Source organism: Bos indicus x Bos taurus, chromosome 10, assembly GCF_003369695.1.
Source record: "Bos indicus x Bos taurus breed Angus x Brahman F1 hybrid chromosome 10, Bos_hybrid_MaternalHap_v2.0, whole genome shotgun sequence".
NCBI lineage: Eukaryota > Metazoa > Chordata > Mammalia > Artiodactyla > Bovidae > Bos > Bos indicus x Bos taurus.
This window is the reverse complement of record NC_040085.1, coordinates 81,703,397-81,988,746: the sequence shown is the minus strand read 5'-3', so window position 1 is coordinate 81,988,746 and position 285,350 is coordinate 81,703,397. Positions and strand designations below refer to the sequence as shown.

Genomic DNA, 285,350 nt, shown 5'->3' with positions numbered 1-285,350 from the left:
CCTCTCTGCAGGATCTTAGGACGAGGGACGGGACAGGTTGGTACTCCCCACCGGGAAGGCTCTGAAACAACCTTGTATCCAAAGACCTTGATTACTTTGCCCAGTGGAGGTTCTTCAGTTCAGTTCAGTTCAGTCGCTCAGTCGTGTCCGACTCTTTGCCACCCCGTGGACTGTAATACTCCAGGCCTCTGTCCATCACCAACTCCCAAAGCTTATTCAAACTAATGTCTATCGAGTCAGTGATGCCATCCAACCATCTCGTCCTCTGAAAGGCAAAGTGGAGGTTCTTGGGAAACAGGAAAACATTCCAGAGGTGGGGATTCCAGAACTAGTATCCCCAGCCCTCCCCTCCTGCTGAGGAAAGCAGCGAGAATGAGCATGGCGAGGTATAAAGGGGAAACGTCCTGTGCTTAGGAAAGTGGGTGTCCACTGCTCCCCACAGACCCTCCTGGGGAGGCTGGAACCAAATGTCAGGACCAAGAGACCCCTGACCCTCATATGCAAATAGGGCGCCCTGTGAGATTCATGCCTTTATATCCAGAGCTAAGTCTTCCAAACTTAAAATCAACATCCTCAGTGAGAAATGCATTTCGCATGAGTGTTTACATACCCTGAAACAAGCTGTAGGAAACTATAGGTAAGTGTTAGTTGCTCAGTCGTATCCAACTCTTTGCAACCCCATGGACTACAGCCCACCAGGCTCCTCTATTCATGGGATTCTTCTCCAGGCAAGAATACTGGAGTGGGTTGCCATTTATTTCCTCCTCCAGGGGATCTTCCAGACCCAGGGATCGAACCCGAGTCTCATGTATTGCAGGTAGATTCTTTATCATCTGACCCTCTTTTCTTTTTATCATATGTAACCCATGCTCATGTTTTTCCTTTCTATTTCTTTTTTTAAAAAATTCTGAATGCAATCCACTGAACTGATTTCTTGATCCACTAGTGGGTTTCAATCCGGTTGCACTGGGGATGTTGGTTCTTCACTGTGCAGGGTCTTCAACCCTTGACAACTGGAATTTGTTTCTGCTGAGTTCCTTTCTCCATGGTCTACTTACTAACACACCTTCCACCAGATCTGCAGTCCTCGAAGTCACCACCTTCATCAGGATATCTCATCTGTTCATCTGATCCCAGGACCTTCAGGATAGGCAGGGAGCCGTGTTACCAGCAGATTATGCGAGATAAGAATAACACAGGAAGCCCACCAGGTTTATATAGGGTGGTCAGGTGAGGGTGGGGGATGGGCCACTCTGGGTTGCAAGATTATTGCAAAAATAAAATACTTAAGCAACAGTAAGGGGTTGGCTGATGAAATCACACACCAGGAAACCTAGAGCTAGGTGGTTCCAGAGTTGGTTAAGCGATCACTTGGCTTTTTGGGGGTTTTTTTGCCTTTGGTTGTCATCTGCCAACCTTTGGAAATGTTTCTCCTTACCTTAGTCTCTGAGACTGCTGTGTGAAGGGGCTTTGTGGGTGGTAGGAGAAGGGAAGGGTGGGGCCTAGGTTTCAGCTGGCAGGGTAAGTGAGTGAGTCACTGGGTGGCTGGGCCCCTTCAGCCCCATGTAAGGACAGGCTGCAGCCGCCCACTGCCCGCCTGAACTGTGTCTGGACAGAAATGGGCATGTCTGCTTTGCAAAAGGCCCCACCTCATGCTTGGATAACCCTGTGAATCAGGACGGCCAGAGATGCATATCATCCCTTTTCTCCCCATGAGTCCCAGGCCCCCAAAGCGGAAATGACTCCTGGCCTCACCTAGAAATCCAGGCCTGAGCTGAGAAGAGAACTAGTGTCCTGTCTCCAGTGTGGTACTAGAGTTCCTGGAGCAAGAAGGGCCAATCAGGATACAGAGAAGCTTTCCGGTGCCCCTTTCTCCTTTAGGCTTGTTTCTAAGTCCCATCTCCAGGCAACCAGACGCCTGGTTGTGTCACCTGCCCACATGGCCCATTGTCTGCTGGTTTCCCCGGGAGAGGTAGAGGCAGGGCTAGGGCAGAGCGTGGTGGCCGTGGAGTGCCTGGGGGTGTCTAGGTCTTTGGTAGCATCTGATGGTATTGACTTAGCTACAATGGAGGTCTGGTAGCCTTTGGGACTGTGTGTGAGCGGGGAGCACCCTATCTTAGCCACTGGACCACCAGGGAAGTCCCAAGAAAGTCTACTTTTAACAAAGGAGGGCAGGAATTGGGCCTGGGAGGAATTTGCTATAGGAGCTGGTGCTAGAGAGTGTGGTGCCAGCATATGTGGGTGCCTGTGGGTGGGGGTGGAGGGCCATCTGAAGTCTAAGCTGGTGTATGTGTGTGTGTGCAGGAAGAGGGCAGATGGTGTAGACATTCAGGACTGGGAACTGGAACACCATGGTTCTTTCCGCCACGTCAGCCCTGTGATCTTGGAACTTAACCTCCTAGAGTCTCAGTTTTCCTAGCTGCAAAATGGGGATGCTAGGAATCTCCTTCACAGGGTTGTTAAGAAGATCTAGACAAATGGATGTGAGGGTGCTCCCAGGAACACAGAGGGAGGGCTCCTCTGGGGGCGGGCTGGGGGAGGAGTTCTGCTCCTCCCCTTAGGCCCTCTCTGGAGCTGGGGTGTCAGGTAGCACTCAGTTTGAAGATTAGGGCAGGGCAGCTCCAAGCTCCTGGACTTTGGTTTCCTCCCTCGCTTCCTTGACTGCCCCAGGCAGTAGTAAATCAGGTCACCACTTGTCTTTCCTCGCTTTAGCTGTCATGCACATGGCTCCTGCCCAGCTCCCAATCCAGGTCACCATCTTCCACGCCTCTCCCTTCCCCAGTGGCCAAAGAGATGGCCTCACAGTGCTTTTGTTCTTGAGTGCTTGCTGTTCATTAGACCCTGGCTGTGTGCCTGACACTGGGCCAATTGCTTTAGGAAGAAATAGCAGCTACCCTTTGCAGCATGCGATCTGCCAGGCTCCATCATGAGATGGGCTTCCCTGGTGGCTCAGACAGTAAGGAATTGCAGAAGAGGCCCATAATTCAGGAGACCCAGGTTTCATCCCTGGGTTGGGAAGATCCCCTGGAAAAGGGCATGGCAACCCACTCCAGTATTCTTGCCTGGAGAATTCCATGGACAGCCTGGTGAGCTACACAGTTTATGGGGTTGCAAAGAGTCAGTAACTGAGCGACTAACACTTTCACTTTTATCATGAGATTATCTCTTTTAGGGAGATATGATCACGTCTGCTGTATGAGTGAGGAGACGGAGGCTCAGGAAAGGTAAGGATCTCAATCAAGGTCAAGCGACAGAGCCAAGGCTGAAACCGAGATCTGTCTGATTCCAGAGCTTGTGTTTTTAATCCCCGAGGTCCTGTGTTTAGAGGACAGTGGACAGAGGGTGCAGGTGGGAGATGGGGCTGCAGGCACCAGGGGAGGTCAGGTAAGGGTCATTCTGGGAGTCAGGGAGCGGTCTGGCGGGAGGATGCTGGGCCTGAAGGAAAGAGGAGGGGAAAGGCCTGCAGTGTGATAGGGAAGTCCACACACACTCACCTAGACGCCCACACGGTATACGACACCCAGACACACACACACAGGGCAGAGTCCCACATACCCCGCCAGACACGTACAAGGACCTCAGCACAGGTGGCGCTAGTGGTAAAGAGCCTGCCTGCAATGCAGGAGATGTAAGAGACATTGGTTCGACCCCTGGGTTGGGAAGATCCCCTGGAGGAGGAAATGGCAACCCACTCCAGTATTCTTGCCTGGAGAGACCCATGGACAGAGGAGACTGCGGGCTACAGTCCATGGAGTTGAAAAGAGTCGGACACGACTGAGCACACATGCACTCAACAAGACACACACACACACATACGCACATGCACCTAGAAGACGCACACAGACCCAGAGGTGCACGCGCACATTGACACACCTCAGACATCCACAGACCCAGTGACACACAGACTCACGCACACAGGCATAGAGAGGGAGACTCCCACGCGCACACATGTCCTGGAGGGAAGGGAAGGAGCAGCCAGGGCCGCCTCATTTCCCGGCCTCCTCCTCTAAGGTGAAAGGAAAGCCTTCCCCAGAAACGCTGAGTCAGCAGCGGGTGACAAATGAGCCCGGGGCAGCGGGTTCGGGCGGGAGCGCTTAGCATGCGGACTGCGTCGTGCCAGCGCCAGCCCCAGTGGGCGAGGGGGCAGGGAGCGCCGGCTGCCCGCGGAGGGGGAGGCCCCAGGGAGGAAGTGACTCACTTTGACTTTGCAAACACCGGACCTGCCGCTCAAGGTCAAGCAGCAGGACTGCCAGCCGGCTTCCTGCAGGGAGGAGGGGTGGGCCCAGCTAGTGTGGGAGGGTGGGGCTGGATGCAGGTGGGGAGGCAGACAGGGGCCTGGCCCTCCCCGCTGTGGCGGGGCTCTACCACAGTGGAGGCCGGGACGGTGCACGGGGGAGACCCCTGAGTGCTGAGGTTCGGCTCAGGAATGGCCAGGGCTGGCTGGGGGAAGGGGCACTGATCCTCCGGTCCTTCTCCAGTCTCTAACACTGCCCCACCCACCCCACCCCGCTGCCCAGTGGAATCCAGTGCGAGGGCACATCACAGCAGCCTGAGCGGCCGCAGCCACGCCCGGCTGGGCCGTTCTGGCCTCTTGCCCCCTGAGATCTGGCCCCACTATGCCCCAGTGAGATCTTTTCAAGACATCAATCACATGAGTTCCTCCAACAGCTTCCCGCTGCACCAATAATAAATGCAACCGCTGGTGAGGAGCATCTTCCAAGTGGGTCGCTCTTGACAGTGAAATTAAATTTCACTATTAAAAAAACGACACCAGGACAACGTGCATGAATGGGGGTTGTTCCGGGCAGGCAGCCCTGCTTTGGGCTTGTTCGAACCTCAGAGACTTTGTCCTCGCCCCACCTTTGCCCGGCTGCCCCAGCCTCTGGGTAAATGTCTGTCGCCTCCTCAGACAGCCTGTCCCTTACTGTCCTGCTGCCAGTCACGCTCCACGCACATCCTCTACTTTATTTCCTTCATGGCATCTACTGCTACCTGGATTTATCTTTTTGTTCGTCCATTTACTTCTTTCTTGTCTGTCTACTCCTCCCTCCTTTATGGAGCTTTTATAGCTCCTTATAGATACATATGGCTTCCCAGATTGCTCAGTGGTAAAGAATCCACCTGCCAATGTAGGAGACACAAGAGACGAGGGTTCGATCCCTGGGTGGGGAAGATCCTCTGGAGAAGGACATGGCAACCCACTCCAGTATTCTTGGCTGGAGAATCCCATGGACAGAGGAGCCTGGCGGGCTACAGTCCATGGGGTCACAGAGAGTCGGACACAAGTGAGCACACACACGTATATACATAGGCCGAACCACATGGCTTACAGTATCTCCCCCCACCAGGGACTGAACCCAGATCACCAAGTGAAAGCCTGGAATCCTAACCAGTAGACAACCAGGTTACTGGTCACCATAAAAGCTTCTTGACAGCAAAGACCTTTTCTGTTTTGTGTGACCCTCCCTGTGTCCCCAGTCCCTAGAACAGTGTCTGGGACAAGTGGTTCTTAGTAACAATTAATCCATGAGTGTGCAGATGAGGGGAGGCCTAAAAGGGAACACAAGACCTCAAAGGGCGGGCGTGCAGAGACTGTGTCAGGTACAGGGGCAGGCCTATGGGTGTGAGCTACCAGGGTAGACCCAGCCCAAGAGCAGCAGGACGGCTCTGGAGTAATCCAGACCCGGCAGAGAACTTTTCCTCTCTCTGTGCCTTTAGCTCAGTTGGTAAAGAATCTGCCTGCAATGCAGGAGACCCCGGTTGGATTCCTGGGTCAGAAAGATCCACTGGAGAAGGGATAGGCTACCCACTCCAGTATTCTTGGGCTTCCCTGGTGGCTCAGCTGGTAAAGAATCCACCTGCAATGTGGGAGACCCTGGTTCGACCCCTGGGTTGGGAAGATTCCCTGGAAGAGGGAAAAGCTATCCACTCGAGTGTTTTGGCCTGGAGAATTCCATGGACTGTATAGTCCATAGGGTCACAAAGAGTCGGACACAACTGAGCGACTTTCACTTTCAGAAAATAAGAATGAGTACACTTTCTCTTCTGTGTTATTGATGACTCTGGGTCCCCCACTACCCAGATGTCACTTCCTCTCTTGAGACACACCTGGCCTGCCTGGGAATCCAGAAGTGGAGAACTCCTTTCTGTAAGGAGCCTCTGGGAGGTGCCAACCCCATTTCCATTCCAGGTCCTGCCAGGCCACAAGCCTCAGTTTCCTCTGAGGCCAACAGGGCCTGAGCAGGGCTCCCTGTTCAGAGGCTGACCACTGGTTACAGTGAGGTCAGTCCATCAGTTCAGTCGCTCAGTTGTGTCCGACTCTTTGTGACCCCGTGGACTGTAGCATGCCAGGCCTCCCTGTCCATCACCAACTCTCCGTTTTTACTCAAACTCATGCCCATTGAGTCTGTGATGCCATCCAACCATCTCATCCTGTCATCCCCTCCTCCTGCCTTCGATCTTTCCCAGCATCAAGGTCTTTTCCAATGAGTCAGTTCTTTGCATCAGGTGGCCAAAGTATTGGAGTTTCAGCTTCAGCATCAGTCCTTCCAATGAATATTCGGGACTGCTTTCCTTTAGGATGGACTGGTTGGATCTCCTTGCAGTCCAGAAACTAGACAAAGTGTTCATGTCCTGGCTGTGTGGCTGTGGTGTCACCTCTGAGCCCAGAGGATGTTTCCTGCTTCTGACTTGTCAGTCCTGTCTTCTCCATCCCCCCGCCCCAGACTGTGGGTCCAGTAAGATAAGGATCATGACTTATCAGTGCTTTGGAAAGGATTCCTGTCAAAGGAGGCCCATAAGGGAATATCCTTAGTGGAGATTTACTCCCAGGGGTACACCCGGGGCACAGGAAGCTGCTAAGTCCTCTTTCTCCCCCAGGACCAGTCTTTCTGCTCCCCTAGCCCTCACTCCATCTCCATGAGCTGGTCCCGAGGCTCTGGCCTGGCCCTTCCAGCTTCGGGGTGGGGAAAATAGAAAGTGAAAGTGGCCCTGGGAAGGAGGTCACCCCAGGGAGCACGCAGCCTGCCAGCTGCCTGCAGAGGGACCCCAGTAAGGGAGGGCAGCTCCTGGCCCCCAGGCCCCCTGCCCTGGGGGACCTGCACAGCTCTCAGCCTGGCCCGGGCCTGGGGCTCCTTCCTGCGGCAGCCCCGGGCAAAGCAGGATGACTGAGCAGTGAGAGGGTGGCCTGAGGCCACTGCTTCAGAGTCTTTTGTCCTGACTCAACCTCCTGCGTGGGGGAGAGAAGGGGAGGGAGGCCCTGGCAGCAGGGGTTTGTCCTGTGGGGTGGGTCAGGAGCCAGAGTGGCCGGCTTGGCTCCCGAGTCGGGTCAGGATGCTGTCTGTCTCAGCCCAGGCGGCTCTCTGCAGGGCCCCCTTCAAAAGGGAGCCCCGAGGTGTGGGTGGGGGCAGAGGAAAGTGACAGCAACAAGACAATAGTCTCAGTCAGCTTCCAGCCAACCACAAGCTGGCCCGCGCCAGCCAGGTGCCTCACGAGATCGCAGCCTGGAAATAACACCTGGGCCACTGGCCCATCCTCGTTGTTCTTCTGTTTGTTCAAGAAAAAATTTTGAGTGTTCTTTGTGCACAAGACGCTGTTCTAGACACAGGGGGCAAGCCATGGAAACAGACATATAAAAAAATCCCTGCCTTCATGGAGCTTACATTCTAGTGGAGGGGAAAACAGCCAACAATCAAAGAAAAATAGTACAGTAAGTAAAATATTAACATAATAAAGTAAAATAACTGAAACAGTACATAAGCTGGTGATAGATGCTGGAGAAAAATAAAGAAGGGAAAGAGGAAAGGGGTGCTGAGGTGGGGACAGGTTTGTAATTTTAAGTGGAGAGGGTACCTTGCTGAGAAGGGGACATTGATTCTGATTCAGTGTCTCTTTAATTTGTGTGAAAAATCAAGGATGCAGATATGATTATCATCATCCCCCTGAAGGTGAAGGAAATCAAACCCAAGGACGAGTCCAAGGTCAAATGTCTGGGAGGTGGAAGAACTAAAGTTTGAGCCGAGGCTGTGTCTGTGTCTGTAACCACCACGTGCTCTTGGGCAAACAGACAAAGAGAGGACAGAATGGAAGGGAAGAGGGAAATAAAGGCCGTATGGGGGCCTCGCAATGGTGGCCATCTGTTTTCCAAACTGAAAATCAGAACACGATCTGAAAAGATTTTCCTGTTGCTCATAATGAGAGTGGCTGCCTGGGAGAGGTGGTTTGGATGCTAGCCTGAGTGGTGGGATTTCTGAGACATTCCAGTGGCTTGTGGGGCCCACGAGGCAGTCCAGGGGTAGGGCATTGCCATGGCAACCCCAGCCTAGCCTCAGGGCCAAGAGCCTGGTGCGGGGCCACATGGCAGAGAAGCCACACTGGGCATGGACCCGAGACTCTGCGGGCCCAGGGCAGCCAACACTGAGCAGACAGTGGAAAGTGGGGAAGGGGATGGCCCACAGCCCATGTTCTGGGCCAGTTGGGAGGATGGGCTGGCAGGTTCCAGAAAGCCCCCTGGCAGGCATCTGAGAGGCATGTGGGGCAAGAACCTAGGCTTTCCTGTTGGACAAGTCTGGCTTGGAATCCTCCAGCTCTCTGGCCCTGAACAAGTCACACAACTTTGATGAGCTTTTCTCTCCATCTGTGAAATGGGGATGTTCACTCGCCCCCAGATAGTTGCAAAGATCATCACATTTTGAGATACTGCATGAGTTGTACACCAGGCTGCAGACCTCAGACGTGGTTCCTGCTGTTTGCCTCCACCCCGTGGGGCACTGGGGACCTGCCAAGGTGGTGAGCGGGTGAAAGGGGAAGAACTGTGGGGCTTGGGAAACGGATGGCCCGGTCAACCAGGGCATGGCAGGTTCCCAGCCAAGCCCTGCACGTGGGCTGGGGCTTAGTCAGCAACCAAAGAACAATGTCCGCCCCAAACAGCCAGGCCCGCAGTGCGAGCCCTTCCCCCAGCTCCCACCACTGTGTAACCGTAGTGCCCTGGTCCATAGGCCTCTCCACGTGCTCACACCTGCTCTGGCATCCTGGGGGCTCCAAGGCCCACCATGCCCTCTGCTCAGGTGAGCAGCAAGGTGCCCCAAGGTGGAAGAAGGCCACGCCCATTGCTCCTGCGGGTGTTGCTTTCCTTTCTGCCAGGGTGCCTGAACTTCCCAGTAAACTCCTGGCTGCCCCCGCTACTGCTTCTGGAAGATTGTCCTTGAAGAAGGGAAAGAACAAGGGACTTAAAGGCTTTTGCATCCCTCCCATTTCCATGGGCTGAGGTGCACCTGCTCTGGCCACAGCGATGGCAGAGTTGAGGGCAGCTGGAATCCAGCCCAGTTTTTACCAACAATTCATTGTGTGACCTTGCGCATCCTTTCTAGGCCTCCTTTCCTTCGTCTGTAAAGTGAGGGGGTTAGACTAGATCGTCTCTCAAGTCTACCTGTAACATCTAAATGATGGTGAAACTGTTTACCTCAGATTGGGACTCGAACCCATATGGCTGGGACTTGAACTCAGCCAAAACCCTGCTTGGGACTTGAACCCATGTGGCTAGGACTTGAACCCAGCCAAAACCCACAGTACCTGGTTCCAGGACATAATGAAGCTCAGGTTCTTGATGTCTCATCACAGAAAGAATTCAGTGAGAGACAAAGTGATAGGTAAGTGGATTTATTCAGATACAGAGAGACGCACACTCCACAGACAGAGTGTGGGCCATTGCAGAGGGTGAATGCAGCCGTGAAATTTGGTATGGTTAGTTTTTATAGGCTGGGTAATTTCATATGCTAATAAGTGGGAGGATTATTCCAACTATTTTGGGGAAGGGGTGGAGATTTCCAGGATTTGGGCCACCGCCCACTCCTTGGTCTTTTAGCTGTGGAACTGTCCTGGTGTGTTGATTGAGGATTAAGGTCTAGTCTTGTCTGCCATCTTGGTCCCATTTGATTCTAATCGGTTTTTGTTGTGTCCTCGGGCTATATCATTCTTTCAAAAGTTGTGCCTTGCCCCTTTCCCTCCTGTTACAATGGCATGCGCTGAATTTCATCCATTTGTTCGTTCCTGGCACTTATCACTGTATTTTGTTTGTTTGCTAGTTGTCTGCCTTACTCCACGCCAGTTACACGAGGGAAGGGGTTTTGTTTGCTTTGTTCACTGCCGTATTTCTGCCACCTCCAAGAGGGCATGATGGAGGGTGGGAGCTTGCATTTGACTGAGTCATGGCAGGAAACCGATGGCTGCAGGCTCGAACGGGGACCCCTCAGAGAAGCCACCCCTCAGAGACAAGGCAAGGAGGACTGAAGAGTACCCAGGGCTCACCACAGGGTAGGGGGTGGGCCTAAGGAAGTGTGGCCAAGCTGCGCTGTAGGAGGGGACAATGGGGGGACAAGAGCTGAGGCCTGTGGCTGGAGGAAACAGCAGCGTCATCCTATGTCCCAACAGGGAAGTGAGTGGGGAGTAGAGACCCCTACTCTTTCTCCTCCTGCTTCTAACCTCGGGCCACAGTATCCTCTTGGCTGAATCCAAGCAGAAGCTAGAGAGCAAGAGAGCTCCCTGGCACAGTCCTTAGAGGTCAGGATCCTGGGCACAGACAGGGTGGGGAAGGGCAGACTTGGATCTGGAGGGGGATATATGGCGGCCATTCACTGTGCGTGTGATAAACATTGGCTGAGCACTTGCTCCATGTCAGAGTTTGCACACTGGAGACAAAAATGTGATGCGAACGTTGGCAGAGCAAGGGCTCTGTCTGCCCTGAAGGCAGCTCGAACATCCCTCGCCTGGTTCTGGAAAGAGCCCCCCCCCCCCCACCCCGCCACCACGACACACACACACACCCTTCCCTCTGCCAGAGGGCCTCCCTTCACTATCTGATTTGGGGGCAGCAAGTAGGTAAATCAGTCTGATTTACAAATTACATTGACAAATGGAAATGAGGGCGAACTGTTGAAGGAGGGGGAGGGGCTCAGGAAGGCAGGGTGTGTAGGGGCTTGGAGTCGGGGGAGGGTGTGGGGGTGCGCTGGGTGATGGGAACTGGTGGCCTGAGTCATGAATCAGCCCACAAGAAGGTGACCCTGGAGTTGTGGTTCAGGCTCCAGAGTTTGAAGGGTTCTAATCCCACTCCATCAGTCTTTTGATCTTGGGCCTTGGTTCGGTTTCATCACCGCCGAAAATGGGTGAAGGGGTGGATATATAGGGCGTAGGAATTTGGGGAGGATTAAAGGAGAATCTGCAAAAGGTCTAGCCCGGTGTCTCTGGGGACACCAAGAACACTATTATTATAATTAGAAACAAGGGCTACCATCGCTCCTCCCCACCACTCCCCGCCCCCACCCGAGCACTATTCCATTTCTCTCTGGCAAGCTATCGCCACCCCCTCTCCAGCTCCATTTAGTTCTGAATGTTTTAGGTCATTCTATGCCTGGCGTTCTGCCAAGGCTCTGACAAAGACAGGAGTTTCTGCTCATTCATCCTAATGCAAGTTTCCGCGTTTAGGACAATAGGGGGAAAAAAAATGCATGAAAGGGCTCGCTGCCTGTGGAGGGGAAATCTGCTTAGAATTGAAAATCTGAGTTCTTCCTTGGCCCAGCTCTCTCCTCCCAGCGCTTTGGCAAAGGCTGGCTGGGAGAGGAAGAGGAGGGGGAGGAAGGAGGGGTGCGGGGGAAGACCCAGCCTAGGACCAACGAAGGGCGGGCTGGGGGTGGGGGGCAGGGGCGAGGCCCCGGCTCGCTCGGGTGAATGGGTTTCGGGTGGCTGAGGAAGCCTGCCAAAAAGGCAGAGGGAAAAGGCTAGGCCCCGGGTGGCGCTGCCGCGGCACAGTTTCCATGGCAACACCAGTTGCGGCTGGGGCCAGGCTCCTGGCCGCCTCCATTCAGCTCGCAGAGGAGGACGCATCTGACAGGTCGCCTTGGCCCCGTGCGTCACCAGCCGGTGCCACCCTGTTCTAGGCACCAGTGCTGCCGCTCCCTGGGGGAGATGGGGTCCAGGAAGTTGCCCTACAAGCCTCTGGATAATGCCCAGGCTTTATTCAGGCTGGGATGGAGACACGGCTCGCCATGGAGCCAGACAGGCGGAGCTGGGGATGGGGCCATGGACGCGGACAAACCAGGCCCTCCCCAGCCCCTCCCCGCCCCTCCCCCCGCACCCCGGAGGCCGGTGGGCCTTCAGGAGACAGGGCCAGGCCAGATGTGTTTGTTAAAGATGCCTCTGGAGGGCCCTGGAGGATGGATGAGGTTGGTGGAGGTGAGAGGTTTGGTTAGGGTTGGATGGATGAGAGGTTAAGGAGAGGTTACAGGGAAATCCAGCAGAGGGACAATGGCCTGACCTAGGGCACCAGCAGGAGCCGGGGGAGATGAGAGCTCTTTAAGAAGTGACTGTATCTGGTGCTTGGATGCAAAGGGTGATGAACTGGAGGAGCCCAGCACATCTCCCAGAGCGGCAGGTAGGTGGGGCTGTCTCCGTGTCTCCAACATGGAGAATGGGGAGAGGAACCCTTTCAGAAGAGGACTCCTTCATACCATTCTTATCTAGCTTCTCCCTCGGCCTCTGAGCCCACCAAGAACTAGATCACAGCACAGTTGTTTACATTTGACAAAAGGGGAAGAGATAAGAAAGTGGGGGAAACAAAATATACAAGGGCGCTCCACTCTGATTGTTTCCGACCAGGGTTCCTGGCTTCCTTAACCAGTGGAAATTGACCACAGAGGCCAGACATGAAATTTACACAAGGTTTTACTGGGGCTCTTGCCTCAGCAGAGGGAGCCCGAACAAACAGGTTCCCTTGCTTTCTTGCTCCTGGAGAGGAGGGAAAGCTGGTTCCCTTTTTGGGGTGAGGGTAGGGATGTGTCCAGGGGTCAGGCCTGAGGGGTGGCTTAGGTTATTTGCCCACCGCTTAGGTGGTATCATACGCAGGGGCATGCACATGTGCAGTACAAACTGCTTTTGCTCCTTAGGTTATTTGCCCACCGCTTAGGCGGTATCGTGTGCAGGGGCATGCACATGTGCAGTACAAACTGCTTTTGCTCCTTAGGTTATTTGCCCACCGCTTAGGCGGTATCGTGTGCAGGGGCATGCACATGTGCAGTATAAACTGCTTTTGCTCCTTAGGTTATTTGCCCACCGCTTAGGTGGTATCGTGTGCAGGGGCATGCACATGTGCAGTGTAAACTGCTTTTGCTCCTTAGGTTATTTGCCCACCGCTTAGGTGGTATCGTGTGCAGGGGCATGCACATGCGCAGTACAAACTGCTTTTGCTCCTTAGGTTATTTGCCCACCGCTTAGGCGGTATCGTGTGCAGGGCATGCACATGTGCAGTATAAACTGCTTTTGCTCCTTAGGTTATTTGCCCACCGCTTAGGTGGTATCGTGTGCAGGGGCATGCACATGTGCAGTATAAACTGCTTTTGCTCCTTAGGTTATTTGCCCACCACTTAGGTGGTATCGTGTGCAGGGGCATGCACATGTGCAGTATAAACTGCTTTTGCTCCTTAGGTTATTTGCCCACCGCTTAGGTGGTATCGTGTACAGGGGCATGCACATGTGCAGTATAAACTGCTTTTGCTCCTTAGGTTATTTGCCCACCGCTTAGGCGGTATCGTGTGCAGGGCATGCACATGTGCAGTATAAACTGCTTTTGCTCCTTAGGTTATTTGCCCACCGCTTAGGTGGTATCGTGTGCAGGGGCATGCACATGTGCAGTATAAACTGCTTTTGCTCCTTAGGTTATTTGCCCACCACTTAGGTGGTATCGTGTGCAGGGGCATGCACATGTGCAGTATAAACTGCTTTTGCTCCTTAGGTTATTTGCCCACCGCTTAGGTGGTATCGTGTACAGGGGCATGCACATGTGCAGTATAAACTGCTTTTGCTCCTTAGGTTATTTGCCCACCGCTTAGGCGGTATCGTGTGCAGGGGCATGCACATGTGCAGTATAAACTGCTTTTGCTCCTTAGGTTATTTGCCCACCGCTTAGGCGGTATCGTGTGCAGGGGCATGCACATGTGCAGTATAAACTGCTTTTGCTCCTTAGGTTATTTGCCCACCGCTTAGGCGGTATCGTGTGCAGGGCATGCACATGTGCAGTATAAACTGCTTTTGCTCCTTAGGTTATTTGCCCACCGCTTAGGTGGTATCGTGTGCAGGGCATGCACATGTGCAGTATAAACTGCTTTTGCTCCTTAGGTTATTTGCCCACCGCTTAGGTGGTATCGTGTGCAGGGCATGCACATGTGCAGTATAAACTGCTTTTGCTCCTTAGGTTATTTGCCCACCGCTTAGGTGGTATCGTGTGCAGGGCATGCACATGCGCAGTACAAACTGCTTTTGCTCCTGACTCCCTTGTTTTTGCTCCAGGTTCCTCAAACCTGGCAGATGGTTTCTTGGTCTCCTTGTATCTTTTGTCCAGAGTTTGTCTGCGACTGCCCAAGCAGATAGTTATTTTCAGTCCCATATGGTTTCTTTGTATTTTGTTGCTGGAGGAGAGGTGTGTCCAGGTGCAAGCATTGCAGCTCTGCAGCAAAGCGACCCATGTCCCAGCCTGTCTCAAAAGACACACTGTCCCCTGGATGCGTGCAACCTGAAGGAGCCGGTGCTCAGACCAAGCGGTGCTGGCCCCTCAAATGCAGATGGGTATCTGGTGGAATTTTGTCACCACTTTGTCACCAAACAAGTGCAGTCTTTCTGTTTTGTCTTGCTTTGGTCATCTTGGTATCCAAATCATTTGTTACGGTTCTATTTTATTTTTACTCCCTGCGGAATTCCTTTCACAAACCTTGTGTCAGGGTGGAACCCTGTTTCCTGTGCCCTGAGACAGGTCTACCTGTGAGAGTATCTGTTTGCAGCCCCTTCCCTTGTTCTAAGTAAGTGGATGGGGCAAGTGGGCATTGAACACGGAGGACCTGGCTGTGCTGACCTTGGGCTCTACAGGAGGAATCTCTGCCACTTTCCTTTATGCAACAGACCCCTGTGTCTAAAGGGCTCAGTGGATACAGAACTTCCCAGGGACACAGCTACCTATGTCGTTTTTATGGGGACCCAGCTAGCCAAGGGTGCACTTCATTGGCTCCCTCCCACCTACTCTTGTCTTTCTACTCATAACTCCTTGGTTCTTGGTGAGAAAATGGTGGCGGATAAGGGGGAGTTTGGGTTATCCAGGGCAGCTCTGTGTTCCCAGCTCTCAGACCTCCCCGATCACCTTCTCTAATATCCTACCTCCCTCTAACTCTACTCCCAAGACCTAGTTTCTGCTTTTGCTGTATTCTCACCACCTTCTGTAATTATTTTGTTGTTAACGTGATTATTATCAAAGGTTTATGGTGTGAGTGTACGGTCCTTGAAGCAGGGACTTTGTCAGTATGGTTCACCACTAAAGTTTCAATCCCTTAGAATGGTTTCTGGCCATCAGAAAGTGCTCAGTTTTTGTGAAGGAAGAATTACTAAGTGAATGAGTGGACAGACAAACCCAAGAGAACCGGCCAGTTTTTCTTCAATGCATTCCTTCTCTGATGGGGTTCAGGAGGCCCTTGGGTGATTTTTTTCCCATTTTCATCTCTCTGTTTCCAAGGAGGGCTGGACTCCAGATATTCCTGTGTATTTGGCAAGGGTATTATTTATCATCCAACACACATTTGTTGTGTGCCCATGGGTGCCAGGCCCACCGTGAAATGCAGCAAGTTCAGCAATGGAGCAAGACAAACAGGGTTCCCGCTCTCGTGAAGCTGATACGTTAGTGTGGCAGCCAGACAATAACACGAATGAGTGACTAAATACATTGTGACACAGATGAAATGAAAAAAGCCCTGTAATGGAGGATCTAATAAAAGCAGGGTAGTCACAGAAGGTCTTTCTGAGAAGGTAATGCTCTAGCTGAGACCTGAAGGTTTGGAAGGAGCCAGGCCTGTGAAGAGATAACGGAGTGATGATGTTCCAGGGCGCGAGGCCAGCAAGTGCAAAGGCCCTGAGGCGGGAAGAGATTTGGTGTGCTCCAGAAGGCCGGTGGTCAGGGAGATGGGGCAGAACCTGGTGTTGAAGGGCCTTATAGCCTATGGTGAGAAGTTTGGTTTTTTAACTGAGGTATATTGGCAACCAGACTTCCTTAGTGGCTCAGTGGTAGAGACTGTTGTTGTTTAGTCGCTAAGTTGGGTCCAACTCTTTTGCAACCCCATGGACTGTAGCCCGCCAGGCTTCTCTCTCCATGGGGTTTCCCAGGCCAGAATACTGGGGTGGGTTGCTGTTTCCTTCTCCAGGGGATCTTCCCAATCCAGGGATCAAACCCACTTCTCTCGCACTGACAGATGGATTCTTATGCAGGAGAAGCAGGTTTTATTCTAGGGTCAGAAAGATTCCGTGGAGAAGGAAATAGCAGCCCACTCCAGTATTCTTGCCTGGGAAATCTCATGGACAAAGGAGGCTGGCGGGCTGCGGTCCATGGGGTTGCGGAAGAGTTGGACACCACTTAGCGACAACACAACAATACACTGACAACCACTGTCAGGTTTTCCCAGGTGAACGATGGGTTCTGACTCACGCTTTGGCTTCTGGATAGAGAGTGATTTGGGGGTGGGGTGGAAAGCAGGATCTGGAAGTGGAGAGAGGAAGTGAGTGGCAACTTCGGTTAGGGTGCTGGCCACAAGCAAAGTGGGTGGAAAAGAGACCAGGCAGGGTTTGGGGGTGGGGGTGGGAACTGAGGGGACCTGTCAGGGTGGAGACGGGGAGGGAATGAGATGCGTCTCCACGATGCCCAGCTCTCTGGCCTGAGGAATCCAATCAATCTGGTGAGCAACACAGGGCTCAGCTGCTGTCAGAGAAAGACCTGGTGTCCCTCCAGAGTCTACTAGGGCTGGGCAGGAAAAGACTCCACTTCTGCTACATAAAGAGCCCCCCGTGTGCATGGCACGACGTGGGGGTCACGAGCAGAGGTGTTAAGTGTTGGTGTTATCCATCGTGCTGCATGGCTTTGAATCATCTAATTCTTTCCCCCGTTCTGGCGTTTGAAAGCATGCCTGGACCCAGTGGTTTGGAGATAGAGTGCTCTACCTCTCAAGGGCCTTTCTGCTGAAGGGGAGCAGCTTCAGGCTCCAGAGGGCAGAACCAGATGGTGGGAGGCACAAGGATGTGGATTCTAGCTCAACAGAGCAAGGAAGAGATGGCTGATAACCAGAGAGCTTTCACAGGGATGAGCCTCCCATCTCTGGGTGTATTCAAGCAGAGCCTGTCAACCCAGGAGCCCAGTCAACAAGGAGACTGGGTTCCTGTGGTTGTGAACACCCCTTTCCTCTAGCCCACCACCCCCCGCCCTGCAACCCACATTTCAGGAGTTCAGCAGCTGCCGCCTCCCATGGTGGGCACAAAAACCCCTCTGCCGGTTAGCTAAGACTAAGCAGCTAAGTCACAGCTAAGCCTGCCCTGCTTGCTCTGGGTTTAACAATCTCTGCTTTCTCCCTGCCTGTCGTGGCCAGGGGAAGAGCAATCCCCAGCGTGGGTGGAGCGGTGGGGCCCGGCTGATGCCTTGCAGGCCTGTCCGAGGCCTCTCCGCTTTTCAGGAAAGGGTGTCCTCCGTCTGCAGGGCTACTGCAGCCGGGCGTGCTCGCCAGACTCCTGCGGGGGCATTCCAGGGGCCTCGTGGATATGAGGAGGGGGCTCTCCTGCCCTAAGGGATGGGGGGCAACCTCAGCTCCCCGACCTCTCCCATCAGCACCCCTAGATGGACAGAACTCTACCCGGCGAGTCCTGGGGGCCTGGGACCTGCACAGGCGGAGAGACTACAGGCCGTCTGGTCCCAGCTGCGGCGGAGGGTGGGTTAACACTTCCAGCAGGCTCTGAACTCTGCCAGGCGTGACTGCTTGGCTCCAGGGCCAGTCTCAGCTGCTGCAGTGAATCCCTTTGAGCTTCCAGATGGAAGAGAGTTGGCACGTAGTGCCCCCCTCCGGGGAGGGCCATGGTGTCCTGCTTGTAGGGGGACCAGGATCCTTGGTGTGAAGGAGCTGTCCTTCAGGGACAGGACTGCAAACTCCTCTTCTGTCAAAGCGCTGATGATGGTAATGAAAGGAATAATGCCAGGCAGGAGGGAGGGTATGAGTGGCCCTGCTGGAGGAGCTGCCATGGGGAGGGGAGGGGGTCACCTAGCTGGGGTGGGCTTCCCCTTCCCTTGGCTGTGGCCCCACACTTGGGGGCCAGTGTGGAAACAGCAGATGAGCATTCCTGACTTCTCAGATTGGAGGCCCAGTTGAGAGCAGACGGGTTGTAGGTGGGTGGGTGGGGGTGCTGGCTGGGGCCGCCCTGCAGGGTGGGGTGGCAGTGGGGCCTCCAGGTTGTCCTGGCCAGCTGACCCTGTTATTTTTAGCTCTGGAATGCTCCTCCCAAGCCCCCTTCTGTTCTGTTTATCTTGCTTTTGTGTCTGTGTTCCTCTCCAGGAAACCAGTGCAGCAGGAGTGGGATAAAGGGAGGGAAGCGGGGAGGAGATTGGGGAGGGGGGCTGATGGAATGGGAGAGTTTGGTGAGGGCCTGGGCTGGAGGAAGAGGTGGGTGCAGCTCCAGCCCGCCCCTTCCCCTCGCCCAGGGGCTACATCTTTCTCTTTTTCTGCATTTCTTGGGGTCGGGGGCCCCCAGGAAGCCTTCCTCCTCCTCCACCACCCCGATACACACACTTGTCGTCAGCCTAGGCCTTGGGCAGTCCCGTCCTCTCAGCTGTCTCCTTGGGACCTTGGGTGAGGTCAGACCTAGATGAGGGGTGGGAAGGGACAGCCCCCAACCCCTGGCCCTGGGTCAGGACACTCTGGGATCCCCTGAAGGAACTCCTCTGTGAAAATGGCGTGGGCAGGGGCACTGGCTGAACTCGGCTCTCAGTCCTTGTAAAATGGGAACGACAGCCACTCCTCTCTGTGAGGGGACTGTCGGGGGCTGCAGGAGATGGATATGAAGCCGTCCTGACACCAAGGGGAAGCTGCGAGTCTGTGCTTAGGGGGTCAGTCGCATCCCATGGGGGGCCTCCCGGGGAGGCGGTTCAGCAGTGCTTAGAGGAAGCCACCTGCCTCCCCACAGCCTCCCTTAGTCGCTGCTTGGCTGCTGAAGCTCTGGTTACAGGCGTGTGTCACTCACCCACCTGCTCCTCTCCCTCCCCCGCCTCTCGGGTGCTGGTGTGCACCCTGCTGGGGACAGGGAACACCTGCATGGGCTGCCAGAGGCGGGGGCTTCCAGAAGATAGCCACCTCCTGCCAGCAGAGGGGAGGGGGTGGTGTGGGAAGGGGAGGGGGGTTTAATCCTGAAGTTTCCACGATGATTTTTCCTGAGTCAGGTGGGTGCACTGTCTCTTCCTGTCTTTTCCTTTAAGCCACCTTCTAGGGACAGGCCATCAGCCCTCAGAGAGGGCCTGGCGACACCTGGAACCGGAACTCCAGGGAAGAGGCCCCCACGATGACGGTCAGCAGTGAGCCTTGGTCCTCCTGGGGGTGCTGAAGGAGCAGCAGAGGCATTCTGGCCACTAGCTGCGGTCAGAGGGTCAGTTGATAAATGGCTGTGCAGCCTTGGAAACTGTGCGCAAAGCGAGGTGGGCTTGCCCAGAGCAGTCCTGGGTGCAGGCGAGGGAGAGGGAACCATCTGGGGCGCCCACTGTCCCCGGGGCGGGCAGGGGGCCTGACACCACCTAGAGACGGAGGAGAGGCAGCAGCTGCTGTCCCCGGAAAGGCACTGACCTTTAGAACAGGAGACAGAAATAGCTGGGGAGAGGAGAAGAGAACCATGCGGGGAGGTGTCCAGGCTGGGCAGGGGCAGGCCCAGACACAAGAAAGGGAAGAAAGCGCTGCTCCAGACACTCACTGTGCTGGCATTTCACGCACTTTCACTTATTCCCGCCCGCCCCCCTCTCCAGCCTGCGGGTACTGGCATCACCATTTCGCAGATGAGAAGACTGAGCCTCAGAGGGGGTGTGGCCAGGCTGGTAATCGGCAGAACTGGGACTGAACCAATCCCAGCTGGCCTGGCAGTCCACTCCTCTACAATGCCTCCGGGCCCCCTCCCGTTCCTAATTACCCCACCTCGCTGGGGTGTTGTGGGGTGGGGATATTTAGCTGAACTGGCACTTGCCGCTGGTCTGACATGAGGGAAGAGGAAATCCTGTCATTGAGGCCTGCTGCTAAGTCATTTCGGTCATGTCCGACTCTTTGCGACCCCATGGACTGTAGTCCACCAGGCTCCTCTGTCCGTGGGATTCTCCAGGCAAGAGTACTGGAGAGGGTTGCCACGCCGTCCTCCAGGGGCCCTTCCCGACCCAGGGATTGAAGCTGCATGTCTTGACGCCTCCTGCATTAGCAGGCGGGTTCTTTACCCCTCTTGCCACCTGGGAAGCCCCAGTAGGGCCTGGAGTCCTTGAAAAGTGAACCGCAACTACTGTTGTTTCTTAGGTGACCCAGAGCCCCTGCATTTTGGGGCCTGTGAGCCCCAAAATCGCCTGTGAGCGATTTTCCTTCCCTTCCTTCCTCACAGAGAGAGGGATGGTCACTAGCTTCCCACCCACTTCCCCTCAATTGTGCTGGGCCGAGTCTCGGGAGACCCCTCCCCTTCGACAGTGGCAAGGATGAGCTTGTTGAAAGGCCCTTGCTCAAGCCACAGGGGGCCGGAAAGGAAGGTGAGAAGAGCAGACTCAAAAATAATGCCGGCTGGCTGGCTGGTGCCCCCCTCTCCCTCCCCACGGACAGCTCCCCAGCCTGGGCAGCTCCCAGCTGTTTCTGCTTATCTGAAGCCAGGGAGGCTGGTTGCCTGGATACCAGAGCTCCTGATTAGCAGTTAGGTCCTTCTGGGGCAGGCGGAGCTGCGCATCTACAGCCAGCTGGGCGTGGTATCCCCAGGCTTGGCTGAACCAGCTCTTGGAAAGGTGGTGAAGGAGGATTCAGGCAGGCGGCAGGGATTGGGGTGGGGGGCGCACTGAGGAAAAGACCCCCTTTGCCAGGAGTTGGCTCAAAGTGATGCTTTACACTCAGAGAATCTGGGCCTTGCCACTTGCTGGCTGTTTGACGTTGGTCCTGTGAACCTCTCTGAGCCTGTTTCTCTGCTTCAAAGAGTGGTTTAAAGAGTAAATATGATGATTAGCTGAGTGCTCAGAGCACGGTGACCTTAACCCTTTGCCCCCACCTGCTACAGTCGGGCCCCTGTGGACCCTGTTGTCCATGTCCTCCAGGGAAGCTGTGTGCGGTCCTCCCCGTGGCACCTAGAGCAGCCTGGGGACTGCAGGCTGTGGAGCCAGGCAGGCGCTGGTCCAGCCCTGCCTCCTCATTTTGGTGCCCTCCCCACTCCTATGTGTAGCTGGGGGCTGGGAGACAGGCCCGGGGTAGAGTAGAGAAGACTGGACCAGAGGGCTCTTCTGAAACCCACGCAGAGCAGGCCGTGGGTCTGGATGAAAATCAGCAAATGGCTAAAAGGCCCTGGTGATCCTTGAGGTGTGTGTGGTCATCACAGACGCTCTTCTTGACCCTCCTGCCTTAAGAAAAGGGCAGAAAAGGAACGGGGTGGCGGGGGTGAGGAGGGGCACCATTTCCCTGGGGCCTGGCTCTCTCTCTCTCTCTCTGAATGGAGCAGGAGATGAGGCTGTGTCAGTAGCACAGGGAGTGGAGCCCATGAATAATGCAGAGAGTAGCTTGGGGCCACTAGAAAATGGTCACCAGCCCATCAAAGCAGAAAGTGGGCCTCGAATACAGAGTGGAGGGGAGCCTGGGGGCTGGAGTGGGAAGGGAGGGCTTGGCGCTGCCCTTGGGGCTCTGGGCTGAGACTCGCTGTCCCTGCATTGGTCCTGGGGTTGCATGGATCTCCCCATGGCACCTAGAGCAGCTTGGGGACTGCAGACCGGGCCTGACTGCTGGCCTGGCCTTGCAGCTGGTTAGGGCAGGAGGCAGTGCCTAGCCATCAGTACTCTTCTAAGCAGGGCAGTTCAGTTCAGTCTCTCAGTCATGTCTGACTCTTTGCGATGCCATGGACTGCAGCATGCCAGGCTTCCCTGTCCATCTCCAACTCCTGGAGTTTACTTAAACTCATGTCTATCGCGTTGGTGATGCCATCCAACCATCTCATCCTTTGTCATCCCCTTCTCCTCCTGCTGTCAGTCTTTCCCAGCATCAGGGTCTTTTCCAATGAGTCGGTTTTTTCGCATCAGGGGGCCAAAGTATTGGCGTTTCAGCTTCGGCATCAGTCCTTCCATTGAATATTCAGGATTGATTTCCTTTAGGATGGACTGGCTGGATCTCCTTGCAGTCCAAGGGACTCTCAAGAGTCTTCTCCAACAGTTCAAAAGCATCAATTCTTTGGCACTCACCTTTCTTTATAGTCCAACTCTCACATCCATACATGACTACTGGAAAACCAAAGCTTTGACTAGATGGACCTTTGTTGTAGACTTAGAGATAAACTCGCTCAGGCAAATTTCCAGAAGCTTGGGAACTGGGGAAACTCCGAGAGGGATGATGCTTAAGAGTCAAGGGAAGACAGTGAACCCCATCATGAGGGGTTTGGGTGGAGGAGACCCCCCAGCTCTCCTCTAGCTTGCCCTAGGCGGCCTCAGAGTTGCACATTTGGAATTTTTTTTTTTCCCCTGAGTTTAGAGGAAATCTATGGAGGATTTGAATAGAACAGAGACAAGATCAGGTGTGACTGAGCAAATCCACTCGGGCTGCTAGTGGCGACTGCAGGGTGGCCAGAAAACCTGGAGATGTGGATAATGGGATGGTGTCCTGCAAGATCAACAAACCGTTTATTCTGTACTCACTTTTGCCTCCAGCCTTGCTGGTCACACTGTGATCTGGGAGAGCGGGAACGTGGCGGGGAGTGAAGGGACTGTCAGAGGCGTCCAGGGCCAGAGGCTGGTGTGGCCGAGGGCTGGGCGGGGTTTGGGGATTGAAATGACCACATTGAAGTGACTGGCTTAGTTTGCCTGGTGGGGAGAGAGGCCTCAAAGGAGGCTGCTTGGCTTCTGGCCTGGGCAACTGGGTGCTGGGGGTTGGAGATGGGAGCCTAGTATGCAGAAGAGAAGCCCCGAGAGGCTCAGGGAGCTGGGAGGTGATAGCTGGAAATCAGGTCAGGAGTTGGAGACGGGGCCTTGCTGCTGCAATGGGCCCTCTGAGTGGTAGACCAGCAGCCCTGCTCCTGCACACCCCCACCCCACCCCCCAGCCCACAGGAAGACAGGGGCCAGGTGAGGCTCCGTTAAAGTCCTTCTGGCTGGGGCCTGGGGCTCTGGGTAATTGCTCAAAGCCCAGGGCACTCCGAGGCTCGCCTTCCCTCTGCTAGCCGTCGGGCCCTGGAGCAGCCCCATGAGGCTCTTCCCCATGGGCGACACCCCAGGAGAAAGCCTTCCTCCCTCACCACCTCCTTCTCTGCCAGCAAAGTGCCCCGAGGGGCTCTGGTGCCCTGGCAAACACCTGGCAAGGGGTGCCCTGGGGTGTTGCCCTGCAGTGGTGGAGGTTGAGTGCAAGCCTCCCCCTCCAGGGGTGAGTGTTTATGCTCTCAGTTGCCTCCCAGCACTCCTTCTCTAAGGGCTCCTGGGCCTTCTCGCCCCGTCTGCCCACACACAGCTGCGCTGGGAAGGGGTTTCCCGTCAGTCCCCATTGGTGTGCAAGCAATCCAATCACGGGACCAGCAACAGCCTCCAGGGAGGGACAGCCCGTGAGTCGCCCGAGCAAGGGAAGAATGGAACAAGATCAGCGAAAATTGAAGGGATGGGATCTTAATCAGGCTGTTTGGGGATGCCCAGAAGGCCAGGAAAGGCCGCAGAAGAGCAGGGTGCTGGAGGGGAAGAAGCTCTGGGGCTGGCAGGAGACGGAGGGTCCCAGCAAGCTGGTGAAGACAGGTGGGTGTCAAGTCAAGTGGGAAACAGGGAAAACAGATCAAGGTGTGCTGGCAAGGTCTGGGAAATACGGTATTGTTTCTTCCCGTGTGCTTCGTTCATGTCTACATCCCTGCTGTGTTCCAAGGAACGTTCCAAAGATGCAGAGATGGGACACAGTCCCAGTCCTGGAGCAGCTCCCCAGCTGTGAGGGGCAAAGACTAGGCAAGGCCCTGGGAGTCAGGGCCCAGATGAGGCTAGAAGGCTTGGGGGGGCGGGGGTAGTGTGTCCTGGAGATGGTGTGTGTGTGTGCGCGCGCACTCAGTAGCTCCATTGTGTCTGACTTTTTGCGACCTCATGGACTGTAGTCTGCCAGGCTGCTCTGCCCATGGAATTTTCCAGGCAAGAAGACTAGAGTGGGGTGCCATTTCCTACTCCAGGGCATCTTCCCAACCCAGGGATTGAACACGAATCTCATATGTCCTGCATTGAAGGCATATTCTTTACAATGAGTTTCACCTGGGAAGCCCCTTGGAGATGGTGGACCTGACTTAATCTACCTGGAAGGAGAAGTAGCAGACGTCTGGGGAGAGGAGCAGTGGTATGAAGGCTGAGAGGCAGGGAAGAGTTTGGTGCTTCTCAAGAGCCACAGTTAGGTCACAGCACGGCTTAAGAACAATTTATGTTCGTGTGTGTGTGTGTGTGTGTGTGTGTACACGGGTATATGCGTGTGCACCTACATGCACAGGACCTTGAGAGTTGAGTTGGGGGCACAGTAGGTTAGAGCCACCTCGCCAAAGGTCCTGTGTTCTCCCTTGGAAATTTCTGGATCTTGACTTGAAGGTGGAACATATTTAGATGACATGGAATGACGTGGTAAGATCTGTGTCTCGAGGACAGACCGGAGCTGGAAGCGGCTGGCTTGGGAGCGGCCGCAGAGACCCCTGCTCAAGAGGACCAAGGCCTGACATGACACCTCACACTTATGGCCTTGTCTGTGCCAGGCGTTGCTCTTCTCTGCAAAGAGGAATTCACTTGATCATCGCGACAGTCCTATGAAGCAGGTTCTTTCATCCCCACTTTACAGGCCAGGCAAGTGAGGCCCAGGGGGTGAAGTGACATTCTCAGGTTACCACATGGAAACAGGGGAGCCAGGACTTAGTCTGGTCCCAGAGTCGGTGCTGGGCGGAATGGGCCCGGCTGTCAGGATGGTGAGCTAGGACGGACTGAAAGGATGTCAAGAAAGAAGAACCAGGCTGACTGGAAAGCTTTAGAGGGTTGTGGGAGCACGGGAGAGAGAAATAAAGATGAGGGTGAGGGAGTCACGTAAGAGTCCCCGCCCAAAAGTCATACGTACCCGGAACCTGGAAATGTGACCTTATTTAGAAATAGGGTCTTTGCAGATATAGTGAAGTTAAAACGAGGTCATACTAGAACAGTGTGGGCCCTAGTTCCAAAGACTAGTATCCTTATAAGAAGGAAATATGGGCCCAGGTACAGAGAGACCTGCAGGGAAAGCCATGTGATGATGGAAGGAGAAACTGGTGTAATCAGTCTACAAGGATTGCCGGCAACCATCAGAAGCTGAAGAAACAAGCTGCTTGCCTCGAAAAACCTTCAGAGCACGGCCCTGCTAACACCTTGATTTCGGACGTCTAGCCCCCAAAACTGTGAGAGGATAAACGTCTGTTGCTCTAAGTCATCTAGTTTGTGGTAATTTATCACGGAAGCCTTAGGAAACAAATAATCTCTCCCACTTCAAAGGAACCGAGAGGAGGATGCTAACATATCTAACGTGGGCCGGTAACACTCAGCACAGAAGGAAAAGCCAGGCATGACCCTCTAGGTGAGCCTTAAAAGAAGAATGTTGCACCGGTCTGGAAACGAGATTCTGACCGTGTAACCGTGACAGATTCTGATGAGAAGGAGAAGGGGAGGAGCCTAAGAGACGAGGTGCATCATCGCAGAGCTGGCGGATGAGCTCAGACTGAGAAGGACACGTTCAAAGCTGGAGGAAGGGCACAGAACCAAGGACAAGAATAAAGGCGTGTCTGAGCTGGCAAGAATAGAACCCGTCCCGCTGCACCCCGCCTGGGGCTGAGGCTTGCAGAAAGGGCCAAGGGCAAGACAGCGTTTCAGAAGATTGGAGAGGGGAGAGGGAAAGAAGGGAGCTTTAAAAGTTTGGCTAGAATCAGGAAAACCTGCTTGGGGTGAGGGCTAGTTTAGCTTTCATGGATGACAGATACACCCAGATGCTATTTGTGGTTGATCTTCTCTGTAAGGAGAAAAGAATAAGAAGCATGGCTTTTTTTTTTTTTTTTAATGAAAAGAATAGCACAAATATTAGCGAGAGAAAATTGGAACCCAGGACTGGGGAGAGGACATAGCTGTAAGAAGATGAGATCCCCATCACAGGAGGCATTCAAGCAGAGGGTAGAGGAACTTCTCATCATGGGTGTGGTAGAGGTGATTTCTCTGAGACTTTATAGAGTGGACACAATCCATTGCTGGGCCTTCTGACCCTTGGTCCCCCTCCCACTCCCACACCACAGTGAAGGAAAGCTTGATAGTATCCTAGAGGCGCTCTTGCTTGCTTGGCTTTGGTGAGGAGGTGGTATAGAATGACAGCATCGCTTTCAGAGCCTTGGCTCAAACTGGGTACTTCTGGGCAAATCGGAACCTTACGATATGATGGCTTCATGACTAAAAGTACAACTCGGATATTCAGTTTGTTTTTTTTTAAACCGCCAAGCACTGAATGCAACCCCTGTCACGAAAAATCCTGATCCTCCTGCATCCTGTGCCCCTGCCCAGCCCCGACCCTCTGTGCCTCCCAGTCTGTTTCTGGTGGCCTTAGGCCTCACCGAGAAGCACAGAGGAGCAAGGCGAGGGCCTCTCTGCTGGGTGGTGGGGACAGCCAGACCCTACTTTCCTCCACCTCTGCCTTTCCCCTTTGTTTTCCTCCTGTCCCCTTCTCTGCCTTTAAGGCTGGCAGGATTAGCTGACAGGGATGAGCCCGGGCCCCTGTCGTCCGTCTGTCCATCCAGTGAGGGGATGGTGGGGACACTCACGTGATCCGTCAGACTCCCGCCCCCCGAGCCCCCCACCATCAAGGATTTACGAGGTGCCTCGAGGTCCACTCCCCGTGTGGTGACTGCAGGTGGGAGGGAAGGAGACAGAGACAGGGTCGCCCTTGGCTGGAGGACAAGACTCCGCAAGACATTTTCTTTGACCTTGAGAAGTCCTTCCACCAGCCCTGCCTCTCTGGAGACCTAGACGGGGGTGTCTGGAACTTACCCTGTTGGTGGGCTGCTTGCACACATTCTCTAGCTCAGTTGAGCCCAATTCCCGGTCTGGGAGACAGGGTGAGTGCAGGGCCCAGGGCCGCTGTGGGTATCAAGGCTGCAGTCACCTTGATACCCGCAGATGTCAGAGTCTCGCTCGGCCCGCCCTGCCCTGGGCTGACTGCCTTTCTCCCCTGCTCTGCCTTTAGATCCCAGCCGCCTCTTTTCAGGCCCAGTGGAGCGCCTTCTCACCTCTCTGGGCCCCAGCGTGTGATGCAAGGGGCCGGGTAGTCATGCAGCCGCCTGCTCCCCTTTCAGGAGAGGAGCCTCCAGTCTCTGGAATCTTTCAAGTGCCATTCCCTTTTTTTTTTTTCAAGATCAAACAAATAAACCTGTTGTTTATTCTTTTTATATACAACATCTGATGGCCGCAGAAAAGAAGCGAAAAGGGTGTCTAATAAGAGTCACCACCTAAAAAAGTCACTAGGAGCATTTTGGTGGATATGATGTTTTCTGTCTTCCCCAGACACTGAGAATTCATCAGAGACAAGTCAGGCAGGGCCCCCGAGCTTTAAGAGTGCACATGTCAGTGGGAAAAATGACACGTAACCTATGTAACATCTACTGACGAGCAAGACAGCTCCCTCTCTCCTCTGCTTCCATCTCTCCTGCCATTGATTTCCTCCCCAGAAGCCTTCCTTTGGTTTCACACATCTACTCTGTGGCAGGAAGAGGCTTTTGTGTGTAACATGAGGTGCCGGACACACGTGTGGGGTGGGCTCTGTTCTGGGCGGGGAGAAGGCAGCCAGCACCTTGTCGGAGGCAGGATGATCAGGGCTCCTTGTCTCAAGGCTCCTTGTGCCCCACGCTGCCTGGGATCGACGGCTGCACCGCAGGGCGTGGAAGGAAGGGCTTCTTGTAGATGTGCCCTTGGGCCGAGTCACGGTGACAGCCGAGCCAGGGACCAAGACCCAGTTGACTACCAAGATGCCAGTTGCCAGGGCGGGGAGGGCTCCCATTGCTCTTTCTTGCCTCCCAAGTGGTGTGAAGGGGAAGGAGGGGTGGTGAGGTGATGAGGAAGGCAGGGAAACTGAGAGGGGAGGGGAGGAGAACCAGCCTCGTTTCTATAGCAACCACACATGTGAGCCAGCTGCTGTCACCATGGAAACAAAGGGGAGCCTGCTCAGAGGCTGAGCGCTCTCAGGGGAAACACAATTTTTGACAAAAAAAAATACCCTTTGATAAAAATAAAGAAAAAATAATGAAAGCCACCCACTCTGGGATTCGGGGGCCCTGCCGAATGAGGTGACAAAGGAAAAGAGGGGGGCTGGGCCATGGGGGAGGAGGCTGCAGCCTGGCACTTCTGCCAGCTGCAGAGAGTTGCCGAGTCAGTATTTTTGAGCCAAGGGGGGCTTGGAGAGCACCCCACTTGATGGCTGAGGGACGGAGGTCCAGGGAGGGAGGCAGGAGGCTCCCTTCGGGTCCCAGGGCAGGAGGAAGCAGCTCAGGGAAACCCAGGGGCTCTTGGGAGAAGGGAAGGGACACACTGGTTCTAGCTGGTAGCTGACTGTAGCCTGGGGGTTCCTCTTGAGGCAGTGCGTGGAGATGGGGGCAGGGAAGAGAGACAGAAATGGCCAAATTTATGCCCCTTTCCCTAGAGTAGGGGGTATGGCAGGTGTTTTGGCCTCTTTCTTCTCCCTCTACTCCATCCCCTCCCTGGTGGCTCAGTGGTAAAGAATCCACCTGCCAATGTAGGAGATTTGTTTGAATTCTATCCCTCTGTTGGGAAGATCCACTGGAAAGGAAATGGCAACCCACTCCAGTGTTCTTGCCTGGAGAGTCCCATGGACAGAGGAGCCTGCTGGGCTATGGTCCATGGGGTCACAAAGAGTCGGACACGACTGAGCGACTAACACAGACACACACACACATTGCTGCTAAGCTCAGCTTTCCAGGGTTTTGGCTGTCTCTCAGGGGACCAAGCCCAGATGAGTCCCCACCAGCAGGGCTGGAGAGAACTTGTCAGCCAGAGCCCACAAGGGAGCCTCCTAGTCTAAAGGCAGGAGGGGAGGAAGGGTGGAAACGCCCAGAGAAGGATGAGCTGGCTTCTCCAGGGAAAGCCTCACTCAACCTAAAGCATCAGCATGACGGAGGCAGGGCAGCCAGGCAGCATCACGGGGCGCTCGGTTCTAGACTAGATATTTGGCCAGGAGGAGACGCTCTTGGTAAGGGGTTCCATCCAGGGGCGATCAGTCAAGACACAGTTATTACAAGAAGGTGAGGGCTTAAAAAACAACAACAAAAAACAATCAATGCTTTAATACAAGGGTTTCTGAACTGCAGGTTCCTTGCAGTACAGCCGGCCCCCGGCCACAAAGAGACGCAAAGCGGGGGGCTCTGAGTGCCCTCCCAGTTCACCGGGAGCTTCTCTGCTCCTCTTTTTTATGTTTTTTTTCTCCTTTCTCTCACATAGCACTTTCCCAAATGTCATCTCATGTGCTGCCCTCTGAGAACACAAGAGAAGCAGATGTGCTCAAATCCATTGTAAAGTAGAGGACACAGCCTCAGAGAGCTAGAATTCAGACCCCCTAGCTCCAGAACCAGACGCCGAAGACCCCGTTTCACAGGAAAGGGACAATGAGACGTAAGTGAAGGTGCCCTCTGACTCAGGCTCTCCCAACCTCTCCCTGAAGAGGACAGAGGTGAGAGAGGACGTGATCCACGGACGGCTCAGGTCAAGGACCCAACAGCCAGAAGTGATCTTGCTGCCTCTTGCCATGGAGGTCCCTCCCCTCTCTCCTTGGGGGCTTTGTGGGGTCTCGGCCGGGGGGTGGGGGGACCCCCGGGAGGGAGAGGTGAAGACCTAAGGGGTGGCAGGGCCTGGGAGGGTGGGACTCTGCCCTCAGCTTCCAGGAGCGCCTCTTGCCTGCTTGTCAGCTGCCCTGGGCTCTCCCCACCGCCCCACCCCACTCCTCAGCCTCCAAGGCGGAGACCACGTGGGTGAGTTGCCATGGAAACTACGGAGTTCTCTTTGAAAGCCAGGCTGGTGGAATCAGAGCTGGCTGGGGGAAGAGACCCCGGCTGGGAACTGAGGTGGGGCAACCACACCTGTTTGGCCAGTGCCCTCCGGGGCTCAGCTCTTCTCACCAGAAACCGTCTGTTTTTAGGTTTCACCAAGAGCTCTTTCCCCATAGATGACCCGCCTCCCGCGGTCCCATGGCCGCTGCCCTCTTTCCCCACACCCGTCTGAGCCCCGTCCTGATTCCCCAGAAAAGAGGGAGTCGATTATCCCGGTTATACAATACGGGGTGGCAAAAACCCAAGAGAGACAATTTTTGCCATACAAGGGGCGGGAACGGAACCTCAGGGATTATCAGGATTAAAGGATGTGTGTGTGTGTGTGTGTGTGGGAAGGAAGGGGGCCCGCTGGGACATGATGCTCCAGAGATGGGAACCCGGACCCCTACCCCATCCCCTACCCACCTGGTTCAACAGCAAGAAATCTGGCTTGGGCCAGGAAACCAGAAGGCTCGGAGTCTGACCTGAGATGGAGCCAGGGGCTTGAGCTAGCCTCAGTTAGAGTCCCCCCCAGCCACACCCAGGCCCCCCTGTGCCCTGCACAGGCCTGGTTTACAGACTGTGCTGGGACTGTGCTTGGGTCTTGTTGGCTGTCACTCTGCCCTGCCCCCCACCACTACTCCCAGTGATAGCAGAGGAGTTAAAAATTTTCTTTCTGCACTTTGCTGTGTGACTTGGGGCAAATTGCCTCCTCTGGCTGAGCCTCAGCTTCCAACCAAGAGGTAAAAAAAATAAATGCCTCATAAGGTTGCTGGGGATTAAAGCAGACAATGCATTCAAAATGCTTAGCATCGCACCTGGTGTCAACAAAAATAGAAGTATGATTACTATTATTACCTATCCCTCAACACCCCAAACAAGCCCCATCTCCTCCAGGAAGCCTTTTTTCTTCCAAGGAGAGAAAACTGGTGCTCAGACAGGAGCAGCCACCGGTGCCAAGCACTTCCCATGTGTGCGTTCTCTCCCTGCGTTCTCGAAGCCACCCCAGGATGGAGGTGCCTTTGTTATCCCCATTGCACAGAAGTGGATGGTGGGGTGCAGAAAGTGTCTTGCTCAAGGTTATCTGCTGCTAAGAAGCAGAATCAATATTTCAAGCTCAGCCTGTCTGGTTTTAAAGCCTCATGCTTTTTCTATTACAATGTGCCCCTCCTATATAAAACAACCCCCACCCCTCCCCAGCCCTTTGCTTCCAGTTTGAAGCAGGTTATGATTGCTTCTAAGTTCTTCCTTCTCACCTGGACTCACCAGGGCAGAGAGTAAGGAAGTAAGCAGAACCAGGGAAGGTGAAGATTCAGACACTCCCTGCTCCATGGGCTGCACGCAGCCGGGAGCTAGGAGCCAGGTGGGGCATTTGTGAGAAGCAGGTGGCCTGGCATAAGAATCCCGGCAGGGAGAGGGTTCCAGGTGCCCTAGGGGTCGTCTGGATCCCGTGACAGACTCTCCCCAACCCACTCTGATTTTCTGCTCTGCTCTGACCTTGGTTTCTGGACCCCAGTCTCCCAGGCCAGGGCTGGGGAGGGCTTGAGGGATGACCTTGACCTGGCTTTGTCTGCCTGGGGATTCAAAGTGTCTCTTTTAGGTGAAGAGAAGAGAGAGAGGAGGAGGTGGAGGGTAAGCGGGGAGAGAAAGGAGACACAGGAGGGAAGGAGGAGGAGGGAGGAAATGGGGAGGGGAAGGGAAGAGAAGCGAAGCTGCTGGAGGAGCGGGTGGAGGGAAGGACACAGGGGAGGGAGGCAGGCGAGGACGACTGGCTGCCAAGTGTGATTCTGAGCTCTGAGGGAGAAGAAAGGATGAGAAAGCAAGAAATCCACTTCAAGAGAAGGATGGAAGGGGGAGGGCGATGAGGAAGGGCGAGAAAGTGAACGAGGGAGAGAGAAAGCTGCGGGTGAGGGGGAGGGGAAGGAAATGCACGGATGCGGCCTGGGGTAGGGGAGAGAAAGATGAACAAAGAGGAGATTGAGCAGCTGCCCCGTCTCCTTTCTGCCAAGGGAAGGCTGTGAGTGAATGCACTGGGAGCCAGCCCTGCTTGGTCTCAGTGGCTCCTGCCTGGCACCACATCCTTTCTGGCTCAGCAATTTCTTTGGGGGGTGGTAGGGGGTTGGGAGGCACGGGGACACCGTCCTCCGCCATCCATTCCTTTTCTGGAGCAGCATCTTGTCTGAGGTCCCAAGGAACCTCCCAAGTCTTCATGGCTAGCGCCTGGTCCTCAGAGTTCTCCCCAGGGGCACTGTCCCGGACCACCTTTCCAGAAGCTTCCAAAGAGGCAGAAACCAGTTGCTGAGCAGGTATGCATGCAGCCAAGGAATTCTCCCTTCCTCTCCCTGCTGAAACGTGACACGGTTCTTCTTCGGAGGCAGTGCCAAGCCGAAGGCTCCACTTTAACAAAAGAACTGAAATGAACTGAGATCTTAGTCGGAACTCAGCAGGTTGTGGGTTTCATCTCATCCAATCTTCACAGCAACCCTAAAGAGGTCCATACTGCTATTGTTTCCATTTTCCAGAAGGGAAAGGACAGCTAAGAGGGGCAAATGTTGATCAACAGGTGTTGATTTGCCCAGCTCACACTGAGGAGGGACCTGGGGGTCTAATTGGTGGAGACAGAGGTCAAGGCCTTCCTGAGATTTAAATCCAGGGCAGGGGCTGAGGCTGCAGGATGTGGGTGCAGGGTTGGCAGCTCTGAGGGGCCATGGGGGAGCTCATGGTCTACGATGGTTCTGGCAGGTCTTGGAAGTCTCCGTGCCTCAGTTTCCCCACCTGACATCAGCATTGCGGGAGGAATGTGTTGGGGTGGGGTGGGGGCGGAGGAGCTGGCCTGAAGAGCCAGGGCACAAAGTGAGGCCCTCTGTGAGGGTGGTGTCCACTTGGCAGGGAGGAAGACCTGGCCATGTGGAAGGAAAGCTGTGTAAATAGCATGCCCTTCCCATCAGGATCTCCAGGGAAGTCTGGCTGGGTTGGTAATACAGCCCTGCTTTCATGAGGCTTCCATGAACCTTTCAATAAAGCGCTTTGATCTATGGGCTCACTCACACACACACACACACACACACACACCTCATACTTATCTTCACAGCCACCTTCCAGGGCACATAAAGTATGCCTGGCTTTATTTTATGAGGCTGGAGGAAGCCAAGGTCACTCAGCCAGCAACAGGGAGAGCAGATGGAGCCTGGATGCAAAGGCAGTGTGATAAAGTTGCTGCCCTCAAGGGTACCCCGTGGACGTCCAGGGCAACAGCGGGTCCTCAGCACCCACTCTGGGCCCAGGCCTCATCCCCTCTCCCACTTCCACAATACCCAGGGGGGTCATTCCTCAGACCCTGCTGGTGCTATTATTCCCTTGGCACTGCCCGGCAGCTTCTCTGAGTCCCTCTCCAGCCTGAGTGAGGAGCTTTGCCTGCCCCTCATCGCCCTGCAGGGCCCTGCTAGATTCTTCTGTCACCTTCAGTCAGGGTCCATGTTAGAGTACAGGTTTGGCAAAGGGCTTCCCCTCTGACCCCCCGGCCCTCCTGCCCTGCAAGATGGCAGCTGCCCTTCCCCAGGGACCAGGGATGCAGCCGCTCTTGTAGCCTGTGGTTACCATGGTGACGGCCCTCCGTCGGTTTCCGTGGGGGGCAGTGGTGAGGGCTGATGTCAGGGATGGCGTGTGTGAGCGCCTGCACTGTGTGTCCATTTTCAGCTCCAGGTGAGGGGCGGGGGCCCTCAGGGAGTGGGACCCCTGCCTCCAGGTGGGGGGCTGTCTCTCCCTGAAGCACTGTCTCAATAAGCTCAGCTGCGTCCTGGGGGCAGGGAAGACTGCATGAGAGACTGGAGGACATTGAAGTGAAGAAGGATGCTCCAGAAGGAAAACGGGAGGTTGGGGGGGCAGGTGGAGATGGGCATCCATACAGTTGTCCAAGGCGGAAGGCCTGGGTGGAGGCGGGGCGGGGTAGGCAGGAAGGAGGGAGCCAGGGCGGCAGAAGGGGGACCAAGAAGGATCCAGAGCCTCAGGGGGGCAGACCTGGGGAGGGCTGGGCCCCTTATTTCTGCCATCCACAACCCCCACCTTCCCGGAGTGGGTGGGGTGGGTGGGGGTCTCCTGCTGCGCTTCCCCCCCAGGCCGAGAGAAGGTCCCTCTGCTCCTCCGACATGATCTGTAATTTCCGGCAGACATTTGAGGTCCCTGACATCTGCATAATGTGGGCCAGTCTCTTAGCAACGGGGAACAGCTGTCTGGCATTTCCAAGATTAAACTGTAACTATACACGGTCCTTGCCAGGGGGAGGGGGAGGGAGAGAGGGGATAAACACTGCCTCCTGGCATTTTCAAACTCATTTAGCTTTTATTCATTTCCTGCCTCCAGTAAAGAGGCCAGAGATTCAGGCTGGGCCAGGCTGTTCCACCCCTGTCTCTACCATGGTTGCTGAGGTTGCAGATGGCTCTTCACCCAGATCTTTTGGCTCGTGGGAGCAGGGAGAGGGGTCGGGATACAGCACTAGCCTCTTTGGGTTTTATTGTATTTGTTTTATGTAGGTGTGGTGATCCTGGCACACGCAGGGTAAGGTGCCGCCCAGGAAGAAAGGCTGTGTGGTCCATCAGTTGAAGCCCCCAAGGTGGCTCCAGCCTAGTTTCATTTCCTCCAACTCGCTCCATGATCTTGGGCCAAATCCCTTTTACCTGTCTGCACCTCCATCTCCCCGTCTGTAAAAGGAGATGATTCTTCTACCATCCCGAGGGTTGCTGTGAAGATAAAACAAACACGCGCTCAGGCAGTGGAGCCCCGATTGATGGTGGTGGTGCCTCTCATCCCCGGTTCCCCCACCTGCCCGTCATCCATGTCAGCAACCTCAGGCTCTGCTCTGGGGGACAGAGGCGGACGCAGTCCATTTTCCCCCGGGAGCCACCACCTTGAACTCCTGTTCCCTGGAGCAATGACTAACCCCGAGGGACTGAAGCCGAACTCCGGGTCCCCATCAACACCACCCCGGGGCCCGGGCAGCTCCTGTGTCCCAGTCCTGCAGCCGGCCCTGCCGGCTCCTGCCATTTGGCCGCAGCTCCTGAACTCGTGAGAGTGTGGTGTTTTGGTTTTGCAGCGAGAAGGAAAAAATTAAAGGCCGGGTGTGGGGACAGGAGAGGAAGAGGGAGGAGGAGGGAGAAACCCTTGAGCGGCCTGGGCCGGCCAGTTCCAGGAATGCGTTCTCGGACATCAGTGCCAAAGCAGTGACCCAGGCGGGGCGGCCAGGCCGGGAGAAGGGAGAGGCCGGCTCCAGGGCGAGAGCTTGCCTCTTCCCCACCCCCCTAACCCTCCCACCCTGGCTGCCTCTGCTGACTCATCGCCGCTCCAGCTGGCAGGAGCCTTTTCTGGGGATGGCTGTTGCTAAGATTCCTCGGACATGACTGATTACTTCTCCTCGAGCCTGGTGAAAACATGTTTGTAGATTGCACGCAAACACACGCACCCGCTCCTGCGGATACCTGCCCACATGGGTTTTGTGCCCAAGTGTGTGTCTTCTTCACCCAGGTCACCAGACATGCCTCCTGTTGTTCCCCAAGATTCCCTGACACTTAGCTTAGCTGCTAAGCCCTAGGGTCCTGAAGAAGGGCGCAGACACGCCAGGTTTCCCCCACCCCGGCCAGTAATTCAGGCAGTGGGGCGGCCGCCAGTGTCTGGGCCTGCTTTAATCTGAAGGAGTTTTCAGGTTGCCTTGAACACATTCTTGGCCTCTGTCCCTCCTCCCCTCCCTGGGTTGCTCGGTGGCCTTCATTCTGCTGTAATGATCTAATCTTCCCTTCTCCCTCTGTCTGCCAGTTTTTTTGATGTTTGCTGTTCCAGGCACTCAGCTGGGAGCTGGAATGTTCTAGAGCTGGATTCCTGGCCTGGACCTGACGCCCCAGGGGGCTCCTGGCGGTGGGGGAGTGGGGAGAGCTGCCCAGTGGCTCTGTTGCCCTGGAGAGGGGGTACCGCAGTGAGGATTCATGGATGACAAGTGCTCGGTCTTTCTCTGGGCTCTGCCGGGCCCCAGAGTCTTGGCTGGGGGGGTCCAAGGGCTCGGAGCGGGGGGATGTCAGCGTGCAGCCGTGGACACCCAGCCTCTGGTTGCCAGCGCCGCGTATGAGCTTGGTCACCTTGGGCTCTTGCTGCCTTGGTTTCCCCACCCGCTGGGCTGAAATTGGACTCCTTGAGGAGCCTGCCAGGGTTTTACCATGACAGGGCTTGGCAGGGTGCTTGGGCACCAGGCAAGGTTGTTTGTCACGGGTTCTCGCCGGGGTGGAGGGGCAGGCGGGCCCGTGCCAGCACGGAGCCCACGCGCTTCCTCTCGCCAGCTCTGCTGGGCTCAGGCTCAAGTGTGGCTTCTTTACAGGGACCCACCCCGGGGGCCCAGATCCCATGAGCAGGCGCTCTCAGCCGTGATTTAGTGGCGGTTGCTAAGGAAGGCCTGGTACCCAGCCTGGAGGGTTGAGCTGTGGCCAACCTGGATTCGGTAGGCGAGGCGAGGCTCCCGCCAGCCGCAGGAAAAATCCTCTTTTCTGAGCTCAGGGTCCTCTGGCCTAAGATGAAGACAAGGCCGGGTTCACGGCTCCTGCTGATTTTGACATGAGATGATGCAGGGCAGGAGTGGAAATGAAGAGTAAAGCAACGACAAGATGTAAAACGGGCTTTAGGCATCAGTCTGTTGCCTAATGCTCCTGGCAGCGGGACCCGTCTACTCCAGGGACCACTGCTGGGACCCCAGAGTTCAGCCTCTGGGCTTCCAGGCACATGAGCTTCCTTTTTGACTGTTTTACTCTGTAATTCCCAAACCTGACAACCCAGATAGAAGCTCTAGCCCCCTCCTGGTGAGAGTAAGGCTAGCAAGCCGGGTGCTGGCTTTGTCCAGTGCGGCTGCAGTTGGGGGTGTGGGCCAGCTATTTTCCAGATAAAGGAAACAGAGGTGCAGAAATGTAAAGAGAATGAGATTGTTAGTCGCTCAGTCATGTCCGACTCTTTGCGACCCCAGGGCATGTAGCCTGCCAGACTCCTCTGTCCATGGAGGAAGAGGAGTATTTTCTCCAAGGAGTATATATCTCCAAGCAAGAATACTGGAGTGGGTTGCCATTCCCTTCTCCAGAGCATCTTCCTGACCCAGGGATTGAACCCGGGTCTCCTGCATTGCAGGCGGATTCTTCACCGTCTGAGCCACCAGGGAAGCCCAGAGTTGTAAAGAAGCATCTAGTAAGTAATAGGGCCAGGATTCCAGCCACAGAAGTTTGTCTCCAGAGCCCAGACCTTAACCACGTCCCTTATCGTCTCCCCGTAACTGTCATGTCCCAGGATGGCAAAGCAACACCAGGCGCTTTCACCTTCCCCGCTGTTGCCATGGGCAGAACAGAAAACTGTTCCCATAGTCCGTTTCCAGCTCGGCTTCAGCCTCTGCCCTCCAGGGAGCCCACAGATTGGTGTCTCGTGAGATGAGCGTCATGGCCAGTTTTATTACTTCGTTCGCTGCTGAATGACCTGAGGCAGAGTGACCTTCAGCCGCTTGGACTGTCTCCTCCCCTTCTGTATCGTAGGCTTATGGGACTCCTGGCTTCCTTTGTTGTTCTGACATGCAACAGATCTTAGAAATGCCTTCTTCTAGCACAAAGTTACAGATGTTACCGATGTGCCTGCTCTCAGACGCGCAGACACAGGTACACACATGTGCAGAGACACATAAAGGAGCAAAGTCTTAAACAGACCCTGCGGGATCAGTCAGGCTTCTGGGAGTCTTGTGTGTTTGTTGCATTTTCTGCGCTAGGAATGATCAGGGAGCAGCTGTGAGCAAACACTGACTAGCTGGGCTCTCACACACTTGTAGTTATCACGAGCTTTTTCAGCCAGTGCTGCACACACACAGACACACACACATGTTCTTGTTCCTGAGTCTTGTCTTCCTGTCTAGACCCAGACCATAACGCATTTGGGAGCAGGATGCATCCCCAGTACTGCTTGCCATGGTGCAGCCTCCATTGGGTGATCAGTTTGTCTTTGTGCTTTGATGGGTAAAGGAAGGACAGTGGGTGATTTATGCTAACAGAATTTTTTAGTTCGATGCATCCACCACCCTTCTGATACCTTCAGTAGCCAGTACCGGGACCAAATCCCTCATCCCTCTATCTAAGCAGGCTTCTCACTCAGCTCCCCCACGCCGACCTCCCAGTGCCTGCAAAGGGTGCATCCTGCATCCCTTTGACCTCTACCCATCCCCTCCCTTCCTTTTCCATTTCACACACAGGGCTTTGAGTCAGTCACACACATACTGCCTTCTTCTCCCCCTCAACCCCTTTGATTTTCCTGTCCGGGGAAGAGCTAGGTGGAGGCCTCTGCATGGCTGTCAGAAACAAAAAGGCTTGGAGCTGAAGGGGCTGAGCCCCAGGCCTGTGGGAGACACCCGGTGAGAGCCTGTGTTCAGTCGCTCAGTTGTGTCTGACTCTTTGCGATCCCATGGACCTTAGCCCACCAGGCTCCTCGGTCCACGGGGATATTCCAGGCCACCCCATGAATGCAGTGAAAGGAATACTGGGGTGGGCTGCCATTTCCTACTCCAGGGGATCTTCCCGACCCAGGGATTGAACCTGCACCCACTCCTCCTCATTTAGACATTCCCTCCCTTGAAGCCCGCCTGGGGAACCGGAAGTACCAGAACTGTAACCGGACCCCTGGGAGCCGCAGGGTTAGCCTGTGGCAGTCTTCAGGAGGGTGGGGCCTGAGGAAATTAAAATGCTCCGAGTCCTGCTGCAATACCCAGGGCCTCCAGTGCGTGGCGCCTCGGGGTTTAGAGGCTGGAATGAGTGAGTGAAGTCGCTCAGTCGTGTCCGACTCTTTGCGACCCCATGGACCGTAGCCCAACAGGCTCCTCTGTCCACGGGATTTTCCAGGCAAGAGTACTGGAGTGGATTGCCATTTTAGGTGAGGACAAAACACACGTGCGTTCATCCGTCTCCCTCCACGGCCCGAGGAGGATGGGAAGGAAGCCAGTGATGGTGCCTGCTGGCTTCTGGGCTCTGGTTAGGCTGGAAGTGACTAGTCTGAGCCTCCCCTGCCCACCTGACTGTACAGCAGCTTTGCTTGGGGGTGAGGTGAGGCGGGGGCGGGGGCGGGGGCTCTGCTCCCTGGAGCTGAAGAGATGTACACAGTGTACGTGGCCCTTTCTGTGGCGGGGGGGGGGGGGGGGGTAGCCCCAGGGGGTAGCCCCAGGAAGCTGAGCAGAGCTCCTGGAGCGGGCTTGCTGGGATGGGGAAGTGTGCCTAGCATCATCTCCCCCTTGTGTCAATTCAGGCCTGGGATGAGACCTCTGCTGTCCCCAATCTCATGGAGCACGACGTGTGTCTTTGTAGGGGTGCTTCTCCTGGCCTTGAGGCCGGGGGACAGGGCCGCCCCTCTGCTCCACCCGGGCCTCCTGCCTTGGCTTCCCCAATCCCCTAGGGTCGGTGGGTGGAGAAAATCCTCTCGCCATCATCGTCGGCCTGCTGGTTACACAGCGACCCCTGGTGGTTATTGGGCACCATTACAGGGAGCCTTTTATGGGGTCCTTGGTTCCAGCATGACTGCAGCCATGAAGTAAAAAGACGCTTACTCCTTGGAAGAAAAGTTATGACCAACCTAGACAGCATATTAAAAAGCAGAGACATTACTTTGCCAACAAAAGTCCGTCTAGTCAAGGCTATGGTTTTTCCAGTAGTCATGTTATGGATGTGAGAGTTGGACTGTGAAGAAAGCTGAGCGCCGAAGAATTGATGCTTTTGAACTGTGGCGTTGGAGAAGACTCTTGAGAGTCCCTTGGACTGCAAGGAGATCCAACCAGTTCATCCTAAAGGAAATCAGTCCTGAATGTTCATTGGAAGGACTGATGCTGAAGCTGAAACTCCAATACTTTGGCCGCCTGATGCGAAGAGCTGACTCATTTGAAAAGATCCAGATGCTGGGAAAGATTCAAGGCGAGAGGAGAAGGGGACGACAGAGGATGACATGGTTGGATGGCATCACCGACTCAATGGAGATGAGTTTGAGTAGGCTCTGGGAGTTGGTGATGGACAGGGAGGCCTGGTGTGCTGCAGTCCATGGGGTCACAAAGAGTGAGACACGACTCAGCGACTGAACTGAACTGAACTGGTTCCAGCACCCCACTGGGCATCTGAGCAAGGGGTTGGGTTGTGTGCGTGTGCATGTGTGTGTGTGTTTGGGGTGTCTCAGTCTATTCCCACCATTTTCCCCCAGCCCAGAGTCCTGGGCACTGGGGGACAAGGAGATAAATTTTGGAAGGATTCAGTGCTCCATGTCACAAGGACTTCTGAGGGCCTGTCCAGGTTTTGATGAGGTAACTGTTGGCCAGTAGGATTGGATGAGGTTTCCAGAAAGGTCTTAGAGGGACTTGACCTGGGTTAAGCCCTCTGCTTCAGCTTGGGAATGTTTGGGGGCAAACTTGCCCTCAGGGGTGAGTTGAAATCTGTGCCACGCCCTGAGCCAGAATTAACAGACCCTGGTGGGGACCCGCTGGGTGATCTGATTCCACACAGTTCCTCTGGCAGCGACCATTCCCCCACCCCACCCCCCCACACACCAAGGGGCTGCACCTGTGTGCTTTTAGGACCGCAGAATGAATGGGAAGGGCTTTGAGCAGCCGGTTGTCCACCTCTTATTTTTCACACGACTTAGGCAAGATATGGGGCTACTGAATGGAGAACCGCCCCTAGGGCACCTCCCTCCCTGGAGGCCAGGCGGCAGCAGGTCACTTCCTGTGGACTGTGCCAAGCTGGGAACCAAGTTGGTCCTCCCTCAGAGCACTGCCGGGTGTCTGAATGCAGGGCCTTCCCTGCCGATTCTCTCCGGAGGTCATAGGCACTCTTGCTTTTCTCTCCTTCCTCAGTTACTCTGGGCTGAGAAGTGCTGGATTTAGACTGGTGGGCTGGAATCCAGTTTCAGAGTATCACTGTGTGACCTTGATTCCCAAACCATTTCGTGCCTCAGTCTCCTCATCTGTATAATGGTCATGCAGGTACCTTCCACTTTTTGAAAGGTTGCTTTATGCCACTTTGCTTTTGAAAAAGACCATTAGTACCTGTTTTTGCTAACCGAAATCCAAAGAGGATTTTTGCTTTTATGATAAAAAAGGTATAAAGTGAAGACAGCATTCAGCGTTCGTTTTGCTGCAAGCATTATATAGAGGCAGTGTACACCCCAAACAGTGAGGGTGGCCCTACCAGGCTCCTTCCCAGGAAACTATACTCAACATGTCAGACTCAAGTCACTTCAAGCTTTGAACTGTGTCTGAGCATCTGTTTCTTCCTTTCCTCAGTTCAGTTCAGTTCAGTTCAGTCGCTCAGTCGTGTCTGACTCTTTGTGACCCCATGGATTGCAGCACGCCAGGCCTCCCTGTCCATCACCAACTCTTGGAGTTTACTCAAATTCATGCCCATTGAGTCGGTGATGCCATCCAACTATCTCTTCCTCTGTCATCCCCTTCTCCTCCCGCCTTGAAACTTTCCCAGCATCAGGGTCTTTTCAAATGAGTCAGCTCTTCGCATCAGGTGGCCAAAGTATTGGAGTTTCAGCTTTAGCATTAGTCCTTCCAATGAATATTAGGATGGACTAGTTGGATCTCCTAGCTGTCCAAGGGACTCTCAAGAGTCTTCTCCAACACCACAGTTCAAAAGCATCAATTCTTTGGCTCATCAATTTCTCTCCTAGGATAGCTACTTTATTTTATGCCATTTCAGCAAACAAAATGTTTCATAGAAACACTCTACTTCCAGGTAGTGGGAGAAGCTTGTAATGCTGCCTACTTGGCAGGGCTGTTATAAGGACTTATTGAGTTAAGGTATGGAAAATGCTTAGAACAGCCTAGAAGAGACTTCCCTGATGGTCCAGTGACTAAGACTCCGTGCTGCTGATGCAGGGGGGGTGGATTTGGTCCCTGGTCAGGGAACTAGCTCCTGGACAAGGAAATGGCAACCCACTCCAGTATTCTTGCCTGGAAAATCCCATGGACAGAGGAGCCTGGCGGGCTGCAGTCCATGGGGTTGCAAGGGTCGGACACGACTGAGCGACTACACCCCCCCCACCACCAGGAAACTAGATCTGCTCGCAACTAGGAGTTTGAATGCTGCAACTAAAGATCCTGCAACGAAGAGCTCGGGCAACACCTAAGACCTGCGGTGGCCAAATAAATATTTGGGGAAAAAAAAAGGAACAGCCTGGCATGTAATTACTGCTGAGAACGCTGGCTAAGGATCGTTTCCCCACCCCCCACGTGGGGCCTTCTGGTGGAGGTGGAGGGGAGTGTGTCTTGGTCGGCTTCGGCTGTCATAGCAACATGTCATAGACTGGATGGTTTAAAGAGCAGACACTTATTTTCTCACAGTTTTAAAGGCTGCCACGTCTGAGATGAGGGTTCCAGCGTGGTCAGGTTCTGCTGAGAGCCCTCTTCCTGGTGAGCAGACGGCTGCCTGCTAGCTTTCAGCTCACGTGGACTTCCCTCGGAGTCTGTGTGGGAGAGAGATTTCTGTCCTCCTCTTCTTAAAAGGATACCAAGTCTATTGGTCAGGACTGTACCCTTATGATCTCATTTAATCTTAATTTTTTAAAATTTTATCTTTATAAATATTTTTAACACCAAAAACATGTTGTATTGGGGTATAGCCAATGAACAGTGTTGTGACAGTTTCATGTTGACCTCACTTGATCTTAATTGCTTCTTAAAACCCTCGTCTCCAAACACAGCCATATTGGGGGTTAGGGCTTTAGCATATGAATTTTGAGAGGAAACAATTCAGCCCATAGCCGAGTGGAACACTGCTCCGAGAACCCAGGTGCTGTGGGCACACCCGCCAGGGACACAGAGACCCAGACCTTTTTTTAGCTCTGTGGCAGGAGCTGGTTTTCCCAGGGGGAAGAACGGTATCAATCTGCTAGGAATCAACCAGGCCTGATGGGCTCCTCTGTCCATGGGAATTCTCCAGGCAAGAATACTGGAGTGAGTTGCCTTTTCCTCCTCCAGGGGATCTTCTGACCCAGGGATCGAACCTTTGTCTCTTATGTCTCCTGCATTAGCTGGCGGATTCTTTACCACTGGGAAGAATGCGTTCTAAGCCCTAGGTCCCTGCAATTGCAGTGCCAGGGGGGTAGACTTCCCCTGATGGGTGCCAAATATTGAGGGCAGAGCTCATGTTGATGTGTACTATACCCCAAGAACCCCTGCTCCCCATCTCTCCAACCTAGGGAGAATCCACTGCTGTGAGCTGTGCATTACCAATCCCACTTGCCTATTTTCCTGGGTGCTGTGCAGCCTGGGGCAAGGACATCCTTTTTCAAGGCGGGTATCAAATTTGAACTTGAAAAACTTGCATGGTGGCATTGGGTCTGGGTTAGGTTAGATCTCCCCTTCATAGGGCTGAGGTTGAGCCATGTCAAAGCACATGGCGGGTGAGATGTGTGGGGCAGTTCTGAGGTTTGTTGCCTCAAGCTGGAGATAAAAGCTGGTAGATTCTGCCCCTCCATATGCTCAATATCCCTTCTCACAGCCCTACTGCTAAAGGGCTGTACTAGTTAGCACTGTTTCCGTTGTAGGTTATTGAAACCCAAATTAGACTAGCTTAAGCAAAAAAAAGTATCACTTTCAGGCACAGTTTGATCCAGGGATTTAAACAATGTCATCAGCCTTTATCTGCCTCTTGGGTTCTCCGCTAGACTGTGTTCTGTATACTGGCTCTGTTCTAAGCTGGTAGCCTTAGACTCATCTTTCCAACCTAACAAGCCCCTAGAAACATCACTTCTGTCTTCCCTAAACCAGGGAAGAGTCTCAAGTGGCTTGCACAGGAGCATGTCCATCAGTGAACCAATTAGCACGGGGAGGGACCTCTGCCTGGGTGGTGGAACACTTGCCCATCCCTACACTCTTGAAAGGGGGTTGTTGTTGTTTAGCAGCTAAGTTGTGTCTGACTCTTTGGGACCCCATGGACTGCAGCACACCAGGCTTCCTTGTCCATCACTATCTCCTGGAGCTGGGGGTAGGGCAGCATGATTGACAGCTGCCCCGCTACCACCTGGAGAAGGAGAGAAGCTCGCAGGGTGAGTAGAGGAAGCAGGAGGGGAAGTGAGTTGCATATGCAAAAGCCATGGCTGCCACCTTCTTCCAAGAAGGACCTGCCCAGGCTTTTTGTCTACAAATCAGAACGTCAGCGCAGGAGTGTTCAAGCTCATTAAGTCCGCCCCAGTTTACTAGACAAAGAGAGCTGAGGCCACGGTAAGTGCCTTGCTCAAAGTCATCTTCTAGTCTCCTGCAAAGGCATGACATCATTCCTGGCTCCAGCTCTAATTATTCCAGTCAAGAGCCAAGGGCAGTGGCCAGAGGGCTGTTTGAGAATCCCCTCTTCTGCCAGAGAGCCAAGAGGTGAGGGGGTTTGGCAGCGGGCTCTTCGCTGATCAGCCCAAGGCATTTGTCTCCCCTGCTTCTTGCCCTTCTCAGGATTTACAGGCCAGGAGCCCCCACCCCCCACCCCTTCTCCATCTGCCGCCTGCTGAGGACAAGGAGACTGCACATGGCTATCAGGGCCCAAGAAAGTGTGGCTGGGAGACTGGCTAAGAAGGAAGGGGAGGTTACAAAAGCAGGGAGCCAGATCTCCATGTGTGGGAGTGATTCATCTGAGGGTCAGAAAGCTGTGCAGACTTTTAGAGGGGGGTGCCGTAGGTTTGAAAAGCATAGTAAATTCTGATCAACGTGGGACTGATTTTCAACCCAAATCATTTACAGGTGCTGTCTTCATCAGGGGTCCGAACTCGGGGCAGGACATGAAGTTGGGCGAGGAACCAGGAGGGAAGGCAGCCGCCCTGCCCTCCCTCTGGCCTCATGATCTCAGGTTTTCTCTCCATCTCTGTGCACATGGCCATCTGGACCCGCCTTCACATGTCCTCCATGTGACCACCCACCTCCCACCCTACCTGCGTCATGCCTGCCCTTCCACTAGAGCATTGCTCTGCTTTCCTTTCGCTCCAGAAATTCTCCTGTATCTGCAGACCGGCTAGGGTCGTGCCTTCTCTAGAGGCTGCCTTGGTGGCTCTGACCCTGCTTTGCCACCCCAGGGGACATTTCACTATGTCTGGAGACATTTGGGTTGTTGCCTATGGAGGGGTACTCCTGGCCTCTGGTGGGAAGAAGCCAGGGATGCTGCTAAAACACCTTATTCTGCATGGGATGGCCCCCACAGCAGAGAATTATCCAGCCCAGTGTATGAATGGTGCTGAGGTTCAGAAACACTGCAGCTTAGAGGGCCTGGGGCCGTGTTCCTCAGCTTTGACTCACTTCCCTCAGGCTGAACCTCCTCTTCCAGGAAAGCTGGTTTGCCTGGGTTCAGATCCCAGCACCCCTCCGTCCACTAGCTGGGTAACCTTGGGCAAATAACTCAGCCTCTCTGGGTCTGTTTCTCATCCAAAATGGGGTGTACGAGAGCATCGACCTCATACTGTTGTGAAGGGTAGGTGACTTTCAGTGCAGTTCAGTTCAGTCCCTCAGTCGTGTCCGACCCTTTGCGACCCCATGGACTGCAGCACGCCAGGCCTCCCTGTCCATCACCAGCTCCTGGAGTTTACTCAAACATGTCCATTGAGCCAGTGATGCCATCCAACCATCTCATCCTCTGTCGTCCCCTTCTCTTCCCACCCTCAATCTTTCCCAACATCAGGGTCTTTTCAAATGAGTCAGTTCTTCACATCAGGTGGCCAAAGTATTGGAGTTTCAGCTTCAACATCAGTCCTTCCAATGGAAGGTGACTTTACATCATCTATATATTAGAGGACTCTGAGATATATATATATATATATATACACACACATATATACATATACAGAGAGAGAGAGAGAGCTGGGCTGTGAGAAAGCACTCACTATATGCCAGTGGTATTTACTCAGTGGTCCTCTGGGTTGACTCTCCCTTAGGGAACGTTTTGGAAATTTCCTGTACCTTTGAGGGTGGAGGTGAGTGGATATTGTCTTGTACTGTAGTCTTGTCTGAGAATTTACCTGTTGAAATACTTGTTTTATTAGAAACTTTTTTTTTCCTTTCTAGGGCATCAGTTAAGGCATCAGGTTGACAAACAAATATTATGTTTCTAGATAGGTTATACTATCAACAAATTTACTTGCAGGTTATTGAAGTATTACACAGTATTTTTAAACGTTTGCAGGTGTGTTGTTGTGGCTTATAAGTTTGAGGTGACTGAGCTCACGGGACCACTCTTATGATTTTTGAGTGAGATCCCCACCCCCACTCCATCCAGTTACCAACCAGGGTTCTTTGCCTCCTTAATCAACCAGAAAATGATCGGAGGCCAGATGATCCAGGCAAGGCTTTACTGGGGCCCTGCTATGGTTTTTCCTGTAGGATGTGAGAATTGGACTACAAAGAAAGCTGAGCGCAGAAGAATCGAAACTTTTGAACTGTGCTGTTGGAGAAGACTCTTGAGAGTCCCTTGGCCTGCAAGGAGATCCAACCAGTCCATTCTGAAGGAGATCAGTCCTGGATGTTCATTGGAAGGACTGATGCTGAAAGCTGAAACTCCAATACTTTGCCACCTGATGTGAAGAGCTGACTCATTTGAAAAGATCCTGATGCTGGGAAAGATTGAAGGAGGAGAAGGGAACGACAGAGGATGAGATGGTTGGATGGCATCACTGACTCAATGGACATGGGTTTCGGTGAACTCTGGGAGTTGGTGATGGACAGGGAGGCCTGGCGTGCTGTGGTTCATGGGGTCGCAAAGAGTTGGACACAACTGAGCGACTGAACTGAACTGCTCAAATGGGGGAGAGAGAAGAAGCAACAGGTTCCCTTGTTTGCTCTGCTCCCCACTCCCCACTGAGCCTGTCCCTTACGTGGGTGAAGGTAGGGATGTGTCCGGGGGTCAGGCCTGGGGGTGACCTAGGTGGACTGCCACCTCTTAGGCAGTGGTCTGTCTGGGGATGTTTGCAGTACCCTGCTTTTGCTCTCACGGAGAAGGCAATGGCACCCCACTCTAGTACTCTTGCCTGGAAAATTCCATGGACGGGGAGCCTGGTAGGCTGCAATCCATGGGGTCGCTAAGAGTCAGACATAACTGAGCGACTTCATTTTCCCTTTTCGCTTTCATGCATTGGAGAAGGAAATGGCAACCCACTCCAGTGTTCTTGCCTGGAGAATCCCAGGGACGGGGGATCCTGGTGCGCTGCTGTCTATGGGGTCGCACAGAGTCGGACACGACTGAAGTGACTTAGCAGCAGCAGCAGCTTTTGCTCTCAACACCCTGTTTTTGCTCCAGGATCCTCAAAAGTGGCAGTTGGGTGTTTTGATCTCTTGGTATCTTTTGGGTCAGAATTTGCCCCAACCCTGGCATGCGTGGGGTTATTTTTAGTCCCATACGGTTTCTTTGTATTTTGTTGCTCAGGGAGAGGTGTGTCCAGGTGCAAGCATGTAGCTCCGCTGCAAAGGGTCCCAGGTCCCAGCCTGTCTCACCCCCACCCTCTAAACTGAAGGCTTGGCACAGAGGCACATGTTGAAGCAAGTCTCCGCAGCTCTCTCCCTGCCCTCCAGACACACCCAGGATGAACCCGGTCCAACACTGCCCTCTGCCCTCCTCCACCTGCTCTGCAAGCGCAGGCCCTCAAGAGTGGACCTCAATCGCGTGGGCACACAGAGCCAGGCTGGGGCACCCCCAGCGGAGGCAGGCACCCAGCCTCACCTGCTGCCTGGTCTGGAAAAAGTCCCAGTGTTCTGAGGAAGGGTTTCGCTTCCCACTGCACTCTCCCGTCCACTCAGCCCCGGGCTCCTGCATTTCAGTGTTGGTCTGGACTCCATACCTTCCCCTCCCCCAAGAGAAACACTCGGTGCGCTCTGTCATATTTATCCTTGTTATGAAATGATTGTTGTAAGAAAAAATGGACAGTCACAGAAATAGAAATCACACCTTCTCCTGTTATACAGAAACAATTCTGCTAATATTTTGATTTTTTTTCTTGGAAATCACACCCTTGTGTTCCATCTTATTTTTTAACAACCCATTTGCACATGCTGTTTTGTAACCTGCCTCCCCACCACCCCCCACCGCCCACTCAGCTATGTATCTTAAACATCTTTCCAGGTCATTAAATATTCTTCTACCAAGAAATGTCAATGGCCACCCAGTGTTCTATAAATAAACCATTATTTATTTAGCCAGTCTATTGATTGCTGGACATTCTGTACCTCATTCTTGCCCTTGTCTGAACGCTGGCTCTACTACTTAATGGCTGTGTGATATCGGGAAAATCACCTCCTCTTTCTGAGACTCGGCTTGTTGGGCTATCTGTCCCCTGAACTGTCTAGTACCCCGGTGCCCTGGGGTTTTGCTTTGCAGAGCCCAGGTTGACATTGACATGGCGCTTGGCATGATGCCTGAGACGCGTGCTCCAAAATGTGTCCTGAGTGTGAACCCTCATCCTTTTCTCTGCTGCCCCTTCTGCCTCTTGTTCCAGAGCTTCTGGTTCATCGTGGCCAGCCTGAAAGACTGTCCCAGGGCATTCCCATGACTGTCATTCTCAGTGTCTCTGGCTCCTGGCTGCAGGAACAAGAGTTTGTCATGCCCTCTGCACTGGAAACTAGCTCCCAGGGGGACCTAGACTCACGAGCAGGCCAGCTTCTTCCAGCTGACCCCAGATTTCAGAGCAGATCTCTTAAGGCGGAGCCTTTGGGAACTCCCATGGTGCAAATCTTCCCACCCTTCACCTCTTCCAGATGCGTGTGCTCAGTCAGGTCTGACTCTTTGCGACCCCGTGGACTGTAGCCCCTTGGGCTCCTCTGTCCATGGAATTCTCCAGGCAAGAATTCTGGGGTGGGTTGCCGTTCCCTTCTCCAGGGGATCATCCCAACCCAGGGATCGAACCCCCATCTCCCGCATTGACAGTCATATTCTTTACCTCTGCACCACCTGGGGAGCCCCTGGACTGCAGTACTTCTTCACAAATCAGGGCTCCATGGGCCAGCTCTCAATCTTCCATACCCTTTTAGGGGAAGGAAAAGGGGCATGAGCTGCCCACCTCAAACATCCCATGTATATGGTCGTCTGAAGCACTGGAAGGGCTCTGACCGGGCTAAAGAGGTTCTTACTCCTCTGGACCTACCTGGTAAGCACAGGGCGGGGTGGGACGGGAGCAGGGGAGAGGGGGGTGTCAAGGTACTGGGAAGGCAGGAAGGGTCATGGGAGAGCAGGGAGGGTGCGGGCAGGGAGGCAGAATCGCAGATAGGCCTCCAAGTATTGAGAGGATCTTATCCTTTCCAGAGCCCCAAAACCATATCGAGTCAGTGTCCGTCAGTCAGTTCAGTCGCTCAGTCGTGTCCGACTCTTTGCGACCCCATGAACCGCAGCACGCCAGGCCTCCCTGTCCATCACCAACTCCTGGAGTTCACCCAAACTCATGTTCATTGAGTTGGTGATGCCATCCAGCCATCTCATCCTCAGTTGTCCCCTTCTCCTCCTGCCTTCAAGCATTCCCAGCATCAGGGTCTTTTCAAATGAGTCAGCTCTTCGCATTAGGTGGCCAAAGTATTGGAGTTTCGGCTTCAGTCCTTCCAGTGAATATTCAGGACTGATCTCCTTTAGGATGGACTGGTTGGATCTCCTTGGAGTCCAAGGGACTCTCAAGAGTCTTCTCCAGCACCATAGTTCAAAAGCATCAATTCTTCAGTGCTCAGCTTTCTTTACAGTCAGTGTAGAAACCTTTAAAACTGAATGTAACTCATTTCAGTTTAGTGAGGGCCTACTATGTGCTTGCTAAGCACTGGCAAAGGATGCTAAAGAGAAGAGAAGAATCCCACGTTCTGTCCTCCACAGGGAGTGCTGTCACCCTTTGAGGGTAAATACCCCTCATTTTCCGAGAACTGGCCTTCTTAAATGGGATGGTCAGCTCCCCTCTGGCACTTTGGGGGGATTTCCATCAGCATGGTAGAGCGGCAGGAGAGCCGGCCAGGACAGCTCTGGGTCAGTGGCAAGCATGGTGTGACTATCTGCCATAAGGGACTCACCCTTAAGGGCCTGGAAAGATGCTGGGCTCTGCCCCTTTAACTAATTGGCCTTGTTGTCGTTCTTGTGAATATTTTAAAATGGTTTCTTACTCTCTTCTTGTAGCACAATGGTTCTCTGCCTGGCATGAGTTTGTCCCCCAGAGACATGTGGCAACGTTGGGGACATTTTTCGTTGACACAGATAGAGGGAGTGCTACTGGCATCTCGTGGGCAGAGGATGCTGGTAAACGCCGTGCAATGCACAGGGCAGCTCATGATTTGCGATGCGGTGGAGAAGCCCTGCTGTGGCTTATTGGTTCTGGCCACTGTCTCTGTGATTTCTCTAATAGCATCTCTCCGCATTTCCAACTCGGGATTTCCAGTCCACCGTGGGCTGGGAAACTGATTAGTCAAGCTCGCTAGTGGGACAGGCTGGGGCCCGGGACCCTTTGCTGCCATGCTGCAGGGCTTGTACCTGGACACACCTCTCCTGGAGCAATGAAATACAAAAAACCTGTATGGGACTAAAAATAACTCCATGCACGCTCAGTTGGGGCAAATTCTGGATCCAAAAGATACAAAGAGATCAAAAAACCCAACTGGCCACTTTTGAGGCGCCTGGAGCAAAAAACAGGGTGTCAGGAACAAAAGCAGGGTACTGAGCATGTCCCCTGCACTCAGCAGCACCAGAGGGGTGGGCAGAATATCTAAGCCAGCCCTTTGGCCTGATCCCTGGGCCCAGTCCTACACTGAACCCATATAAGGAACAAGCTTGCCTCCCCTCACCTTGGGGAACAGGGCGTAAGCAAGCAAGGGAACCTGTCATTTGTTCTTTCTTCCTGCTGCAGTTGGGGCCCCAATAAAGCCTTGCTTGAATTTCTTGTCTGGCCTGTAGTCAATTTCTATTGATTGACCAAGGTCAAGGACCCTAGTTGGTAACACTAAGTGCTTCCTAAATAAAAAGGAAGTGTGGAATCCAGCCCCTTGGACAACACATGGGGCCAGCGCATGAGCTTCGGGAGCCTGACTCAAGCCTGGCTGGGCCTTGGAGACTCACTGCAGGACTCAGTGACTCTAGCAAAGATGGGAGATGCCAGGGACAGTGGTCCTGGGCCTTCAAGAGGAGTGTCCATTCACAGAGCGCATTCGTCAGGGCTCTCTGGAGCCGGAAGGATGGCTTCCTCCCACCAGCTTGGACCTTGGCTCGCTCCGCTCCTCTTTGACTTTTGCCCATTCTCTTTGACTGCTGGATCCTGGCATCTTTGGTTTCTGTTCCCAACATTCCAATCCATGGCCATTTCCCAAGCTCCACCCTGCTCCATGATTTGTCTCCTCCTGGCCTCACCTCACAGCCAGGAAGACAGAACAACAGGCCCTCTTTCTTCTGTCTGGGTTTTCCATAGTGTTCTGCGTGGGCAAGGGGACACACTCGTGACCTCTGGGTAAGTGAGGCTTTACCGTATTTGGTTTGGGAACGTACCACATGGATGATGTGCCAACGCTCTGTTCCAAATTTTTCAGGACTTCTTTGCTTATGATGGATGGAAATGAACACTGGCTGAGCTAAGCAAAACAGGAAATCTATTGGAAAGACCCCAGAGGTGTCTCAAAAATTCCAGGGCAGGCCTGCTTCTAGGCCTCAAGGATGTACTGAAACCAGGAATGGGGCACTGTGGAAGCACAGAGAGTTTCTCCTCCCATCTCTGTTTCTTGCCTCTCACTCTCCACCTATAGCCTGTTTTTCTAGGATGTACAGAACACGGGGTAGAAAAGGCAAAGTGAAAACAACATGGCTTCTCTTCAAAGGAGCAACTAATCTGGGCAGGAACCTCTTGGTTCTGATTCAAAACTCTGAGGGAAGGACTTGGATTGTAGGTATGCAAATAAAACCCTAGGTATCCAGGGTGACGCTTATATTGATGGCCAAGACAGGACACTGAACCAGAGCTTGTCACAGATGCAGTGGGAGACCTCCCATTTGGAGTGATGAGCTGTGAATAGCTGGGCTGGGATGAAATGAAAGCAGAGACACTCAGTAGTGCTAGTCTTGGATGGGGAGGGTCTGGCTTAATTCTACTCAGACTTTTAGGAGAAATTATGATAGCCTCAATCCCCAAGGAGCAGTCCATCTGATGACAGAGTCAGACAGACACGCAGATAGAAAACTGCACACCGAGCTGGAATGTCGAGAAAGATGATGCAGACAGAGTGCCCTGTATGTGCCAGAGACAGCAGCATTCCTCGGCTCGTGGCCCCTTCCTCCATCTTCAAAGCACATTACTCCAACCTCTGCTGCCACCATCCCATGGAATAATGGGATTACCTCCTTTCAGTCTTTGACCTTCTTTCTTTCTTCAGGCTTTGACCTTCTTGTCTCCCTCTTAGAAGGACTCTTATGATTATTAACACATAGGGGCCCATGTATTATCCAGTATAATCTTCTCATTCCAAGATCTTTTATCACATGAGCAGAGTCCCTTTTGCTACATAAAGTAACACATTCACAGGTTCCAAGGATTAGGATGTGGACATTCTTGAAAGTGAAATGTTCATCACTTAGTCATATCTGACTCTTTGAGACCCCATGGACTGTCCATGGAATTCTCCAAGCAAAAATACTGGAGTGGGTAGGCAGACATCTTTGGGGAAACATAATCTGGCTTCCCGCAGCCTCCTTCACCACCCTTCTTGCTTTCCTCCAAAGTGATTGGATAGTCTGGGGATGGCATGACACTCCTGGGATGGGCAATGGTCAGCTGCGGTGGGGGAGCAGCTCCAGCTTTGGGCTTTCTGGATTAAGTCTGCTTAAGCAGGTCCTCTTCCGTGGCTGGGTCCAGCCAGGCCCTCAATCCCTGTGTTCCAGATTTTCTGCCTGTGACTGGAGGTTTCATCAGGGTTCTACAGGGTTGAGGAAGGGAGTTGGAGGTCCTGCCAGTTCTGCATCCGGCTCTGCTTTAATAAAGCTGACTCTTAATGCAGGTCCCTGATTAGCTCCTTCTGGTCTACTGCTGATGGGCCAAGAGCCCAAGGTGGGAGACGTGAATGCAAAGCTCCCCCCGTCTGCTGTTAACCATGTGCTCACAAGACCACCAGAGACATGAGGGAGCGTGAGTAAGAAGTACGATGCCCAAAGCAAGGAGGGTAAGCATCCCCATTGTGCTGCACATGGAGGCGTAGTAGAGTTTTACATTCTACACTGGGGTTACATTTCGGAAAAGACATTAAAGCAGATCCTGGGAGCATGTTCAGGAGGAAAGGACTAGAAACATGTCACATGATGAGCAATGACAGGAAGTAGGAGAAGAATTACCATTTGTTGAGTGTCTCAGTATTAAGATACTTCACATGGAGATGCTCTAATCACTCCATAAACCCTTGAGAAAAGCACATTTATCCTCTTTAAGAAACAAGCAAACAGGAGCTCAGATTGCTTAAGAATATCTTCTAGAGTCATTTGGGAAAGGAAGGGGTCAGGCAGGACTTGGAGTTGGGGGGTCTATCTGACCCCACCCCCTCAAGTCAAGGCATCGATCTTATTCCAATGTTGCTTCTCGATAGAAGAATTTTGTCCAGAGAAAGCCTTTGAAGCAACTTCTAGTTGCCTACCGAATGGTCATTCTTGCTTTTTCCTGTACCAACAGCACTGTCATTTTAGCTGCGGCCACAATGAGTCCAGATTTCAACAAACAAGACGTATCCTATAGTTCTTTGCAGCTAGTGTAGTCCATGCAACACAATTTCAGCCGATGTGACGAAAGGAGAAGTCTGCTGGATGCTTCTGGAAAAGCTTTGTTTTCTCATTGCTTTCCATTTCTTTCTTCCTGCCTGGAGTGTGGATTGGCGTCTGGAGATGCAGCAGCCACCTTGCAACTGTGAGGCAACCACAAGGATGGGAACTACTAGTGAAGGGTGGTGGAGCAGAGGGATAGAAGGAGGACATCAAGAACCTCACAGAGTTGTCACACTGGCTCGGGGTGGCCTGGCCCTAGTATAACGTGAAGAAGTAGCAGCTACCTCTGCATTCGCTTAAGCTGCTGCGGTCTCTTTCCATTTCACACAGCTGAACCCAATCCCTGTTAGTAAAATGGGACACAGCACTCTCCATACCTGCCTTTGGAAGAGGGTTTAGAATTTTCTTGTGTTGCCAGGGACTGTGGAAGTTTCAGGGAAACAGAAACTGGCTTAGCAAGATAGAGAAACTTCGAGCTATGCTCTTAGTTCTTGGCCTCAGTGGAAAAGCTGACGAGGAGGTGGGGCAGATCTTACCATGGGAGAGTTTGAGCAGGAACTGAATGATACTAAGTGGGGCCAACTGAAGGGACAATGTTTGGATTTGAACAGGGCTGAACCAGATGAGGTCTGCATAGCTGAGCATTCGAGAAACCCCGTTACACCATCACCTGACCCTCCTAATTATGAGTCTTTGCAGGATCGTGCAGTGGGCTCTTTCCCACATGCATGGGGAAGGGAATAAGCCTCCCCTGATAAAACAATTCCCAGGACTGGGATAGCCTCAGAAGGAGAATCGCAGAGGTTGGCTGTGATGAGATGGCTGAATTAGATAATCTGGTTATGCTGATTTTGTGTTTTACTTTTCCCTCCAGATCTCCCACTTCTATCATGTTGTCTCCCAAGAGGTGTACCCTTCAAAAGTTTCTCAATTATAAGTGCCATACAACCCCCAAAAGGGAATTTCTTGACTCAGTTAACTCAAAGTCTTGGAGGTTGCTATTTTCAGGTCTGTTTGGATCAGGTGCACAGATGATGTCATCAAGAGCCTATTCCTTCCTTCACTTTCTGCTGCTTATCCTTGAGCAAGCTTCATTCTCAGCCAATTTTTGCCTGGTGGTGGCCAGACAGCTATCAGCAACCTTAGACTTACATCATAGCAACCCATGCCAGTGAGACAGCAGTTTTTTCTCCAAGGAAAATTGCTGAGGAGGGCTGTGATTGGCCCAGCTTGGGTCACATGCCTGCTTCTGACCAATCATGGTGGTCAAGGATACCCGGTGTTCTCCTTGGTTAGACCTGGATCATGTGCTCCTCTTTGGAGCCTGGCAGACTGCTCAGTCTTTCCAGGGCTGAGAGAAGGGGTGGAGTCCCACCAGGAAAAAGAATTAGATGCTGGATGGGCTAAAGCAACATACAGTCTCTATGTTAGGGGTGTTTCTCTCCCTTTCACTCTCTGACTGAAGGCTACACTCTGATGTTGGAGCCTAGTCACCTGGTAAAAACCTAAGTCTTTCCAAGACCATTCTACCTCTCCTGGAGAAAAGGGGGAACATTTTTGGGCTCTTTAGGAAGTATAAACTCAGTTTAGCTTACCAAGTAAAAGCTTATGACTTCAGTGTTCATTTCAACTGGGATTGGCTACTGCTTTGTAAGATCCCTACCTGGCTTAGCTTCCTTTGCTCTTATTCTTCACCTGCTGCTACCTAGAGGGCACAGATCTGAAGTAAAGGTGCTAGGCCGTTTGACATCTGGATTTGTTGTGACTCTGCCAAGAAGGCTTCTAACTCTACCGTCCTCTTCAGGCCCAGTCACCATTCTCTTCATGGAGAAGGACGAGGTGTCTATATCTGTTAGAATGAATTAGGCAGCATATGGCATAAGTGATGTGATTAAGTCCCTGCAGCTTCCTTCTCATCCCATCTTGGGTCTCTGGCTCTGATGTTGGCTGCTACTTTATAAGCAGCCCTAAGGAAAGGTTCGCGGCTTCCCAGGTGGCTCAGTGGTATAGAATCCGCCTGCCAGTGCAGGAGACCTGGGTTCAATCCCTGGGCTGGGAAGATTCCCCCGGAGAAGGGAATGTCAACTCACTCCAGTACTCTTGCCTGGGAAATCCCAAGGACAGAGGACCTGGCAGGCTAACAGTTCATAGGGTCGCAAAGAATCAGACACGACTGAGTGACTGAGCACACACACACACAAGGAGAGGCCCACGTGGGGAGGAAGTGAGGTCTTCTGTCAGCATCGTGTGAGTGAGCCATCTTGGAGCAGATCTTTCAGCCCTACAGACAGCTTGACTGTAACCTCAGGAGAGACCCTGATCCAAGAACCACCACTTAGTCTGCTCCCAGATTCCTGGCCTTCTTATCATGTCAGATGATAAGTGTTTGTTTTTTTTAGCACTAAGTTTTAGAGTAATATATTATGTGGAGGCTGGAGAAGGAAATGGCAACCCACTCTAGTATTCTTGCCTGGGAAATCCTATGAACAGAGAAGCCTGGCAGGCTCCAGTCCTTGGGATTGAAAGAGTCAGACCCGACTGAGCGACTAAACCACCACCACCGTTATACGGCAGTAGATAATGAATACGCCGCATCCCAAATTACTGTCCAAACCAATGTCGAAGATATCCTTTGAAAATGAAAATCTACTCAAGTAATTTTCCTTTTATAATCCTGTAGCTATCCACAACTTTCAAGGTAAAGCCCTAATTTAAAGCTTAGCACACACGCCCCCCCCCACCCCCGGTGTCTCTCTGCCCAGCGCCCAGGCTTCATTTCCAGGCATCCTCTTCACCCACCTTCGTATAGAACTGTTGGCACTTCCTTAACCAGGCCAGGCTCTCTTTAGGCCTAGTCAATGTTGTCTTTCTGCCTGGGTTGCCCCATTTTTTCTCTTTCTTTAGCTAAGTAACCCACCAACCAATGAATGAACAAGCGCCTAAGCAGCCCTTGAGGTCTGTGGCGCATGGGCTCTAGTTGGTCCTGTTGACCTTCACATCCTGGTATTTTAGCCAAGAGACTATGGCCGAGACGCGGGTGGGGAGTACCTAGAAGTGAATTCCTGCTTGGAAACCCTTCACAAGTTGTCCCTGAGTGAGATAACCAAGAGCTGCTGGCAGGTTTTGGCAATGCTGACATGTCCTCTGTAATTACTCTCAAGTTGGCTCATGCCTACGTGTCTTATTTCCACAATACAAGCTCCATGGTGATACCTGTTTACCTTATTCCTTCCTCCTCTGTCAGTCCCATTCCACCGCTCCCCACTCCCCCGGGGGTGCCCGGTGCCCACGGTGTACTCGCCCCGTGAATGCCAGGGAGGGTTGAATGAGGGGGACGGCTGGGTGGTTTGCTGGCTCAGGAAGGCAGTAGAGCCTCCTGGTCTGTTCCCCTCACTGTTACAGGCAGCCTCGCTCCCCCATTCTTTTAGGGCAGGTTGCCTAGAAGCAGAGCCTGAGGCGGTCAAGCGAAAATGTAAGCAAGGAAGGGAACTAAGGGGCTAGGGAGGATGCTTGGCAAACAGGTGGGCTCGGCAGAGGTCTCGCATCAGCTTGTCCCACGAGGAGCTTGGGAGTATGAATGGCACCAGGAGTTTGTCCCTTCCTGAAGCACAGAGACTGACCTGATGTATTCCGGTATCATCCGATCATTGCTCCTGTCTGGAAACAATCAGCATTTCTGGCTAGACAGCTCCAGTAGGCTGGGGCAATTCTCAGGAGTCAGTTGAGAGCAGCTCACACTCACAGCAGCTGGGGTTGGGGTGGGGTGGTGGGGTGGAGGAGGTGGGTGCCAACCTGGCACAGGGAAGCAACTTGGATATGCAGCTCCTGGCCTGAAGCTGCCCCTCTGCATCCACCGACCCCCAGGTTTAAGGCTGCCTGGAGCCTCTGAGGCTGGGGGCCCAAAGCAGCCCTTTGGTCTGCCTGTGGAGCTGTTTATGAAGGAAGGCCTGGTAGAGGGTGGGATAACCACCCACCCCATTCATGTCCACCCGGAACCTGAGAAGGTGACCATATTTGGACATAGAGGCTTTGCAGATGCATTAAGTTAAGGATCTCAAGGTATAACTATCCTAGATTTGGCTTCCCACGTGGCACTAGTGGTAAAGAACATGCCTGCTAAGCATGAGATGTAAGAGACACAGGTTAAGTCCGTGGGTCAGGAAGATCATGCCAACCCACTCCAGTATTCTTGCCTGGAGAATCCCATGGACAGAGGAGCCTGGTGGGCCACAGTCCATAGAGTTGCAAAGAGTCAGACATGACTGAAGTGACTTAGCATGCAGATTTGGGAAGGTGGGGCTAAATCCACTTTCGTGTCCTCATGGGGCTTCCCTGGTGGCTCAGAAGATAAAGAATCCTCCAGTAATGCTGGAGACCTGGGTTTGATCCCTGGGTCAGAAAGATTACTCCAGTATTCTTGCCTGGAGAATCCCCATGGACAGAGGAGCCTGGCGGGCAACAGTCCATGTGGTTGCAGAGAGTCGGACATGACTGACCAAGCACAGCACACGGTGTCCTTCTAAGAAGAGAAGAGGACGCACAGAAACATGGGGCAGAGACAGTGTGATGACGGAGGCACGGGCTGGAGGGATGTGTCCTCAAAGCAAGGAACACTGGGAGCCTCCGGAGGCTGGAAGAGGCAAGGAAAGATCCTCCCCTAGAGCCTTCAGAGGGGCAGGGCCCTGCGGGCACCTTGATTACAGACTTCCAGCTTCCTACATTGAAAGTGAAAGTGAAGTCGCTCAGTTGTGTTCGACTCTTCGACCCCATGGACTGTAGCCCACCAGGCTCCTCCATCCATGGGATTCTCCAGGCAAGAATACTGGACTTGGGTTGCCATTTCCTTCTCCAGGGCATCTTCCCAACCCAGGGATCGAACGCAGGTCTCCCGCATTGCAGGCAGACGCTTTAACCTCTGAGCCACCATAAAATTCAATTCCATAAAATTCAATTCCATAAAATTCTCCTGCACTTGGACAGAAGAAATTTCTGTTATCCTAGGCCACCCAGTTTGTGGTAATTAGGGTAGCCCTTGGAAACTAATACAAGCCCTAAGGCCTGTTGCCGTGGGAAACATAGCCCCACACCCTCTACCCACCCCATCCCTGCCACTCACTTCAATTAGTTCCCCTCCCTGAGCCTCAGTTTCCTCCCTTGTAACTAGAGAGGAGTCAACAAACTGCTGGAGCACTAGGCTCACCGAAGAGTCCCAAGCTTAGTTTATTCAGTTTAATTAGAGACAGGCCAGTTCCCAGGTGTCCTTCCATAAACCCTGCCAGGTCCTGGCCCCAGATCCATGTCAGGTGAGTCTGACCCAGCAGGTCGGCGCCTGCACCTGAGGCTCCCTACGGACATCCCTGGAATTATAGGAGAGAAGGACACAAAAGAGCCTGCAGACACACGCACATCTTTGATGGGAGGGGAGGAGTGGTTGGCTCTGAAGAGGGGGTCCCAAGGCTGGTGGCTGTCTGCTGTCTGAGGTTTCCCATTTTTTACTCTATGGCTTAAAAAAAAAAAAAAATCAGCATGTTTTAAAACAAAAAGAAAACAGCCCTGTGCTTGGAAATAAATATTGAACAAAGAGAAGGGAGTTCCTTTGCTCCTCCCTTGCCCCACCCGCTGCCAAGTCTCCTCCAGCAAATCTGGCCACTGGGTCTACTGGTGTATTTGTCTATTTGTCTGTCTGCTGCCGTCTGCGGTGCCCAGCAAGGATGGAGGGCCCTAGGAGGGTGGATGGTAGGCTTGGTGCCCAGGAGCCTCACAGCTGGGAGTGGAGGAGTCCACACACAGCAATCAAGTGTCTGCAACAGAGGCTGCAAAGTAGCCTCGAGAGGCAAGACGCAAAGGACGGGTGTGTACTGTGACAGTACAAAGCCTTGCAGTCAATTGTTATTATTATATTTTATTAGCTAAATTATCAAGTGAGTGGTGCAGACAGAAAGTCCTGTGGGTTCCGGGGAAGGAGAGAGGGCTAAGAATTTGATGGCTGCTGCTGCTGCTAAGTTGCTTCAGTTGTGTCCGACTCTGTGCGACCCCATAGATGGCAGCCCACCAGGCTCCCCCATCCCTGGGATTCTCCAGGCAAGAACACTGGAGTGGGCTGCCATTTCCTTCTCCAATGCATGAAAGTGAAAAGTGAAAGTGAAGTCGCTCAGTTGTGTCTGACCCTCAGCGACCCCATGGATTGCAGCCTACCAGGCTCCCCGTCCATGGAATTTTCCAGGCAGGAGTACTGGAGTGGGGTGCCATTGCCTTCTCCGAATTTGATGGCAGGGAGGGCTTGATGGAGGAGGGACGCTTCCAGCTGGACAACTATGGTAGGAGACCTGACCTGGGAAGGGGTGTTTGGCGCCTCCTACGCACAGTCTTTCTAAGCAGCGCATTTTAATGTAATTTGTTGATGCGAGGGTTGCTAAGACCAAGATGAAGAGGCGTCTGGAGCGGAGCTTCTCCAGCTCTCTGGGCCAATTGTTTTCTTTGTCATTTCTAATTAATGGCGGGCCCTAGTCAGAATGACCACCATTAAGAAGTCTACAAGTGCTCGGAGAAGGTGTGGAAAAAAGAGAACCCTCCTACACCATTGGTAGGAACGTAACTTGTTGCAGCCATTATGGAAAACAGTATGGGGGTTCCTCAAAACACTAAAACTAGAGTTTCCCTATGATCCAACAATTCTCCTCCTATGCATATACCCAGATAAAATCCACATACGCCCCCTATGTTCACAACAGCACTATTCACAGCAGTCAAGACATGGAAGCAACCTAAATGTTTATAGACAGATGAATGATTAAAAAAGATGTGGTGCATATTTACAATGGAATATTACTCAGCCATAAAAAAGAGCGGAATAACGCCACGTGCAGCAACATGGATGGATCTAGAGATTATCATACTAAGAGAAGTAAGCCAGAAAGAGACAAATATATGCTATCGCTGATATGTGGAATCTGAGATACGAGACAAAAACAGGCTTACAGACATGGAGAACACACTTGTGGTTGCCAAGGGGGAGGAGAGATGAGGGAGAGAAGGACAGCGAGTTTGGGGTTTGCAGAGACTGTTATGCATCAGGTGGATAAAACCAAGTTCCTACTGTATAGCACAGAGAACTGTGTTCAGTGTTGTTTAGTGGCTAAGTCGTGTCCAACTCTTTCACAGCCCCATGGATGGTAGCCCGCCAGGCTCCTCTGTCCATGGAATTTCCCAGGCAAGGATACTGAAGTGCGTTGCCATTTCCTTCTCCAGGGGATCTTCCCAACCCAAGGATCAAACCCACGTCTCCTGCATTTCAGGCAAATTCTTTACCAACGAGCCACTGGGGATTCTGTGATAAACCACAATAGAATAGACTATGAAAAAGAACATATACATATATGTTATAACTGAGTCCTGTTGCTGTACAGCAGAACTTAAATTGTAAATCAACTAGACTTCAATAAAAATTTTTAAAATGGCCGACTTCTATTGTAAAACATAACACAAAAGAATTGGAAAAAAAATGAAATGGACAAGGGACATACAAAATACAAGTAAATTTTTTGTATTATTATTAGATTCAGCTGTCGTAAGTTAACTTTGCCGAAATGATGGGAAAGCATCTAAATGTTTGCAGACACTTTCTGTGCTTGTCCCACCCTGGACCTGAGCAAGCGGTTTGCAGAAGGGCCCTTGACGGCACTTTGAGTAGCCCCCGTTCCAGAGAGAGCCTTAGAAGGCAAGAGGCGAACCGCAGAGAAGATGGCCACAGGGGATGCCTTGGAGACATAGCTTCCCAGCCCTGCCCCGCCCCTACCACTTCTGGGCTTCTCCCCCAACTTTTTCTCTGACTACGCTTCTGCTCAGAGTAGCCCCTGGGGAGGCAGGAGGCCCAGGCAGGGATGTGCAGCGTCCTGGCCCATTAATAATTCAGAATGCCTTCACACTGTGTTATTTAAGTTATTTGTTTGACATCAGTTTGAAGGCGAGACTGATCGGGGGTTGAGGCGGGAGGCGGGGCAGGGTAGAGGAATGAGCCTGTTTCTTCTTTACTCTTCCGGGGAATTTGGCCTGACCTGAGCTGCTGACCCCTCTCTAACAATGAACACCTGCAGGACCAGCCCGTCCTCTTTGGAAGGTGCTTCAGTAAACAGCTCTTGTACTGAGCTTATTCGTTGGTGAAGGCCTCTCTCTCCAGCCCCTAAAACAGCTTGGCAAAATGGGTCCTCTTCCTGGGAAGTGCCGGAAAGCACAGCCACCCAGACCGGTCATTGGACCCAGCGTTTGCACCTTCTCCTGGGTTAGTGCCTGACCAGTGGGCTCTGTTAGGGGGCGGTGCATCAACTCGTTTCCCTGCTATGATGGGCACGATGATAAATAAAACCGAAATAAAAATTACTGCCCTCTCTTGACTCTTGACTTCAGACGCTGAACTCGGCACTTGACACTAATCCTCTCGTCTCATTCTCACATCCCGAGGAAGGAAGTGTGACTATTATTCCCATTTTACAGACAAGCAAGCTGAAGCCGAAAGTTGTATGTGGCCCAACAAACTCACACTGGTGGTGGGTGCTAGAGGCAGGTACAGCCTAGTCTATCTGACTGGAAGCTTGTATTCTGGACCAGGGTGTGCAGGCAGGAGTGAGTGGGGAGCAGGAAGAGCCAGAGCAGGCTGAAGCTGAGTTTCTCTGAAAGGAACTGGACCAGGGACAGTGCAGAAAGCCAGCCTGCAGGGGAGCCCTTTCTGGTCTATGGTGGGGTTGGCGGGGGGGAGGGGCTGAGATCGACCATTATCTCTGTTTCCTTGGAAGAGGAAGGAGGTGGCTCTCGGGCCCTCCTGTCCGTGGTTCTGGGCCCCAGCTCCCAGCAGAGGACACTGTAGGTTATGACCTCAGCAGTGGTTCTTGTGGGAGGGCTTTACATTCCTTCCTCTCCCTGAAGCAGTGAGACAACAGGCAAGTCCTAGCTGACCAGCAAGCCTAAGACCCCCTCAGGCTTGAAACTGCGAGATGATGAATCTGGACGCAGACTTGAAGCTTCTACTTTGCTTAACGGTTACAGATGGGACATAGATCAGGCGAGACTAATTGCCACCTTCCTTTGTTCCCCTTCCCCATCACCCAGGGAGGAAGACAGCTGGGCATTGGGTGGGGAACTCAGTGTGCATCTTCTCACCTCCGCCCTGGTGAATTGGGTGAATCCTCGGGGCCAGACTCTAGAAGCCCTGGTTATATTTGAGTAACTAAGAGTAAAGGGACCAGTGGCTGATTTCTGGCTGTAGCTCTGGGAAGACAGTCAGTCCATGGAACAACTGACTGGTTCAAAATTGGGAAAGGAGTGCGACAAGGCTGCATGTTATCTCCCTGCTTATTTAACTTCTATGCAGAGTACATCACACGAAATGCTGGGATGAATGAATCACAAGCAGCAACCAAGATGGCTGGGAGGAGAAACACCTGCAAGGAGATCAAACCAGTCCATCCTAAAGGAAATCAACCCTGAATATTCCTTGGAAGGAATGATGCTAAAGCTGAAGCTCCAATAGTTTGGCCACCTGATGCGAAGAGCCAACTTATTGGAAAAGACCCTGATGCAGAGAAAGATTGAAGGCAGGAGGAGAAGGAGGCAGCAGAGGATGAGATCGTTAGCTAGCATCATCAACTCAGTGGACATGAATTTGAGCAAACTCCGGTAGATAGTGGAGGACAAAGGAGCCGGGAGTGCTGCAGTCCACGGGGTTGCAAAGAGTAGGACAGAATTTAGTGACTGAACAACATGGAGTCCTGGGCAACCCCATCGGGAGTCCCCAGACCCCTCGATGGGAATGTACCCCTAGGTCTTTCTGCAGGGGCAAGGATGATGCAGAGGCCAGGCTAGGGGCTGGAGGGATCTGGTGCGGGTGTCAGGCCCAAGGACAGCATATGAGCTACACAGGGTAGATCAAGATTGAGCCACGGACTCCAACGCACCAATCCTGGGAAACTGCCTGGACCCCCAAAGTTAGAATCAGCCCCAGAGAGGAGGAGGTTAATGAGCGAAATCCTAATTGTAATGGAGTTTAATCATGAAACAATTTAGAAACCACTGCAGTGACTAAGTTTCTCTGGAAGTTATCAAATTAAATTCTGTGTTCTTTGAGATGATAGAAGGATGAATGTGGTTTATGACAAAAATCAAGCTTAGTAATGGGAAAAAGAAAATTTACATGTTTGCATGTCAGAGGGTAAGGAATGTGGAATTGAGTCCAGAAATTGAGTCCAGCCTTGCCCGGGAATTCCTGCCCTGGGGATCCCAGGAGGCTCAGCCTTCCAGTCCACCCCAGGGTGACCACCCTGGGATCTCCACGGATCTCCTGGAGCAAAGGGACTGTGTCGGGGTGCCAAGCGAAGATTCATCCTCGTGGTGCTTGCCTGCAAAGGGCAGGGGGGCTCGTTCTGGGCAAAGGAGAGAGAGAAGTCCATGGGGGAACGTGTGTTTTCATGGTGCCCAGCTCAGGGAAACCGAGCACATATTGAGCATCTATGTTTCCAAATCTTGTCAGACAAGAACACGTCAACTCAATTCTGCACGAAGAATAGATGTCACGTGCACGCAAACCTGATGAAGCGTAATTGACAACTGACCACACACGAACCCACCATGGCTCAAAGACTACACACAGTACTCACTCTTCACCTCCGCCTGTGAGGCGGGATTGATCCCGGTTTATAGAGGAAGAAACGAATACCAGTGAGGTCAAGGTCGTGGAGCTGCTGAGTTAAGTGTTCTTGTCCTTTGTAGGGCGGTAGACTCACCTGGCTCCCAGGTGCTGGCTGTCCTTGAATGACAGAGCCTGGTGAGACCTCAGGACATCCGAGGCTGAGCCGGTTTCCCTCCTGCCCAGCCCCTGGGGAGGCCCTGCAGAGTTGGGGAGCCAGGAGCCAGCACCCCATCCCTCTGTACTTTCCAGCAGCCAAATGTGAATGCTGTAACCTCCGAGGGGATGACAACGCCCATTCTATCGGCTGTTTCCAAGCTTCACACGCAAAGCCAGCGGCGCTGTCTGATGTCAGGGAGACTGAGGGGGACAGGTGGGAGGGGTCAGAGGTGTAGAGGCCTAGAGGTCATGGCTAAAAGTCGGGGGCCAAGAGTCAGGCCTCAGGCAGGAACAGAGAAGTCAAGGCAGGAGGGGAATACGGTTGGGGGGAAGCTCTGCTCAGGGGTTTCTGAGAAGCAGGCAGTGGAGGGCGGAGGGGCGTCTGGTTATGCAGGAGCATTTGGCAGGGACCCCTTCCAGGGTCGGCCATGAGGGCCGTGCTTGACTTTCAGAACTTCAAGGCCCTGCGGGTGTAGAGGGGGGGGCCCTCTTACTCTCCAAGGAGATGAGGAGTGAAGACGTGTGTTCTGCAGCTTTGTAGACTCGGGAAACCTGGACGTGAGCCAGGGTATTTCTGGATTCTTTCAATGTTGTTATTGTTCAGTCACTCAGTCGTGTCTGACTCTTTGCGACCCCATGGACTGTGTAGCCAGCCCACCAGGCTCCTCTGTCCATGGGATTCTCGAGGCAAAAAATATTGGAGTGGGTTGCCATTCCCCTCTCCAGGGGATCTTCCTGGGCCAAGGATCGAACCTGGGTCTCCTCCATTGCAGGCAGACGCTTTACCATGGGGTCCTTCGGGAAGGTTCGCCCGGCCACTGGGAATTGGTGCTAGCCGTGGTATGGGGGAAGGTGAGGAGCGGAGACAGGCTCCACCACGCTGGGGGCCAAGTGTTCCTGGGGGGGCCTCAGGAGCCCTTTCCCAGGACGGCCGTGTCCACTTCCAGCTTGCTGACACCCCGAGTCTGAGAACCAGGCCCAGAAGTGCTGCTGGGCCATGGGAATGTGGGGGACGCAGCTCGGCCAGGGCCAGGCAGAGTTACCGCTGTGGAAAAGGGCGATGCTGGCCGCGGGGGTACCCTTTGAGCCAGGCACGGCGCCCAGCCCCCCAGGATGCCTAGTGACACCCACAGCGCCCCCGGGAAGGGGGCGACCATTTCCCCCCTTACAGGTAAGGAAGCAGCAGACGAGAGCTGTCGCCTTCCGCCCAGGCTCCTGTGGCCGGTCAGTGGCAAAGCTGGGCTCTTACTTCGGAGCTCTGACCTGCTCTGCGCCCTCAGCATCCAGCCCAGGAGGGGCCTTCGTGACGCTAGTGGCCCTGGTAGCAAAACCTGCCCTGGACGTGGTTTTGAAACCGGTAAACTCATCGACGCTTTTGTCCCCTTCCTTAAAGTCTTCCCTCGTAGCTCAGCTGGTAAAGAATCCGCCTGCAAGGTAGGAGACCTAGGTTCGATCCCTGGGCCAGGAAGATCCCCTGGAGGAGGGAATGGCTACCCACTCCAGTGTTCTGACCTGGAGAATTCCATGGATTGTATAGTTCACAGGGTCACAGAGAGAGTCGGACACGACTGAGCGACTTTCCCTTCACTTCCTCCCCTGCAGAAGTCTCACTGCCAGTTTGACCGAATTGCCTCCCTCACCCTTTCCTCTGGGTCTTTCTTGAGGTTGGCTGGCCCAGCTTCCCGCAGACACGAAGAAGGGAAATGCTGCCAGGGGTTCCGGCCTCTCCCAGCCTCCCTGAGAAAATCTGCATCTTGATGGGGAGCGGGTGAGCAATTCTGGGATCCTGGGAGATGCTGGGGAAGGAGCCTGGGGTGGGGGTGGGGTAGCCCAGTTCTCACCCTCTGGGCACAGAAGGTTGGGGTGCTGGGTTAGGGCCCGCCCAGGGTTTCTGGCTCCTGCCTGGAGCCCTCTGCCAGGAAGGGCAAGACTCCGCCGGGCTGGCTTCTGAGAACTGGGCCAGGCTCCAGGCTGAGCCTCGGGCAGATCCCCAAGGCTCAGTCTCGCCTCTTTCCCCACCCCGCAGACCGGGCTGGGCCTCCTCTCTGCCCTCTTTTGTGGAGCCGAGGAACCCAGGGCCAGTTCCCTGCCTGCCAGCTGGTTTCCCGGACCCTGGACCAGCTGTGAGCGAGGGGGCGGGAGCAGCCGCTGGCCTCTGGGAAGTGGAAACCAGGAGTCAGGCAGCCGAGGCGGGCGGGTTTAGACTGGGGCAGTGAGGCCAGCAGGCCTGGGCAGCATTCTGGAGGAATTTCTGAATTACCTCCTGGCTGGAGACTGGAGGCCAGAGCGGGGGCCCTGGGCTGGTCTTGCTGGCTGCAGCCTTCCCGCCTCGGGCTGGTGTCTCTGCCCGCCTGCCTAGGCATCGCAGCATCCTCTGATGGACGGGTGAGAACTCAGCTCGAAGCGGGTGGTCAGGGCTCCCCCTCCCCTATTGTGGGGGGGTGGAGGGGGCAAAGGGGGAGGGGTGAGTTCTCCCCTGACCTTGGCCTCTCCTGCCCCTGGTGAGCTCAGGGCTGCTCTGCATCTCCCCTGCCCTCCAGAATCACAGGTTCCACCTGGCCAAAGTCGAGAGGAGGCCTCTGGTGTCTTCATCATCACTGGAGTGTTTAGGGGGTGGGAGGTGGTGGTTGGTTGCTCCAGCACCCCCCAATTCTGTCCCCGAGATGGGACGGCTCTTGGTGTGCCAATGTCAGGCAGGACCGGGCAAAGAGTCTGTGGGGCTATATCTGTTAGAAAATTATTAAGAGTCTGACGACAGTGACAGCAGAGCAGGAAACCAAGCCCCAGGGCTTCCTAATTATGGAACCCCCCCACCCCTTGTGACCGCACAGGCCACACCCATAAAACCAGCCCTGCTCCCAGAAAGTCCTGGGCCCTCGAGGCCCCACCCTGTCTGTCTCTTGGACCTTGGCTGGAAGGCAGATCTGACCAGGAAACCCCAGACCCCCCCCAACCGCCACCTCTGCTCCTTCACATCTCATGCTGTGATCAGTGTCATCAGTGATGCCCCACCCTGACCTCCCCCCCTGGGGAAACTGAGGCAGCAAGAAGGGCCTGGGGACTCCCCCACCCCTGATGGTGGGAGGAGGGATGGTGGGGGTGGCTGAGCCCAGGCTCCCCTCAGCGGCCCAGGGCTCTGGGCAGGACTCGGTGGTGGGGCGGTTGCCGCCCTAGACTTCAGATCTCCATCAGGACCGTCCCCTCTGCATGGGAGGTGGAGCCGGGAGCGAGGGGGGTGTTCAGTGTGGCTTTACCAGCTGCAGACCCGGCATCCGCCGGGCCAAGCCCGGTCGCTTTGTTCTTGGTCTCCCCGGCACAGCGGCTGGCTCAGCCGCCCCCTGGCAGGATGACTGCCCCTGGGGGATGGTGGGGCCCGATCCAGGAGTGTACTGACCTGGAAATTGTGCTGGGCTCTGGCAGCGGCGCCTGGCCAAGGTCAGGGAGCAGGCGGGAAGCCGGCCCTCCAGTTGCAGGGAAAGGCTGAGTCCGGAGGGAAGGTGGGCCTGACCCCGCTCCTCTGCCCTGGCCGCCACAGCCTGGGTGAGCTCGTTCTGACTGCAGCCGCACCCCCAGGCTCCCACCTGCCTAGGGATGAGAAAGCTCGCCACCCTCCGCTTAGGGTGCACCAAGGACCTGGCCAGGGGTCCTGGGCGGTCTGTGTGCGGGGTCCCATCGACTCTCACAAAGCTGTAGGCGGCAGGTCTCACTGTTACTGTCACAGTGAGAGTCAGATTAGCTGGAAGCTGGTTCTAGGCCAAAGGGCTGCCTCGCTGTCCCCATGCTGCCCTTCTGCAGCAGTCATCAGAGTGGCCCTGTTGGCGTGCCTGTCTGATCAATGTCCGCCTCTCTGATTGGGCTTAAGCCCCGTGTCCCTGATTGGAGCTGCCCCTTGAATTCACATCTGGCCTATGGCGACGCTCAAGGTTCTGACCCTGGTGCCACCCACAGGGCCTGGCATGTGGTAAGACCCCCCATAAAGAACAAGGGAAGGTGGGAAGGGGTTGCGTCAGGAGTGCCACACGGGTCGGCAGGACGCCCAGCCTGCACCCCTACCCGCTGGCCTGCCCCTCACCCCTGCTGGATCAGAGTAGGGCCAGGTGGGGCTCTGCATCGGCCAGGGGCTGGGAAGGGGGCAGAACTGAGTGCGGGGTCACCCTCTCCACCACTCTGTCAGGGTGCCCACCACTGAGGCTCCTTCACTGCAGACACCCCCCCACCCCGAGCTGGCTGGTTCCTGGCTGATTTATCGCCTCCCCAGCTCTGTGAGGCAGGGGTCGCGGCAGTTGGGAAGTCCGTCCCTGTGAGGTTGGGGGGCCAGGGAGTGTGTCACCAGGGGGGCCTCTTCTGGAAGAAACGCCCATGTGGATTCTTCCCTGCGGATCCACCCTGGGGATCTCCCAACGGGTGTCCAGTCCCCCGCTTTTCTGGTGCCCTTGCAGCATCTGCTTCCACCGATTGGCCGGAGCCACAGCTCGGGGCCAGTCGTCCTGCTGTTGGGAGCCTCTGTGGGTGTTCACCCCAAACGCGTCTGCAGCGGGCACTGCCAGGGTGCCCGGGAGCGTGTCTGCGGGAACAGTTCTCAGGAAACCCCACAGCGGGGCTGCTGAGAGCAGGGACCGCTTTGCTCGTTCTCCCATCTTTGACTGTATCCACTGAGTATCTCTGCGTTTCCCCCCTGCTCTGCCCCAGGAATGGTGCTCGGCGTGGGGGTCTATGTGTGGACAGTTCAGCCCAGACTCCAGGGGCTCACGGTCCAGTCTGGGATGAGTGTACTGTGCCTGACATCATATTTGTAAATTTGTATTTTTTTTTTTAAAGAGGGCCCCTAAAAAAAAAAAAAAAAAAGAGGGCCCCTGTTTTGTAAGCTCAGGCTTCAAGAAGCTGCATCGACGGTGAGGGGGCAGACTGAGGGTTCTGACCCAGGCCACTCCTGTGTTGCTGACGGCGGCTGCATTGCTGCCTTTTTGCAGACACCCAGTAAGAATTCGCAGGTGGCTCAGTGGTAAAGAATCCACCTGCAATGCAGGAGACATGGGTTTGATCCCTGGGTCAAAAAGATGCCCTGGAGAAGGAAACGGCAACCCACTCCAGTATTCTTGCCTGCGAAAATCCAAGGACAGGAGAGCCTGGCAGGCTACAGTCGATGGGATCTCAAAAGAGTTGGACCCGACTTAGAGACTAAACAACAGTAAGGATTTGATTTCCCTGAGCCAGTCTGGAATCCTGTTTTCTTTTTGTGTTTCCCCCCAACCCTGCCATAGAGCTGAGACCACGGTCCTGAGTCAGAGGACTTGTGGGATTGGAGCGCCCTCTGCTGGCAAGATCGAGGTACAGCCGGGAGAGTGGTACACCCTCAGGAGCAGCTGCATTGAAACCCTGCTGTTAGGATGCTGGCAGGCGGGTCTAGGGGTTAGTACACAGGCAAGCCTTTCCTGCTGGGCGTGGACACATTCAAGGACACATACCATGCCCTGTAATTCAGATGCGAGCGTGTCTTTGCGTACACATCTTCCATTTCTGCTGCGCCTGGGATGACATCACCTGGGGTCTGCCGCAATGCAGTTAATGGAGTTAGCGTCAACTCCACAGGTTAAGCACTGGGTCCCCCACACACTACCCCACTGTGCTTCCAGCCACAAGCGGGATTCCCCAGGACCAGCACGTCTGACCAGCCAGAAACAAAGTAGTGAGTTCCCATGACCCTTCAGGTTTGGTAATTCACTACCCTAAACCCTCAGAACTCACTGTTTAAGTGCTGTTCTGTTGATGGCAGTTTCATTTATTTTATAAAGGTTACAACTCAGGAGCAGCCAGATGAAGAGGCCTGCAGGGCAAGACCTGGGGGAGAGGGTGTGGAGTTGGGGCACGTCACCTCCCAGGACGCTCCCCAGAATCCCCCACCCCCCCCATCCCCGTGTCCAGCATTTTCATTGGGGTTTCATTACTTCTCACGGTGTAGGCGGGCCTGATTGAACACTGCCTAATGAGTGACTCAGTCTCCAGCTCCCTGTCCTTCTATTGGCTGAACAACCGGTCAGCTCACACCTGTGGTCTATCTAGGAAGCTATCTAGGAAGCTATCTAGGTGGGGCCCACCCTGAGACCCCTCATTAGCATAACAAAGGCACTCCCCTCACTCAGGAAATTTCAAGGGCTTTTTGAAGCACATGCTAGGAACTGGGGAAAAGACCTGTTCTTTTCACATTATACCATAGCGTATGGGGGCTGGTTTCATTCATCCCAGGCACATCCAGCCAGTCAGCTTCAGTTCAGTCGCTCAGTCCTGTCTGACTCTGCAACCCGATGAACTGCTGCACGCCAGGCCTCCCTGTCCATCACCAACTCCCAGAGTGTACTCAAAATCATGTCCATTGAGTCGGTGATGCCATCCGACCATCTCATACTCTGTCGTCCCCTTCTCCTCCTGCCTTCCCAGCATCAGAATCTTTTTGTAAGGAGTCAGTTTTTCACATCAGGTGGCCAAAGTACTGGAGCTTCAGCTTCAGCATCAGTCCTTCCAATGAATATTCAGGACTGATTTCCTTTAGGATTGATTGATCTCCTTGCCGTCCAAGAGACTCTCTAAGACAGACTCCCTAAGAGCTGGGAAAACAGCAGAGAGGTCTCCCAGGATCACAACACTGTCCCTCCTTAAAAGGCCCTGCTGAGCCCCGGAAGCTGTTCCCCTACCCCACCCCAGTGCCCTCAGTTTCTCTTCTTCTCCAGAATGTCTGCTTCCTGAAGGAGCACTGTCCCTTTCCTCTAGTTCAAGGTCACCATTTCCCTTTAGTTCAAGGTCAGTGTTTAGGACACAGGCTTGCCTTACCAATCATTGCTTTCTTTTGTTTAAAAACTAAACCAAACAAAACCAATCCCAAGCCAGGTCCCCGCTTGGCAGGGCAGCCTGGTCCTCTGAGGACATCACAGCTTGCCACCACGGGTACCGCTGACCCGTGGGTGGCACTCAGAAACATCCCCTCCTCCCCACTACAGCTCAGGGGCTCCATCCAACTGCACAGACACAGATGCCAGAGGGAGGTCTCTGTGGCCTTAGCTTCTTCGGCTGCCAGCTCCTGAATCGAGCCCAGAGTGCGTGTGTCTGGTGTAGGTCCAAGCTACAAGTCCCAGCTGCCCCTCCCAGAGCCTGTAAGGTGGGACCCTCCCAGCCCAGGAAGGGGCTTCAGATCTTAAGAACCAAGAAAAAGGCCAGATGTCCACCTCATCCCGTGTTGCCCACAGCATGCTCCTGGTCCCTGGCCCTCCTGCCTCCCCCTAGTTCTTAAGATTCTGGACATATTCCTTTGATTTCACTCAAGGGTTTAACCAAAGCCTGAGACTGGAATGCTTCCTGCCGTGTTTCAAAGACCCAGTACTTGGGTGTTTCAAAGATGGCTGCTCGGTTTGGCCCCTAAGGTGCCTGCAGGACCTTCAGCTCCCTGCAGATCTCCCTCAGAGGAGAGGAACTCCGCTGTGATGAGGGCATGCTTATATTAAGGACTTCCTGTGCCAGGACTGGGGTTCAGCGTTTCACATGCAACTCTGTGGGGGAGGGGGTACCATTATCATGCTATTAACAGATAAGGAGATGGAGACTCAGGGAGGATGAGTGACCAGCTCAAGGTTACAGAGCTGATGTAGGTCTGAATCTCAGCCTTGCTTCTTAGTAGCAGAAGACTTTGGGTGAGATGCTCAACTTCTCCATGTCTGTATTCCCTCAGCTATAAAATGCGGATGATCACAGATCTCACCGCACAGGGTTCCTGAGAGGATGTAGTTAGTGCACATATGTCTGGAGAAAACCATAATTCAAAAGGATGCATGCACCCCAATGTTCATTGCAGGACTATTTACAATAACGAAGACACGGAAGCAACCTAAATGTCCATCGACAGAAGAGTGGATAAAGAAGATATGGTATATATACACTGAAGTATTACTCAGCCATAAAAGTGGACAAAATAATGACATTTGCAGCAACATGGATGGAACTAGAGATTGTCGTACTGAGCGAAGTAAGTCAGACAAGACAAATACCATATGATATTGCTTATATGTGGAATCTTAAAAAAATTGAACAAATGAACTCATTTAAAATCAGAAGTAGAGTCACAGATGTAGAAAACAAACTTATGGTTACCATGGGGAGAAAAAGGAGGAAGAAGAGTTGGGAGTTTGGGATTGATATAACTCCCAACTTTTCTTCCTCCAACAGATAACTAATAAGGACCTACAGTTTAGCACAGGGAACTCTAGTCAGTATCCTGTAATGATCCACACGGGAAAAGAATCTAAAAAAGAGTAGATATATGTATATGTATAACTCATAAACTTTGCTGTACACTCAAAACTATCTCAGCAGTACAAATCAACTAAACTCCAATACAAATTAAAACAAAATAAAGAGTTAATGCACAAAACCAAACTGAGTTGGAGAAACTGAAAAATGTAAACTTAATGAAATGGGGGCACTGAATATGAAATAGAAAAAGTGAAACAAACTGGATAAAAGTAAAAGATCCTCCATCTCTTTTTTGGTTGTTGTTCTTTCTCAAGCCTTTATCAAGCATGGTAGAAAGGCTTTTGTGTGTACGTATATATATAGTGTATATAATATAAACATATATTTTAGAAAATATATTAATTTTTGCCTAGCTAAACAATTTATGACATTTTGATTCTACTTGTCTTACTTAGTATGAATAGAATGCTCAATTGCTAATTTATATTCACTCAAAACTTTGATATAGTTCCCTGTATTTTGGCATTTAGTGTTACTGCTGAAAGTCTGGAAAGCTTATTATCTTAGTGATTTAAAAAAAATTATATGAAGCTTGAAACTTCTAATCCAATTCTGAGAATATAAAGAAATACTATGTTGTACAAAAACAAGCCAAACAAAGAAAAAACCCAGGATATTAGCATGTGATGGGCTTCCCTGGTGGCTCAGATGGTAAAGAATCTGTCAGCAATGAGGGAGACCAGGGTTCAATCCCTGGGTTGGTAAGGTCCCTTGGAGAAGGAAATGGCAGACCACTCCAGTATTCTTGCTTGGAGAATCCCATGGACAGAGGAGCCTGGTAGGGTACAATCCATTGGGTTGCAAAGAGTTGGACATGACTGAGTGACTAACACACACACACACACACACACACACACACACACACAATTATTACTAAAGCACAAATTTTGTTCAAACTTCATAAAATTTTATGCTGGCGTCCACTATTTGCTTTATGAATCTTATTCAAAATTCCACATTGTATTCAGTTGCATTGAGCTGCTTCAGCTGCATGCAGCAAATTCTGGTAAATTCTCTTTTCATTTTTACAAATATTTTCTAATTTTCCTTGTTACAGTTTCTAAGATACACCCATCATTAAAAAGTTGACATGTAATTTTCAAATACATGGTTTTTTAAATAGTATGTTTGATATTAATTTCTCATTTAGGTGTTTTTCTTCTCTGCAATCACCCTTGCTGGTTTTTCGGTCTTCTTACTTTCTCGAGGCTTTCAATGGCTAAATCAAAGACTTCTCTTGGTAAATAAATGTCACATCATACTTGAAAATGTGTTATTTTCAAATATCTTTTGATATTGATTTCGAACATAATTCCACAGTGATAACAGGCTGTATGATTGCAATACCTTTAGACCATGAAATTTTTGCACCTCGTTTCATGTCCCTGGATGTGTTCCAGTGTCTCCTAGTTTATAGTCTATGGAAACTTGAATGGAATTTGTATCCTACTGTTGTGTGAAAATTGTATAAATCTTAATTATGTTGAATTGGTTCATGGTGCTTTTCAGGTCTACTATATCCTACTTTTCTATATTTTCATTCTATTAATTTTTGAGAGTTTGATATTGAAGTTCCAACTAAAATCTTAATTTATCTACTTAAAAAATAATTGTAATATATAGTGGAACTGTATGTAACTTTGTCCTGTATTTTCCAAGTCTCCAGTAAATGTATTATCATACTTTCATAATAAAAAAATAGCAAAGCTAAGTTATGCAGAATACATCATGAGAAACGCTGGGCTGGAGGAAGCACAAGCTGGAATCAAGATTGACGAGAGAAATATCAATAACCTCAGATATGCAGATGACACCACCCTTATGGCAGAAAGTGAAGAAGAACTTAAGGGCCTTTTGATGAAAGTGAAAGAGGAGAGTGGAAAAGTTGGCTTAAAGGTCAACTTTCAGAAAACTAAGATCATGGCATCTGGTCCCATCACTTCACGGCAAATAGATGGGGAAACAGTGGAAACAGTGGCTGACTTTATTTTCTTGGGCTCCCAAATCACTGCAGATGGTGATTGCACCCATGAAATTAAAAGATGCTTACTCCTTGGAAGGAAAGTTATGACCAACCTAGATAGCATATTGAAAAGCAGAGACATTACTTTGTCAACAAAGGTCCGTCTAGTCAAGGCTATGGTTTTTCCAGTGGTCATGTATGGATGTGAGAGTTGGACTATAAAGAAAGCTAAGCACCAAAGAATTGATGCTTTTGAACTGTGGTGTTGGAGAAGACTCTTGAGAGTCCCTTGGACTGCAAGGAGATCCAACCAGTCCATTCTAAAGGAGATCAGTCCTGGGTGATCTTTGGAAGGACTGATGCTAAAGCTGAAACTCCAATACTTTGACCACCTCATGTGAAGAGTTGACTCATTGGAAAAGACCCTGATGGTGGGAGGGATTGGGGGCAGGAGGAGAAGGGGAGGACAGAGGATAAGATGGTTGGATGGCATCACTGACTCAATGGACATGGGTTCGGGTGAACTCCAGGAGTTCGTGATGGACAGGGAAGCCTGGCATGCTGCGGTTCATGGGGTTGCACAGAGTCAGACATGACTGAGCGACTGAACTGAACTGAACTGAAGTTGGTCATGGAAGGAGGGCATGCCCTGGGTACCTGCACTTCAGCTAACCCCCTTTGCTGCCTGGCCATCTTTGACCAGCCAGCCTCTCTTACTCCTGCCTGGCCCCTCTCCTTCTACCTTGGTCCTCAGCTTCTGCTGGGATCCTCCTGCTGGCAGCCTCCTGACATGGCAAGCTGCTAAAGCGCGAGTCAGTCCCTCGTCAGTGGGTGGGTTCCTCGTGTAGTGCTCCCTAAAGGGAGCAGGGCTCTTTCTCAGGTCTTGTTCAGCTCCGAGGTGGGCTGGCTGGGGGTGGGGGCCTGAATGTTTCTGGAGCTTGTACTGAGCACCTGATTTTCTTCCTCACTACAAGACTTCCTGTAGCTCAAATGGTAAAGAATCTGCCTGCGATGCAGGGTTCAATCCCTGGGTTGGGAAGTTCCTCTGGAGAAGGGAATGGCAATCTGCTCCAGTATTTTTGCCTGGAGAATCCCATGGACAGAGAAGCCTGGGAGGCTATAGTCCGTGGGGTTGCAGAGTCGGACATGACTGAGCGACTAACACACACACACACACACAAGGGTTCATGGTCGATGTGAGTGACTTTGCTTCATAATGAGGACAGGTCTGTCCAAGCATCAGGCTGCTGGACGCTTTGGGGCTCTGACATCATGCCAGGCTCCTGGGGGCAGAAGTTTGGGAAGTCAGAGAAAGGGCAGAGCAAGGACCACAAAGCAAGCTGATTCAACAGTCCTCAGGTGGACTTTTGAAGCTGACCTGACACCTAGTGGCCATAAGCAGGAACTACACCACACCTGGGCAGGTTCCAGAGTTGCTGCAGGCAGGGTTTCAGCTGGGCCTCCGTGATGGGGGTGTGTGTCAAGGGGTGGGCCGGAGGGTCCCGGATGGTGGCTTCTCCATATGTCCATCGTTCCTCCAAAACTACACACGCAGAAATAACTTTGATAAGAAAATGTGCTGCCTTTTCTCTTTTAGGCAAAAGGTGAATAAAAACATTTTGAGAAAACTTTGCTATTTTCTTTTTTTTTCTTTTTTAATTTTTTTAACTTTATTTTATTTTTAAACTTTACATAATTGTATTAGTTTTGCCAAATATCAAAATGAATCCACCACAGGTATACATGTGTTCCCCATCCTGAACCCTCCTCCCTCCTCCCTCCCCATACCATCCCTCTGGGTTGTCCCAGTGCACCAGCCCCAAGCATCCAGTATCGCGCATCGAACCTGGACTGGCATCTCGTTTCATACATGCTATTTTACATGTTTCAATGCCATTCTCCCAAATCTTCCCACCCTCTCCCTCTCCCACAGAGTCCATAAGACTGTTCTATACATCAGTGGCTCTTTTGCTGTCTCGTACACAGGGTTATTGTTACCATCTTTCTAAATTCCATATATGCGCGTTAGTATACTGTATTGGTGTTTTTCCTTCTGGCTTACTTTGCTGTTTTCATTGATCCCTTGAGAGTCCCTTAGACAGCAAGGAGATCCAACCAGTCCAACCTAAAGGAAATAAGCCCAGAATGTTCACTGGAAGGACTGATGCTGAAGATGAAGCTCCAGTACTTAGGCCACCTGATGTGAAGAACTGACTCATTGGAAAAGACTCTGATGCTGGGAAAGATTGAAGGCGAGAGGAGAAGGGGACGACAGAGGATGAGATGGTTGGATGGCATTGCCGACTCAATGGACATGAGTTTGAGCAAACTCCGGGAGATAGTGAAGGACAGGGAAGCCTGGCGTGCTGCTGTCCATTGGGTTGCAAAGAGCTGGACACGACTGAGTGACCAAACAATGAATGAACAACAGTCTACAGTCCATAACAAATTTTGATGTAATAGCCTCATAATCCTCTGGGTTCCACCCAGACACCAGTAATTATTGGATGCTCAGTTATGAGCATGGACTTGATGGAGAATTTCAAGGGTTATAATAGTCTTAAAAGGCAAGCTCCCCGACTTCAAGGGGATCCGATTTATTTGGGGAGTCAAATATATCTACATACCCTGATGGGTGGGGTAGATGTGAGTTTCAGCTCAAAAACTCCTTCTATTGCCTTCTTTTCTTTTCATCATCCTAATTTTGACTCTGAGCCCATATGCTATGCTATGCTATGCTAAGTCACTTCAGTCGTGTCCGACTCTGTGCGACCCCATAGACAGCAGCCACCAGGCTCCCCCATCCCTGGGATTCTCCAGGCAAGAACACTGGAGTGGGTTGCCATTTCCTTCTCCAATGCATGAAAGTGAAAAGTGAAAGCGAAGTTGCTCAGTCGTGTCTGACTCTTAGCAACCCCATGGACTGCAGCCTACCAGGCTCCTCCATCCATGGGATTTTCCAGGCAAGAGTACTGGAGTGGGGTGCCATTGCCTTCTCCGTCTGAGCCCATACAACAGTCTAATTAACAGAAATTCAACTTTAGGCTAAGACTCTGAATGAGGGAAGGGAGGGAAAATAAGCTGTGGGGAGGGGGACAGATTTTCAGATCATGATTCCACCACATGTGCAGAAAGGGCTTAACATCACCTCCACCCTTGATGAAGAAGTAAAGTGAACCCCGAGGGCTGGTGCCTTGATTCCCAGGTGCCATTCCAGCACTTCCCTGGTGCTCCAAAGTGTGGCCCCTGGGCACCCCCAAACTCTCCCAGCTTTCCCTCGATTGCCCAAAGCAATTGCCAGGTGCATGAGTTTTTTCATCTCACCCTCTTGTTTTTATTGAGCACCTACTATAAGCAGGCACTGAACAGGTACAAAGGACAGTTCCTGCCCTTGTTCGTCCCAGAGGCGGCTGGCGGGCTTAATCAAAACCCCTGAAGGCACCCATTCCCCCCGCCGGCTCAACATATGCTGTTCTTGGCTACACCTGCTCTTCTTTTGCTAAGCTCCTCATGCCTCCCCAGTTTCCCAAGGAATTTTACAAAGAAATGCAGGATGGCAGATCCCTAGAACAGGCGGGGGATCTTTGGTTTCAGCTGTCCCACTTTTCAGGTGGAACCACGAGGCTCCAAGGTCAGATGGCCAGGCTGTGCCAGGCTACACTGGATGCCAGCTCGCTCCGTCTCCCGCCCGGACTCTCTCCAGGTGACACCCTGGCCTGTGTGTCCAGAGGCCCCGTCCTCACTTCCTGAGCACCTGCTCCCTCTGCCACTTCCTCCCGAGTCTCAGCCATGCCCCCAGACACAGTTTACAAGCACGGTGGCAACTGCTTGCGTGCGCTGACCTTTCCCCCACTGCTCTCATTCTGTCGCCCAGCAACCCCACACACTCCCAATCTGTCTCATGGCTCTTGATGAGGCCGCCAAGGATGGGCCCCCTAAAACCAGAGGGTGCTCCCAGGGGAAGGGCAGGCCACCAGCAGCCCGGAGACCCAAGCCAGACTTTATTGGCTGGCTCACAGCCCTGGCCTTGGGGTTTGTCCACCGAGGTTTCAGCCAGCTCTCCGCCTCCTCCCCTGCCACCAGCCGACGTGCCAGGAGTTCTCTGTCGCCGAGACGTCTTTCCAGACTGGACGTGTTGCTATGACCTCGTCATTTTCAAGAAACTGGATTGAAAGGTAAGGGGATAACGCTGAGTTGCCAATGCAGCCTAGTAGTGGCTGATTGCCGAGAGTGTTTAGACAGGCTCGAACCCCAGTGAGACCGTGTGTAAACCCCTCTCTCGTCTTGGCAAAGCAATGCCCGAGGTGAGCTTCAGCGTCCGGACAGGGATGAGGGTGGGTTTACGTTGTCAGCTTTGGCAGCAGATTTAATTTTAGAATGTGGACGTGCTCCTCCTGGGTCCGAGCCACCCAACCCACGTTAGACAAACAGGTGTGCAGACACGACATACGAAAGAAAGTTGGTGACTGTTACTTGTGGCATCAAAACTTTGGAAATAAGCTAACAGTCGGTAAGAGAGTCTCTTTCTGCACGGTGATATACCACGCGGTGGTTGAAAAGGCTGAGATAGATCTAAAGATACTAACGTGGACAGTTCGCCCAACCACACTGTAAGGCAGAGCAAGGTCAGAGGACTGTGACAGTATGGTTCTGTGCATGTGTGTTAGTTGGTCAGTCGTGTCTGACTGTGACCCCATGGACGTAGCCCACCAGGCTCCCCTGTCCGTGGGATTCTCCCGGGAAGAATACTGGAGTGGGTTGCCATTTCCTTCTCCAGGGGATCTTCCCAACCCAGGGATTGAACCCAGGTATCCTGCATTGCAGGTGGATTCTTTACCATCTGAGCCACCAGGGAAGCCCTGGTATGCTTCTATTTATGATAAGAGACTCTGTGTGTGTGTGTGTGTGTGTGTGTGTGTGTGAGGGTCAAATAATGTATAGTAAAATACTGTGAGTCTACCACATGCCAGCTAGTGTTCTATGTGCTTCATAGGCTTTAACTCATTTAATCCTTGAAAGCTCCCAGCCCTATATACAGATGGGGAGACTGAGGCACCGGGAGGTTGGGTAAACTGCCCAGTTCCACAGGAGTGGAGCTGGGGTTGGAACCAAGGTGGCCCGGTCCCAGAGTCCATGTTTTTAACACTTGGAGAACACACGCACGCACACACATACACAGACACACACTTGATTGCAAGTATGTGGGAAAAGTTCCCGAAGCATGCATCTGGGCTTGCTCACAAGCGCACTCTGGGGGCAGCAGGAGCTGTGGGGGCAGGTGAAAGAGTGCCTTCATTTTCTCCCTACGGCACTTCTGTGGACTTAGGCCTTTTACAAGTAGATATGATTTGTAACAAGAAATGATAATTTCAAGCAACAATAAAAAAGAAAGATAACTCTGCTCTTCAATCGGAAGTAACAGAACTGCAGTGTGTGTGACCGCAGGGGAATTCGAGGTGCCCGCTAGAGCTCCCCACTTGGGTCCTGAGGCCCCAGCTCCGCCTCTTGATGGCCACACGGCCTCAGATGAAAACTGGAGGGTTGCTGGACCCGACCTGATCTTCAGCCCTCTGCCTTGGGCTCCTCCCACCAGTCCCAAGGAACAGGAGGTGGTGCTTTAGAGAGGGCGGGTTGGGGTGGGGGGCCCTCGAGGTGGGGTGCACGCCTGAACCACCCTGCTGGGGCGATGCTTGCTGGATGATGGTGTTGCTCCTGACCAAGAGCATCATGTGCCAGCCTCTCATGTGCATTGTCTCCACTCTATTGTTAAGAAACGCTCTCGGGTGCTGTGGTTATCACCCCATTCTAAACACTTGGAGACTGAGAGCCCTGCACACAGCCTCACCCTTACTATTAGAGCCGAATTACAGCAGAGGCAGCGGCTCCTCCACGCATGAGGGACTCTGACAGAGGCAGGGACAGAGGTTCTGGGGGAGGGCCGTGGGGCAGGATCAGACAGGGGCCTCCTCCGGCAGTCTCCTTAGGGCTTCCTCAAGACACGCAGCTGCAGGGCCATGTGCAGACCAGCGGGTCCTGCAGCCTCAGCCCGGAGGTCTGGCATAGGGAAGCAGGTGCCCGGACCATGCAGACCTGGGTCCTAAGGCTGCAGCTGCCCCTTTCTGGCCGCAAGCACTTGGCTCCATGCCTTCCTTCGCTGAAGCTCTGTTTCATCCCTCACAGTAGGGTGGGGAGCACGCTAGTGCCCGTTGGGTACTGTGAGAATCCGGGCACCTGTCTGCTGACTGGTGGAGTACTTGGCATGTGGTAAGGGCCCATGGATGTTGGTCACTGTTATGATCATTGTCAAGGTCCTTGTTGGTCTCTTCAAGGAGTTCCTCACCTGCCTGGCTGCCTACACTCCAGGAGAGTTGAATGACCCGCGGTTCCCCATGGTGCCTCTGTCCTCTCGTCTGTCTGTCTGACACCCCGTCCCCACCCCAGGGCCTCGCCCTCTGCTCCATGCATCCCCATCGCTCCAGCATGGCCCCTGGAGCCAGGATGCCTTAGACGGAACTGGGGGCCTTCCGGGGGGCAGAGGGGCAGCCCAGAGAGGCCTGGGCAGTGGGGCCGGGCTGACCTGAAGTCCACCATGCCTGTCTTCTCGCCCAGCTTCTTTATCAGCTCCCTGACTTGGTACCGGTTTATGGGGACCTTGTTCTGCTGAGGAGGTGGACAGAACATGCAAGGTCAGTGGAGCTCTCTGCTCCCCGCCCCCGACCTCCCCATCACATACACACACACACCACAGTGCTTCACTCACTCGCCTTGGGCCCACAGCTGGCAACTGAGAGATCCGAGGGAGCTGAACCCACACACCCTGCAGGGCAGGAAGAAGTGCCCCCGACACCCAGGGGTCACTGCCCAGACCCCCGAGCCTCTCCTTTCAATCTGGGGGGCCCTGTGGGGGAAAGAGGTGGGAATCCAGGTGGAGTGGGCGGCAGTGACTTTGCAGTGTGGGAGGTTCATCCTTCCCTCCCTGGTACCGAGTCTAGCCAGCCCTCTTCAGGCCCAGCTCCGAGGGTCCTATCCCCACTCTGGACCCCCACAGAGTCCTATTCTTGCAGGGCCCATCCTTCCTAGGGGTGCTCTGGAGCCAGACCTGTTCACATTTGCATTTCAAGGGTTCCTCAGCACCTCCATCATATCCTGCACTTGAAGGTGTGGGATTTCAGCCAAGACGGTATAGCCTAAGGTAAAATACCGGGGCACTGGGATGTGGTCTCTTATCCTACTCCCGTGTGGAATCTGCCCAGTAGCCAAATGCAATGGGGAGAAAGACCTTGAAGATGAAGCACGTGTGTCTTTGGGCAGCATCGTGGGTCATCAGTGGCACCCAGCCATGCAGTAGAGAACGACGTCAGGGGGTGATGGAGGGAGGTTTAGCTGTCCCTCTGGGTCTCGATAGAGGAGGTGGACCAGCTGGCTCCTCACAGCCAGCGGGGAAGCTCTGTGAAATGCTCGTGTGTGTCTCTGTCTGTCACACACCGTGCACACACGCACACCTAGTGCCTGCGGCCACGAGGCATCCACCTACCTGTATCATGGCTTTCCGGAACTCGCCCACAGGCATCATCATCTCTCCACTAGGGTTCAGGCTCCTGAAGAAGTCCAGGACGGAGACTTTGTTTTGGTCTGCGTAGCTCTGGGAGAAGCAGGAGACACCACGAGCTTTGTAACATCTGTACGAACCCCCCACCCCCGTCTCCCGCCCCACCTCCGACCCTCCACCTGCCCAGACGGAGGTCCGGCAGAACCACACATGATGCTTCCCACGTGTCTGTCCCACCCGGATGGAGCAGGCTGTCCTGCCGGTCCACATCCCAAGGGCGGAAGGATAGTTGCCGAGGCTGTTAAGTTTCCACAGCATGGAGGGAATAGGGCGGTGATCATATGTATGTGCACTATTTAGCTTTGAGGTCGCCCCTGCTAAGACTAGTGGAGACGGTGCTCTGTGGATGTGAGAGGGCTGTTGTCAGCTCAGAGACCCAAAGACCAAACCAGAACCATGTAGTGGGACGGGCGGAGCAGGCTCCTGGAATTCATAGGATTCTCATTATTTCATCCGAACATCCTCATATGGAGATGTACTGTGTTAGAGTATTTTAAAAATGATATGTCATTGTTTTCCATTCAAAGATAGTAGCTACTCACATTTTAAGGTAATTTTAGATTAATAGAAAGAAAAAAATGAAAAATTACCCATAGTCCAATCCCACCGCCCAGAGGTAACATCTTGACGTACATTTTTTTTCATCTGCCTGCCTATCTATCTAACATCTTTCTACCATACATACTGTTTAATAAAATGCACTGTATTATATATTGTGAGCTCCTTTCCAGTATCATTAAGTGTTCTTTTGGTTTCTTTTTAGTATCTTCTGGTTTATCTTTCCCTCTGACTCTCAAAAGCCGAAGGCAAGGCGCAGCTGCGCTGACAGGTATTTTTGCAGACACCCTTGCTCACAGAGGAATTCCTCAGGGATCACTCTCCTCTCCCTGTACCTCCCTCTCAGCTGTACTCCGCTGACCCCACCCCGGGATAAATCCCGGACCCCCATCTCTAATTCCACATCCCCAGCAGCTGCTCGCCAGTCCATACCGAACCCCACTGACACCTCAATCCAACAGGTCTGAAGTGAGCCTGAGTCAGCTGGATTCTGTGATCCCTGTTACTGAGGGCTGCAGCAGCTACACCCACTCCAGTTCCTTCTTACCCACCTCTATAGTGTGTTACAGAGGCTGGAAAACCAAAGACCAGCCTTCCCCAAGCCCCCTTGAGGCTATGGGTAGGAACGAGATGGTTTCACCAAGCCCTTTGGTGAGATGCATGTGTGACCCGAGTGTTTTGGCAGCTTGGGGGGGTGGCTTCCCGATTCTGCAGGTGATTCCTGGTTGGGTGTCTTCCTGCCCGAGGCAGAAGGGACAGCCCTCCTGGTAACCCAGTTGGGGTGTCTGGCAACCTTTTCTGGAATCTAAACGTGGAGGCTTTTCTTCAGCCCTCTCATGTCTCTGGGGTCTCTTTCTGGTAATTCATTCCTCTTTGCTTAACCTAGTGGAGTGGATTCTGTGGTCTGCAACTAAGAGCTTGACTGGCGGATGGGCCTGTCACTTTGGGAGGTGTTTTGGCAAGACCCAACATAGTTCCTGCCCTGGAAGAGTTCAGTTTTGTGGTAAAAGGTGAAGCAGAGGGCTGTGGTAGTGTGTACCAAGGGCATTGACTCTTGACCGGGGAACCTGAGAAGGGTTGCCCGAGGAAGGGACACTCAAGTGCAGACCGAGGGAGTGCGGAGGAGGGGGTGAGACACAGAGGGCAGGAGGAGCAGTGTTCCAGGCAGAGGGACCCAGAGCTGACTTTAAGGGATGCAAAAAACAATGGGGAGAGATCCAGTGGGGCTGAAATGGGAGGGTGGGGAGATGGGAGGGATGAAGTCAGAGTGGGTAGAGAGGGCAGGGGCAGCTTCTTTTCCCCACTGGACTTCCCTATTGCTGGCAACATTACCATCATTCTTTTAGTCCATTGGGCTTGAAATTTGTAGTTATCTTCACCTCTCTCCTCTTCCCACAGGTCTCTCTTCTCCCAACACACACATACCCACACCCACACCCACACACGCAGACACAACCACTCACCAGGTCCTGGAGATGTTCCGTAAGGATATCTCCACTCCCATCGTCCTTTTCAGCCAAGTTGCCGTTCTATATCTAGAATACTACAAGCGTGTCCTCATTGATTTTCCCATTCTCATATTTACCCCCTTCAGTTCTTTTCTCTCCCTGTTGCCAAAAATACTCTCCCTCAGTCCTGCTGGATTCACATCACACCCTCTGCTCAACAACTCTCCCTGGCTCCCTGCTCCCTGACTTCAAACCCAACTCTGAGCCTACAGTCTGAGGACTGCCGCATCCAGCCCCAGCCTCCCTTTGCAGCCTTGGTTCCCAGGCTTCCCTGTGAGACTGGAGCCAAGTGGTTCTGTTCCCACCCCTCCAGACACACTGCAAGTGACTCCCTGTCCACTCCTTTCTGGTGGGAGTCCCCCTCCCTCCATCCCTCCCTCTGGGGCTCACCTGCACCCTTTCTGCATGTCAGGGCCCTTGCCCCAACCCACCTCTGCCAGGAGGCATCCTTCCCTGCTTGCCCAGTCCTGCAGTGACCTCTAGTTTGGATTGTACTGACACTTGCTACCTTGGTCACTTGTTTATTATTTATCATCTGACATTTTCTATTGGAAATGACTGTATCCCATCTTCCCAGCCAGATTGTTGGGCCCCTGAGGGGAAGGCCTATGGTTTACATTGTATGTGTGGTTGGGTCTCTCCTCTGGGATTCCTTTTCTATATTGTTTTAAAACGAGGAGCAAGGGCACTTTGCACTAGAAAACTCCATTCCCACTCTACTTGCAAAACAAATTTCTCCTCTATTCACCTGACATCGATTCACTGATAAAGATATAAAGATACTTGATACTGCTTTGCTTTCTAGAACTTTTCCTACAGTGAGAATTTTCATGCAAGAGCTCTTCTATTTGGTTCTGAAACTAAGGCACAGAGGTCCTGTGGCACATGCCATGCAGAATTGCCTTTGCAGGGCACTCTCCCAGCTCCTGCTGCCCCAGGTGGTAACAGTCCTGCCCCCAGCAGCACACCCCTCGCCTGCACGTCCAGGGCGGAGCCGGGAGTGAAAACCCCAGGCCTGGGCAGTCACTGCTCTGTGAGGTCATTGGACCAGAGGAGCTATAACATCCCTTCCAGCTCTAACACTCTCTGAGTTTTATTTCCACTGTTACATCTTTTTCCTCTCACTGCCAGACACAATTTAAGACTGGAGCCAGGAGCAGGTGACCTCTAGATATAAAAGACTTACAGATTTCTCATTAGTTGAAGCCACCAAATACCCATGCTGACCACAGGGTCAGGATGTCTTTGCATCCTTACCAGCTATTGGAAAGAGCCTCTGTGAATTGTGTGCTGGTCACATGCCAAGTATTGTTCTAAGTCCATCATGTGGAGTATAGAATTTAACCTTCACAGCAGCCCTGCTGGGGTGGGTACTATTATTATGCCCATTTTACAGGTGAAGAGACTGAGGCACAGAGCAATTCAGTGACTTGTCTCTGGTTGTAATGGAGGAGCCTAGCTGGTAGAAACCATCCTGTTCCACGGCCCTCCCTCTTTAGCCAGTTCCATGCACTTCCTTTCCTCTGGGAATCAGGAAGCATTGCTGATGGATCTGAGAGTCAGAGGGGATATCCTGCAGCTGAGAATCCCTTGTCAGACAGGACCATGAACATGCTCCGGGGGAGGAGAAATTCTGGGAGCTGAGCCAAAGGTTAACATTTTCCGGGGCCTCTGGGGGCTCTTAGAGGGAAGCAGGGCTCACCTGGATCAGTTTCACGGGGTTCGTCCATGTGAAGAGGGTTTTCTTGGCCGAGGGAGCTTGCACTGACTTGTATATCACATCCAGCTGGGGGTGGATGGCACACACCCCATCCAGGATTTTCACGAACTGCTCGGACACCAGCACATTCTGCAGCAGGGAGAGAGGGGACCTGTCGGGCAGCGGGTGCTGCCGTCATGCCATCTCCCAGCCCGGCGGGCTCCCCCCAAGCAAAGCCACGTGTTGTCTTTTCTAGTTTGTTCTGCGGTGCTGCTCCTAGCCCGGGACACAGCTGTCCTTTGCTAGCACTGGCGGTTTGGCTTGTGAGTTTCCCACGTGATCTGGATCAGGTGTCCTAGCTGGGCGCTGGTGGCCTGTCACCGCCTGTCAACTCACTCTGCTCTCAGAAGGTGAGCCTAGTGTCTGTGTGTGACAGACGGGCACGGCTGTGGGGTTACATGACTGGCCCCCAAAGGCCCTGAAAAGCCCATTTCTACCCCAGTGTTGGTCTTCAGAGCTGAAGCCCTAGCAGAGAGCCCCTCATTCCAGCCATCCGGTTGCCCATGGGGAGCCCCCGCCTTGTGGAAGGGCCTCCATGCCCACTTAGAGGCTGCAGGAGAGCACGTGCTCTGTGTGATGGTGTTTGATGAAACCTGGCCTCCGTGGGTGTGCTCCACCGGCTTCATCCCTCAGCTGCGGCTCTCAGTATCTTTTGCCTTTTCAAAGAACTCAATTCGTGCTAAGGGCTGAAGACTTACTCCCTCTCCTTTGTAGGTATTCTAGAGAAAGTTCTAGAAGCATCTACAATGAAGGGATTCCAACACTACTTAGAGTTATGGTGGCATCATGTGGAGTGGCAAGAGAAACTCCAGCTCAGGGGTTTATATGCCGCCTTAGGGTCTAAACAGCACCACTTCCGACATTCCCTCAGACACCCCAAGATAGTGCTCGGGTTCACACCTTCCAACCTGCACTGCAGGGGGTGGGAGGAGCCGAACTCTAATGAACTCTGGACCCAGGGGCTGAGGTCAGAGGCAGCAACACAGGGTGCAGGTCAGAGCTGTGGGACAAGCAGGGAGCAGGCCTCTGAGGAGGAAAACCAGGAGCACAAGGAGGAGCCAGGGCTGGGGAGGAGGAGACGAGGGAACAAAGTGAAAAGGACAGCAGGTATGTTTTTATGACACTTTATAATCTGTGGCAAATATAAACCCAATTTTTACTCATTATTCAGTTCTAAGAAGCTTGGATTTCAAACGCAAAACATCATCCCTGATAGACTTGCAAGGTATTAAAGTCTTAACAAAACCCCAATTAGTGTGGCATTAAGCAAATGTGAAAGGACTTTTCACACTTCACCTTTACAGAACTCTAGAGTGGGAGGCAGAAGCCCTGGTTTACTCCTCGCTGCGTTTCACACCTGCTGCGTGGTCCTGGGTGAGTGGCCTGACCTCTCTGTTTCAGGTTCTTTACGTGTAAAGCAGGACAATGAGGACAAGTACTAGTCATGGGTTGAATCGTATCCCCACAAAAAAAGATGCTGAAATCCTGACCCCAGTATCTGTGAATATGACCTTATTGAGAAATAAGATCTTTGCAGATGATCAAGTTAAAAATGAGGTCGCTAGGGTGGGCCCTAACCCGATATGACTGGTGTCCCTGTAACAAGGGAACACTGGGATACAGAGACGGAGCGTGACACCTGAGGCTGAAGGCAGAGATCCAGGGTGAGGTCTCTACAAGCCAAGGAACAGCGAAGATTGCCTGCAAACTATCAGGAGCTAGAAGAGAAGCAGGGAGCAGATTCTTCCTCACAGTCCTCTGGAGGACCCGACCTGACCAACACCTTGACCTTGAACTTCTAGCCTCCAGGACTGTGAGACAAGACATTTCTATCACTTGAGTCACTTGCTTTGTGTACTTTGCCTTGGCAGCCCTAGGTCACGAATACATTCTACCTACTTCCAGAGTAGAACTAAACGAGTTGGCGCCTATAAAATGGCTTTGGGGCTTAAAAAAAAGAGTATAAACTGATAGACAAGTATAGGATATTGTTGGCAACAGCTCCTACCGCTGGGATGATTCAGGCCAGAGTACCCACAGAGTGGAGTCACCTCCGCAAGCTTCCCGCCTCCATCTAGGTTTTTTTTTTTACACTCAAATACTACTCTGATTAGAGTAGGCTGAGTCATGAAATGAAAACACAGATTTGGACGTGTTTTCATACTCAGATTCTAAAAATCCTGTGATTGTGGAAGCATTCTAAGGCCCAGAGCCATCCATCAACAAAGCTGACTGCAGACAGGTCTGTTCTGGGGTCCCCCACCTTTGATTCTGGTGTTCCTCCTCTCTGCCCTCAGGCCTGCTCTTGGGGGTGCAGGTCCTGGGTTCTCAGGATCGGGCAAATAATTTTATACCATGATGTTACTGACTGACTGGCTACTCCAATGGAAAGGACCTCTGGAGGAGGGCAGAGTTGTACCCCAAAAGGAGTGTTTTGTCTTTTCTTCTCCTGGAGCACGTAGGCCCTGAGGGCCAGAGCTGTTGGCACCTGGCACGGTGGCCATGGCAACTGGCATGCTCCCTGAGTGTCAGCGAACCATCAGATGACTTACAGAAATGTCAATATCCTCCATCCTGGATTTGGGGTTCCTCTTGATGGACAGGATAAGTAACACAGCCCCATCCATACTTATGGGGTTCAGGAAAAGCTGTGGGAGGAAGGGCAAGGCAGAAGGAGGCAGAGATGGGGGCAGAAAAGGCTGGTTCAGAGCACGGGTTCCATATATCCCCGTCAAACCACAGTCTATGTCTTCCTTCCAGATTTCTCTGTAAGCACCCATCTCCCTGTCTGTCTGTCTGTCATCCATCCACTTGTCCATCTCACTGCTCATCCATCCATCCATCCAACAAACATCGACTGGGGCCCTGCAACACGCCAGTCACTGGGATAAGCACAGGCAAGCATGACAAGGATCTAAAATGAAAATATTTGGTCACTGTAGAAAAAATTTAAAAGCAGTAGAAAAAAATGTTAAAATCACCTATATTTCACTAACCAGAAAAAAATCTTCGTGGCCATTTTGCTGAGCTAGTTTTTTAGTCTTTTAGAAGTCAGATTCTCTGAACTTGCCTTGGCTTCGTTGGCCCCCAAGGCTGAGTCTTTGGCAGGCTGAGTCCGTTCTTCCTGTCTGAATCACACTTGGTGCCCATCCAGGCAGGCCAGCCTCTCAGCTTCCCCAGTCACTAGGCGGCCACCTGGGGTGGTCTGCCATCACCAAGCTACTTCCGCTGGTCAGAACCTGACTTCCTCTTGTCACCGCAACAGCTCTAGGGTGACTGCCCTCTTGAATGGCAGCTCATCTTCACTGATTCCTAACTCCTGTTCTTCCACCAGCACTCCCACGTCTGTGGTCCCCCAGAGTCACCCACATATCTTGCAGGAGTTGGAACTGCAGTAGAAAGCCAGGTAGAGCTGACTTCCCTCTGCCTCTTGCTAGCTGACAAGTCACACAGCCTCAGTCTTCTCATCTGACAAGTGGGGTTACTGGAGCCCACTTGATGGGGCTGGGCCAGGAATAAGGAGACAAATCACTTGAAACAGATCTTGGCTCAAAGTAGGAGCCCCAGAAAGGGGACCTGTTAATACAAGGCCTCATTTTTCATCAATTGCCAACTTACGAGGAGCTTCTCTGTTATAAATTAGCATCTATAAGCAAATTAATTTAAAATGAAATACATATTCATTCATTTACTTAATAAATATTCATTGGGCATCCCATGGACAGAGGAGCCTGGTGGGCTACAGTCCATGAGATCACAAGAGTTGGACATGACTTAGTAAGTCCTGTAGACTCAGGACTACTATCCTGTAGACTCCTGTAGTCCTGAGTCCTAGCGGAGTATTATATCCCCCGTACCCAGGACTCTGCTAGGTACAGGTGATATTAATGGGCAAACCCGAATACGTCTTTGTCCTCAGGAAGCTCTCAGGCTAGTGCGTGACAGACAAGTCACTCAGAACGAGAATATAAAGAGGAACTCTGGGGAGTTCTAGGAGAAGGGGTGAACAGGATCTGAGGGTTCCCTGGGGGTGCCTAGGGTACTGGGGCTCCCACTGTGTTCTGAGGCAGAACAGCAACTGAGGCCAGTCAGGGGAGCACTGTGGGCTAAGGAAGCGGTGTGGGCAAGGTCCTGCAGGGAGGGAGGTGAAAAAGCCCCTGCGGTCTCCCCTGGTGGTCCAGTGGTTAAGAAGTGAAAGTGAAAGTCGCTCAGGACTCTTAGCAACCCCATGGCCCGTACAGTCCATGGAATTCTCCAGGCCAGACTACTGGAGTGGGTAGCCTTTCCCTTCTCCAGGGGATCTTCCCGACCCAGGGATTGAATCCAGGTCTCCCACACGGCAGGCGGTTTTTTTTACCAGCTGGGCCACCAAGGAAGCCCAAGAATACTGGAGTGGGTAGTCTATCCCTTCTCCAGGGATAGACTTCCCAACCCAGGGATTGAACCGGGGTCTCCTGCATTGCGGGTGGATTCTTTACCAGCTGAGCTACCAGGGAAGCCCATGGTTAAGAAGCTGCCTGCCAAGGTAGGGGGTGCGGGTTTGATCCCTGGTCCGGGATGATCCCACATGTCATGGAGCTCCTAGACCCTTGCACCACAACTACCGAAGCCCGAGTGCCTAGAGCCTGTGCTCTGCATCGAGAAGCCACTGCAATGAGAAGCCTGTGCACTATAATGAAGACCCAGGGCAGCCAAAAATTAAAAAAAAAAAAAAGACCCTGAGGCATTGGCTGGAGCATAGGAGTTGGGGGGAGGGTACACTTGAAGCACACTGGGGGAGAGGACTGGGTTTGAGCCATGGATGCCCTGGGGGATGGGGGCTTAAGCTGGAGTAGAGTAGGTACGGGTGGGGTTAGAAGCCAGATTTACACTCAAAAGGCACACTCTGGCTGCAGTGTGGAGAGAAACTGGAGGAGGGGATTCCCTGGCAGTCTAGCGGTTAGGACTTGGCGCTTTCACTGCCCGGGCCCGGGTTCAATCCCTGGTTGGGGAACGGAGATCCCGAAAGCCACTTTGTGAAGAAAAAAAACCTGGAGGAGACCCAGATGGGAGAAAGGAAAACCAGTTAAGAGACAAACTGCTACCCTGTGCCAGGTGAGAGTGGAGAGTGTGACACTGAGTTTACAGAATAAAGCCAGCCAAGAATGTAGGTTTTTCTCTCCAGCAACATCCCAACCCACTCCCGCTCCCCACTGTCCCCACACACACAGATAAACATGTGCATGCACACACAGGGATGCAGGGACACATACACAGATGCACACCCACTGACGCACACATGCATGGGTGCAGAGACACACAGACATGCAGTTACACACACATGGAGGCACACACACACACACATGCACACACAAGCTGTCCTGTCCCCTGCCCGGGTGAAGACTACCTTCAGAACTTTGAGGCTTTCATTCAACTCCAGGGCTCTGCTGATTTTGGAGAGCCCGTCGTTGGTGATGTTATTGCTGCTGAGGTCTAGGTAGGTCAGGTAGCTGTTGAGTCTGAGGACCTCCCCTAGGGCTGCAGCCCCCTCGTTCCCAAAGCTGTTCATGGAGAGATCGAGTTTCTTCAGCGACACGTTAGACTGCAGGGAGAAGGGAAAATAGCGCCAGCATCAAGGCTGCAGGCAACTCATCCAGGCAACGGGCCCCCATTTTTGTCCCTGGCCGGCTTCCAGACAGAGTGCTCAGTGGTCCCCGGGAGAGAGACGGCCAGATCTTTCCAGATCCCTCCCAGCTGGGCTCAGAGTCTCAGAGCTCATTCTCTTTGGGTGAAGGTCATTCCCTTCGCCCTGAGTTAAACTGCCCCTTTGAAGTTACCCCCAGAGGTGCGTATGAGGCCCCAGTAGGGCAAGTTTCCCTGGGAGGGATTTGTACTAAAGGAGGACACGCATTCAGGAGTTGTGGGAGGCAGACTGACTGTGAAGAGCGCCTGAGGAGGTCTCAGATCACTGTCCTCAATGGTGACCATGGAGAAGGGGTTCAAGATGGTGGACAGAGGGACTGGTCATCCTCACCTGGGCTCAACCCTGGCTCCACTCCCGCAGGCTTACCCGGAGACCATTGCACAAGGCCACCACTCCCCGGATGTAGAGGTGGTTCCAGCTCAGATCCAGCGACTGGAGCCCTACATTGATGGCTGAGGGAGGGGAGGGCGTCATCTCAGCCTCCCCCACCTCCCGGAGAACCCAGGCTCTGGGTTGGCCTGAGATCCATGAAATTGGGGGTAAGAATGGCTCAGTCCTCATGCAAAGCAGAACACTGAGGCAATAACTTGTCAGTTATCCATTTAAACACAAAATGACAAGGGGATTCCCAACGCCACAGAATCGTGGTAAGATACTTGTACATTGCAGGTGGCAAACGTGGGATACACTCTGAACTGTCTGGTCAGAGATGTTTTCCTACTAAAATCTGTTTGCTCCATCTCAGGGCAATATCACCCCTGAGACTCTTCCTAGGTAGACAGTATAGTATGTAAGGTGAGTGACACTTGCAGATGTTTCCCATGGCATCACTCACAAAAGTGAGGTTTGTGACTCACAGGGGAGGGGTAAAGCATAACACAAATATCCACCTGGTGGAAAATCACACAGTCGTTAACATAGATGGAGACAGCATGGGAAACAGGGGTAGTTTACGTAGCGAGACTGCGGTGGGCATGGCAAGGTCTATCACGTGGTATTTTCATGGAGACCTATGGGAGCAATGGGGCCACAGAATGTCCATCCAGAACTTTAGGGATATAGCCAGGTGGAAGCGGGGCGACATCAGGCTTGTCTAGAAGTTGGGTTTGCACTGAAATTGCAATTTTTAAAAAAACTTAAAGGTGCTTTTGATTACAGCCTACATAGGGCTGGGAGAGCATTCTATTTAAACACGTCGGCTTTGTCATTTTTATCTGGGGAGGGCGGATGTGCTGAGGACACTATTGGGAAGAGAGACTAAAGTGCTCTTGAAGGACACTGAGTGGGAGGAACCGCCTTCAGGCCCAGGAAAATATGTTTTTCTGTTTTACTTTTTTATGCACAGAGTGCTCTGTACTGATCATGTCTTTCTCTTGTGTCAACCACCAGGACACACTTTTAGGAAAATGCACACCACCTCCTGTTGTATTGAGAACAAACTTTTCTCCTGCTTTCATTCTCTCCCTGGCTGTCTCCCTCAATCTCTTCCTACCCTTCTTTGCTCTTTTGTGCCATGTCCCCCACTTAAGTTATACTTTGCACTCCTGTTCCTCTTAAATGACCACAAAGTTAGAAGTTTAATTATGTTCTCACCACTTCCTAGCTATGTGACCTTAGACAGAAGGCAGAGATTCGCTCATTCATGTCTGACGCTTTGCGGCCCCACAGACTGTAGCCTGCCAGGCTCCTCTGTCCATGGGATTCTCCAGGCAAGAATACTGGAGTGGGCTGCCATGCCCTTCTCCAGGGGATCTTCCCGATCTAGGGCTCAAACCTGGTTCTCCCACATTGAGGCGGATTCTTTGGCTTACTTATCCTTCCCTTACTTCTGTTTTCTTATCTATAACATGGGAATGTTAACCTTTACAAAAGTTTTTTTTTGTAAAGATTGATGTAAAGAGCCTAGCATGATGTCTGTCACATAGCAATCATCTAATATTTGGTGGCTTTAGTACACAAAAATTTTTGAAAGCTGCAATATAGTATGGTGACAACCGTATTAAAACAGAAGTTAGTCTGTCTCATCTTAAATTTATGTTTTAAAATTTAATTTTAAAATGTTTGACAATTAGTTTTCAAAGGGAGACTCAAAATACCCAATAGTTCATTTACACTTTGCTCTTCCGTCCCTTCCGCTCCAGCTGAAGATCTTGCCTCATTGCTTCGCTGAGGAAGCGGCAGCAATGGGGTGAGAGAGCTTCGTCCTCCTAAAGTGCTATCTCCCAGCCCCACTGCCCCCCACACCCACTCTTGGGCTCCCCACTCTTTTCAGTGAATGATGGGTCCCTACTGCTCTCAGGCCACCCCTCCATGTTTGTTATAGATATTATCGCCTCCTGTCTTTTCAAGGACTTCGCTCCTATAATTATGTCCTCCTCCTTCTCCAGCATGTTTCTGTTTCTCTTCTTCCTATCAGCACTTCCCATCCTTGCAAACCTTCCTGGACTCTATGCCACCCATCTTTCTTTTCCAGCCACGTCTCAGTGGAGCGCCTGGAGTTGCTTACAGGGCCATTTTCACTTCTTTGCATCTCATTTTCAACTCAACCCACTCCAGTTGGGTTTGCATACCCCCTCACTAGTTATCTCCGCGCTGGCAAGTCCTGTGGTCACTTTTCTGTCTTCTTATTTGATCTCTAAGCAGTACTTCACCCCGCTGACCACCTCCCCCTTCTTGAAAATGCTCCCCATCGCGTGGCTCCTTGGTACCTCACTTTCCCTGCTGTTAGACTCATCACTCCCACTCCAGCTCCTCCTCCTCTGTGACCCCTTAAAATGTTGGAGTGACCCCGGGGGCAGTAGGATGGCCCCCTACTCAACTCTGTCTGCACTCTTCGCCTGGACGACCTCATTTGGACACATGGCCGTGGCTTTAAATACCTCGCAAATATGTTTCCAGTTCTGACCTGTTCTCCACTCTCTAAACTGACCCAGCAAACCACCTTCCTGACATCTCCGTGTCGGCGTCAAATGGGCATTGAAAGCCCTTCCTGGCCAAAAGCAGACACCTTGACTCCTAACTCCTGCCCCTCTGTACTGTGACTCCCTGAGTTCCCCTCACTGAGTAAACACCACCTCCATCTCACCAGGAACTGAAACAAAAGAATCACGAATCTATCTTTATCTCTCCCTTTCCCTCCCTCTTCACATCAGCAAGGCCTTTTGGCTTTACTTCTGGAGCATATTCTGAATCCATCCCCTCCGAGAGCCCCCTGGTTGAGCTCACGCTGTGATTCTGTCCCAGTCACCACGCCTCCCTCTTCCCCTCCCGTCCTCCTCGGATGCAGGAGTCACGGAGTGGGTCTGAGCCTCCCAGCTGTCCCTCATCATTCCCACGCTCACATCCTTCGTGATACGCCGTGCGTTGAATGAAACCCAGGCTCTGTGGGTGTCATAGCTCCAACAGCCCGACGTGAGGGGCTGCCCGCCACCTCAACGACCTCTCTCCCTTCCATTCTCCTCCCCTGTTCCCTGTACTTCAGCCACACTGTAGCCCCAAGTTCCTCAAACAGCCTTTCTTCCTGGAAAGCTATATAGCACGGCTGTTTCTTCTTTTATATTCAGTTTTCAACAAAGAGCCGCCTTCCCTGGGCGGTTTCCTCTCCCCTCCCCATCTAGATGAGCACTCGGTCCCCACTGCTAGGAGTCCTCTCTGCTTCTATTCATTTCCCCAGGAGAGAACGTTTAGTTTGTTTTTCCCCCCTTTTATAACACTTTTGTTATAATGAACCTCCTCGGACAGCTCTCTCTGTATGCACGAGACCTTCTCTGAGACACCTATAGAGGTGAACTGCGTCATAGAATATATACATTTCCAATATATTACTGCTGCTGCTGCTAAGTCGCTTCAGTTGTGTCCGACTCTTCGCGACCCCATGGACTGCAGCTCACCAGGCTCCTCTGTCCATGGGATTTTCCAGGCAAGAGTACTGGAGTGGGTTGCCATTGCCTTCTCCGTAATATATGTTACTAAATGTAGTCAAATTGTTCTCCAAAGTGCCTTTATCTAGCAGACTTGTGAGTGTCCCTATTTTTTGTTCCTTTTCACCGCAATTGATATTCTCTGATGGGAAACTGTTACAGCTCTGCTAGATGACAAAGGAGATCTATTTGTGGTTTTCTTTTGGATGTTTTTAATTACTGAAGAGTGCGGACACTTGGTTTTCTTTGGTCACTGTCCATATGCTTTGGCCAGTTGTTGTTTTATTTTTTTTACTGGGAGTATTTATCACTGCCTAATTGAGCTAGAGAAATTTTCGTCAGTATTCTGAACAGTAATCTTGTATATTTTACAAATGTTCTACATTTCTACTCCCTAACGAGTGCGTGTCTTCTATCACTGCCCCATGATTTCTTTTATCATCTGAAAGTTTTCACTTCACTGTTGCCAAATGTATGACTCGTTTTTGCTGCAGTTTCTGCCCACTGTTTCGTTACAGTGTGTGCCCATTTCTGTTTAATAATCTTTAGCCTCCCTGAGGTCATCTCTCTGTATTATTTCTCATAGAAACGAGTTACTTTTATGTTATTCTAATCTAATTATTTTGAAGTTTTTTTACTTCCCACATTCAGATGTTTGCTCCCTTCAAAATGAATTTGGGGTATCGTTTACATTGCTTTTTATAATCACAACTGTCAATAACAATAAAGAAACAGGAGACGAGCTCTGACAAGCCATCCTACCCTACGTCCCTCCCTTTTCTGGGCCCCTCCCTTCGCAGCAGGACTCACCTAGCATCTGCCCCAGGTACTCGCCTGCCTTGTCACAGAATTTGTTGTGACTGAGATCCAGTGATTTAATTCTGTAATTGTTCTAGAGAAAGAAACAGGGCAGAGAGAGGTGATTTTTGTCTTCTCTGTCTTCTCTGCAAATGCCTCACTTGGAACACTGCGATGGGGGCCCGCGTATGCCGAAAATTAAGTAGGCTAGGGTTCTTAGACGGAGGACCGTTCATTTCCTGTAGAACTGTTGATGACTGCTAGGAGAATTTAGCACCATCCAAACAGTCCTACCAATTGCTGAGGCTTTTGATAGGACTGGAGTCTGAACACTCAGCAGCTCCCTACACCAGGCAAGTGGTCTCACTCCTTCCTGACGCTCAGAGCCACCCATGTCCCAGCAGCATCGCTCACGGGGCTGGCCGCACCCGCACCCCTGCCTTCTTACCGACAAGGCTTGACAGAACAGCTCTGCAGATTCTTCCTTGAAGTTATTCCCTGCAGCGAAGGGGGTGCATTAGCAACGTTCTTCAGACTAAGGCTCCCTAACCCTCCATATCTTAGTCCTGCTAGTGTCTTGCCTTTGGAACAATCGGACACAGAAAAGGTGGCAAGCCCAGCAAGGACGGACTGTATAGCATGTGGAACTCTTCTCAGTGTTACGTGGCAGCCTGGATGCGCGGTGGGTTTGCGCAAATGCTTAAAGCAGTGTTTGGGCACAGAGGCACACGCGGGGAGAAAGGCAGCTCATTACCATCTCTTTAGTGCTCCTTCCCTTCTCTCTCTGCCGTGACTGTGCAGGGAGTTTCAGGAGTTGGTACACCATGCCCTGAGCCTCCACTGATAGCATCAACCCCTGGCCTTGTGCCTAAACTCTGTGATGTTCTAAAAATGCTAATTCAAGTCTAAGCAGCAGAGGTGGGCCTGGAGAGATGAATGAGTCACTTACCATGCGTGCAAAATCGAAGAGGTGCCAAAAATCTCAGCAATTGCGATGAATAAGATCTTAATAGTTTAAAATGCAAATCAATGTAAAAACATCTATGATGAACCAGAGTTTAAATAAAAGCAGGATCTGACCCTGTACTTCATTCCAATCTGTCCCTGTGGGATTTTGTGGTTTATTTAAAGTGTTGATATTTTTCTTCACCCATGGATTTATCTTTGTATTAATTTTGGCTTTTAAAAATGTTGCTTTAAAATGTTATTTACTTGGTTACTGAGTTTTTTGTTGCCCCTTAAGTTCTGCGGCTGAGGCGAGTGCCTTCCTTGTCTTATCCTAGCCCTGGCCCTGCTAAGGAATCCATTGATAAAACACTGGTGATTTGCGGGGAATAGATGACACAAATTCTTATCCCCAAATTTCTCCTTGAAAGTTTAATAAACCGTATGTCTCTAGCACTGAGAAAGCACTTGGCACGTAGCAGGTGCTCAGTTAATCCTGAATGAATGAATGAATGAATGAATCCATTGAAACACAAATACTTCCTTGGTTGTTTCTGGCACCAGTACAATGAAATGAGATGAGAATCTAGTCAGTGTAGAAACTTATGTGATCTGTTACTCAAATTGTTGTATTTATACTATTTGTTACCTGTCCTGCATCGGCTGTAAGAAATTATTTGGAAGATAGATGAAAAATACAGATTCTTAGCCTTTCCCCCTAAAGATTCTGACTTAGCAGCCTGGGATAGGACTGGGAAGTTCGTGTTTTTGCAAATAACATTCTGGATTAATGTTATATTAGAGGTCTTAGCCAATACAACCAAAAAACTCTCCAGGAGCCATAAATACTGGAAAGAAGAGACAAAAACTTCCATTGTTTGCAGACATTATCACCTACATAAATAATCCAAGAATATTAACAAAATGTCAGAACTAGTAAGATAATTCAATAAAATGATTGACAATAGGCTCAATGTACAAAAATTAATAGCTCTCATGCTGCTGCTGCTAAGTCACTTCAGTTGTATCCAACTCTGTGTGACCCTATAGATGGCAGCCCACCAGGCTTCCCCCGTCCCTAGGATTCTCCAGGCAAGAGTACTGGAGTGGGTTGCCATTTCCTTCAATGCATGAAAGTGAAAAGTGAAAGGGAAGTCCCTCAGTCGTGTCCGACTCTTAGCAACCCCATGGACTGTATAGCCCACCAGGCTCCTCCGTTCATGGGATTTTCCAGGCAAGAGTACTGGAGTGGGGTGCCATTGCCTTCTCTGATACCAGGAATAAAGTAATTAGAAAAAGTGGTAGAAAAAACATTCTATTCTCAAGAATGAAATGATAAAGACCTAGACATAAAGCTAATATGAAATATGCATGACTAATAATGAAATAAAACTATAACAATTTATTGAAGAACATAAAAAAACCTGATGAAACCAAGTTCTTAAATGAAGCTATTCAATATTTTGAATATGTCCGTTCTTTCCTGAATTAACCTAGAATATTAAATATAACTCCAACCAAAATTCCAATAAGTTTTTTTAATAGAACTTGACAAAATGATTTAAAAATTCACCTGGAGGAGAAACTGTCCAGGAATAGCCAAGATTACTTTGAAAAAGATCAAACTTTGTCCACTCAAATATTAAACACATTATTGTTGTTGTTTAGTCACTAAGTCATGTATGACTCTTTTGCAATCCCATGGACTGCAGCCTGCCAGGTTCTGTCAGTGGGATTTCCAAGGTTGGAATACTGGAGTGGGTTGCTGTTTCCTTCTCCAGGGTATTTTCTCAACCCAGGGATCAGAACCTGTGTCTCCTGCATTGCAGGTAGATTCTTGCACTGCAGAGCCGCTGGGGAAGCTCAAACATATTAAAATATCTAATATAAGCATATAAGTATAAAACTAATATATTGAATGTTACATACTTGATATATTTTATAAATTTCAACTAATTATAACATATTATAATTTTAATATTTTAAACAAATACTAAAACAGTACAATGTTGACATAGAAATAGCTAAATGAAATGGGATAGAGATTCTAGAAAGGAATCTATATTTATATGGCAATTTAACATATGATGGACTTCTCTGGTGGCTCAGACGGTAAGGAATCCACCCGTAACGCAGGAGATCCAGGATCGATCTCTGAGCCGGGAAGCTCCCCTGGAGAAGGGAATGGCAGCCCACTCTAGTATTCTTGCCTGGAGAATTCCATGGTCACAGGAGCATGGTGGGTTACAGTCCATGGGGTCGCAAAGAGTCACACATAACTGACTAACACACACTTTAATATATGTTAAAATGGCATTCAAGTTAGTCAGTAAAGGATAAGTTATTCAATTAATGAAGCTGGGCACTTGGCTATGAATTTTAGCCAGGTGAAAATAACACATAGGATTTCTACCTAATGCCATGAACAAAAATAAATTCCAGATATATTAAAGATCTATGTGGGAAAAATTACAAAAATATTTGAAGAAAATAAAATAAAATACTTTAAAATCTGAAGTAGGAAACAGTTTTTAAGCAAGACTACAAAAATCAAAACCGTAAAAGAAAAGACTGATGAACTTGACAACAGTAAATATACAAACTTTTATATAAGAAAGCGCCAGGCGTGAGTGCTAAGTCGCTTCTGTGGAGTCTGAGTCTTTGCTGCCCAGGGACTGCAGCCCACCAGGCTCCTCTGTCCATGGAATTCTCCAGGCAAAAATACTGGAGGGGGTTGCCATTTCCTTCTCCAGGGGGTCTTCCCCACTCTGGGACTGAACCTGTGTCTCTTGAGTCTCCTGTATTGGCAGGCAGTTTCTTAACCACTAGTACCATGTGGGAAGCCCTTCATAGGCTCACCTGAAAGCTGAAGACTGAAAAGCGAGGAGGTGTTATTCTGGAGGAACTCGGAGAGGATTCTGGCCCCCTCCAAGCCGAGATCATTGTCGGAAACATTCTAAAAGGCAAGAGAACACTTCTGTACATAAAAATCCCACCAAAGGGCCCTGGTTAACAAATGATGGGGGGTGGGGGCTTACTTGAGGCCTGTCCTAAGGGCATAAGGTTGGGGTAGAGAGAGCAGGTGTTAGGTCGAAGGACTGGAAGGGTTAGGGAGATTAAAAAGAGGAGGAGGAGGAGAAAGAGGAGGACGAGGAGAAGAAAGAGGTAGAGGAGGAGGAGAGGACCCCTGGTTTTTCTGATGTTTCATGGCGAGGCCCTAGGCTGGTCTCAATTCTCTGAAGCTGACCTCAAAGACTCCCCCCACCCTCCCCAGTTTCGCCCTGGTATTTTAGATAAGCACATTGCATTTTTTTTTTTTGGAAACCCAAGATAACTATTTGGAGGGTTTAGTATGAAACAATTGATAAACAAATTAAGAGTAAGCAATTATTGTAATTCCCTTCACTGGTTCCTGAAGCATGAATTACTGTGCTCGGAAGAAACTGGGGTATAAATGGACACAGTCCATTCAGGCGAATGGGAGGGACTTTACATAACTTTGCCATTATGATCTTGGTCGTTTTTCCCCCTTCTTTTTCCAAGTTTTAAAACTGTAGTAAAATAGACGTACACACGTTTGCCATCCTAACCATTTTGAAGGGTACAGCTCAGTGGGCTGAAGTACACTCATGTTGGTGTCCAACCATCGCCAATCATCTATCTCTGGACGCATTGTATTTTATGAAATTATCTCGTGACTTTATTTTCTTTAAGAAAGTTCACGTTAAGGCAACTCTAAAGAAGTTTGTCCATTTAGGGACTTGTGAGGTCAGATGGAAATAGGTTCTCAGGGTTTCCTATGCCCATGGGGAACCTGGTCAGCCTCTTAGGTGTGGAACTTCCTCTGAGAAGTCACTTCTAGTGGGGAGGAGCCCCCAGATTGAGAGCAGAAAGCCTGGAGGCTGGGCTCGGGTAGGGGTCTCTGGCTTGTCTCGAGTGGATTCTGAGGCCCTGAGTGTGGAGGTAGGAACAGGCAGGACCGGGCACAGCACCATCTCCTGAAGGTAGTAGTTTTCCTGCAGCATCTCCACCAGGCTCAGGATACCCTCCTCCGTGATGCAGTTGTCCGCCAGCTCCAGCGTGAGGACGGTCGTGTTGGACTTCAGCCACCACAAGGGGAGGGGGAGAGAGAGAAAGATGGATGGTGACAGAGTCAGTTCCCTGCCGTTGCCCAGGACCCATCAGCCCTCTTGAACATCCTGGCTGTGTCAGAGGGTATGGAGGTGCGGGCTAGCAGTCCTGGAGTGGAGGAGTGGCTAGCAACAGGGGAATAAGGCAGGGCTACTGCCATCCCCATGAGTTTTGTTTCGTGGTTGTTGCTTCTTCACTAAGTCATGTCCGACTCTTTGAGACCCCTGGTGGACCGCAGCCTGCCAGGCTCCTCTGTCCACGGGATTTCCCAGGCAAGAGTACTGGAGTGGGTTGCCATTTCCCTACTCCAGGGGATCTTCTCAACCCAGGGATTGAACCCGTGTCTCCTGCATTGGCAGGTGGTTCTTCACCACTGACCCACCAGGGAAGTTTTGCTAGGACATGCTTCTTCTGGGCATCTCCTTTCCCAACAAGGGATTCCCAGAGGGGATTTAGAAGGGGGACATGACAACAGAGTCCTGCAAAGGGGAAGGCACAAGGATGAGGGGAACAGATTTTAACCATTTAGCCTTGAGGAGAGAGGCCTGTGACCTACTCCAGGATTAAGGAGAAAGTGATACGTTTCAGTTCAGTTCAGTCGCTCAGTCCTGTCCGACTCTTTGTGACCCCATGGACCGTAGCTCGCAGGGCCTCTCTGATACATTTAAGAACGGTATTCAAGCCTAACGCATCTCCTGTGCCATCTTGCTCAGAGGCGTCTCTTCTAGTTTAGGCTTAAGGTTTATCTGGACTCTCTGACAGTCAGGATGTTGCCTCAAGGCTGTTTGGAGGGAACTGGAGCTTAAATACTTTCCTAATTAATTTTTATGGGAGTATAATTGCTTTACAATGTTGTGTTAGTGCGTGCTGTACAGCAAAGTGAGTCAGCAATACCCCCTCTTTTTTGGAGTTCCTTCCCATGCAGGTCACTATAGAGCATTCAGTAGACCCCCTGTGCAATAGCGTATGGTCTCATTAGCTATCTATTTTACACATGGTATCAATAGTGTATGTATTGCAATGCCAATCTCCCAATTCTTGCCCGCCCTTCTCCTTTGGTACTGATACGTATTAGAACCTAAATCTTAAATCAATATCTACATGCAAGCTAGTCTGCATTTCCATAGGGAACAAGGCAAGTGGAAATGACTAGCATTGCAGCAAGAGGGACTGGGGTTAGCTCTAACCACAACTTCTGTCCTTCCCTTCCCCACCTCGTTCCCTGTGCAGAAAGGCAGAGAGAACAGATTAATCTTTGGATCTGAGCACTTTCGAAGCCCACAAAGCCACGAGAGAAGTAGAATGTGGTAGGAGCTCTCGTCTCAAGCAAAGGGGGAGTGTCACAGAGCGAATTACAGCCACGCAGGGAGGTCCTCCGGGGCCTTCAGGAAGTGTCCTCTGGCCTCAGCTCTCTGCGGGGAGGGGGTGGTGGTGGCAAAGCTCAGGGGCCCTCCCAGTCTAGGCGTCATTTAGCAGAAACTGGGACTGAAGGGCCACTTTCAGAGTCGTCCTGGGGGCCAGCACAGCGTGTGGTGCGGCGGGTGGGCCCGATCGCCAAGTCCATCCACATTCATTTCACAAGGACGAGTATCTATTTGTCACCCTCTGTGCCAGCTGCCCAGGAAACAGGGATAAACAGAAACCATCCCTCCTCTGCAGGGGGTCCACAGCCCACTAAGTCCAGGGGCATGGAGATCGGCGGAGGAGGGATAGATCCCAGGAAGTATGAAAATGACCCCTCCTATCGGGGCGCTCTTCATCTCAGCCAGGGGAGAACATGACATGTGAGAAGTTCAACTGTACCAGAGATATCAGTAATAATTAAACGTTCAGTCCATGGGAATGTCACAATGATTAATTGTCAAAGGGGTGATACAGAGAATCAGAGAAGAAAAACTCCCCCTAAACAGAAACTGCTGTTCCTGAGAGCCAAGCGGCCCAAGTCCTGAGTGGATTTCATTATATTCTATTTTTTTTTCCCCATGAAGCTCATGAGGTAATGGTGCATTCCTAACACTTCATTAATCAGTCTTTCAACGCTCCATAAATTTCAAGATGGCTTTGTTCTTTCTCTGCTCTTCCCTCCCTTCCCTCCTCCTTCTGAGGGTCACGTTCAGTGACTTCTTAACGAGCACGCACTAAGTGTAAATGCTGTTATAGATTCAAAAATGAGTGTTTTTTTTTAAATCAAACTTTTTCTTTACTGTCCTAAGTGAACCAACAGCGTTATACTGACATACACCTGCTACATTGTCTGTTTTCCTGAGATGGAGTCAGTTGTGCGTACGGAACGCTATATAGTAAGTTCAAGGTCAAGTCCTTGCTCACTCATGCCGGGCTGAGTGAGAACATTATTCCTGTGGGAAAACAGGATTCACTCTGCAGTGTGATCTTGAAGAATTACACCTAATGTTGCCAAAGGCAGACATAGAATGGAATGGCTCAGTAGTGAACTCATTTATCGCAAAGGATAATGGAGATGGAGGTCTCGGAATGGAGACCTGGCTGATATTTTGTCTTGTGTTTTCGCACTAGCATTTGGGCCCTTGCCCAGATCAGTTGCTTTTCCAGTGTCCACAGCCTTGTGCCTTTGCTTCCTGGATATGAAAGAACACAGACTTTCAAGGTCTGGGTCTCTAGTAACCTCTTTCTTAGGAGCTAATGGGCATCCATGCCTATTGGGGAAATAGCTGATAGTGATGCAGAGTCTGGGCTTCCAGGTGGTTCAGTGGTAAACAATTGGCCTGCCCTGCAGGAAATGAAGGTTTGATCCCTGGATTGGGAAGATCCCCTGGAGAAGGAAATGGAACCCACTCCTGTATTCTTGCTAGAAAATTCCATGGACAGAGGAGCCTGGCAGGCTGCAGTCCATGGGGTCATAAATGAGTTGGAGATGACTAAGCAGCTAAACAATACCATGCAGAGCCTAGGGCAAGGTGGGCAAGGAGGTGGCAACTCAGGTCCCACAGTAGGGCTCTCTGACTCTTGGGCCCACCACCCTGTCAGGCCCCAACTCTGCCAGGCTTCATGTGCCCGCACTGGCATGCTCACCACCAGGGCTATAGCAATAGCCTTGGTTCCGTTGGGGCCCAGCCCATGGTGGTTGAGGTTTATGTAGGACTCCTCCATGTTCCGGATGAAGTAGGAGACGGGCACTACGCCCACCAGTTTGCAGGCCTCCAGGTACAGCTCCTTTTGTCCAGTGGTGAAAAATTTCTCGGTATCTGCAAAAAAAGAAAAAAAAAAGATGCCAGAGGAAGAAGCGGAGTTTCTCTTCTTCCTTTGCCTTATCTTCCTGCTGACCCAGACCACATTTGATTCTGACTGGTGTCCTCTCTGCCTGAGGGTCTGATCCTATGCGTGTATGTTCCTCCAACTGGAAGGTCAGCCCGTGGTGGGAGACTCTGACTCCAGAAAACCCCGTGGGGACGTTTCCCTTTGGTAAGAGAGAAGGTCCCTGGTTTTAGATTCCAAACTACCTGGAAGAAACGATGTGCTTCACTCCCATCTTCCCAGGTTGACTGCGAAAGGGTGTGTAAGGGTGACCTTAAGGATGTGTGAGCCCGTCTGTGCCCACCTGGGGACACCTTTGAAAGGCCAGCCAGACAAAAAGCTGGTGGTTTGTTGACAGTTGAGGGAGTTTCCACTGCAGTTTTAGTTTCACTGTACTCAGTCGTGTCCGACTCTTCTGTGACCCCATGGGCTGTAGCCCACCAAGGTCCTCTGTCCATGGAATTTTCCAGGCAAGAACACTGGAGTGGGTTGCCATTTCCTCCTCCAGGGGATCGTCCCGACCCAGGGATCAAACCTGCATCTCTGTGTCTCCTGTATCGGCAGGTGGATTCTTTACCACTAGTGCCACCTGGAAAGCCTTTAGTTTCATTGCCACTGTTAAAATGTGAGCCACAAAGATTTATGAAAGATTTAGAGAACTCCCAACTAGGAAAAGCCCAAGTAGGATGCAGTGGGCTTCTGTATGTGCAAGAATGAAAAGACTCCCAAATCCATTGGAAACAAATACACTTGGGGGCTGGGGGCTCAGTTCCTTGGACTTTAGACTAGCCTGGCTAGTGGGCAGCAGGCGGTGGGGATGCCCCACGACCCTGTCCTCATTGAACAAGCTCCACTGATGCAGAGCTTCCCAGGGTCAGCTGGGGTCTAAGCCAGCATCTGTTTTCCCTTCACATCCCTGGGCCTTTGGCCAACCCACCCTAAACATTTCTAAGACGGACAACGAAAGCTTTGTTGGTGGAAAGACAAAGTCTTTGCAAGCAAGTTGATTTTATAGGCACAGCTACAAATTGGCCTTCTTTTCCAGATGATTGTAGACCAGGGGGTTTTTCGAGCTTCAGCACTATGGACATTTTGAGTTGGATCATTCTCTTCTGTGAGGGACTGTTACGTGCAATGTAAAATATTGAGCAGGATGCTTTTCTTCATATATTTCTTTTTGGCTATGCCATGCAACTTGCGGGATCTTTCCCAACCAGGGATCGAACCCTGGTCAGGGAGCGTGGAGTCTTAACCACTGGACCACCAGGGAAATCCCTGAGCACGATTCTTGGTCTCCACCCGTGAGATTCAAGTAGCATCTGCCCCCTCACCCCACCTCCAGTTTGCCAAGTGGCCCTTGGGGTGCAAAATAGCCTGGTGTACAGAAAGAGCAGAAGTAACATCCGTCTTCTCTCGCTTCTGTTGCCTCTCCACCAGCTTGCTATTCCTGCCCAGGCTCCTGTCTCGGGCCATCATGGGAGACTTCCTGCACCATCCTCAGTATCTCAGCACCGCTGCTGGGGCGCTAGAAACTGGAGGAGCTGAGCCCTGAGTTTCCATCCAACACAGAACTGTGGGGCCCAGATTCAGTCCTTAGAGGTTCCTGTTTGCCCAAACAGGATAGGTAACCCCCAGCTTTGTCCTTGGAACTCACTCTGTTTGCAGTCCGCTGACCACTTCTAGCTGTATTCACTTTAGTTATATTTTCGAGGCCGTTTGCAACAGTCTTATCACTTGCCGGCCATGGGTGTGGGGAGGGGGAAAGAGATAGAAGCCGGAAACTGGGATACAACCTCCATTGTTTCTATCTGACACCCCTCTGACCTTGTAAAATTGGGTGTTGCAATCAGCGTCAGCAGCAACCTTGAAGTGGTAAAGAAGTTAGAAAAGGGACAGCAGGATTCCCGGGGGGTGGCAGGAGGAGGTCTGTGTCGAGGGTGAGGTTGCAGGTTGACTATGAGGGGGAGGTGACCGCGCAGGGGAGCCACACAGCTGAATTCAGCAGAACAGCCTCGCCCATGTGTCTGCAGCCACTGATCACACTGCACCCCCCCAGCTCCAGAACACAGGAGAGGAAGGGGTTCAGTCTGGGGAGTCTAAGGCCAGTGCATCAGGCGGGGCCAGCATTGCTCTGGCTCTGCTTCCTGTGTCCTTTTTTCGCACCTCCTTCCTTGAGGGGACCGGAAGGGAGGAAAGGGTGGAGGTGACGTTTGCAATAACCCTCAGCCAGAGCCCCCTCCCCTTGCCCAGACACGCTTGGATTTGTTGAAGGAAAATATGGGGCCCTCGACCGGGGGTAACAAGAACTCTCCTGTGAGAAGAGGAAAGTCGCCAGCATGCCAGATGGGCCCCAAATCCTCCAGGGGCCCCTGGGATATGGCATACGGAGGGCAGATGGACCAGGTGGGGTGAACATGGAGTCAGCAGACGCTGGCAGACTTCTCGGCCACTTGCACAGTCTTTCTAAACCTCAGTTTCCTCCCCTATAAAAGGCAGGTAAATAATGTCTACCTCCTGGAACTGGTACAAAGGTGGTATAGAGGCCACTTGTGGAAACATTCAGAAAACCGGAAGCCCCTGCCCTTTTATTGGTCCAGCTTTCGACAAGCTGATGCAATGGGCATGGGGTAGCGGCGACCGCCACCCCCAGGCCGGTCTCGAGGAGGGTGAGGGATAACACGGAGCACAGCCACATTCCCTCCACAGCATGTCCCTCCAGGCAGACCCTGGGTCGACAGCAGGGACCGATTTCTGCAGCTTCTGAGCAGGCAGGCGAGCCACTCCTCGCCCCTCAAAGGCCTACACTCACCTTCGATCTCAAGATCTGTCTCTGAGCTCTCCCGGGCTGGTTTCTCTTTCTCAACGGCCACGGGGGCTTCAGCCTCACAGTAGAGTGTTTCGTTACTGCTCTGCAGTGCAGACACACTGTCGCTCTCATCTGGAAGAAAAACTCAGCTCCTTAGTTCTGGAAACAAAAGCCATCAACCGGCCTTTCCCATGGAGGCCGGAACTGGCGTTCCTGCCCCTCTGTTTCACTAGTCAACGACCTGGGTCTTGGCTGCAGCCACTGACCCCAGCCTTATATGGCTCAAGTGTGCCCTCAGCCCTCTTGGGGGGCCCTCACCCTATGAGCCCTCCCTTCGCTGACACCGGGCAGCCTCCTGTGCTAACTGCCCTCCGTGTTTCCAGGAGGCTTGCCCCTGTCCCAGCCCCTGGGTTGGGCCAGCCTTGGATGTCGACTACTTGCTTCCTCTTTTCCTTCTTTGTGGCTTGGGTGGGGTTCAGGGTCTGCTCTACTCGTTCAGAGAAAGGACATGTACGGATGCAGAGGCTTCCTCATTGGCAGGCACAGAGGGCAAGGGGCAGGGCAGGTGCCTTGGGTCAAATGTAAAATAAAATGGAACAGAAGCAGTCTCAGGGAACCAGAGGGCTAACTTGATTCCTAAGGATTTGACCTAAAGCTTCTCTTCCTTCCAATCCAAATTTATGACCATGCAGAAGGAAGAGCTTGCCACTCTCCCTGGGTTGAGGGGTTGAGACTAATTGCTATGATTAAATACATGAGTCCTGGGATTTCCTCACACCAGGCCCCTGCACTTGCTAGATGGGACTTTTCTGTCACTGGGCCTCTGATCTGGAACCAGTCCTGGGCTCCTTCCTACAAGCCACACACAAAGGTAGGGCTAGTCATGCCATGTCAGCAGGATGCAAAGGTCTAGGGAAGCCAGGTTGCACCACCAGGTGCCCTGTCAGAACTCAACCAATCTACTCTTTTAGGTGGGCTGAGCATTAGGGGTCGCAAGTTTTGGCCAGCCAGGTTCTAAGAGAGTAGGGTTCCAAATAAGCTCAATGGAGATCTGGGTCTTTCTCAGCCCATGTCCACAGACCCAAGCTCCAACATTTATTTCCCAGTCTGTAAGTCAAGGTCTGTGTGACAAGGGGTAGAAATATTAATAGCAGTGGTCTGACACTTAGAAGACATACAGCGGCTTGGCCATCAAACATAGCCATCGAAAAGTGATGGTGTCCTAATTTCTTCATTACACAATGTTGGAATTCCATCCAACCAGTGGAATGTTGCTAACTGTTGAACTGGCTATCCAGAAAAAAAGAAAATCCTGATTTGTTAGCCAATGTAGTGATGTAAATATTCCCAACATGGCAGATTCCCAACTACCAACATGATATTAACCAGCTCACAGAATGAAAATTAAAGTCATCCAGAGCTGGTATGAGCTAGTTCTAGCCCAGCATTGCATGAAACTCTCTCGCTCCCTGTTTGGCCAGCCCTGCAGTCATCACACATTATCCCAAATCTATAGGGTCCCAGGAGAAGAGGGAAGAGGGCTTCTGGGTCTGCACGGTCACTAGGCATTACACTTGAGGCAGCCGGAAGGGCCTGAGTGGTGAGACATGGGACGAATTTTCACCTTTTGTCTCAGGCTCAAGAGGTTCGTCATTGTCCATGGTGCCAGGGCCCTCTCGGGGGCTGCTGCCAGCTTCTTGCCACCCTTCTTCTGCTTCCCTAAGAAGCTACCGGTCCATCCAGCTCTGTCTCAAAATTTATGTACTCTGCCCTCACCCAGACAGATCTTAGGCAGGGATCGTAGTTATCGTTCCATCCCAGCAAGCCCTGGGGAGAGTGGGGTTTGGTGGGATGTGCCTGGATTTGACCCCAACTCTGTCTGGGAGAGGGAGCTACTTCCTAGGATCATCAGGGAGAGAGATATAGCTCTATTCCTGGGAGCCCTGTTGAAAGGATGCCCACCACCTGCAACTTTATGACTTAGGACCCACTTTCATTTCATCTTCAGCATTCCATGACCTCATGCAGTCATTGTGATCCATGTGGGTAGACCTGGTAACAGCGAGCCTCCCACCTCTTGGTGACCCTGGCAGTCATCTTTTATGTCCACTGGGGCCAAGCCCAGGCTTGGTTGTAAGTGTGCAGGTGTGGGGAGGTGCCTCTCAGTGGAGTTGTATTTCCCTCTGAGTCAGGACCAAACCCAAGCCCCTTAAAAAAGTGACCGTGAAGAGCCACGGCCATGTTCTTCTCTCAAGGTGGTTGTGCTTCAGGTACGAAATATTTCAGTGATGGGTGAGGTCAGTTTTCTTCTTCTCAGTTCTTCTTGCTTTTTTCTTTCCCCCTTGGGAGAGTATCCTCAACCTTGGAGCAGAAGATCAAAAGCAAAGCACGACAAACATATGTTCTATCACTACAATTGGGTGCAGCCAAAGCACTGTTCAAACTGCTGGGCTGCCTAACTTGAAACCATTCAACCATCATTCCCATGCCTGGCTGTTTTCACATGCCTTGGAGTTGAAGCTCACTTGCGTTTTACTGTCAAGAGAATCTGGAGGCGTGTTTGTTCCTTCTTGATAAACTATCAGCACATCAACGGGCAGGTCAGTGACTGGAGGGCTTGGGGATGTGAGAATCCCTCTTTGCCACTCAGAAGAATGATGAAGATCTGGGGATGCATGTAGGGAAAACATAGTTAGAACCTTGAATCAAAAGAAATATGTAAATCTGAGACATGACTCATTCCTCCAGGCATTCATTCTGAAAATTTATGGAGCATCTGTTACATACAAGGCACTAAGATAAGCACCACAGTGGGGAGGGGAATGCAGACATGATTAAGACTTGGGTCTTCCAGCGCGTGTATAATACAAGATAGAAATCAACAGGGCCTCTCCTAGGTTGTGAGGGTCCTGGGCAAATACTTTTGGCAGAGCTTCTGTTCAAATAAACAACTTGAGTCATCCTAAATCAGCATGACAACATTTCTAGCGGTCCAATCTCCTGTGGTTCTGTGAAAGAAACTGAACAGGCCAGAAGAAATGGGCACCTCCTAGGATAACTTGGTAGGCATGAGTCCAGAAGACCCTAGGGATATGTGGTCAACCCCCATACTGGAGCAGAGGATAAGAAAGTGAGGTATTTCTCTCTTAAAAGAGAAAAATGGTGACCAGAAAGTACTTAGATCCTGGTCTAAGTTCTGGGTGCTCTGCCTGAACGGTGCCATGTGGTCTAAGGTACCACAGGTGAATTAGAAAATTTGAAGGAAGGCATCTCAAATAGCAACTGAACAGAGACACCACTTATCTGACTCTAAAGGTAGTACTGGCAATTGATAAAGGTTGTGCTGGGGGGCATCATGGCCTCACAAAGAGTGATGCTGGAATGGGGTCAGAGGTTTACAAGTGGATTCAGGGGTTTTGCCTAATATATGTATACAGATAGATGGATATGAATATAGACATGTGTTATGCCGAGATTATTATACGTACATATATTTTCTAACTTTACGCACTGGAAGGGACCAGAAGCAGAGACAGCTTAGCAGTGACGAGCATGCCAGTGCCCAGATCTAGGTTTCTATTTTCCTCGGAAAGGTGGGTAATTTCTGTGGTGCCAGCAAAGAAGGAAGGGATCAAAAACAAAAGTAAAAAAAAAGGGGCATGTAGAAAGCGCACAGGAGCCAACCTGAACGAGCTCCCATAGCCAGAATTGGAATTTGAAGAGCAAAATAAATGATAGTATTGTGCTGTGACCCAAAGGATAAAATAAACATCTACAAGCCCATATTATTCATGGGCTCTGAGCAAACAGAGGGGAGGGAAAGGGCACTGGGTGAGTCAAGTTGTCATTCAAAGCAGCTGTATCATTTTGAATTCCCACAAGGAATATATGAGCATCAGTTGCTTCAAATTTGCACCAATACTTGATATTGCCAGTTTTGCTTTTGAGTGTCATTCTAAGAAGTGTGTAGTGGTATTTCACGGTGGTTTTCATTTGCATTTCCTTAATGACTAATGACGTGGAGCATCCTTTCATATGTTTATTGGCCATTCCTTTATCTTCTTGCTATTTGTTCAGATCTTTCGCCCATTTAAGATTGGACTGTTTAATTTTTCATTGAGTGTCAATGTGTTCTAGATATAAGTGCTTTGTCAGAAACGCGATTTGCAAATATTTTTTCTCTCAGTCTGTGGTTTAGTTTCTTACTCTTAACAGTGTCTTTCACAGAGTATACAAATTTTAATTTTGATGAAGTCAAATCGTATCAAAATTATCAATTTTTTTCTTTTATGGATCATGCTTTCAGTGTCATATCTAAACTCTCTACCTATCTCAAGTTCAAGTAGATTTTTTCCTGTTTCCTGTTATTAGTTTTATAGTTTTAGCTTTTACATTTAGGCCTATGATTCATTAATTTTTTTATCATGATAAAATATACTAACATAAAATTTGCCATTTTAACACTTTTAAGTGTACAATCCAGTGACATTAATTTTACTTACAATGTTTCATAACCATCACCACTATCCATTTCCAGAACTTTTTCTATGATCCATTTTGAGTTAATCTTTAGATAAGGTGTGAAGTATACAATATACATATAAATGCATGCGGATGTTACATGTCCCAGCACTATTTGTTGAAAAGCCTGTTCTTTTTCCATTTATTGGAGAATTTTTTTTAACCAAAAAAACCCTGTTTATTTTGTATTGGCGTATCAGTTCAGTTCAGTTCAGTCACTCAGTTGTGTCCAACTTTTTTCGACTCCATGAATAGCAGCATGCCAGGCCTCCCTGTCCATCACCAACTCCTGAAGTTCACTCAGACTCACGTCCATCAAGTCAGTGATGCCATCCAGCCATCTCATCCTCTGCCATCCCCTTCTCCTCCTGCCCCCAATCCCTCCCAGCATCAGAGTCTTTTCCAATGAGTCAACTCTTCGCATGAGGTGGCCAAAGTACTGGAGTTTCAGCTTTAGCATCATTCCTTCCAAAGAACACCCAGGGCTGATCTCCTTTAAAATGGACTGGTTGGATCTCTTTGCAGTCCAAGGGACTCTCAAGAGTCTTCTCCAACACCACAGTCCAAAAGCATCAATTCTTCAGCGCTCAGCTTTCTTCACAGTCCAACTCTCACATCCATACGTAACTACTGGAAAAACCATAGCCTTGACTAGATGGACCTTTGTTGGCAAAGTAATGTCTCTGCTTTTCAATATGCTATCTAGGTTGGTCATACTTTTCTTCCAAGGAGTAAGCATCTTTTAATTTCATGGCTGCAGTCACCATCTGCAGTGATTTTGGAGCCCAAAAAGATAAAGTCTGACACTGTTTCCACTGTTTCCCCATCTATTTCCCATGAAGTGATGGGACCGGATGCCATGGTCTTCGTTTGCTGAATGTTGAGCTATAAGCCAACTTTTTCACTCTCCTCTTTCACATTCATCAAGAGGCTTTTTAGTTCCTCTTCACTTTCTGCCATAAGGGTGGTGTCATCTGCATATCTGAGGTTATTGATACTTCTCCCGGCAATCTTGATTCCAGCTTGTTCTTCTTCCAGCCCAGTGTTTCTCATGGTGTACTCTGCATATAAGTTAAATAAGCAAGGTGACAATATACAGCCTTGACTTACTCCTTTTCCTATTTGGAACCAGTCTGTTGTTCCATGTCCAGTTCTAACTGTTGCTTCCTGACCTGCATACAGGTTTCTCAAGAGGCAGGTCAGGTGGTCTGGTATTTCCATCTCTTTCAGAATTTTCTACAGTTTATTGTGATCCACACAGTCAAAGGCTTTGGCATAGTCAATAAAGCAGAAATAGATGTTTTTCTGGAACTCTCTTGCTTTTTCCATGATCCAGCGGATGTTGGCAATTTGATCTCTGGTTCCTCTGCCTTTTCTAAAACCAGCTTGCACATCAGGAAGTTCACAGTTCACATGTTGCTGAAGCCTGGCTTGGAGAATTTTGAGCATTACTTTACTAGTGTGTGAGATGAGTGCAATTGTGCGGTAGTTTGAGCATTCTTTGGCATTGCCTTTCTTTGGGATTGGAATGAAAACGGACCTTTTCCAGTCCTGTGGCCACTGCTGAGTTTTCCAAATTTTCTGGCATATTGAGTGCAGCACTTTCACAGTATCATCTTTCAGGATTTGGAATAGATCAACTGGAATTCTATCACCTCCACTAGCTTTGTTCGTAGTGATGCTTTCTAAGGCCCACTTGACTTCACATTCCAGGATGTCTGGCTCTAGGTCAGTGATCACACCATCATGATTATCTGGGTCATGAAGATCTTTTTTGTACAGTTCTTCTGCGTATTCCTGCCACCTCTTCTTAATATCTTCTGCTTCTGTTAGGTCCATACCATTTCTGTCCTTTATTGAGCCCATCTTTGCATGAAATCTTCCCTTGGTATCTCTAATTTTCTTGAAGAGATCTCTAGTCTTTCCCATTTTGTTGTTTTCCTCTTTATTTGCATTGGTCGCTGAGGAAGGCTTTCTTATCTCTCCTTGCTGTTCTTTGGAACTCTGCATTCAGATGCTTATATCTTTCCTTTTCTCCTTTGCTTTTCACTTCTCTTCTTTTCATAGCTATTTGTAAGGCCTCTTCAGCCATTTTGCTTTTTTGCATTTCTTTTCCATGGGGACGGTCTTGATCCCTGTCTCCTGTATAATGTCACGAACCTCATTTCATAGTTCATCAGGCACTCTATCTATCAGATCTAGTCCCTTAAATCTATTTCTCACTTCCACTGTATAATCATAAGGGATTTGATTTAGGTCATACCCTGAATGGTCTAGTGGTTTTCCCCACTTTCTTCAATTTAAGTCTGAATTTGGCAATAAGGAGTTTATGATCTGAGCCACAGTCAGCTCCTGGTCCTGTTTTTGTTGACTGTATAGATCTTCTCCATCTTTGGCTGCAAAGAATATAATCAATCTGATTTCGGTGTTGACCATCTGGTGATGTCCATGTGTAGAGTCTTCTCTTGTGTTATTGGAAGAGGGTGTTTGCTATGACCAGTGCATTTTCTTGGCAAAACTCTATTAGTCTTTGCCCTGCTTCATTCCGTATTCCAAGGCCAAATTTGCCTGTTACTCCAGGTGTTTCTTGACTTCCTACTTTTGCATTCCAGTCCCCTATAATGAAAAGGACATCTTTTTTGGGTGTTAGTTCTAAAAGGTCTTGTAGGTCTTTATAGAACCGTTCAACTTCAGCTTCTTCAGCATTACTGGTATTGGCGTATAGCCAGTTAATAATGTGATGGTTTCAGATGGACAGCAAAGGGACTCAGTCATGCATATACATGTATCCATTTTCCCCCAAGCTCCCTCCCATCTAGGATTCCACTGAGCAGAGTTCCATGTGCTATACAGTAGGTCCTTGTTGGTTATCCATTTTAAATATAGCCATGTGTACATGTCCACCCCAAACTCCCTAACTATTCCTCCCCTCAATCCTTTCCAACCCCGGCAAGGATTCATTATCTTTACACCACTGTCAAAAATCAATTGACAAACCAAAACCACATAATCAGCATCTAACCAGAATGTACTTTAAGCTACTAGTTTGTGAGATAAGCCGCTATGGTGCTGGGAGGTGGGTCTAAGGCACTCAGTGGGTAGGCAGTAAACTGGCTCTACAGTCAATCCACAGAGTGGGGCAAGAGAGACAGTCTTTGGGGAGAGGGAACTGTGATTTTGATCGAAAACGAGTCAACAAGAAAGCCACCCAGAGCAAGGTATGGCCAAATACTAAGGGAAGGACTATTCTCTTCTTTATTGCCAATATTCATGTTACGATCTATTCGTTAGTGGGGATCATGGCGGAGGGACCCTTTACTATCCTATAACCATTTATACCACCCTTATAAATACTGGTAATGTTCTACGGTCCTTATATGTGTTTCAATTTTTCACTCAGTTGTGTCCGACTCTTTGTGACCCCCTGAACTACACAGTCCATGGAATTCTCCAGGCCAGAATACTGGAGTGGGTAGCCTTTCCCTTCTCCAGGGGATCTTCCCAACCCAGGGATTGAACCCAGGTCTCCCGCATTGCAGGCGGATTCTTTACCAGCTGAGCTATGAGGGAAGTCCCCTTACATGTACAAACACATTCAAATTCTCTAACAGCTATTATAAGGTGCTATTTTTATTCCCATTTTATAGATGAGGAAACAGCACAGAGAGGTTAAGTTACTGGCTCAAGGTCACACAGCTAGAGCTGGGATATAAGTGAATTCAGTCTGGCTGCTGCCTCTCTACACTGACCCTCTTGCTGTTCCTTGAACAAGACAAGGTTGTCCCCCACTCAAGGCAGCTGCTGTTCATGGTTCAGAGGAGGGTCTGTGCTCAGGTTATGTATTTCAAGAGTTGGCAAATTAAAGTCTGAGGACCCAGTCTGGTCCATTGCTTGTTTTTGTAATAAAGTTCTGTTGAATACAGCTGTGATCACTTATTTAGGTATTTCTGTGCCTGTTTTCATGCTACAATGGTGAAGTCAAGCAGTTACTACAGAAATCCACGGCCGGCAAAACCAAAAACATTTTCTATCTGGTCCTTTAGGAAAAAGTTTGCTGTTGTGTTTGATGACCGTTAGTATGGGATAACTACCGAAGGTCCTAATATTCCGTAGGAAGGAGTGGAGAGCCAAGGATCAAGGATAGCAGGCAGAAATCATGTAAGGAGGCGGGAGGAGGAAGCAGAAGCACAGAAAGAAACAGAGCCTTCATTATTAGGTGTAATAATATCCAGTTTTATGTAAGGGCTGGTTTTCTTTAAATGGCAACTGCAAATCAAATTGGATTTCAAGTATGTGGGAGACTCTGAAAGAAAGGCACTTTCAGAGTTATTTTTTAAAGCAAATAAACTTTTGCAAAATACATAGAAGTTCCCCATTATGTGTCTACTTCTGCAAGTTTGGGTTTTATTATGCTTGATTTCCTTAAGAACTGGAGCTCTTCAGAAAGAAGGATTTCTTATTAATTAATTATTAATGAATGAATGTGTTGAATATCTTGGTACTGAATATCTGTCTGTCTTCTTTGGAGAAATGTCTGTTTAGGTCTTTTTCCCATTTTTGGATTGGGTTGTCTGTTTTTCTCGTATTGAGTTGTGTAAGCTGCTCGTATATTTTGGAAATTAATCCTTTGTCAGCTGTTTCATTTGCTATTATTTTCTCCCATGCTGAGGGTTGTCTTTTTACCTTGTTTATGGTTTCCTTTGCTCTGCAGTCTTTTTGTTTGTTTTTACCATGTTATACTTTTAAAAAAATTATTTCTTTTTAATTGAAGGATAATCGCTGGGCGATGGGGATAGAGTGGGGAACCTTGTGAAGGATACAGTATACTGAGAGGTACTGATGAGTAAGCAGACAGTGACAGTCTGGAACCCAGAGTAAGCGAGGATGTTTCAGAAACAAATAAGGAGGGCTGCGGTCCAGATGTGGGCAGTCATGAGTCTGTAGGCAGGTGGGTGTTAGAGACCTGGAAATGCTTTCTTGAGGAAGGAAGGTCTAGGCTGAAACTTGAAGGTCTGTTAGGCAGTAATTAGGTGAAGGCAGAGGGCAGGGTAGGCCCGGTAGGGAAGGAGAGGTATATATGGCTGAGAAAAAAGCATGTAAAAGTCTCTACAGCAAGTTACAGTCTCCAGCAAGGCTGGAATGTGATTCTCCCTGCAGATGAATTGTGGTGGGAAGGAAGAGCTAAGAGGAGATGGGAGGTGAGTGGAGGGCAGTAATGAAGGGTCTTTAGTGCTATGCTATGGAGTTTGACTGTATTTTGAGGACAGTGAGGGTTTGCAAACAATTTTTGGTTTTGGCCGTGCTGGGTGGCATGTGACATCTTAGTTCCCAGACCAGGGGTTGAACTTGCACCCCCTGCACTGGAAGCACAGAGTCTTCACCACTGGATCACCAGAGAGATCCTCCAAAGAGGGTTTTTTAAATTATTTATTTGGCTGCGTCGGGTCTTAGCTGCAGCCATGAGACGTTTGCTGCAGCGCTCAGGTCCTTTCACTGCAGCGCACAGACTCCCTAGTTGTGGCCTGAGTGGTCCAGAGGGCGCGGGTTCAGTAACTGCAGCACGTGGACTTCTTAGCTCCACGGCAGGTGGGATCCTAGCTCCCCAACCAGAGATCAAACCCAAGTCCCCAGTATTGGAATTGCGGAGTCTTTTTGTTTGTTTGTTTGTTTGACCATGTTAGACTTAAAAAAACTTATTTTTTAATTGAAGGATCATTGCTTTATAGAATTTTTTTGTTTTCTGTCAAACATCAGGATGAATCAGCTATAGGTATAAATATGTCCCCTCCCTCTTGAACCTGCCTCCCATGTCCCTCCCCATTCCACCCCTCTAGGTTGACACAGAGACCCTGTTTAAGTTCCCTGAGACATACAGCAAATTCCCATTGGCTATCTATTTTACATATGGTAATATACATTTCCATGTTACTCTTTCCATACATCTCACCCGCTTCTCTCCTGTCCCTGTGTCGGTAAGTTTGTTCTCTATGTCTGTTTCTCCATTCAATTCAGTCAATCAGTCGTGTCCAACTCTTTGCGACCCCATGGACTGCAGCACACCAGGCTTCCCTGTCCATCACCAACTTCCAGAGCCTGCTCAAACTCAAGTCCATCGAGTCAGTGATGCCATCCCACCATCTCATCCTCTGTCATCCCCTTCTCCTCCTGGCTTCAATCTTTCCCAGCATCAGTGTCTTTTCCAGTGAGTCAATTCTTCACATCAAGTGGCCAAAGTATTGGAGCTACAGCTTCAGCATCAGTCCTTCCAATGAATATTCAGGACTGATTTTCTTTAGGATGGACTGGTTGGATCTCCTTGCAGTCCAAGGGATTCTCACGAGTCTTCTCCAACACCACAGTTCATCTGTTGATGGACATTAATCTGTCGATGGACATTAGGTTGCTTCCATGTTCTAGCTATTGTAAATAGTGCTGCAATGAACATTGGGGTGCATGTGTCTTTTTCAATTTTGGTTTCCTCAGGGTATATGCCTAGGAATGGGATTGCTGGGTCATAGGGTGGTTTTATTCCTAGTTTTTTAAGGAATCTCCATGTCATCTTCCACAGTGGCTGTATCAATTTACATTGCCACCAACAGGGCAAGAGAGTTCCCTTTTCTCCACACCCTCTCCAGGATTTATTATTTGTAGACTTTTTGATGATGGCCATTTTGACCAGTGTGAGGTGATATGTCATTGTAGTTTTGATTTGCATTTCTCTAACAATGAGTGATGTTGAGTATCTTTTCATGTGTTTGTTACCCATCTGTATGTCTTTTTTTTTTTTGACTTTTTAAAAAATTTATTTTATTTTTTAACTTTACAATATTGTATTGGTTTTGCCATATATCAACATGAATCCACCACAGGTATACACGTGTTCCCCATCCTGAACCCTCCTCCCCCATCTGTATGTCTTCTTTGGAGAAATGTCTGTATAGGTCTTTTCCCCACTTTTTGATTGGGTTGTTTGTTTTTCAGGTATTGGGTTGTATGAGCTGCTTGTATATTTTGGAAATTAATCCTTTGTCAGCTGTTGCATTTGCTATTATTTTCTCCCATTCTGAGGGCTGTCTTTTCACCTTGTTTATAGTTTCCTTTGCTGTGCAGAAACTTTTAAGTTTAATCAGGTCCCACTTGTTTACTTTTGTTTTTATTTCCATTACTCTAGGATGTGGGTCATAGAGGATCTTTGCTTTGTGTCACTGAGTGTTCTGCCTATGTTTTCCTCTAAGAATTTTATAGTTTCTGGTCTTACATTTAGATCTTTAATCCATTTTGAGTTTCTCTTTGTGTATGGTGTTAGGAAGTGTTCTAATTTCTTCTTTTACACGCAGCTGTCCAGTTTTCCCAGCACCACTTATTGAAGAGGCTATCTTTGCCTCCCTGTATATTCTTGCCTTCTTTGTCAAAAATACAGTACCCATAGGTGTGTGGGCTTATTTCTGGGTTTTCTATCTTGTTCCATTGGTCTATATTTCTGTTTTTGTGCCAGTACCATACTGTCTTGATGACTGTAGCTTTGTAGCATAATTTGAAGTCAGGAAGGTTGATTCCTCCAGCTCAATTCTTCTTTTTCAAGACTCCTTTGGGGAAGCTTGGAGTCTTACTCACCGGACTGCCAGGGAAGTCCTGCAAAGAGTTTTTTTTTTTTTTAATCAATTTATTTTTAAATTGAAGGATAACTGCTTTACAGAATTTTGCTGTTTCCTGTCAAACCTAGCAGGGTGACCTGACAAGATTTGCATGGGGAGAAAGATTGTTCCAGTCACAGTGTGGAAAGTGGACGGAGGGTAGGAGAAGGGCCCACAGCAGTTAGAAGTGACTGCAGGGACAGAGAAGACTAACTAAATAAATATAAAGAAGGCCAAACCACCTGGGCTTGGGGACAGAACAGATACAAGAGTAAAAGAGGGGAAGAAAAAGCAGGAGGCCAGGATAACTTGATAAATGTGCAGAGGATGGAAGAGGTAGGGCGGCAGAGCTGGGGGGTGGTGGGGAAGGCAGTGAGCGCAACTTTGTGTGCGGTGGGTCTCTGAGGTGCATCTGGGACTTCCATTGGAGGGGTCTACAGGAGAAGGATTTAGGAGTCTGGGGCCCAAGAAAAGGGTTACAATGTAGATATGTGGGTTATGTGATGCCATCTGAAGCTGCTGCAGTGATGAAAATTTCACAGAGGCATTTTAAAGAAGAAGAGAGAGGCCAAGGATAAAATCCTAGAAACACCCTCAATGAAAGGTGGGTGTTCAGAGGAACAGAAAGAAGAGGTGCTAGGACAAAACGCCCACAGAGTTGGAAGGAAAGTAAGAATGTTACAGAAACCCGAGGAAAGAGACTCTTGTAAGTAGGGGGAGTTATGCAAATTTATAGAGTTTTCAAGAAATAATGACGCACGAAGAGCGTCCTTTGAATTTATCCATGAGGAACGTATCGGGGACTTTGGTGGGGAGTCAGCGGAGTGCTGAGGGTGGAAGCTACAGCTCAGTGAAACCAAGATGAATGAGGGCTGAGGAAGGAGACTGGAGCAGGCAAGTTCTTTCAAGAAGCTTGGCTGTGACGGAGATGTGGGGAGATGGGGGAATGGCTGGAGGGGGACATGGGCTGAGGGAATGTCTCATAATACAGGAGTTATCTGAGCATGATTACATGTTGATGGGGCTTCCCTGGTGGCTCAGATGGTAACAAGTCTGCCTGCAGTGCGGGAGACCCAGGTTCGATCCCTAGGTCAGGAAGATCCCCTGAAGAAGGAAATGGCAACCCACTCCAGTATTCTTGCCTGGAAAATCCCATGGTTGGAGGAGCCTGGCAGGCTAGAGTCCATGGGGTCGCAAAGAGTCGGACACAACTTCACGTGTTGATGGGCAAGAGTTGGGGAAGGAAAGGAGAGGGATGAGCAGAAGGAGCACAGTCTCTGAGGAAGCAAGAGTTGGGGGGTGGGTGGGAGCCCAAGACGGTGGAGAGGTCAGCACTGTGCTAGGAGGGAAAGAGGAAAAGTTGGTGATTGATGCTGGCCGGCGTGTTGGTGCGGCAACCAGGAACAGAGTGTTCACTGAGTGGTTCTGTTTTTTCCTCTCAAGTTGGTAGGGAGATGATCGTCAAAGCAGGAAGGGAAGCAACAGAACAGCAAGTCTGAAAAGAATGGCCATTGTGGAAATAGGAGGGAGAGCCCTAGGGAAGAACACAGGATGGCTGCGGGGAGGTTACAGGCTAAAGTGAGGCTGCAGACCAGCGCACCAACAGCTCTGCTTTGTGCTGTTGGTAATTATATTCCCTGGCACTCGGCAGCCCAGGTGTAAGAGCCAAGAAGGAGAATATGGTTTAACTTACCTAGGCAGGTGTTGTCAAAGAACAGAGGGTAAGACTGTGGATAGCAGGAAGTGACTTAAAATGGCTCACGGGTTCGATGGAGTTAAAGAACAGATGTTGCAGGGGTGAAAGTGAGAGAGGCAGAAAGCCATGAGGTGATCCATGAAAGCGGGGGGTGTGAATTTATGATTTCAGAGGTGGAGCGGTATCCGATGATGGTACATCAAGGGTGTTTGGAGTATGGTGGAAATGAGGTCACCAGGAGGTGGTGACAGTGAGCTTTTCAGATTTGGGGTGGTTTACCCACATTGATGATAGGAGGACTTTGAGGTAGGGCAGACTGTGAGTCCGGGGCTAGAGTTTTTGGTGAAAGAGGAGAAGTGGGCCTCTTGAGGTCAAGAAAAGACTGGGGTGAAGCTTTGATGAGTGCTTGGTACATTGCTGATGAATATATTGAGTGCACAAATCAGGGAAAGCATGAATGAATGAATGCATCAACTCAGACCGATCTGGCACATTCTTCCAGAAGAATGTTACTAGGAGTATACGGTTACTAGGGGCTTCTGTATCCTTGAACTATTCAGTGGGTGAGACAGATGTCTATCATTGCCTGCACTATAATCACAGTTGGGAATGAATTGTGGTCCCTTGTTCAGAATATTTCTGACATGAGGCTGCAAATGGTGTAGATGACACTTGTAATTTACCTTTGACTGGGGAGGTCTGAGGCTGCACTTTTCCCGATCAAGTCTCCTTGGATCTGCAATTATGGCTTGCTTAGCAATGCTACATTATAGTTTGGAAGACCCTCATTTCTGCCCAGAATTGTGGAAGATGACACTAACGTTAGCAGTAGCCATAGCTGTTTTTGGCCTAAGTTCAAAAGGATATATTTAATAATAAACACTGAGAACTTACCCTGTGTTGGGCAATGTGAGGAAACTGAGGCTTCAAGAAGTTAGGTAATTCCTCAAACAGAGTCAGAGCCATGATCTGAATTGAGGTGGTTGCACTCCGAAGCTTGTGATGCTTTCCAACACAGCTGACTATGGATCAGGAAAAAAATGAAGCCAGCCTCACTTAATTGACTTAAGGAAAAGTCTCTGAAAGAACCTGGCATCAGTTGGCCTGACACATTTTGCCCACATGTACATTGAATAGCCCAGCTGAGGGTAGGTCCTGTAGCAGAGAACATGTATTAGGATAACTTGGTGAGTGTTTAAGGGCCCTGTATCTGACCTGTTAAGTCACAGCCCTGGGATAAGAGCTTTAGGAAGTTGTATTTTAAAAATATTTGCAAGGGCTAAGGGAACCATAACTTAGTCTCCAGGTATGGCTTCCCAGGTGGCTCAGTGGTAAAGAAACTGCCTGCAATGCAGGAGACCCAGGTTCCATCCGTGGGTCGGGAAGATCCCCTGGAGAAGAGAATGGCAACCCACTTCAGTATTCTTGCCTGGAGAATTCCATGGAGAGAGGAGCCTGGTGGGCTCTAGTCCATGGGGTTGCAAAAAGTTGGACACGGCTGAGCCACTAAATACATGCACACACACACAGAGTCTCCAGATAAGTGCCTTGATTTAGGATCTGATTTGGAACTTATTGGGACAAAATGGAAGGACATGCAAGGAAGGTTTATTTAAGCACATATTAAGGAAGTCAATCTGATTTGGGGGGCTCCTTAGGTAGTTATGTGCTAGTTCCTAAGAGGCTTCCCAATCTTCAGGTTACCCCAGTGGCCTCTGCTTCATCCCTGGAGAAGGTAAGAGTAGGATTGCAGGAAGGCACACGCCGCCTCTAGAGCTAAGGGGCCAGGGTGGGAAGGCCACTGGTACTGACTCCTCCTTCCTCCTTCCAGCCTTGCAGTGTTATGATGTACCCAGCTGGTCCTGGATCTGGTGACTCTCCAGAGGGCTTCCCGGAACAACCAAGGCGCCAGTCCCAAACCGGAAATCGCACGGCTCAGACACTGGGTACTGAAACTGGGGATACTGAACGGTCGCTCCTTCTTTACAGTGTGGTTGGGCAGGCGATGGATGGAGAGTGGGAAAGGGGAAGACAGGATTAAAGAGGTCTGGGTAGCACAGAGCTGGTGGAAGAACTGGCCTTATTTTAGTGACACATATTTTGTTCTGTCAACAAGGTTTCGGGACTAGATAAACTAGGTTTATCTAGTCCCTACTATGTGCCTGGCATTGTCACAGACACCCGGAGGAAAATGAACCAACCAACCAGATTGGTCCGGTTGCCTTTGTGGAGGGTTCACCACCTCCCTTTTTGGCTCCCTTACCAGTGGGACACTCCCTTTCTTCCAAATTACGGGGGAAAGGGCCCCTTTGGAACAGGATGAGGCAGGAGACAAAATCGTATGTGCTGAAGCAAGGAATGGACTCCATGTGTGACCTAAATCTGAGCTGAGGAAGAGAGTTAAGAAGAGGAGAAAAATGAGGAAGAGTTTTCTGTCTCCAATGTAAGCAGAGAAGGGCAAGATCACAAAAGTCATGCTGGGTGAGACCTTAAAGAGACAAAGTCTAGCCCCTCATTTTACAGACGTGGTAACCGATGGAAGGAATGGTTAGGTGGCGCACCCAAGGTGGACACTCAGTCAGGTGGCAGAAGTGGAAATAAAACCGTGGACTAGTAATAACACTACGGGGGCTGCAAGGAGGGGTTTAATGTCAAATGCCGGAGCACCAGCTGCCGCCGCCTCCGGGAGCCAGGCCCTGCCGGCTCCGCTCGGTTGCCTTGGGAACTGGCTCCCAATCTTGGCCCTGCACGCCCAATAAAGTTGTTGTTGAGGCGCAGCGGGGTCACGTGAGCAAGGCCGGGGAGGCGGGGCGCGGAGCCGGAGAGGCGGGGTGGGCCCGGGGGCGGGGCGGATCCGGGGGCGGGGCTAGTGAAGGGAGACTGGCTCGCCGCGGCGGAAAGAAGGGGCGGCGGGCGCGGGCGGCCGGCCATGATTGCGTCGTGTCTGTGTTACCTGCTGCTGCCGGCCGCGCGCCTTTTCCGCGCCCTCTCAGGTACCGGCCCCGCGTCCTGAAGGGCGGGTGCCAAGCCTCCAGGCCTGCCTTGGCAGGGCCTCCGCGGGGTCTTGGGCGGCGTGCGTTGCGCGGCCGGCCTCACGACCGGCTTATCCTGGACTCCGTGAGGCCCAGGCCTGGCCGGCGACCCTCGTGGGCCGCACCCCCCACCGACCTTCTCACGCCGGTGGCCTGGAGGCGTCGGGCCACAGTTACAACGTGGAGGCGGCTGGGGGAGGGGCGGGAGCCCCCCTCTCCCCCACTTCTGGCCCCGCGGGCGCGGAGAGGCGCCGGGGCCCGCTGAGTCACTTCTCGGGGGGTCAGGGAGGGTTGGCCCCCTTGGGGGCCCAGGCGAGTGCCCGAATTCTCCGTGGACAGGCGCCCTTCGGCCTTTTAAGGGTCTGTGTACTGAAGACCTGGACTTGCCTTGCCTTCCCCTGGGTCGACTCCACAGTCGCCTTTCCCAGCTGCCTCTCTGCGGAGTCGTTGGTTGCAAAACAACAGAATCCAGAGACACGTTGAAACCTCATCTTTGAAGCCATTGTTCCGTGCGCTTAGACATGTCGTGGGTGGAGGCGGTGCTCAGCGGCGGCCTGGAGAAGAGTTACTGTTTAACTTTGCCAGGGTTTGCCCGCGCACCCCATCCCTGGCCTTTGACTTTTCCGAGGTTCTTAAGAGACCATCCGTTCCTCTCGGAGATCGCACAGAACTCCTGGACTTCTCTCTGGCATTTTAGGGGACAGGACAGACTAAGAAGGAGTTTTAGAATAGAGTAATTTCTATTTCTTAGAAATAGGTCCAGCTTTGTGCATTCTGTGCTTTTGTGTGTGTGTGTGATTTCTGTTCATATTTCATATAAAACACTTAAAGTATGTACATGCATGTTTGTATCTGCCCACTAGAATGCAAGCTCCAGGAAGGCAGGGCTGTCTGTTCTGCTCACTGTTATCTACTGCTAACATACTACCCAGACTATAGTAGGCACTCAATTCAGGAATCCGAGAATGTCTTGTGTACGCATACATACTCCTTAGAAATGAGGAACTCCACAGAAGCCATTGCTTTCAGAGGGACCATCTCATATTCCTCTAACCATGTTGCTGCTGTTTCTTGAGCTTTGCCAGCGTTCATAATGGCAGCCTCAGTGACCTATACTTAGTGAGCTCTAGTCCAGAGGTTTCTTGACCAATAGCCAGAGTTTTGGCCGCCCTCCCACCCATAGGTGTGGGCCTCCCCCCATTCATAGGTACACACCTATTAAAGTAGTCCCATTTGTATTTGTGCATTTGGCTTCTACAGATTTTCTATTTTTAATAAAAGAATTCTGCTGAAAGACACAAACCACCACCAATCAAAACCTGCTAAATTTGAAAACTAGTAACCTCACACACATAAATCAAAGAACTTCTGCCATTTGGTGTAAATAGAGGATGTTTCAAAGGGCAGTGAATTAGCGAGTCCCTGAGACTAAAGCCAGCAACCAGGCACATGGGTGTAAAGTGGGGTCTCCCACTCTGAGTACTGTTGACATTTGATGGTTCCTGGGGAGCTGCCGCTCTCACTGCAGGATGCTCACAGTCTCTCTGTCCTATAACCACTAGATGCCAGCAGCGTCCCCACAGCTGGGGCGACCGCTGTTTCTCCAGACAACGTGGAAATGTTCTCTGAGGGCAGAATCACCCTTGGTTGAAAACCACTTTGAGGTTTGAGGGACCTATATCCACACAGGCCATAAATAAGAGTGTCTTTCAACATTTGAACCATTTTGAAGTTTTTCTTGCCTTAAAAAAAGGAACTTATGAAATGTGCCTCCAGTGATGGAGGGACATCATCCATGTCACTTGGATGATATAAACAAGTCACCTAGTGTGTGTTGGTTGGGGGACGTTTTGTTTGCACCACAGCACTGTGCTTGGATTTTTGGGGCTTCTAATTTTAGAGTTTTTCCCACCTACTTTCTTTTGCCTGTTGACTGTCATTGTGACTGCTGTAGCAGAGAGGTGGCAGCTGTCTCTTGCTGTGAGTTGTTGGCACCTTCTGATTGCAGCCTGTAGAGCGCTATGGAATGGGAAAGCTGATAATGGTATTTGTGAAGATTTATGAGTAGAGTAAATAGCTTTGGGAAGAGGACCGCAGGCCTTTGCTAAAAGGTAGATTGTCCAGATTTTGAGACACCCTTTTTGTCTACTTCCTATTGGAATGCATTCATAGACGGGGAAATTTATAGAACTAGAAAAGCTCTTGGGGATTATCCAATTCACAGTTCCCTCGTCCTCATTTTGCAGTCAAGAGTAAGTCCATCTCACTAGGGGCATTGTCTAAGGTCACACAGCTTTGTTCATTTCAGTGCTGGGCCACAACCCACAGTTATGATTATGGTCAAGTGCTGGTTCCAGGGAGAAGGCAATGGCAACCCACTCCAGTACTCTTGCCTGGAAAATCCCATGGACAGAGGAGCCTGGTAGGCTGCAGTCCATGGGGTTGCGAAGAGTCGGACATGACTTAGCGACTTCACTTTCACTTTTCTGCATTGGAGAAGGAAATGGCAACCCACTCCAGTGTTCTTGCCTGGAGAATCCCAGGGACGGGGGAGCCTGGTGGGCTGCCGTCTATGGGGTTGCACAGAGTCGGACACGACTGAAGCGACTTAGCAGCAGCAGTAGCAGCAGCTGGTTCCAGTGTCATGTGGCTCTTAGAACCAGAGAGTTGAAGTTAATAGGATTCTTAACCTCCAGACAAAAGGAGTGTGGTTATATGTGATCATCTCTGTTCTCGAGTATATGGGATAGCCATTCTTATCATTCACGAACAGAGTATTTATCAGATCCCTACCATGTAAATTACTTTTAAAGTACTTTTAAAATACTTTTAAAGTACTTAGAACAGTGCCTGACACATAGTAAGCACTTGGCTCTGGTGATGATTATGTTCCAGACCCTAAAACGGGCAGGTTCAGTGATGATACAACAATGAGCACGGTGGATATAATTCTTGTTTGTATGGGACTTATTGGCTTTCCCGTGGCTCAGTGGTAAAGAATCTGCCCGCAGTGCAGGAGACCAAGGTTCAAGCCCTGGGTCGGGAAGATCCCCTGGAGGAGGGCGTGGCAACCCACTCCAGTATTCCTGCCTGGAGAATCCCATGGACAGAGGAGCCTGGCAGGCTATGGTCCATAGGGTCACAAAGAGTCGGACACGACTGAAGCGACTGAGCACGCACGCACGTGAGACTTACGTCAGAAGTTGAGAGAGGAGTGTGAGTTGAATGATGCCATCATCTTGTAACATGGTATTTTGGCTTTCTTTTTAGATGCTTTCTTCACATGTCGGAAAAATGTCCTCCTGGCGAAGAGCTCGTCCTCCCAGGTAGAAGGCAACTTTGCCATGGCCCCTCGGGGCCCCGACCAGGAGGAGTGTGAGGGCCTGCTGCAGCAGTGGAGGGAAGAAGGGTCGAGCCAGGTGCTGTCAACTGTGAGCGACGGTCCCCTTGTAGATAAGGGACTCGCCGAGAGCAGCCTGGCCCTCCTGATGGATAATCCCGGAGAACAGGATGCTGCTCCGGAGGACACGTGGTCCAGCAGGCAGCTGAGTGACCTGCGGGCAGCGGAGAACCTGGAGGAGCCTTTTCCCGAGGTGCTAGGAGAGGAGGAGCCGCTGCCGGAGGTCGAGGGCCCAATGTGGGCAGCAGTGCCTGTGCAGACCGGCCGCCAGTACACAGATTGTGCTGTCCTCCCTATGGGTGCGCTGGCCACAGAGCAGTGGGACGAGGACCCCGCGGTGGTGGCCTGGAGCATCGCACCGGAGCCTGTGCCCCAGGAAGAGGCTCCCGTCTGGCCCTTTGAGGGTCTGGGGCAGCTGCAGCCTCCCCCAGTGGAAATCCCGTATCACGGTGAGTCTTGACAGCCGGTTGAGTGAGCTGGGGTAGCGGTCGTCTCGGAGGTGGGCAAAGCCGTTGCTAAAGAGAAGGCCCTTTTTTGTGGAGCTCTGCTGCCACATTTTGGTTTTCTGAGACTTGCAGCGGCAAAACCAGAGGGGCCTTAGAGGTCATTTCTTCTAGCCCTGTGGCCTTTTGAGATGAAGTCATCAAGGCTCGGAGAGGTGGCAGGACATGCTGAAAGTCACGTAGCTAGGTAGTGGTAGAACTGAAAGCAGACCCCAGTTCTCATTCTCTGTGTTATTGATTCTCTGGAGGAACCTGGGGTAGGGGTGGAGAGCTCTCAGGGACTCCGCTCTGTGCCCCAAACAGGATAACTCCATTTTTATCTGTGTTACGTATTGGGCTTCCGTTAAAATTTGGAGAATGAGGGCTGTGCCTCACATAGGTTTGCAATCCACTCTACAGCTAGCTCCCTGCTCCAGAGGATATAGGGGACACATTACAGTTTCTGGTTCTATAGGCCCTTCTAGGTGTAGAGGTCAGAAAACAGCCAAGGCTGAGATTACTCTAGAAATGTCTTTAATCTCAGATGACTGTTAAGCGCATTCATCTGAGTGATTCCCCGGAGACCCATGGCTTTATCAAAAGTGAGGAATTGCTGGCCATGTTTAGTGAACTTTCAGTTCAGTTCAGTTCAGTCGCTCAGTTGTGTCTGACTCTTTGCAACCCCATGAATTGCAGCACACCAGGCCTCACTGTCCATCACCAACTCCCGGAGTTCATTCAGACTCACGTCCATCAAGTCAGTGATGCCATCCAGCCATCTCATTCTCTGTCGTCCCCTTCTCCTCCTGCCCCCAATCCCTCCCAGCATCAGAGTCTTTTCCAATGAGTCAACTCTTCGCATGAGGTGGCCAAAGTACTGGAGTTTCAGCTTTAGCATCATTCCTTCCAATGAACACCCAGTGCTGATCTTCAGAATGGACTGGTTGGATCTCCTTGTAGTCCAAGGGACTCTCAAGAGTCTTCTCCAACACCACAGTTCAAAAGCATCAGTTCTTTGGCTCTCAGCTTTCTTCACAGTCCAACTCTCATATCCATACATGACCACTGGAAAAACCATAGCCTTGACTTTAGTGTACTAAATACCAGGTATTATGCCAGGTACTAGGGATACAGTGGTGAACAAGCCAAGATCATCTCTGGCTTTGTGGAGCTTACTCTGGTCTGAGGCTGTCCTTAGAGTGTTGTTCAGATCACCACAGAAAGGGATGGATTACAGGGAAAATGAGAAAGGGAACTTTGTCACAGTATCAGAGGGCCAGGAGTAGAGATGGTAGGCCCTGTGGATAGCATGGACTCAACCACGGACCTCTTCTTCCCAACCCCTTTGCAGAAATCTTGTGGCGAGAATGGGAGGATTTCTCCACTCAGCCAGATGTTCAGGGCCTGGAGGCAGGGGATGGCCCTCAGTTCCAGTTCACTCTGATGTCCTATAATATCCTGGCCCAGGACCTAATGCAGCAGAGCTCCGAGCTCTATCTGCATTGCCACCCAGACATCCTGAACTGGAGCTATCGCTTTGCGAATCTCATGCAGGAATTCCAGCACTGGGACCCGGACGTAAGCGAAGGCGGGCGGGGAGGGTGGGGTGGATGGGGGTGTGCCATCTTGCATTTGCTCCGGACCCTGGCTGTTTCCCTGTGCCCTTAGAAAAATGAGTTCACCCACAGTTGTTCATGTGATTGGAGCCCGGCTTAGGATGGGAGCTTGCTGCCCGGTGTCAATGAGTTTTGGACAGATACTAAGACGCCTCTCCATAGGCACACCCTCGATAGTGCCTTTGTGCAGGGAGGAAGACTTGAGGGATTCAAGGAGCAGGAAAATCCACCTTCACTCGGGGCCTGTTCTTTGCTGCAGTGGCAATTGGGGAAGAGTCAGCCCCCAGAGGAAGTGTCAGTGTGGCCCAGCCTGAGACCCACGGCAGCTTCCCACGTGGCTTCAGCATCTGCTCATGGGGAGGGAGTCGCACTGCGGTGCCCTCCGTTACCCTGGAGTGACTGGTCTCTGTGTCGTTTCCCCAGATCTTGTGTCTCCAGGAAGTCCAGGAAGATCATTACTGGGAGCAGCTGGAGCCCTCTCTGAGAATGATGGGTAATGCCGCTCCCTGGCGCGTGTGCCAGTCTCTTTTCCTCCCACCCTGTCTGCCCTCTCTTGAATGCACCATCTCTTCTTTCTTCTCAGTAAACCCTCTCACCTGTGAGCTAGCTCCCTCGTGTGGAGTTAGAAGAAAAACAAGCGTCCTGAAGTTTTAAAGTAGTTCTGACATCCATTGCCATTTATTTACATCTATTTACCAACTCTCTGAGGCTGAAATTATTATACCCATTTTATAGGGAGGAGACTGAGGTTCAGAAAATTTGAGTGGCTAGCTCAAAGGTCACAAAGCTATAAATAAAAAAGCTCATAGCTTGTGGAGCCTGGACTCCAACTTGTCTCACCCTGGAGTCCATGCTTTTCCTATCACACCCTTCTGTCCCTCCTTCCCCTTCTAGCTGCACAGCCATCTGGTTACCGCTGTAAGGGAACCTCTGCAGAACCCAGGGATGTGTCAGGGCACGGACTCCCCCGTGTTGAGCAGCAGGAGCGGTCACTGGGTGCACACACCTGGGCTACTGCCATCGGGTCAAGGGCCCTGACCCATCTCCTTGGCGGGGTGTTCCTTGCAGGCTTTACCTGTTTCTACAAGAGGAGGACCGGGTGTAAGACAGATGGCTGTGCTGTCTGCTACAAGCCCACGAGATTCCGTCTGCTCTGCGCCAGCCCCGTGGAGTACTTTCGGCCTGGCTTGGAGCTCCTCAATCGGGACAATGTGGGCTTAGTGTTGCTCCTGCAGCCACTGGTCCCAGAAGGCCTGGGGCAAGTCTCAGTGGCCCCCTTATGTGTGGCAAATACCCACGTCCTGTACAACCCACGGCGGGGCGACGTCAAGCTGGCCCAGATGGCCATTCTCCTGGCTGAAGTGGACAAGGTGGCCAGGCTGTCAGATGGCAGCCACTGCCCCATCGTCCTGTGTGGGGACCTGAACTCTGTCCCCGACTCGCCTCTCTACAACTTCATCAGGGACGGGGAGCTCCAGTACCACGGGATGCCAGCCTGGAAGGTGAGATGGGAGCAGCCACTGCGGGGTTGGCTTAGAGGGGGATTGGGTTGCAGCATGCAGGGCTGCTTGTGTGGCAGGGACCCAAGGGACACCTGTGCTGCCTCCCTCCGGCTGTCTCTTGTCCTGTTGTTAGCTCTGGTACCCACACCTGGAAGTTAGGAGCTCTTGAGTGCCTTTGGTATACTGGAATCCTTTCAGTTTTTATCATTAATTTATGTTTAGTTTACAAGTACATAAGTAAATGCACAGATGTACACAAGTATCTCTCTATAAGGATTCAAGGATTATTACATGACTCTAAGGGGAGACGTGGGAAATGCGGGTAATAAAGCAGGCTTTGGTCTTAAGCCTGCTTTATTACCAGCCTTTCCCACGTCTCCCCTTAGAGTCATGTAATAACTGTTCAGAGTTTGGTGGTGTTCTTCCAGGTCATTTTCTGTGCTTTTGCAGTGCTACCTAAACTGCTGTGGTGATGTAACTGTCATAGTCTCTATTTATGAATCACTTACTCTGCCAGATGCTATTTTAAGCACTTTACCTACGTTAACTCATCAGTTTCCACAAGTTCTATCATTGCTTCTATTTTAGAAGTGAGAAACCTAAGGCAGAGAGAAAGTTAGGTCATTTACTCTCTCTAGTTTGTGCAGGTTGTTAGTGGTGGAGCTAGGATTTGTAATCAGGCGGTCTGGCCCCAGGGCTCTTGCCCTCCAGTACTATGCTGAGACTGCTTCTAACGGCTGATATCTAATCGATTGTATGTGTTTATAAACGTGACATATTACTGTATATTTCATTTTCTAGCTTTTATTTTTTTTACTCAACAATGTACATACGTATCTATCTCATTCCTATTGACTGCTGAATCTTTGTAACATAGCTGTATTACAGTTTTATTGTGGTTCATTTAGCCCTGCTGAGGAGCATTCAGCTTGTGCTGATTCCTTTATATGTCACTTAATCTCCTTGTTTCTCTCTTTTGCCCCTGCTGATCCAATTTCTTCCTTAACTTTTGGCAAGGCGCAGTGGAGAAAGGACGTAAGATGACTGAATTATTGTCGAGTCCTTTGGGCTTTTATTTTAATGAGGTTACTTAAGTGCCAGCGATGTCCTGGTTGCCACATGCAAAGAGGAAGGCATTATCCTGCCAGGAGGCTGCTGCTGTTACCAAGGGGCTCAGGGAATGAGAAGTAAACTTGAAAAGGGCCTCCCACATGACAGCTGCCATTAAACAAAGTGATTCAGAGCACTCATTTGGAAGCCAGACAGTCCTGCATTCAGATCCCTGCTCTGCCACCTTGGGCAAGTTACTTCCCTTCCGTGAGCCCCATTGGCCTCATCAGACCCTGGGGAATATGATGAGACCTACTTCTGAGGGTCTTCTTTGGTGGATTCATTAAAATAATGCATATAGAGTGTTTTCCAGTTCCTGCTTCAAAGGGAGCAGTCAATAATTGGTAGTGGTTATTGTTGTCGAGATTCTTGGTTGTCTGTGGTATTATTATCCCATTCAATAGGAGAGGATATTGAACCCAAGAGGTGTTAACTGACTTGCCCAAAGTGACACAGCTAGTAAATGGCCGTTCAGTTGAAGGTGTGTTTTCTTCTGATGGCATACTGAAAATGTTTGTCCTTTGCGGGCAGAGAGATTATCTCCCCAGCACATGGCTAGTGTCTTGCACATAGTTGGCATTCAAATATTTGTTGTTTGTAAATGAAATAAAGGGGATTTTGCTACACGCGTTGGAGATGTGCAGATGACTGATGCTGCCGAATGTTTCCCCTACTACGTTCGGTCCACTCCCAGGCTGCTCATGGGCTTTGACCTAGGACGGTGGCGTAGATACGGTAAAGTGCTTTGGTGCATTTCCCGTTTGGTTTGACCCTGTGATTTCCCAGTAATGGGCTTTAGATGCTAGACTTTGATCCAGAAGATCCAAAGATCCAAATAAACCTTTTCCCATGGCAAATTAAAGCCCTTGAAAGCGGATACTCCCTGGCAGAGTAGTGTAGATTTTTCCAAGGTGAAATTCAGGGGACCCTGTGTTCACATGGTTCTCTTCTCTTTGTTTCACATTATTCTCTTTCCCCTTATCCCTGTCTCGTGGACATTGCAGTGTTTCTAATTAACAAAAAATAGCTTTAATTAGTTCCTTATGTTTAACTTTCCCCTGAGACTGACGTGTTTTGTATGTAGTGTGTGACTGTGTGTGTGTATGTCCGCATGTCCCCAAACACGGGCTTCACTCTTTCTCCATCTCGGATTCCTCATTGCCGTCTGCTCTTTGCTCATAGGTATCTGGACAGGAAGACTTCTCCCATCAGCTTTATCAGAGGAAGCTGCAGGCCCCACTGTGGCCCAGCTCCCTGGGTATCACTGACTACTGTCAGTATGTCACCTCCTGTCACCCCACGAGCTCAGGTGAGCACGTGCCATCGTCTCGCTTGGTTGTCCCTCCCTGCCCATTCTGGGAGAAAGCTGGCACTTCATTGACAAGAGAAGGCGTAATTCCCTCAGTTTTCTGAGCACATTCCTTTATATTTTTCATCGTCCTCCTCGTGGTCCCCCAGTGAAATGGACAACTGTCCGTCATAGCTTTTGGAAAATCTCCTCGTCTTCAGGGCCAGACTCCCTCTGTGTCCCTGCACTGGAAGCTTCTTGGGATTGAGGAAGTCCCAGCACGTGACTCCTCTTCCTTTCTTTCACTGTATGGCTTTCCCTGGTCTACAGAGAGACGCAAGTATAGCCGAGACTTCCTGCTGCGTTTCCGCTTCTGCAGCATGGCCTGCCAGCGACCTGTGGGACTGGTTCTTCTGGAAGGAGTGACAGACACTAAGCCAGGTAACGGGGGCTCAGCTTGCTCCCTGACTTGTCCAACTAAGTGAGCTTGGTCTTCTTTCCTCTTCACTTCTGATGTTTGTCAGTTATGTGGGTTTTTAGTCTTCTATAGGTATAATTCTTAGATATCAGCTTCTGGTAAAAAATACACTTAAGGGGAAGGTCAGTGAGGTTCACTGGCCATGTGCAACGTGTTGAGAACATGGACTAGGAATCAAGAGACTTGGGTTCTAACCAGGTTTGAGTATGCCAGAAGCTTTGTAAGCTAAAGTTGCTAATACATACCTAGCATGTGTACAGCATACATGAGAGAGAAAACAGACATGAAAATCGTAAGGTGACAGTACTCCTGGTTGTAATAAAAAGTTACTCCTACTGGGAACTTTCAGATGGTACATAGCAGAGTATATACTTGACATTGTCCACTTCTTGTCTTTGAAACTACTACTGCAAAGCAACAAGGAGAATGGAAAAGAAAAAAAATCAAACTCCATCTTTGAGAACGCCAGGAGACCTGAAGATATCTGAAATCGGGAAGCACAGCACAGGTGGAATGGCTGCAAGAAGCACTGGCAATCCAGCTGGAGGAGGTGTGGAGAGACTTGTCTGTGGGACTGTGTATGAATCTCAAAAAGGACCAGCAGGGTTCATTTCTCATGGTGAGGCGTGAACCTTGAGGCACAAAATCAGAATCCCTTGTTTCATCAACAGGAATAGGATGGCACAGGTTGTGAAATGAAATTGCATGAACCCTTTTGGTCCCGAGAGGCATTGGAGAAAAGACTGATCAAGGAATCAAGCCATCTTTGCATGAAACAGTCTGTTTAAGTGGCAGGGGGGAGATGAAATGCTTACGGAGCTGCACATTTCTTTTGGCTGGGAGACGTAAAGGTTAAAAGGACTCACACAACCCTGTGTCATAAGGAAAATGCCCATTACTTGGAATGCAGATCCAGAGGATGAAATGTAAGCTGCTGAGCTCAGGAAAGAAGTGGAATAAAAAGTGAAAAAAAATCACTTAAAATTAAGCCAAAATTAGATGCAGCACAAGAGAGAAGAGGCATTGCTGAAAACAAGAGGCAGAGGCCAGGAAAGATAGAAAGTGCTGGGGAGAATATGACGGGAGTGGGAGTTACAGAGATTGAACATATACATAATTGGCATTTACAAGGAAGAAAGCCAATAATATCATGGCACAAAAGGAACATTTAAAGGTAGGACATAAGGAAGATTTTCCCCAGATGAAGAGATCTGAATCTTTGGATTGAGACGGATATACCACATCTCATGGAAAACTGACATAGGAGAATTGACAGTAAGACCTCCTAATGAAATTAACAGAAGTCAAAGATGAAAGAATCTTTTGGACAACTGAACCAAAAAGAGTGGGATACCTTTTTTTTTTTTTTTTAAATCGGGCTACCTTTAAAGGTAAAAATAATTAGGTAGGTTTCAGATTTCTTAAAATTAACATTCGACTTTAGAACACTGGAGAGCAAAGTTTCCAGGAAAGAAGGTATGTCTCAAGAATTTTATACTCAACCCAAACTCATTCTTTTTTTTTTTCCAAACTCATTCTTGAAGAAAATGCTAGAAGAATAACTTAAGATGACCAAGCAGTGACTGAAAAAACTGTAGTATTAATAAAAGGACTGGTGGTAAGCAATGAACTCATTGTTTTCTTGAAGGAATTTAACTTGCATTGGCATTTTACACAAAGAAGTGAGCATTTCAATGGCTTGGGTTTTTTTTTTTTTTTTTTAATTGCAAAGCTCTAATGTATTATTACAGCTGTGGTGGTAACAATAAAATTGTTCACAGAGCGACTGGCATGTGCCAGGAACTGGGGTAAGTGCTTGTATCAGTTGGACTCAGGCAGGGAAGCTGTGGATGAGTGTTTTAAGAATTCAGAATCCTCAAGTTAAACAGTAGTAGGATCCCACATAGGTAATTCCATGTTAAGAATAGATTGTTTTTAAAAAATCAGTACTGTACTTGAAACATAAAATAAGCATTTTGATTTAATAACAAAATAAGAACTTTAAATACATACTGACAATCACTTTGTAAGTAGAATCATTATGTAGGGGGAAAATATCCAGTTCACTAACAGTGCCCAATAATAGCAGTATTTTCAAAATTGAGATTAAACACACCCATCCTCCACAAACTGTGAACATGCCTTTCTGTTTGTTCAGTAGCCCCATCCAGGGCTGAACAGGCTCCTGATGAATCTTTTTTGAAGACCCCAAGTCTAAAAAGCTACCATCACTTTTAGACCATGGGTAGAAAGACGAGTTCAGTACGAGGACATCATAGTGAGTCATCTTTTTTTCTGGAGGATTTGTTTAGATGTGCTATCAAATAATATTTCCAATCTGCTGCCAGAGTCATCCAGCCCAACTGTGCACAGTAAAACTTGCCAACTTGACTGTGATACTGACTTTAATGGGAAGCATCTGAGTTGCAAGAGGAGCTCAGTGGTAGGTAGTGATGGTCTGACTTTCCCACAAGTTGACATTGGATGTGCTAGTGTGTTTTACATCACACAAATGAAAAAAAGAAACACTGTGATTCTCACGCTCCCTCATTCTCTTTTTGAGGGAATACTTCATAAGATGGGAATCTAAATTTTAAGTCCCCCTCTTATAAATATTTTTAACTATTAGTGGTTTCTTCTTTCCAGTATGGTTCTTAAAGACAACGAAAGGGGTTACTGTGTTTTCTTTTTCATGAGCACTTGCATATTTCCATTTACTTACAGAGCTTTGGGTCTTTTAACATGAAAGAATAAACCGTGAGCCTAGTTAAGTGCATTCTAGGAAAAAAAAACAGTTGCTAATAGATGACTTTTGTAAGACAGTGGACTAACTACTATTTACAGGAGAAGGCAGTGGCAGCCTACTCTAGTACTCTTGTCTGGAAAACCCCATGAACAGAGGAGGCTGGGAGGCTGCAGTCCATAGGGTCGCTAAGAGTCGGACATGACTGAGCGACTTCACTTTCACCTTTCACTTTGATGCATTAGAGAAGGAAATGGCAACCCACTCAATGTTCTTGCCTGGAAAATCCCAGGGACGGGGGAGCCTGGTGGGCTGCCGTCTGTGGGGTCGCACAGAGTCAGACACGACTGAAGTGACTTAGCAGCAGCAACTACTATTTACAACCTGGCCAGATGGCCACAGAGCAAAGGCGACCTGATCAGGTTTTGAACCTGGAAAATTCAAAGTACAGTTTTCGCACTGGCCTATTTCTGCACAACTTACTATCCTTTTCCCAAGTATTTGCAGACCTTACTTTCTCTACTGCTACCAGTGCTGAATGGTTCAGGAAGCTGTCTTAGCTCAGATGGGGGCAGTTGGGGCTAGTGTGCTCATGAGGCCTGGTGGGGCAGGCAGAGGCGTGGGTCCCTTGTAACTGCCAGAGAGGTGCTGTTTGTACACAGAGCTGCAGGAGAACTTGCGGCTGAGGGAATCCGTTTTCTTTCTCTTTGGTTTTTCTTTTCATGTGCTAACAAAAACAAAAACACTTGATTTTTTTTTTTTCTGTTTTTTGTTCTCACACTTGTATGAGGTTTTGGTAAGGGTAAAGGTCTTGTTTGAAAAGTAATTTAGTCCATTGTCTTGCAGGCTCCAACAGAGGATGAGATGGTTAGATAACATCGGTCACTCAATGGACATGAGTTTGAGCAAACTCTGGGAGAAGTCTGCTTCTATTTTGATTCTTGATCCTTTCTTTGTATGTCACATATTTTGCCTCCCTGAGACTGGTCATTCTCTCTAATCCCTTGATTTCTGAAATTTCATGATGGTTTGCTGGTAATATTTTTTCAATAATTTTCTACTTTCTGCTTCCTCTTTTTGGAATTCCTTTTAATTGGATATGGGCTTCCCTTGTGGCTGAGCTGGTAAAGAATCCTCCTGCATTGTGGGAGACCTGGGTTCGATCCCTGGATTGAGACGATCCCCTGGAGAAGGGAAAGGCTACCACTCCAGTATTCTGGCCTGGACACAACTGAGCAACTTTCACTTAATTGGATATGGTGGTTGTTTAGTCGCTAAGTTGTATCCAACTCTTTGTAACCCCATGGACTGCAGGATGCCAGGCTTTCCTGTCCTTTGTTATCTCCCAGAGTTTGCTCAAACTCATGTCCATTGAGTGAGTGATGTTATCTAACCATCTCATCCTCTTTTGGCCTCTTCTCCTCCTGCCCTAAGTCTTTTCCAGCATTAGGCTCTTTTCCAGCATTAGGCTCTTTTCCAGTGAGTCTACTCTTTGCATCAGATGGCCAAAATGTTGGAGCTTCAGATTCAGCATCAGTCCTTCCAATGAATATTCATGGTTGATTTCCTTTAGGATTGACTGGTTTGGTCTCCTTGCAGTCCAAAGGACTCTCAAGAGTCTTTTCTAGCACCACAATTCAAAAGCATAAATTCTTCAGTGCTCAGCCTTCTTTATGGTCCAACTTCACATCCATACATGGCTACTGGAAAAACCATAGCCTTGACTATAGGGACCTTTGTCGGTAAAGTGATGTCTCTGCTTTTTAATACAGTGTCTAGGTTTGTCATAGCTTTCCTTCCAAAGAGCAAGTGTCTTTTAAATTTCATTACTGCACTTAATGTCCACAGTGGTTTTGGAGCCTAAGAAAATAAAATCTGTCACCGCTTCCATTTTTTCCTCTTCTATTTGTTATGAAACAGATGCCATGATTTTAGTTTTTTGAATGTTGAGTTTTAAATCAGTTTTTCACTCTCCTCCTTTACCCTCATCAAGAGGCTTTTTAGTTGCTCTTTACTTTCTGCCATTAGAGTGGTATCATCTGCATATCTAAGGCTGTTGATATTTCTCCTGGCAGTCTTGATTCCAACTTGTGATTCATCCAGCCTGGCATTTCACATGATGTACTCTGCATAGAAGTTAAATAAGCAGGGTGACAGTATACAGCCTTGTTGTACTCCTTTCCCAATTTTGAACCAGTCCATTGTTCCATGTCTGGTTCTAACTGTTGCTTTTTAACCCACATACAGGTTTCTCAGGAGGCAAGTAAGGTGGTCTGGCATTCCCATCTCTAAGAATTTTCCAGTTTGTTGTTATCCACACAGTCAAAGGTTTTCATGTAATCAGTGAAACAGGAGATGTTTTTCTGGGATTCTCTAGCTTTTTCTATGATCCAACAAATGTTGGCAATTTGATGTCTGGTTCCTCTGCTTTTTCTAAATCAAACTTGTACATCTGGAAGTTCTCGCTTCACGTACTGTTGAAGCCTAACTTGGAGGATTTTGAGCATTACCTTGCTAGCATGTGAAATGAGTGCAGAAGCAGAAGATATTAAGAACAGGTGGCAAGAATACACAGAAGAACTATACAAAAAAAATCTTCATGACCCAGATAAACTGATGGTGTGATCACTCACCTGGAACCAGACATCCTGGAATGCGAAGTCAGGTGGGCCTTAAGAAGCATCGCTCTTGGCACAGGTTTCATTCCAATCCCAAAGAAAGGCAATGCCAAAGAACGCTCAAACTACCACACAGTTGCACTCATCTCACACGTTAGTAGTGTGATGCTCAAAATTCTCCAAGCCAGGCTTCAGCAATACATGAACCGTGAACTTCCAGATGTTCAAGCTGGATTTAGAAAAAGGCAGAGGAACCGGAGATCAAATTGCCAACATCCGTTAAATAATTGAAAAAGCAAGAGTTCTCAAAAAACATCTGCTTTATAGACTACGCCAAAGCCTTTGACTGTGTGGATCACAGCAAACTGTAGAAAATTCTTCAAGAGATAGGACTACCAGACCACCTGACCTGCCTCCTGAGAAATCTGAATGCAGGTCAAGAAGCAACAGTTAGAACTGGACATGGAACAACAGACTGGTTCTAAATCTGGAAGGGAGTACGTCAAGGCTGTATATGTCACCCTGCTTATTTAACTTCTATGCAGAGTACATCATGTGAAATGCTGAGCTGGAAGAAGCACAAGCTGGAATCAAGATTGCTGGGAGAAATATCAATAACCTCAGATATACATATGACTCTTGCCTTATGGCAGAAAGTGAAGAAGAACTAAACAGCCTCTTGATGAAAGTGAAAGAGGAGAGAGAAAATGCTGGCTTAAAATTCAACATTCATAAAACTAAGATCATGGCATCTGGTCCCATCACTTCATGGAAGATAGATGGGGAAACAATGGAAACAGAGATTTTATTTTCTTGGGCTCTAAAATCACTGCAGATGGTGACTGCAGCCATGAAAGTAAAAGACACTTGCTCCTTGGAAGAAAAGCTATGACCAACCTAGATAGCATATTAAAAAGCAGAGACATTACTTTGCTGACAAAGGTCCATCTAGTCAAACTATGATTTTTCCAGTAGTCATGGATGGATATGAGAGTTGGACTATCAAGAAAGCTGAGCACTGAAGAATTGATGCTTTTGAGCTGTGGTGTTGGAGAAGACTCTTGAGAGCCCCTCAGACTGCAAGGAGATCCAACCAGTCCATCCTAAAGGAGATCAGTCCTGAGTGTTCACTGGAAGGACCAATGCTGAAGCTGAAGCTCCAATACTTTGGCCACCTGATGCGAAGAACTGACTCATTGAAGAAGACCCTGATGCTGGGAAAGATTGAAGGTGGGAGGGAAAGGGGACAACAGAAGATGAGATGGTTGGATGTCATTACCGACTTGATGGACATGAGTTTGGGTAAACTCCGGGAGTCGGCGATAGACGGGGAAGGCTGGCATGCTGCAGTCCATGGGGTTGCAGAGAGTCAGACATGACTGAGCGACTGAACTGAAGTAACATGTTGTATGGTAAATCTCGTTGATACATATTAAACTCTGAACTTCAAAGGCAGAGCAAAGACAAGTTTTTAAAATATCCACAGGAAATTCCTGAGACTTGGCCATATATCAAACTATCAATAGTTGTGACACGTGGGCTTAGTTGCTCCGAGGCATGCGGGGCCCTCCCGGACCACGGATTGAACCCATGTCTCCTGCATTGGCAGGCAGACTCTTTACTACTTAGCCAGCTGGGAAGCCCCATTCCTAGTTTTTTTTAGTGTTGTGAGTTTTGTTTTGCTTTTAGTTTGGGTTTTTTATTTCATAAAGGAGTGTTGAATTATGTCAAAGGTTTTTTCTGTCTATTCAGATGATCATGGTTTTTATTTTTCAATATTCTATTAATTGATTTTCAGTTGTTAAACCGTTACATTTCTAGGATAAAAATACTTGGTCATAATATATAACAATTGCTAATTCATATTTTCTTCTTTTTCTTGAATGAGTTTATGTAGTTTTTGTCTTTTTAGGAATTTTTCCATTTTACCTAAGTCATCTAGATTGTTGGTATACCGTTTTTAACTGTATCCTTATAATTTTTAAATTTCTGTAAGATCGGTAGTGATGGTCCTCTCTTTTAATCCTGGTTTTAGTAATTTGAGTCTTCTCTTTTTTTCTTCGTCAGTCTGTCTTAAGTGTTTGTCAATTTTGTTGATCCTTGTTATTCTATTTTCTTAGTTTGGATTGTTAAACAAAATACCATAGATGAGTGGGTTATGAACAACAGAACTTTATTTTTCACTGTTCAGGAGTCTGGAAGTTCAGGGCCCAGGTGCCAGCATGGTCTGGTTCTGGTGAGGACTCTGCTCTGTTTGCTAACTGCCAACTTGTTGCATCTGCACACAGCAGAGAGAGGGTGAGACAGCTCTCTGGGATCCCTTTTAAAAAGGCATCAATCCTATTCATGAAGGCTTCACCCTCAATGCCAGATTACCTCCTGAAGGCCCCACTTCCTAAATGCTGTCCCATTGAGGGTTAGCACTTAAACATATTTTGAAGAGACACAAATATTCAGTCCATAACACTTACTAATGTCAGTAGTTGTTTCGTCGTAAGTCATGTCTGATTCTTTATGACCCCAGGAACTGTAGCATGCCCAGTAGGACCTGTAATAATATTCCCTCTTTCTCTCCTGATAATGGTAACGTGTGTCTTTTTTTCTTTGAGTGTGTGTGTGTATATATATAGGTATGTGTAAGTACGGATGCATATGTGTGTGTAAGGGTATACATACATATGTATGTGCATACATATGTAGATATGTGTAAATACACAATGGATTGTGTGGGATAAAAGATTCTAGAGGAATACACCAGGGATTTGGTAATGTTGGTTGCCCCTCGGGAGAGGAATTGAGTGGCAAGGGCCCCAGAGTAGGAAGGAGACTTTTCACTGAGGTTTTTCTCTACATTTTGGTTTTTGTAACCATGTAACTGTTATTACCTATTCTAAAACTTAAAGTGTAAATTTTTTAAAAAGCTGCTGAACCAGGGAAGAGATGTCTGCGTCAGAGGCCCCTGTCTGTCTGCTCCCCGAGGTTCCTGACTCCGGTCCATTGTTTTCTTCCTCCTTTCATGTTTTTTCTTTCCCTTTTCCCTTCTGGAACAATCCAGTCAAGGATCTGACTGCCGTTTCAGGGTGCAAAGTTCTGACCCTCCTTCCCTGTCTTTGAGTGATAAAACTCCTCTCTCCGGTCTTGTACAGAGCGACCTGCTGGCTGGGCTGAGTCTGTCATTGAGGAAGATACATCTGAGTCTGAGCCGGATGTCCCCAGGTAATTTTCTTCCAGTTCCCTCTGCTTGCATCGCAGCTCCATTGAGGTGTATTAGAGAGGCTCCTTTTGGCTTTCCTGGGCCTGATTTGGGGGAACACTTTGCTGAGTTTTCTCTTCCCCCTAATATGTGATAAGGTTATGGAGGAACACACAGGTGTGCAGAGGCCAGAGGCGATCCACCCAGGTTCTTACAGATGAAAACCCCGTGCACGTTTCCTTAGGGCGTAAGGCCTCACAGAAGAGCCTGCTGACCCACAGACAAGGGTACATGAGGTATACACTTCACCAGGTAGCAAGAGGAGGGTGGGGGATAAGGAACATCAACAGGGCTGAATATAAATGTGTCTGTTTCTAGGCTGATTTAGCGAAGACTCTCCATCTCTGGTTAGCATGGGAAGGAACTTGCTGAGGTTGAGTTATTTGGGGTCATCCATTAAAAAGCTTTATAAAATCCACAGAGAAGTGACCCTGGGAGAAGTTCAGTAGCGTTTGCTGACTGGTTATCGCCCCCTCCACCCCGTAGGACTGCAGGCACCATCCAGCACTGCCTACACCTGACCTCGGTGTATACTCATTTCCTGCCCCAGCACGGCCGCCCAGAGGTCACCACAATGCCCCTGGGTCTGGGAACGACAGTGGATTACATCTTCTTCTCAGCTGAGTCCTGCGAGAATGGGAACAGAACTGGTAAGCCTGGTGGATCCTGGATTCCCAGACGCTACCCCCAAGAGTCTCTGGGAGCTGATGGTAGGTCAGGCATCTGATCACATGACTTGGGCTGCTGCGACCTGCCTGGCAAAGGAGCAGATCTCAGACCTGCCTGACGCTGGTCATCCTCATCGTACTTCCCTTAGGCCCTTTGCCCGGCTTCTCTTTTTATCTTTGTAGCAGAACAAGCCATCCCTCCTTTCTCAAGATGAAAATAGAGCACTCGGAGGTGATTGGATTTGTTCAGTGCAGCTGGCTAGTGAGGGTCTGGTGAGGTTAGAAACCCAGCCAGTTTCTTGTCCTCTTGCCCCTCACTGTAGTCACAGTGTGGCAGTCTGCCAGCCCCACGCCTATTTTCTTTAAAGCATGTCTTTTACAGTGTTTGGGTTTTATGTTTAAAAATCAGATTTTACACAGAAACTCTCTGACTTCTCTCGGAAAATCGGAAGATCTTGTAATTCTGGGCTTGGAGGTGCATTCTCTAGTTTGGTACAGCCCCCGAACCCACTCACTCCATTCACTGACATATTATGGAGCGTCCAAGAGGCTGCAGGAGGTGAGAGGGAGGGTGGGTGGCCGAGAAGATGCAGCGTCTTGAAGGTGAAGCTCCCACAGGCCCCCTCCCGCCCCGGGACATGTGGTGGTGGCTGCATCGCCCACCGGCCTCCGCTCTGTGCTCCAGATCGCAGGCTGTATCAGGATGGAACCCTCAAGCTCCTGGGCCGGCTCTCGCTCCTCTCTGAAGAGATCCTCTGGGCTGCCAACGGCTTACCCAACCCCTTCTGCTCTTCAGACCACCTCTGCCTACTGGCTAGCTTCGGGATGGAAATCGCGGCCCCATGATGGGCTCCCAGGGGAAGAGCGCTTCTTCTCTTCCAGAAGAGCTCATCGGATGAGACTGTGGAAATATCCCACGCTTCTGGAAACTTAGATCCAAGAAACTTAACGTCCCCTCCCCACCCCCTCCTCATTCCCTTCTCCCCCACGGTTAGATTTTCTCCAGGCCTGTCCACATTCTCTGCCTGTGGTCCCTGCCCCGCCCCAGCCTCTTCCTAACCCTGTGCCACATGAGGGGGTGGCCTCGGGAGAGGCATAAGCAGGGGGTCCCCCCTTCCCTCCATGTATCCAGCGCTGCCCACTGATTTTTGATTACCAGGGTTGCGGGAGCTACTGATCTTCTTGGTTATTTGTTTTTAGGCCATTTCTTGGTGGTGCCTTCTGACCCGACCTTCTCCCTGCCTGAGACCCGAGGGCCCAACCCTCCTGCAGACATGCACAGACACGCACATGTTGAGACGCGCTCTTCTGTGTGGTCACGCCTGTCTCTGACCAGCCTGCTTGCCACGCTGGGGCCGTGGGTCACGGGCTCTGCTCTCCCTTTATCTTATGTTTCATTAGGCATTCATCTGGCCAACCAGGGGGTCCTCTCCATTGGGGCTCTGGAACAAGTGGGCCCCGCAGACTTGGGTGCACATCCGGTCTTTGCAGCCTCTGAGCCTCCTGCCCAGAGCGCCTCACCAGCCTGCGTGCTTTCCCCAGGGCTGGGCCCTTTCCCCAGGCTGCCCTGTGGCGGCGGGTGGAGGGTCAGTGGGCAGAGAGAGTGGTTCGAGGTTCAGAGTGCTTCAAGGCTGAGTAGAAAGAACTGTCAGAAAACTCTGGTCTCCCTGGAGGACCGGGGTGAGGGTGGGAGTCCTGGGGCAGGAGAGCAGGCAGCGGACTCGAGACCTCAGGGACTTGCCCTCTTGCCTCACACACCTCAGCTGCAGCTCTCTGTTCCTCTCCTCCCACTGCTTTTTACTGTTTGCTGCCGACCACATTCCCTTCCCTTTTTTTGCCCATAGAAAAGCCCGAGATTGAGCCCAGGCCAAACCTTCTCAGTAGAAAGGCGGCCTTGGGCACAAGTGGCCCGAGACGCGGACATGGCAGTGCTTGAGGGTTTGCTCCAGCTGGCCCAGCCTCCGCTGCTGGTTGTCCCTGCTTTCCCCCTCTCTGGCCCATTCAGGGGGCTCCCTCGCCCACACGAGTCACTGCAGGCCTTATAGCCTTTCATTGCTGGGCATGGCGTGGGGTGTTCCTGGCCGGCTCCTCCTCACACCTCCCGTCACTCAGTAGCTGCTGCTGGCCCTGCAGATGTGGCCCCCAGAGCGGGACTGGAGGATATAGCTGAGAGAGGCTAAAGTTAGGGACAGTTAGCTGAGGTTCACGTTTTCTCTTTTTTTTTTTTTTGAGAGCCAAAGACCCAGCTTGGATTCTGCTGCTGCATTCATGGTTATAAGCTTTCCATGCCTTGGTTCTGGGGGATTTATCTCTGCGTGTGTATTTTTAAACATTGTTTCCTGGGTACTGGGCATGTGCCTGTCTGAGCCCCAGGCCCATCTGTCCACACCCCACCATCCATTCTGTTTGTCTCTTCCTGGACATCTCCTGAGGTAGTCTCCTTGGTTCCTAGAACTAGGGCCCATCAGCTATTCTCTTCTGCCAGGCAGTGTAGTTTAAAAATGGCTAAAGATGGCAGAGGGCAGGAGCTTGATAGATAATCTTTTCCTTGTTTTCTTACTTGTTTCTGTTTTGGAAATGAAAGGGGGGTTTAAATGGTCATTTGAATTCTCTTTTCCAAATAAAGGTTTACCTTTTTCCCCCCAACTGTTGATTATTTTATTAGGATCCCCAAGAGCATGGGGGAAGGGAAGGCCTGGAGAATGAGCCGGGCAGAGAGCAAGAGACTGACCTGGGGTGGGGCCTCTAACCCTACATCTAGACCACAGAAAAGGGTTGTCATCTCCCCTAGGTAACTGAGTGGATGCCCACTGCTCTGAGGAACAGGGCCTGCGTGCAGCCTCCTGCCCCGACCTTTAAAGGGTGCAGCTCTCTATCCTCTCCCAGCTCGAGGAGAGTGGTCCATTCATCTGCTTTCATTCGTATTCTATCTGCTGCCCTTGTCTCTCCCCCTAGTCTGAGCAGAGGAGGGTCTGTGGCAAAAAGCAGGACGAGAGAATGTGGCAAAAAGCAGGACGAGAGAAGCGTTTTCCCTGGTCAAAGCTGTGGCAGCTGCATGAGGCGTGATGCGCACGGCCGATGCCTCTCGCCGCGTTTCTATTTCTGATCATCATCTCTTCCCTATTCTGGAGCCAGGCCTGAGCTGTGGGCCATCTGTTGCTGGAAAGCTGTCCCTCCTTTACCAGGCCTCAGTCCGCTGGGAGTTCTGTCTTCCCCCGGCCTCCTCACGCAGCTCTTGTGCCTGTGGGGAGAAGCCCTGAGGCCAGGTGGGGTTTAACGCCTCACCTGAACTGAAGCCCAGGCTCCACACCTTTAAATCAGTACCTGAGAATCTGTGTTACTTAAAGCTCCCCGGGCACCAGTGGAAACACCTGGGTTACGATTCAGCAGAAAGAGAATTTAGCCAGGGATTAGGATCACCGCCTGTCGTCTTGGCCTGGTTGCTCAGTGGTTGTGGGTAAGTTAACCCCTCCCTGTGTTTCAGATATCTTGGTGAAATGGAAATTAAAGTAGTATTGTTTTCCACTCGTCAGGAATTTTCAGATCTGAAGTTACATTGTTTGAAAGGATGCTAGGAATCCCAGAGTATTATTGGTAATTACAGTAATTGGCAATTATTGGTAACAGTTGGGAGTTAAGGATGCCCATGGCACCCCACTCCAGTACTCGTGCCTGGAAAATCCCATGGACGGAGGAGCCTGGTGGGCTGCAGTCCATGGGGTCGCTAAGAGTTGGTCACGACTGAGCGACTTCACTTTCACGCATTGGAGAAGGAAATGGCAACCCACTCCAGTGTTCTTGCCTGGAGAATCCCAGGGACGGGGGAGCCTGGTGGGCTGCCATCTATGGGGTCGCACAGAGTCGGACACGACTGAAGTGACTTAGCAGCAGCAGCAGTTTCCCCTAGGCAGTCTGGACAGTTCTCGGCTTGGAATTCTTTTATAGCCCCTAAGCTCTGAGGCGTGTCCCCAGGAGTCCTTTCCTGGCCTGAAGGGCTTCCCCTCGGTGACCTGCATTTACACAGCATCTGCACGGGGCGTTGATTCAGGGCTGTCAGGGCGCTTCCCTTTCCACGATCAGTTCAGGTGCGCATGTCTTACCTTTACTTCTGAGGAAGCAGAGATCGCAAAGAGGGAAACTGAGACTCTCCTTTGCTTGATTTCTTGCCACCCAGCTCCTCAGAACACAGCGTCTTCTGGGAGTAGGAGGGCCAGGTTGTCTTGTAAGGCAGACACGGGGCTGGGTCTTGGAGAAGGGAAGCAACCAACCAGTCCACTGCTGGCTTGTCTTAAGCCCTGTTTTTTTTCTCTCCTTCTTCCCCATGTGTAGCTACTCACGGGGCGGGGTGGGGGTGGGTGGGGGGGGGTTGTTTCTTGATTGGTTACTTAAGGCAAAACATGGCTTACCTCCCCCTGGCGGGGAGCAGGCAGGGGCCTACCTCCTCTAGTTCCCTCCCCCCGACTGCTGCCTATGTTTAGGGAGAGAGCTGCCCCGAGGCCCTACACTTCCACACTCTTCCCCCTGCACCTCTCCCATCATTTCTCTCCCCAACAAACCGGCCTGGTAGGGTGAGCTTTCCCGGGTTAGGAGGCTATGACCTTAAGGTACCTCAACTGGAAAACTGCCTTCTGCCCCACCCTCGTCAGTTACCATGCCCATAAGGCCGGAGTCCTCACACAGCTAGCGTGGAGGCTCCACACTTAACATCCTTCCAGGTCTTGTCTTTCCCACAACCAAGTCCTTTCTGGCTGGGGACTGGAAGGACCGCACATCCCCATGTGGGCTGCTCAGGGTGCGGTCCCCTCAGGCCAGCTGAGGTGGCCCGTCTTCACCACCTGCCAGGCCTCAGCGGGCCCCTCATCCCTTGGCAAACATGGTAAGGGTTACCAGGCGGCCCGCATGTGGGACGGTCGACTTGGGCTTTGGTGTTACCAGCACCCTGTCACCACTGCCCTCCGCAGTCGTGGTCAGGATCCTTGTCAGATCTTGGCAGACGGGGGTGCAGAGCTTCAACCTCTTCACGTCCAGGGCTCTGAGAAGTGCCACCTGCCTTCAGAGGTCCAACCCACGATAGTCATGTGCCTAAATTAGGCAGGCACGTGCTGCGAGCTTGAAGCAAAGGGAGCAGCAGGAAATGTGGCCATCCACCCAGTAGGCTGGCTTCTGGTCCTCTCGGGAGCCTGTGACGGCACTCAGCTCTGCGTCAGTTCCAAGAAAGTGGCCGTGCGGTATCCACGGTGAGCCTGGCTGACTTGTGACCAACTCAGCCCAGCACTTAACTCAGCCCCTGTATGTATGAGAGCAGTCCAGGGGCCCACGGTATATGAGCCCACATCACTGAAACCCACCTACAAGGCCCTTTACCAGCTGGACTTGAATATGTACATTTCACACACTGCCTTTTGTGTGAAGGGGGTATAAGCCCAGTTATTTACAAACTCTGGTTACCTTTATTGAAAGGCTCGTTTTTTGGTATCATTTAAGCTGGATTTAAATGATCCTGTAAATAACTGCCTCTTTTTAATGGTGTCCAGTCCAAGCCCTTCATGGATCCCAGCAGACCACCTCTCCTCTCCCCAGTGGCCACGCCTCACCACAGCGCTCCTGAAAGTGAGGGGTCTTGCTGTGCTAGACCACACTCTCGCTAGGGCTTTTGGGGATTGGCTGGGATAAGAAGTAGGAAATACGCTCCCTTCTCCTAAGCCTAGGGTTTCCTTTCAAGCTGAACGAAAGGAGAGCAGAGAAGCAGGGAGCAAGGGTTACAGGGGAAAAGATGCCTCTGGGCAGGTCAGCTTGCAGTTGTTTGGACTTGCCTTAAAGCCTGGGAAGAGGCCCAGGGCTGGACGGACCATGCAGAGGAAGAAGGGGTAACGGGTAGAACCAGGGGTGTTTTCCAAGCTGTGTCTTTAACCTCCATAGGTTCTGCACTGGCGACCGTGGTGAGAAGGGACTTGAGATCCCCGTTGCTATGGTTTTCTGAAATAGCCTCCTCTCCCAGGAGAACACCCAGCCTTCCTCCTCCTTCCTTCCTGGTGGATGGCTGGGGACTAGGAGAGGACAAGCGGGGCTCTGGAATGCGCCTGGGGCCTCCAGGGGGGCGGAACTGGCTGTTTGAAGGAGAAAGGGCTTCTTTTACAGTCAGCAGGAAAGATCTCCCAGACGAGTAAAAAGGGCCGAGTGGCTTCAGCAGGCTGAGGGGTGTGACAGTCTGGGACCCCAGAAGTTTATCATGACTGCCGGGGCTGCGAGGTGTCCTGATGACTGGTTTGGGGCTCCCCTCAACCTCTGATCAGGTTCTACCCCCAACCCCCACCACCCCCCCCAGAGCTGCCGTGGCTGACAGTGGGGGGTGGGGCGGCTGCAGCCCCAGCTCCTGGAGGGAAGAAGACAAGGCTTACAGCCCACACAGCTGAGCTGGGGGGAGACTTTATTCTTTTCAAGGAAAAAGTGAGAACAGGAATGAGACGAAGTGTAAAAGGGGAAGGAGGGGGCAATACTGATACGAGAACAACAAGTCCAGTACAACACGGCAGCCAGCTGACACCATCACCAAGCCCCAGGCCAAGCACACCCGATCTCTCCTCTCATCAGACTTGGAAGAAAACGGGAAACTTGGGACTCTGGAGCACCAAGATGGGGTGGGGGTAGGGGGGGTGGGGTCAATACCGACAGACTTGCAGCTAGCACCTGGCCAGCCCTGCCTGGTCTGGGTCAGACCTCCCCTCCTACCCCACGCACCCCTCTTTAGGGCACACCTCCCTGCCCTTCCCTGGTTTCTCAGTGGGACGAGGGAGGTGGGGAGTTCAGCACAGCGGGACTCTGGCACTCAGAACACAGTCCATAGGCTAGGCCCCCAGCTCACACTTTCCTTGTACTTCGAGGCCAGAGGGTGGGCCTGGGGGCAGCCAACAAAGCTAAGCTGAAAACCACCCAGGCAAGGGACCCAGGCACACAGGCCTCTGGGCACACTCCTGGTCAGAAGGAGACCCAGTCCTTGGGCCAGGAAGTCAAGTCCAAGTTGGAAGTGGCGGGGAGGGGAGGATGCCGTGAGATGACCCAGGGTCAGAAACCAGATGTGGCCAAACTCGGGCTCTCCCTGCAGCTAGGCTGGCCCTAGGCTTCGTCATGGCACCTAGGGGTGGGAGGTGCAGCTCTCCGTACCTGGCCACGCTCAGGAAGGATGGGGTGGCTGCTGAGAGGGGCCAGGGGATGGTGACTCTGCTGAGGCCACGGGAAGGAGAGGACCCGCAGGTGTGAGTGGGTGGGACACGGCTAGAAACCTAGGTTCCCAGTGTTCTGACCCGGCAGCCCGCACAGGGTACAGGCAGCCCGGCCTTGGGGAGCAGTCACTATCCCGCTGAGCCAGCCCACCTTCATCACACAGCTTTCTCTGACCTCCCCTGACCCCTCCCCAGCCAGAAGCCCCGACCCCCAGGGACAGAGGAGCCCACACCGAGTGCTGGGAGGCAGCCCTGAGTCTGGAGGAGCCGGGCCTGGTCTCTCATGGGAAGTGAGATGAGGTGATGCTGACGATGGTGACTAAGGCCCCAAGTCCCTGCCCCCTGCCTCCCCAGAAACTCTGCAGCCAGGCCGGCCCCGCGCGGAGCAGAGCCTGTGTAAACACGCCCAGGAGGGGAGGAGGGCTTGCTACATATATTTGAAATGTGTTAAAAAATAAATTAAAAAAGCACCGCTGTATCCCGTGGGTGTCCACAGGCCCGAGGTCTCAGCGAGGAAATGGGGAGGTGCTAGGGGCTTCTCGGTGGGGGCGTCGGCTCCCTCCCCCGGCAGACAGCAGCTGGGGCTGGGGCTGCATTCTGCTTCCTTCTCCCCAAGGGGCTCGGGAGGGAGACGGGGGACCAGAGCACCCCATTGGGTACCCGTGCCAGGAGCAGCTCTCCCCCACATCCCTGACCCCAGCACCCCCTCTCACGTCTCACCCTCAAGCTCTGTGGTTCACCTGCCTGGTGGACATCACAAGGCACCTGCCTCCACACCCACAAAAGGCCCTGTTTTCAGCCTCATGCCTCCCAAATGGATCCTTCTCTGTCCCAGGTGAAGGTGTGAACGTGGGGCCCCCCCTCCTGAAAACTAGGATGGGATGGGAGGCTGAGTTGGGGTTCACAGTGGCCCCAAGACTGCTCTGGCCATGATGTAGCCCAGCAGGCTGCTTAGGCACCTTGCCAAGGGTCCACTGAGCCAGGAGGAACCCAAGGGAGTGAGCAGCCGGCTTCTCTGCCTGGCCTGACTCTGGGCCAAGATCTGCTGGTCTGAAGAGCTGCCAGCTCGGTGCCTCTCCTGGTGGGCACCCGCGTCAGCAGACGCATCCTGTCTCTATCTCTCCCTTTCTTGGCTCCTCAGGCCTCATCCATCTCTCCCCAGCAGACTGAGAACAGCACTGTTTCTATTCCACTCCACCCCTCTTCCCTGGTGGCTCAGACGGTAAAGCGTCTGCCTACAATGCGGGAGACCTGGGTTTGATCCCTGGGTCGGGAAGATCTGGAGAAGGATAATGGCCTCCCACTCCAATATTCTTGCCTGGAAAATCCCACCCATGGAGGAGCCTGGCAGGCTACAGTCCATGGGGTTGCAATGAGTTGGACACGACTGAGTGTCTCTGGTCTGCAGGGAGAGTCAGGTGGGAAGGAGGCAGCTGCTCATCTGGGAGCAGCCGCTGTGGCGAGGATGCTGCCCTCGGATGTCCAGCCTGCTCTGGGACACCTAGAACTTCCATCCCTTCCATCTCCACGCCAACTCAGTGCATCCATCTCCCCAGCCCAAGCTCTTGCTACTCTCTTTAAGATTACAGTCATTCTTTTTCGGGTTGGGCTTTTAAATTTTCTGAGTTGATTGCCACCATTTAAAAATCTGCATATTTCACATAAAAATTCAGAATTCTGCAATGAAAAAACATCTGGCCATCTGGTATGCAGGGCCTGCCTTTAGATCCGCTGAGCACTAGCGGCTGAGGCTGGCCTTCTTTAGTTGGCCACAGTCCCCACCCAGCCCTGCAGCCCTCCTTCAATCAGCTGCTTGGCCCTGGGGGAATCTGAGTTCACAACTCTGGGCTTTTCCTCTTTCAGAGCTCAGTCAGGCCCTCAGTTCCTAGGCAACCTTATTGACAGTTGCCTCTCAGTATTAAGAAACCTTAATGGTCATCTCTTCCAGTTATCCTCCCGTAACCTAAATCCGGTCTATAGCTTTCTAGATGACAAGCAACCATCTAATCTTTACTTGAATATCTCCAGCAAAGGGGAACTCACTACTCCCCGTGGTTCTAAACTCTCCCTCACCTTCTTTTCTCACTTACACCCCCCAGTTCTTGGGCTCTGCCTCTCCCCAGTGGCCACACTGCACCCTTTGCCTTCCACCTCTGCTGTTGCTTGAGCCTCCAGAACCTTCCTCCAGTTCCGCCAACTTGTCTCCACAACTTCTCCCTTGCCCTCCAGGCAGATGGTGCAGACTCCAGCAGCTCAGGCCCTTCCCTAAGGAGCTGCCTCATGCCCCAGGCCGGATCATCACTGGGCCCTCCACACCTAACCCAGGCTGCTAAACAGGGAGCGGGGGCTGGGATACAGGCCTCCGTGGCCTGGTCTTCATTTCCCTAGCAAGGGCTGAGGTAACAGGAAGCGGGAGCAGTCCCTGGGGGCCTCCCGACCCAGGCCTGAGGGTCCCACCCCGTCCTCAGCCATGGTTCGTGGACCCACCAGGTCTGTTCAGATCCCCACAGGCACGCTGAGCCCAGTGCTTCTTCTCTGGGCCACCGGCCAAGCCTGGCCCCTCTGCAGGGAGGCCCCAGCTGCAGCAACAAGCAGAGCTGGGCTGAGCAAGGGGGGCCAAGGAGGGGTCTGGGAACTCTTTCCCCCAGCAGCTCTCTCCCGGGCTTTCGTCCAGCGCATCTCAGCACTAGGCGCTGCCACTGGGCAGTGTCCACCCACGTAGCATTGTCCATGGGGCTCCAAGGGCCCTCCTGGGTCACACACTCTGGCTCTTGGGGCATACGGGGCCTGTGCTAAGCTCCCGATATGGACCATGCAGACCTTTCTCGGGGTGCTTCCTACCCTGCTTTCCTTTCCCTGGGTCATGATGCTGCCAGGGCAGACAGGACTGGAGAAACATCGCTCCCCTGTCACGCCACGGCCCGAGCGGAGCTGGGAGGTTTCCCATGGGGAGGATGGACCCAAACCCCAGACACACGGGCAGGGGTACCAGCCAGAGCCGGCAACCCCTCCTCACCCAGCCCCACGACACTTAGAATCTTCTAAGCACTGGCTTTCCGGCCCCTGGCCAGATCCACTAGTTTTTAAGTTTTTTTTTTCCCAATACTTTAAATTTCAGGTCATCAAGTTAAAACCTCAGAATTCAACTCTTCACTGCCTCTTGGTCCACAGGTAGAGGGCCTAGCCCAGCGGAGGGACAGCAGCTTGGGAAGCTGAGCTGGGACACACTCGCCCCGTCATCAGCCCCGCGTTCCCCAGGACCGAGGCTGGTCTGGCTGGAGGATGCTGGTCCCCTGGGAAGTGGGTGAGGCAGGGGGCGCTGCCACCCGCCTTATACCCGGATCTGGTACCCATTGAGGTCTGGCATGGCTTTGGGCTCTGAAGGCTTCTTCTCACCGGAAGGCCTGCAGGGAGGGGAGAAGAGAGGAAGGGGAAAGGGTGAGCAGCCTCTCCAGGAGGTGGGAGAGCAGGGAGCCAGGGTGGCTGCCCCCCGACTCCCACCTCCCCATTCTCCAAGGTGTCCCAAATGCAGCAGGAAGGGTCCCCGCGGAAGTGCGTTTCTGGAAACCCCCAACCCCCCTTGCAAGCCTGAGTGTGGGCCCCACACTCTCTCAGGAGCTACTGCTCTTCACTGAGGTCAGTGACTCTGGCTGCAGGTTAAGTGATAAAGTAACAGTGAATCCCTGTGAGGGACCCTGTGTTCTCTCTGACAGCCTCTCAGGTCGAAGTGAAGGAGGCTGGCTATGGGAGGCAGCGAGGTGCCCCTGACACCAGAGAGGTGTCTCCAGAAAAGTGAAAAATTAAAGTCGCTCAGTCGTGTCCAACTCTTTGCGACCCCATGGATTGTAGCGCACCAGGCTCCTCTGTCCATGGGATTCTCCAGGTAAGAATACTGGAGTGGGTTGCCATCTCCTTCTCCAGGGGATCTTCCCGACCCAGGGATCAAACCTGGGTCTCCTGCATTGCAGGCAGACGCTTTACCATCTGAGCCACCAGGGAACCCCATATAACCTGGAGGTGTCTCCAGAATGACCTTTAAAGCAAGAGCCACACTGACACAGAGGAGACAAATCTGACGAGGCCGCTGGGTGCTTTATCCGAATGCTTCTGCCGGCCGGTTACAGGCAAAACCCAGACTCTCATGGGGCAAAGGTTATGCTCAAAGCCACCAACCGGCTGCCATCTGAGGTTAAAACCTTTTCCAGCGATATTCCTGGAAGAGCTCACTGTTGGCTGGGCCCCACCCTTCTACCATCCCTCCCCCAGAGCCTATTCTGCAGCTCTGCAGTTGTGGCCTCGGACCTTCCCCCATGGGCCTCCTGTTGGGCACCAGGGTGCCCACACAGGGTAACCAGTGGGCCAGAGATGTCCTTCTCCCTGGAGAAACGGGACTTCATTGTAGCTGTTTCAACATATGAACAAACCCACCCTTCCAGTGGGGGCGACAGAGAAGGGTGGGAATGCGAAGAGCTTGAGGGGAGATCAGAGGGAGGGGAAGATGAGCGGAAAGGATGAAGCCTTTTTCTGCACCTTCCCCCCACCCCCAACTCCTCCAGGAAAGGGGAAACCCAGGGCTCACCGCCTTTCGCTGCGGCTGTTCCTGCGGTGGGGGCTGGACTGGCCCCGCTGTGGGGAGGACACATCCTTCTTCCGGTCCTTGGTGGGAGACGGAGGGCCGGTCCCTTTGCCGATCTGGGTGGGGAGGAAGACACACAGACCTGCTCCAGGACCGCCCCAGAGTCTGTCCTGTCCTGACGGAGCCACAAGCCCCAAAGCTGCTCTGGGCAGAGCCCAGGAAGCCTCAAGCCCTGCTCTGCCTTGTCTCGGGGTCTTCCTGAACCTGTTTCCCAGGCGCTAAAGTGACCAGGGCCTTGGGGGTTCCACAGCAGGGCAGCCCAAACTCCATGAGCCCCTGAAACAGCATGGACATGGACAGCAGTGACTGGGGAGGGTTCATGGTGGCCCCCGAGAAAAGGGGCATTTACTCAGGCCGGGCAGAGGGGCCAGCCGGAGAAGCAGCCCGTGTCTGAGCTTGGGGCTGGGAGCCTACAAGACCCACAGGTGACACTGGTTATCTCCAGTTAATCAGAAGCTCAGACTAGTGGCTATACCTCTGATGAAGGGGAATAAAGGAGGTGGGGGGAGCAAGTGAACTTAGGCGACACAGTCCCTTTGAGCTGAATTTTCAAAATGTGGGGTATACAGGACAGGTGCTGGAGAGGGGTGCAAATAACATGGGAAGTCTTAAGCACCAAACAGATTGGGAAACACAGCACTCGAAGTTAGGTAATGCTGGCTCCAGCTCTAGATCCAACCTGCTCCCCTGAAGGTGTGGTGACACTTGGGCAGCTGAGCACCCAGACTTCAACAGGGAGGGACAGGGGGGAGGACCAGCTCAGGAGGGGAGGAGGGCACCCCCGAAAGCAGCAGGGTCACCTGCAGCTGCCCTGGGGAAGGAAGGCACCGAAGCTGTCACCCCAAGGTCTTGGTCTGGGGACTGGCGGGGCAGGGCGGCCGGGACTCCTGAAAGCACCTGCGACGTGCCTGGGTTCCCCATCCGGAGACTGAGCCCCAGGCCCATCTGCCGCCCACAGGCTGCAAGCAAGTCTCTGGGCTCCCTGCACCTCAGTGTCCCCCCCTGCCTGCTGCGGCCCTCCTGCGGTCTTGGGGAGCAGCAATGGGCGTGAAACTGCCATTGTCACGGCTATGGCCCCAGGCTGCCCGGAGAGGCAGAGCGCAGAGCTGCAGAGACCGGGCAAAGGGGAGGGGCCAGGAGGCCCCACGGAAGGCACCCCCAAGTACAGGGGGACAAACATCTCAGCAGCTCAGCCCACTATTTTGGGTCCAGCAGCTCCCCCTCATGACCCCTGCTCACTGCGGCTGGGCAAGAGGGAGAAGGAGCCGTCCCTCCTTGTCTCCCCAGAGTCTGACCCGCTTCTCTTTTCTGACTTTCCCCCTGGGGCTGGGGGTCAAGAGTCGGGATGACAGGGGTGATGGAAGCTACTGCCCAGCCCACACTATACCACTCCCTCCAGACAGGCCATGACTCCCCACCAGCCTTGACTCGCAGCCCTTCCACCTGGATGGCAGCACCCCTGCCCAGGCCCAAGCCCAGCTCCCCTGCAGCCCAACAAGAGCCTCCCCAGGGCTGCCCACCTGAGGTGGCTGTCTCATCAGCAATGACCTTTGAGCGAAGCCCAGAAACTTCCTACCCTCACCTCCCCAACTCCTGGCTCCACCTCCTCCCAAGAAGATGGGGGTGGGGATGGTGGGTTGGGAAGATGGGGGAGGAAGGGGGGACTTCCCTGGAAGAGTGAGCCTCTAGGAAGCGGCATCTCCACCTCTGCCCTTCCTCCCCACCCCTGCCCTTCTACCCTCAGCCCTACATTTCCATTGACCCCCTACCCCTTCCATCCCCACGCCTGCCCTTCCGCCCCCGCCCTTCTGCCCTCACCCTTGCCCTTCCACCACCACCACCCCCCACCCCTGCCCTTCCACCTCCACCCCTGCCCAGGCCCTGGGTGCCCCGGGCAGGGCGGTGCGCACGCACCTTGAGCCGCATGTCGCGGGCATGCCGCTCCAGCTCCTTGCGGAAGTCCTCGCGGCCCAGCCTCTCCACGTCCAGGACCGAGTGCTTCCACTCGATCTGCTCCACGCTGTGCGGGTCGTGGGACACGCACTGGCCCAGCTTCACCTTCTTCAGCACGTGCCAGCAGCGGCCGTAGGCGGCCTCATAGTCCAGCACGAGCTCGCTGAGCGTGCGAAAGGCCGGCGGCTTGTACATCAGGTCCTCGCGCCGGCTCATGCCCAGCGCCCCGTAGCGACCCCCGAAGTTCACCCCCAGCACGATGTGGCGGAAGTAGTTCCCTGAGAAGTAGGTCTTGAAGCTGATGGGGAAGCGTTCCAGGGTGGGCATGCTGTTGGTGAGGTAACTGGCCGCGCCGCCGCAGCTAAGGAAACGGCTAGAAGCAGGAGCGGGGCTGGGCGACCCCATCCCACCTAACCCACCCGGGAGAGGCTGTGTGAGCCGCCCCAGAGCCCAGCTCTCCAGTGCGGACCCCAGCTCCCCAGCACGGACGGTGGGTGTTGCTCATCCACATCCTGTCATCAGGCTTGGGCCCTGCATACAGTAGGCACTCAGTGAACTCAATCTCTATGGGTCAGGGTGCTCAGTGATTACCGGCTGCTGCCATGACATCAAGCAGCCCTCACCAAGTAACAGTGAGTAGGGCACCTCGAACTGCCGGGCCTTCCAGAGTGGTGGGGTGAAGGAAGGGTGAGACAGGCCCTCCGTCCACCAGCCTGTCTGTCTGTCTCCCCCTCACCTCCCTCCTCCCCTCTGTCGCACACACAGCCCTCTTCACCCCTGCCCTCCCTCTCACACGTGCTGATACACACGTGTGCATCACAGATGCACAGACAACCCTGTTCTTTTCTCTCACCGCCCCTACCCCTCCATGCATAGATACTGTGCCTGCTGCTCTTCTGATAAAACCAAGGCTGCCGGCAGCCTGGGGGGCCGTCAGCTGTCCACTCCAACCTCCACGGAGGACCGTCTACACCAGCTCTTTTCTCTGGCTGCTCCTTGGGCCCTGCTGGCTCCTTCTCAGGCTTGGCTGGGACCCCTGACCTCCCTTCCTAAAGCAAGTCTGCTCTAATATTCCCCATGGCACATCACCACAATCTGTGATTATTTTTCTTATTTCTTGGTTTACTTGCTTATTTTTTGTCTCCCTGGCTAGAACGTAAACTTTTGAGAATGGGGACCACCTTGTCTGTCATTTATTTTTCTTTTTTGCTGTATCTCTGGGGCCCAGCACAGACATGGCACATGACAGGCACTCAAAACTCTTTTTTGAACAAACGGAGAGAATGAGATGAACAGGATAAAAGCTTGGTGTACAGACCAGGTCGACACTGCGTCCAGTGTCCAGTGTGCTCCTGGTCGTTTAACTGTATTAACAAATTTGTGGGATGGCATTGCCATTGTCCCCTCTGCAGAGGAGGACTCTGAGGCTCAGAGGTGCTAAGGAACTTGCTTGAGGCCACAGTGAGGATAGCAGAGCTAGGATTCAGGTCCAGGTTGGCCTGAGCCTGCAGTCTGCATGCAGTCACTGCCATGCTCACCAGGCCTGACTCCTTGCAAGCAAATGACTGGGAACACAGATGAGCCAGGTGCAGACTCTGAGTGCAGTGAGGATGAGACCAGGAACAGACTTAGTTCAGAGCGTCCCTTGTGTTCAGGAGGGGGCCGTGGCAGTTCTATGGGGACAGCAGGGTGGTGTCCTATCCAGATGGGGGGCTACTCCTATTTTCCTCCTGCCCACAAGCCAGCAGATAACCCCTGGAAGGCCTCTGGGACCATGTGATCCCATCTGGACCAGCTTCTCTGTGTGCTCATGGGGAGGGGAGCAGGGTCTCCCTCCTACAAGGGGGTGGGAACCTCCACTTTGGAGCGTGGTCCTGAAGGAGAAGCAAATGTGGGGTGGTGAAGGAGGCGCTGGCAGCGGCTTGGAGTCCTTGGGCTGGCCTCACACTCATCCCAGCAGAGAACCCTTTGGACAGGGCAATGCTGGTGGGTCTCTCTGGGCAGCAAAGGACTGCCACAGAGGGATTAGCCCTCAGGGAGGAGGACTGGGGCCACCCCTGCACTCTCTTTGTACAGGTTAGGCAGGTATGTCTATGGGAGTGGGGAGTACCCCCTCTGATCCCCCACAGAGAAGCTGTGCTCCTGGCCTGTGAGCGTTGTCTTCTCCCTGACCCATCTGAGCAAACGATTCCTCCCTGTTCCATTAGGCACCTGCCCCCTCACCCTGCTGGGCACAGAGCCCAGTGCCTACTCCAGGAGTGGTAGATGGAATATTTACAAGCCTTGATAGGTACAGGGAAGAGTGTGGGGTGGGAAGAGATGAGTCAAGACTGGCCTTGAATTGGTAAAACTGAGTGATGGGCACATGGGCTGCACTATGTTAATTTATGGTTATATGAGGTTAAAATTTTATGTAATTAAACAAGGTAGGATTCAGGCAGGAACCACTTACGACAGAGAAATGGCCACATGCCAGTCTCCTAACTTTGCTTTAACTGGGGATATTGGGTGCCCCCTCTAGGGGCCTCGTCTGTCCTACCTAACTACTCTGGTGATCCAGCTATATCTATCCAGTTCTACCCTTTGGGTGGGGGAGAGACTGAGAAACCCTTTTTATTATTTTTTTAATATGCAGATTTACATTTAAAGATCAGGGGATGTCCACCATCTCCACAGATCCACATGTCTTGGAAATGCCAACAGTTGGGCATCCAACCTGCTTCTCCCGGACTCTTTGGTTCTTGGAAATAGCACAGCAGCCTTATGAGACCATGAGCCGTGATTTGTGGTTTGGAGAACAGGGTCACTGTGTCCACTGCTCAAAAAAAAAAAGCTGCCCAGTAAGCCTTGGAAGTTAGCAACTGAGGTGCAAGAGACTGAGCCCCCCTCAAACTCCTTCACTTTGGGGCCAAGTTCGTGACTTCTGGGAAAGGGAGCTGGGAGGGCCCTTCCAGAGGAGGAAGATGGCCCTGGAGGTGTGAGTAGCTGGCCACCCCCTCCCAGACCTCTCAGAGGAAGGATACATTCCCAGGATCACCGCTTCCAGGCATTTGATTGGCAGAGCCTCTTTGGTCATTTCCTTGGCCAGGTCCATCAGCCTGGGGGGTTGGAAGGCAGAGTCATTAGGACAGAGGCTCCAGTCCCCTCTGGTGAAGGAGCATTGGGAGGTAGACTAGATGGACAAAGACTCCCCTGCCTTCCAAGCTGCCGCAGCTCAAGCCCAGCACCTCCCCCTCACATCCTTCCTGAGCCTAAGGGGTCAGAGAAGAGACAACCACTGAAGATAAGGAAAGAGGCCCTTCCCCTTTCCCTTCCGTCCTTCCATTTCCTTCTTCCCTCAGAGTCCTGCTGCAGAGTCCTCTGGAGGGGAGGGTGGTTGGGGGTGGCGTGCAGTGATAGGCAGGTCTTTGAAAGCCACTGGGCTGGGGGCCTCCTGTAAAGATGGTGTTTGGGGAGCGCATGGGATAGCATGCCAAAGAGGCCGGAGACCTTGGCACTGATCTTGTTTCTTCTGGAGCACAGTGGACACCCCTGACCGAACTGTGACTTCTCTGAAGAGCCTTTGATTGTTGTAACTGCTCCTCCATGGCTGGCCAGCTCCCTGGAGCCTGGACATGGGGTCTCAGGGAATTAGCTGCCCAGTGACTCCCCCATCTGCTCTTGAACTTGGAATTCAGGCCACTTTAAAACAGACTTATCTCTGAAGCCTGGTTCCTCCCTCCTCACCAAATGCTGCCCCCTGGCCCTGGGAATACAGCCTGGCCACTGGCTTTGCAGGGCAGGATGTCAGACTCCTCCATCCCATGAGGCTGGAGCTGGGCCTGCACACTCAGCAGGCACAGGACAACAAGAGCAAAGCTTTGGGGTGAGGAAGGCTGCTCTCCCCCCGAGAGCTTAGAGAAGGGGTAATTAAGTAATTTAGCTAATAAACCATCTAAAGCATTTTTCATAAGGAAGTGATCATGGATTGATTATATGTGGGGCAAGATGTAAAATTCATATTCATCATAAAAGCACAGGGTTTTAAACCTGTAGACAGCTTTGGGCTGAGCCCCCAGGCCCAACTGTGGTATTCACTCTCCACTCCACTCTGCCCTAAGGGTTTCCATGGGGGTGAATCCAGCCAGGGGTCTACACCTGGGGGGCAGAATGGGAAGTGAGACATGCAGTGTTCTCCCCAGTAGGGTCCCTGCAGCTCAATCACTGGGCCTTGTACCAAATGCCCAGAATCAAGTCCAGAAGGTAACTGGGGGTGATGCCAGGGAACAGAGAGAAGGGGGAAGACCCTCTCCTGTGAGGCCGACCTCTCCTAAAAGGAAGATAAGGGTCACACACAGACATCCACTTGGGACCATCCTCTGTCATCACCAAGGCAAGCAGGTGGTCTGCCATCACCCTCTTGGCTCAGAATGGATACTGGGGTTCTCCCTCCTGGCTCAGCATGGATATTGGGGTTCCTTTTCCTCAAGGGAGCCCTGGCTGCCCATCTTGGCTAGAATCCCCTCTTTAGGACATCCTAAGGGGAGTCCCACGGTGGTACCTGCTTTGCTGGTGGGCTCTCCTGGGAAGACTCTCTGCCTGCCTGATAAGCTTCCACCCACAGGTGACAGAGGGGCCCCAACCAGACCAGGGTCTGTGACCTGGTGCAGAGGGACCTGTGCTCCCCACACTTACCCTGTCAGAGGTCTGCTCTTCTTAATTTCAAAGAACTGTGTCCCTGTGTGATTGTACCTGCGGGTGCTGGTTAAGGGCTCTCTGGCTTGATCTGGAAGAGGCGTGTCCCTCTGCCCCCATCCAGACCCCGGGGGTCCAGCACTCCTCGGGGGTGCAGGCCGGGTAAAGACCCCACAGAGGATGCTCAGGGTGTGATCGTCTGAAGGGACAGGAGGGCACAGCACGCTGCTGGCTCCTTCCCCCACAGGGCCCCTCTCTGTCCTCACTCATCCTCTGTTCCCAGCTTTCCTCTCCAGGAAGGAAGCCAGGCAGAAGGCAGCCATTGGCCAGGGCCGGGAGACAAGCCTGAGCCCTGGACAGCTCTCAGCAGTACTTTATGTTCCAATTGGTGAGAAACAGCACACACGGACAGGAGAAGGCTGGGGTGGGATTCCTGTGCGGCTCTGTTGCTGGGTGCTGCTCCCAAGCTAACCGGCCCCTCTCCAGGCCACCAGTCCCCATCTCTGCCCCTTGCTCTCTCCCCCCAAATTGGGCTGGACCCAGTTTTCAGTAACCAGTCTGACTATTCTTCTGCTTAGGACCCATGCCTGGCCCTTAGGGGTCCTGCCATCTTGGACAGAATCAGCAGCTAGGAGGGTCAGAGGGAGCCAGGTGGAAGAGCTCCAGGCAGGGCCCAGGGCTGGAGAGGCCCAGCTCAGAGACACCGGGGAATCCCAGGCTTGGGGGCGTCCCAAGGCTCTTCCCCTGCTGGGCAGCTGGCCTTCTGCCAGGGAGGAAAAAGGCGCAGAACTAGGGGATACGTCTAAGATGTGGAAGCTGTCTCCTGGAGCATAAAAGTCCTTTTTCTCCTCCATCTACCTGCTGCTGCTAAGTCGCTTCAGTCACGTCCAACTCTGTGTGACCCCATAGACGGCAGCCCACCAGGCTCCCCCGTCCCTGGGATTCTCCAGTCAAGAACACTGGAGTGGGTTGCCATTGCCTTCTCCAACATCTACCTGCTACCTCCCCCCAACACACACCCTTTCCCCCAACACATACTTCTTTTAGACCAGTTTTTAAACAGCCCCAAGGGAGCTTCCCCCTTCTCTCTCTCTGCTGGCACCAGAGGGTCAGCAGAGGAGGTCTGGGCCAGTGGACCTGGACTAGGCTTCCACGAGCAGGTCACTCAGGACACCCTGACCCCATCACACGGAGGACGACGCAGGAAGCAGGGAGGCCAGAGCAGGTGTGGCATTCATCAGACAAACCCGCTCCGATACCCGGGAGGACACGCGCTGTGCGCACGACTCCGGGGGTTCAGAGATGCCGTGTGAGTGGCACCCCCTGGAGTCGTGGGGTGCAGCTGCTTGGCCCAGTGCCCTCCAGCCCTGTCTGGAAACAAGCCCCAGCTGGCTCTGGACCAGCCGGATGGCGGCCGTGACTCTGACCACGGAGGATACTGCAGCTCCCTGATGTAGCGCTGCACTGCTTCCAGGCGCTCAGGGACGGGCGTGGAGGGCTGGAACGTAGGCACACTCGGTATGGGGATCTGGGCACGGAGAGAGAAAGCTCTGGTCACGGAGGGAGGCTTACCCTGGAGCTTCCAGCCCGCTGGACACCCAGATTAGCCCCCAGAGAAGCCACGTCCCAAGGAGGAGCTCCCCGCTCCCTCCTTCGCTGAGCTTCTCTCCCCCCCAACCCCCACCCTCCCATTGGCCACTCCTCACCCTCCTAGCCCTTGACGGCATTTCTGATCTGGAGTTTATGTCGATATTCCAATTTTATGCTTCTTTCATAATTTTAGAAAAAAACACAGGCTGATTGCTTAGAATTTTACATTTCATGAACTTCAAGGCGTCCCCAGGAATGTTGATCTTGAAGTTAAGTTCATTTGGGTTTGGGGTTCAACTCTGGTTCAAAGTCCAGTTGACCAGGTGTCCCTGTGCCTGGTGAGCACACCCTCAGCAGGTGGTGTCGCCCCACTGCATTTTCGTATCAGAGCACAATGGCCAGGCCTTCCTGCTCCCCTGGGAGAAAGAAGGACGTGCAGGGGGAAAATGTGGTTTGGGACAGACTTGCCGGGGACTAGCCTCTTTGGAAGGGTTCCATGGAGGCAGCAGGAGCCCTGGCTCTCCTGTCTTGCCAGTGCCACACCTACAGCAGCATGGCTAACCGGGCATCTGGACAGTCCTCCTCACCGGATTAGACTCTCCAGAGTTTGGCCAGACATGGGGAGAAGGGGCTGTCACGGGGAGAGTGGGGGTGTGGTGGGGAGGGGTGGGTGAGGACTGGGAACCCTCAGCCTGGGCTGCCCAGGTGCTGGCAGTCAGGCTAGGCTCTGTGGCCTCCTGGAGTTGTCCCTCGGCAACCCTGCAGTTGTCAGAAAAGCAGCCACATCTGGGTGTGTGTCCCCAGGCCACCCGCTCCGGCCTGGGGAGCCTGAAGGCTGGCAGTTTGCTGCAACAAGTCAAGTGTGGCTCAGAAGCCAAGGGAAGCACCCACCAGGTCCTTGGGGTTACAGGTCGGGCTTTCCTGGGTAGAGAGGAACCAGCTTTCCAGGTCCATGGCCCAGCCCCCTGGGGTCCCCCTTGGCTCCCAGCACTGGCAGCTCTGAGGTGGCCTCAGGGCTCCTCACATGACGAGGCCCCACCCTGCCACCCTTAGGCCTCAGCCTACTCCCCAGCAGGTGGGGGCTGCTGAGCGCATCCATCTGTACAGGGAGGGAAGGGCCAGGTCCAGCGGGAGCCCATGGCGGGGCTGGGCTGAGGGATGCGCTCCCTATGGGGCGGTGCGGGCACAGCCTCTCAAGTAAGGTGGCCGGGGATCTGACACGAAGGAAGTGAAACACCAGTGATTCCTGATGGCACCACAGCCTCTGACAGGCACCTACTTGCCCCAAAGGGCCAAGGCGCAAGGGAGAAAGCCCTGCCCAGGAGACGACTCTGCGTGAACTTCTTCCCCAGCCCTGCCGGCCCCCTCCTTCCGGTCTGGGCAGTCCCCAGCTGCTGACACCTCGGTCTGGAGGCAGCTACTTCCCCTTTCACACCCCCCTAGTTCAGTTCAGTTCAGTCGCTCAGTTGTGTCCAGCTCTTTCTGACCCCATGGACTGCAGAATGCTAGGCCTCCTTGCCCATCACCAACTGCCGGAGTTTACTCAAACTCATGTCTGTTGAGTCGGTGATGCCACCCAACCATCTCATACCTGCTGCCCCCTTCTCCTCCTGCCTTCAATCTTTCCTAGCATCAGGGTCTTTTCAAATGAGTCAGTTCTTTGCATCAGGTGGCCAAAGTATTGACGTTTCAGCTTCTGCATCAGTCCTTCCAATGAATATTCAGGACTGAGTTCCTTTAGGATGGACTGGTTGGATCTCCTTGCAGTCCAAGGGACTCTCAAGAATCTTCTCCAACACCACAGTTCAAAAGCATCAATTGTTCAGCGCTCAGCTTTCTTTATAGCCCAACTCTCACATCCATACATGACCACTGGAAAAACCATAGCCTTGACTAGACAGACCTTTGTTGGCAAAGGTCTGGCAAAGTAATGCTACTGCTGCCCAAACTGTGGCCACTGCTTAAAATCAGCAGGGGGATAACAGCCCCAGATGGGGAGTGCTCTGTCTTCCTGCCCGGCCACCATGTACAAGGCAGGCTCCAGAACTCTCTGAGGGCCTGGCTGGACTCCTTGGGTCAAGGATACAGGGTGGGAGAGCTATCAGAGGAATGACGGAACCATTTACTATAAACAGCACAGCACCTGGCTTTTTCAGGTGGAAGGTCCCAGGCAAGTCATCTCCACTTCCCATGAGGGCATCTAGTGACTTCTAGGAGCTTGGGGTAGAGACTGTAAGTACACCCTCCCCTGAGACATTTCAAACAAGGAGGGCTCTGTAGTCCAAGAATCCTTTGAGCAAGCTTGCACAAGCCAACCCTGGGCCAGGGCCGGGTGGTACCATGAGGGTATCACCTGCCATCTAGACACAGGACCCAGGAACTAGAGGCTCTGTAAGAACTAAAGGGCTCCAGAAAAAAAGTGTAGAAAGACCCTGGATTCATGAGTAGGGCCTTAAAGGACACCACCACTGTGGCATAGCTGGAGGGAGCTGACGGCTGTGACATGTTAACTCATGTCAACCAACAGGCCAGCATCTTTCTTCTGAATGTTCACAAAAACAAAACAAACAGGTGAGAGTCTGTATATCCAAATAATCAGACCTACTGGAGGGCTGGCAATCCCTCAACCCCCACCCCAAACCAGGAATTCCAGAAATGCTCCCTTGCTGCAGAGCAGTGGGGTTAAGTGGGGTACAGTGGAGGAAAGTGATATTGGCCCAGATGCATCCAGGAATGACTCCTCCTCTACTACCAAGGCCCAGGGTTACCTTGGCTCCAGGAACTCCCTGAAATCCTGAGTTCTATTAAGGAACAGAAAGGAGTCTTGGGGGAGGTCAGGCAGCCTGCAGCTGAGTGTGTGGACAAGAAGCAAGAAATCCTAGAGGCTGACAGACCTGGGCCTAGAACCAGCCCATCGCTGTCTAAATCCCAGCCCGGCAGTTTACTGTCTGGAAGCAAGATCCTTACCGTCTCCATGCCGCGGACACCTCACCTGTAAAGTGGGTGCCAAAACAAAACCAACCTCAGAGCCTAGATGAGACACTGCACAGCCAGGTCTTGGGACAGGGACGGGCACACGGCAGGGACTTGGCTCCTGCCCACTGTCGCTGTTATTCCTGGGCATGTCAGACACTGGTCAGCCCATGAGGACGCTGGCAGTGCTGCCTTTTTGAGGGGAGATGTCCAAATTCACCTTCTGCAGGAGCTCAATGTCTAGAGCCGCAGTCAGAAGAACCTGGGCAGCTGGGTCTGGATGCCTGACCACTGGGCTTTTAAAAAGGTGGTGGCAGGGGACTTCCCTGGTGGTCCAGTGGTTAAGAATCCACCTACCGATGCAGGGGATGTGGGTTTGATCCCTGCTCCGGGAACTAAGATCCCACGTGCCGTGGGACAACTAAGCCCACGTGCTGCAATTACTGAAGCCCCTGAGCACTTTAGAGCCCATGTTCTGAAACAAGAGAAGCACTGCAACGAGAAGCCATGCACCGCAACAGGGAGCAGCCCCCACGGGCCGCAACTAGGGAAAAGCCATGTGCCTCAACGAAGACCCAGCACGGCCAAAAATAAATAAATAATAATTAAAATAAAAAAGCTAGAGGCAGCTTGAAACATCAAGGAGACAGTCTTACAAAGGAACACAAATGGCTCCTGGATCTGCGATCCTTTTAGGAACTGTCGCCCGTTAACATACTGGTGTCACCCTTTTAGAGGACATCTCCTCAAAGTGCCCGTGGGGTGGTCTCTCCAGACTCTATTTGCTGAGTACGTATGACAGCTCACCCACTTCACAGGCTTTATTTCATCAATTCCTCCCAGTGACCCCTCAGAAGTGGGTATTGCGCTTATGCTCATTTTATAGCTGAGGAAACTGAGGCACGAGGAGGTTGCGTTCCTTTCTGGAGACCCAGGATTTCAACACGGTGGATCCAATGTTTTATTACACTACACTGCAGGGACCTCAGACTCAACCACCTGCAGGGGCCGCACTGGTGACATAAACAGGGAAGGCGGACTGAGAGAGCAGGTGGGGGTCTGCGGCCACCTGGGGGAGGGGAACCAGCCCTCAGCCCCAGCTGCCTGCGCCATGTGGGGTCACAGTTTCTCTGCTCTCAGATCTTCTCATTTCCTGAAAAAATCTGGATTCTGATGTGAAATCTCCCCATTTTGAATTCTGGCTCACCTGGTCTTTTTAAAACATTATTCTATCCCCCCAACTCTTGGCGGACTACCCAAGCGGTGCTAGTGGCAAAGAACCTGCCTGGAGGAGGGCCTGGCAACCCACCCAGTATTCTTGCCTGGAGAATCCCCATGGACAGAGGAGCCTGGTGGGCCACAGTCTAGAGGGTCACAAAGAGTTGGATACGACTGAAGTGGCTTAGCACAAACTCCTGGTCCCACTACGGTGTAACCTCTGCTGCCTCTGTGTTAGCTTCAGGGCAGGGCCCCTTGGGGTGGGGGGTGGGGCAACCCAGTGCTGGGTCCACACTGCTGGCACTCTGGGATCAGACCTTGATGCCTCCTGGACATCTCCACTCTGCCCAGACTCTGGGGCCAAGACTCCTGCTCTGGGCCAAGATAGAGGAAACTGCCCCCCCACACTTTTCCTGTGGTTTGAGGAGGGGGATTTGATTTAGGTCATACCTGAATGATCTAGTGGTTTCCCCTACTTTCTTCAATTTAAGCCTGAATTTAGCAACAAGGGGTTCATGATCTGAGCCACAGTCAGCTCCCAGTCTTGTTTTTGCTGACTATATAGAGCTTCTCCAGATGACACCACCCTTCTGGCAGAAAAGCGAAGAACTAAAGAGCCTCTTGATGAAAGTGAAAGAGGAGAGTGAAAAAGTTGGCTTAAAGCTCAACATTCAGAAAACTAAGATCATGGCATCTGGTCCTATCACTTCATGGTAAATAGATGGGGAAACAGTGGAATCAGTGGCTGACTTTATTTTTCAGGGCTCCAAAATCACTGCAGATGGTGACTGCAGCCATGAAATTAAAAGACGCTTGCTCCTTGGAAAAAAGCTATGATGGAACATATTAAAAAGCAGAGACATTACTTTGCCGACAAAGGTCCATCTAGTCAAAGGTATGGTTTTTCCAGTGGTCATGTATGGATGTGAGAGCTGGACTATAAAGAAAGCTGAGCACCAAAGAATTGATGTTTCTGAACTGTGGTGTTGGAGAAGACTCTTGAGAGTCCCTTAGACTGCAAGGAGATCCAACCAGTCCATTCCGAAGGAGATCAGTCCTGAATATTCATTGGAAGGACTGATGCTGAAGCTGAAACTCCAATACTTTGGCCACCTGATTCAAAGAACGGACTCATTGGAAAAGACTCTGATGCTGGGAAAGACTGAAGGCGGGAGAAGGGGATGACAGAGGATGAGATGGTTAGATGGCATCACTGGCTCAATGGACATGAGTTTGAGAAGGCTCTGGGAGTTGGTGATGGACAGGGAGGCCTGGTGTGCTGCAGTCCATGGGGTCACAAAGAGTCAGACATGACTGAGTGACTGAACTGAACTGACTGAGGAGGGAGAGTTTCAATTCTCTCAATCCTCTCACAAAATCCCTTCTACACTCCTGTCAGTCATGACACCCCCCACAGACAATAGCGTTATTCCCTCATCAGTTTCTTTTCTATGTGTGAAGGTTGAAGATGACGAGATGACATTACAAGACCAGTGGCTAATAAGCTCGTCAATTTTGTTTTTAGTCCCTTGAAGTGGTGACAGTTCTACAGAGGACCATTCACACTCTCCCAGAGCCTGATTTAGACATCAGCAGGATGGCTAGACAGCCATCTGCTAATCCCTGACTTGCTCATGTGGGAGAAGCATGTGGCTCTGGCTTCACTGGGACAAATGCTGAGTGAGACCTAGCTGCCCCTCCTGATGAAGGGTATGGACAGAGGGAATGAACACCCAGTAATCAGTACCAGTCTGAGGCATTACAGTTTCTTAAATGCTTTAACATAGGGATTCCCTGGTGGTTCAGTGGTTAAGACTCTCCACTCAAAGTGCAAGGGGCCTGGGTTTGATGCCTGGTCAGGGAACTAGATCTCACATGCAGGAATTCAGAGTTTGTATGCCACACTAAGATCCTGCATGTGCAGCTGAGACCCGGAACAAATTTTTTTTTTTTTAATATATTAAAAAAATGCTTTAACACATTTTGTCTCATTTAACTTCACTACAATCAACACCACTCTCAACCTCAGATGAGAAAACTGTGGCTCAAACAGGGGTCTGCTTGAGTTTATAACTAGGCGGGTGATTGGAACAGATGTCCTTATCCTCTGATGCCATACTTCCTTTTCCAGGAATTTATCTCAAGGAAATAATCAGAGCTGCTGCTGCTGCTAAGTCGCTTCAGTCGTGTCCGACTCTTTGTGACCCCATGGACAGCAGCCCACCAGGCTCTTCTGTCCGTGGGATTCTCTAGGCAAGAATACTGGAGTGGGTTGCCATTTCCTTCTCCAATAATCAGAGGTGAGTCCCCAAATTTATGTTGTAGAATGGGCACCACAGTGTTCATTTTAAGAAAAAATTATTGGAAACAATGGCTAACCACAGGGAATTAGTTAATTCTGAATTAGCTCAGAAGGTGATTATGTAGCCATTCAAAATCAAATCATATTCAATTTCCCTTGAAAATATAAGGCAGTAGCTCAACTCTCAACCTGGGGATTGTCTGAATTCAGCTTGTCCCAGGAGATAGTCTCTGATGGTTCTACCAATAACTTAGTAAAAAGAGAACAAAACAGGCCACCTGTTTCCATGTCTAATCCACCTTAACTGCCACTCTCTGGTCCCTTCCTTCTCACCTGGGCAAGTACGCATAAGCATGGGCTCCAACCTCTGTCCAACTGACTTTTCTTAGGGAATTTCAGGTCTCTGCATTTGAGAGAGTATTTCCTTAGTCTTGAACCATAACTTTGGGGGGAAAAAAATCAGGCGTGTTTTTCCACCAAGTACTATAGGGCACAGAATGTTTCAAATACTCTTTCATTCAGCAAATGCTTACAAGTGCCGGTTCTGTGCCAGGCACACAGGAGGCCTTGGGAAGACAAAGATGAATGAGACTGCCTTGGCCCTCATGGTGACACAACTGAAGGCCAGTCGTCGTAAAAAGTGACTGCACTTCGTTTTTGCCATGCACAGAAAAATGCCTGAACTTTGCCCCTCTCCACGGCCCTCTTCTAACTGCCCTGGAACCTCATGTCCTACAGAGCAGAGGCCCTGGAACCAGAAGACCTGTGGGGGGAGAGATTCAGCCCTGTCAGTTACTGGCTATGGAGCCCTGAGTTCCTACTTGAGTTTTCAGCTTCCTTGTCTGTAAAAATGGGTCCTCAAACTGCACTTCATGCACAACGCTCTTGGAGAATTCAGCGAAACACATGAAAATATTTACTCAATATCTGAAATCCTGGACCGTCCTCAGTCATTCATTCTCTGCCCACTGCTCTCTGGCTTAGCGAATAAGATGTCAAGGCACCCGTTAGTGTTATTAAGTTTATCTGCTGCTCTGCCCACAACACATGGGCATTTTAAGAGATGGAGGAGGACACTCCTAGAAACAGGGCATGTGGACCTCACAAAACAGCCTCAATGGCAATTAAGTAAAAGTTCTTCTGGACAGGTTCAACCTATCTATATTTTTAACACTTTACCAGTAACTCCCTACCCCAACAGGAAAAGTGGCACTTTGCTCTGGAAGCCCCCAAGTCACTAAAACCTTAGCTCCCCCCCACCCTTTGCCCCCCCGCCAAGCCCCAAACAAAGCCCTCACCTTGGGCAGGTCCGTGGCCCCGCGGATCCGCTGAGCCACCTTCTCTCCATCGGGGTGGATCTTGGCCACGTGTTTCCACATCCTTTCCCAGGTGGGCTCGTCCACAGGCAGCCCACCCCGGTTAACAAAGAAGGGGATGCCTCCATCTCGTAGGTCCTCTTCCCCTTCTTCTTCTGGCTCATCATCTCTCTGGGCAGAGGCTCCTTCGCTGGTCTCCAAACGCCGGACCCCAGAGGGGACAGCCGCGGCAGTGGGGGCAGCGCCGGTACTGCCGCCCCCGACAACCTTCTTCCCCCCTGGCATCCCCAAATCCTTGACTGGTGGGAGGACGTAGCAGCAGGCAGGGGTAAAGAAAAAAAAAGGTGGCTCACAGGAGGCCTCCCACACACCAGCTGCAGAGATAACACATGGCCAAACAGAGCGCAGGGCACCTTTAAGAAACCAGGGCGTGGCTCCGTACAATAAAACACTACTTGATGCGGAGGGGGGAAAAATCAGTGCCTCAAAGTGAAGTGCTGGGCAGAGGGGCTTGGTTGTCCAGGGTGAGCCTTAGAAGCCTGGTTCTTTTTGAAAAACGGGATGTAGAGAATACATCTCAACTTGGCAGCTTTCACCAAAGCACCCCCCACCCCCTTTGAGAGCGAGAACAATACCGGACAGCAGTCTGGGCTGCCCGAGGAGAAAAGCCGGAGGGAAACTGAGGCCAGGCAGCTCAGATCTGCGGCCACGAAAGGGTCGAGGCACGAGTGCCCACGCCGACCGGGCGCCCCAGGTCCCAGTTTTTTGAAGAGCAACAAATTCCTCTACAAAATACCGCACGCTCACACCTGTGCGTGCTCAGAGGTGGGGGGCCGAGGCGACTCCAGGCCGGGAGTCGGCTCCGAGGTCGCGACCCCCCGGATCGCAGGGCGGCGATGGGACGCGATTTCTCGGACGCGACGAGTCTGGGAGCCGAGACTCGCAGCTGGCAGGGGCGCGGGGAGGGGGCGCGCGCCGACGCGCACATTCCACGCCCGCCGCCAACTCCCCGCACAAAGTGGGCTTTGTCTTGGTTTCCTGTCCCCTCGCACCCCCGCCCCGGGCAGGAGCAGTGGAGCCCCCCGGGAAGGGCGCGGCGGGGAGGCGAAGCGGGGAGCGCCCAGGCCCCGCCGGTCCCCAGCCCGGCGCGTATCAGCGGGCGGATGCCGGGCACCCGGCGCCGCGCTGCGCCAGCCGAGCCATCGCGGGGCGCGGGTCCCGGTCCCGGGCCTCAGCTGGGAACGCTCGGGCGGTGCGTAGGGTCACCGAGCGGCGGGTTGCGGCCACAGGGTCGCCGCCCTGGATCGGCTGCAGCATGGGCGGTGGCGCGGCCGCGACGGGCAAAGGATGCTCCGCGGCTGTTCGCTCGGCCTCCCGCGGAACCCCCGCCTCCCCTGGCTAAGGGCTGGAGGCAGGACCGCGGGGCGGGGAGAGCAAGCCTGGAGGCTCGCGCAGCCACGTCCGCGGAGGAAGCCGGAGCCGAGGGGCAAAGCCTCTGGGAGGGCCGGCTACGCTAGTCCCCCGAGAGCAGTTTGCTGCGCGCGCGCGCGGGTCCCCGCGCAGGTCTCGGCTCCGGCGAAGCTTAGGCCAACCGAGCGGGCAGGCGGCGGGGTACTCTGCCGGCCTGCCGCCCACCCGGCTCGACTCTGGCCCGCGCCGCGCATGCGCTCCGTCCCCCCCTTAAAGGGCCAGCGCGTCCCCGCCGGGGCCTCCGCCTCCCGCAGCCATTCTTCACCCCCAAGTCATGACCGGGACGCCGGTGGGCGTGTGCTCCCTTCTTATCCCCTCTCTGGGAGCCGCGAAGCCGGAGCAGAGCTCCTGGAGGGTGGGGGCGTGGGAAGTGTTCGCAACGTGCCAAAGCGAGCGCAAACTCCACGGAGATTCCGGGCTTGGAAGGCTAGCTGTTGGATACTTCCTAGGGAGACTGCCTGTCTGGGGCGCTCAGGGTCTAGAAACTAGACTATGGCCTGGAAGTCCAGGGTCCTAGATCGGATTCAGTGGTTGATTTCGCGTGGGGACGTCCAACAGATCACTGCCCTCTGTGGACCTCGGTTTCCCCCATCTCTCAGCCGAGGTCTTCCCACTGGGTGAGCAGAGACCTCCCAGCGCGCGTGTTCCTGAGAGGAGGCTATCCAAAGGTCAGGATCACGACCTCTGCAAGTGAAGGCTTAAAAACCCATCCTCTTCCACCCCGTGACCTGCACCGGCGATAGCGGGGTGCGCCGGCTTCTCCCCTTGTGGGCCTCCCTGGACTCTGGGAACCCTGACGCACACGACGGTGGCGGGGTGGGGGTTGGGTGCGGTGAGGGTGCTGCGCCTGGGTCTTAGGACCGTGACCCATGGGAGGCGATGGCTAGGGAGGATCAGCCGGCCCAGAAAAATGGCGAAAGTACGGGTCACCTGTTGTGTGCAGGGCGTGGCGGGGTGGGGGGTGGGCAGGACTGCGGAGACCCAAGACACCCTCCCTGCTCCTCCCCATTCCACAAAGTGGTGGCCTGAACCAGGAGCAAAATCAAGGAACTTGACCAAAATACCAAAATGAGACAGCTGGGGTGACGGTACATGCTTTGAGACTCTTCCCCTTGCCCCTCCACCAGCAGTTAGAGTGAAAAAGTAAATGCAGCTTCCTGGGCCCCCTGGCAGACAGATTCAGCTTCCTTAGGCTGTGATTGCTGCTTGTTGTTTCTCAATGTCCCCAGGGCTGGGACTGAAAAGGCCTTGGAGAATCCCGAGGTACTCAGTGGTTTATCATCTGTTCCTTAGAGTTGCCCCTGGTGTCTGAATCCTGGGGCCCCTAGATCCAGGAGCAACCTCTTGCTGCCTCCAGTGTCAGAAACCAGGGGTGATCAGAAATGGGAAGGGTCAATGGACTTCAAGAAAGCTGGTTAAAGGACTTGTCTGGTGGTCCAGTGAATAAGACACTTCCCTTCCGATACAGGGAACATGGTTCAATCCCTGGTCAGGAAATTAAGATCCCACATGCCATGTGATGCTGCCAAAATAAATAAAGGCTAGTTAAGAGAGAATGCTTTTAAGATCTTGAGGCAAGAAGTATTGAATGCAGGAGGAGAAAGGGACGACAGAGGATGAGATGGTTGGATGGCATCACTGACTCAATGGATATGAGTTTGAGTAAACTCCCGGAGCTGGTGATGGACAAGAAGGCCTGGCGTGCTGCAGTCCATGGGGTTGCAATGAGTGAGACACGACTGAGAGACTGGACTGAACTGAACTGAGGCAAGAAGACGCTAAGCTGGTGGATAACACCAGGGACCAATAATTGCAATCTATTCATTGTTTTGGTGGGGAAACCCAGCCTCAGAGAATCATTTCCTCAAGTCACACAGCTAATAATTTGAACTGAATTCTTGCTTCTCCGGACACTTAGCTTTCATCAGGCATCTTGCCTCTTGTGCTAACTAAGTGGTTGTGGTTGTTTTAAAGTAGATGTGCAAGTTCTTTACCACTTTTCTCAGAAGACGGAGTCTAATTCCCTTCTCATTAATGTGGGCAGGACGTAGTGACAGGCTTTTCATGGATAGAAGGTGGTGGAAGTGATGGGATGATGCCTGAAGCCTAGGTCATTAAAAGGTGACATATCCTCTGTCTCTCTCCTTAAAGGAGGCTGTCTCCTACTCTCTGAGGACGCCCACCCTGGGAGCCGAGCCGCCACGTTGTGAGGAAGCACAAGCCGCATGGCGGAGGTGACACGAGGTGACCTGGCCGATACCTTCAGCTCAGCTCAGCTTGGCTCTCGGGCAACAGCTGGCCTCAACCACTGGACAGGTGGTGAACTGAGCTGATTCTGGCCCCAGCATTTGAGTCTTCCAACCAAGGTCCCAGATGTGGAGCAGAGACAAGCCAACCTCACTGCGCCCTGTCGGAATTTCTCTCCCACAAAAACTGGGAGATAAGAAGTGATCATTAATGTTTTAAGCCAGTAAGTTTTGAGAAACTCTTGAGATTTTATTATTTATTACACTGAGATTTATTATTGAGATACTTTATTATTATACAGCATTAAGTAACAAATACTGTGGGTTTCCTGAAACGATAAATAGTAAAATAGATTGGGGGTATTTATTCAAACAGTAATACCTATCGAGCACCTTCTATGTGCCTGATTCTGTACTAGGGACTGGGGATACAGTGGTGCATAAGAGGGACATGGTCTTTGTCCTGGCAGGCCTGTGGTCTACCAGTGGAGGAGATGTTTAGGCACGATTCCAGTAGAGTGCTTTGCTAGATGCTTTAATGCATGGTACAGGAGTGCTTACCCCAAACAACTTTCCGGTCAGGTGGGTTGTTGGGGAAAGAAGAAATGAGTTGGCCACAAGGCCAGCATGGTCTTGGCCAGAAACTTCTCTGTAGTGTATTCTTAGAAGTTGTGAGGGATGGGTGTCAGGCAAGGAGGGTGGGGCATGCAAGTAAGTTAGAAAATGGCCAAACTGGAAAAAGATGTATCTAACGCTCTCTCATTTTAGCTGAAAGCCCAGAAAGGACTAGTGTCTTGCCTGGTGTCACACAGCTTGTGAACTGGGCCCAGATAATGTGTCTTGCCTCAAATCCTCTCATGATTCCCCTATACCAATGCCCAGAGAGCAATACTACTAACCAACACTTGAATAACTCATTATTTGGCTCAAAGCTCTATGAACGTTGTCTGTCTTCACAAAAATGCTGGAAGAGGTTCAGTTCAGTTCAGTTCAGTCGCTCAGTCGTGTCCAGCTCTTTCCAGGTGAATCACAGCACACCAGGCCTCCCTGTCCATCACCAACTCCCAGAGTTCACCCAAACTCATGTGCATCGAGTTGGTGATGCCAGCCAGCCATCTCATCCTCTGTCATCCTCTTCTCCTCCTGTCCTCAATCTTTCCCAGCATCAGGGTCTTTTCAAATGAGTCCTCTTCGCATCAGGTGGCCAAAGTATTGGAGTTTCAGCTTCAGCATCAGTCCTTCCAATTAACACCCAGGACTGATCTCCTTTAGGATGGACTGGTTGGATCTCCTTGCAATCCAAGGGACTCTCAAGAGTCTTCTCCAACACCACAGCTCAAAAGCATCAATTCTTCGGCACTCAGCTTTGTTCACAGTCCAACTCTCACATCCATACATGACTATGGAAAAACCATAGCCTTGACTAGACGAACCTTTGTTGGCAAAGTAATGTCTCTGCTTTTTAATGTACAATCTAGGTTGGTCATAACTTTCCTTCCAAGGAGTAAGAGTCTTAATTTCATGGCTGCAATCACCATCTGCAGTGATTTTGGAGCCCCCCAAAATAAGTCTGATGCTGTTTCCACTGTTTCTCCATCTATTTGCCATGAAGTGATGGGACTGGATGCCATGATCTTAGTTTGCTGAATGTTGAGCTTTAAGCCACTTTTTCACTCTCTTCTTTCACTTTCATCAAGAGGCTTTTTAGTTCCTCTTCACTTTCTGCTATAAGGGTGGTGTCATCTGCATATCTGAGGTTATTGATATTTCTCCCGGCAATCTTTATTCCAGCTTGTGCTTCCTCCAGCCCAGCGTTTCTCATGATGTACTCTGCATATAAGTTAAACAAGCAGGGTGACAGTATACAGCCTTGATGTACTCATTTTCCTATTTGGAACCAGTCTGTTGTTCCATGTCCAGTTCTAACTGTTGCTTCCTGACCTGCATATAGGTTTCTCAAGAGGCAGGTCAAGTGGTCTGGTATTCCCATCTCTTTCAGAATTTTCCAGTTTATTGTGATCCACACAGTCAACGGCTTTGGCATAGTCAATAAAGCAGAAATAGAAGAGGTTAGGACAAGTTAATTCCCATTTTACGGATGAAGAAAGGATGCACGGTGAAGCTAGGCAACCTAAGTACTTAGTTCAGGAGCTGGCACATCAGTGACTTTGATGATGACAAGGATGATGGTGATAATGATGCCTAGCTCACATCATGTATCACGGTTGTGATCATCACACTCCAGACTAATGTTCTGAAAACTAATACACAGATGCCTAGCTCACATCATATATCACTGTGGTGAAACTCTGGACTAATGTTTTGGAAACCGATACACAGTGTCTTTATAGCAACACCAAAACTGATATTAATTTGCTCCAACTCATTTTCTGTTCTTGTGACACTGAAGCTAGAGTAAAATTGCTGGAGAGGAGAATCTGGTTGACGTAGCTTGTGTCTTGGGCTCACCCCTTGGTGGGAGGAGGCCAGGGCAACTTCATTAGCTGTCCCCAAAAGACTGCAGATGGTGGTGGAAGAGGGGCTGCCTTAAATGAAAATGGGATCCTGTCAGTAAAAGAAGGACATGGAAGTACACGATTGTAGATGTGTTTATTAAGGATACTCTATGTTTGCACTGTCCAATATGGTAGCCAGAGTCATGTGACTATTTGAATTTAATTAACATTAGATAAAATTTAAAACTCAATTCTTCAGTCACACTGACCGCATTTCAAGGACTCAGTAGCCACCTCCCATTTACAGTTACTGTTCTGAGCAGTACAGATTATAGAACATTTCTACCATTGCTGAAATTTCTATTAGACAGTACTGCTTTGGGATTATTACTTGGAATCCAGCTCTTTCTGCTCTTCTTTTATTCCATACATTGTGAATATGGAAATAGCCAAAAAGGCGAGTCAGACTCTTCATTCATTTATTCAGCAAACACATACTAAGTGTCTACTCTGAATCATACATTATTTTAGGCTCCAGGATGCCTGGAAGGGATCATGGAGATATTTGGTCTAATGGATCTCATATGAGAATCATCTGGGGAGTTCTTTAGAGTACTGATACCCTGCCCTTCCCTGGTGGCTCAGATGGTAAATAATCTGCATGCAATTCAGGAGAACTGGGTTTGACCTCTGAGTTACGAAGATCCCCTGGAGAAGGGAATGGCAACCCACTCCAGTATTCTTGCCTGGAGAATTTCATGGACAGTGGAACCAGGTAGGCTATGGTCCATAAGGTCGCAAAGACATGACTGAGACACACACACACACACACACACACACACACACACACATATGCACACCACACCCTTCCCAGCAGAGATTCTGGTGAAATTGGGATGGGGCATGCACACCCATAGGTTGGAACAGCTCCCTGACTGATTCTAATGTGTAACTGGGCTTGAGAACCACTGCAATCTGGTCGGACTGGTGACGTGAGTTGCTTTAGATAACCTGAAAACCTGAGTCAGCGTGGGTCTGACCTCCATCCTGGGCTTCTTACAACAGAATCAGAGTTCTCCCTGCATTTGGCATCTGTCTGAATCAAATGCACAGTTCTCAGAGAAGAATGAGTCTGCTCTTCTTTAGTCCAAAAGGAATCCAGTTCACTTCTGATAGAATGCCAACAGAACTCTGGTTTTAAAATGCTTCTGTTTTAAGTTGTTTGAGTAGTTTTTTTGCCTGGAGCTGTGTTACTCAGCCAAGTTGGTGAAAAACCTATATAAAGATAGCACCCTTTCCTGAGCCTCTACTATAGGTCTGCTCATTAATCCCCAGGACGTTCGGAAGGTAGGTTTGCTAATATCAGTTTATAGATGAGCAAACAAAGATGCAAAAAGATTGAGAATTATAACTCATCTGACTTGGTACAGTTGGGATTCCAATCCCAGAGTTGGTACTCTTTCTCCTTCGCCACCTGAGACTACCCCGTAGTTGAGAGTGCAGGGTGACTGGCAGACAGTGGTGCCCTGCTCTGGATCTGCGTGGAAAAGGAAGCTTTGTGCAGGTGAGATGCAGTCCTTTGTGGGTCAGGGGAAGCGCCAAAGCTGATGTGACCCAGACAGTGAGCTCAGAGAGGGTCCTGGGAGCCTGGAGGGAAGAAAATTCAGAGATAAGACAGGGGAGGGGATTTGGATTGGAGTTCTCCTTTTCGCGGATGGTTGTGCCTGGATTCCTTTTATTAAGGAAATTAAAGGAATTTGGAGAAAGCAGCTAAGAGCAGTGTTGTACCTGGAGCAGTTAGTGCTTAAACACCTAGAAATTATGGTGTATGTTTGGTGTGGTGGTTGGTTTAGTCACTAAGTCATGTCCAACTCTTGTGACCCCATGAACTGTTGCCTGCCAGCCTCCTCTGTCCATGGAGTTCTCCAGGCAAGAATACTGGAGTGGGTTGCCATTTCCTTCTCCAGGAGATCTTCCTGATCCAAGAATCGAACCCAGGTCTCCTGCATTGCAGGCAGATTTTTTTTTCCGGACAGAGCTAAGAGAGAAGCCCATGTTTGGTGTGAGCATTAGCTATTCTTGGCCTGGATTCCTGGGGGCTGGCAGAGTGTCTGTGTCACCGTGTATCTTTGCAGTCTGAGACCCTGCCTGATACTTCCTGGGCAGCCTGGCCTGGCCTCGGGGGGCTGCGAAGGGGCAGGACTATTGTGCTTATTCCAGAGAACTTTAACAGTGAGGGAGGGAGACCGCGTGCCCCTGCCATTCTCTGGGGCCACCTATTTAAGATCCAGACCATGGAGAGTAGCAAGGGCTGGACTCAGAATGGATTGAGGTCCGTGTGCATGGCATTCAGCAGGTCTACGTGGGAGTGAAGCCACGACTGGCCATAGAAAGAGCAAAGGATATCACAGCCAGAAGGACCCTGCTCGTCCAGGTTTCATTTCAGAGTTGGGAAACTGAGGCTCAGAGAGGTGACGAGACTTGCTGAAAACTGCACAGCCTGTTATTGGCAGGGACCACACTGGCATCGTCTCCCTTCTTGTCCAATATGCCTTCCCTGATGTCTTTTTTTTTAAATTATTTTTGGCTGTGCTGGGTCTTTGTTGCTGCCCGGGCTTTTCTCTGTCTGTGGTGAGGGAGAGATACTCTCTGGTTGCAGTGCATGGGCTTCTCATTGCAGTGGCTTCTCCTGTTGTTGGGCACGGGTTCTAGGGTGCATGGGCTCAGTAGCCATGGCATGTGGGCTCAGAAGCTGAGGCTCTCGAGCACAGGCTCAGCAGTTGTGGCACATGGACTTAGTTGCTCTGAGGCATATGGGATCTTCCCGGACCAGGAATTGAATCTGTGTCTCCTGCATTGGCAGGTGGATTCTGTACTGCTGAGCCACCAGGGAAGCCTCTCTTGATGTCTTCGGTATCAGGGAAGAAGCCAGCAGTAGATGAGCCCTTGACAGCTTTACAGTGCAAAGGGATAGAGTTGGGCTTCTCACACTTGTTCCACAATGTGGCCGAGCTGGGTGTATCTGTAGGTAGATGTGGACGAGTGTGTGTTTAGGAAGGCTCTGTTCAATCTGGAGGATGGAGTGGTGGCCTCTCCCACTTTCCAAGCAAATCATACTTATCCAGACTTGCTTCCCTCCTTTGTTAGGAAATTGGCGTTTCCTTTGACTTTGTTCTCCTCGTCCTGCGGCCTGGAGGTGTTTGGCTACTGGCAGGTTATCGAGTTGGTCAGCTGGGTGGGAATGGCTGGATGGTGGCAGCTGCTCCCAAGCACTAGCCAAGGCTCTGGCTGTAACAGAAAGAATCAAAGTTCAACCTCCCTGCTCACTGGAAGGACCCAAGACTTGGTGGCAACAAGAAGCAGATCCTGTTCTGAAATAGTGGTGCATCCTAAGGACTAAGCAAAACCATTTATGGGTTGTCGGACTATAGGTCCATGAGGAGGGTTAGGCTTATTTCTTGAGCCCTGGCTTTCAGGCAAGATTTCACTTTAGTCCAACCATTTCTGAGCATCTGCTTTGTGCATGGCATAGCCTAAGATGCTATAGGTGATGTAAAGATATGTAAGACATTACTGTGGCCCTCTGGGTTGTGTCTAGGAAGACAAGACCCTATAACTTGCTGAGTACTTACCACATGCCAGGTGCTGTCTACAGAGTTCTATATCATCTTTACCATGACCTTGCAAATTAGGATTCCAAGTTCCATTGTCAGATGAGGAGATGGCCTCAGAGAAGCTAAAGGACTGTTTCTGGGGCCTCGCCAGCGGGTGACTGAGAGCCAGGTTTCAGAGGCTGTGTCCTTTCTGCTATCCAAGGAGGCCACCAGCTAACCACAACACCTGGCAGAGTCAGGCCAGTGCCCCAACAGGCTCAAACGAGGTGTTTGGAGAGCATTGAGGAGGGAGAGATGCACTCTAATCCAGGCAGCGGTGCTTGGTTTTAGGCACTGCTGGTGGTCGGGGCTGCACGGTTCTTGATTGTGATGAGCTGTCCTGTGCGTTGTGAGATATTCACAACATCCAAGGCCCCTACCCGCTAGAAGCCAGAAGCAAGTCCCCACTTGTGACAGTCACTCCCATTGGCAACCTCTGGTTTTAGGTAAGCAGAGCCCTTCTAGCTGGGCCTAGGAGAATCTCATTGATAAGACAAGGGTTTGGGTGATAAATAAAGGATGGGAGAAGAATCATTTGATTAGTGTGTTCCTGCTTGACAAAGAGCGTCCACTCAGATTTTCCAGTTTGGCCTTCCCACTGGCCCTGTGACTCGCTCTTGTCACATACAAAGCAAAGGACAGTCACATGAGTTGCCCCAGGACCTCAGTGCCAGCTGTGGGCTTCTCCTGGATGGAGCAGGTCCTCTATAGCCAGCTCCTTCCTGGCCTCAGTTAGTTCAGCCTGCACTTATTGCCCAGTTTTTAACCTATGGCCCCTACTCTCCTTCCAGGGAACTTTTAGGAAATTTATTTCATCATCAACCCCCCACCCCATACCCAGCTAATGTCACCACCGAGTACAAACACCTGCACTTATTGTGTTAAGGGCTTTGTAGTCATCACCGGCACCCCTTGAGGAAAGCGTTCTTATCATCAGCATTCTGAGGCTAGAAGAGGCAAAGCAGCATGTCCGAGTTCACACCTCTGCTAAGCGGCAGGACTTGGGCCGTGGTCGTGAGGAGTAGCCGGAATGCCCTTCCCACCCCATCCATCGTGCAGAGGAAGAGGAGGCCGTGTTTCTGGTGGATCCCCCCCCTCTGCCCTGTGAAGGGCAGTTATCAGGCTTGTGTGGCATTCGGCTGTCAGGGAGGGCTTCCTACGAACAGGGCAGAGCGCCTAGTCGGGCTGCAAGACAAATGGGTGGCATATGTGCCCCAGATCAGCAGCGCACAATGGGCTTGTTATCTCGCCTCTGCCAGCAATGAAATAACAGTCTATTATTATTGCAGGAGGCAGAGAATAAATAAACACATTTGGGGCTGGGTTCTGAGATCATTTTTCCCTTCATACTGATCCCTTCTCTTTGGGATCATGACCCCTTTGGGACCATTAGATCCAAAACTTGAGGGTTTTAGTCCCACAGAGTCAGACCAGCAGGTGCTGGTAGGTCCAAAATTATTCCTCGCAAGGAATCTTGAATTTTATGTTAGATCCAGCTCCATCTCTTCTTGGTGCTGCAGGGAGACAGAAGGTGAGTGATGGGACAGTTGAGGCATCCCTGGAGATGCGAGAAAAGAGTATCCTGGCCTGTTCTCACAGGCAGAGCTATGTTTGAGACCACATAGACTGTCAAGTTCCAAGGTTTCATGGCCTCTTGCCCCTCTCTGCCTGATACCAGGAAGTGAAGATCCTAGGAGTGGGCCTTTCCTGGTGGCCCAAAGGTTAAAACTGTGCTGCTAATGCAGGGGTTCGATCCCTGGACAGGGAACTAAGATCTCATATGCTGCTCGTCCAAAAGATTAAAAGAGTGACCCTTGACTAATCAAGGGTGAGAGTTGGTTACTAAGCCCCTGAGCCTCCTTGCTCCACAGGGGGGTAATTTTAGGCACATTTTATATAATCTCCACAAGGGGCCCCCAGGACTGAGCCTCAGCTGCTCACAGTTTTACCCCTCTCATTAACAAACCACGACTTTTCTCCTTTCCTGTCACTTCCCCATTTGCTCACCAATGCCTCAAGCGATCACTTCCTCAATAAGCAACCTGATTGGACTAAAGGAGCATCTTGGTAGCGTTTGGTAGAAGTGCAAAAGCAGTGTCAGAGTGTGCATCAGAACCTGGGGACTCCTAATGGAATGAATGGCTGGGCCCCACCCGCAGAATTTCTGCTTTAGCAGGTCTGGACGAGATCTGAGAACCTGCATCGTTAACAAGTTCCCAGGTGCTGCTGTGGCTGGTCCAGAGCTTCACTTTGAGAATCATGTGCTAAAGCATACTTTTCAAAAAGATAAAAACAGCTGTCATACATGTATAAAATGACTATGTGTTAAAGATTTATTTGTTATATAATGAGAGAACTAGGAAGTTGTTAAAACCAGTTAGAGGGAAAATTTGAACAGAATTATATAAACAGTCGGAGAAGGCGATGGCACCCCACTCCAGTACTCTTGCCTGGAAAATCCCATGGACGGAGGAGCCACGTAGGCTGCAGTCCATGGGGTCGCTGGGAGTCGGACACGACTGAGCGACTTCACTTTCACTTTTCACTTTCACGTATTGGAGAAGGAAATGGCAACCCACTCCAGTGTTCTTGCCTGGAGAATCCCAAGGACCAGGGAGCCTGGTGGGCTGCCGTCTATGGGGTCGCACAGAGTCGGACAAGACTGAAGTGACTTAGCAGCAGCAGCAGCATATAATCAGTAATATTGAGATGAATTTGCCAATGGATGTAAAACTACTTAATATAGAGCAATGAACTGGAATGGGGTTCAGTTCAGTCAGTTCTGTCACTCAGTCGTGTCCGACTCTTTGCGACCCCACGAATTACAGCATGTCAGGCCTCCCTGTCCATCACTAACTCCCGGAGTTCACCCAAACTCTTGTCCATCGAGCTGGTGATGCCATCCAGCCATCTCATCCTCTGTCGTCCCCTTCTCCTCCTGCCCCCAATCCCTCCCAGCATCAGAATCTTTTCCAATGAGTCAACTCTTCGCATAGGTGGCCAAAGTATTGGAGTTTCAGCTTTAGCATCATTCCTTCCAAAGAAATCCCAGGGCTGATCTCCTTTAGAATGGGGTTAGTTTTTCTAAAAACTAGTGTGTCTCTATAGGAGAAATTAATTTTCACTTTCATGGCTAAGAAACATTTGCATTACTTTCAGTTTTTCTACAACTAAACGTCTATCCTTACAGGGTTGTAGACTAGCTAAGACCATAGAAGGACAACCATAAGCCTGCATCTTTGTGGAATCTGACAATCTCCGGAGAGCCCCTGGATCATTTGGAGGGCTTGTGGAAACACAGCTTGCCGGGGCCACCCCCAGAGTTTCTGCCAGGGTTGAGGAGATTTGGAGCTCTGACTTCTTAAAAAGACTTCCAGCCGATCTTCCCGTTCTTTGCCCCACCTTCACCCTCACTTCCAGAGATTTCTGGCGCCTGATGTTTGGGGCAGGCTATGTTCCTTCTTTCCCTAGCACTATGTAAGTATTTAACTTTCTCTACTGGCTAAGCTGTCAGCTCTTTGGCCATTTGCTTTCCGGTGTCCAGCGTTTTGTTGCTGTCACTTCCTCTCCTGTTGCTCTGTCATCGTGAGTTTCTGATTCCCTCCTTTAAAAATCCACATCCCTTTGTTGCCATTTTTGTAGAGTTTCAGAAGGAAGTGGCACCCACGGAATCCATCGTCTTGCCTCATGAGCCCCGTCACAGCACTCTGAAACGTGCTGTGGCCTGATTATCACTGTGCCTGTTTTAAAAGTGAGGAAAGAGACACAGAATTTACTTGACCATGAATCGACTTTTTCAGATCCCATTCCATTCCAGGCTTTTTCCACAAGAAAGATCATTCTAGCGTGTTCTGGTGTTCCAAGGTCCTTTCACAGCGTGTCTCTCATTGGCTCCTCATTACAGTCCAGTGAGACAAGCAAAGCAGATATGAGAGTCTCCTTTTTATGACTGTGAAGACTGAGCTCTGAAAGCGGAAGGGACTTGCCCAAGATCATACAGCTTAATGTGCTTTAAGCCTACTATTTCCAAGTTCAAGTTCCCAAGGTCAGTGTCCTTCCTCCTGATGACTCTCAGTTCAGTTCAGTTGCTCAGTCATGTCTGACTCTTTGCAACCCTATGGACTACAGCACGCCAGGCTTCTCTGTCCATCACCAACTCCCGGAGCTTACTCAAACTCATGTCCATTGAGTCGGTGATGCCATCCAACCATCTCATCCTCTGTCATCCCCTTCTCCTCCCGCCTTCAATCTTTTCCAGCATCAGGGTCTTTTCCAATGAGTCAGTTCTTTGCATCAGGTGGCCAAAGTATTGGAGTTTCAGCTTCAACATCAATCCTTCCAATGAATGTTCAGGACTGATCTCCTTTAGGATGGACTGGTTGGATCTCCTTGCAGTCCATGGGACTGTCAACAGCCTTCTCCAACACCACAGTTCAAAAGTATCAATTCTTCGGCACTCAGCCTGATGACTCTAGGGCCGCTTTAAAGAGATTTTTATATAATAAAACATCTGTGTGTGTGTGTGTGTGTTGTGTGTGTGTGTTTGTCTGTGTTAGTCGCTCAGTTGTATTAGACTCTTTGCAACCCCATGGACTATAACCCACCAGGCTCCTCTATCCATGGGATTCTCCAGGCAAGAGTACTGGAGCAGGTAGCCATTGCCTACTCCAGGAGATCTTCCAGGAATCAACCTGGCACTCCACACTGCAGGCAAACTCTTTACCATCTGAGCCACCCGAGAAGCCCTATCCAGTTACTCTACATATATTTGCTGAATGCCTGCTGTGCACCTGCCGCTCTGGGTGCTGGGCTTCTAAGGAAACGAGATGACCGGGAGTAGCAGATACTGCTGGTGCTACCCACACCCATGTCTCTCATCTCAGAGGTCACCTGCAGACAGCTCCTGCATGTGCTCATGGCCTCCTGCCTCTCTGCCTGAGCTATCAGGGAGTGAGGATCTTAGGAGTGACCCTCGAATGATCAAGGGTGGGAGTCGGTGGATAAGCCTCTGAGCTTCCTTGCTCCACATGGGATACTTTTAGGCACATTTTATACAGTCTCTATGAGGGACCTCCAGGACTGAGCCTCAGTTGCCCACAGTTTTATTACACTCCCCCCAGCCCATTAACACACCATGGCTTCCTCTTTTCCTATCACTTCCCCATTTGCTCATATATGCCTTCTGGGATCACTTCCTCAATAAGTGACCTGCTCTCAAATCCTTATCTTAGGGTCTGCTTTTGGGTGGTGAAGGGGGTGGGGGGAGCCACACGAAGATCCTGGGCTTCTAAAATCCAATTCCCTGCCCTTTTCCTCCCACCCTGAGGACATAGTCACCTCTCCCCTCAATGGTATAAGCTGCAGGAAGGAATGGACAGTGCTATTCATTCTGTATCTCGGGTGCTTAAAAAACTGCTTGGTACATGGCGCATGCTCAAAAAAATATTTGTTGATTCCATGAATAATGAGTATTGTTACACTGATCATAAGAGAGAGGAGTCCGAGAGACTCTCATGGAATGATGTAGGGGTAAAAAAGCAACAACGTCTGCCTCGTTTTTGTGTTTTAGAAGTACTGTTAATATCCTGAAGATTTCATTTTGGCCATTGTCTCCCCCAGACCAGCGGAAAGAGGAAGGAGGTGGGAACCTGAGCTGTGGTCTGTGGCAGGCAGTGCTTGCCAGGAGAGGGAGGGTGCCTGTGAGGCTGGCCTTGGAGAAGCGGCTGTGAGTCACTAGCTCAGACTCAGAGGCAGCTGAAAGTGAGGCCATTAGCACCGCCGGGGACTGTTCCCAGGAAGAAGCCAGCTCTGACCTTAGTGTGTTCTGTGCAGGGGAATTCCTGTGACGCTGGAGCGGGGAAGAGAAGCTGAAGCAGAGCCTCAGCTCGCACTGAGCACTAGTCTACACTAACTCTCAGCAGTAGTTTCAGGAGCTTGTAGGTTGGATGACATCTTGTGTTAAGTGTCTTAAGTCCCTGAGTTTTGATCGAAGGATGTGCTTTTTGAGTTCTTTTTCCTTCTGAGGCCATCTGGTGGCTATTGGGGAAAATTCAATCTCAGACTGAGAAGCTGGTTTTTTTTTTCAATGAGAGTTTATTCCAGACCAGTAATTCTCTTCTTGGCCTCTGATGTCCGCCCCCCCTCCCTTTTTTTTTTTGGCTGTTCTTGGTTCTATAGTCTCAGCATCTTGGTTAATCAATAGCTACTGGGAAAGATGGCTTACGGGCGTGTAGAATCCTGGCTTTCCAAAATGATGTGTCCTGTAGTGTTGGTGAGAAAGAATATCTCAGATTTGCTTTAAGTTTCGTATTTTGCAAACTTTCCCCAGACATTATTTCCTTTAATTAGTATCTCTAATATTTGCCCACTACAATTGCCTAAAACATCACCTATTGCCTCTGTCACTTGACAAAACATACCTAAGACCTGTTCACTAGAAGCAGCATATCATTGAAACAAATTCAAGAAAACCTAAACAAATCGAAAACTAGATCATTTTCATAGCTTGGAAGACATAATACCATGAAGATGTCAGTTCTATCCAAATTCATCTTTAGATTTAGTGCAATCCCAATCAAAATACTGGCAGATTTTATTTTGTGGAAATGGACAGGCTGATTGTAAAAGTCATATGGAAATTCAAACAGCTGAGAAGAGTTAAGATCATTTGGAAGAAGAAAAAGAAAGCTGGGAGACGTATGCCAGCAAGATCAAGATGTATTAATATTATAAATCTGGAGTACTCAGGACAGTGGGGTATTCCCACTTCTACTCCATTTTGTTTTAAGGTTTCCTTGTTTGTGTGATTCTGAAGCCTGGGATGGAGAGTGTAGGAGGCATAGAGGTCCCAGTGTACATCTCTGCTTTCTTTCAGTTGTCTAAACCAGGCTAGGGCAAACCTTACTATAGGGTTTATGCAAGAACCATTACTGGTGACTCAGGGCTCTACTGGAGATTCAGGCAATCCATATTTCCCCCTGGAGTAAAGCACCCCTTTGTTTAAAACTCTGTGATGATTTCCCATTGGATTAAGGACAGTCTCAGCTCCTTAACTGGAGTTAAATAATCCTTCTGGCCCCTGCCTGCCTTTCCAGCCTGACTTTCTTCTACCCTCACCAACCCTTTTGGACGCCTTCAGTTCCTTAGCGACTCACAGACTCCAGTCCTGGGTTCTGGCATTAGTAAGTACATCTTTTGCTTGGTGTGTTCCTCTTTCTCCTGATCCTCTGCCTCCCTGTTTGGCCCACCCTTACTGGCCTCCCATGCTTAGGTTTAGACTTTCATTCCTTGGGGAGGGTGGATCCTGGCCTCCTTAGATTGGGCACAGTCCCCTTGTCACATGCACAAGGCACCCATTGCTTCTCCCTCTTTAAAGCACTCTGCACCCTGGTTCAGTGTCTCTCCTTCCAGCAAGGTGACAACAGGAATGTATCAGTCTTGTTCACCACCTGTTCACATGTTTCCGGTTTCTAGAACAGTGCCTGGCACAGAGGAGATGCTTAATCAATATCTGTCAAACACAGGAATGAATACATGGATGCATAAATTAAAAAAACAAGTGAAGCTGCCTGCAATGCGGGAGACATGGGTTTGATCCCTGTGTTGAAAAGATCCCCTGGAGAAAGGAATGGCTGCCCACTCCAGTATCCTTGCCCGGAGAATTCCACGGACGGAGGAGGCTTGCGGGCTACAGTCCATGGGGTAACAAAGAGTCAGACACTGACTGAGTGACTTAACACTGTCACTTCTTTCATAAATTAAAACCTCATACTTGAAAGGCTGACTTTGTACAATCAAACCTCTTAAGTCTCGACAAACTTCACAGTTGGGCAAAGACCAGCAGCTGATGACACACTGGTGCCACGAATGAAACCAGAAGTGCTGCTTCGGGCCTTTCCCCCATTGCCAGAGTCTGCCCTCTCGTCTAAATGCTTGTCAGACCAGGCCAGAGTGGCTGGAACATAGCTGAGCATCTCCACCCCTGGAGCAGTAAAGCCAGTGTGGGCTCGCTGTGTCATCTTTGTGTGTGGAGTACAGAGTGTGGACCCGTTCACTCTGGTAGGCAGGAGAGAGACTTTGTTCTGAGAATCAGAGGTTTTGTCTTGTGGTGAGTTATAGCAGGAAGCCATGTGATGGGCGAGACCAGGCCATGTGCATCACGTAATGTCCCTGGAAGGCACTGCCTCTCGGGATGCGTTTGCTGTTTTGTGTGTTGGCATTGCATAAAATAAGCCACGTGTTTATGTTTACCAATTTATTTGTTCACATAGTTTTTCATTATGATGAAAGAATAAGTCTTCAGTATGACAAATTTAGAAAATGCATTCAGACAAAAAGAAGGAAATAAAAATCAAGTAATTCCATATCGAATAGTTCTGGGAAGCATACAGCCTAGGGCCTGAAAATGTTTTCATTTCAATTTCTCTTAAAATAAGAAGAAAAAAATGAACATATAACAATGAATCTAGCATGGATTCTATTCATCTTTATACTGGTGCCATCAAAAATATAATTTTCAGGGCTTCCCTGGTAGTCCAGTGGTTAAGAATCCGCCTGCGAATGCAAGGGACACAGGTTCCATCCCCAGTCTGGGGGGATCCCACATGCTGAGTCTGAGACACCAAAGCTTCAAGTCTGCTCAAGAGTCCTTTGCCCCAGATGTGGCATAGACACAGTGGAGATCTAAAGGAACATGCAACAGAGACATTGGGGCAACCAAGCCGGTGCCCACAACTCCTGAAGCCCGCACTCTAGCGCCCATGAGTCGCTACTGAAGCCTTTTCTCTCGAGACCTTGTGCTCCACAACAAGAGAAGCCGCCTCAATGAGAAGCCCACGCACTGCAACTAGAGAGCAGCCCTCGCTCGCTGCAACTAGACAAAGCCCATCTGTAGCAAAAAAGAGCCAGCACAGCCAAAAGTAAGTAAATAGCTAAATAAAGTAACATAATCATTAACAAATACATATAATTTTCAACATTTTTTTGGTGAAGGAAGACATCCATGAAAGCAAGATTTCCTAAGGCCCGCAAATGTCATGAGGTGATGCTGGTAGAAATAATCACTTTTAATATTTTGTTGTTAGCTCCCAGTGCACCCGTATCCTGTTTATGCAACACATGTTTACACAGATGTATATTTATATTGATTTTACAAAAATTTTAAAAAATACATTTACTCAGATTTATATATATATATTTAACAACAATGTATTGTTGTTTAACATGCCTTTCCACATTATCAAGTGCTCTTCTAAATTGTTTTTCTTAAATTCAAATAAGTATTTAATTATAGAAATAACACTTTGAACATCCTTCTTCATGCCTGCATAGTATTCCAATGAGTGGAACCTATTTTTGTTGTTCCCAGGCTTTTGCTATCATAAATGACAGTAAGATAATCATTCTCACAGCAACATCATTGAATCTATCCATGATTATTTCCTTGGAGCGAATTCCTACATGTATCATTTTGAACTTCATACACTATATATATATTAACAATGGATAAATCCGAGTGCAACTTGGATCTTCTTTGACAACTGCTGTAAGACACCCCAGGGCTTTGTCTTCCCTGTGGTGATGCTGCAGCAGCCTCTCCTTGCTTTAGGATGGACATGTGTGAGTGTGTGATCATGGGAGCCTGGGGAACCCCTGTGTCCTGAGGTCCCCTCTCAGTGTGCGATGGTAACTCAGCAACTATTAGTCAAATGAACCAGTGGATGAATGTATACTTGGTGTGAATGTCAGTTCACAAACTCAGATAGTCAAGAACATTAAATTCTTTGTATTAAGTCAACTTGGGTTTATCCCATGTGTTGAACTGCTGAGAAGTTAAATTTCAGTGATTATTGAGTCTCCCCCACAGCACCTGTCTTTTCCAGTTAGATCTTGAAACCTTAAGCTCCAAAACCTCATCTGAAATACTCTGCTTGTCCTGTGTCCCACTGGCTACTCTGAGACCCCGGTGTCTGTCTTGTATGTTCCTTTAGATCCTCGCTGTGTCTATGCCACATTTGGGGCAAAGGACTCTTGAGGAGACTTGAAGCTTTGGTGTCTGGGGCTCAGCACCCCTAGGTATACCAGTTAGCCGTCCATCCCTTCAGGTCTTGCTGGAAAGAGATGCAAGGCTCTACACTGCAAACTGGAAGATTCTCTCTTGGTACTCCTACTATGAGGACATACCTCTTCACTACATTTTCTTAGTTCTTATCTCTCTCTTCTTCAACCTTTCCACCCCCCAAAAAGCAAAGGAGGCATTGATTTACAGCTCTCTTGCTTTCTGTGCTGCAAAATCCAGAAGGTAAGCAATTTCAAAGGGCCTGACTTCTGGCTTGAAGTCAGAGGAAAGACAAATACAGTGGAGAGCAAACCCAAGCTAGAATCTGCTGTAGATGGAATCATGAAATGTTGATGTTAACAGCGATACCTTAAAAAAAGAGACTCCTTGTTATAATCATGCAATTGCCTTTGGGACAGGCTCAGAAGTGCTCATCTCAGCACTGGAGAAGTGGGAACTCTGATGTCATTTAAGTAACTTCTGCATTTTGATAGTAAGAACAAATCCCACAGATGCATACTTGAGCAAAAAAAGGTGTTTTTTCTTGTTCACATTTTTTGATCCCCCCCTCACCCCCATTTTGGGATTGATGTTCTCCTATGCAAAGCAGACCTGTATTCTTGCAGAGTTCCCTTGGCATTGAGTTATGTGGGAGTGAGACGGTGGGAAACTGTATGATTTTGAGAGGAAGTTGGATTTTGTGAAGGCTTTGTTTGGAGTGTGCCATAACTGCACCTGCATTTCTTGGAGTGTCTTACAAAGAAACTTCCTTTTGAGAGTCAAAATGTTTCAACTGAAGTTGTTTTCAACCAGAGGGAAATGTTTGAGAGCTCAGCCTTTGTTAGCTCAAGAGCATTGTTTCATCTGTGGTGACTGAAACAGTAATTTCCTATGGGAAGCCTTTGCCATTGAAACAGACTTTGATTTTAGAAGCAAATGTTTTGACTTTAAAGGTGGCATCCAAGAGTTACAGCTTCTTCTAATAGCTCCCCAGCCATTTATTGTAGTGCTGTTGTAGTAAGATTCTTGGGCTTGAACAAGGAAATCTGCTCGGCTAATGTTGAGAGTGTTGAGAGGTGGTGTGGTTCAGCAGTGGGGAGCAGACCCCTTACAGCCTGGCTGGGGGGTTTTCAGTCCTCACTGTGCCGCTTCCAAGCTGGAATCTTGGGCAAGTGATGTAATTGTTCTGGATCTCAGTTTTTGCATCTATAAAAGGGGGTGATGATAGTATGCACTTGCCAAGATCGGTGTAATTACTAAAGAATTAATGTAATAAAAAGCCCTTCAGTCAGTTCAGTCAGTTTAGTCGCTCAGTCGTGTCTGACTCTTTGCGACCCCATGAATCACAGCACGCCAGGCCTCCCTGTCCATCACCAACTCCTGGAGTTCACTCAGACTCATGTCTATCGAGTCAGTGATGCCATCCGGCCATCTCATCCTCTGTCATCCCCTCCTCCTCCTGCCCCCAATCCCTCCCAGCATCAGAGTCTTTTCCAATGAGTCAGCTCTTCGCATCAGGTGGCCAAAGTATTGGAGTTTCAGCTTCAGCATCAGTCCTTCCAATGAATACCCAGGACTGATCTCCTTTAGGATGGACTGGTTGGATCTCCTTGCAATCCAAGGGACTCTCAAGAGTCTTCTCCAACACCACAGTTCAAAAGCATCAATTCTTCGGTGCTCAGCTTTCTTCACAGTCCAACTTTCACATCCATACATGACCACTGGAAAAACCATAGCCTTGACTAGACGAACCTTTATTGGCAAAGTAATGTCTCTGCTTTTGAATATGCTATCTAGGTTGGTCATAACTTTCCTTCCAAGGAGTAAGCGTCTTTTAATTTCATGGCTGCAGTCACCATCTGCAGTGATTTTGGAGCCCAGAAAAATAAAGTCTGACACTGTTTCCACTGTTTCCCCATCTATTTGCCATGAAGTGATGGGACCGGATGCCATGATCTTTGTTTTCTGAATGTTGAGCTTTAAGCCAACTTTTTCACTCTCTTCTTTCACTTTCATCAAGAGGCTTTTTAGTTCCTCTTCACTTTCTGCCATAAGGGTGGTGTCATCTAGAGAAATCTAATAAGGGCCATAGCTTTAGTATTGTATCCATATTAATTTCCTGGTTTTGATTGTACTGTGACTACATAGGGTACTATTATTGAAGCAAGCTGAGCAAAGGGTACACAGGAAGTCTTTAGTATTTCTATGTGAATCTAAATCTATTTCAGAGTAAGAAGAAAGAGCACCTGGAGGGGGCCTTCCCAGGTGGTCCAGGAGTTAAGACTTCGCCGTCCAATGCAGGGGGTGTGGGTTCAGTCCCTTGTTGGGGAACTAAGATCCCACTTGCCTGGAGGCCAAAAAAGCAAAATATGAAACAGAAGCAATATTGTAACAGATTCAATAACAACTTTAAAAAATGGTCCACATAAAAATATCTTTTCAAAAAAAGCACTTAGAGGCACTATATTTGATTGTGTGATTCTTTGAATAAGGTTTGTCTTTGACATGAGGCTGTAAGTTCTCTGAAGTTACGGCCCATGACTGCCCATCCCCCAGCACCTAGCCCAGTGCCTGGCCCATAGAAGGCCTTCAGTAAATATTTGAATGAATACAGAAGTTGAGATGCTGAAGGGGCTGGCCAGTAAGTGCCTAAACAACCAAAGAGAGACAAACCACTTCCTGTATCTGGGGAGTGGGAGGAAAGAGGCAAGAGGGTCATGCACTGATTTTTAGCGGAGCCTTCAACACACACTCATGCTTATACACATACACACTGCAAATTGGAAAAGTAGTTTGAGCCCATGGGGAAGGGGATATTTCCCCCCCTACTCTTCATGAGTTCTTTGGGCTGGTCAAATAATTAAATTGACACAAAGCAGATGAGCAGGAGAAAGGAAAAAAAAGCAATTTAATTTGTATGCATGGAGGTTTCATAGAAATAGGGCCCCTGGAATGACTAAAGCAGACTGTGTTTATATCATTTTTCGACAAGGAAATAATTTTTTTGTGAAGATTAAACAAGGGGCCTTGTGCTTGGGATAGTAGACCAATGAAGAAGTGACAAAAATTGTTTATACTGTTTTCTTAGCCTCGAATTCCTTAACTCTGGTGATAAGGAAACTTTCTATGCTCCTGGCATAGGGAGGATACTTTCCCATGGGAGATTTATTTCCTCCTTTCAGGGGGGAAAGAGAGGGTGTTGTAGTGTTTCTTTTTATATTATTTTTCCCCCCACTGGCTGTTTCCTAGGTAACTTTAATTCAAAATAATCACTGCGTCATAGCTTGAGGCAGACTGCTCTGAGTCCCAGCAAGTCCAATGCCAGAATTGATAGTACGCAGGGCAATGGCATACCATCAGGACCGCCAGGTGATTCCTACAGTCAAGTAATGCAGCGGGCGTTCCTCAGAGCTGCAGGTGACCCCAGGAACGTGGGATGGACCAATATTATCCAAATCCTGGGTGGCTCGGTTTGGCAAATAAGTGTAGATATTGTAGGGGAGGCATAACTTTATCTCTACCCTTTTAGGGTCTCTGCTGGCCCCGAGAATTAAACTGACATAAGACAGAAGCACAAGCTGGAATCAAGATTGCAGGAGAAATATCAGTAACCTCAGATATGCAAGTGACACCACCCTTATGGCAGAAAGTGAAGAAGAACTAAAGAGCCTCTCGATGAAAGTGAAATAGGAGAGTGAAAAAGCTGGCTTAAAGCTCAACATTCAGAAAACTAAGATCATGGCATCCAGTCCCATCACTTCATGTCAGATAGATGGGGAAACAATGGAAACAGTGAGAGATTTTATTTTTTTGGGCTCCAAAATCACTGCAGATGGTGACTGCAGCCATGAAATTAAAAGACGTTTGCTCCTTGAAAGAAAAGCTATGACCAACATAGACAGCATATTAAAAAGCAGAGACATTACTTTGCCGACAAAGGTCCATCTAGTCAAAGCCATGGTTTTTTCAGTAGTCATGTATGGATGTGAGAGTTGGACTATAAAGAAAGCTGAGTGCCGAAGAAGTGATGCTTTTGAACTGTGGTGTTGAAGAAGACTCTTGAGAGTCCCTTGGACTGCAAGGAGATCCAGCCAGTCCATCCTAAAGGAAATCAGTCCTGAATATTCATTGGAAGGACTGATGCTAAAGCTGAAGCTCCAATCCTTTGGCCACCTGATGCGAAGAACTGATTCACTGGAAAAGACCCTGATGGTGGGAAAGATTGAAGGCGGAAGGAGAAGGGGATGACAGAGGATGAGATGGTTGGATGGCATCACCGACTCAATGGACATGAGTTTGGGTAAACTCTGGGAGTTGGTGATGGACAGGGAGGCCTGGTGTGCTGCAGTCCATGCGGTCACAAAGAGTTGGACATGACTGAGCAACTGAACTGAACTGACCGAAGACAGATTGATAGGAGAAAAGTATACAGATTTTCCAGAGGACAAAGACGACCCCCCAAGAAACCAATAGGCCACAGTGCTCATACGCTAGGTTGAACAAAGAATAGCAATTGTGGAAAAGTTGCTAAAGTTCAGTCACTCAGTCGTGTCCGACTCTTTGCGATCCCATGAATTGCAGCACTAGTGAGACTAAAGGGAGATGAGAGTAATCTTAACAAGGTCTGTTTTTGTACAGATTTCTCTCTGCCTTGACTCCCCATCTCTGGTGGTTCTTTCCTCCTGTTATCAGGAGCGTTAACTGAGTCAAGTCATATGGCTTGCAGCACAACAGGCCAATAAATCAAGAGACGAGCTGTTGGGGCAAGGAGTAGTGACTTTATTTGGAAAGCCAGCAAGACTGAGAAGATGGAGGACTAGGGTCCCAAAGAACTTGTCTTACCTGAGTTAGAATTCAGGCTTCTTTTATAAGAAGAAAGTGGAGGGGAGGGCGGGGGTGGCTGATTGTTGCAAACTTTTGGTTCCGGAATCCTTTGTTCTTGCAATGTCCATGTAGGTCTGGTCACAAAGTTCCTATAAACCTCCAATGAGACAAATGTTATTCTCTGTTCTGCAACATTTTTTTTTTTTAAATCTCTATGTGAATGGAAAAGTGTTATACCTTTAAAGGTCAGAGCCTTGAGAATGGGCCATCCTGTGTATTTCAGGCTACAGACAACATTCTTTTGCAAAAGGTGTAGAGCCAGCATGACTCAGCACAGACAACAGAGCACACAGGTGAGAGCTAAAGGGGTACATCCGGTGTGGAGGCAAGGTCACTCTTCTCTGTTACAGGAGGGGTCTTTCACACGGGAGTATTAATTCCTGCCTTCAGGGGGGAAAGGAAAGGTCAGAATGACATTCTTGCATCTGCTATTCTTTAGCTAAAAATAGCCCTTATGCCAACGTGTCATTTCAAAAAAATTTTTTTTTGGCCATGCCACTTGGCCCATGGGACCTTAGTTCCCTTCAGTTCAGTTCAGTAGCTCAGTCGTGTCTGACTCTTTGTGACCCCATGAATCGCAGCACGCCAGGCCTCCCTGTCCATCACCAACTCCTGGAGTTCGCTCAAACTCATGTCCATCAAGTTGGTGATGCCATCCAGCTGGTGATGCCATCCAGCCATCTCATCCTCTGTCGTCCCCTTCTCCTCCTGCCCCCAATCCCTCCCAGCATCAGAGTCTTTTCCAATGAGTCAACTCTTCGCATCAGGTGGCCAAAGTATTGGAGTTTCAGCTTTAGCATCGGTCCTTCCAATGAATATTCAGGACTGATTTCCTTTAGGATGGACTTGCTGGATCTCCTTGCAGTCCAAGGGACTCTCAAGAGTCTTCTCCAACACCACAGTTCAAAAGCATCAATTCTCCGGCGCTCAGCTTTCTTCACAGTCCAACTCTCACATCCATACATGACCACTGGAAAAACCATAGCCTTGACTAGACGGACCTTTGTTGGCAAAGTAATGTCTCTGCTTTTGAATATGCTATCTAGGTTGGTCATAACTTTCCTTCCAAGGAGTAAGCGTCTTTTAATTTCATGGCTGCAATCACCATCTGCAGTGATTTTGGAGCCCCCCAAAATAAAGTCTGACACTGTTTCCACTGTTTCCCCATCTATTTCCCATGAAGTGATGGGACCAGATGCCATGATTTTACCAGGGATGAACCCCATCCCCCGTGCAGTGGAAGTGCAGAGCCTGAACCACTGGACCGCCAAGGAAGTCCCCAAAGTGGCATGTTTTGAGATGACACATTCTGCCACCTTCATCATCTTTTCCTGTATTCAAATGCTAAATGCAATCACAGTTACTTTAATGCTGTTCTAGTCTAAGGAGTGATGGAATGCTATTTTGCTAGAATATCCTGGGAATCAGGGAAAGAGGGTCAAGCTCAAGAATTACGCTCTGCCACTGGCAGCATCAGAGTCACACCAAGTGAGTGATAAGCCCACCAGGATATCACAGAGTTCAAACTGATAGCACTATTTATGATTTGAAAGTATGTTAGAAATTGAAATCTCCTTTGATGTATTTGTGCCTCTAAGAAATACAAAGGGTTTTGGTGAGAATTAGGTTTCTATATTACAGAGTGTTAAATCAGACTTTTCAAACAATTCCTAGGCAAAACTTACAGAATCCAAAAGCATTTCCTAGATGTTATTCACAATGCCTGAATTACAAAGAGTTTTATTTAGGGTTATTTCCCATAATTCCAAATACTTACAATCTAGTGTTTTCCTTTGATATACACCCTACCACTGGGGAGGGTAAGATATGTAACGAATACTCTATAGTTCATAGAACTGGACAGAACCACTTCAGAACCTGTCTATGAAACCAAATATAATCCCTTGTCCCTGTTTTGTAAATTAAAAGGCATCAGTCTCCCAGGCCTCCCATGAGTCTCAAAAGGTTGGTTCAAGAGTTAATGACTAGGAAATGTGAAGATGTAGAAACAAAGAATAACTCTTGGGCTGGGAAACTGGTAACACTTTAGACTATAAATCTGTCACACAGCAGAATCACCGAATACCCAGTTCCCTGGAAGATAAAGGCTTGACATACATTCCTAAGTTGTTTTTACAGTAAGCAGATTCCCTACCACGTGAAAACTGGTGACCACAATCACATGGACCCTAGGCCAGTTGAAACCAAAAGGTTGATGATACTTGAAACCACTTCCATGCCAACCAAGCCGAGAACTGTTCATGAGCTGATTGCGAGCCTGCGACCCCTCCCTCACATTGCCTTTAAAATACTTCCCCTGAAAGTCATTGGGAAGTTAAGGTCCTTTGAGCATGACCTGCTCCTTCTTATTTGGAGCCCTGCAATAAATACTCTTGAACACTAGTTTACTTAGGGCTTCCCTGGTGGCTCAGATGGTAAAGAATCAGCCTGCAATGCGGGAGACCTGGGTTTGATCCCTGGGTTGGGAAGATCCCCTGGGGGAGGGCATGGCAACCCACTCCAGTATTCTTGCCTAGAGAATCCCGTGGATAGAGGAGCCTGGCAGTCTACAGTCTATGGGGCCGCAAAGAGTCGGACACGAGTGAACAACTAAACATAACAAACATAATAAATGCTCTGGACTTCCCAGGTGGCTCAGTGATAAAGAAACCAGCTGCAAAATGGGAAACACAGATTCAATCCCTGGGTGGAGAAGATTCCCTGGAGAAGCAAATGGCAACCCACTCCAGTATTCTTGCCTGGGAAACCCCATGGACAGAGAAGCCTGGTGGGCTACAATCCATGGGGTTGCAAAAGAGTTGGACACGACTTAGCGACTGAACAACAATGACGACAGTAGATACTCTACTTTTCTTTACCACTACCTGGTGTCAGTAGATTGGCTTAACTGCACGTGAGTGAGAGTACCCAAGATCGGATCCAGAGTGCCCCCAAGTAGGTACCTGGTTCTTAAAGCCATGAACTGTGTCTGTGACTGTGGATCATCTTTGGTGTTCTCCACCACCCTCCTCATATACCATATTGTTCTGCAAATTGTTGGTAGTTTATATTGGCCACACTGCACAGCATGTGGCATCTTAGTTCTCTGACTAGGGATTGAACCTGTGCCCCCTGCAATGGAAGCGTGGCATCTTAACCACTGGACCACCAGGGAAGTCTCATTGACAGATTTTGTAAAGCTCTCCACTGAGTTCTATTACCATATATAGACTTAATATATATTTATTATATTACTATTACTAGTAGTAATATTACTATTACTAATAGACTTACTGGAGAAGGGAAAGGCTACCCACTCCAGTATTCTGGCCTAGAGAATTCCATGGACTGTATCATCCATAGGGTCACAAAGAGTTGAACACTACTGAGCAACTTTCACTTCCCTTCACTTCCACTTCCTTCACAATAATCTTGCTATTATATATATATATATATAATCAGTTGCATTTCTAAAAATTCTTAATGGTGTTATTATAAAATAATTATGTGTTTCTTGAAACAAATGCAAAAGGTACAGAAAGGTGTAAAGAAAATAAAATCAATCATAATTGTACCATATAACAACAAGCATGGTTCACAGCTTCACATTTAACCTGGACTCAGAGATATTTTTCTGCACAAGAGTGGATTTACTAGTGCACAGTTAATAACTTGGTTTTTTTCACCCAATTATTATCTAGAGATTTCATGTCATTAAGTATAGATCAACGTCATCATCTTTAATGATATTATGTATGGGCTGTAATTTCAACCCCTATTGTTGAACATTTAGGGTATGGCCATATTTTCTTTATTATATGTTAAAGTTTAGTGGATATCTTTGCATATACTTTTAGGGGAAAGATCGCTGGGAGTGGAATTATTGTGACTACAGTTTAAACCCTGATTATATCCTAAATTGTTAAAAGACATTGAACACATGGACATATGTCTAGTTTCCCCACCTTGACCATAACTTCTAGAATAGAAGGCTTGTATGCCTAGGTGTCCTTTACAAATCCTAGCACAGCCCTGGGGACTGGCAGTGATTTTGGCTGCAAGTTATGGAAACCAGCATAAGAGTAGTTTACATCAAAAAGCTGCTTAGTTAGCTCACATAATTAAGAAGTCTGGGTGTAGACAGCTAGGGGTTGCTGTAGCAGGTGGGTAGTGTCACCAGGGACCTGGGCTTCTTTCCCCCTCCATTTCAGCACACCCCAAGGACGCTATGTCGTTGGGCTTGCATCTGACTATGGAGGATGCCTGCCTCGTCACCAGGCGTGCTATCTTCCCACACTCTCATCCAGAGAGGAAAATATTTCCCAAAAGCCGCTCATGGAGAATTCCCCTTCTCCCTTTTGGCCCAGAACTGGTTACAAGGTTTCTTCCAGCTGCCAAGGAGACTGGAGAGGTGAGTCTTTGGTGTTTTCAGCTCCTCCTGTGAGAGGAGGAAGTCAGGAAAAGGCTGTTGGGTGGGTCACCAACAAACAGAGCCCAGTGCCAGGGCTCACATCTGCCCTGAGCTGGTATCTAGATCATCTCCTTTCTCCTTTCCTCTTAGTCTCCTGTGAAGAACTAATTCGTGTGGTGTCACAGTAGCTGTGGCACCCTCTGGGACAGAGTTCTTGGGACTGCCTGGGACTGACAAAGACTCTTGAGTCAGGCTCCTCTGAGCCCACTTCATGACTATGCCCTAACCTCAGCCTGTCCTTGCTGGGCTTGCATCAGCCCAGTTGCAGTAGCAAGAATCCTGCTGAGTAGGTTTAGGGAGATTCCCCCACCCTTGATAGTTGATCACTCTGGCTGTCTTGAGCAAGAATCCTGTTGATTTAGCAAGAATGCCCCACTCATGATGTCTCCTCTTAATGATTTCCCATCCACTGATATCCCGTCCCTCTCCTGGCTCCTTGGCTATAAATCCTCACTTGTTCTTGTGTTGGGAGTTGGGCCTGATCTCTCTACCCTACTGCAATAGTCTTGACACCTACTATGATGGTCCTAAATAAAACCTTCCTTCTCATTTCAATAAGTGTCAGAATTATTTTTTTCTATAATAGTTATGCTACCCTGACTTCTTCCCACCTGAGCATTTGATGGGGCTTTTTACTTGTTCTTGTGGGGATCCTCCAAGAGAAACTCAGGCCCCATAATGGCCTGGGGCTGTGGAAGGTGGCACCACGGATTCTCAGGGATTGAGAAAGACTTGGATCGCTTCCAGTTTTAAAGGCTCCCTGTGAATTAAAATACAAAGAGCAGAACCCTAACAACATTATAAAATTTGATTTATTTTAAATGTTTGCCTTCAACAGATTAGTCCATTAAATACAAAGGAAACACCGCAGTGGAACTGGCTGGGGTGATCATTGAATTGGTGAACAATATTGACTCTTGGCGCACTGCATCTGGGGTGATCAGGATGAAGGCAAGCTTCAGGTTGAAGGTTGAGCATCATCTCCTTAAAATGCAGGTCTGTGCTTCTCAGTATTTCATTTGGAGGTCTTTGTGAATCTAAATTTGAGTGACTACATGCATGAGAGACCCCAGAAACAGCCCTCCGGAGAGCCCTGTGATCCCCTCAAAGGACGCAAGGCCTCAGATGCCACAATTTCACAATTAGCCCCTTGTTTCATTTCTTCCTGTCTGATTTCTCCTTCCTCTCCAGTCCCTGCGTCCCTCCTCTCCCAAACCCTCCATTCTCTTTTGATCCTTTCTTCCCCTCCCCTTCCTTCCTCCTTTTGAAAGTTTGGTCCTCTTGGGCTTTGGGAAGGACTGGAATCTGGGATCTGACTGGGAGGCTGGCAAGGAAGAGGGGAGCGTGCACCTGTGGGGTCACACAGGGGTCGCATCCGCTCCTGCCTGGGAAGGCGGAACTGAGGCTGGTGTGTGCTTCCCTGCCCTGGGGGGTGGGGGGTGGGGGGTGGGGGCAGACCTCCCCCCATCCCCTCTGCTTCAAGTTCCTGGATGTGGTTGTTGTTGTTTAATCGCTAAGTCTTGTCCGACTCTTCGCGACCCCATGGACTGCAGCATGACAGGCTCCCCTGTCCTTCACTCTCTCCTGGAGTTTGCTCAGATTCATGTCCGTTGAGTCAGTGATGCTGCTGTAGCGGGATGTGGTGACACCCAGCAGACACTGACATGATAAAAGGATCAACAGCGTCCACCACCCCAGCATCATTTCTCCAGGATTGCTCTTTGTCGAGGAGTTCCTTAACCACCTCCAGGCGGGAAGCATCTTTTTCTTTTTCCTATGACCAGAGTGTATTGGAGGGTGGGTGGCCTCTATTTCTGCAGTGGCCACTACCCCTAGTGCTGATCAGGAGTTTGATTAGTTGAGGCCGAGAGCAAAGAGACACGGTCCTCGTGTCCTCGATTTGGGGTGAAATCCTGGAACTCCTTGGCTCTGAGTGTCTGTCCTTCTGCAGCACCAACTTCCCTACCCCCATTTTTTTTTAAATCTCAGAGTCTTAATGGAGGCAAGACCCTAATAGTGTGGGGCATCTGGTCCTCGTTATTGGCCCCCCAGGTCACTCCAGAGCTGCCTGTCAGTCTCATCCACATGGCCCTGGGGAGGAGGGGGATTCTCTGCTGCTTTGCCTCCCAGAAACTCGGAGCCCCCCGGGGCCCTGTCTACACAGGCACTCCCTCCCTGGGCTCTGCTGTGGGCATCCTGGGGGGCTGTGCCCCAGACCAGGGTGCAGACACCCCCTTGCTTTCTCCTCCTACACCAACCCAGGCAGAGCCTTTCCTGGACTTTTCAGTCATTGCCTATAGTCTTCTCTGTTCTTCCCAAGTGTTTAGACTTCGGGGGTTGGAAGTGGAAGTGCTCACAGGCAGGTCTTAGCTTCTTCCCCTGTCACTCCTTTCTTGAAAAGAAAAGAACAAAGAATTCAGGATTTGCCTAAAAGAGGAGGCGGGCGAAGGGAATAAATATCTCAAAAATGTGACCCCGCTTCTGAGCACTCGTCACACATGACAGATCCCGGCCTGCAGGAGGTGGTTGTTGAAAAACGAATGAGTGAGAGAACGAATGGAAGCTGGGCGCCTGGCCTAGAGCTGCAGCTTGGAATGCACATCCCAGCCCCTGGCTGACCTGTTCCTGTGTGTCCCAGTGACCTCATCCATAAAGGAAGGATGCGATTAGATCATCTCCTGGATTCCTTCCAACCCCCTAAACTCTAGATTTGGTGTCCACACAGGAAAAAAAAAATGCCATCATTCCCCTGAGCTTGACCAGGGCAGAAAGTTTCCTGAGTAATTCAGGCTCATGCACACAATTGCCTCCAAATATTTTTCCCTTCTCTCAAATGCCATCTCCTGGAAATCACCAAAACAAGCTGTTGAGAGGGCAACATTGTAAGTTTGTTGCTTACAGTGATGTGGAGAACCACACCCAGAGCAGGAGGACCAAGCTGGGGGATTTACTGAGACTTTGAAGACTGGCTTTAGGTGACTCTTTCAATGTAGAGGGCCCATGTTTGATCAGGATTGCTAAGAACTGTGATTTAATATTTGTGCCGACTGAAAAAGATGCACAACGTGAGAGTTGCGGGTTAAGTTTTATTTGGAGCGATTTCTCAGAGCTGTCACTATGGTAATTTTCAAACCAAGCTAAAAACCAATACCAATATAAATGAATATATGTTACTAATAATAAATATAAATGAATATATGAATATATGTCTTTAGCTCATTATTAATGAGAGCTGGTGAAATGTCACAACTTGTTCAAATGAGAAGTCAAACGCAAACATGTATGGAGTAAAGGAATGTTGAAGTATGTTTACAAATAGATGGAAATTGGCTTTTTTCTTCTGGGGAATTGAGAGGGAAGTCAATTGAACTTCCATAGGGCAGATTTTATTTGTATGTCCATAAACAAGAGTTATTTGCATTGCTATCACTTATCTCCAATTTACAGAGTTGTAAAATAGCTCAGAGGCCATGAAAGAGTCCCCATAGCATCACAGTCAGGTCACCTGGAAGACTGTGCTCTAAACGATACATAGTTTTCCACTGAAGCACGTTTTTTTTTTTTTTTTTTCCTACACAATATTTATAAAGCACTTAATACTTGCAAGAAGTGGTTGAATACCCTGGAATGGATAGTCTGCTTGGGGACTCAAGGCACAAAAACCTGAGCTATTTCTTTCCATCGTTCTGATCTGTGACGTGTTGACTATAGTTCCTCCAAGTGCCACACAATATTTACAAATTGGGCTCCATCATAAGGTTTCCCCTGGGGAAGAGCAAAAGGTTCCACTGCTCTAAAAAAAAAAGTTTGAAAACATGGACCCTTGTTCAATGACTGCACTTTTATCGAAGAGAAAGTTAAGGTTTGGAGAGCGGAAGTGACCTGCTCTAGGGCACAGAACTTGTTAACAGACCTTCGGTTGGAAGATGGGGTTTGAGGATCAAGAAGTGTTCCTTTTGGCATTAGTCGGTGACACAAAGAACTCTCCTGGAAGGAAGGACTTAGGGAACAGGCTGTGACAGATGGTTTTCATCTCCTGTGCCCTTGGATGCTGGGAGCTTCAAGCAAACTTGCAACCTGTGTTAAATATCATTGTTTCGAATCCCTAGTTAGACCTTGGAATTTGGCTTAAATGCTGCTTAGAGGATGTTCATTAACAGTGTTGACAGGGACACTCAGCATTTGTAAAATTCTTTACAGTAATCTAAGTCCTAACATTGTTCTGGTGCGTTAAGGAAGCATGTTCGCTCCCAGCTGAAAGATGACTTAAGTTCAGAGGATGGAGACTGGCTGACTCTGAGTTGTTTTTCTAACGTTCCCACTTTGAATTCAGAGCTTTACAATCCTTGCTTTCATCAGCCCAAGGAAGCTCCTTGCTGAATTACATCCAGGCCTTAATTCGCCAAAGTTGGAGTCATCTGCTCTTGGCATTTCCTAACCAATCTCAGTTTCCTCTCTCTTGGCCATCGTGTTGTCAAAAACCCTCATATTCTTGTTTGCATGACCAGTTTATAGAGGAGCTTTGTCTCCACAGACAGACCATGGTTCCATCTGGCCCTGCCACCGAGAGCCTTGTGATTCCAGATGGAAAAATCCCATCCATCCCCCAGTTTCCAAAGCAGCCCCCCTCCCTGGGTTGTTTTATCTACAGCCAGCAGCACAGAGCCTCCACAAACAGTCCCTGCAGGGGTGGAAAGAGCCACTAATGAGGGAAACAGCTCTCTTCCATCCTCAAACCCTGTGAATGGAAAAATTCACACAGCTGGCTACACTGGTTGACACGAAGTGCTTTAGGGCAAAGAAGCTGGGGAGGACTTGCCTTTATCACAGTTGTTAGGAAAAGGTCTACTGGTAAGAATAACAGTAATGCCAAGGAAAATTATAACTTTTCATCGTGACTGTAGCTATTCAACCATGTGAACTCTTTTTTTTTTTTTTTTTCTCTCTCTCTCCAAAAGATATCTTTAAGGAGCCCTAAGCATTTAGCTGGAATCTTTTGCTCCTGACCAGTTTTCTCCATGTGTGTGTGTCTGGGAGAATAAAAAAGAAATGACCTGGTTTTCTTTTGACATTCTTCTCTCTCATCCACCAACCAAAAAAGAAAGAGGGAGAGAGGAGGAGGAGGGCAGAGGAGACGTGATCTGAATTTGAGGACCAAAATCCCAGCCACCCGGAGAATGTCTGGGTTCTCCCCTTTTCCCTTCTTCCTTCTCTGTCTCACCGCCTCCCCTGGAGGCATCTGGGGCCTCACTCTCACCACTTATTTCTTCCCCTCTCTGCTGCAAGGGAGTCCAGATCTTTGGTTATCTGTTGATCACGTTGCAGTTTATCTGAGCCCTGTGCTTTCAGAAAGCTTGAGAGCTAAGACAGTAGAGAAATTGCCAAGGATAACCCTGCCTTCACAGATTCAGTTTATTCCCATCCCACCCTTCAGATAGGACCCACCCCGCTCCAGATGAGATCCATCCCACCCTTCAGATGAGACCTGTTGTCCACTGTCCTCCCCACTCTCTCGCCTTTATAAAACCCCAGGCCCCCCTGCCTTTTCTCTGCGATGTCCTTCTGCCTTAATGAATGACCTCCCTCTTGTGAGAGCCTGAATAAGATCACCTCCTTAATTATCCGGTGCTGCCCATCCTGGGAGTCTAAAATAGAACATAAGCACATTTGGAGTTAAGAAGGGGAATCACCCTAGCTGGTCTCGGGAAAGACATGAACATCACCCAGTTTAATGGACTGGAGGTAAGGGTTCCCTGAAGCATGCATCCTCCTTCTGGCCGTGTTTTTCGCTTCAACATCTCAGAAGCAGTTGCCTTAAAAGGGAGTTTATAAATATGCCTATGAAACAAAACAAATTCACACTGTGAGGTGGAGTGGTACAGGAGAGGAGGTGTTCTGGAGACTCTGTAGGTGCGGGGCAGGGGCAGTTTTGTTTCCTTTACAAAGATCGGGGGTTGCTCGATGACCCACTGACTGCCGGACTCTTTCCCATTCAGTACTTGTTCTCTTATATGTTGCTACTGCCGGGGGTTTGTGTGTTTGTACAGGGTTGCCATTTGTCAGAGATTGTTCCCAGAGGCCTGTGAGACAGAGACTTTTATTGGGGTCTGCTGGAGGAAGTTGGCTTTTCAAAATCAGGAAGCTTTTGGCTTGTTATTATTTTATTTTATTTTTTTTAAGAGAAAAAGCAGAGCTTATTTATTCATCCATGCAAGAGCCCTCAATAACAAGAGTAGTCCTTAGAATCTGGGCCTTATCTACTTACACATCTCACTTAGTAGGGGAAATGGAAGAGGAGGAAAAAGACATACAGGAAGAACAAGCAGGTTTCTTTAGGAAAGACAAATGGGTTTTAGGAAAACAAACTGGCCATTAGAACATTTGTGATGGTGTTTGTTCATGTAGGTCCTTCCATTTTCTTCATCACTGTGAAACTCTCCCAAGAGGGGACTTTTTGAAGGTTTATTCTTGGTCTCTCTCCTGTCCCAAAGAGGAAATTTATGATGATCCTCATTTCTCAGAAATTTCTTCTTTTAGTCAGATAAAGGAAGCTCCAAGAAGACTTCTTTCTGCATCTGTTGAATCTCAAATATCTTCAGTATAAAATAATCTTGTATCAACTCTGGGGCTCTGAGCAGGTCTCACACAGGGATGCACAGAAAAGCGATAATAGTGGTTATGTGTTTGTAGGGCAGGAGATGGAGGCAGGTAGAAACTGAGAGGTTGGGGACAGGAATAAAAGGAAAATATTTGGGGCACATTTTTAATTTCTTTTAAATTCTAGAAAGATATGAATGTGTTGCCCATTCAGAAAAATTTAAGGTCTAAGCATGTTTCTGATCCTTTTAAAGATAAGTTTCAACCCCCTATTTAAAAAAAGATGGATTTTTGCCTCATTAGCAAGCCCTAATAGGATCCAGCCCTGCTGCTGCTGCTGCTAAGTCGCTTCAGTCGTATCCGACTCTGTGCGACCCCATAGACGGCAGCCCACCAGGCTCTCCGTCCCTGGGATTCTCCAGGCAAGAACACTGGAGTGGGTTGCCATTTCCTTCTCCAGTGCATGAAAGTGAAAAGTGAAAGTGAAGTCCCTCAATCGTGTCCGACTCCTAGCAATCCCATGGACTGCAGTTGGCTTGTTAAATAGAAAAAGGCAATGGCTTCTTTGGCCCTAGTGTGAGAGAGGCTTGGGAAAGCCAGGTCTTAAAATGCGCTGCTGCTCCTGCTAAGTCACTTCAGTCATGTCCGACTCTGTGTGACCCCATAGACGTCAGTCCACCAGGCTCTCCTGCCCCTGGGATTCTCCAGGCAAGAACACTGGAGTGGGTTGCCATTTCCTTCTCCAGTGCATGAAAGTGAAAAAGTGAAAGTGAAGTCGCTCAGTCGTGTCCAACTCTTAGCGACTCCATGGACTGCAGCCTATCAGGCTCCTCCATCCATGGGATTTTCCAGGCAAGAATACTGGAGTGGGGTGCCATTGCCTTCTCCCTTAAAATGCACACTTACTGCTAATATCTGGTAGTTTAATTAAAGAAAAATAGTGCCCATAGTCTCAGTATCCAAACATAATAGGTGTTTAGTGTTTTCATTTTATGTATTAGATTTCAATCTCACATTTTTACAGTTAATGGCAGAACCAATTTGTGTCTTTACACTCTTAACATTATGTCATACAATAATTGTATTATTATGTAATACTATATGATATAATTCCATTGGGTTAATGCAGCATATTTTATCATTATTAAACCTTTCTCCTGATATTAGACTTTCAGCTTGTCTTTTTTTCCCTAATGTTGATAATACCGCAATTAACATTGTTATATATATATAACTTTCTTCTTTTGAAGAATGAAAGATAAATAACAGAGCTGATAAAAGGATTAATTAAGCTCCTATAATAGTGGTTCTCAAAACTTTTGGTCTCAGGACCTTTTTATGTTCTTAAAAGCAATTGAGAACCCCCCAAAACTTTTGTTTATATATTTGATATTTCCCATATTATCAAGTATAACAGAAAAATCTAAATACTTATCAATATATTTAAAAAACAATAAAACTCCATTGCATGTTAACATAAATTACGTATTTTTATGAACTATAACTAATACTTTTTCAAGTAAAGAAATTTATGAAAATGCCATTGTTTTTTCAAATCTCTTTAATATTTAGTTTATCCATTCTCATATCTGCTCATGCATTGAATCTCTTGTGATATATTGTTTTGATGGAAGTATGCAAAGAAAACTGCCTTCCCACGGATATGGGATTGGAAAAGGGAAGGGGACTCCTTAGGAGTCCCTGGACCATACTTTGAAAAACATTGTACTACCATAATTGCAGCACTCTGCTGGATATTTTTCTGATATATTTGCACTCAGAGATTAGCTGATACTGTAGTTCGATATTGCATTTTTTGAAATAGAGGTTCTGAGGAGCAATCCCCATGGCTAAAGTCACCCAGCTGGTTGCAGTCACTTTAGTTTGCTCCAATTGACTTGGAGGCCTCAGCTGTCCTTTTGTCCGTTGCTGCAGAGGGCTTCTGGGAGCAGAGAGTGTAAAGGATCCCAGACTCCAAGTGCTCAGCAGCCAAGGGCTCGCCAAGTTCACAAATAAACAAGACCAATCTAGGTAAACATCCCGCTCCATCTGTGGAAGAGTAATTCTTAGCTCTCCCTCTCTCTCTGTCAGTATTCAGTTCAGTCGCTCAGTCACGTCCGACTCTTTGTGACCCCATGAATTGCAGCAGGCCAGGCCTCCCTGTGCATCACAAACTCCCAGAGTTTACCCAAACTCATGTCCATCGAGTTGGTGATGCCATCCAGCCATCTCATCCTCTGTTGTCCCCTTCTCCTCCTGCCCCCAATCCCTCCCAGCATCAGGGTCTTTTCCAATGAGTCAACTCTTCATATGAGGAGGCCAAAGTACTGGAGTTTCAGCTTTAGCATCAGTCCTTCCAAAGAACACCCAGGACTGATCTCCTTTAGGATGGACTGGTTGGATCTCCTTGCAGTCCAAGGGACTCTCAAGAGTCTTCTCCAACACAACAGTTCAAAAGCATCAATTCTTCAGGGCTCAGCTTTCTTCACAGTCCAACTCTCACATCCACACATGACCACTGGAAAAACCATAGCCTTGACTAGACGGACCTTTGTTGGCAAAGTAATGTCTCTGGTATTTAAATGCTATCTGTCAGTATTACATACCCACAAAAAGTGCACACATCATTACATGGCTCTACACATTTTTCAGAAACTGAGGACACCCATATTGTTATCTCTTTTTAAGTCGATTTTTGGATGACTTCTGTCAAGAGGCAGGGTGGGATAATACAAAAGTAAGTTGGCCTGGGAGAATTTGTAAACCTGAGGTCTACCGATCTCTTGGGCTCTTTCTTCTTCTGTAAAGGTTTGGCCAAAAATATCTCACCAAATTTTTGTCTACCCTTAACCTTCTATGAGTCTGCATGGGGATATTTCGCAGGACTGGTTTGTGGGAGGGCCGCTCGGGGATCATTTCTGTACTTCAGATTGGACTAGCTGGGGGAATAAACCAGGAAGCCTTCCATCTAGTGGTGAAAATGTGTATTGCTGTTTTGTTCAACTTCAAGGCTGAGCTTTCGGAAGCAGAGTCCTTTTCTTCTCATCCTCACCTGCCTTAATTACATAAGTTTTAATTGTGCTACAGTCACAATACTTAATTGTCTCAGCTACAATATAATGAGTGAAGGGAATACACTTGTGATTTGGCTGACCACATGAGAAGGGGTGCCCGTTGCGTTCATAGTTAATCGTTCCGAAACACTGGCTGCAGGCTCTGCCATGCCCTCATGCGCACTTTGGGCAGACCAGCAGGAAGGCTGAAATTATAAGTGTCCAAGGGATCCTATGTCTGCCTTAAGACTTCAGCCTCCAAGGAGGGGCACTAGCTGGAGTTCTTTTCTAGAGCATATCTTTAAAAGGGGGATTGTTGGGACTGTCGCGTATTCCAACTGATTCTGGTGTTTACCCATGAGATGGGCTATTATAAAGAACAAAACTCTGGGCAGAGGCAGGGAAGAAGTCTGAGTTGGGTAGCAGTTGGCTGGGTTTCGGTGGAAGAAGCAGCCAGGTGCTGGAGGTGATTAAGAATTATACCTCCTTCACTTGGCCCCACTCAGAGCCTTGTTGTAGTGAATCAGGCAGGGATGAAATCTCAACAGATAATCCATTTCTAGCTGGTAAAGAAACTTCATGACATGACCAAGGTCTGGCAGGGGAAACAACAGTTGTGACACCCAGCCTTGAGACTACGAAGAAACCAGCCTACAGTACCATGATGTGCCCGGCCAAACTGAATTTCAAAAATAAGAATAAAAGACGTTTTTATGTCTGTCTACCTCTTCGGGGGACAAAGAGGAGTTGGCGGGTTAGACTGATCCCCACTAGTTTACTCATTTTAAATAGTTATTGGACATCTCCTAGGAAGCCAGGCTCTGTATTGGGTGCTGGAGTTCAGAGTGGCAGAAATGCACAGTCTGTATCCTGGTGGAATTTATAGCCTAGAGATGAAAAGTGAATGAATAATTATATAGTGTACACCTGGGGAGTCGTTGACTGGTGATACGTGTGAGTTAGGGAGGGTGTGTGTGAGGCAGTAATAAAAGCAGGTGCAAGATGGTGAGACAGGAAGGGACAGGGTGCTTTTGGGGAAATGAAAGACAGTGGGTTCTGAGAGAATGGGGAAGTGGAGGAGATGAAGCTGGAGAGTGGGGATGGGAGGACACCTCATGGGTTTGTACCAGCTTTATCCCCAGAAGAGTGGGATAAGGAAGAGGGGCGTGGTCAGAGTTGCATTTTTAAAAAGAAAATGTATTTATTTGGCTGAGCTGGACCTTGGTTTCAGCATCTGGGATCTTTCTTGTGGTGTGCAGGATCTTTTCAGTTGTACCACGTGGGATCTAGTTCCCTGACCAGGGATCAAACCTAGGCCCCCTGCCTTGGGAGCACAGAGCCTTAGCCAGTGGCCTACCAAGGAAGCCCCCGATTGGTACTTTTGAAAGCTCACACCGTCTTCCCTGTGCTGTACGGATGGCATGAGCACACAGGAGGGGATGGGAGGAGGAGAGAAGCCAGTTGGGAGGCCACTGTAATAGCTCAGGAGCGAGGTGATGGGGGTCCGAGCTAGGGACATAGAAGCGAAGGGTGTGAAGAGAGGACTGGGATTGCCAGGCCTCCCCAGGGGCCACAGCTAAAGGCTATTGTAGGCTCCTGGAGTGAAGGGTTGTGATGGTTAGTGGTACCAAGTCCAAGCTGGTACTTCTCAGTGTACAACAGGCCAATAAATGGAGAGATGTTGGGGCAAGGAATGGTGAATTTATTTGGAAAGCTAGCAGACTGAGAAGATGGCAGACTAGGGTCCCAAAGAATAGTCTTCCCTGAGTTAAGAATTCAGTCTTCGTTTATGCTTAAAAGGAGAGGGAGTATGGTTGGTTGCTGCACACTTCTTGGTGCTGGAAAATATTGCTTCTGCTGCTCTCCACATATGTCTGGTCACAGTGTTTTATAAACCTCCAAGACAAATATTATTCTCTGTTCTGTAACTTTTTATCTCTATGTGCATGGAAAAGTGTTATCCTTTTGAAGTTCAGAGAATGGGCTATCCTGTGTATTTCAGGTTATAGGCAACGTTCTTAACTTGAATCAAGAGTAGTAGAATACAAAGGTTAAAGCAAAAGAAACAGATACAATATAGAGTCAGATTTGTATTGTATTCCCTATTGTATCAGGACCTTGGTAACCTTCTGGGTAGGGATAGGCTACCCACGCCAGAATTCTTGGGCTTCCCTCGTGGCTCAGCTGGTAAAGAATCTGCCTGCAATGCAGGAGACCTGGGTTCGATCCCTGGCTTGGGAACATCCCCTGGAGACGGGAAAGGCTACCCACTCCAGTATTCTGGCCTGGAGAATTCTATGGACTGAATAGTCCATGGGGTTGCAAAGAGGTGGACACCACTGAGCGACTTTCACTTTCACTTTCGGAACACTGTATCAGGACCTTGGTAACCTCCTGGGTATGTGGCTATAGGACACAGGCTCCTTTTGATTCTGAGCAGCGCCTGAGAGAGTGAGTCGTCCATGCAATATCAGTAACAGGACAAGGTTGTCTTATCATTGTTAATGAGGAATAATTTTAGAGATTTTCACTAATGAAATAAGAAAATAAATGAAATAGTCCGTATGAATGTTATTAAATTATCTTTCTGTCAGGCCGGATTGCAAACTTAGTCTCTAACAAATGATTAAAATTAATAACTATTTCTAAAGACTATTATTTAATTAATTAATTTAATTTGTCTGCACTGGGTCTTAACTGCAGCACGTGGGATCTTCCATCTTTAATGCGGTGTGTGGGATCATGAGTGACAACACGTGAAGCCTTAGTTGTGGCATGTAGCATCTAGCTCCCTGACCAGGGTTTGAATCCGGGCTCCCTGTGTTGGGAGCATGAAGTCTCAGCCACTGGACCACCAGGAAAGTCCCCTAAAATTAATGACTATTAAAATTACTAGTAGAATTTTGAAAAGCAGTGGTGTCCAAGATAGATACAAAAATTAATAGCTTTTCTGTTTATTAACAAATGGAGAGATTTACTTCATACTCTTAGACGAAACAACTTATAAAATATAACTTCTTGCAAAATTAATATATAAGTTCAGTGCCCTTCTAATCAGAATCCAAATATGTGTGTGCATGTGTGTGTGTGCACTTAAATCAGGATTAAGTGATTTTAAAGGCTTACCTTGTTGATTCGGTTGTCTAGATTTCTATGTCTTTGCTCAATTTTTGCCATTTGATCTTATACTGAGAATGGTGTGTTAAATTTTCCTTATAGTGTATTTCTTTCTGTTTTTCTTTGCTTTTCTGTTTTATATAGGAGGAACATTCACTATCCCCACCCAAGAATAACCACTATCTTTGTTCTGACACGATGCATGTGTGTGTGTGTGTGTGTGTGTGTGTGTGTGAAGTCGCTTCAGTCCTGTCCAGATTCTTTGCAACCCCACGGACTGTAGCCCACCAGGCTCCTCTGTTCATGGGATTCTCCAGGCAAGAATACTGGAGTGGATTGCCATGCCCTCCTCCAGGGCATCTTCCAGACCCAGGGATCGACCCTGCATCTCTTATGTCTCCTGCATTAGCAGGTAGGTTCTTTACCACTGTTGCCACCTGGGAAGCCCCAATAAAGCCAGTCACTTATAAATTACTGTTGTGTCATATATTACTGACTGTATATGTGTGTGTAACTGTTCATATTTTAAATTAGTATTATCCTTGAGAACAATTTAACAATATTTAGCACATGCTCTAAGACTGTTAACAGACTGTGATCTATATTTTACTTTTTTGTAAAACTGTGTGGCTTTAGAGGAACAAACAAGCAAAAGCAAAAATACAGTTTAATAGCTGTCTCTCTTACCAACGCTGAGTCTCTCAGTCCTGGGTGTGGGGGTAGGGATGGGGGGCATTCTTCCAGTTTCTGTTGCAGTTGAGTTTGTTCATTTTGGAGCTCCAAGACAGGCTTGCTGTCAGAGGATTCTGGTGCTTCTTGCCTCTGAATGAAGGACAGCTCTGGAATCTGAGGGTCTGGGCAGAGGAAGCCAGAACCCTCTCTGTGCTATTCCATTTCATATCATTCTAAGAAGTCCTGGTCTTGATGCACTAAATTGATCTCAACTGATTTGAGAGTGCTGCACCATGTGAGGAAGTCACTGTACTGTCCCATTCAGAGGCCAAGAGTCTGGTAATAAATTGTTCAGAGTCACATACTCACAAATGGCAGAGCTGGGTCTAGAACCCTAGTCACCAGGATTAAAGGCCAGGGTGCCTTCCCTACATCATCCCGGGAGGCCCGTGGGTGCATCTTGTGGGTGTGACATAACCTCTTCCTGGGAGGTCACTGGGTCAGAGTGCACAGGGCAGAGGTCAAGTCTCTGCGGACACAAGTAGTGTACAAAGGGCCCCCACTACCACACTGGAGGCCTCATAGAGCCACCTACTCCCTGCCCCGCTGCGCTTTGCTCAGGGTCAGACTCAGGTGCTACAGCACCAACAGCTCTGCTCTGCAGCCTGGAGTTCACAGGAGGGAGGGTGTCTGGCTTCATTTCAAGCTCATTCACATGCTTAGTTAGGCTAGCGATATTTTGCACATATTGAACAATTATTTTCTCATCACTTTCCAGCTGTTAGAGAAACGTGCATCAGACCCATTGTTTGACTAAGGTGCCTGAGTCAGCGGAGCCTAATCCCAGGCCATTGCCTGGGGGCTATGAACCTCATGGATTTATGTGCTTAGTTGCTCAGTTGTGTCTGACTCTGTGACCCCATGTACTGTAGTCCGCCGGGCTCCTCTCTCCCAGGCAAGAATATTAGAGTGGCTTGCCATTTCCTTCTCCAGCAGATCTTCCTGACCCAGGGATCAAACTAGCGTCTCCTGCGTTGCAGGCGGATTCTTTACGTGCTGAGCCATCAAGGAAGCCCTGATGGATTCATACACTGTCATTTTTGCCATCCTTCTCCTCTTCTCCATCCTTCAAAGTTCAGCTGAAGCCCCACTTTTGCCATAATGTCTTCCCTGTCCATTCTGACTTCACAACTCCTTCCCTTCTCTGAAGAACTCATCGTTCTCATTTTGTGAAGTTTATACTTTAGAAACTGTCTTGTTTCATATTGCATTTTATTTCATGAAGGTTGAGACTCAGGCTTATATACTGGATCCACCACTGTTTATCTCAACAAGTCACTTAACCTCTCCCCATCATACATTGCCACATTTTAGGGCTTTTATGAGAAGTGCAGGAACTGGTATCTGTAAGGGCCCAACATGTTGTATGATCTTTATTATTTATCTAACATACATTTGTCAAGTCCTTGCCATGTGCAGATACTGTGCTTTCCTAATTAAGAGAACTAAAGTGCTAGGGTTGTATTAAGGACCGTGGGAATACAGTAACAGAAATCCTGGTCTCTGTTCCCTTGGGGCTTATAATCGAGTTGATGTTACTGAGCTTTGTACTGCTTGTTTCACAGTAGACAGGCTGACCAATCGAGAGGTGAGTTGTTGGGGGCAAGGAGTAGCAACTTTATTCGGAAAGGCAGCAAACCAAGAAGACGGTGGACTCATGCCCCAAAGGACCATCTTGCCTGAGTTGGAATCCAGGCTTCTTCTATACTAAAAGGAAAGGGAGTAAAGTCAGACGTTTCCTGATTTCGGTCAGCCTCCAGAGGACATGTGTTAATTTCTTCTTCTGTGTAGTCATTCACAGGGGGGTCTGGTCAGGATATTTTCTATGAGCTAAACAAAGGTATTGCAGCTTAATGCTCATTACCTGAAAGTCAGGGTTCTCAGAGATGGATCATTATGTATAATTTAAGCGACATCCCTTTAGTGATTAACTGGTAATAGAATGCAAAAGATTCTCCCCTATTACGTTGGTCAAACTCACATGACGGGCAGTGTGTGATTATGTGCAGAAAGGAGCCCTGTCTGTGACAGATGCTAGAGAAGGTCAGAGCTCTATATGTGTGGGAAGAAGAGGAAATGCCAAGAAAACTGGGATTTTTCTTCATTCAATGCTGTCCCCAGTGCCTGGAGCCATGCCTGTGGGTGCTCAATAAGTAAAAGTGAATACACGAATAGCTTGGAGAGATCTTCAATATGTCTGGGCTGTGCTCGTCAAATTACAGGTCAGGAAACTCAGTCCTGAGGTCAGCCCCCTATAAGGTCCCGGGGAATCCAGACAACTGGGCTGGGAGCCTCCTGGTCATTTTCTTCAGGACCCTCTCCCTTTTGCCTCAGGCCAGGGTGGTTGGGTCAAGCCAGATGTGCCCTGGAATCTTAATACTACAGATGTACCCTGTAGTATTAATACATGGGTTCTATGAATTTGTGATGACTTAGGTAAGGGTTAAGCTGCTTTTCCTTTTAAACTATCAAAGGAGTTCCCCAAATGATAAGAAATATGAACAGAGTTATATGGAGAATGTTTAGTCCATTTGAAAGTAGTTCAAGAATTTTAGAAGCACTCTTTTCAAAACAATCAACTTGCTATTTTACCACCATTAATTAATTGGCAGCTACAATAGCCCAGAAAGTTCCACATGGCTTTCTCTATAAACACATTGAATACTCACCTTCAAGACTTTAAAAATAGTCTGTGCTCACACTGGTATTTTCCTGAACTGGGAATTTGAGAAGGACACCTTCTGTTCAATCCTCTCCACTCAGCACACACAGAGAAAAATTTAGAAAATGTAAAAAAAACATAAAAAACAGCCCAAATTCCGCATCCCCACATTCTCCACAATCTCATTTTCCTGCAACTACTATTGTTAACTTCTTGGCTTAATCCCTTGTAGTCTTTCCTTTTTCTTATGCTTTCCCCCACTAGTTTAGTTGAGTTCACTCTGCATATTTAATTTTGTTGCCTGTTTCTTTTACTAACATCAAAGCATAAGGTTTTCTCCTTTCATGTTAAGCTCTTTCTAAGTCTCATGCTAAATAGCGGCACAATACATCACACGCAGCCCATCTAGGGATTTCAAAGCCTTGTGAAGACGTTCTCCTCTTTGCTAGAGAGCTGGCTTCTCTTATGTTGTGGATGGGGGCCCAGAAGAATTTGGAGGATGCTTCCCTTGGTCTGTGGGGGCAGCATGTCCTGGGAGGTGGCTCTCCAGAATCCCTTTTGTGGGGCTGGCTGGCTCTTCACCTCCCAAAGCCTGGCAGGAAAATGCAGCAAGTAGCATGAAGCCAACAGGGCTAGCTTGGGAACGGAGAAGAGCCAGCGGAGAATAAACCCAAGCCCTCAAAATATACTTGAATGAGGACACAGCTGCCCATTAGAATCAGTACTCAGAAAGCCCAAGAAACCAGCACTTCCTGTTTCTATGACAACTTGGATGGGCTTGGGAAAATCACTTCATCCTGTCTCTTTGGGCTTTCGTCCGTCTCCTCTGCCAAGTGATGGGCATTTCTCAAGCTGGGGAGCCTGGTGGTATGCCAAGGGAGCCATAAGGTCATAGCACATACATGACCAACCTCTTGGAGCATTCATTTTATTCAATTATTTCCAAATATCAGTTAAAACATAAAAACAAAGATGGCTACCTCAGGGAATAGAATGCAAAATGTGCTTTTGTGGTAAAGATGAAGCACAAGTCTTCAAAAAGATTTAGTGCCAGACAAACCAAGATGATTGGTCACCCCGCTCCGAAGCCTGACTGAGCACCTGTACCACCTGGATGGCTCTATAAAAATGACAGAGAAACTCTGATTCAGTGGGCTAGGAATAGTTTATCCTGAGGATAGACACACAGTTAAAATACAAGGTGGGGAGTGCTCCGAGAAGACACATGATGCGATGGTTAAGAGGCCAGGGCTTAGATGTCAGATCTGCTCATGCTCACCAGCTGTATGCCCTTGGGCAAGACAGGTAACCTCTCTGAACAGGTTACCTGAACAGGTAACCATCCATGTCCTCGTCCATGAATGAGCTAACAGTAGGACTGAGCTCGCAGGGTTGCAGGCTTTGGGAGTTAATACAGTAAAGTACTTAGCAGAAGTCCTGGTGTGTCATAGGTTACCAGAGATTTAACTTGGTTTTGCAAGAACCCATGTAAGTTTAGGTGCTTCCCTGGTGGCTCTGATGGTAAAGCGACTGCCTGCAATGCGGGAGACCCGGATTCAAGCCCTGGGTCAGAAAGATCCCCTGGAGAAGGAAATGGCAACCCACTCCAGTACACTTGCCTGGAAAATTCCATGGATGGAGGAGTCTTGTGGGCCACAGTCCATGGGGTCGCAAAGAGTCAGACATGACTGAGTGAGTTCATTTTCACTATGTAAAGTTTAATGTGCTTTAGGAGCACAGAGAAAGGAGCCCATGAGTCTGTTGGGGAGACCTGGGAGTCGGGATGGCATTCCAGGTGGGGAAGGGCATGTGTCAGAATGCAGAGATTGGAGCATGGGTGCCTGATGAGGCAGTGGCTCTGCGTTCAGGGCAGAAGGGACGAAGATGGGAACTTGGATGGGGCCGTGTCTCCAGCCTTTGTGTGCACAGGAGAGGACTGACAAGTGGGAGCCATCAAAGGTTATAATCCAGGAGAAATGCTCCAGGCTGGTGACTTAGACCATACCGGTTGCTGAGGGTGAGAGGCTGCTGGGGAGTTCCAGGTGAGAAGTGATGAAGGCATGAGTTTACTCTGGTCAGGGTAGCTGAAAGGCACACAGAGTGCCATCCTGTTAACCCAGCCCAGTGTGGGCCGCTGAGCCAGAGCGCTGCCTTCCCCTCGGTCATCATCGGAGTGACCTTCCCTCTGCCAGCGAGGGCCCCAGGCCTCTGTCATCTGGGCTTGGCTGGCTCTCTCCTTCCAGCATGCAACTCCAGGCTGTTCTCACCATTTCATTTCTTGTCTGATGGCTCCATTCCATGTACACCTGTGGAGCATGTATATTTCCCTGAAGTTTTCATCAGGAGGTGAAAAAGAAAGCTTGCATCACATTCCTTGTGATAAAACTCATGAAATTCTCCTTTAAACATCTCCACTCCTTCCTTAGTTTCTTTCCAGCTGCCAGACACCTGGTTCCTCTATTTCTGCTTTGATGGCCTCTAAAACTGCCCTTCTCCAGTGGCTCAGTGGTAAAGAATCTGCCTGCGATACAGGAGACCTAGGCTCAATCTCTGGATCGGGAAGATCCCCTGGAAAAGGGAATGGTAACCCACTCCAGTATTCTTGCCTGGAGAAATCCATGGACAGAGGAGCCTGACGGGCTACAAGTCTATGGGGTCACAAAGAGTCGGACATGACTGAGCAACTAACACTTTCACATTCTTCTTACTCAGCCTTTGAACTCTGGCCCTCAGCTTGGGTACCCAACTTGTTAAAAACAAAAGCTTGAATGTTAGCTGGCCTGACCACTTCACAGTACAGTTAGGGACCGTCGTTGTACACTCAGGCATGTGTCATATTAGGTGGTTTCCAAAATGTACAGAAAGCAGATGAACATGATAGAGACAGTGAAACCCTGGTGCTCTTCCGGGGTGGGGTTGGAGAGGAGCGCGTCCTGTCCTATGTCTGCGCATGCTTCCAGATGGGCCTCGCATTCCAGCTTGCAAGATCTTTCTTTCCATATGGGGTAGATTTGTCAGAAGCGTGTCAGCTTAGTAGAGAACTTACTACATTAATAGGGTTAAAAAAAAAAACAAACCAAAACTGGTTTTTAGGACTTATAAATCCTGAGAGTGAACCATGTATGTACCAAAAAATGGTAAATCATAAAATGAAGGTGAAGGCCAGTCTAAAGAAACGAGCATTGTCACATTACAGTTCTGTGAGGCTGAATCAGTACATCTGGAGCGCTGACCCTCTCCTCACAATAAGCCCCCTGGCAGGTGCTGAAGTAACTCCAGAGGCAGAGCCAGAACACTTTCTGCTAAAAAGTTCACATTTGGGGAGTATTCATTGCCAATGGCCATTGTAACAAATCACCACAAACTCGGTGGCCTCCCGTAATTCCGGGTGCCGTAAGTCTGAAATTAGTATCACAAACAAAATACAAAGGCAGGTGGCAAAACAGGAAAAGCTATTTGCTGTGGACATTGCCAATTCATAGGGGAAAAAGCTAATGATTTAATGGCAAAAATGGCAAGGGACATAAAAAATTCATAGAAGAAAGAAAGTTGATCGCTGAGATTAAAAAAAGATTCATTCTTTCTGACAATCAGAAAATACATATTGAAAAAAAGATATAATTTTTAACCCATCCGCTTGACAGAAGTTTGAAACAAAATGTAGACAGAGGCACTGTGAAACAGTTTTGTAGGGATGTGAACTAGTGTTCTTTCTGGATAGACTCCTGGTGGTGTTCATCCAGAATCATTCAAAAAAAAGAGTTTCTAACCTAGTAACTCTCTCTACTTCTCAGAACTTTTCTGTGGAAGCAATTAGCCACTCAAGTGAAGATGTTCATTCTATTGTTTGTGATAGAAAAAGGAAATTTAAACAGCATTAGAGAATGACTAAACACACCATGGGTTTTCCTGGTGGCTCCGTGATAAAGAATCCGCTGCCAGTGTAGAAGATGCAGGTTCGATCCTTGGGTTGGGAAGATCCCCTGAAGAAGGAAATGACAATGTACTCCAGAATTCTTGCCTGGGAAATCCTATGGACCGAGGAGCCTGGCGAGCTACAGTCCAAGGGGTCACAAAAGAGTTGGACACAACTGAGCCATTCAACAACAACAAAGCATGACATAGCTCGTCCGGATAAAGGAATATTTGCAATATAAAAATCTTGCTTTAGAAGAACTTTTAATGGCGTGGGCAATGCTAATTATATAAAACCAGGTGAAGAAAGTGAGATAATAAAACTGCATATATCAATAACGAAAATGTGCATAAAAATAATGGAAGCCAATAAAGCATTAGCCTAGTTTCCCTCAAAGCAGTTTGTATGTGCTTGTTTACTTTTTTTTTTTCTTCTTTCATCAGACTATGTGACTCCAGCGGCTAGAAATTAGGTCAGTTTTGTTCTGGATTCTTAATCAGCTTCTTGTTCTATGTTAGGCATTCTTTAAGTTGAATGATTGGATGTGGTGGGAGTCTATTACTATTTTCTTCTTTATATCTGGTATTTCCCTAATTTTCACAATAAATATTATGTTACAACTCTTTCTGCAGCAAATAATAGAAATGGAATTCAAGCTGGTTTACAATTTGTAATGGGCAGAATAATGGCCCCTCAAAGATGTCAGGTCCTAATTCCTGGAACCTGTGAGCATTACTTATTTGGGAAAAGGACCTTTGTAGATGTGATTATCCTGGATTATCCAAGTGAGCCCTAAATGCCATCACAAGTGTCCTTCTAAGAGGAGGGCAGGGGAAGATTGGATGCAGCCTGAAGAGGGGCAGTGTGGACACAGAGGCTGAGGTGGGAGTGATGTCACCACTAGCCAAGGAATGCAGGCAGCCACCAGGAGCTAGAAGCAGCATGGAACAGATTCTCCTCTGGAGCGAGCACTGCCCTACTGGCAGCCTGATTTTGGTCCAGCGATACTGATTTTGGGCTCAGGATTTCAGAATTATAAGAGAATAAATTTCTGTTATCTTATATTGAATTTCTTGTATCTTATATTTAATTTCTTATATCTTATAACTTGGTAACTTATGTCATCAAGTTTGTAGTGATTTGTTATAGCAACCACAGGAAGCTAATACCCCCAAATGTGTAGAATTTGGGGCTTCCCATGCTAAGAAGCTTTGAGTGGAGCTGACTCTGAGGTCCTCAAACAATGTGGTTCCAACCCCAGGACTGAGTTCATTTTTTTCTCCCTGTATCCACACATAAACATTCAGGGAAAGATTCTGATTGGTCATCTTGAGTCATGTGCCCAACTGCTGGGCCAATCACTTAGGCCACAGGTAGGGTCAATACTGTGATTGGTGGCCCTGTCAGAATCCCATGGAATGTGGGAAGGATAGTGCATCAAAGGAAAGACAGGGAGGTGGGAGTAGGATGCTAAGCTCAGGATGGAAGGGGTATTGGGCAAAGCAACAGAAATCCAGAGAAACATATATGTGCTCTGAAAATGAAAAACGATAGTCTTTCTCAGGCTTCATGAACTTTCCTAGAAGCCCTTTATTAATTTCTGAAACCTAGCCAAGCTCATAGACTTCGAATATGAAGCGATGGCAAAGATCATCTGGACCCATTTCCTCATTTCACTGGGAAGCTGAGGCCTAGAGCCGGAGATTAACTTTCTCATGGTCACACAGCTAGTAGGCTGCAGAGCTGAGGCAGGACCTGGAGCTGATTCCCAGTGCAATTGCGGCTTCTCTGTCTCTGCCAGCAGTTGGCACACCTCCTACCTCTAGCACCTGCTACCCTGAATCTGGCCTAGAGTCTAGGCCCTGGTACTTCTAGGGTCTTTGTCTCTCTCCTCATCTCCCCACCTAGGAAGGTAGCTCTGAGAAAGACGCAGTAGGACCATGCCATTCCTGTCACGTGACTTTTGGACCCAGTTTATTCACCTGCAGATTATAACGGATAACAATTCTTACTGGAAAACATTGTGAATGAATATGTCTGTAATTACCAGCACTGCAAACATAATAATAATAATAATTGACACATTTGTTGAGCTTGCACTTGTGGGCAATAACTTCCCTTAGTTTCCTAATATGCGCATCTACAGGACCTCAGCTCATTCAAATGAATTTTCTTCGCTTCTGACCTGGTTTCAAGCTGTCTGCAACTTTGTCCTTTCTTTCTCCAAGACCCTGTGTTAACTAGACTTTTCTGCACCTTATCATTTTTTTTTTTTTTTGATATGGATCAAGCCCGAACCAGATCAAAATGTATTTTTTCCTATCATCTGCTACTCATTCCTCTCTGTTCCCATCTAATTAAGCAGCAAAAGATTTTCCTTTATTCTCTTTTGTGCAGTATCTTTAAAGACTGTTTTTCTGTGCCTTTTATGTGCTCAAGTTCATATATCATGTGTCATCTTTTACTTGTTTTTTTTGGATTTTGTCTTCCTAAACCATCACCCATGTATCTTTTCTTTTCTTCTGAAAAAGGCTACACTTAAAAAAATTATTTCTAGGGTAATGCATTGCCTACAACAATGTGTGGTTCATGAAAAACAACCATTAATTGGTGTTGATGAGAGTTCATTTAGAGTTTTTGGCTCTCACGAATTCACTCACTTAGCTTTGAATTTACATTAAGGTTTGGTTGTTACATTTAGGGAAAGAATGTATTCTCAGCTGAGGTTTTAGTTGAAAGCTACAAAAGTGACTCTTTTGGAAGGGATGTTGGGAAGCCCCTGGCTGTCTGGGAAGGCTGAGCAGTCGGTTGGGGCAGATATGGGGAATGGGCACCCAGAAGTGCAGAGATAGCACCATGGACCAGCCCAATGATGACAGAGCTGTCACCACCACTGTTCAACACTGGACATCCCATTTGCCTGGCCTTACTGCCAGACACGGGTGTGGGGCTGTGGGCACAGCCACCTGCTGGGCCTGGAAACTGGATGTTGCCATGAAGGCAGGATCTCCATGGTTCTCACTTCTCTGTCTTCACGGGTCCTGAGATTAGGTCACTTGTCCTCGTTCCAGCTTCCATGGTGGGAGGAGAGCCCGGTTTCATCCAAGAATAATTCTCAGATAACCACGCCAGATGGAGAAGGGCATGGCAACCCATTCCAGTGTTCTTTCCTAGAGAATTCCATGGACAGATGAGCCTGGCGGGCTACAGTCCATAGAGCTGCATACAGTTGGACACGTCTGTAGCAACTTAGCAAGCACCCACGGCAGAAGCCCCATTATTCAGTGGTGAGCGGTGCATCACGTGTTACCGCGGTGTGTCTGTGTATTAGGTCAAGGAGCAGTGGATGTGTAAATTGGCCATCTCTCAAAAATGTGTTAGTCGCTCAGTCATGTCCGACTCTTTGTGGCCCCATGGACTGCAGCCCGCTAGACTCCTCTGTCCATAGGATTTCCCAGGCAAGAACACTGGAGTAGATTGCCGTTCCCTTCTCCAGGGGATCTTCCTGAGCCAGGGATCGAACTTAAGTCTCCTGCATTGTAAGCAGATTCTTAACCATCTGAGCTACCAGGGAAGCCCACTTTTCTCAGAAGTGCCAGTTAAAACTTTATGCTCCAGGGACTTTCTTGGTAGTCCAGTGGTTGAGAATCCACCTGCCAATGTAGGGGACATGGGTTCGATCCCTGATCCAGGAAGATCCCCCATGCCATGGAGCAGCTAATCCCACACACCACTACAACTGAGCCCTCCCTGTAGAGCCTGCCTGCATGCAGCAGAGAAGACTCAGCATGGCCATAAATACAAATAAACTTTCTGCTCTGTTGTGGAGGGGGTGGCTCAATGGAAACATTATCACAAATGTCACTTAGTTAGAAACACTTCTTCCAAAATTTTTTTTAGGTTTTGAAATTGGAAAGTTGACCTCTAAAATTTGCTAGCAGTCTCCTGTTGCTGGAAGGCAGCTGTCAGTTCAGCCTGGGATTTTTTTCCAGTTAGGTTATTCTGGAAAAAATCTTATTTAAACTCTTAGGGTATGCAAATGGCACGACTAATGAGTCTGTGTGCCGCAGCTAAGACCCAATGTAGCCAAAGAAATAAAAGTGAAAGAAAAACCTTGTTTAAAAGTTAAAAAAAAAAAAAAAACAAGCTACAGACTGGGGAAAAATAGTTGCAAACTGCATGTCTGACAAAGGACAGTATGTTTCATGTATATATGAAACATTTATATATGCATGTATATATACATATATATATATTTTACTCAACAGTAAAAAAGCCAACAATTCAATTAGAAAATGGAAAAAAGACATAAAGAGACATTTCACTGAAAATTATATACACATGGAAAATAAGTACATGAAAAGATATTCAATGGCTAAGCACAATGAACTGTAAATTAAAACTGTAGTAAGAAGCTTCTGCACATATATCAGAGCAGCTAAGATACAAATTAGTGACAATATCAAATGTTAGTGATGATGCAGAGAAACTGGACTTTGATAAACTGATTTTCAGGCAGAATGTGGAAAGTGTCAGCTAGTTTCTTTTGGCTGCCTATGATAAGGTATGGGGAGAGAGGGATGAGCTAAAAAAGAATTATTCAGTTTGCAAGAAGAATTCAGAGTGACTTCTAGAAAAGCCAGGATTTTACGGGCTGGAAACCAAAACTACATCTTAATTCCATTCCCTCAAGCCAATAGATTATTTTCAAAGTAATGGCTTCAGAATAAAGATTGAGTCAAGAGTGTGGCTATCAGACCCTTAGATAAGACTTCTGAAGTTTATAGTGATTTTATTAGATCTGCTCAGCTAGACAAAAGGGTTCTCATTTTCTAAATGCAGGGAAAGCCCTATCTAAAAAAGAATTGTGAGTGTGGCTGTATGGCATAAAGCAAATCAGAATCAGATAAATTGGAAACCCACAAGATCTCTGTGAAAATTGTATTGGCAAAAATACTGCCAGCTAGGACTAAAAGGCATTAAGTTCAAAATACTTTGTTCAGTCACTCAGTTATGTCCAACTCTTTGTGACGCTGTGGACCACAGCACGCCAGGCTTCCCTGTCCTTCACTATCTCCTGGAGTTGCTCAAACCCATGTCCACTGGGTCAGTGATGCCATCCAGCCATCCAACCTCTGTCGCTCCTCTTTTCCTGCCTTCAGTCTTCCCCAGGATCAGGGTCTTTTCCAGTGAGTTTACTCTTCGCATCAGGTGGGCAAGGATTAAGCTTCAGCTTCAGTCCTCCCAATGAATATTCAGGGTTGATTTCCTTTAGGAATGACTGGTTTGACCTCCTTCCTGTCCAAGAGACTCTCAAGAGTCTTTTCCAGTACCACAGCATCAATTCAAAAGCATCAATTCTTCAGCCCTCAGGCTTCTTTATAGTCCAACTCTCATATGCATACATGACTACTGGGAAATCCATAGCTTTGACTGTTTGGACCTTTGTCGGCAAAGTGATGTCTTTACATTAATAAAAACTAATTAATTGTAGCTATATACATTAACATAGATAATGTGTAATCTGTGTTATCTAATATTGGGTTTTTCTTATGAATACAAGATTGGTTAAATGTTAGACAATGAATAAGGTAATTCACCATATTAACAGATTCAAGGTGAAAAAATCATACAACTTTTTTTTAAGCAGAAGAACTTTGGCAAAATTAAAAATTCAATTATGATTAAAAAAATCTTAGCAAATTTTGAATAGAAGGAATCTTCTTTAACCTAATAAAGGAATGTTAATAATATATTAACAATGTCAAAATTAACTGTAAAATGTTGAAAGCATTCTCTTTAAAATCAGGAGCTAGACATAGATGTCAGCTTGCATCACTTCCACACATCATATTGGAGGTCTTAACAAGTGTAGTAATATAAGAAAAAAAAATATATGTAAGGATTTGAAAGAAAGAAACAAGCTTACCATTTTTCAGATGATATGGTTGTCTATAAAAATTACCAAACAAATTACAGGTAAAATTTTTGAACTAATGAGACAATTTAGCAAAGCTTCGGGATACAAAATAAATGTTTAAGCCAACTGCATTCCTGGATACCCGTGACAACCCTATAGTTCCTCTTGTAGGGGACATATATACCAAGAAACTTATAAAAGAATGTTCAGTGTCCCTGTTTATAAAAGCAAAAAACTGGAAACAACTAAATAGTTATCAGTGGTGAAATGGATCAATAAATTAGGGTGTGTTCATACAGCAGATTATTATACATCAATTAACACTAATTAACTGTAGTTACATATATGAATATAGATAATTCTCAACAAACCTCACAAAATGTTGCGGGAAAAAAACACACCTCAGAAGAATAATACTGCATTAAATAATTTACATAAAATTCAAAACGAAGCAAACCAAAAATATGTATAGTTTAGTGAGATATAAATGTAGTAAAATTTTAAGTAAAAACAAAGGACTGATTAATTACATGTAAAGATATTATCAGAAAGGGACACTCAGAGGGATTTGAGAGATATGGAAGCTGAGTCACGGGTTCAGCTGAGTCATGGGTTCACAGATGCTCATTTGTTATTTTTAAATGGTACATGTGCATCATTTATACTCTTTTCCATGAAGCATTGCACAATAAAAAACCAAAGCTTTAAGAACTATTTATTTTATGGGACAACTCCCATTATGAGGCTTTCCCCAAACCAACTTCACCAGCAGAACGAGTGGTACCCTTCTCATCCACGCCCCATAGATTTACCTCTATCAAAGTGTGTGGCAATTTTTCTATCATGATGTGCTTATTGCTATTGGTGGTGGTGCTCAGTCATGTCTGACTCTTTGTGACCCCTTGGACTCTAACCCACCAGAGTCTTCTGTTCATGGGATTTCCCAGGCAAGAATACTGGAGTCGTTTGCCATTTCCTCCTCCAGGGCATCTTCCCAACCCAGGGATCGAACCTTCGTCTCCTGTGGCTCCCGCATTGGCAGCCAGATTCTTTACCACTGAGCCACCGGGAAAGCCGTGCTTGTTGGTGTTGCCACCTAAATGGTGAGCTCCTTGAAGACAAGGTTTATTATTATTCTTATTTGCCTTAATATCTTTGACACTCAGTGTGAGATGTAGTTCACAGTATGGGCTAATAGAATTTTGTTTTTGGAGAATGACAGGGTTAGTTGTTGCTGAAAACTGCAAACAATATACAGCACATATGCACAAACACACACAATGCTTTTCCTCTCAGTTTTGCCCCACATTAGAATCTAGTGGGTTTCTTTCTTTTTTTTCTGTTTAAATATTGATTTATTTGGCTGCGTCAGGTCCTAGCTGCGACCCTCAGGATCTTCGCTGTGGCTCCTCTAGGTGGGGCGTGAGGGGTCAGTCGCTGCCGGGCAGGCTTAGTTGCCCTGCCGCATGTGAGATCTTAGTTCCCAGATCAGGGATCGAACCCTCATCCCCTGCATTAGAAGGCAGATTCTTAACCACTGGACCACCAGGGCGAGTCCCTGGTTTTCTGAACCTTGTTTTCATCCCAACTCTTTCTTCTTTTTTTTTTTAATTCAAAACTCTAGAAGCTTTGAGGTGTATGTGTGTGTGTTTGTTTTAGGGGGAGGAGATTGGACAAGGTTGGGAAGTGAGAAGAGGCAGGGAGGAAAAAGAGAAGGTGTAGATATTCAAAAGTCGACCAGCCCCTCATTGAGACTAAGGGCCAATTTCAGCAAAGCTAGGTGTGCCTAATGCCAACCAGACTCTCAGGATCCCTGACTTTGTCTTTTAGCCCTGCCCTTCCCTTCCCTTACTCTATCCTTGCTCCCAACTGCCCACCCCCGCCCCCAGGCTTCGATCTCACTCTCAAAATCCTGACTTGAAAATCTCTTTCTAGATGTTGGTTGAGACCAAATGCACTCACGAACATTTGTTTTTCATTAGGGGACCACTTATGGCAAACCCCCTGCAAGAACCCTCAAAAGCCACCTCCAAAGTGCTCTTTTAGGCACCGTAACAGACAGATGCAGGATTAAAACTTGGAATGATGTTTTAATCCAAGGGCATCTTCCTTTCTGATCTGCCCACCTTCCTACAAGGCTCCAAGGATAAAGTTCTTCTGAGGAAGTGCATCCAGGGAGCTTTAAGCCCTGCGAGAAATTCTTATTGTCTCTTAAGGGGACTTTAGTTTTGTCTGTTTCTAATCTTCAGTGATTCCATAGTTGCTGTAGACTGTGTTGGAAGCGATGGTAACATATTGCTTATTGAAGTGATGGTGAGGGTAAGGGTGTTGATGACGATGAGAGTTCTATCCAGTGCTGGGCTCTGGGATGGGCACTTAAGATTTATTTATTTTAAAGATTTATTTATTTATATTTATTACTTTTTTTTTTGGCTGCACGGGGTCTTCTTGGCTGCATGCAGCCTTCTCCAGTTGCAGCGAGTAGAGGCTACTCTGTTGCAGTGCTCGGCCTTCTCATGGTGGTGGCTTCTCTTCTGGAGCACAGGCTCTAGGTGTGCAGGCTTCGGCAGTTGCAGTGCGTGGGATCAGTATTGCAGCTTACAGGCTCTAGAGCACTGGCTCAGCAGTTGTGGCACATTGGCTAAGTCGCATGTGGGATCTTCCTGGACCAGGAATTGAACCGGTATCCCTTGCATTGCAAGGAGGATTCTTAACCACTGGATCACCAAGGAAACCTTGGGCTGGGCGCTTTAAATGCTTGATTTCTAATCTTTAGAACAACTTACAAGATAGTTGGAATTGTTACCATTTTACAGATGAGAAAACTGAGGATTCAGGAGTTTAAGGACTTGCCAAGAGTCCCACCCTTGGGTGGTCTCCAGGCATTTATGGTTGCACACCCTCTCAGTAGGAATGTTTTTGAATTTGCATGCACCTCTGTTAATGTCTATTTATTTATCCACAATGCATAAATTAATCCCATTATGGAACTAATTAGTTGCTATCTCAAGGCACCGAATGTGCCTAGGGCAAAGTTTACTGTGAATAATAGTGGATGTAAATCCACATTTCAAATACTGTTCTTGATAATTTTTCATACTTTTTTTTTTTTTCCTGGTCAATTGCTTGTCAGATGTAATTAGAGTAACATTATTTTTGCCTCCTAATATGGTTGACAAAGAGCTTGTCCCAGGACCCAGAGAAGTTTCAGCTCTGCCATTTTTCATGTCATCTTGCGGTTTTAAGCTTCAGTCTCTAATTGTGGTTTTTGTGAGAGTAATTCAGTTAAACCTGGATAATATTACCCATAAATTCACTTAACAAGGCAGAGACAAATGGAGCAGGACAACACCTAGAGAGCCAAGTGGACGCTGCCGCAGACTTGCTCCCTCACCCTTGACCCTGAGTCATGGGGGCCCTGGGCATGCAGGCTGAGGCAGAGAGAAGGCGTGAGACCCTTCATTACACAGTAGCAAAGCTTAATTTACTCTTTTTTCTTTGTTTGCTTAGACTTGAGAAGTGTGTAAATAATTGTAAAAGCTTTCAATACTTCTGCGCTTCATCCTGTGTGCCCCACGGCAAACGCTGGCTAAGCAGGGGTGCCTGGACATACGCAGGGCTCTCTCTCTCTCTCACCCGTTCTCCGTCCTTGGAAGAACCACCTGGTGTCACTTCTCCATCTGATTGGAGAGCAAAACTTTGCAACCCGCCGCCAAGGCCCATCTGAGATATCGGTCTCTCTCTTCCCTCCTGTATTTTGTTTCCTGCCCAAACGGAAATGATGGGCTTGAACTTGAGAGGAAAGCCCCTCGGTGGGAGGGAGAATGAAAAGTGTTTAAGCCTTTTTTATTTATATTTTTTAGAAAGTATCTGTGTCTCCCTTGATTTCATAACAAACTATTTCCCTGATTCGGAGGGGCTCAGGAACTGTTGAATAAATGAAGGGAGGAAGGAAGAAATGAATGATGGTTTGGGGGTGTCTGAGATGGTTGGAGGAAGGGGGCCAGTTGGGAAACGATTGGCTGGCAGGACTTGGGGACCTCAGAAGTCCTCGGGCACCTGCCTTTGAGAATTAAATGACATCTAACCTTGGTCAGCATTTGGAAGGACACTTTTTGTTCAAAAAAGAAAAACGTTACCGTACACTGTGATAAGACCATTTCCTTTCTCACAGCGTCTCCTTTAATGTCAGGTCTGAAATATGGAGTCATTAGGGGATATTAAAACAGTGCTGACAAACTAATTAACAAAAGACATTACGCCGGATGGGCTCAATTTATCCTTTTTAATGGTTCTTATAAATGGGTGCCGCCAATTAAAATTAATAAAGATTTACCAGCGATCGCCCGGTGTACATTGCTAAGAAGCGCCGCTGAAGGTCGGCTTAAAGTCAGCTCTGTTGGAGCTGCAAGTTTGGCTCTGGAGCGGCCAGTCCCGTGGAGTCTCCCTGCTTTTTTGTTTCTCCCTGGTTGTTCCTCCTCTGGCCTTTCTTCCTTTGGCTCCGAGCCTGTGAGTCCATCTCCAGCTCCAGCTGATCCAGCACTGCCCAAGATGCCCCAAAATTAAATACATAAAGGGAAGAATAATATGCTGTGCCCAGTCTTACGCTCGCTGGTCTGAGTTTTCACGATTTGCATTGTGGCATTTCTGCCACCACTTTGGGAAAGTGCCTTCTAGGTTTGTTTAGCAGACCTTGTGTCTTGAAATCCAGCCAGGCTGGTTTGCCCTGAAACCTCCTGGGAGTCTTTGAATTCCTGGGAGGTGTGGGTGCGCCAATGCCATAGGCGTGGACTTGGAGACAAGGCCAAGGGAACTGACCCCAAACTTGAGTTTGGTTTCTCTGGAAGCAGGTCTGGAAAGAGTGGGGGTGGTTGCTACTCAGAGAAACCCTACGGTTACTCTTTCTTCTTTTTTAAAATTTTCTTTTATCAAAGGTAGTTTCCTTTCGTGATGCACATGATGGCCCCTAATTGATCTCGCTGAAAGCAAGAGATACCTGCAATGTCCAGGGGACCTTGCCTCCCTTGTGAAGCCCCATCACCTCCTCTGACCACTTCTCCAGCCCCGGGCCTGAGCAGCTGCTCAGCTGGAGCTCTTTACTCCCAGATCCCAGCCTCTGTTATCTGGCAAGTGGACTGGACTTGGCTCCACTCAATGTTGGCCCTCCTCAGGAATGGGCTCCCTTTGCAACGATGGGTTCCCTTCCTAAGCGTTCAGTGATGGGGGCCAGATGAGCTCCTTGAGACCTTCAAAGAGACCTTCCTTGGCTGGGAGGATAGGAGATGGGCAGGGCCAAGTCTGCACCCTTCCCTCCGGGTCTAGATGTAGTTGGGAGTAGCAAGGGCTGGGGACGAGAGAGAAGGGACGTCCAAAGATGTGGTAGCATCTTGGAGGTGACTGCCCCCGCACCCTGCAGAGCTGTCGCTGGCTGTCAGAGGAGGGGGTGACCTCAGCACCCTGTTCGGTCAGGGGAGCCTGAGTCGGAGGCCTAGAGACTCGAAGGAAGTTCCTTAGGGCATAAGCTGATAGGTGGGAGTCACAGGAGCCCGAAACGGGGTTCCTTGAGCTGCTGGAATGTGACGTGACGGGTGCCAAACAGCCCCTTCTCCTTACTCTCCAGGCTGGTCTCCATCCTGCTTGGCTTGAAGTTCCCAGGCTTGGAGTCAGTGAAAGGGTGCCTGCTAGCTGCTAATCTCAGCTCCAGAAGATCCTAGTTAACTCTGCTTCCCTGGCTCACCTCCTGACATCCAGGAATGCAGGTAAGTTTATCAGATGGACCGGGTGGTGTTCTGAAGTTCAGGACAGGTACATCAACAGGGTACAGGTGAGGCAGGAGGGAGCCTGAAACAAACCAGGCTCGAGAGAGCAAAGGAGCTTTCTTTACTTTCATCTTTCTTTACTTCACACTTAACTCAGTACCTGTTTTTTCCTTATGTGCCCTTGATACATAAGGGATTCTGTGCTTGGACTCCTCCAAGAGTGAGGTCAAGGACCTGGCAGGTGTATGGATGCAGCTTCTTGAGTAAGATCTAGATTTCTGATGACTGTCCCAGCAAGACTGTGTCACCTCCTCCTACTGCCCATGGCACTGTTGGGCTTTCTCTTGATGGGTCTCCTGAGAAAAGGCCACATTTAGGATCATTTCAGGGCAGGTACCGTGGGAAGAAAACCGCCTTAGAGTCACCTAGACGAGGGCTCCACCACCTCTGGCTGGGTGAGGTTGGAGGTAGGCTTGTAAACGCCCAGCACTTGATTATATGGTTCCCTTCTTTGTAGCTTTTTCCTGAGTTCCTGCCACTCCCATCTGTTGACAGAAGGATGGGTTAACAGCTGGTAAAGAATGCGCCTGCAATGAGGGAGACCTGGGTTCAATCCCTGGGTTGGGAAGATCCCTCGGAGAAGGGAAAGGCGACTCCAGTATTCTGGCCTGGAAAATAACTATAGTCCATGGGGTCGCAAAGAGGTGGACACGACTGAGAGACTTTATAAAAAATAGTGCTTTAAAAAAAAAATAGTGCTTTAATATCTGGGACTGTGTGGTTGGAGGAAGAGACATGCTTGTCAAGTCAGCTATGTTTGTTCAGAGTCCAAGGAAGACCCGAATCCTTTAGTCTCTCCAAAAAGGAAAGAACCAGGAAGACTTAGAAAATCAGAGGAATAATACTGCAGTGGGATCTGTTTATTCTGGGTCATCTGAGTCAAAAAAGCCGGAGCTAGACAGGCTCTTGAAAGCGAGGGTTGAACGCAAGAATGAGGAGCGACAACCCCACGGAAAGGGTGAGGCGGGTCCATTCTCACCTTGGAGGGTCAGTGGGTGGAGAGGGCTCTGCTACCTTCTCTGCTGCCCCCTCCCCACTTTCCACCCAACCCTCAGCTCCACAGGGAAAAGAGGAGAAAGGGCAAGAGAGGGACCCCACAGCAGAGCCCCTCTGAAGGCCGTGGGGAAACCGTCATGGACGATGAATTCACGGGGAGATGTGACCTCCAGAGAGCCTGACTCCCTGGGAGGCATTAGCCACGCTCCTAATCGTGCGTTTTATTGTTTCTAGCGTCGCACAGCAAGTCACCATGTGACAGTACATTAGAGGCGACAGAGCGAGTTAGGATAAATAGACTCTGTCCCCTCACAGAGCCTCCTCTCTCGGAAACCCTGACGCAAATGCCTTCTGAAGGCCAGAGGGGTGAAGAGTCCACGAAACAGCCTTGAAGAGAAGATTCCCAGAGAGTTTCCAGGAATGCCTTCAGCCAAGTCAGTCTTAAACAGCAGGATATAAATAGGAGTTGAAAATTCGAATGCTCCAGTTATAATTTAGTAACAAATTATAACTGGATTATAACAAATTATAACCGGATTATTTACCGGTTGAGCCATGGGGGAAGCCTGGAACAAATGTGAAAAACCAACTTAATTTTAGCTGTAACCCCTCTCTACTCCCAAATTATGGCAAAGGCGATTTTAGGGTTTAATGTGACAGCGCCCTCTGCTGGGAAAGGCGGTGGAGAGTAGTTAAAAGGCCACTGGACTTGGAGCCCTAAGTGAAGTGCAGTGAAAGTTGCTCAATCATGTCCGACTCTTTGCGACCCTGTGGATTATATAGTCCCATGGAATTCTGCAGGCCAGTACACTGGAGTGGATAGCCATTCTCTTCTTCAGGGGATCTTCCCAACCCAGGGATCGAACCTAGGTCTCCTACGTTGCAGGCATATTCTTTACCAGCTGAGTCACAGGGGAAGCCCTTGGAGCCCAAAAATCTCTTGAAATCTGTGGCTCTTTGCTTGTTGCCAGGGTGACCTTGAATAAGTGACTTAACTTCTCTACATTCTGATTGCCTCAACTATCTGTCAATTGGGAATTATAACCCCCAACCTTACAAGAGTCACAAACTGTTGTGGGACTCAGATAAGACCACGTACCTGAAAGTGCTGTGTTCATAAATGTGAGAGGTAATTAGATCCCCCCTAAGGATTTCATGGGCTTCCTAAGTGGCCCTAGTGGTAAAGAACCCACCTGCTAATGCAGGAGGCATAAGAGACCTGGGTTCAATCCCTAGGTTGGAAAGATCCTCTGGAGGAGGGCATGGCAACTTACTCCAATATTCTTGCCTGGAGAATCCCATGGACAGAGGAACCTGGTGGGCTACAGTTCCTTGGGGTGCAGAGAGTCAGACACGACTGAAGCGATTTAGCACACAGGGGAGGATTTCAGATCAGGTAGGAAGTAGGGCCTGGAGGTTGTGTCCCTAATGGAGACATTAACTAGCATTTATTATACTTGAGTAGTTAACACTTTTGTGGGTTGGACACTTATATCCTCTTTTAATAAATGAGAAAAATCAAGGTTCAGTAAAAGTTTGTCCTATGTGGTCATACAACCAGGGACTACCAGCACTTAGACTCGAGCACATGTATTCTATTAATAACTCTCTAGCTCACACCATTTCTATTATATAAAGCTGGCTTTGATCTGTGTTCCAGAATCCTCTGGCCAGGACTCCAGGGCTCAGTGATTCTTCCTAAGAACCATGGTAAGGACACAGTGGCAATGGACAAAGTTAGACCCCAGTTTCTGTTATCCATCCAGAGTTTTGTGGCCTTGTATGGGGGAGACTGTCATTCACTTGGTCCATCTTTGTTCACTTGGATGGATCCATCCATCCATCCATCCATCCATGTGCCTATCCATCCTTCCAGGAGACTTAAGGGTGATAAAAAAGGACAGAATTTAGAGTCAGAAGAAGTGGGTTCCAATTTCTAAGGCAGAATTTCTTTCACTTGCTAATCTATATTTAATGAACTCTCTGTGTGACTGATGCACATGTAGGTTTGGGAACTGCTGCTCTACAGGGTTCGATCCCTGGGTCGGGAAGATCCTCTGGAGAAGGAAATGGCAACCCTCTCCAGTTTTCTTGCCTGGGAAATACCATGGACAGAGGAACCTGGTGGGCTACAGTCCATGGGGTCGCAAAGAGTTGGACACAACTGAATATACACACACACAAACTGCATCATCTTAACTTCCAGTACGTTCCAAGCTGCTCAAAGAGTAAAAAAGTCAAACGTTACTCTGGTTTAGGGTGGGGGACTACCCTGCGGACTCTGTCTTGGACGGCAGATTATCTCTGACTTCCTGTGAAGTGGGGGTGCTCTGGTATACCCTCCTTTTTCATCCCTGTTCCCCCAGTCATTTCTTTTCCCCTCAGCAAAGGGACAGTCTTCTCTGATTTATGACACTCAGAGTTGCTCCTGCTCTGGGTTCCTCTTCTCTCCCTCCTTACACTGTAAGTGGGCACTTTCTGGAATCCTAATGGAGGAGGAGGAGCCTTGGGAATACAAACTTGGCTCTTCTGACAGTAGAGTCTACGCTCTTTCTGCCACACAAAGCTTCCTTGCGTACCATTGGAGCTTAATAACTAGTCATTTACTGAATGTTTCTCCTAAGGTATTCTTGACCAAAAGATTTGCCTCAGACAAGCTCCTCATGGTCATTGGGAAACCAGACCTCTGTAATGGGCATTATAATAATTCTTATTGGTTATAACAGTAACTACTGCATCCAGCAAAATTTATTGAGCACATAAGTGCCAGGCGCTCTCTTAGATCGTTTACATACATGATCTCAAAAACAGTCTGGGAAAGTCTGTGTTGTTATTTTCATTGTACAAATGGAAGAAACTGAGGCTCAGAGAAAGTGAGCTGGCTTGTTCAAGGTCACAGCTAGGAAGTGGCAGAATCAGGATTTAAAGCCATATCTGTTAGTCTCAGAAGCCCATATTCTTTTCAATATTCCCTCTTTATGACTTAATAAATGTTAATCTGGCAGATCTCCCAGGAATGGTGTGAACAGCTTGACTTCCACTCACATTGAGGCTGCCTGGTCTTAGTAGTCCACATGGGACCCTGAGAAACAGTGGCCAGGACCATGTCCAAGGAGTAGCTGCTATGGACGCAGCCGCCATCGTTTCAGTGGGACTGAGCTCCATCCTCACGAGAGAAGGGAGACGGATTGGAGTCCTCTTGGCCCATAGAGCATTGCAGTTACTTGAAAAAATGCACGCAGTGGAAAGAAATGGAATGTTACGTTTATCTAGCACCTCATGGCTCAGTGGTAAAGAATTGCCTACCAGTGCAGGAGACTCAGGAGATGTGGGTTGGGTCCCTGGGTCGTGAAGATCCCCTGAAGAAGGAAATGGCAACCCACTCCAGTATTCTTGCCTAGAGAATCCCGTGAACAGAGGACTCTGTGGGCCTGGTTGCCATAGGGCTGCTAAGAGTCAGACACAACTGAGTGACTGAAATGCACACCACACGATATGTTACAAATCACTTCAATATTCAGTATATGCTCCAATAATCCTCACAGGAGATGGAGAGGGGTGTTATAATTGTTTCTAGTTCTTTAGATGAAGATGCTGAAGCTCAGATATGATAAGTAAATTTTCCAAGGTGATGCAGCTAGGAAGTGGCTGGATGGGATGCAGCTGGCATGCAAATCCAGTTGTTCAGATCTCAACCCCACCACTCTATCTATTAGAGCCAAGCTTCTCAAAATTTTCAATTGTGAATGAATCACCTGGGCATCTTGTTAAAACTGTAGGTTCTGGGACTTCCCCAGTGGTACAGTGGATAAGAACGTGCCTGCCGATGCAGGGGGTATGGGTTTTATCCCTGGTCTGGGAAGATTCCACATGTGGTGGAGCAACTAAGCCCAAGCACCACAATCACTGAAGCCTGTGCTCTAGAGCCCGGGAGCCACAACCACTGAGCCCGTGTGCTGCAACTACTGAAGCCCAGGCGTCTAGAGCCGGGGCTCCACAACAAGAGAAGCCGCTACAATGAGAATCCTGTGCACTGCATCCAAGAGTAGCCGCTGCTCGCTGCAACTAGAGAAAACTTGCACAGCAGTGAGAACCCAGCACAGCCAAAAAAATAAGCAGATTCTGATTCAGTAGATTTGGAGTGGGGTCTGAAAATTTGCATTTCTAGTGGTCTTTCAGATGATGCCCATGCTGCTGGGAATGGGGTCTCCATGGCCTCGGGACACGGTGGGTTGTGGAGGAGACCACCACATGGTCTTCACGTAGCCTTGGGGACGTGAGAGCGTCACTCTATACATGGCCAGCTGGGCAGGTCCACGTCTTTGGGAGCTACAGACCCTAGAACTTGGGCTTGAGGATTTTCATCTGAGCCTGGTGGACCAGCAGGAAGCATGAAACCTTGGCCCTGGGGCATTTCTTGTGCTGAATGGCCCCTGGCCACATGTGGAGGCTCAGTGCTCTATTTCTGCCAAGAGGCTGTGATGTCTTCCTAGTGCCAGGGCTGGTGGGCGAGAGAGGGGGTGGAGGTGGGGCCTGAGCAGCTCTGCCTAGCACAGCCACCTCGATGACCTCAGGAAACGGGGTGGTAGGGAATCTGGTGGGGCAGTAGCTAAAGCAAATATTTGTAATTTAGGAATCCAGAATCTCAAGGTGAAATTCATTTTAACAATGTATTTTATTTACCTTAATATGTAAAAATACTATTCAACTTAAAATTATTAATGAGATCATTTCCTGTTTTTCATCCTAAGTCTTTGGAAGTCAGTATGCATTTTATACGTTGTGTTTTGCATGCTGTATCACTCAGTCGTGTCCTCCTCTTTGCAACCCTGTGGACTGTAGTCTTCCAGGCTCCTTAGTCCATGGGAGTTTTTTTCTGGACAAGGATACTGGATTGGGTTGCCCTTTCCTCCTCCAGGTGATCTTCATATCCTTTGGTGTACCTAAATCCCAACTAGCCACATTTCAAGGGCTCCGTGTCCATGTGGGGCTTGTGCCCACCATCTTGGATGATGCAGCTCTAGAACATTCATGGATAAGCTTTAGGGAGGTTGTGAATCCCTTGAAATTGGTTGCACATGTTTGTTTCTGCATGCTGCTGCTGCTAAGTTGCTTCAGTCATGTCTGACTCTGTGCGACCCCAGAGATGGCAGCCTACCAGGCTCTCCCGTCCCTGGGATTCTCCAGGCAAGAACACTGGACTGGGTTGCCATTTCCGTCTCCAATGCATGAAAGTGGAAAGTGAAAGTGAAGTCGCTCAGTCCTGCCCAACTCTTAGTGACCCCATGGACTGCAGCCCACCAGGCTCCTCCATCCATAGGATTTTCCAGGCAAGAGCACTGGAGTGGGGTGCCATTGCCTTCTCCGTTGTTTCTACATACATTGTGTATTTTTTATGAGGGGGTGTGTAGCTTCATCAGATTTTCAGGAGCATTAGTGACCACCACAGGATGAAGATCCACCAATCCAATAGAAAAACGTAAAAATTTCTCAATCTTGTGATATCCGAAACTTGGCATTGCAGTGCTGGGTGGGGTGCCCTGCCTGCCCTGCTCAGGGACTTCCAACACCTCTGGCTGCCTCTGGTTTTGGATAGTTTACCCAAGTGTATGTGGGTCAGAAACTGTGGTTGCCAGGTGGATGGGAGGGTCAACCCAGGGCTTGCTGAAAAGCAAGGAAAACCGTCATGGGAGAGAGGGGACATTTCTTGCTGTTTGCACACCAATATTGGTTCCAGGGTTTTTGTTTTAGGATGAACTTCCAAATCACCAAGAAAATGGAAATACTGTTAGATTCTCCAGCTCACAAGACAGAAGTAAAGAGAATAAAGTAGCTGGCTGAGAACTGTATGTAGGTGTATTTCAAAGGTCACCCTCCAACTCTCTCGCAGGTCCCTTTCTTTCAAACAAACATCAGCTTTTGAATCACAGGAGATGATTTGAAAATACAGGGACTTCTGGGTGGCCTTGACCCTTTCCTGATTTATTCCTGGAGCAAATCCAATCAGAGGATTCATCCTCTGTACCATCCTTAGCCTGCTGACAATGGATGGGCTTTATAACATGTAAGCTATCTACACAGCCCTGAGAATTTTTCTAGGGAGATCATTATAAGATTTAATCAAATCGTCCAAGAGGTCCCTGACCCTCCATAAGGTTCAAACCACTGTTCCATACTCTCCAAACAGTGAAGATTAGAGCTGAGAATCTGGGTCTCCCTCTGGTCCTGGGATGCCTCATGACATTCTCTCTGGTTTACCCCCGTGGAGAGCCAGGTCGAGAAGCCATCTGCCCATCACTGCAGTTCATAGAGAGACCATAAGGGCTTCTGTGTCTTCAGAACCCAGGCTGGACTCACTTGAATAGCCTGAAAGGTCCTCTCCAAACCCTTTAGCTCAGTGTCCTGGGCCATTGCCTGTGTGACAGCTAACTCACGATGTAGTTCTTTTGTTTTCAGTTTATTTGATTGAAGTATGGCTGATTTCAGTTCAGTTCAGTTGCTCAGTCGTGTCCAACTCTTTGCGACCCCATGGACTGCGGCACGCCAGGCTTCCCTGTCCATCACCAACTCCCGGAGTTTACTCAAACTCATGTCCATTGAGTCAGTGAGGCCATCCAACCATCTCATCCTCAGTGATTCAGCCATGCATACCTTGTGCATTCTTTCTCATGTTCCTTTCCATTATGAATTATCACGGGATATTGGATATAGTTCCCTGTACTATATAGCAGGACTTTGCCGCCAGGCCCCTCTACTCATGGGGATTCTTCAGGCAAGAATACTAAAGTGGGTTGCCATGCCCTCCTCCAGGGCATCTTCCCAATCCAGGGGTCAAACCCAGGTCTCCCGCATTGCAGGCCAATTCTTTACCAGCTGAGCTACCAGGGAAGCCCCGTTACTTATCCATCCTATATGTAATAGCTAGCATCTGTTAATCCCAAACTCCCGATTTCCCCTCCCCTGCCTCCCCCTTGGCAGCCATAAGTCTGTTTTCTGCGTCTGAGTCTGTTTTGGTTTCACAGATAAGTTCATTTGTGTCTCATTTTGGTTTCCATAAATAAGTGACTTGTCTTTCTTTCTTTCTTCACTTAGTATGAGAATCTCTATGTCCATCATGTTGCTGCCAATGGCATTATTTCATTCTTTTTTATGGTAGAGTAGTATATTGTTGAATATATGTACTGTATCATGATGCAGTTCAGGATTCTGTGACCCACTGTCTCCACTGCTTTCAGCTGGCGAAGGATCATTGGTACCAGGTGAGCCTCCAGCCCAAGCAAAAGTGTGAGCTTAATGGGGTTTTTATTTCAGTCCTTCATTCTGGATGTAGAAGATATAAGAGTTAGATGGGGACGTTGATTTCATCTGGGCCCATCCATTCATGTGACAGATGAAGAAACTGAGAGGATGGAGTGATAAAGTGACTTAAGAACACACAGGCTGTAAGCCGAGCAACGAGGATGAGAACACAGCTCTTCCCTGGATCGATACCTCCTTCTCTCTCTTTCAGTGCCCACAGCCTAATGTGGTTAGGGTCCTCAGATGACTCAAGGTGTTCTAATTTCAGCTCAGCCACGTGCTAGTGGTGAGACCCTTGACAAACCACTTTAACTCTGAGCCTGTCTTCTCAGTCTGTAAAGTGGGGATAATCAGATCTACATCCTGGGTTTATTGTAAGGACTAGATTTTGAACTGTTGTGTTGGAGAAGACTCTTGAGAATCCCTTGGACTGCAAGCAGATCCAACCAGTCCATCCTAAAGGAGATCAGTCCTGAATATTCATTGGAAGGACTGATGCTAAAGCTGAAACTCCAATACTTTGGTTACCTGATGTGAAGAACCAACTCATTGGAAAAAACTCTGATGCAGGGAAAGGTTGAAGGCAGGAGGAGAAGGGTACGACAGAGGATGAGATGGTTGGATGGGATCACGGACTCGATGGACATGAGTTTGAGTAAACTCCAGGAGTTTGTGATGGACAGGGAAGCCTGGCGTGCTGCAGTTCATGGGGTTGCAAAGAGTCAGACATGACTGAGCGACTGAACTGAACTGAGATTAGATAATGGGTTAAACATTTGGCACAGGGTCCAATTCACAAGTGCTGAGTAAGTTGTTATTACTGGGGTTTCCCTTCTTCCTTCCCCCAAATCCCTAAGGCATCAGTCCTCCTGGCGCATCAAAAATCCCTGTCCTGGGTTCTATTCAGGCAGGAGCGAGGTGACTGACTAGCTGATTAGCACTGAGGGTCGATGGACTTACTTGTTGTGCTGTATCTTTCACTAGGGTGTGAGTTCAAGGAGGACAACAGTCAGCTTCGCTCACCACTGTCTCTTCCCAGAGACCAGCTCAACTCTGTGTCCTCTATATTGACAAAAGCAGAAGCTGGGGGTGGGGAGGCATGCTGATTAACATAAGCAAGTTGAGCTTGATGAATTCATTCATGCATTCAACAGATACTCACTGAGGGCCTGCTCTGTGTCAGGAGCTGTTCTAGGTACTGAAGATGCAGCAGAGGAAAAAAATAAGAATAGTAGTAATAATAATAAAACCCCTGGCTATTGTGGGGCTTACATCTTAGCTGGGGGAGACAGGTACATATGAACAGAACGAATGCCCATCTCTGATGCTGGTGCTCGGGGGCAGGGGGAGCAATGTGGGCAGCAGGAGTCCTCCCTTTGACATTTCCTTCTGACTCCACGAGCTTTGCCCACTGATGGTTAGTGGTCTCTCCGAACGGCTGTTTCTCAGCACCCTGCTTGCCCCACCGGGACTCTGAAGACATCCTCTTACAGAGAAACAGCCCAGCTCTCCCTCCTTTCCCCTCCCCTCTCCTCTCATCTCCTCTTCTTTTCTCTTTCTCTCTCTCTGTCTTTTCCCCTGCCTGATTAAAATTGTTGTTTGTAATCTTGCTTCGGAAATCTCTGGTGGAGTGAGGGGAAACCGAAGCAAAGTGAACAGAGCCTAACTTCTCTTAGGATCCCTCATAAAGTGAGAGAAGAGAAGACTTTTAGGTTTCAAATATTTCTTTCCCGATAGGCATTTCAGAGTTTGTGATGTGTTTCGTATGTTTGAAGCTGTCACAAATGGCATCCAGAAACAGGGGCTCTGGTTTTGTGCTTCTGGAAACTGATCTGGAAAATGTGAAGGGATGTGTATGGGAGAGGATGCGTGTGTGCACGCTCGGTCCCTCAGGCTGTCCGACTCTTTGCGACCCCGTGGACGGTAGCCCGCCAGCTTCCTCTGTCCATGGGATTCTCAAGGCAAGAATACTGGGGTGGGTTGCCATGCCCTTCTCCAGGGGATCTTTCCAACCCAGGGATCGAACCTACATCTCTTATGTCTCCGGCATTGGCAGGTGGGTTCTTTACAACTAGCGCCTCCTGGGAAGCCCATGGGAGTGGGTGCTCAATGTTAGAACTGAGACCGAGAAGGTTCACTGAGCCCAGTTCACTGAGAAGGCACTTTCTGGTTGTCGGAGCAGTCCAGTAGTGGAGTGGGCTTTCTGGGCAGGGGGAGAGGACGTGCTCCCCAACACTGGGACAGTTCAGATGTGGCTAAATGGATACTTTGGGGGAATGTTAGAAAGGGAAGTCAAGCTTCTAAAGGAAGAACGAACTAAATGAACTTCAAGGTCTCTTCTAAACCTGAGAGTCCATGGCTTCTAAAGCATCCCGGAAAACAAGAATATACTTCTTAAACTGAACGCAATATACTTGAAATTTTATGTGTCAAATAATGGAGCATTAAAATATAGTAAAAAATGGACAGAAACAGTATCAGCAGGAAACTTTACCACATCTTTCATTCTATAAAAGTAAGTAAGAAAAAAGCCATAACTGAAGAAATCTAGATAAATTCCTAAAGGCAGAAAATAAGGTAGAGTGCGTTTTCTGTCCACAGTGTAATAAACCCAGAAATAAATAAGGAAATAGGGAATTCCCTGGTGGTCCAGTGGTTAGGTCTCTGTGCTTTCCCGCCACTGCCAAGGGTGTGAGTTGGGAAACTAATCCCATAAGCCATGCTGTATGGCCAAAAAAAGAGAAGAGAAAGAAAAATAAACAGTAGTGAAAATCTTTTTGTGTGTTCATTCCGGTCACAACTGTTCCTCCCCCGTCCCCCAAAACTGTGTCTTCCAGCTTTGGACTTCCAACAACCATTTATTACAGTTTCACCCCACCTCACAGGCCTTGATCAATCGATTTATGATTGGACACCAGACGGGCCAGGGTTTCCAGGAACTTGGAGTTGAGGCACAGAGAGAGGCATGTTATCTCCCAGGTGGCTGGAGCTGTAATAAACAAACCTGAGAATTGTCCATGACCATGAGGTGTCATGTGAATTTAAGACACAAGAAATAAGTTGGCAAAAAAAAAAAAAGAGAGTGAAGTAGATGCATAAGAAAGAGTAGAGATTAGACTGGAGAAAGGCTCCTGATGACTTCCCAGTCACTGAGGTGTGTCAAAAATTTCACCTGTGTTCTTGCCCTTGGAGTACACAAAGCCTTATATCCTTATCAACAATTCTCCTCTTTTACTTAAGTCAGCTGGAGGTTTTCCCTTGCAGTAGGATACTTTTAACTCACAGGAGGGCTTCCCTGATAGCTCAGTTGGTGAAGACCTGGGTTCGGTCCCTGGGTTCAAACTATTTGAAAAACTTAAAACTCTTAGCAACTCTTAGGTCAATAGTAAAGTCAAAACTGAATTTTTATAACATTTAGAAAATTATTTCAATGAAAAATGTACAAACTGCAGGTGAAGGATACAGTTAAAGCTGAACTAAGAAGAAAACTCATAGCCTTAAAAAACTTGGAGTTGGGGCTACAGAACCAGATGGCCTATTGAAAAATCCTTTTCCTACCACTCAGTAGCTGCATAATCTTGTGAAAATTAATCATTTTGTGCCTCAATTTTCACACCTGAAAATGGATGTAATACTGCTACTTATGTCATAGGGCCTTGTGACAATAAAATTATACAAATAATATTCTTAAAACAGTGCCTAGCATATAATATGATTAATGCTAACCATTGATTAAAGTAATAATAATATGTAATAAAACATGAATAGTGAAGCCATTTTTTATTAAGGCATAGGCATCAGTCCTGAATATTCATTGGAAGGACTGATGCTGGAGCTGAAACTTGAATACTCTGGCCACCTGATGTAAAGAACTGACTCTTTGGAAAAGACCTTGATGCTGGGAAAGATGGAAAGCAGAAGGAGAAGGGGATGACAGAGGATGAGATGATTGGATGGCATCACCGACTTGATGGACATGAGTTTGAGTAAGCTCCAGGAGTTGGTGATGGACAGGGAAGGCTGGCATGCTGCAGTCCATGGGGTTGCAAAGAGTTGGACATGATTGAGTCACTGAACTGAACTGAGGTGGTACTGGTCAGCCTCAAGGACATTTTAGGGTGCCCAGGCCACCCTGTAGAGTAAGTCAGTCCAAGGCTGGCTTGTCCTCTCTTCACAGAGCTGTTCCTGGCTTGAGCGAAGGGCAGGAAAAGAACTGGGCTGCCACTGAGCTTCTCAGTGCAAGCATTAGAAAGGAACACGGGGGCCACGTTGGTGCGATGACCCCCTCCTCACTTGACATGAGGGGTCATGAGATGGGAGAAAGATTTCTGTGGCTCCCAGTGGTTCATGATGTTACAGGTCACAGAAGGGACCACTGGGCCTGAAGATAACTCCCTGCCCCCTTTTACCGCTGATATCCTGAATTCCATGATCAGAGGCAGATGGCTCTTCTCTGCTGAATCCTGGGTTAACCACGCTCCTCACCTAAGGCTGCCAGTTACCTTCTTATCTTTGCAGATGGAAGACAGAGTGACCATCAATGCTATGCATTTCTTTTTTAAATGCATTTAAAATTTTCATTTATTCGTGGCTGTGCTGGGTCTTCGTTGCTGCATGGACGTTTCTCTAGTTGCGGTGGGCGGGGGGACGACTCTCTATTTGTGGTGCACAGACTCTTCATTGCGGTGGCTTCTCTTGTTACACCGCATGGGCTCTGGGGTAGGAAGGCTTCAGCAGTTGCGGCTCTCAGGCTCTGGAGCACAGGTTCAGTAGTTGTGGTACACGGGCTTAGTTGCTCCACGGCATGTGGGATCTTCCTGGATCAGAGATTGAACCTGTGTCTCCTGCATTGGCAGGCGGATTCTTTACCACTGACCCACCAGGGAAGCCCCTAGAATATGCATTTGTAAGGGCGGCCATGTGGTCTGGTGGGTTGGGGTGGGGGGCCCTAGTGAGGGGTGGAGTCCCAGGCCATGGTCATCTCATCATGGAGAGAATCTGTTATTTATCTGATAAAAACAGGATACAGGAATGAGTACCATTAATCCTGCTTAATCCTGCCTGGGCTGCTTGAAGTTCTGCCCAGGTCCTTGTGTTCCTTAGCCCACTGACTTGGCTTCGGAGGAGATGTGGCCCCACTCTGTGGGGCTTCCTCCTCCCCCAGGAACCAAATGTGCTGTGCTCTGCAGAGTGTGTGAATCTAGGCACACTCAAGACAGCGCTGCCATGCTCCTGGGTCTCAGGGCAGCCACCTGATTGCCTGCCACCCTATACTTTGGTTCTATCAGTTCAGTTCAGTTCAGTCACTCAGTTGTGTCCGACTCTTTGCCACCCCATGGACTGCAGCATGCCAGGCTTCCCTGTCCATCACCAGGAGCTTGCTCAAACTCATGTCCATTGATTTGGCGATGCCACCCAACCATCTCATCCTCTGTCATCCCCTTCTCCTCCTGGTTCTATATTGGGCTATATTTTGGTTCTAAAGACCACTGATCCTTAATACATTAATAACAGGCAAATTCATTATCTATTGTTCCTCTACTGAGTGCCATATGCTAGGGATACAGCACTGAGCAAGGCAAAGTCCCTACTTTCACGGAGTTCACATTTCTTTTCTGACAAAAACAAGAGAACAAGCACAGATGACATTTCTGGAAGTAATCAATCAGTGCTTTAAAAAACAGAAAGCAGGCTGGGAGGCACAGGAAGTGATAGAGAAGAAGGGACAAGTCTAGGTAAGATGGGACAGTTGTTCAGAAACCTGAGAGATCCGAGGAGCTATGCAAAGCGCTTTGGGAGAGTGTTCTGTCTGAGGGGACTGCCCATCAAGTCCTGGGGAACTGACTTTGCACAATAGTAAGAAAAAAGTGAGCCCAAAAAGTGGGGCAGAGAGGCAGGAGCGGGGGGTCTGACCCTGATGGACAGATCCAACAGAACTGGGCTTTCAGTACAGTGGGGAATGGGAGGTGACTGCTTCGTTTAGTTTTGCCATCCTCAGGCCCATGATGGATTTAATGCAATGACATCCTGGGATGAGCCCTGGATGGTGAATTGAGAGCCTGAGAGTCTGGCTCATCTCAGCTACTTGTTCGATGTGTGACTGTAGGCAAGTTCTTTAACTTCTCTGTGGCTTAATTCCTCAACTGTAATATTAGGGAACTAGAGCATGCTTAGTCGCTAAGTCATGTCCAACTCTTTGTGACCCCATAGACTGTAGCCTGCTAGGCTCCTCTGTCCTTGGGATTCTCCAGGCAAGAACACTGGAGTGGGTAGCCACGCCCTTCTCCAGGGGGTCTTCCTGAGCAAGGACTGAACCTGCATTGCAGGTGGATTCTTTACTGTCTGGGTCACCAGGGAAGCCCATGCAAATTTAAATGTAGGGGCCTCTTCAGTTTCAGGAACTTGGAGCTTACAGCCAGGCACTATTTTTCAGATGCAGGAAACTAGGCTGTTATTTGAGAAAGAAGAGGAGGGAAAGAGGAAGAAGCAGAGTCCCTTCCAGACTCTCACCTCCTTGCCTCTAGAGACACCCAGCAGAAAGGGGGCCATCCTGCACCACAGGAGGGACTGCGCTGGAAAGAGATGGAGGCATGTTTCGTCCTGACCACAGTGCCACACAGCAGTGCCAAGTCATTTGGAAAATGAATGGGATCTGAAATTCCAGTCATCATGAGAGCATCCAGGGAGAAATGAAGGAAACAGGGAAAGAGCCAACCCGGAGAAACAGACACGCTCACAGAGGACTGCCTTGGAACTCTGTGTCCTTGAGGGCTTGGCATACCTTTACCCAACGATGAAAAAGTGGAGAGAAGCAAACATAAAGTTGGGCAAAGCCCCTGAGAGTGAGACTGAAGCTGCAGGCAAGGCTCAGCCAGTGGGAGCAGCAAACAGACACGGCTGTTGGCAAAGCCTCCTGACCGTGGGGCAGTTCTGGGTCAGAGTCCTCTTCCCTCTCTTCTCATGAGACTGAAAGTCCGTTTTTCTGCTCGTGAAGGGAGGCACATAAACGTTCCACTGTGGGTTACAGCGCAGGCAAGAGTCATTCTTTGGAGTCAAAACCACTTGAGTTAGAATCCTAGCTCATCTAGATGTATGACCTTGGACAAGTGACTTAAGCCTTCTATTAAAAAAAAAAAAAGGTGGGTAGGGATGGGGTACGTGCAGGGGTCGTGTTAACGTTGAATGGGGACTCTCCACCTGAGTCTGAACCAACTCCTCAGTAAAACAAGAGTCCTCATAGGGAGATCCCAAATCACCGTTATTGCTGATAAAGGCCAGGTAACATGCAGCTTGTATCTGCAAAGCCAGAGGATTTCCTGACACTGAGTCCCAGAACCGACAGATTTATCTGGCCACCGGCATCCCTGGACCCATATAGCCCCAGTTAAACTCAAAGGATGGGAGATCGAAGGGGTGGGCCCCCCAGAAAGGGCAGAGAGGCTGGCGGGAGGATGCTGTTTGGCACATACCCAGTTTCTCCATCTGTGAAACTTCTATCTTCTGTGAAGATGAGCTGCTCCCTAAAGGAGTGAGGGGTTGGAGAAAGCCTGAGTGTTTGAGTGGGTGGCATTGGCTCCACAGGGAAGGGAACTCAAGCAGGAATAATCTCAACAGGTAAAATTAGAAAATCTGTATGATGCGCTTAGCACAGGGACTGCTATCTGGTAAGTGCGCAGTAAATAGCAGCTTTCAACAATATCTTCAGCCTGACTTGGTTCACTGGTTATTTCATGCAAATATTTATTGAGCATATGTTACACGAAGAGCTTTGTGCAGCCACTAGGGAAGATGTAAGATAGCGTTGAGCCCCAACTCTTCACCACTCCCAATGTTCTCCTGCTATAACCACTGTTTCCGACTCCTCTGTTGTTGTTTTACAGTCGTTAAGTCAAGTCTGACTCTTTGCGACCCCATGGACTGCAGCACGCCAGGCTTCCCTGTCCTCCACTATCTCCTGGAGTTTGCTCAAATTCATGTCCATTGAGTCGGTGATGCCATCCAACCATTTCATCCTCTGGCCCCTCCTTCTCTTTTGCCTTCTATTTCTCCCAGCATCAGGGTCTTTTCCAATGAGGCAACTCTTCGCATCAGACTCCTACCTGATAGTTATTAATTGGATACCAGGAGCTCACGTCAGTTCCTTATATGCACACTCTCATTTAATCCTCAAATCTCGGCTCTGAAGTGGTTATTGTTATAGCTACTTGGCAGTTATGTGAGACAAACAGTAACAAGTGCTATACTCTCAGACACACAGAGGGAAAGCTCAGGGCAAGACTAAAGCCCATGATGGTTAAATAGCAACATACGTCAATGCAGGATGCCAGCCGTGTCGCTCGGCAACCACCTTGCATGGCCCGTCACACAGGCAACGAGGACCAAGAGGTCCCCGGGGGTGGCGTTGGAGTGGTGTGGCCTTGCCATCAGCAGGAGGGAAATGCCGGTGAGGTGGCAGATAAGTACTTCTTTACGACACTTTCCAAGCCATTTGGATGTGACTTTGGATGTGGCTTCCCCTTAAGGGACATCAACTCGGAAGAAATAGAATTGCCCCAGGGAGTGAATGAAAGCAAAGTAGGCGTAAATTCAGGGGGCAAAGGGCCAGCTTCACAGCCAGCCATTCCTTAGTGCAGTTTGTGCTGGCCTTTTGGAACTCACATGAACTGGTGGGTTTGGGATCGCATCGTTGCTTGGGGTCCCTTTGGCCAGAGCTTTGTCTCCTTTTTTGACGGCAGGGTCACTCACCCTCCTTCTGGGGTTCCCTCTGCCAGTCTCTAGCACTGCCGCCTTCAGGAGGGACTGTTGGGCCAACACAGCCAGTCTTGAATGTGGGGGGCAGGGGACATCTCCCCAGGAACAGCCCTCGCAGCTGCCCGGGGCCTCGTTTTGTCCCACAAGGGCCCGCTCTTCTCACTGGTTGCGGGGCGGATGGGGGGGTGGGGGAGTGCTCAGTCCTCAAGCAGAAATTAGTCCCAAAGCAGCGCTCATCCTGTCTGGGAAAGAGTTATTTTCAGCGTGTGGGGTTTAATGGGCCACCCTCCCCGCCCGATTTTTAATAATGTTGCTAACGAGCCAGAGCGAAAAACTAACATAATTCACAGGACAGAATTATTAGAGTGAGCGGGACCCACGCAGGAAGACAGGCACCTGCTCACGGAGGGAGCTTTCGGCGGAAAAAACAGGCAAACCAACAAGGGCAGAGAGGAATGGAGCTCACATGCAATCATTTGGTGTGTGTCCTAGGCTGGGTTTCCCGAGGAGCAAGGAGAGGCAAGGATTTAGCTGGGAGGTGATTTCGGGAAGCCCGAGGGTGGGGCGGCGGGTGGAGGGGGACAGAGGGGAAGGGAAGCCTTCACTGCTGCAGGGAACTGGAGGTTTCTCCTGGAGAATCTGGAACCAGGGTAGAGCTGGAGCCTCAGTGCTCCCTCTGAGGAGCGAGGTACCTGGGGTATTTAAACAACAGCTCCCGCCAGTCCTTGGGCTGAAGATGTGCTATGGCTCAAGTTTGCCTTGTCGTGGGACAGCAGAGTGTGCTTTCACTGCCAGAGATGTTCTCCTAAATAGAGATGCAGATGCTGGCTGATTCATTGGAAAAGACCCTGATGCTGGGAAAGACTGAAGGTGGGAGGAGAAGGGGACGATAGGGGATGAGATGGTTGGATGGTATATCCAACTCGATGGACATAAGTTTGAGCAAGCTCCCGGAGTTGGTGATGGACAGTGAGGCCTGGCATGCTGCATTCCATGGGGTTGCAAAGATCAGACATGACTGAGCGACTGAGCTGAACTGAACTGGTGCTGGCAGGTGGAGGTGAGGCCAGCCAGCTCAGAAATGGTACGGAGCCCCAGCGTGTGGTTGGGGCTCTGACACTGTCTGCTGCAAGGAGGGAGCTGGTGCCTTCTGGATGTCACGGTCCCCGAATCCTCCCGGTAACATGATAATGCAGATGATATTGTCTACACAGGTAGGGAGCCCAGGGTCAGAAAGCTCCAGTGTTTCTCAATCAGAAGGTTGTCTTTCCAATGTAGTGTGTTTAGCATTTTTGACTTGCCCATTAAATGCCAGAGGCATTCCCCATCCCGGGTCATCCAAGTGGAAGAAAATATATTGCCCCCCCACACCACATGCACACAAGTGCCTGGAGGGGAGGATTTCCTATAAGGCAGGTCTTCCTTTGAAACCACTTCACATTCTACCCCAAGGGCATATTTATTGATGAGACTGAGATTGAGTTGATCTTGGGCACTGTAATTCTTGGAGGACACTTTACTGGACTTCTGTAAAGTGGGTATCCTTAAACTGAGCTCACAGGAGCACTGGAGGATTGAATAGTGAACATGAACACAGAGCCTGATATAAAGTAAGTGCTCAGGCAATGGTGGTTGTTGCTCAGTCACTAAGTCATGTCCAACTCTTTTGTGACCCTCCCATGGGCTGTAGCCCACCAGGCTGCTCTGTCCATGGGATTTCCCAGGCAAGAATACTGGAGTGGGTTGCCATTTTCTCCTCCATGGGATCTTCCCAACCCAGGGATGGAACCTGCATCTCCTGCATTGGCAGGTGGGTTCTTTAACACTTAGCCACCAAGGCAATGGTAGCTATTGTTATCCATTGAGGAACTCTATTTTTTCTTGGCAGTCCTATTAATAGCAGTGTAGAATCAGACACTCAGTCGTGTCCAACTCTTTGCGACCCCATGGACCGTAGCCCGCCAGGCTCCTCTGTCCATGGGATTCTCCAGGCAAGAATACTGGAGTGGATTGCCATTCCCTTCTCCAGGGGATCTTCCTGACCTAGGGATTGAAACTGGACCTCCTGCATTGCAGATGGATCCTCTACTGACTGAGCTACAGGCAATCCTATTACCTAATTCATATTTTCTTTTTCTCTCATTTTCTTCTTACCTACTCCTAATTTCTTCCCCATTCTTTCTCTTTCAATATATCCTGTCCAAACTGCTATCCCCTCTCCTACCCACTTCCATCCTTCATGAGATCTTTAGGGCAGAGGAAAGAATGGATGCTTCAGTCTCTGTCCTAAGGTGAGGTTGGTCTGGCCAGAGTCACCTGTAAACTTGGAGGAGCAGGCAGAGAAAGGGCAGCCAGGCCCTGGACCCCAAGCATTAGGAAGATTATGTGGGTGTGTTTAGAGAAGCGGGAAGGTCTATGTGTGTTGTGTATGCAATGAGCACACCAGACCAGCCACCCACACACTCACTAGAAGCAAGTAAGTGCAGCCTTCCCAAGAATTTACACAGATTTCTTTTTTTTTTCCTTTTTTTTACTGTGCAGACAGGTCTTTCACGTTTTCAGTCAAGTTTGGCAACTTCTATGGTATTCAAGTTATGCCCCTTCCAGAAGCTACTCCATGGGGAATTCAGTCTGGCTAACTTTTGTCTGGATCAGGCCTGGGTCAAGGTTACCAGCTGGTTATGAGCTGACTGTACAGAGAGGAGCCCCCGCTTGTTTCCAGGCTGGCGGCAGGTCCGGGCTCACTCGGGCTCTGTGCTTCCTTGCCCTCTGCAGATGGAGGGAGGAGTCAGACCCGTGTGAGCACCACTGCTCCGTGTGTAGGATGGTGGGGGCTCTGGGTGGGTGAACTTGACCCCTTCAAAGTGACCCGGATCAAGCTCTTGTAGGCAGGATTCAGCCGCGGTTGTTCACCCCAGAGAGGAGCCTTTATCTGTGTGAAGCACCCCTTTGCATGAGAGTCATTGTTAATCACTCTATAGATCCAGCACAACCCTGCCCTGTGCCAGGGGCGTCGAACACACGGTTCCGTTCCTCACCACTACTCTCAGTTGGTAATAAGGTTCCCATTTTACAGATAAGGAAGAGAATTCAGAGAAATCAAGGATTCGATTGGTAAGGCCACAGGGAAGCTAGTGAGAAGCACAGCTGGGGTCAGAACCTTTTGGACTCCTACATCTAGCCGAGGGTTTCTCAGCCTCCGCATTTGCTGACCTTTGGGGACAGGTCACTCTTCCTTGTGGGGCTGGCCCCTACGTTGCAGAACGTTTAGCAGCATCCTGAACCTGTACCCACTGGATGCCAGTCACACTTTCCCCACTCCCACCAGTTTCAAAAACAACAACAACAACAAAAGTCTCCTTCCAGACATTATCCCTTTTGAGAACCACTAACCTAGCCCTTTCTAGGGGAAAACCTCCATGGTATACTTCTACAAAGAACTTGGTAAGAGGGTAGCCTTCAGTTCTAACTCCGGACAACAACTGTGCCCTGGTTTCCCTTTCAACCTCTCCCTCAAACAGCTCCTCTGTTTGTCAGGCCTGTGGCAATTATTTTTTTAATTAAAAAACAATTTTATCTATTTATTTTGGCTGTGCTGGGTCTTTGTTGCTGCATTGGCTTTTCCCTACCTGCTGTGCGCGGGCTCCTCAAGGCAGCGGCTTCTTTTTTTATGGAGTACAGGCTCTGGGATGCACAACCTTCAGCAGTTGCAGCACACGGGCTCAGGAGTTGTGGCTCCCAGGCTCTAGAGCACAGGCTTAGTAACTGTGGCACCTGGGCTTCGTTGCTCTGCGGCATATGGGATCTTCCAGGACCAGGGATCGAACCCGTTGTCTCCTGCATTGGCAGGCAGATTCTTTACCGTTGAGCCACCAGGGGCCCTGTGGCAATTATTTTATCCATCCATTCACTCACTCATCTATTCAGTGACTACTGAAAGCCTGATCCACAGCAGGAGGCAGAAATAAATGAAAACTCTTGCCCTCGTGGAGGTAATATTCCAGGGAACAGAAAGCACTGAATAAATGGCATAGCCTAGGTACCTGCATGAACCCTTTGCATTCTCACAGCAGCCACTGTTATTTTCATTCAGAGGTGCCCAGTCTGAGACACCGAGGGGTTAGAGAGCCCGCTGGGATGGAAGCTTGGAAGCGGAACAGTTGAAAGTTAAACCTGCGACGTTGGCCCCGACCTGTGTGCCTGACCCCTCCCTTCTCCGGCCTTTCCCAGTCTGCCTCTCCTTCCGACTGCATTGGCTGTTGCCCATAGTGGCCTAGTGGTTTTTCAGGCTCCGGGGATTCTAAAGCTTTCATCTGCTCCCCACACTCGGCTGTCCGCTTCTCTCTCTCTTCCGTTGCTGTCCCCGCTGGGAACCAGGCTCAGATCCTGGCTCCATCATGAAATCATGAGCTCCTCTGTTCCTGTAAGATTTCCATTCTCAAGTCCTTTTGGCTTTTCAGACAAATCTCTCATCTTCATCTGAGTGATCCAGAAAGGCAACCATTTTTATCCTCTTTTTATAGATGAGAACACTAAGGACTCAAGAGGTCAAATGCCTTGCTCAAGGACACTCGACGAATAGAGATTAAAATTTAGCCTTATCTTCCGATCAGACTTTATATGATGAACAAATTGTTTCAGATAGAAAGTTAATCTCTGCCTCAAGAGGTCCTAGAAGGTAAGGACCACAGCTTGAGGCATGTCTGGATCTCCTACACAGAGTCTAGCACTTGCGTTGACTCAAAGAACTGGAGCTATGAAGCCCAAATTGCAAGGATGTAACCCAAACTTGTGTGCATGCATGCTCAGTCGCTCAGTCATGTCTGACTCTGTGATCCCATGGACTGTGGCCCTCCAGGCTCCTCTGTCCACGGAATTTTCCAAGCAAGAGTACTGAAGTGAGTTGCCATTTCCTTCTCCAGGGAACCTTCCTGTTCCAGGGATTGAACCTGTGTCTCTTGTGTCTCCTGCATTGGCAGGTGGATTCTGTACCACGGCACCATCTGGGAAGCCCCCACTTATGTGTCCTAAAAATTAATGCTCTGAAAGTCCACCAGATGGCAGTGTTTTCCCCGTGAAAGAGAACATTTCTAAGCCAAAGTGGTGCGTGACTCAGAGGCTAGGTTGAAATGATCAAAGAATTTGAATTTGAAGTGGTTTGCGCACACACACACACAATGTTTAGAATCTTGCTGAGCTTTCAAATGTTGATGAAATCTTAAGGAATATTACTAGGCTGTAAGTAAGTGTTAGTCGCTCAGTCGTGCCCGACTCTTTGCGACCCCATGATCTACCAGGCTGTGGTAGAGCATAAATATGATTTGTGCTCTTGTCTGACCTTTGCCATTTTCTAGCTATATGACCCTGAGGAAGTCACTTCATGTCTCTCAGCTTTTATTTTTCTCATCTGCAAAATGGGTGTAAGAATTTCTGCTTGGTCTCTGTCACAGACAGGGCTACTGTGAGGCTGAATTTGGACACGTGAAGCTATAGATGACTTTATGGATATATGCTATTCTATTTATGGATGTCATGGAATTAATTTAACTGTTAGTTCAGTAGTTCATTTTGTAATGAAATGCTTTTCCTGAAATCTTGCTACTCAAAGTGTGGTACACAGACCAGGAGAACTGGCATCATCTAAGAGTTGATTAGAACTGTGTAACTCACCCTAGGGGATTCCCTTGTGGCTCAGTGGTAAAGAATCTGTCTGCCAATGCAGCAGACACGGGTTTGATCCCTGGGTTGGGAAGGTCCCTTGGAGAAGGAAATGGCAACCCACTCCAGAATTCTTGCCTGGAGAATCCCATGGACAAAGAAGCCTGGTGGGCTATAGTCCATGGGGTAGCAAAAGAGTCAGACACGACTTAGCTACTAAAACAACAATAAGAACTCATCCCAGACAACTGAATTTTAATAATGTAAAATTTTAACAAGATCCTGAGGTGACTCAAATGCATAGTTGGATAGGGAATAGAAAATTCCTCATTTTTGTGAGTTAAGAAAATAGCCAGAAAAGTTCTGGAGTTTGTTTGGGAGTTAATGCTGAATTAGTTCAGTTCAGCATCCCCTATAATACGAGAAATATTCCCTAAGATGAGCCTGAGGCTTGTTAAACAAATTGTTTGCAAAGCTCAAAAGACGTATCTGTACCCAAATTATGCCTTAGGGAGAGTGACTTGAAGTTGAGATTAAATATTCCCATGTTAAAATTGATCAGGACAGGCTAGAGTATGTTGCAATGACAAACAGCCTGCCATTTCAGTGGCTTGTTTCTGGAGAACAGCAGCAAGAATAACCCCAAGAGGTACGATGCCATTGCATGTAGGCAGGGGGCTCTGCTCAGACACTCAGGGACCCTGCCAATGGAGCTGTCACCATCCCATATTCTTCGGGAAAAGAGTCCAGAGGGTCTTGGGCGGCCAGTACAATAAAATGTTCAGCCTGAAAGTGACCCCTGGGGGCAGGGTGGTGGGGGAGGCAGGTGCAGTCCTATCCGGTGTTTGGAAGGTACCGAGCTAGAACTACCGAGCGAACAGTGCTGATAACAACCACAAAGGTTATCCCGGGTTTGTTCGGAGCAGTGGCTCCCAGAACAGGTTGTGCAGGAGAATTGGCTAGGGACAGCTTGTTAAATGTACAGATCCCAGAGGCGCCATCTCAAGGATCTAACCGGCACCAGGAATCTGCTTTAACAAGAGCCCTGGGGGACTCTGATGCCCTCCCTCCAAAGACCAGCATCTGGAAACCTCTGACTTTGAGCACTCAACCCCATCTTGAACATAAAAGACGCTGTGTTCATGTTCTAGGGGTGCGGTACCACGTGACTCCAAAGTGGTTGTTTCAGACAGAAAACATTTATTCTCTCACAGTTCTGGAAGCCGAAAGGCTCAAACGAAGGTCGGCTCTTTCTAGAAAGTCTGAGGGAGGCTCTGTTCCCCCCTCTCTCCTGGCTTCTGGCGGCTGCTGGCGATCCTCGGTGCTCCTTGGCTCGTAGCTGCAGAGTCCGGTTCCCAACTTCTGCCTCCGTCTTCACAGGGCCACCTCCTCTGTGTGTCTGGGTCTTCTGTCTGTTATAAGGACATTTGTCATTGGATTTAGGGTGCAATCCAGGCGGCTCAGACAGTGAAGGGTCTGACTGCAATGCAGGAAACCCAGGTTCAATCCCTGGGTCAGGAAGATCCCCTGGAGGAGGGCATGGCAACCCACTCCAGTGCTCTGGCCTGGAGAATTCCATGGACAGAGGAGCCTGGTGGGCTACAGTACATGGGGTTGCAAAGAGTCAGACATGACTGAGCGACTAACGCTTGCCAGGTAATCCAAGATAATCCCATCTTAAAATCTCTCATCCATCTGAAAAGACCCTTTTCCCAAATACGGTCACCCTGGGGGAACATACTGGAGATGTGTGTGGGGGTGTCCACTCTTCAATCCACTACAGACTGGCACCGGCATAGAATCTAGTCTCCCGTCCTCTCTGGACAGCTAAGACAGGGCTCTGAGAGCCACACACCACAAGGGGTCAGGCAAACCTTATTTTTCTGCTGCTGTTTCCTGAGGCACCCTCGGTTTCCTTTAAATTTGGGGAAACGGTCCACACGCTGCTGAAGAGCGTCACCAGGACAAGCTGCCGGCTGGGATCCTGGACCCAGCAGTCAATTTTCTCCTCATCGTCCCATGCAGAATAGAGGGATTGCATGCCATGAGTGCAATCATGAGTGCAAGCTTGCTGTGCCAGCCCCCTGGAGAAGGTTACCTGACGTTTCAGTAGCCTCAGACCATCCCAGGACCCGGATGTTGACTCCTCAGCCTGAGGGCTATGTTCTTGAAAACTCCAAAGGTTGGAGAATTCCAGGAGGGTGGTTGTAAGAGATTACCAGGGAAATAGGTGCGGGCCTCCAGGTCATCAGATGAACTCTTATTTTTATACTCTCTAAGAGAGTAATGACAGAACATTAAACAGAACACCTCAATGTCATTTGACACATCTTGAATTAGTAATAATGGTCTTGCAACAATTATTTTCTGTTTAAGTAATTCCTTTGCTCTCCAGAAGCGTTTAAGTGCATTCAGGGAGGAAATAGATATTCATCTTGGCTGGGTTTTGGAGATCATGCCTGGGAGGGGGCACATCCTTTCTGTGTGTGGTTTTCCATCGAGGACCAAAGGTTTTGGAATGTGGCCACACTGATCCCTCAACTCACTCTCCTTAAGTCACAGTCTGGAGAGAGACTCCTGTGGTTCCTTACTTGGGGGATTGCTGAAGGGGCACTTGGAAATATGTCAGGTGGTGATTTAGTCGCTAAATCATGTCTGACTCTTATGACCCCATGGACTGTTGCCCGCCAGGCTCCTCTGTCCATGGGGATTCTCCAGGCGAGAATACTAGAGTGGGTTGCCATTTCCTTTTCCAGGGGATCTTCCTGACTCAGGAATCGAACCCAGGTCTCCTGCATTGCAGGCAGATTCTTTACCGCCTGAACTACCAGAGAAGCCTTGAAAAAAAAAAAAAATGCATCAGGGGCGCTAGACTTGGCCTCAAGTGGATTTATAGCAAAAGGACAGGGTTACTAGGAGTTTGGGAGCATTGACCCTGGCCTTCCTGTCAAACTGGCCCCAGTGCCTCAAGCTGTCAGCTCTGTGCTCACCTCCTCAGAGATCCCTCCAGCAGTCAACCGATCCTGCTCTTCACTGCACTTGCTGAGACTTCAGTCTGTGGTCAAGGATGGTTTTATTGTTTAATTGGTTTTGTGCTTGGCATCTCCCCTCCTAGAAGGGAAGCTCCCTGAAGGCAGGGGCCTTGCTTGTCTCTCCCCCTCCATAGTTGCCCTGGAGCCAGGGAGAAGGAGGAGGGAGAGGAGCACAGAGGAGGAGAGGGCCACAGAGGGGACTGGACTTCATCCTGAGAGCGGTGGGAAGCCGTGGATGTGTCTGCAGCCTGTGCGTGCGTGTGTGAACAGCACGGACGACAGACGATCAAGCTCTGCATTTTGAGAAGACTCTGCACTGGGGGACGCACTAAGATGGACCGGGAGTGGTCAGCGGTGGGCCTGCCAGGAGGCTCGTGTGGTCATTCAGAAGGGAGATGGTGGTCAGGGAGCTCCAGTCCATGAATGGTTTCTCAGCACCTAGTATGTGCCAGGTACTTTTCAGGAAACAAAACAGGCAAAGGTCCCTATCCTCAAGAGTTGACCTTTCAGTGAGGAAGAGACAGAGGGTAAACATAATATACATAGACGAGTATGTTGGGAAATATTTATCATGTGCAATGGGAAAAGAAAAGCAAATCGAACAGAGTTGGTGAGATTGAGGCTGAGGGTATTTGATGGAAGAGATTTTGGGGAGATAAAATTGGTAGTGTTCTGGGACCTCCCTGGTGTTCCAGTGGTTAAGACTCTGTGTAGATAATGCAGGCAGCCGGGGTTCGATCCCTGGCCAGGGGACTAGATCCCACATGCCACAACTTAAAGCCCAAATGTTGCAATTAAAAAAAGAAAAAGAAAGAAAGATCTTGCATGCTGCAAGTAAGACCTGGTGCAGCAAAAAGAAAAAAAAGGTGATGTTCTATGATGGAGGATCAAGTTGCAGATTAAGGGAGAGAGAGGTGTCAACTCCTAAATTTCTGGTTCGTGCAACTGAAGAATGGCTTAAAAAGAGTGTTTAGCCAAATGCTACTCAAGTCTTTCTGATTCTGTAGCCCTGTGGGCTCTAAGACAGGGTCTGGTCACCTGTAATCTGGTCTCTGCATGCCCGGAGGTCACCCTGCTGTGAGAAGCCCCTGTCCTGGATTTGCCACATAAGGACATGCCACATTGCTCTCTGTGCATGGCAGGTCACGCTGTGGGCACCTGGGGCTCCTGTGGCGTCTCCATCAAACCTTGTCCCTGAGGCTGGCAGCATCTGCCCTTGCTCGTGTCTGCTCATTGACGAGGCTCAACAAACGTGCAGCGCGGCCCGCTGCTGCCGTGGGCGGGCCTGCTGCCAGCATCCCCTGCGTGTCCCAGCCCTTACCGCTTCCTCCACCTGCTGTGTCCTCCGTCCCCTGAACAACCTTCCAGGGGAAGGGATATTTGTGGAATGGATTTCGTCTCTAAAAAAAATTTGAGATATAGTTGATTTACAGTGTTGTGTTAATTTCTGCTGTGCAGCAAAGTGTCCCAGTTACGAGCAAATATATGCTCTTTCTCATAGTCTTTTCCATTATGGTTTATCCCAGGATGTTGAATATAGTTCCCTCTGCTATACGGTAGGATATTATTGTTTATCAATTTTGTATATAATAGTTTGCATCTGCTAACCCCAAGCACCAAGTCCTTCCTGCCCACATCCCCCGGCAACCACAACTCTATTCTCTGTGACTGAATCTGTCTCTGTTTCAAACATAGGTTCATTTGTGCTGTATTTTAGATACTGCATATAAGCGATATCATATGGTATTTCTTACTTCGCTTAGTGTGATTATCTCTAGTTGCATCTATTGGGATGAATTTCTTGAATTGGCCTGGGAGCTGGGGCCCTGAGCTTTAGGAGTTCCAGGATCCATCTGCCTCTTCCTAGGGTATCCTGGGTCACTCGCCAGGGCTTTGCTGGTTGGTGATTTCCTGTGACAACCCTGAGACAAGTCTGAACAGTCTCCACTGTTCCCTCCCTCGTGACAGGCTGAGGCTTCCTGTCTCCTTGGGCATTTGCCTGTCGTGGACAAAGGCAGATGACGGAATAGCAACCATGAGTAACAGGATCAAGTGCTTCCGATGTGCTGAAGAGTTTTCCGTGGATTATTTCATTGAAGCCTCAGAGCAACTCTATGAAGTAATTGCTATTAGTGTCATCTTTCTCATTTTAGAGATGATGTAACAAGGGTCGGAGAGCTTGTACAAGTTACCCAAGGTCGGAGAGCTAGCAAGGAAGGTATGGAGCTGGATACACACCCAGGCCAGCTCTTGTTCTGAACCACTCTGGTTTCACTGTTGAAGGATGAGGATGAAGGTCGTGTGGCCAGGGCTTGGAGTTTGGGACTCCAGTCCTGACTTTGTACAGCATCACGTGCCAGTTTGGAGCCAGCCCATCTGTTCATTCACTGACTCATCGAATACTGACTCCCTGCCTTCTCGGCTGGGGCTGGGGGAACAGTGAAGGGGGTGGAGCCTTGCATGAAGAGCTCACATGTGGCTTTTGAGATACGCACGCACATCATCTGGGTGGTGGAGGGGTAGGTGCTTCTTGAAGAAGGAAGAGGAGGGGGTGACAGTGCTTGTCTTGTGGAGGGGTGGGGGTCTGGGAGGACATGGCCTTCACGTGGAGCCTTGAGACAAAGCATTTGCCAAGGATCTCCAGATAGAGCAGTGAGAGCAGGGGTACGGCCGTGTCTGGAGCATCTCAGAAACTTCAGGGTTGCCCCATGCTTAGAGCAGAATTTCACAAGGCCTGGGACCGACAGTGAGAATCTACATGAGAACCTTCTGGGCTGTGTGCAGTGAATGTTTGCTGGAATGCAGATTCTGGGCTCCATCCCAGACCCACTGAACCAGAATCTTTAGCTAGCATGTCAGCCAGCGCCTCGGGCACTTCAGAAGCACTGAAGCTGGGCGCAGGCGAGGAGCAATAGGACAGCAGTCAGTGCTGGGGTCATAAAGAGGTCAGCAAATGTTTCTGGAAAGGGCTAGAGAGTAAACGTTTTAGCTTTGTGGGCTAAGATGGAAACTGAGGATACTACAGAGCAGCGGTCCCCGATATTTTTGGCGCCAAGGACCAGTTCATGGGAGACAATTTTTTCCGTGGACTGACTGGGGGGAAAGTTTCGGGATGGTTTTGGGATGATTCAAGCACATTACATTTATTATGCCACCACTGATCTGACAGGAGGCAGGGGCTCAGGTGGTAATGTGAATGATGGAGAACAGCTATAAACAGAGATGAAACTTTGCCCGCTCACTCACTGGTCACCTCGTGCTCTGTGGCCTGGTTCCTAACAGGCCACGAACTGGTACTGGTCCATAGCCCGGGGGTTTGGGACCCCTGCTATGTAGGTACTAGTAAACCATTAAAAAATGTAAGAGCAGGTGGTGGGTGGACCTGGACCACCTTGGTCTGACTGCAGTCTGCTGGCTCCTGTTTTAGAAAGTTCCCTGTGGACAAGACTGGGGATGGTGGAAGTGGAGACCCTGAAGCTCAGGCCACGTCCAGGGCAGTAATGAGAAGGCCTGAGTGAGGGCCATGGGACTCCCAGACGGGACAGGAGTGTTGAGAGGTGCTTCAGTGGAAGAAAGGAAGGGACTGGCCAAGGGCTTGGACAGGAAGGCTGGGGCAGAGCAAGGAGTTAAGGATAGCAGAACTGTTTGACAGATGTTCTTGTGTGGATGGGGACACCATTGGGTTATGATACATAATCATCCCTGTGAAGGTGGTCGGGTGCTGAGCACAGGTCCTGAGGATTGAAAAAGCATCTTGTCTTGGACCATTTGAAGGTAACTCAGGACCTTTGTGGAGTAGTTTTAGGAGAGTAATGGAAATCACATGTCAGAGGGTTCAAGGGGAATAAGAAGACAGGAAATGGAACACATCAACCCACTGCGCCCCCCAGGTTCTGATCGGCAGGCACAGCCAGTGAGTGCTGGTCTCAGGAGCAGAGCTCAGGAAACATGCAGTCTCTCCTGCCCTGTACTCAGACAACTCACCCAGGGGCTCCTGGGTGGGGATTTGTTCTTCTCACCTCATAGGTCCTCAGCACCTTCAAGACTTGGTGGTTGTTCATGCATGTGTGTGGAAGTGAGGGGCTGTCCTTTCCAATACCCAGGACGTGTGTTCCTGCAGTACCATGGAGAAGTAAAGCACCACACCCCACCTTTAGAAGTAGATGTCCTCATAGACTGGCGCTTCCCAGGTGGTGCCGTGGTAAAGAATCTGCCTACCAATGGAGGAGACGCAAGAGACCTGGGTTCAATCCCTGGGTCAGGAAGATCCCCGGAGTAGGAAATGGCAAACCACTCCAGTGACAGAGGAGCCTGGTGGGCGATAGTCCACAGAGTCACAAAGAGTTGGACAGGACTGAGCATTTATGCCCTCATAGACCCACTCCAGCGTTCTTTCCTGGAGAATCCCAGGGATGGGGGAGCCTGGTGAGCTGCCGTCTATGCGGTCACACAGAGTTGGACACGACTGAAGTGATTTAGCAGCAGCAGCAGCAGCAGCAGCAGACCAAATATAGTGTACTTCTACAGAGTTTTGTCCTCTGGCAGATACCGTAATGTGGTAGAAAATGTACTGGTTGGGAGGGTGGAGACTGGAGTTAGAATTCTGCCTTTGCAATTGGCAGCCTCATGGTTCTGTGAAACTGTTTAACCTCTCTGAGACAGAATTTCTTCCTCCAGGGGCTGGGCAGCATGATCTCACAGATACAGTCTAGGTTTGAAATCCTGTTCCTCTAGGATGCCTTGGCAGATGCCTTGTGTGGTTACAAGCACCCAGGGTCTTGTTTGGAGGCCTCTCTGGGTTCTGTCCTGAGTGCTGGGCCAGGTGTGTGCTGGGTAGGGGGGCGGTCTCCATGCCCACCTCTGCTCCACCCCTCCAAGTTTTGCTCAATACTCCCGAGCTCCTTGCCCTGTAGTCTACTACAGGGGCTCCCTAAACTCATCCTACCCAATTTCATGTCAAATTTTTCTTTGACCATTGGGGAAATGAGGAAATAAAGACAATGTGATGGTTTCATTTAAAGCTAAGTTTTCTTTTTTTTTTTTTAATGTAAAGAATTCCTCTTTATCCAGAGGCCATTTCCTTTCAACTTTTAATTGTTAACATGTCCGTTCTTGTATGAAATAAGGGTGATGGGAGATGGTAGTTGTGTCTACTGACCTTACCTAGGAAAACAGATGTTTAAGACATCTGTTTGGGTGCTCTCTCTGATTTTTTTGATATCTTATTATCCATGAAATCCTAAAGTCTCTAAGCCGAAGTTCTATCACCAAGTAGGAATAATAACAATATGCACTTGGAGAGGACTGTTATGTAGATTAATTGAGATATTGCATGCGGCACAAAGTCTGGGATATGCTGATCACGCTTATTAGCCACTAGCCTCACCCCTGACCCCCATCTCCCCACTTCCCTCAGACAAGCTGGTGGACCTGCTCTTGAGAGCTCAGAGGAGGACATTCTTGCTTGCTGTTTAGTCGCTAAGTCGTATCCAACTCTTTCCCAGCTCCTCTGTCCATGGGATTTCCCAGGCAAGAATACTGAAGTGGGTGGCCATTTCCTTCTCCAAGGGATCAAACTCTTCCCAACTCAGGGATCAAACCTGCATCTTGTGTGTTGGCAGACAAATCCTTCACCGCCGAGCCACCATTGTTATTTACTTGACATTTTAAAAATCAATACAATTATTTCATTTAATTAAATGATAAAGAAAAATGTGGTAATTTCATCAATAGAAAACCACCATCACTCACCACAAGTAGAGGGTAAACACATATATAACTGCATAATCATTAAAATAAAGAATTGTCTGGGAATATCATGTAAAATCATCTAAAATTTTTCTGTTTATCACTTACAATATGCCAGCTACCCAGGGGTTAAAAAAAATTACATATACCAGGTCAACTGAAGACAAACTTCTTTCCTGGCATAAAATTCAAGAAAATATTTATTTCAAAAGAAGCAGAAATTCCCTCAAATGAATATTCTTTATGAATCCTAAACGATCAGAGTGCAACATTAAATCTCAACACACTGACTCATTTTCTGTGGAGAGCTGAGCGAGTAGCAAGACAGGCAGGTTGTTTCTGAAGATCTAACTCAGGAGTCTGCAGACTCTTTCTGTGAAAAGGATAGGTAGAAAAGAGGTTTTGCGGGCCTTGTGGTCAGAGTTGCAATTACTCTGTTCTGACCTTTGTATCCTGAAGCAGCCAAACATAATTAATGGACAATGAAATTTGAATTTCATATTACTTTCGCATGTTACAAATTTTTTTTTTTTTTTACATTTTCCCAAACATCTAAAATGTGAAAATCAGACTTCCCTGGCGGTCTGGTGGTTAAAACTCTGCTCTTCCAATGCAGCAAAGGTCTGTCTAGTCAAAGCTATGGTTTTTCCTGTAGTCACATATGGATGTGAGGTTGGACCATAAAGAAAGCTGAGTGCCAAAGAATTGATGATTTGGAACTCTGGTGTTGGAGAAGACTCTTGAGACTCCCTTGGACTGTCAAAGCATGGATATTGCATATTGGATATGCCGCATTGGATATCCAAAAAGGAGATCAAACCAGTCAGTCCTAAAGGAAATGAAGGACTGATGCTGAAGCTGAAATTCCAATACTTTGGCCACCTGATGTGAAGAACTGACTCATTGGAAAAGACCCTGATGCTGGGAAAGACTGAAGGCAGGAGGAGAAGGGGACGGCAGAGGATGAGATGGTTGGATGGCATCACCGACTTGATGGACATGAGTTTGAGCAAGATCTGGGAGTTGGTGATGGACAGGGAAGCCTGGTGTGCTCCAGTCCATGGGGTCCAAAGAGTCAAACATGACTGAGCGACTGAACTAAACTCAGCTTCCAGTGCAGAGGGCATGGGTTCTAACCCTGGTCAGGGAACTAAGATCCCACATTCCTCAAAGTGCATTGAAAAAAAATCATCCCAAAAACTAAAACCATTTTTAGCTTGTGTGCTGGACAAAATGAGGTACCGGGCTGGATTTGGCTTGAGGGCTATAGTTTGCTGAGTCTTGGTCTCACTGAATCCAGGGCTTGGAGAACTTAGTGAACCGATAGCATCTGTCCATTTTTCCTCCCTCTCCAAACAGTGCAGAAGGGCTTCTCAGAGTGGCAGCAAAGTCTTGTAAGGGGTTGGTGGCAGTTAGGACTAGAACCCACATTTCTCAGCTTCCACCTCTTGTACCCTTCCCCCCTCTAGATTCTGCCTCCCTGGGTGATGGAAGCGTTTACTCCATACAAGGTCTGACGTATGTCTCTTTCCAAATAGCATCTCACTTAATCTTCCCAGCATCCTTTGTGTGGTATTATGATCCTGTTTTGCTGGTAATGAAGGAGAGGTTTGGAAAGGATAGGGATTCAAAAACTGCTAAGTCACGGAGCCAGAATTTATACACATGTCCATTTGATTCCAGGGATTTTGCTAAGGAATTGGCTTGGCTTTGATGAAGAATCCTTTGCCTGTGTTCTTTCTCTCCCCGCTCAGGCTTATCCCCCACAAGACTGCTCTTTAATTAGAAGTGACTGGCTTGCAGGGACAGAAGACATGGCCCCACGTCTCAGTAGAAGGTAAACTCTGTGATGGGCAGAGAAAGTGACAGAGAGCACACAGGGGAGAAAGGCTTTGTTTTGTTTTTTCCTGGATTCTTCTTTTTAAAATTAGTTTGATCTTACTTTACTTTTTTAAAATTGAAGTTTAGTTGGTTAACAATATTAGTTTAAGGTGTACAAAATAGTGATTCAATGTTTTTATAGATTACATTCTATTAAAAGTTATGATAAAATACTGTGCTATGTGATACGATATACCCTTATAGCTTATTTATTTTATACATGATAGTTTGTGCCTCTTAATCTCCTACCCCTGCCTTGTCTTTCCTTTCCTCCCCTTTCCTCTGGTAACCACTAGTTTATCTTCTGTATCTTGTTTTGTTCATTTATTTGTTTTATCTTTTAGATTCCACATATACATGATATTAAGTCAGACAGAGAAAGACAAATAAAAGTAATTTTATTGACGTATAGGAAAAGGGCACATGTTGAAACATTTGATGTTTCAACACATTTATATAGCCATGAAACCCTCCCCACAATCAAGAGAATGAGCGTAGCCACTGTTCCCTCTGCCAAGCTCTTCCTGTGCCTTTTGTAATGACCCCTCCTGCCCCTCTTCTCCTCACCCCATCACCAGGCAACCACAGATATGCCTTTTATCACTATATATTAGTTTTCATTTTCCAGAATTCTATGTAAGTGGAACCATATAATACATATTCTTTTTTGTCTTAGTCTTTCCCTCAGCGTAATTATTTTGTGATTCATTGAAATATGCATGAAAATTTCCTTCCTCTTCTTGGTGGGGAGTATTCCAGTGTTGATATACCAGAATTTGTTTATCCATTCACATGTCGATGACACTGGGTTGTTTACATTTTCTGTTTATTGTAAACAAAGCTTCTATGAATATTCATATATATGTTTTTGTATGAACATCTGTTTTCATTGCTAGGAGTAGAAAGGCTGGATCAAAATTAGGTATATATGTATTTTCTGTTTGGTTGACTTTTGTTTTAGAAACTGCCAAACTGCTTTCCAAACTGGTTGAAAGTTCCATTTGCTACACATTTTTGCCAGCATTTGATATGGTCATTCCTTTAAATTTAAACTTAGATATTCTGCTAGGTGTGTGGCTGTAACTTGTATTTTCCTAGTGACTAATGATAGTTTAGGCCTCGTTAATTATCATTAGTAACTAATGATAGTTTAGTTTTTAACTAAAGATAGTTGAACATCCTCTCATGTGCTTAGTTGCCATCTGTGTGTCTTTTCTGTTAAAGCTTCTGTTCAGATCTTTTGCTTATTTTTTTATTGTGTTATTTTATTATTGAGTTTGGAAAGGTCTTTATTCTGAACACTTTTTTTTTTTTGTCAGTTGTATGGTTACAAATATTTTCTCCTAGTTTGTGGCTTGCCTTTTCATTCTTTTCACTGTGTCTTTGAAAGACAAGAAGTTTTTTTTATTTTGATAAAGTCCAACTTATCTTCTTTTTTCTCTTGGTGACTTACCTAAAAAAAAAATCTTTGCCAACTCAAGATCACAAAGGTTTTTCTATTATGTTTTCTTTTTGAAGTTTTATAGACTTGGGTTTTACATTTAGATCTATGGTCTGTTTTGAGTTAATATTTGGATATGATGTACAGTGTGGGCAGAAGTTCAGTTTTTTTTCCACGTGCGTATTCAATTGTTTCAGCACCATTTGTTGAAAAGACTGTATTCTGTCCACCAAATAACATTTATACTCTTCAAAAATCAGTTACTCCTGTGTGTGGATCTATTTATGGATTCTCCATACTGTATCACACACTCCTAGTTATTATGGCTTTATGATGAGTCTTGAAATCAGATGGTGTTAGTCCTCTAACTCTGTTCTTCTGAAAGCCTTTCCTTCCCTCTCATCAGAAAATAAAGCTAGAGTGCATGTGGAGAGTTCTAGTTCTAGTTCTTTGCCTGGTCACAGACTTGAGAGAATCTTCAAAAGCAATTGTTCTCCACCCTTGGCATCTCTGCTTAGTTCTAACAGCTGTCCTTGAGACCCCTGAAACCCTGAGTCCCAATCAGTCTGAATCAAGTGGTCATGTCTTGTGGCTGAGAGCTGGAGTCAGTGCCCAAGGAAAAGATGGTCTTTGGGACACAGTGATCACCACAGGGAGGCCCATGACTCACCTGGCTTATGAGTGCCCCTGAGTGCTCTGTGTTGGATTGTGATAAGCTGACCCAATAAGCATCTCTCTTGGGGAGTAAGGATATGAAATACAGACAGAGGTGGGTTTAGGGAGCAATGGATGATCACTGGGAGAGGAAGTTGGACCACCTGGTTCAGCATAATTGCCATAGAGATCTTTTGAAAATGCAAGTCTGAGCAGGTCACACCTCTGCTGCAAACGCTTCGTTGGTCCCTCTGCCTGGAACACACAACCTTGACCCCAGTCATCTCACTCTTCCTCATCCTCCAGTCTCAACTCAAGGTCCACAAGGCTTCCTCTAGGTGTGCTGGACCCCCTGCTTTGTACTCTTCCTTTCTGAATACTCAGAAGTTGGTTAAATAGTTCATCAATGTTGTCTTACTTTCCAGCTGAAAAGGGGACCCTGTCCTTCTTGTTCAACTTTTTAAATTTCTGGAGCCGAGCACTTGGCACATAGAAGATGTTTAGGGAATGTATGGATGAATGAAACAATGATGTAAGATATCTAGCATAGCAAATTACACCTAGGAGATGTTTAAGGTATGGCTTATGGAAGGAAGGAAGGAAGAAGGAGGGAAGGAAGACTTCTGTACTCTCTAGCCTTGGGAACTCTGAGACTTAAAATAATAGTATGGCCACAGAGCTGCCCTCCACATACTCCCTGTGCATCCCGATCACTTAGAGAGACATAAAATAAAAATTCCTAGGTCCTACTTTTGGTCTACTAATAATCAGAATACCTGAGATTGGAGTAAACTTGGAAATCTGTATTTAGAAAAAAAAAACCCAGCAACAAACACCTAGGCTATTCTGAAGCAGCCCATTCTAGAAGACCTTTGTGAGAACTTCCCATTTACAGTAAGCAGGGTTGTATGTATTCCTGTGGAATTCCAGCCCTCTTCTCTACAGCTGCTCTGTCCAATGCATAGCCACCTGGCATGTGTTACTATTTAAGTTTAAACCTAAATTAATTTTAAAATTTGAGTTTTTCATTTACACTAGCCACATTTTCAGTGCTCTACAGCCACATATGATGAATGGCTGCCCACCCTGGACAACACAGACGAGGATCGCCACAGAAAGCTCTGCTGGGCTGTGTTGTCCTAGAGGGAATTGTTCCTCTCCCATTCACAGTCCGAGTGCTTTGGTGGAATTGATTCTATCCACAGCTCCATGAATACTGACCATCATGGTATGGTATCTGACTCAGGTCATAATCCGAACAAGTGTTGGGACTTTTGCTTAAGTGACCGTCAAAAGACATTCTTTCTTCCACTGATATAAAGCCAAGTGTGGAGCAGTTCAGGCTGGAACTGTTGGCAGCCGTTTTGTTCTGACATAGAACCACAGAATGAAAACAGCAGAGAGGGAAGCAGAGCAAGAAAACCTGAGTCTTGATGATACTTGTTGAATCTTTAGGCAGAGGTTATGCTTGAAGAGAGAGTTGTCATTTCAGTGAGCCAAAAAATCCACTCCCCCCTTTTTTCTACTTGAAGTGAAAGTATGATGATTAAATACATGGAATGACCATTGCAAGTCACTTCCTCTAGACCCCTCATTTTCCCATCTGTAAAATGGATAGGATGAAATAATTCGTTCAATCAATTCTTCAAACATATATTGCACATGTATTTCCAGGAGTTTGTGCTGAGTACAGAATAATTTAGATTCAGTCTTTCCTGCAGAAGCATTAACCTGACTGTAACACACTTTAAGGACAGCTTATTGTTGATATGGACAAAGTGCTCTGGGCTCACAAAGGATGTTCTTGACTTGATCTTGGTCAAGACTTCACTGTGGAGGTGACATGGAATCTGGATCTTGAAAAGTGACTAGGGTTTTTCTTGGAGGAAAAAGTAAAAGAGGACATTTTAATTTAAAAGTAAATATGAGCAAAACTCCAAATTAAGAAAGCTCAGAGTGCACTTGGAAAAGAGTAGTTCATTACATGCTCAGTCACTTCAGTCATATCTGACTCTGTGATCCCATGGACTGTAGCCCACCAGACACCTCTGTCCATGGGATTCTCCAGGCAAGAATACTAGAGTGGGTTGCCATGCCTTCCTCCAGGGAATCTTCCCAACCTAGGGATCGAATCCAAGTCTCCTGTGTCTCCCATATTGCAGATGGATTCTTTACTGCTGAGCCACCAGGGAAGCCCTAGAGCTTAAAATATAAGAGGTGAAAGGATGGGCTACAGACTAGGAGAGGTTGGTAAGACCTGGTTACCATAGCTTTGAATGTCATTCTGGGGACGTGGGGCTTTCTTCTGCAGGCGAAATAGAAGTAGGGAACTCTGATGATCAGACCCGCATTTGGTGAGATTACACCTGGGAACAAGAAAGACAGATTGATGATGGGGAGATATGGGAGGCGGCGGGACCAGTTGGGAAGTTATTACAGTTGTGGAGGTGGAAAATGAGGAGACTAAACCATGCATTCAAGACTAATTTGCAAGGTGTTATATGCTGGATATCCTGAATTCGTATATAGTAGGTGCTCAAAGAATGTTTGTGGAATAACCATTGCTGAGTGATGAGGAGCATGTTGTGGGAAAGGATGGATTGATTATCTGAAGATTGAGTCAGGTGATGTGTGGAAGAGGGTGAATAAGGGAGTTGGTGGAGGTGTCAAAGCCTGCTGCTGCTGCTAAGTTGCTTCAGTCGTGTCCAATTCTGCATGATCCCATAGACGACAGGCCACCAGGCTCCTCTGTCCCTGGGATTCTCCAGGCAAGAATACTGGAGTGGGTTGCCATTTCCTTCTCCAATGCATGCATGCATGCTAAGTCACTCCAGTCGTGTCCAACTCTGTGCGACCCTATGGACAGCAGCCCACCAGATTCCTCTGTCCACGGGATTCTCTAAGCAAGAATACTGGAGTGGGTTGCCATTTCCTTCTCCTGTCAAAGCCTGAATAGAAGCCAAATTAGGACACCAGAGACTTTTACAAAAGCAATTGTAGTGCAGTGGCAGGATTGGAAACTGAATTGCAATGCACTGAGTAGTGAAGACAGCAAATATGGGGTCTTCTTAAAGGAGATCAGAGGGCTGAGAAAAAAGAGCAAAAAACAGTAGCTGGGAGTGAGAAAAATGGAATAATGGACCTGTCGGTTGTTTCACCAACTTCTGTTTCCCCACTGCTTGCTTCCTGAGAGAACCCCCACTTTGTTAATGCTTCCATCCCACCAGCTGAAACCTTTTTGACCTCAGAGTCCCAGGGATGGATACTGACTAATCTAAGGCAATCACAGTAATCTCTTTCTTCTTTGCCATTAATAGGTTCAAGAACATCAGCTTAAGTCCATCAGTGCAAGGCATTCCCTTCGCCACTGTTACTTACTGTCCAGGAATGGGCACTTGACCTTGTGATCCAATCAAACTGATCAAGGAGTGGCCATGGCCGTGGCTGCTGCCAGCAACAATATAACCTCCTTGAGAGAAGCCAGTGTGAGGACAGAGAGCTGAACTCTGATTTTAATGATACCTGCAGACCATCCTACACACAGACATCTCACTAATGTGAGATAAAGCATTTTGTGGTTGTTTTAATCATTTTAGTTGTTGAGCTTTCTGTTACATGCAGCAAAAAGCATCATTGATTGATATCATCAGATTTTATTTTATTTGGAGTTGCTGAATACTCAGGGTGAAAGTTCAGAGAAGAGGAAGAATTTAAAAAACCCAAAACAGGGAAAGAAGGTCAGATTCCCAGGAGTGGGACTGGTTGTGCTCAGGACTGTTGAGGGGAGGATCTGGCTTGGAAAGAAACTTCTTCCCTGTGCTGCAGAAGGGAAAGAGATACGAGAATATGAATAAATTCAGAGGGAGAGGCAAGCTGATGGAGGATCTATAAGGACCCTTAGGACTTTATTGCCTTGCATGTAGTCAAGGAGGTGTGTGGCATCAACTGATAAAATCAAGCGTATCTGGAAGCACGTGTGGAGAAGAATCACCTCCCCCTGGAATGATCAGAGGCATCTCCATAGGGGAGGAGGACTCAGAGTCAGCATGTATGGAGTTGGTACAGAGGGCAGAGAGGTAGAGTGTTGGTGGTGCTGTGCTTCCATTTCTATAATCTCATTCATTTATTTTTATTTTAAAACTTTTGGCTGCACTGGGACTTTGTTGTGGCTCAAGGGCTTCTCTAGTTGTGGCACTTGGGCTCCAAAGCTAGAGGGGCTCAGCAGTTGCAGCCCAAGGGCTTGGTTGTCCCACAGCTTGTGGGATCTTAGTTCCCTGATCAGGGATCAAACCCTCATCTCCTGCATTGAAAGGTGGATTCTTAGCCACTGGACTACCAGGGAGGTCTCTATTATCTCATTAAAATGCCACGTTCTTGAGAAATATGCTGAAGGGACAGGGAGGGACCAGTTTGGCTGCAGTGGGAGTTCAAGATGGAGAAAGTCATGCTGGGGTCAGATCCCAGAGGGTCTTATGTGCCAGGCTGGGATTATTAACTTTAATGGGCTTTGATCGGTATTTCTCACACTTGAGTGAACAAAAAAATTTCTTGCTAACACTTCTGACTTAAAAATTATTATTAATACAATAGAATATAAATATACACAGACATCAAACTAGGTGTACACTCCTTACGCTTATATATTTTGTATGAATCATGAAACTAAACCCAATTTACAAATTAGCTACAAAAAGGCATTAAACCAATAAAATTCCACATTAAGTTAGTGGACTAGATAATGATGTTTGCTGAAACTAAATTGCCCCTCACAAGGCAAGTATGACACTGACTGTTACTGAGAGTGATGTGCTGATAAATTGGTTTCCAGAGAGAAAGAAAGCCTGTTTCCCAGAGTTTGCTGATTTCCAGGGTGCAGTTTCTGTTTGGCTGCCATCACAATCGCTGTGTTCAATGACTGGCTCTCAAAATACCTGAAAATTAAGCAATTGGCTCTTGTGAGCTGGAACAGGCTGGTTCCAGCACATTGCGGCTCTCTAGGTTCTTTTGAACTCACATGCCTAGTTTTCTTTGTGTGCTGTAATAACTCAATTGTTTCATTCCTTTCCTATTCTAATTCCTACAAAGGCTATGTTTATTTGGGCCCAACAGAGTAGCATAATTTTATCTTTACTTGGGTGAATGTATCATTTACATATTAGTCACTATTCTTTTTTCTTCAACCCAAGACAAAAATGTAAGTATTTGTCACAATTCAAATCCATTCCATTTCAAAATCCATATAGTGAGATTTTATATAGTAAGGGATGCTGAATTACCCAAAGTTGTTTGGTTTCTGAGTTTGGGATCAGATCAGATCAGATCAGTCGCTCAGTCTGATCAGACTCTTTGTGACCCCATGAATCGCAGCACGCCAGGCCTCCCTGTCCATCACCAACTCCCAGAGTTCACTCAGACTCATGTCCATCGAGTCAGTGATGCCATCCAGCCATCTCATCCTCTGTCGTCCCCTTCTCCTCTTGCCCCCAATCCCTCCCAGCGTCAGAGTCTTTTCCAATGAGTCAACTCTTCACATGAGGTGGCCAAAGTACTGGAGTTTCAGCTTTAGCATCATTCTTTCCAGAGAAATCCCAGGGCTGATCTCCTTCAGAATGGACTGGTGGGATCTCCTTGCAGTCCAAGGGACTCTCAAGAGTCTTCTCCAACACCACAGTTCAAAAGCATCAATTCTTCAGCACTCAGCTTTCTTCACAGTCCAACTCTCACATCCATACATGACCACTGGAAAAACCATAGCCTTGACTAGACGGACCTTTGTTGGCAAAGTAATGTCTCTGCTTTTTAAAATGCTATCTAGGTTGGTCATAACTTTCCTTCCAAGGAGTAAGCATCTTTTAATTTCATGGCTGCAGTCACCATCTGCAGTGATTTTGGAGCCCAGAAAAACAAAGTCTGACACTGTTTCCCCATCTATTTCCCATGAAGTGATGGGACCGGATGCCATGATCTTCGTTTGCTGAATGTTGAGCTTTAAGCCAACTTTTTCACTTTCCACTTTCACTTTCATCAAGAGGCTTTTGAGTTCCTCTTCACTTTCTGCCATAAGGGTGGTGTCATCTGCATATCTGAGGTGATTGATATTTCTCCCGGCAATCTTGATTCCAGCTTGTGTTTCTTCCAGTCCAGCATTTCTCATGATGTACTCTGCATATAAGTTAAATAAACAGGGTGACAATATACAGCCTTGACGTACTCCTTTTCCTATTTGGAACCAGCCTGTTGTTCCATGTCCAGTTCTAACTGTTGCTTCCTGACCTGCATACAAATTTCTCAAGAGGCAGATCAGGTGGTCTGGTATTCCCATCTCTTTCAGAATTTTCCACAGTTTATTGTGATCCACACAGTCAAAGGCTTTGGCATAGTCAATAAAGCAGAAATAGATGTTTTTCTGCAACTCTTTTGCTTTTTCCATGATCCAGCGGATGTTGGCAATTTGATCTCTGGTTCCTCTGCCTTTTCTAAAACCAGCTTGAACATCAGGAAGTTCACGGTTCACATATTGCTGAAGCCTGGCTTGAAGAATTTTAAGCATTACTTTACTAGCCTGTGAGATGAGTGCAATTGTGCGGTAGTTTGAGCATTCTTTGGCATTGCCTTTCTTTGGGATTGGAATGAAAACTGACCTTTTCCAGTCCTGTGGCCACTGCTGAGTTTTCCAAATTTGCTGGCATATTGAGTGCAGCACTTTCATGGCATCATCTTTCAGAATTTGAAATAGCTCAACTGGAATTCCATCACCTCCACTAGCTTTGTTCATAGTGATGCTTTCTAAGGCCCACTTGACTTCACATTCCAGGATGTCTGGCTCTAGGTGAGTGATCACACCATCGTGATTATCTGGGTCGTGAAGATCTTTTTTGTACAGTTCTTCTGTGTATTCTTGCCATCTCTTCTTAATATCTTCTGTTTCTGTTAGGTCCATACCATTTCTGTCCTTTATCGAGCCTATCTTTGCATGAAATGTTCCTTTGGTATCTCTAATTTTCTTGACGAGATCTCTAGTCTTTCCCATTCTGTTGTTTTCCTCTATTTCTTTGCATTGATCACTGAAGAAGGCTTTCTTATCTCTTCTTGCTATTCTTTGGATTAGCATTCAGATGTTTATATCTTTCCTTTTCTTCTTTGCTTTTCGCTTCTCTTCTTTTCACAGCTATTTGTAAGGCCTCCCCAGACAGCCATTTTGCTTTTTTGCAGTTCTTTTCCATGGGGATGGTCTTGATCCCTGTCTCCTGTACAATGTCACGAACCTCATTCCATAGCTCATCAGGCACTCTATCTATCAGATCTAGGCCCTTAAATCTATTTCTCACTTCCACTGTATAATCATAAGGGATTTGATTTAGGCCATACCTGAATGGTCTAGTTGTTTTCCCTACTTTCTTCAATTTAAGTCTGAATTTGGCAATAAGGAGTTCATGGTCTGAGCCACAGTCAGCTCCTGGTCTTGTTTTTGCTGACTGTATAGAGCTTCTCCATCTTTGGCTGCAAAGAATATAATCAATCTGATTTCGGTGTTGACCATCTGGTGATATCCATGTATAGAGTCTTCTCTTGTGTTGTTGGAAGAGGGTGTTTGTTATGACCAGTGCATTTTCTTGGCAAAAGTCTATTAGTCTTTGCCCTGCTTTATTCTGTATTCCAGGGCCAAATTTGCCTGTTACTCCAGGTGTTTCTTGACTTCCTACTTTTGCATTCCAGTCCCCTATAATGAAAAGGACATCTTTTATGGGTGTTAGTTCTCCAGTGGACCACATTCTGTTCTGACAGAAGGGAATGGCAGACCACTTCAGTATTCTTGCCTTGAGAACCCCATGAACAGTATGAAAAGGCAAAATGATAGGATACTGAAAGAGAAACTCCCCAGATCAGTAGGTGCCCAATATACTATGGGAGATCAGTGGAGAAATAACTCCAGAAAGAATGAAGGGATGGAGCCAAAGCAAAAAGAATACCCAACTGTGGATGTGACTGGTGATAGAAGCAAGGTCCGATGCTATAAAGAGCAATATTGCATAGGAACCTGGAATGTCAGGTCCATGAATCAAGGCAAATTGGAAGTGGTCAAACAAGAGATGGCAAGAGTGAATGTTGACATTCTAGGAATCAGCGAACTGAAATGCACTGGAATGGGTGAATTTAACTCAGATGACCGTTATATCTACTACTGCAGACAGGAATCCCTCAGAAGAAATGGAGTAGCCATCATGGTCAACAAAAGAGTCCAAAATGCAGTACTTGGATGCAATCTCAAAAGCGACAGAATGATCTCTGTTCGTTTCCAAGGCAAACCATTCAATATCACAGTAATCCAAGTCTATGCCCCAACCAGTAACGCTGAAGAAGCTGAAGTTGAATGGTTCTATGAAAACCTACAAGACTTTTTAGAACTAACACCCCCCCAAAAAAAGTTTGGGATAACAAATACCCAAAATTCAGATAACAAGGAATATTAATCCCATTAAAAATTTTTTGGATTTTATTCAATTCCTGAGTTCAAATGGCAAGTATTTGGATAGCAAAGGATGCCTATTGTACTATTTGGGACCAAAAAATTGTGGATTAGGGTAGACATGAGTACTGTAAGCTATCTTGACAGTGTTTAGTTTAAGTGGGCTTCCAGATGACCCAAGATATGTTTACATTAATTTTTAGATAATCGTGGAAGTTAAAGCACAAATTTAGGAATGCATATTTGTTAGGAATGCTTATGGCTGCAGGTAATAAAAAACCCAGCCCAAAGCAGCTTAAACCTTGGATGTTTATTGCCTACTTATTAAGAAGTCCTTATGTGGATGGACCAGATTGGTCTGCAATCTCAAAATGACACCAAGGATCCAGGTTCTTCTATCTTTACCATCCAAGAATGTTGGCTTTTTAGCCTGATGTGCGTTGTGTCAAGATCATAAAATAGATGCTGTTCTGAGCATTGTGTCGTCATTCACATCAAAGATAAGCAGGAAGAGGCAGCTCCAGATCTGTCTGTCTCTGGTTAAGAGAGCAAGTTTCTTTAAGATCCCTCTACCAATTCATCCATCTCAATAGCCAAAACCTGATCATATGGTCATTTCTAGCAACTAGAGAAATTGGGAAATACTGTGCTTGGCTTTCCAGACTTTATAGTGGAAGACAGCAAGGGGATCATAGGGGAGGTATGGGAATGACTTCTGCATGCTGAAGACCATCTCAGTGAAATTCGTAGGATCTCTGTGTGTATGTCTGTGGAATACTCAGCACCCAGGCACCCAAGCTTGGGAATCTGTCCCAGGCAACTACCCATAGTTCCAGTCACTGGTGTTTGAGAGCACTAACTGTGTACAGAACATAGATTAGATACTGTGCAGGAGGGGACCACCACTGAAGGACACACACACACACAAACACACACACAGAGCCTCTGACTTTGAAAGACTTTTCGAGGGGCTTACTAGCACATCACTCTGTGGGGCTAAGGTCTTAGGAGGGTCTGGATTCTTCATGGGAAACTTCCTTGTCTTGTGTATGCATGCATGCTTAGTCACTCACTCATGTCCAACTCTTTGCAACCCCATGGACTGCAGTCCACCAGGCTCCTCTGTCCATGGGGATTCTCCAGGCAAGAATACTGGAATGGGTTGCCATGACCTCCTCCGGGGGATCTTCCCAACCCAGGGACCCAACCCAGGTCTCCTGGATTGGAGGCAGATTCTTTACCCTCTGAGCCATCAGGGAAGCCTTGTCTTGTGTGTAGTTTTCTGTCTTTGAATTGTGAGGATCGACCATTGAAGATAGCACAGAAGAGGTTCGTGGAGCCCAGTTTCACTGGAATGAGAAATTCTGACCATGAGCCCAAGTCATAGATCAGATGTCCCATGTTGGAGGCCATAGAGCTGCAGGCCTAAGGTGGACTCTGCTCAGGCAAGGGGGTGGCCAGGAGATAAAGGAGCTCTGGGGGGCACTGTGGGTGCCCTGGTCCCTTGCATTTAGAGGCAATGAAAATCCCACTGGCCTGGGAGTCGGGAGACCCTAGTTCTAGAAGAACTCCCAAATGAGTCTCTTGACCTTGATGGATCTGAGTGACCTTGCACAGGGGCTGACACCCAACGGGTGCTCCATAATGCTGGCACAACCTCGCTGATCTGTAAGCTCTTACCTGTCCTGCTCAGCACCTAGATCTGTGGTAGAACGCTATATTTGGAAATATGTCTAGAATTTAAAAGCAGTATAGAATTTCAAGGTATTTCTTTTAAAAAATATCTATTTATTTTTAATTTATTGATGATTGCTTTACAGTATTGGTCTGATTTCTGTCATACATCACTGTGAATTAATCATAGGTGTATGTATGTCCCCTCTCTTTTGAATCTCTCTCCCACCTCTCGCCCATTCCCACCCTCTATGTTATTACAAAGCCCCAGTTTGAGTTCCCTGGGTCATACAGCAAATCCCCATTGGCTCTCTATTTACATATATTAGTGTATATGCATCCATGCTACTCTTTCCGTTCATCTCACCCTCTCCCCCTTCTCCCCCACCCTTGTCCATAAGTCTGTTCTCTATGTCTGCATCTCCATTGCTGCTCTGTGAACAGATTCATCAGTACCATCCTTCTAGATTCCATATATATGCATTAATATATGATATTTGTTTTGCTCTTTCTGACTTACTTCACTCTGTATAACAGGCTCTAGGTTCATCTACCTCATTAGAACTGACTCAAGTGCATTCCTTTTTAATGGCCAAGTAGTATTCCATTGTGTACATGTACCACAGCTTCTTTATTCGTTCATCAGTCAATGGACATCTAGGTTGCTTCCATGTCTATTTACAACAGTGCTGCAATGAACATTGGGGTACATGTGTCTTTTTCAGTTTTGGCTTCTTCAGGGTATATGCCTAGAAGTGGTATTGCTGGGTCATATGGTGGTTTTATTTCTAGGTTTTTAAAGGAATCTCCATACTGTCTTCCATAGTGGCTGTATCAATTTACATTCCCACCAGCAGTGTAGGAGTGTTCCTTTTCTCCAAACCCTCTCCAGAACTTGCTGTTTGTGGATTTTTTGATGATGGCCATTCTATGTGGTGTGAGGTGATATCTCTGTAGTTTTGATTTGCATTTCTCTAATAATGAGTGACGTTGAGCATCTCTTCGTGTGTTTGTTAGCCATCTGTATGTCTTTGGAGGAATGTCTGTTTAGGTCTTTTTTCCCACTTTTTGATTGGGTTATTTGTTTTTCTGGTATTGAGTTATATGAGCTGCTTGTATTTTTTGGAAATTAATACTTTGTCAGTTGTTTCATTTGGTATTATTTTCTCCCATTCTGAGAGTTGTCTTTCCACTTTGTTCACAGTTTCCTTTGCTGGGCAAAAAGCTTTTCAAGATATTTTCGTAGTCATAGCAGAGGAAGGAAGAAGGAAAGAAGTTCTCCTAAGGGGTCTGTTGTGGGCCTGGCATCAGGTCAGATGCTGTTACATAACCTCTCTCTGAATTCTCATATCTGGCATCCCAGCACAGGAATATTATTCCTACCCTTGTAGACGGGTTCACTGGGCCTCAGAGAGGTAAAATAACTCTTCCCAAATCTCATAGCCTGTGAGAGGTAGAGCTAAGCTTTTGAAAATTCTGCACAAGAGTTTGGCCTCAGGTGAGGATAGAGATTTCAGTAAGAGTAAACACCAAAAAGGGACACCAAGAATTCAGAAGCTGGAGGAGGCTAAGAAGGAGCTGAACAGGCCCCAGAAAAGTATGGGGACTGTTACAATTAACTGTGCTCAGTTGCTCAGTCAGGTCTGACTCTTTGTGACCCCATGGACTGTAGCCCGCCAGGCTCCTCTGTCCATGGAATTTTCCAGGCAAGAATACTGGAGCGGGTTGCCATTTCCTACTCCAGATGGATGGAAATGCTGAGCATGCCCCTCAGAGCCATTTCTCCAAGCCTCCGCTCACATCTTCCACCTTCCCCTCCCCCAGCATCAGGCTGGACCGGTCTGCACTGAGCCAACCATCAGCTCCCTGCCCACCTCACCTCTGGACTCCCCACCCCCTGCCTGGCCCTTCTAATGCCTCCTCTTGCTTTTACTTCTCCTGCCAAGTTCTGTCATTTAAAGCCCCCTAATTTAATAGGTTTGTCTCATTATTTTGATTAATCATATTAACTCATGTTAATTAAGAGAGAGATTTAAGCAGTGACAGAGGTTAATGGAATCAGCCCATGTTCTTCTCTGGCTTTTGTTGGGGGGCACTGATGGGCATGGGGGGAAGAAGAAGGGAAAATGGGAAATGGCCCATCAGCAGGACCAAGCCTGGGACAAGCCCGGGAGTCTGTAAAGCGGGAGGGGAGAGAAACGTATCGAGGAAACGATCAGTTACCAATCAGAGTTTCCTGTTAATTGAATGTCTGATTTTATTAATGATGGAATTTATAAAAGTCCTTAAGAAAAGAAAAGAATTTAGTCAGTTCAGCAGTTAACTGTGAAAATTAATGCAGAGGATATAAGTTAAAATGGCCATTTTATTTGTCTTCCTTTTTCCCCCTAGTGGTGGGGATGAAATTGGGCACATTATCTCAGAGGGCTTTTTCATCTCTGGTCATCGATTCGGTGCTGAAGAAGCAGGCAGTTGGGCCCATGGCCTCAACCTGACTATTGGGAGCAAGAAGCACACCTACTTAGTTCTGGACTCTGTGCTGAGCAGCTTAAATGCATCTTTTCATTAAATCCTGTAATGACGCCCAAGGTCTCCTTTAATAGAGGAAACTGAGCAAGAGATGCTGTGTCACTCATCCAAGATATCAGAGATTGAGAGCCTCAGATTTGGGCGAAAGGACTGCGCATGGTAACTCACTCTGGTGGCTTCAGGTCCAGGCAGGAGCTATGATATCCTCCCTAGATGTCACTGGCCTTGTTGGAAAGGACCTTACCTGGAGAGCTTGGAAGGGGGTCAAGGCAGGTGCAGGGCTTCACCTCAGCTGACGACCTTCTCTCCATGTCTTCCAAGTTATCCCAGAGCCAAGAAGGGCTGGTGTTACAGACTTAAGTGTGTCCCCCAGAAAGACACGTTGAAGCCCCAAACCCCCAGGCCTGTAAATGTGACTTCTTTTGGAGATGAGGTCTTTGCAGATGTTATCAAGGTGAAGTCATATAAATTAAGATGAGCCCTAGTACACAGGACTTCCCTGGTGGCTCAGATGGTAAAGAATCTGCCTGCAGTGCAGGAGACCAAAGTTCGATCCCTGGGTCAGGAAGATCCCCTGGAGAAGGAAATGGCAACCCACTCCAGTATTCTTGCCTGGAGAGTTCCATGGGCAGAGGAGCCTGATGGGCTACAGTCCATGGGGTCGCAAAGAGTTGGACATAACTGAGCAACCAGCACTTTCCCTTTCACTAGACCAGTGTGACTGGTGTCCATATCGTGAGAGATGAAGGGGCACAGACACAGAGAAGATGACTATGTGAAGAGGAGGCAGAAATTGGAGTGATGCTACCACAGGCCAAGGAGTGTCTGACAAGACACTAGAAGGGAGGAGCCTCCGTGGAGGTTTCAGAGGGACCATGACCCTGCTGACCCCTTGATTTTGGACTTTCAGACTGGAGAGAAGGAAACGGCAATCCACTCCAGTGTTCTTGCCTGGAGAATTCCAGGAACAGAGGAGCCTGGTGGGCTGCTGTCTATGGGGTCGCACAGAGTCGGACACGACTGAAGTGACTTAGCAGCAGCAGCAGCAGGCAGTAGAACTATGAAAGAATAAACTTGGGACGTTTTGATCCAATCCTTTATGGTTATCTGCTATGGCAGTTCTAGGAACTAATACACCTGCAGGAGCTTGACTGAATTTGAACCTCTTTTACTTGGATTCGTCAAATTTAGAAAAATTTTGACCCTTGTTTCTTCAAATATATTTTCTCCCTCTTCCCACTTCTGGCATTTCAACTACATACGTATTTGAATACAATTGATATTTTCCCACAGGTCACTAAGGTGCTGTGTGTGTGTATAAATAACTTTATTCTTTCTGTGTTTCAATTTCTGTGGTTTCTATTCTTGTATCTTTATTTATTTTTCTATCCATTTATTTACTTTGGCTTGTCAGGTCTTACCTGAGGCGTACAGGGTCTTGGTCGCGGCGTGTGGGCTTCTCTCCAGTTGCGGTGTGCGGGCTGCAGAGTGTGTGGGCTCTCCAGGTGGGGTGTGCAGGCATGGCAGTTGTGGTACACAGGCTTAGCTGCCCCGTGGCATGTGGGATCTTAGTCCCCAGACCAGAGATCGAGCTCGTGTGCCCTACACTGGAAGGTGGATTCTTAACCGCTGACCACCAGGGAAGTCCCCCTATATCCTTAAATATTTCATTATTTAATTGCTGTATTTTATAAGTTTTGTTCTTCTGAAAGATCTAATCTGCTCAATGGGCCACCCAATGGGTTTTTTTAAATTTCAAATATATTGTTTAACCTTAGAGGTTCCATTTAGTTTGTTTTCACATCTTCCATTTCTCTCCCCATTATTCATGTTTTCTTTTTAAATATTTGAGATATGTATAAGAGCTATTTTAAAGTCTTTTAAAGCTCATCACCTCTTCATTTCTGTGTCTGTTTCTATTGACTTTTTTCTTTCTCTTCGTTATAGATCACATTCTTGTTTCTTTACATGCCCAGTAATTTCTGAATGGGTGCTGGACATTTTGGATGTTATGTTATTAAATACCTGGATTTTACTGTCTTCCTTTAAAGAGAAGAAAAGTTTGTTTTGATAGATTGTTGAGTTACTTGTGGATCAACTTGATGTTTTCTAAACTTGTTTTTAAGCTTTGTGAGGATGGATCTAAAATAGCCTTTACTCTATTACCTATATTATTAGGTTATTACCCTTCTGGGGTCTTTACTGAATGTCCCTGGTGTTCATTTGACATCTTCCTGCCTTTGTGATCAACAGTCTCAAGGAGGACCCCCAGGCAGATATCTGGAGTTTTCTCCCTGTATACCTACTTCCTTTATCTTTGGTACTCTGTTCTTCAAATTCCAGCCACCTCGGCCTACTCCAACTCCAATCTCAGTTTCCTCAATTCAACAAAGTTGCTCTCTGCTTGGGTTTTCAGGCAGAAAAGCAAGATGGTTGTTTCCTTCCTTGGTCCTGCGATCGAGGGATGGTCCTGATCACTGTTCTCTAAAGTCTGAAAATAGCCATTTCATATATTTTTTAGACTTTTAGCTGTCTTTATCAGAGGGCAAGTTATATGTAAGCTACTTCGTCATGGTCCTTAAGGTCACTGAGCCTGCCTTTGTGATCTGTACAATGGGTATAATGGCCTCAGAGAGTTGTTTTGACGCTTAGAAGCCTCTCTACAAACAATCACAGTGTGAATGTTTCTTATTTAACCTGGTGACTTCCTCACGTTGTCCAAGGTCAGTCCTGCATCTTCTCCAGCTCTCCCTCTTGAAGGATTGGAAGTGAGAGGCTGTTAATGTGGCAGAAAGCACTGTAGTTTTCCTGAGGACCTGTGAAGGCCCTGCCCTGAGGATATAATGCATAAAGGTCTCTCCAACTTCTTCAGGGTTCACACTACTGTATTTGACAGGAGAGTATACGTGCCATCTGTCTACTTTATCCAAATTTCCAGTGGCTGCTAAAGGAGTTTAGGAGGACAAATTGGAAGAAAGGCACTGATTCCCTTGAAGTGCCGTGTCATTAGCCTTTTCAGAAACAGAAGTGCAGGTACTCTCATTTCGCCATCCTTGCTACTTCAGAGGATTAGCCTGTCTGGAAGACCCTTCTGGATAACTGGCAGCCCCCAAGAGAGTATTTGAGTATCCCTGCTCTGTGGGATATATTCAGGGCCATAGGTCCAGAGTCTTCCTTCCATCATAGTTCCTGACCCTAAGTAAAAGCTTAGAAAATGCACACTGAGTTATTTTCTACATTTCTCCCAAAAGGTCCCACCCTGGTGGTGTCATTCTTACCTACTCTGTCTTAAAGATGTGAAGTCGCTCAGTCATGTCCAACTCTTTGTGACCCCATGGACTGTAGCCCACCAGGCTCCTCCATCCATGGAATTTTCCAGGCAAGAGTACTGGAGTGGGTTGCCATTTCCTTCTCCAGGGGATCTTCCCAGCCCAGGGATCAAACCCAGGGATCCTGCATTGTAGGCAGATACTTCACTGTCTGAGCCGCTAGGGAAGTCCATTCTTAAAGATGAGTGTGTTCTAAAACTTTCCGCCCAGATGACAGCTTTTTGTAGAGAGTATGGGAAGGTCTCCATGTCTGGGGAAGAACCAGCATCGACATGCGGTGAAGAACATGTGACCAGATGGGGCAGAGGAGAGGAGCTGGTGGAGTTTTCAGTGACTTAGATAGTGTCCCCCAAGTTGTGATGCGTGACTCGGTATCACAGTCTGGTTTAAAGGTAGAAATATGAACCAAGAAGAGATCTACCCGCAAGTGCTCCTGCTGTCCTGCTCACGATGTTATCCACCTTCCTGTCACAGTACTTCTCAGCTGTAATTGTAGCAGGACGGTCGTGTCTGCCTCTTTTACCCTCCTCATCCTTGCCCTTCCTCATCTGTCAAGACTAGCAAGAGAAAGACTTTTCTGTCTCACAGCTGCTTCACACCGAAGAGTCTAAAAGATGAACTCATCTTCTGTGAGGATCCACTTTAGCCTCCAAGGATGGAGCCAGGAACTCTGGGGAGAAGTGATGAGGTGGGGTGGGTTAGAGAAGAAACCAAGATACAAGCTAGGAGTAAGAATCTCTTCTACTTTTAAAAATAATTCTGTTTATTTTTGGTTGTGCTGGGTCTTCGTTGCTGTGTGTGGGCTTTCTCTAGCTGTGGCGAGCAGGGGCTGCTCTTGGCTACGGCACGTGGGCTCCTCATTGCAGTGCTTCTCTTGTTGTGGAGCATAGGCTCTAGACACACAGGCTTCAGGAGTTGTGGAATGTGGGCTTAGTTGCTTCATGGCACTGGAATC

The 285,350-nt window shown here is 49.1% G+C and overlaps 3 protein-coding genes and 1 long non-coding RNA gene across 8 annotated transcripts; 2 read left to right on the top strand and 2 right to left on the bottom strand.

The window, feature by feature from the left end:
- Positions 1–70,119: 70,119 nt before the first annotated feature.
- On the bottom strand, positions 70,120–109,621 carry LRRC74A (leucine rich repeat containing 74A). Its single transcript, XM_027552884.1, has 15 exons — positions 109,585–109,621; positions 107,964–108,092; positions 104,933–105,105; positions 101,743–101,850; positions 100,610–100,706; positions 97,254–97,303; positions 96,818–96,899; positions 92,454–92,539; positions 91,791–91,985; positions 88,957–89,052; positions 86,348–86,494; positions 82,505–82,612; positions 81,548–81,630; positions 75,713–75,824; positions 70,120–70,257 (listed from the first exon to the last, which is right to left on the bottom strand). The coding sequence occupies exons 1-15, from the start codon at positions 109,619–109,621 to the stop codon at positions 70,120–70,122; spliced, it is 1,641 nt and encodes a 546-aa protein (XP_027408685.1).
- ANGEL1 (angel homolog 1) lies at positions 78,909–146,647 on the top strand. Of its 3 annotated transcripts, XM_027552508.1 has the most exons (11): positions 78,909–79,145; positions 123,643–123,757; positions 128,114–128,692; positions 130,077–130,303; positions 130,765–130,834; positions 131,410–131,843; positions 134,136–134,262; positions 134,572–134,682; positions 143,227–143,296; positions 143,820–143,983; positions 144,687–146,647. In XM_027552508.1, the coding sequence occupies exons 2-11, from the start codon at positions 123,655–123,657 to the stop codon at positions 144,845–144,847; spliced, it is 2,046 nt and encodes a 681-aa protein (XP_027408309.1). In that variant the 5' UTR covers positions 78,909–79,145; positions 123,643–123,654; the 3' UTR covers positions 144,848–146,647. The 3 variants fall into 3 exon arrangements, with proteins under 3 accessions (XP_027408309.1, XP_027408311.1, XP_027408310.1); XM_027552510.1 differs by lacking the exon at positions 123,643–123,757 and having other exon boundaries at positions 78,922–79,145; XM_027552509.1 differs by lacking the exons at positions 78,909–79,145; positions 123,643–123,757 and adding an exon at positions 124,676–124,804 and having other exon boundaries at positions 144,687–145,179.
- Positions 146,648–150,411: 3,764 nt separating this feature from the next.
- Positions 150,412–173,410, bottom strand: VASH1 (vasohibin 1). Of its 2 annotated transcripts, XM_027552506.1 has the most exons (7): positions 171,866–173,410; positions 163,924–164,012; positions 162,485–162,541; positions 160,834–160,908; positions 157,772–158,153; positions 155,801–155,913; positions 150,412–154,625 (listed from the first exon to the last, which is right to left on the bottom strand). In XM_027552506.1, exons 1-7 carry the CDS (start codon positions 172,166–172,168, stop codon positions 154,553–154,555), a joined length of 1,092 nt encoding a protein of 363 aa, XP_027408307.1. In that variant the 5' UTR covers positions 172,169–173,410; the 3' UTR covers positions 150,412–154,552. The 2 variants fall into 2 exon arrangements, with proteins under 2 accessions (XP_027408307.1, XP_027408308.1); XM_027552507.1 differs by lacking the exons at positions 160,834–160,908; positions 162,485–162,541.
- On the top strand, positions 173,410–202,675 carry LOC113899149. Of its 2 annotated transcripts, none has more exons than XR_003512849.1 (3): positions 173,410–174,021; positions 175,505–175,823; positions 201,959–202,675. It is a non-coding gene; the product is annotated as an uncharacterized LOC113899149 (long non-coding RNA). The 2 variants fall into 2 exon arrangements; XR_003512848.1 differs by lacking the exon at positions 201,959–202,675 and adding an exon at positions 195,295–195,403.
- The last annotated feature ends 82,675 nt before the right edge of the window (positions 202,676–285,350 follow it).

Bases quoted from the DNA above. Each gene is read 5' to 3' on its own strand.
- ANGEL1 (XM_027552508.1), top strand. From the start codon at position 123,655: ATGATGTACCCAGCTGGTCCTGGATCTGGTGACTCTCCAGAGGGCTTC. The intron at 130,304-130,764 runs GTAAGCGAAGGC...TCGTTTCCCCAG, and splicing joins TCCAGCACTGGGACCCGGAC to ATCTTGTGTCTCCAGGAAGT. The intron at 143,984-144,686 runs GTAAGCCTGGTG...TCTGTGCTCCAG, and splicing joins CGAGAATGGGAACAGAACTG to ATCGCAGGCTGTATCAGGAT.
- VASH1 (XM_027552506.1), bottom strand. From the start codon at position 172,168: ATGCCAGGGGGGAAGAAGGTTGTCGGGGGCGGCAGTACCGGCGCTGCC. The intron at 160,909-162,484 runs GTAAGTGTGGGG...CCAACCCCCCAG, and splicing joins AAGAGCAGACCTCTGACAGG to GCTGATGGACCTGGCCAAGG. The intron at 158,154-160,833 runs GTATCCTTCCTC...CGGCGCGGCCAG, and splicing joins GAAGCGGTGATCCTGGGAAT to TTACCTCACCAACAGCATGC.
- LRRC74A (XM_027552884.1), bottom strand. From the start codon at position 109,621: ATGGACAATGACGAACCTCTTGAGCCTGAGACAAAAG. The intron at 108,093-109,584 runs GTGAAAATTCGT...TTTTTCTTCCAG, and splicing joins TCTTGAGCCTGAGACAAAAG to ATGAGAGCGACAGTGTGTCT. The intron at 96,900-97,253 runs GTAAGAAGGCAG...TTCTTTCTCTAG, and splicing joins TGTTCTGTCAAGCCTTGTCG to AACAATTACAGAATTAAATC.